This window comes from Pelodiscus sinensis, chromosome 19 (assembly GCF_049634645.1).
Source record: "Pelodiscus sinensis isolate JC-2024 chromosome 19, ASM4963464v1, whole genome shotgun sequence".
Lineage (NCBI taxonomy): Eukaryota > Metazoa > Chordata > Testudines > Trionychidae > Pelodiscus > Pelodiscus sinensis.
Genome location: NC_134729.1, coordinates 8962319 through 9250676, shown reverse-complemented (window position 1 = coordinate 9250676; position 288358 = coordinate 8962319). Strand labels below are relative to the sequence as shown.

Genomic DNA, 288358 nt, shown 5'->3' with positions numbered 1-288358 from the left:
GAGTGGGGGATCCAGGCCGGAGGGAGGGGGTGCAGTGCAGAGTGGGGGATCCAGGCCGGAGGGAGGGGGTGCGGTGCAGAGTGGGGGATCCAGGCCGGAGGGAGGGGGTGCGGTGCAGAGTGGGGGATCCAGGCCGGAGGGAGGGGTGCGGTGCACTGTGGGAGATCCAGGCCGGAGGGAGGGGGTGCAGTGCAGAGTGGGGGATCCAGGCCGGAGGGAGGGGTGCGGTGCAGAGTGGGGGATCCAGGCCGGAGGGAGGGGGTGCGGTGCAGAGTGGGGGATCCAGGCCGGAGGGAGGGGTGCGGTGCAGAGTGGGGGATCCAGGCCGGAGGGAGGGGTGCGGTGCAGAGTGGGGGATCCAGGCCGGAGGGAGGGGCTGCGGTGCAGAGTGGGGGATCCAGGCCGGAGGGAGGGGTGAGGTGCAGAGTGGGGGATCCAGGCCGGAGGGAGGGGCTGCGGTGCAGAGTGGGGGATCCAGGCCGGAGAGAGGGGTGCAGTGCAGAGTGGGGGATCCAGGCCGGAGGGAGGGGGTGCGGTGCAGGGTGGGGGATCCAGGCCGGAGAGAGGGGTGCAGTGCAGAGTGGGGGATCCAGGCCGGAGGGAGGGGGTGCGGTGCAGAGTGGGGGATCCAGGCCGGAGAGAGGGGTGCAGTGCAGAGTGGGGGACCCAGGCCGGAGGGAGGGGGTGCGGTGCAGGGTGGGGATCCAGGCCGGAGGGAGGGGGTGCGGTGCAGAGTGGGGGATCCAGGCCGGAGGGAGGGGGTGAGGTGCAGAGTGGGGGATCCAGGCCGGAGGGAGGGGTGCGGTGCAGAGTGGGGGATCCTGGCCGGAGGGAGGGGATGCGGTGCAGAGTGGGGGATCCAGGCCGGAGGGAGGGGGTGCGGTGCAGAGTGGGGGATCCAGGCCGGAGGGAGGGGTGCGGTGCAGAGTGGGGGATCCAGGCCGGAGGGAGGGGGTGCGGTGCAGAGTGGGGGATCCAGGCCGGAGGGAGGGGGTGCGGTGCAGGGTGGGGGATCCAGGCCGGAGGGAGGGGTGCGGTGCAGAGTGGGGGATCCAGGCCGGAGGGAGGGGTGCGGTGCAGAGTGGGGGATCCAGGCCGGAGGGAGGGGGTGCGGTGCAGAGTGGGGGATCCAGGCCGGAGGGAGGGGTGCGGTGCAGGGTGGGGATCCAGGCCGGAGGGAGGGGTGCGGTGCAGGGTGGGGGATCCAGGCCGGAGGGAGGGGGTGCGGTGCAGGGTGGGGATCCAGGCCGGAGAGAGGGGTGCGGTGCAGAGTGGGGGATCCAGTCCGGAGGGAGGGGGTGCGGTGCAGAGTGGGGGATCCAGGCCGGAGAGAGGGGTGCGGTGCAGAGTGGGGGATCCAGGCCGGAGGGAGGGGGTGCAGTGCAGAGTGGGGGATCCAGGCCGGAGGGAGGGGGTGCAGTGCAGAGTGGGGGATCCAGGCCGGAGGGAGGGGTGCAGTGCAGGGTGGGGATCCAGGCCGGAGGGAGGGGTGCGGTGCAGGGTGGGGGATCCAGGCCGGAGGGAGGGGGTGCGGTGCAGGGTGGGGATCCAGGCCGGAGAGAGGGGTGCGGTGCAGAGTGGGGGATCCAGTCCGGAGGGAGGGGGTGCGGTGCAGAGTGGGGGATCCAGGCCGGAGAGAGGGGTGCAGTGCAGAGTGGGGGATCCAGGCCGGAGGGAGGGGGTGCAGTGCAGAGTGGGGGATCCAGGCCGGAGGGAGGGGGTGCGGTGCAGAGTGGGGGATCCAGGCCGGAGGGAGGGGGTGCGGTGCAGGGTGGGGGATCCAGGCCGGAGGGAGGGGGTGCGGTGCAGGGTGGGGATCCAGGCCGGAGGGAGGGGTGCGGTGCAGAGTGGGGGATCCAGGCCGGAGGGAGGGGGTGCGGTGCAGAGTGGGGGATCCAGGCCGGAGGGAGGGGATGCGGTGCAGAGTGGGGGATCCAGGCCGGAGGGAGGGGGTGCGGTGCAGAGTGGGGGATCCAGGCCGGAGGGAGGGGGTGAGGTGCAGAGTGGGGGATCCAGGCCGGAGGGAGGGGGTGCGGTGCAGAGTGGGGGATCCAGGCCGGAGGGAGTGGTGCGGTGCAGGGTGGGGGATCCAGGCCGGAGGGAGGGGCTGCGGTGCAGAGTGGGGGATCCAGGCCGGAGGGAGGGGGTGCGGTGCAGAGTGGGGGATCCAGGCCGGAGGGAGTGGTGGGGTGCAGGGTGGGGGATCCAGGCCGGAGGGAGGGGCTGCGGTGCAGAGTGGGGGATCCAGGCCGGAGGGAGGGGGTGCGGTGCAGAGTGGGGGATCCAGGCCGGAGGGAGGGGGTGCGGTGCAGGGTGGGGATCCAGGCCGGAGAGAGGGGTGCGGTGCAGGGTGGGGGATCCAGGCCGGAGGGAGGGGTGCGGTGCAGAGTGGGGGATCCAGGCCGGAGGGAGGGGCTGCGGTGCAGAGTGGGGGATCCAGGCCGGAGGGAGGGGTGAGGTGCAGAGTGGGGGATCCAGGCCGGAGGGAGGGGCTGCGGTGCAGAGTGGGGGATCCAGGCCGGAGAGAGGGGTGCAGTGCAGAGTGGGGGATCCAGGCCGGAGGGAGGGGGTGCGGTGCAGGGTGGGGGATCCAGGCCGGAGAGAGGGGTGCAGTGCAGAGTGGGGGATCCAGGCCGGAGGGAGGGGGTGCGGTGCAGGGTGGGGATCCAGGCCGGAGAGAGGGGTGCAGTGCAGAGTGGGGGACCCAGGCCGGAGGGAGGGGGTGCGGTGCAGGGTGGGGATCCAGGCCGGAGGGAGGGGTGCGGTGCAGAGTGGGGGATCCAGGCCGGAGGGAGGGGGTGCGGTGCAGAGTGGGGGATCCAGGCCGGAGGGAGGGGGTGAGGTGCAGAGTGGGGGATCCAGGCCGGAGGGAGGGGTGCGGTGCAGAGTGGGGGATCCTGGCCGGAGGGAGGGGATGCGGTGCAGAGTGGGGGATCCAGGCCGGAGGGAGGGGGTGCGGTGCAGAGTGGGGGATCCAGGCCGGAGGGAGGGGGTGCGGTGCAGAGTGGGGGATCCAGGCCGGAGGGAGGGGGTGCGGTGCAGGGTGGGGGATCCAGGCCGGAGGGAGGGGTGCGGTGCAGAGTGGGGGATCCAGGCCGGAGGGAGGGGTGCGGTGCAGAGTGGGGGATCCAGGCCGGAGGGAGGGGGTGCGGTGCAGAGTGGGGGATCCAGGCCGGAGGGAGGGGTGCGGTGCAGGGTGGGGATCCAGGCCGGAGGGAGGGGTGCGGTGCAGGGTGGGGGATCCAGGCCGGAGGGAGGGGGTGCGGTGCAGGGTGGGGATCCAGGCCGGAGAGAGGGGTGCGGTGCAGAGTGGGGGATCCAGTCCGGAGGGAGGGGGTGCGGTGCAGAGTGGGGGATCCAGGCCGGAGAGAGGGGTGCAGTGCAGAGTGGGGGATCCAGGCCGGAGGGAGGGGGTGCAGTGCAGAGTGGGGGATCCAGGCCGGAGGGAGGGGGTGCAGTGCAGAGTGGGGGATCCAGGCCGGAGGGAGGGGTGCAGTGCAGGGTGGGGATCCAGGCCGGAGGGAGGGGTGCGGTGCAGGGTGGGGGATCCAGGCCGGAGGGAGGGGGTGCGGTGCAGGGTGGGGATCCAGGCCGGAGAGAGGGGTGCGGTGCAGAGTGGGGGATCCAGTCCGGAGGGAGGGGGTGCGGTGCAGAGTGGGGGATCCAGGCCGGAGAGAGGGGTGCAGTGCAGAGTGGGGGATCCAGGCCGGAGGGAGGGGGTGCGGTGCAGAGTGGGGGATCCAGGCCGGAGGGAGGGGGTGCGGTGCAGGGTGGGGGATCCAGGCCGGAGGGAGGGGGTGCGGTGCAGGGTGGGGATCCAGGCCGGAGGGAGGGGTGCGGTGCAGAGTGGGGGATCCAGGCCGGAGGGAGGGGGTGCGGTGCAGAGTGGGGGATCCAGGCCGGAGGGAGGGGATGCGGTGCAGAGTGGGGGATCCAGGCCGGAGGGAGGGGGTGCGGTGCAGAGTGGGGGATCCAGGCCGGAGAGAGGGGTGCGGTGCAGGGTGGGGGATCCAGGCCGGAGGGAGGGGCTGCGGTGCAGAGTGGGGGATCCAGGCCGGAGGGAGGGGGTGCGGTGCAGAGTGGGGGATCCAGGCCGGAGGGAGTGGTGCGGTGCAGGGTGGGGGATCCAGGCCGGAGGGAGGGGCTGCGGTGCAGAGTGGGGGATCCAGGCCGGAGGGAGGGGGTGCGGTGCAGAGTGGGGGATCCAGGCCGGAGGGAGGGGGTGCGGTGCAGGGTGGGGATCCAGGCCGGAGAGAGGGGTGTGGTGCAGGGTGGGGGATCCAGGCCGGAGGGAGGGGTGCGGTGCAGAGTGGGGGATCCAGGCCGGAGGGAGGGGGTGAGGTGCAGAGTGGGGGATCCAGGCCGGAGGGAGGGGCTGCGGTGCAGAGTGGGGGATCCAGGCCGGAGGGAGGGGTGAGGTGCAGAGTGGGGGATCCAGGCCGGAGGGAGGGGGTGAGGTGCAGAGTGGGGGATCCAGGCCGGAGGGAGGGGCTGCGGTGCAGAGTGGGGGATCCAGGCCGGAGGGAGGGGTGAGGTGCAGAGTGGGGGATCCAGGCCGGAGGGAGGGGCTGCGGTGCAGAGTGGGGGATCCAGGCCGGAGAGAGGGGTGCAGTGCAGAGTGGGGGATCCAGGCCGGAGGGAGGGGGTGCGGTGCAGGGTGGGGGATCCAGGCCGGAGAGAGGGGTGCAGTGCAGAGTGGGGGATCCAGGCCGGAGGGAGGGGGTGCGGTGCAGGGTGGGGATCCAGGCCGGAGAGAGGGGTGCAGTGCAGAGTGGGGGACCCAGGCCGGAGGGAGGGGGTGCGGTGCAGGGTGGGGATCCAGGCCGGAGGGAGGGGTGCGGTGCAGAGTGGGGGATCCAGGCCGGAGGGAGGGGGTGCGGTGCAGAGTGGGGGATCCAGGCCGGAGGGAGGGGGTGAGGTGCAGAGTGGGGGATCCAGGCCGGAGGGAGGGGTGCGGTGCAGGGTGGGGGATCCTGGCCGGAGGGAGGGGATGCGGTGCAGGGTGGGGGATCCAGGCCGGAGGGAGGGGGTGCGGTGCAGAGTGGGGGATCCAGGCCGGAGGGAGGGGGTGCGGTGCAGGGTGGGGGATCCAGGCCGGAGGGAGGGGTGCGGTGCAGAGTGGGGGATCCAGGCCGGAGGGAGGGGTGCGGTGCAGAGTGGGGGATCCAGGCCGGAGGGAGGGGGTGCGGTGCAGAGTGGGGGATCCAGGCCGGAGGGAGGGGTGCGGTGCAGGGTGGGGATCCAGGCCGGAGGGAGGGGTGCGGTGCAGGGTGGGGGATCCAGGCCGGAGGGAGGGGGTGCGGTGCAGGGTGGGGATCCAGGCCGGAGGGAGGGGTGCGGTGCAGAGTGGGGGATCCAGTCCGGAGGGAGGGGGTGCGGTGCAGAGTGGGGGATCCAGGCCGGAGAGAGGGGTGCAGTGCAGAGTGGGGGATCCAGGCCGGAGGGAGGGGGTGCGGTGCAGAGTGGGGGATCCAGTCCGGAGGGAGGGGGTGCGGTGCAGAGTGGGGGATCCAGGCCGGAGGGAGGGGGTGCGGTGCAGGGTGGGGATCCAGGCCGGAGGGAGGGGTGCGGTGCAGAGTGGGGGATCCAGGCCGGAGGGAGGGGGTGCGGTGCAGAGTGGGGGATCCAGGCCGGAGGGAGGGGATGCGGTGCAGAGTGGGGGATCCAGGCCGGAGGGAGGGGGTGCGGTGCAGAGTGGGGGATCCAGGCCGGAGGGAGGGGTGCGGTGCAGAGTGGGGGATCCAGGCCGGAGGGAGGGGGTGCGGTGCAGAGTGGGGGATCCAGGCCGGAGGGAGGGGGTGCGGTGCAGAGTGGGGGATCCAGGCCGGAGGGAGTGGTGCGGTGCAGGGTGGGGGATCCAGGCCGGAGGGAGGGGCTGCGGTGCAGAGTGGGGGATCCAGGCCGGAGGGAGGGGGTGCGGTGCAGAGTGGGGGATCCAGGCCGGAGGGAGTGGTGCGGTGCAGGGTGGGGGATCCAGGCCGGAGGGAGGGGCTGCGGTGCAGAGTGGGGGATCCAGGCCGGAGGGAGGGGGTGCGGTGCAGAGTGGGGGATCCAGGCCGGAGGGAGGGGGTGAGGTGCAGAGTGGGGGATCCAGGCCGGAGAGAGGGGTGCGGTGCAGAGTGGGGGATCCAGGCCGGAGGGAGGGGGTGCGGTGCAGGGTGGGGATCCAGGCCGGAGAGAGGGGTGTGGTGCAGGGTGGGGGATCCAGGCCGGAGGGAGGGGGTGCGGTGCAGGGTGGGGATCCAGGCCGGAGAGAGGGGTGTGGTGCAGGGTGGGGGATCCAGGCCGGAGGGAGGGGGTGCGGTGCAGAGTGGGGGATCCAGGCCGGAGGGAGGGGGTGCAGTGCAGAGTGGGGGACCCAGGCCGGAGGGAGGGGGTGCCGTGCAGGGTGGGGATCCAGGCCGGAGAGAGGGGTGCGGTGCACTGTGGGGGATCCAGGCCGGAGGGAGGGGTGCGGTGCAGAGTGGGGGATCCAGTCCGGAGGGAGGGGGTGCGGTGCAGAGTGGGGGATCCAGGCCGGAGAGAGGGGGTGCGGCTGGGGCGGGGTCTGCCCCGCTTTGTAGCTGCAGCTTTTTCTCATTATTGACTCGCAGAAACTTTCCTCGCAGCCAGCGCCAGCCCGCGGGGAAACCTGGCCCTGGAGCGCGGATCCGGCTCCTCGGCCTTCCCCAGCCGGCTCCCTCCCCCTTCCCGCCCTTCCCCCAGTCTGCCCGCAGCCTCCTGCCCGGGAAACTTCCGTGAGCCAGGCGCCGGGGGAGGACCCCACGCGGGGGGGGGGGTTGTCTGGGATTGCCCTGGGGGAGGGGCTCACCTGCCAATGGCACTTGGCTGGTGCATCATGTGGAATGGGGGGGGGGGGGGGGCAGAGCAACAGCTGCTTTGATTCCCGTCTCACACCTCCCCCCCAATTGCGTGGGCTGGGCTCCAGGGTTATGTCTACACTCCCGGCTTCTTGCGCAAGAAACGTCCCCACTGCCACGTGCGCGCTGGGCTCTTGCGCAAGAAATCCCTGCTGGGCCCACACTGCCCTGCGCCAGGGGGCTCGCACCGGGCGGGAAAGAGCGAAGCTCTTGTGCAAGGAGCCCCCTTCCCACGCCGTTCTGTAAATGTCCTTGTGCGAGGGGCGGGCAGTGTGGGCGCGCTGCAGATTCTTGCACAAGAACGGCCGCACTTGCGCAAGAAGCCGCGAGTGTAGACACAGCCCCGGAGAGGCTTCTCCGCCGAGCTGGGGCATTCGGGGCACCCAGGAGGAGGGAGAGAACTGAAAATGCTTAGGGGGCTCCACACTGGGCCAGCGGGGATCTGGCCTCCCCTGGCTGGGCCGGGCAAGTGGCAAAGTCAGCAAGAGTCCAGGGAGCCCAGCTGGCCAGCCCCCCTCTCCAGGCTTCCTAGTGAGCCAGCTGGGAATCCAGGTGATGTCTAAGGGAGATCGGATGATTCAGTTGGGTATCCAGGGACTTGCCAGCGCAGCAATGTGCCAGCGATGAGAGAATCACTATGAAAGGTAAATACGGCGCAGGGTTACTGTTCAGTGTGGGTTTCACTCACCCAGCCCTCTGCTCTAGCCACTAGACCCCACTTCCCATCCAGAGCTAGGAACAGAACTCAGGGGTTCTGGCTCTCTCTGCCATTCCTCTCTGGAAAGCGGCGAGGAGTCCTGTGGCACCTTATAGCCTAAGCGAAGTGTAGGAGCATAAGCTTTCGTGGGCAAAGACCCACTTCGTCAGATGCATGTAATGGAATTTCCAGAGGCAGGTATAAATATGCAGGCTAGAGATGACGAGCTGGATCCAATCAGGGAGGATGAGGCCCACTTCTAGTAGCTGATCTGGAGGTGTGAATAGCAATCTGGTACTCGATTCCTCTCTGGATGGCTCTGGCTCCTGCACCCCACTTGGCAACTTATGTGGGGTTGTCTGTGGAATGCTGGGGGAGCCCCATTTCCAGGGTTCTGAGGGTTCTGGTCCCATCAGCTGGGAGGTAACAGGAGGCAACTGCTGTCCACAGAGGAATCTCACTGGGGCACCAGGCCTGCCATAGCCCTGGCAGACTGAGGGGTTTCCTGCTGGCTGGGCCAGGGCTGCCAGCTTCCCCAGAAGGAGCCCTGGAGTTTGCATCTCCTCTGCCTCTCCTGAGCCACTCCTGCTGCCATGCTTGGGGGAAGATGTTTGCACCTCACCCTGCTTCCCAGCCATGGAAAACTGGGATCATGCCTTCAGCCATGGGGCACAGCAACATCTGACACCCCCTTTCAGTAGGGCTGCGTCTAGATTGGCATGATTTTCTGGAAATGCTTTTAACGGAAAATTTTCTGTTAAAAGCATTTTCAGAACAGAGTGTCTAGATTGGCAGGACGCTTTCCCACAAAAGCACTTTTTGCAGAAAAGCGTCCGTGGCCAATCTAGACGCGCTTTTCCACAAAAAAGCCCTGATCGCCATTTTCGCCATCGGGGCTTTTTTGTGGAAAACAAATCTGAGCTGTCTACACTGGCCCTCTTGCACAAAAGCTTTGCGCAAAAGGGACTTTTGCCTGGACGGGAGCAGCATAGTATTTCCACAAGAAGCACTGAAATCAGACAGATTTCAGTCAGTGCTTTTGTGGAAATTCAAGCGGCCAGTGTAGACAGCTGGCAAGTTTTTCTGGAAAAGCGGCTGATTTTCCGGAAAAACTGGCCAGTTTAGACACAGCCTAGGAGGGACAGGGCTGTGATCTGGCCAGGGCCCCCAGGGAGACTGACCCTTCCAGGAGATGTGTGCTGTGCCCCTGTCCGTGGCATCTCATTACTCCAACAGAGGCACTGAGTTCCCAGGTTGCTCACTGAGCTGGGGGGGGTCTCCTGGACCCCTTCCCCAGAGAGTTGGGGAAGCAGGGCTGGGGAGTAGCCAGGTTGCAGTAACATGCAGCAAACCCCCGTGGGTCACCATGCTGCAGTCTCCCATTTCTCCCCAGCTAAGCTCCCTTGCCACATCTCAGTCCTGCAGCTCCCCTCTCACCCAGCATGCGGGGCTGAGACCCCACCCCCAGGCTTCCCGTTTCCACACACAGGGCCATGCTGCCTTGGCAGGGTGGGGAGTCTCCGAGCTGGCAGGGTGTTTGAGGGGCCTGAGAAGGGGCCGGGATTAGCAGGCAGGTTGCTGGACACTTGAAGACACTGGCAGGGCTCTGGCAGCCCCCATGCTGGCTCCTCTCCTTGTGGGGTCCTAGGAGCAAGAGGGTTGCTAGATGGCACTGGGCATTGAGGGTCACACAGACCTTTCCTGAGCTCACAGGGAGGAAGGGCACCGGGCCATCCCCAGGCTAAACATCCAAACCAAGTGGGGAACGTGTCTGTCAGCTGCCATCCTCCCAGCTGGGGAGTGGGGCTCCCCTTTCCCTGCCGCAGCGCCCTCCTCCCCAGCACGTCTGCACTGGCCAGGCGCCCCATGGCTGTGGGTGTTCACTCTGAACCTGGAGGTGGGCTAGTAACATCCCACCCACTTTTATGGGGGTATGTCTACACTACAAAGTTAGTTCGAACTAACGGACGTTAGTTCGAACTAACTTTAATAGGTGCTACACTAGCGCTCCGCTAGTTCGAATTTGAATCGAACTAGCGGAGCGCTTAGTTCGAACTAGGTAAACCTCATTTTACGAGGACTAACGCCTAGTTCGAACTAGCTAGTTCGAACTAAGGGCTGTGTAGCCCTTTAGTTCGAACTAGTGGGAGGCTAGCCCTCCCCAGGTTTCCCTGGTGGCCACTCTGGCCAACACCAGGGAAACTCTATGCCCCCCTCCCGGCCCCGGACCCCTTAAAGGGGCACGGGCTGGCTACGGTGCCCGTGCCAGGTGCAAGCCTGCCAGCACCCAGCTAGCAGACCCTGCACCTGGCACGGCACAGAGCCACCCACCCGATGCCCCCCAGCCCACCCCCTCTTGCCGGGACCAGGCTGGCGGCTCCCGGGAGTTTGCCCTGGACCGCAAGAGGCGGGCACCTTCCTGGGCTAGTGCGGACATCGTGGACCTCGTCCACGATCTCCGCACTAGGCACAGGAAAGTGGCCGTCTAGGGCAGGAGAGCTGCCAGCCTGGTCACCCAGGACCAGGTGTGCATGAAAATCAAGGGGGTCCACTGAGACCCCCGACACTGAGCCCTGAGCTTACAATGGCCGTCCTGGGTCAGACCAAAGGTCCATCTAGCCCAGTAGCCTGTCTGCCAACAGCGGCCAACCCTAGGGACCCTGGAGGGGATGGACCGAAGACAATGACCAAGCCATTTGTCTCGTGACATCCCTCTCCAGCCTTCCACAAACTTTGGGCAGGGACACCACTCCTACCCTCTGGCTAATAGGACTCCATGGCCCCAACCTCCATGACTTTATCTCACTTCCCTTTAAACTCTGTTCTAGTTGTAGCCTTCACAGCCTCCTGCAGCAAGGAGTTCCGCAGGTTAACTATTTGCTTTGTCAAGAAGAACAACTTTCCCTTACTAGTTTCAAGCCTGCTACCCATTCCTTTCCTTTGGTGTCCTCTAGTCCTTCTTTATGGGAACTCAGGAAGAACTTTTCTGAATGCACCCTCTCCACCCAACCCCTGCTTTTAGAGACCTCTATCCTGTCCCCTCTCCGTCTCCTCTTTTCTAAGCTGAACAGTCCCAGTCTCTGTAGCCTTTCTTCATCTGGGACCTGTTCCCAACCCCTGATCATGTTAGTTGCCCTCCCCTCTCCCAGCCTTTCTCTTCCCCTCTCCCACCTCCTTTTCCCAGTCCCCCCCAGTTTTGTTCAATAAAGACAGAGTCAATGTTGGAAGAAACGTTATCTTTATTTTGTACATCAATAAGAAGGGGGGCTAGGGAAGGGTAAGTGGAAGGAGGTGAGGGAGGAATGGGGTACGAGCCCCCGATGGGGAGGACTGGGCTGGCTCTGCGGGCTTCTGGGGGTGGAAGCTCTCCTGTAGCCCCCCAATTACTCCCTCTCCCCAGATGGCAGCCTGCGGCAAGTGCAGCCGGGCTGATGGCCGAGTGGTGTGATGTGCCCAGTGTGGGCACTCAGGGCACTCCAAGCCAGAACTTCTTTGCAAGCGGGGCACCCCTTAGAACTGTGTGTCCGGGGTGGGGGTCGGGACCCTTTAAGCGCAGCCCTCGGCTAGCCTGAGACAGCATCTCCATGCTCTAAGTCCTCCTTTTATGCCCTGCCGGCACTGCTTCCGGCCATCCTTAAGCCCTGTCCAGAGTCCACTCAATGTGGACTTACTAGTTCGAACTAGCAAAACGCTAGTTCGAACTAGTTTTTAGTTCTAGATGCGTTAGTTCGAACTAGCTTAGTTCGAATTAATTAATTCGAACTAAGTTAGTTCGAACTAGCACTGTAGTGTAGACGTACCCTGGGAGATTATTTCTGTAAGGGGTTGGGCATATGGCCAGCACCCCGCCACTTTCCTCCAGCCCCCCGGCTCCAATAGCTCCGGTGTGAGCCAAGGCAGGTGGATCCGAGCTGGTGCCTGCATGGTGAGCGTGGCCTTGCCCTTGGAGGGGGCAGCATTTGGCACATGGGACGGGCTGGACTTGGATTCCTGAGTAAGGAAAGTGCGGGGAGTGGACTCTGTAAATACACAGGACCGTGTTGCAGAAATGCTGGGCTCAGCCCCAGGTCTCCTCTTGTAGCAAGGCCCCCCAAGCAGCAAACCACCAAGGCCAAAAGGGGCAGCACTGGTCAGAAGCTCTCCCAATCTCCTCCTTCGCCTGCCATAGAACCCAGGAGCCCTGGCGCCGAGCCTCCCCCTCACTGAGCTAGGGCTAGAACTCAGGAGCCCTGGCGCCGAGCCTCCCCCCCTCACTGAGCTAGGGCTAGAACTCAGGAGTCCTGGCGCCGAGCCTCCCCCCTCACTGAGCTAGGGCTAGAACTCAGGAGCCCTGGCGCCGAGCCTCCCCCCTCACTGAGCTAGGGCTAGAACTCAGGAGACCCTGGCACCGAGCCTCCCCCCTCACTGAGCTAGGGCTAGAACTCAGGAGCCCTGGCGCCGAGCCTCCCCCCTCACTGAGCTAGGGCTAGAACTCAGGAGCCCTGGCAGTGCCCCCAGCCCTAACCACTAGCCCTGTCTCAGAGCCCAGTTGTGCCCTTCTCTGTGGATCATTCTGTTTTCTTCCTGTGGCTGACTGCAGTGAGCTCCAGGTGGTGGGCTACCCAGAGCCAAGGCAGGCTCAGGATTCCCAGCCCTCTCTCCAGGGCCGGGCTAGGAGCCTGATGCGGGGGCTCTTGGAACCAGATGAGGCTGAGGGCCCTCCTGTTGGCTCTGGGGAGTGTCTGAAAAGCCGACTCTGCCCCCTTCCCCGGGGGGGGGGATTGCAGGCAAAAATGAATGACATTGGGGTGGGGGTGAGGGCAGCAGCTGGCTGAGTGATGTCAGCCTGGCTGGCCCCCTGCTCACTGTCCTGCCAGCTGCACAGGTTCTGTGCTGCGCCCGCCCTAGGCAATGGCACTGGGCAGCTGCAGCCCCTCGTACTCTTACCCTAGAGCTGGGCTTCCCTCTGGGCAGGTGCCCTCTCCTTGCTGCCTGCCTAGGAATGTGACAGGTGCTCCCACTGCCCCGCCCAGACCAGGGGCTCACCCGCTGCCTGGCCTGGAGCAGGAGAGGAACAGGACACCTGACTGCTGGACACCATGGGCTGTGCACTGGCTGGAAGGGCTGGGGGCCGGTGCTGCGACGGGCACAGGGTGCCCCTGCCCCAGCTAATTGGAGCAGGAGGACATCGAATCTGCACCTTGGCACCCCACAGCAGTGTGGTGGGAGGTGCGTGCGCACACGCCAGGCCTACCCACACAGGCACCGAGTGGGCCGGCACCGAGGGGCGCGTGCAGAACCAAGGCGTGTGCGTGGGAACGTGCTCGGCTCCGGCAGGCTTGGCTTCCCTCCCATCCTTGGCCTGAGCAGTGCCCTGCTCAGCCCCATCCTGGCTTCACCCCTAAACCGCAGCATGCGGGGGTGGCCAAAGCCCCAGTCCACAGGGCAGAGCTCCCAGCATGCACTGCTCCAGCTGGGCTCGCTAAAGCCCTGTGAATTCAGGCCCCTGCCTGAAGGGGGAATCAGCAGAGGCTCTGCACCGTCCTGCATGCCCCCCAGGAGACAAAGCTGGGGGTGTGAGGCCCCACAGGCTCTCCTCAGAGAGGGGTGTGGTGCTACTGGCTGGGCCAGGTTCTGCACAGAGCAGGTGCCCCAAGGGCTGGGCGGTGGTGTCTACGGGGCACAGCCCAGGGAAAGCCACCTGCTGTCTCCTTGAGCCCCATCCCTATAAGGGGGGTGAGGGCCTCCCCCACAGCCTGTGGGGAAACGCAGCAGGCCAGAGCTGACCCTGGCTCCACTACTCCCTGGCACCTGCTGCTGGGCTTCCAGCTGCCCCATGCCTCTGCTGCCTCACCTGCCCCTGCCTCCTTCCCTCTGCTGGGACGCTCCATGCCGGCAGGAGCCCGTATGCCTGTAAGGCACCAGGGACGAGGTGCAGCAGGAGAGCAGGGGCTGTGCCACGTTGCTCCAGCCCAGCGCAGCAAGTCCCTGGGAGCTCAGCTGGGCTGGCTTGTGCTGCAGGCTGTTTTCCTCCATATTGCTTCATGGTTTTCCCTCCCTCCGAGAGACCCCAGTGCCCCCCGTTAACCATCCAGCCTGAACAGCTGGGATAGACTTGTTCTAGGGGGCAGGGAGGGGCTTCGGAGCCTGTGCTGGGGCTGTCTTTCTGTCCAGCCATCTATCTAAACCACCCCCTTGCCCCATCACAGGCTGCATGCGTCCCAGTTATCCCTGCGTGTGTCATCATGCACCCTGGGAGGCAGGGCAGAGCTGTTAGGCCCATGGTCAGGGGGAAAACAGACACAGAGACAGAGCCTACACCCCAGTTTTAAATACAAAGCTGCCCCTAAACACTGCAGGCACCTAACCTCCCCAGAACGTCTGTCTGGGCATGCGCACAGCAGGCGCATCCTAAGCATCCAGCTGTTCCCTGGGGGCAGCGAGCAGTGTGCACACTCGCCTGTCACTGCTAAAAGGGCTCCCTTGCATGAGTTGTTAGTGGGTGAAACTCGCGCGCAGCAGATGGATTTATTGGGGGCTGGTTTCCCGGAATGGCGTCTTCCCAGAGCTGACGTGATTCAGCGATCGCAGCTCTGTGCCTTGGCTGGGAGGGACCAGGGCGCCGGCCCAGCAGGACAGGGTGGTGAGAACATACTGAGTCAGACCAACGGTCCATCCAGCCCAGGATCCTGTCTGCCGACTGGCCAATGCCAGGTGCCCCAGAGGGAGGGATCACAACAGGGAATCCTCACGTGAGCCCTCCCCTGTCACCCACCTCCGGAGAAACAGAGGTTAGGGACACCAAGCCAACCCTACCCATCCTGGTGTGACGGCGAGTCAGGGTTCCCCCTGCTCCTGCAGCCCCGTAGCAGCAAGAACAGCCGCCGCCGGCCAGTAGAACAGGGGGGTTTATTGCTTCTCCAGGATCCAGCACAGCACAGACGTGATGTGGTTACAGGAGTCAGGGCCAGGATGCCTCCGATTCCTTGGGGTAGGGGCTCCATTGCCCCCTAAACCCTCAGCTTAGGCTGTTTCCTTCAGGTTTCCCAGCCAGCAACTGCCTCGCTCCCAGACCCTGCCCCCAAAGCAGGTGTTCATCTCCACCTCCCTCCCTTTGTCTTTCCCCTTATCTGGTCAGGCTGGGCCTCGGTGTCTGAGCTAATACACATGTGGGTGAGTCAGTGGGAATCACAGATCATAGATGGGGACACCAGGTTACAGAGCAGACAGCACCCCCCCTACGTCACACCTGGCTAATAGCCATTCATGGACCTAATCTCCATGAATCCATCTAGCTCTTTTCTGAACCCTGTTAGAATCCTAGAACACTAGAACTGGAAGGGCCCTCGAGAGGTCATCAAGTCCAGTCCCCTGCCCTCACAGCAGGACCAAGAAGTCCTAGCCTTCACCACATCCTCCGGCAAGGAGTTCCACAGGTTGGCTGTGCGCTGAGTGAAGAAAAACCTCCTTTTGTTTGTTTTAAACCTGCTGCCTATTACTTTCATTTGGTAACCCCCAGTTCTTATATTGTGGGAATAAGTAAATCACTTTTCCTTATTCACTTTTTCCACACCAGTCATGATCTTATTGACCTCTATCATATCCCCCATTAGTCTCTTCTTTTCTAAGCTGAAAAATCCAAGTCTTTTTAATCTCTCTTCATAAGGGACCCATTCCAATTCTCTAATCATTTTGGTTGCCCTTTTCAAATCCCAAGAGATCTTTTTTGAGATGTGGCGTTCAAGCCATGGGCATAGCGTGGATTTATAAAGAAGCCCCAGAGAGCAAGGTGGTGAGCGTCAGGGGCTTTACCAGATCACCAGGAAGCAGTCCCCAGAGGTCTTCTGTGAACACACCGCCACAGGCCCCCAGCAGGCAGGGCTCAGCTCGCTGATCCCAAGCCCACCCCAAGATCTCTGTGTGGGGCTGGACCCCAAGCCTACCTGGGAGCAGACGGCCTCTCGCACAGCGCTGATGAGCACCTGGTGGAGCACGGAACTGAATCCAGAGAGCACAGCTGCTTTGGGCACTGGGTACTCCAGAGCCAGCTGCCCCGGCTGTGCCTGACCTGTGCTATCAGCAACCAGCAGCCACTCCCGCTAGCAATGGAAGGCGGCAGAGAAGGCATCAAAAGCTGTCCCGGGGAGGGATCTGGCTGGGGAGCTTGGTGCCCTAGTTCTAGCCTAGCCCCCGCCAACACCAACACTGCCCCTTTGGGGGGGAAGGGAGCTGTTAGTTTTGGGTGTGATGGGAAAGGAGCTCCCAGCAGCAGGGGAGCTGGGCTGGGGCAGAGCAGCGTGACCATGCTGGGGCGAGGGGAGGCCAGGCCCTGCTCACTGGACTGGTCTGTGGTTCAGATGCTGGGCCTCAGACCACCTGGCCTCATTCTGCCACAGACTATGGGTGGCCTTGGTGAGTCCCTTCCCCTCTCTGCACACTAGGGCTAAGGAACCTTTCCTCATCCCCCTGCTCCCACAATCCAGGCAGCCCAGGACCTGGGGGCAGGAGAGCTCTGGGGCAGCAAGAGCCAGTCCCCTCCCCCGCTGCAGGCTCCTGCCCCCACAGCTACATAGGAGAAAAAGTCAGCCAGCCAGCCCCAGCTCCCAGAAACATCCACAGCCCCTGGGCATGGGCCACCCCTGCTGGGACCTGCAGCCTCTATGCCAGCAGGGGCAGCCTGGGGCGGGGGCAGAGCCATGGCGGGGCAGTCCTAGCTCCCTAGTGAACACAGATCCTTGACAGTTCCTGGGAGGCTTCCCGGCGTGCCAAGCCCCATGGCCCAGGCTGCCTCTGTGGCTGGCTGGTGAACGGCCCCACACCGGGATGGCTCCTGTCCCAAATGTTGTTTATTAAATGCTCTCAGGGCACAGACCATAAGGCAGCACTTCCCCCCCCCAGAGCCATCGCTCTGACAAGCCGAGGGCCCCAGAGGCACTGGCAGCAAGGCTCCCTGAGCATATGGCCAGCAGAGCACAGGGGTCGGGAGAACAGCCAGTGGGGAACCCATGGCAGAGAACAACGGCTTGCCCCAAGTCACCCTTTCAGTGCTGAGCCCCCCCGCACCGCCCAGCACTGCAGTGGAGCTGGGCTCCCACCTGCCAGGAACGACAGAGCTGAGGACCTAGTGTGAGATCCCAGGACATGCAGTATTCCTGTTATGCTTCCCCAAACCAGGCCTCTCAAATCACCTTCACTCTGCCCCAAAACAGGCAGCAGCCAGCTCCTCTTCTGGGCATAACAGACCATCAGCATGTGCACAGCAGTGGTGCTTAAGGCTTGCCAGGTGCAAGGGCACTAACGGAAGTTCCTGATTGGAGAAGGGAGGCGGAGATTCTGCCTCTCTCCAGGCATCACCATAGGGCAGAGTTAAGGTGATTCAGGGGCTACGTTCTGAGGCATACTCTACTTGGCACTTCTCCCATCTCCAGCACTACCATTTTACAGGTCACATGAATTTCAAGGAGCCCGAAACTGCAGTGCCCCCCGCAGCATCTTTGGTAATGGGACTATGGTCTGCACACTCCAGTCAAGCCCAGCAGGCCCAATCCTGATGCCAGGAATAGTAATGGGAGTGGGGCTGGGCAGAGGCTCCTGCCTACCACAGCCCCCACTCAGGTGTCATGAACCCCTATAGACCTGTGCGCTCAGGGCTCCTCTCTGCAGAGCCGTGGAGGAGGCTCAGATTGGGCCTGGGGGATGGTACCCCAGACACAAGACCAATCAGTGTGGAGATATGAGCCAAGGCGGGGTATGGCCCAGTAGAGAGTCCCGGGCTTATTTGCCAGGATCAGGCCCATGTGCCATGCCACATCCCAGGCAGTAGAGAGGCTCAGGCCTGGCACCAGCACCGCTCAGTCACTCTCCTGCAGGAAGCTCCAGATCAGCTGATTGACCTTGTGGGGCTGGTCCTCCTGGACGAAGTGCCCGGCCTCAGGGATGCGCCCCACGCGGCAGCGCTTGCGCACGTATTGCTCCAGGAAGGGGATCATCCCGGCATCCAGGTGTGCATCCTGCTCCCCCCAGATCACCAGCGTGGGCACCAGCACGTCCTTGCACGGCATGGGGCTCCTGCTGCAGGAAGTGGGGAGAGGGAGAGAGGTGGCTTCTTCACCAGGGCGCTGGGCTCCGAGCCCCCTCACGGCACACGGCAGCACAGGGCAGGTGGGTGATGGCAGGAGGGGAGTGCTGGTGGTCAGGTTACCGTAGTGCAGATGGGGGAGGGGCAGCTTCCTGGCTGCACCCCCCCTCCCCAGAGCTCCATGGTTAGACCTGCTACCCCAGTGCTGCCGATGTTGATGTCGAGCTACATATTCCAGTGCTCTAGGGCCTGGCTCTGCTGCCTGACCACGCCACCTCCACGAGGTGCGGCCGCCGCGGGGTTGTCTGTCATTCTTGTCAATTTCACGGCTCCCTGGGGCAGGGTATAGGGCGCCAGCCTCAGCCCAGCTGCCCTTGGACTCCGGCTCCCCATCAGGAGCCTGGAAGCCCCTGAAGCTCCAGGTGCCGAGTTCCCAGTGGGGAGCATGGGGGCAGGTCAGTGATCCTGGTAGGGAACTGAGAGCTGTGGGGGGCAGGCTCCCAGTGATGGGGAGCAGGAAACTGGCAGCCTGACAGCCCCCTGCACTGCCCCACTTTAAGCTGGTGGAAGCCCCCAGCAAGGGTGCATGGACCTGACGGGAGGAAGGCAGCACGGATACGAATCGAATCTGCAGTAGCCTAAGCCTGGAGTGTCGCCATGGCCAGAGTTACCCCTGGCAGCACCAGACTCTGCCAGGTGCTGGGACCAGAGGGGGCAGCAGCTCCCAACATGCACAGATCTCTGGGCAGCATCAGGAATAGGCTCCTAGCCCTGTGCAGGCACACCCACTAGCCCTTCCACTTGTGCCCGGCAGGGCTCTTGGGTCCCCACCCGTCTCGGCAGGGTCGGGCCCCACGCAGCCGCAGCGGCCCTACCTGAACATGTTCCTGTAGTAATCGAGGGGCGGGGTCAGTGCGCCGGGCTTGGAGAAGCTGAACACGTAGGCCTCTAGCTCCTGCGTTGTGAGGCGCTGCTCCGGGTTCAGGATTCCTGCCTTCCTGCCCAAAGTCTCCTTCAACAGCTGCCTCAGGACAGACACAGCTGGGCTCAGAACTGGGGCCTGCTGAGCCAGGGACATGGCCCCCGGCAGACAAATCGTCACTCCGCCCCCCATGCCAAGCAGCCTAGGCCCCCGCAGACATGGCTCAGATCCGAAGACTGGTCAGCCAAAGGGACGGGGGCCTAGCTCCTCTCATGCCTCAAATCTCAGCCCCGCCCAGAGCCGGCGAGCCGGCAAATGCACAAGCAGAGCTCCACTTAGCGTCAAGGGCCTGGCAATGGGGCTCCCCCCAGGACACGGGGTGCTCACCAGTCTGCCTCCCATGCTTCCTAGCCTGGAGCCTTGGCATGGACTGAGCCACCTCCATGAAGGAAACATGTCCCCTCTAGCCTACAGTGGGCCCCGGCCTGCTCCAGCAGTTCCAGGAGTAACTGTCCCAAAGACTGATGGTAGCTTTATTCCAGTCCCCCAACTCAGGCCCTGTCCTAGCAGGGTCCTGCCCATTGCTGCCCCTTCACCTCTAGGCTGTCAGGATCTTACCAGCCAACTGTATCCCGGGCTCCCCGCCTCATGCTCTCTAGGAACATTATCAGTCCCTAGCTTCGCCCCTTTCTAGCGTGGGGCCGGCGAGTTCCCCGTCCCCAGCCCTGCTACAGGGGCCACCTGCATCCACCATGAATTCCCTCCTGTATCTCCCACCCCGCCTCCTAGCTACTCCCAGTCCCGGCATCTCTGTCCTCCACACCTCGGAATGCTGCTGCCATTCGGAATGGGATGATCCCTACTTGGCATGGATGCTTCCTGTTCGCACAGCTGCCCCTGCCCCTCTGACTCAGGGGGCCACGGCCCTACACATGCAAGAGGAGACTCGATTTCCACCCACCACTGAGGTGCGCTCACTGCTGAGGGGGAACGCAGCTGCTGGGACAGGAGGCGATTCCCTGGGTGGTATGATCCCAGGATTCAGCCAGGCCCGCACCCTTTCAAGGCGCCCCGGGACCAAGGGGGAGTGGCAGGGCCCCCAGGTGAAAGGTGCCTGTCAGGCAGCTCTCAGGAGACAGGTTCTCCCCCAGCACTGTGCTGGGGGCCCCATCTCAGGAGTCAGTGCTGATCCCACTGCAGGCCTGTAGAGGGCGCTGAAGAAGCTGTAACGATCCCTGGTCCTTAACCATCCCACTGGGGCCATTCCATCCTGCCTCCCTGACCATGCTGCATAGTGGGTGGTTACCAGGTGCCACACCCCACCCCAGAGGTGGCTGCAGCAGGGCTCTGGGGGAGGGTGAAGGGGCAGTTCTATAAACGGGCACATTTGGAATTCTAGCCAAGCTAAGCCATGGCTGCCAGGTCCCTGCTCCCACCTCACCCCCATCTCACCTGGAAGTCACCCAAAGCCAGGAGCAGCTCAGGCAGTCTCTGCAGCTGGAAGGTGAACAGGTAGCTGAAGCGCAGCAGCTGGCAGGGGTGGCAGGCCACGTACTCTGCAGCGTGAGCAGAAAAGTGGACACACGCGCGGAGGCTGGAGGCCTCCCTCCCAAGTCCCCTGGGGACACCCAGAGGCCCCAACAGAGGTAGGAGCCAAAGCCTCCCCCCCCCTGCCCCAAGATCTCCCTGGCTCAAAGCACCGGCCAGAGACGTCATTTCAGGGCTTGCTCGGGCTGGCCTGGTGCTTGGGGGCCTGCAGCCCCTGCCGGGCAGTGGGAACCCCAACCAGTGCGAAGACCCCACAGCCCTGCCCCCACCACTCTCACCCCGCCAATGGTGCTGCAAGAACCCGCCTCCTCCACCTGCCGCAGATGCTCACAGCGGGAGCCCGGCAGGTCAGAGCCCCACCTTGGAAAAGGGACGAGTGGACGGCGTTCATGATAATGAGCTTCCCCACCATCTCGGGGTGACGAATGGCGAATTCCCACGCAATGGAGCCTCCCCAGTCGTGTCCCACCAGGATGCACTTCCTAAAGCCTGGAAGCAGACAGACTGACCATCAGGGCAGAGCTAGACTCCCACTGTCAGGGTGCTCCCTGCTCCACCAAGGGCACCCCTCACCCCCCCCCGGGCACCCCTCGCCCCCACAGCCTCCCCCCCCAGGCACCCCTCGCCCACACAGCCTCCCACCCAAGGGCACGCTGCACCCCACAGCCTCCCCCCCCAGGGCACCCCTCGCCCCCACAGCCTCCCCCGCTGGGCACCCCTCGCCCCCACAGCCTCCCACCCAAGGGCACGCTGCACCCCACAGCCTCCCCCCCAAGGGCACCCCTCGCCCCCACAGCCTCCCCCCCAAGGGCACCCCTCGCCCCCACAGCCTCCCCCCCAAGGGCACCCCTCGCCCCCACAGCCTCCCCCCAGAGCACCCCTCGCCCCCACAGCCTCCCCCCCAAGGGCACACTGCATCCCCACAGCCTCCCCCCCCAGGGCACCCCTCGCCCCCATAGCCTCCCCCCTCAAGGGCATTCCATGCCCCCATAGCCTCCCCCCCAAGGGCACCCCTCGCCCCCACAGCCTCCCCCCCTCCTAAGGGCACGCTGCACCCCTACAGCCTCTCCCCCAAGGGTATGCCATGCCCCCACAGCCTCCCCGCCCAGGGCACACCACGCCATGCCCCCATAGCCTCCCCCACCAGGGCATGCCGTGCCCCCATAGCCTCCCCCCCAGGGCACCCCTCGCCCCCACAACTTCCCCCCCTAAGGGCACCCCTTGCCCCTACAGCCTCCCCCCCAGGGCACGCCACACCCCCCCACAGCCTCCCCCTCCCCCAAGAGCATGCCCACCTTTCCCACAGGAATACCCCCCACAGGGATTCCCCCCCATTGACACCCTGCTCCCTGACTGGGGCAATAGTCCGAGGTGAAGGGAGACAGCGGGACACTGAGGGCCTGTCTTTGCTGCAGACACCCCTGCGCTCGAGCAGGTTCTCACAGCCGCGCTGCCAGCTCTGCCCACAGGCTGCTGGGTGCCCAGCCAGGGAGATGCTAAGGTTTGGGATGGGGCATATCCCTGGCGTCCCACGCCCCAGCCAGCCCCATGGTGCCCTAGGGGTCTTGGAGGGCCCCTCTGCCCATCCTGGGGAACTGGGCAGTCCCACAACCCTCCCAATGCGAGGAGCCTTCTGCGGCCGAGTCAAGGGGGGAGCAGCAGGAAAGGTCCCTCTGCCTGGAGCAGCTTGAGCCGGGGGGTTCTCAGCTCTGACCCTCTCCAGTTGATACGCAGAGTGGGAGGCCCCACCCCCACTTTCCTTACCCCTCTGGTCCGTGGTGCCCAGTGCCTGGATGGCTCCCTGCACGTCCTCCAGCAGGGTCTCCATGCGGTAGTGCTGCTTCCCGCGCGGGGCATCAGAGCCCCCGTAGCCCCGCAGGTCCAGCGCCACCACCCGGAACTGCCGCTGGAACTCCTGCAGCTGGTAGCGCCAGGCAAACCTGCCAACGCGCACAGCCTGGCACTCAGCCAGTGCCCCAGAGATACCCTGCCCCCCAGCTGAACCTCAGGGCCTCTGCTAGTCGCTCCCTAGCCTTCCTGACTGGCTAGCCAGGGCGAGGCGAAGCGTGGGAGGCTGAGCTGTGACTGCCCCACACCCAGCGTCGGGCATCGCAGGAGGAACACAGAGCTGGTCGATGGCACCACTCTCAGGTGCCTGTTTTAAGCCCCTCCAAGGTCCCAGCTGTCTGGGGAGAGAATTCAGACCCTGCCCTGGGGATACAGCCCTCCTTCCAAGCAGCCTTCGGACTGGTATGTTCTGCCCCATCACCCGCCCCGGCTTCATCGCGCTCCCAGCTCCTCGGTCCATGCAGCACCAGCACAATGGGGCCCTGACCCAAGCTGAAGGGAAGCACCCTCTCCTCCCAGGCCCCCCTTCCCCCAGCAGCTGGAGACCTACCAGTTTTGGGGGAATCCGTGCAGACATAGCATGAGCAGCGCCCCCTCCTGGCCAGTGGTGACATAGTGCAAACGCAGCCCCGAGCCCTGCACGGAGCGGAAGGGAATGGTCAGCTGCATCATGGCAGGAGCAGGCTGGCACCTCCAGCGGTGCCCCCGGTTCATCCCAGCCCAAGCACTGGCCTTGTCTGCAGCTTCCCTCGTTGGCAGGAACCCTGGGGGCAGCTGGGCAGGAGGCTGGCAGAGGGTTCACGGTCCCCACGGCTGGACAAGCCGCCACTTTCATGGGGTTTTCCCACCCGTGTCATCATGGGAGGTCTCCAGTGAAAGGCAACATCACCCAGCCCCTCAGAGCCGCTGATACATGCGGGGTCAACGCCTGCGCCCAAGGCGAGCTCCAGGCCAGGCAACAGAAGAAGCTTGTGCTGCTGGCCACAGAGCAGTCAGCCCCTTTTACACACGGAGCACGACGGCAACAAGCCCCGGGGCAGGCGGACGGGGAGCGACCTTTGGGGTAACGGAGCAAACGGAGAGGCCCTTGGTCCTGCACCAGGGATGTTCTGGGGAGATGGACGGGCCTGTGACGCGTCATTGTGTGTCACTTTCCCATTTCCATCACCCTCACTCGGGCTCTGACACGACCCGTCCAGCCAGCCCTGGGGTGTCAGAGGGGACCCTGTACTGCCCCCGCTGGCCGGACTTGGCAAGTGCCCATGTTCCCGGGGCTCAGGGACTGGGGTGTTAACCTGTCCTGCAAAGGAAGGGCGGCCTGGGGGTTAACAGCCTGGAGGTGGAGGGAGCTGATGCCCAGTTAAGCACAAATAAGCCTTCCTCTAGCTGAAGGCCAGAGGGTTCCAAGGCGACTCTCTGTGCAGGGCTCCATCCAGCCCCACTGTCCTCCCATTCCCCCAGCCCATGCACCTTGAGCTGCAGGTAGTGGTGCTCCCCGTAGGAGGCATCGGCAAGGCATGGTGGAGGCGTCTCCCGCACCCTCCAGTGGAAGGCCCGACGTGGCCCCTGGGTCAGCACCACCCATGGCACCCACAGGCAGTAAGCAGCCCCAGCCAGGTAGGAGGCACTCCACAGGGCCAGCCAGTACAGGAGCATGGAGAGCTTCAGTAGCAGGCGGGTGGGGACCAGCAGCAGGCGGTAGAGAGAAAGTGCCATCTCCTCCAGCCCCAGGACTGCAGGGGAACAGGTCAAGGAGGGAGGAGTCACCCTGGGGAGCCATGGCCTCCCGTCACATCCCCCAGATGAGCACTCAGCACCCTGCCTCCTGCTATCACAGGGCCCATGAGCACCAGGGTTGGGGGATCCTCAATGCATACGGGGCTCTGGTGCCCCAGTCCAAGAGGACCCCCCAGCCCATCCTGCCCTGACCCCACCCTCAGACCAAGAAGCCCCTGAGCTACCCCACTGCACTGGAGGCCCTGGGCTACTGGGAGTGCTAGGAGGTCTCTGCAGAAACTGGGTGAGTGGTGCCAGAGACAAGCAGAGCTGGTGCCTTCTGTGCGCTGGGGCAGACAGCTGGCGTGGCTGGGTGGAGCTGAGCCTCACCTCACGCCCAGCCCAGAGCAAGAGGAACATCTGCAGGGACCCACAAAGGAGCAGCAAACCCTCAGGCCACTCCTGAACCTGCCAGGTGTGGAGAGTTCAGTGAGGGTTTTAAACAGTGACCAAGATCTTGCTTCGGCCCCCAGAAGGGCCCTTCTCACCTGGTCTGGTCCCAGCCCAGCTAGGCTGCAGGTCCCACTCACATGCCTCCTGCTCCCCCAGCTGGCAAGGCGAGGGATGGGAGAGGCTGTTTGTTTCCACAAATCGTCTTGCAGCACCTTAGAGACTAACAAACCACGTAGGGATCGTGAGCTTTCGTGGGCACAGCCCACTTTTTCAGAGGAGTGGAGTGAGAGAAGTGGGTGGTATCCACGAAAGCTCACGATCCCATCTGCATGGTTTGTTAGTCTCTAGGGTGCTGCAGGACGATTCGTTGTTTTCTACGGTTTGTTCTATTCCAGACGAATGCAGCTCACCCTCTGAAATGTTTGTTTCCAGACAGCCAAGCCCCCATCTCATGCCTGACCCCGCCCTCTTCACTAGCCGCCTCCTCCCTGTTGCAGCACTGCGGGTCTCTGCTTGTGCCCACGTTTACTATTGGCTCCCCGGGCCCCACAGCACTCAGCCCCTCTCTGCCTGGGCTTGGGGCCTTCCCGGGCCAGCCCCAGACTCCCTCAGCCCTGTGCAGTCTAATCTAAAGCCAGCTGCAAAGTTGCTCCCTTGCCAGGCCCTGGTCAATTATGCCCACCTCCGGGCCCCTCCCACCCTCCAAGCCAGGCCCAAACCCAAACCCCTCGGTTTGCTTAACCCAGTCCTGACTTCATGGCACCTGCACTGAAAGTTGGCCAGCACCAGCTCCTCTGGGCAGGGCTTGCCTCCCTGCACACACCAGCCATGCCCGCCCCAGCCACCAGCTCCACCTCTGTAGGAGAGGGGGTGACCCTCTCACATCTGCCCCCTGTGCTGGAGGCAAAGATCACAGAAGAGCCATGTCCCTGGGCCACATCTGTCCAGCTGCAGCCCCTGAACTCAGACAGCTGGAGACAGGCCCATTCTGTGTCAGGGCTTCAGAGCACAATCCCCACCCCCAACTCCAGTGAGGGCTCAGACCCGAGGAAGATGTTCTCCCCACACTGAGACACAGCTGGGGCAGCCACAATTCATGAGGCTCCTGTAGCCTATGGAATCCAGTTGGGGTCACAGGACATAGAGCCAGAAGGGATCTCTTGGCTCATTGAGTCCAGGCCCTGCTACAGCAGGCAGCCCTGTCACCTCATCCCTTCTCTGCAAGATGCCCCAGAGGGCAGAGCAGGGGAACGGTCTGGCCAAGCCAGCCATGAGGCTGCAGGAGAACATGGTGCACTCAGGCCAGCTGGGCCACCCAGCCTGCTGCCTCTGGCCAGTTTGAGCCAGGGCCCAGGTCAGACGCAGCCCAGTCAAGGCCGTGGTGACACTAGCAGGATGTGGGTGCACCTGCAGGAGCTGGCACTCCCATCAGGGTGCACCCCTTCAAGGGCTACTCAGATCTATGGCTGGGAGCCGCCTCCCTAAGCACCTTCAGGGGTCAGTGTTGACTTCAGAAACTGGAAAAGGGCTACCAGTGTCCCAACCTCCATGACCCAGCCTCCCACGTCCCCCTTCTAGGGCCAGCTCCCCCGGTAACACTTCCAGCCCCTCTGAACCTGCACCCGAGAGCTCCAGCCACCAGGCCTCTGAATCGGGCTCCCACAAAACCAGTCCCTAGTTACAGCGCCAGCGCCAACCCCAGCCCCTCTGATCCTGGCCCCATAACCCCAGCCATTGTGATCTCGCACCCCATGGACCAGCGGTCACAGCTCAGCCTCCTGCCCCGCTCACCCTGCCCCCCATTACTCAGCACCCCCGGCCACAGCTCCAACCCCCCCATACCCTGCCCCCCCGGCCACAGCTCCGACCCCCCTTGCCCTGCCCCCCCGGCCACAGCTCCGACCCCCCCTTACCCTGCCCCCCCCTTGCCCTGCCCCCCCGGCCACAGCTCCGACCCCCCCTTACCCTGCCCCCCCCCGGCCACAGCTCCGACCCCCCCTTACCCTGCCCCCCCCCCGGCCACAGCTCCGACCCCCCCTTACCCTGCCCCCCCCGGCCACAGCTCCGACCCCCCCATACCCTGCCCCCCCGGCCACAGCTCCGACCCCCCCTTACCCTGCCCCCCCCGGCCACAGCTCCGACCCCCCCTTGCCCTGCCCCCCCCCGGCCACAGCTCCGACCCCCCCTTACCCTGCCCCCCCCGGCCACAGCTCCGACCCCCCCTTACCCTGCCCCCCCCGGCCACAGCTCCGACCCCCCCTTGCCCTGCCCCCCCCCCGGCCACAGCTCCGACCCCCCCTTGCCCTGCCCCCCCCCGGCCACAGCTCCGACCCCCCCTTACCCTGCCCCCCCCCGGCCACAGCTCCGACCCCCCCTTACCCTGCCCCCCCCGGCCACAGCTCCGACCCCCCCTTACCCTGCCCCCCCCGGCCACAGCTCCGACCCCCCCTTGCCCTGCCCCCCCCCCGGCCACAGCTCCGACCCCCCCTTGCCCTGCCCCCCCCCCGGCCACAGCTCCGACCCCCCCTTACCCTGCCCCCCCGGCCACAGCTCCGACCCCCCCTTGCCCTGCCCCCATGGCCCGACCCCCCCACCAGGTTTCCCGACCTGGCCCGCTCCCTTCCGGCTCCAGCGCAGGCTCCGCCCCCACCCCGCTCATTGATTGGCCCAGCCGGCGCCGTGGGGAGCGATGATTGGGCGCAGGAGCACTCTAGGGCGGGGAGCCAATGAGAACGCGAGGGAACGGGAGAGCGCGCTCAGCCCCACCCCCTGGGCAGTGAAGCACGTGGGAGAGGCGGACGCGAAGGCCGTGGGCCGGGCCTGGTCTTCGAGAGTCACGTGGTTCACGGCCGGGGCCCTCAGCCCCTCCCCCCCCCTCCGCGCAGCGCGAGCTTGGGCCCCCCTGGGGCTGCCTGGTGCACCGGGGCTGGGGCTGGGGCTGCCCCGGCGGGGGCGGGGGCGGGGGCCCGGCCCCGGCCCCGGCCCCGGCCCTGGCCCCTGCTCTGCTGCTGGCTGGGCTGGCTCCTGCCCCGGGACAGGGCGCTCCCCCCCCCCGTCCCCCCCAGGCAGGACCCAGCCCCGATGTCCCTGACAGGCCTTGGCTGCCCCCAGCGCGGGGCTCCACGGCCCTGGAGCCGATCCTCGGGCCACGAGCAAACACCAACTTTCGCTCTTTGACCGATGGGCCGGGTGCTCGGCCGCCGGCTCGGCCCAGGCGGATGCTCTGAGTGGCCCTGAGGGGTGAGTGGTGTGGACCCCCCGCCACGTGCGCACCGAGGGGATGCAGACAGACTGAAGGGGGTGTGGTGAGCGGCAATGGAGCCCTCACAATAGACCCGAGGGAAGACACAACCTGGAAATACGTATCAAGTCGAGGGTGGCCCCTGCAGCCAGGGAGATCCTGCAGAACCTCCCTTGCTTGAGATCACCGTGGCAGGTCCAGGATGGGTCACGATGCTCCTCACCCCGCGGGCTGAGGAAATATTGGGAGGAAAAGCTCCGGGACGCACCCTCCGCAGCCTGCAGGAGGGCCTGTACTTCCTGGGCTAAAGTTGCTCACATGATGGGTCTCTTACAAGGAACAGGTAGAAGCAAACCGGAGTGTAACTGCCACCATACTCAGCACCAGTGACCTGAGGTGAAGCGGGAACATGCTGGGCCGCAGGAGGAGACAACAGGGGGCAGGGGCAGAATCCAAGGCGGGAACAGATACGCTGCCCTCTGGCACAGAGCTCTGGTTGGGCCTCCAGAGAACTGATTGTGAGCCTGAGGTGAACGAGGGTGGCAGCCTACGCTTCTAACCCCTGCTCCTTTTTACAAACAGGTCCAGAAGTGGGTTGGTTGCTGGGGCCTGAAATGATCCCTCAAAGGAACAGGGGAGTAGAGGCCCTGAAGACTTTCAGACCATGGAGTTTTGTGTCTGTTTGCGGACACCTCACATGGGCGCTCCCATGGGAGTTCTGAGCATGAAGCCAGAATTGCCTCACAAAGGCTGTGGAAGCTGTTTTGACCGCTGGGTCAGCTGCATCTAGAGTGCCCCCCCCCCCACACACACACCCATCATCTCTGTCCAGAGGCTAGTAAGGGACTGGAAAACTCTACTGTTTTGGCAAACAATTTAGTAGTTAGCTGACAGGAGCCCTCCTCCAATGTGGACAATTCTTGCCTTGAGTCCTGAGGCAGAGCGCCCTTAAACTTGGTCCTAGAGTCCCACATCCTGCCCTCAGATCTCCCACACAGGGCTTGTTGGCTGCAAATACCAAGCTGTAACCCACCCGTTGAACACATTTTTCTGCTGAACAGATCTAACTACTTTAAGTCCATCTGCCTATCTGGCCTTGCCTGTCCCTCTCATTGGCTGCTGTGACACAAGAGACCTGGGAGGAGGGTCACAATACAGATATGCATACCCCTTGGCTGGCACGAGGCGGTTTTTTCTGCCCTCTTTGAAGTAGAGAGGAGAGAAGTTTGGATATGCCGCCCCAGCGACCTGACCGGACCCAGAACAGCATTGTTAACGGGCCCCTTGAATGGGGCTTCTGCACCAAAACGTCCCTGAGGCTACGCACTGGCTCCTCAAGTCCCTCCACCTCCAACCCCAGGGAGCAGCCATCCTTTCTAGAAGCTCCTGATGGGCTCTGAAGTCATCTTGTGGCACCAAACAGCTTGGTCCCAAAAGAGCTTCATCTGGGGGAAGAGCCAGTGGGGAGTATCCTCTTCTTTGGCCCGTTATGTGCCCCAGGCCCACATCTTACATGTCAGTGCTAGGGTCAGTACTAGAGTCTGAACTGGGTGCAGGATGAGGAGGGGGTCCTCCTCTTGGACACAGGTGAACAGGAATGGTTGGACAATGTTCCTGATACCGGGGGGAAGCCGCATAGGTTCCAGAATGGCCCCTGGACCTGCACTGGCCGGGGGTCTGCACAGCAATCCAGAGGATGGGTTGTGGTGGCAGCTCTTAGCTGGGTGCAGGGCTCACTCCAAACTCCAGAGAAGAGCTGGGGGAGCGGTTCCCCTTACCTCTGCTGGTCAGTGCGGAGGGACTGGGGATTGGTGCTTGATGGGGGACGGCCTTGTCAACAACAGGAGGGCTGCTTTGCCTCTGGTCTGTACTGAGGCTCCCCTGGCCAGGCAAGAGCTTGAAGTCCCATCCTTGCTTCAAGCTCGTCCCACTCCTTGGAACCAGCAGTTGCCTCACTGGGGACAGCAGCACTGGGCCAAAATGGTGCCCAAAACCAGTGGCACTGGAAGGTGGAGGGGCCTTTCACACAGAAGCCAAAGTGCTCGGTGCTGAATCCAACTGGCTTGGCTCAGATGCCAGTCTAAGAGTGGCTTGCGCTAGGCTCCCTGTCTTTAGGAGAGGCTTGAAGGAGTCACAGATGACCAGGGCTGCCCTTACCATGAGGCAAACTGAGGCAGCCGCCTCAGGTGCCAGACTGGGGGTGGGGGGTAGTGCCACTAGGACCCAGAGTGTAGAAAATTGTGTCTGCTGCTGGTGCATCTGTATTCTTTCTGCTCTAGATGCACAGAGATGGGGGAGCGCTGTGCTGGGGGAAGGAGGGCACAAGAGACATAACAGGCAGGCAGGAGAAAAGGGGGCATGGAGGTGTCATTTGAGCTCCCTGCCTCAGGTGCCAAAATGTTGTGGGCTGGCCCTGCAGATGACAACTCTTCCAGACACTTCAGACAGTTGGTGAGGGCAAGGGAACCATTTATGGGGGACTAGGAGCTTCCCCCGAATTGGAATCCCTGGATTTCACACTTGAAGTCTGCTTAAAGCCCATGTCCTGACTCCAGAGGCAGTTCTTAAATGCAATAGAATTTGAGCTGCTTGCAGCTTTGCCTTTGGGACAGAGAGTTTGTTATAAAAAGAGGGAGGCAGGTGATTACAAAGAATTGAAGGATCATTAGATCAGCATGAAAATATTGCCAGATGCTCCACTTAAAAAACGGGGAAGAGTAGAAATGAGTGTTGTGCTGCAGAGATCTGCATTTGGACCATTCATAAATGTTTTTGAAAAAGGGGTAAACGGGTATTAATCCCAAATTGACTGCAAAGAGTTACAAAGGGATTTCACAAACCTGGGTGATTGGGCAACACAAGGGCAGATGGAATTCATTGTTGATAAATACAAAGTAATGCACATGGGAAAATATACCGTATTTTCCGGCGTATAGGGCGACTGGGCGTATAAGACGACCCCCTATCTTTTTAATTAAAAGATAGGGTTTCATCTTATACCCCAGCGCCCTTCCGCCTCCTTTGCTCCCGGTGTCCCTGGTCTGCTGGAGATGGTCCCCAGCAGACCAGAGGCACCGGGAGCAAAGCCGCCAGGAGCGCCTGGGCTCCCCCCCGCCGGAGCCCCTCCGCGGCTTTGAAAGCCTCGGGGGAAGCCGGCGGGGGGGCATCCCAGGCGCGCATGGGCTCCCCCCCCGCCGGAGCCCCTCCGCGGCTTTGAAAGCCTCGGGGGAAGCCGGCGGGGGGGCATCCCAGGCGCGCATGGGCTGCCCGCCCGCCGGAGCCCCTCCGCGGCTTTGAAAGCCTCGGGGGAAGCCGGCGGGGGGGCATCCCAGGCGCGCATGGGCTCCCCCCCCGCCGGAGCCCCTCCGCGGCTTTGAAAGCCTCGGGGGAAGCCGGCGGGGGGGCATCCCAGGCGCGCATGGGCTGCCCGCCCGCCGGAGCCCCTCCGCGGCTTTGAAAGCCTCGGGGGAAGCCGGCGGGGGGGCATCCCAGGCGCGCATGGGCTGCCCGCCCGCCGGAGCCCCTCCGCGGCTTTGAAAGCCTCGGGGGAAGCCGGCGGCGGGGCATCCCAGGCGCGCATGGGCTGCCCCCCCTCCGGAGCCCCTCCGCGGGGCCCCTCCGGCGGGCGGGCAGCCCATGCGCGCCTGGGATGCCCCCCCGCCGGCTTCCCCCGAGGCTTTCAAAGCCGCGGAGGGGCTCCGGCGGCGGGGCATCCGGCGTACAAGACGACCCCCGATTTTTGGGGGATGTTTTTTAACTTCAGAGGTCGTCTTGTACGCCGGAATATACGGTAACCCTAACTCTAGATACAAAAATGATGGGGTCTAAACTAGCTGTTACCACTCAAAAAAGAGATTTTGGAATCCTTGTGGATAGTTCCCTGAAAACATCTGCTCAATGTGCAGTGGCAGTCTAAAAACTAAAAAGCTAACAGAATATTGGGAATCATTAGGAAAGGAATAGATAAGACAAAACATCATATGGCCTCTACATAAAGTCATTGTAAAAGGAACAGAAATGTTTAGGGGCAAGGAACAGCTTCCATATGAGGTGAGATTAACAAGACTGGGACTTTTCAGCTTGGAAAAGAAATGACTAAAGGGTGGGGGGATATGTGAGAGGTCTAGAAAATGGTGAATGGTGCAGCAAAATAGAATAAGGAAATGTTAGGTCTTCCTTCACTAAGATTAACACAAGAAGCTGACCCAATTAAATGTATAGGCAGCAGATTTAAAACAAACACAGTAGGCAACAGGATGGATCATGAAGATTGCCTCTTCTATTTATTCCTTCTGAAGCACCTGGCATCCACCACTATTGGAAGACGGGATACAGGGCTAGAAGGTCTGTTGGCCTGAGCCAGTATGGCCATTCTGATGTTCCTATATAGAGCTGAAATTTATGTGCCCCCTTGCTGTAACCTACTAGGCCCCACTCGCCTTCTAGAGCAGAGATAGAGCCCAGAAGTCCTGACAGAGTCTCTCTCTCTCTCTCCATAGACTTAGTAACAAAGTAAGACTAGACATTAAAATGTTACGGCTAACCAGTGTCAGAGGGGTCGCCATGTTAGTCTGAATCTACAAAAACAACGGGAAGTCCTGTGGCACCTTGTAGACTAACAGATGCATCTGATGAAATGGGTCTTTGCCCACGAAAGCTTGTGCTCCAATAAATCTGTTAATCTATAAGGTGCCACAAAACTTCTCGTTGTTAAGGTTAACCAGTGTCCCTTAAGTGACTTGCCACAAGATGTCAGAATATGCTAGTGTTAGAGCTGAGTGGGTCTAATATTTATTTAATTTTTCTTTTATTCAGGAATTAGATACAGTGCTCCTGCCAGCTAACTGCTAAGTTGTCTGCCAAAAAAGTCGAGTTTTCCAGTCCCTTACTAACCCGGGATAGAGATAATTGTGTGTGTGGGGGGGGGGGATGAGTGTGGAGGGTGAATGGGGTTGGTTCCCCCCATTTGGTGCTTGGCTTCTGCTGAGCATGCACAGTAACACTGCTGAAGCCTCTATCCTCAGTCTGCTCCCCCGCCCCATCATGGCATGCACAAGTCACTCTCCTACCCCCAAAATCTGAAATGGCACCTCTGAGTGAGCAAGTTGAAAGCTGGGGGCCAGGGATATACCCATCCTCAGGGATGCAGGGAGCTCCTCTGTGCTAGAAGAGAGGCTAATCTATCTGCACTAATACTATTCACATTACTACTGAAACAAAGACCAATCAATGAAGTTGAAGAGAAGCCACTGAAGCAAGAGCTGTTCAGTGACCATCACAGTGGTAAGAAGGAACAGAGAGGCTGCAGGGCTGGAGGGCTATGTCTACACTGGCAGCTTCTTGCACAAGAACTGTTTTGCGGAAGAGTTCTTGCACAAAAAGTCTTCCACAAGAGCATGTGCATCTACACTGCCATGTGCTTTTGCTTGGCAGTGTGGACGCTCTCTTGCGCAAGAAAGCTCTGATGGCCATTTTAACCATAGGGGTTTCTAGCGCAAGAAATTCATGTTGCCTGTCTACACTGCTCTCTTGTGGAAGAGCTCTTGCACAAGAGGACTTATTCCTCGTGGGGAGAGGAATAACTCTTCTGGAAGAAGCCCTGTTTTACAACGCTAGACTGTAAATTTACTTGCGCAAGAACGCACATGCAGTGTAGACAGCAGGCAAGTTTTTGCGCAAGAACAAGTGTTCTTGCGCAAGAAGCTGCCAGTGTGGACATAGCCGAAGTGTCCCTTATAGCAGTGTGTAAGCATGTGGCACCAGAGGGCACTAGAGGTGGCCTAATACCACTGAGAGAAATATGTCTAGCCAGAGACCTGTGCTCAGAAAGCATTGAGATGAGTGCTATGCAGGAGGCTACAGGCAGATGCAGCTGCACCCACCGGTAAGGGGTGCCCAGGGTAAGTTAGCAAAAGCAGCTCAGGTCTGTTGACAGCCAAAACCACGGAGCATTGGGACAGGAACTGTATTGGACTCTGCTATATGTATGCGATGGCTACTTACAGTATTTAGGGGGGATAATGAATACATATAATCTATTGTGCTATTGGCACTGTCAGTCAAAGTGCAGACTCGCTGAACCTTATGGGGACGATACAAATTCCCAACAATGGCAAATACCAACGAGCAGCCGAATTAGCCACATGGTCTTTACATTGGGATTCAGCAGCTACAGGACTTGGAAGCAGACAGATTCTGGGCTCAGCAGGTCATGGCCTTTGGCTGGACAAAGGCAAAGGAAGACGTCACTGAGCTGGATTGTTACTCCAAGGGAACTCAGTGCTGGTAAAAGTTGCACAGTGGGGCCCACAATCCCCCAAAACAACAAAGGGAAAACTTTAGCGGTCCACGTCATCTGGGCAGCATTTTGGGGGTGCCCAGAATGCCCAATGCTTGCCCCCACTCAAAGTCCCTCCCCCACACCAGCCTAAGGCTCTGGGAGGGAATTAGGGGGCCCAGAATGCAGGCTCTGGGAAGAAATTTGTGCAGGCTCTGGCTGGGACAGGGCAATGGGGATTAAGAGGGGGTGCAGTCTCTGCAAGGGAGTTTGGTGCAGGAGCCGTTGAGGGACAAAAATATTTCCTCTAATCTTTTACACCCATGTGTGGGTTTTTCCAGTGGAATACATTTTATGATGTGCACGAGGCATGTGCGAATGTGCACTTCCAGGAGACACACAAACCTAGCTGTGGGGGCTCTGCTAATCAGCTGGATGGCATCTGAATCTCTCCTAAGCAGCCACACACGTGCCTAGCTTACAAGGAACACTGGGGAGGGGTGCAGGCTCCGGAATGGATCATAGAATCATAGAATAATAGGACTGGAAGGGACCTCAAGAGGTCATCGAGTCCAGCCCCCCGCCCTCAAGGCAGGACCAAGCTCCGTCTACACCATCCCTGACAGATGTCTATCTAACCTGTTCTTAAATATCTCCAGAGAGGGAGATTCCACCACCTCCCTTGGCAATTTATTCCAATATTTGACCACCCTGACAGTTAGGAATTTTTTCCTAATGTCCAATCTAAACCTCCCCTGCTGCACTTTAAGCCCATTACTCCTTGTCCTGTCCTCAGAAACCAAGAGGAACAAATTTTCGCCTTCCTCCTTGTGACACCCTTTTAGATATTTGAAAACCGCTATCATGTCCCCCCTTAATCTTCTTTTTTCCAAACTAAACAAGCCCAGTTCATGAAGCCTGGCTTCATAGGTCATGTTCTCTAAACCTTTAATCATTCTCGTCGCTCTTCTCTGTACCCTTTCCAATTTCTCCACATCTTTCTTGAAATGTGGCGCCCAGAACTGGACACAGTACTCCAGCTGAGGCCTAACTAGTGCAGAGTAGAGCAGCAGAATGACTTCACGAGTTTTGTTTACAACACACCTGTTGATACAACCTAGAATCATATTTGTTTTTGCAACAGCATCACACTGTTGACTCATATTCAACTTGTGGTCCACTATGATCCTTAGATCCCCTTTCCGCCATGCTCCGTCCTAGACAGTCACTTCCCATCTTGTATGTATGGAACTGATTGTTCCTTCCTAAGTGGAGCACTTTGCATTTCTCTTTATTAAACCTCATCCTGTTTACCTCTGACCATTTCTCTAACTTGCTAAGGTCATTTTGAATTATGTCCCTATCCTCCAAAGAAGTCGCAATCCCACCCAGTTTGGTATCATCTGCAAACTTAATAAGCGTACTCTCTATCCCAATATCTACATCATTGATGAAGATATTGAACAGTACGGGTCCCAAAACAGACCCTTGAGGAACTCCACTTGTTATCCCTTTCCAGCAGGATTTAGCACCGTTAACAACAACTCTCTGACTACGGTTATCCAGCCAATTAGGGCCACGATAAGGTGGGTGCATATCTAAGTTATATTTGCTTAGTTTATCAATAAGAATATCATGCGAGACCGTATCAAATGCCTTACTAAAGTCTAGGTATATGACATCCACCGCTTCTCCCTTATCCACAAGGCTCGTTATCCTATCAAAGAAAGCTATCAGATTAGTTTGGCATGACTTGTTCTTCACAAACCCATGCTGGCTATTCCCTATCACTTTATTACCTTCCAAGTGTTTGCATATGATTTCCTTAATTACCTGCTCCATTATCTTCCCTGGGACAGACGTTAAACTGACCCGTCTGTAGTTTCCTGGGTTGTTCTTATTCCCCTTTTTATAGATGGGCACAATATTTGCCCTTTTCCAGTCTTCTGGAATCTCCCCTGTCTGCCATGATTTTTCAAAGATCATAGCTAAAGGCTCAGATACCTCCTCTATCAGCTCCTTGAGTATCCTGGGATGCATTTCATCAGGACCTGGTGACTTGCTGACATCTAACTTTCCTAAGTGATTTTTAACTTGTTCTTTGTGTATCCTGTCTTCTAAACTTACCCTCTCTCTGCTTGTATTCACTACATTAGGCACACCTCCAGACTTCTCGGTGAAGACCGAAACAAAGAAGTCATTGAGCATCTCTGCCATTTCCAAGTTTCCTGTTACTGCTTCTCCCTCCTCACTAAGCAGTGGGCCTACCCTGTCCTTGGTCTTCCTCTTGCTTTTAATGTATTTATAAAAGCTCTTCTTGTTTCCCTTTATGCCTGTAGCTAGTTTGATCTCATTTTGTGCCTTTGCCTTTCTAATCTTGCCCCTGCATTCCCGTGTTGCTTGCCTATATTCATCCTTTGTTATTTGTCCTAGTTTCCATATTTTATAGGACTCCTTTTTTATTTTGAGATCATGCAAGATCTCCTTGTTAAGCCAAGCTGGTCTTTTGCCATATTTTCTATCTTTCCTACACAGCGGAATTGTTTGCTTTTGGGCCCTTAACAACGTCCCTTTGAAATACTTCCAACTCTCCTCAGTTGTTTTTCCCTTCATTCTTGCTTCCCATGGGACCTTACCTACAAGTTCTCTGAGCTTATCAAAATCTGCCTTCCTGAAATCCATTACCTCAATTGTGCTGGTCTCCCTTCTACCTTTCCTTAAGATCATGAACTCTATTATTTCATGATCACTGTCCCCTATACTGTCTTCCACTTTCAAGTTCTCAACCAGTTCCTCCCTATTTGTTAAAACCAAATCCAGAACAGCTTCTCCTCTGGTAGCTTTTTCAACCTTCTGAAACAGAAAGTTGTCTCCAATGCAGTCCAGAAACTTATTGGATAGCCTGTGCCTCGCTGTGTTAGTTTCCCAACATATGTCTGGATAGTTGAAGTCCCCCATCACCACCAAATCTTGGGCTTTGGATAGTTTTGTTAATTGTTTAAAAAAGGCCTCATCCTTGGAGACTGAGTGCAGGCTCTGGGTTGGGGCAGGGGCGCAGAAAGAGGTGATGGGGGCAGGCTCTTGGTTGGTGGGGTGGAGTTGAGTGTGTGAGGGCGCTGCGTGAGGGGTTCCATGCTTATCTGGGGCACTGTCTTCTGGCAGCGGCTCCTGGGGATGGTGGGAGTCTCTGGATACTGCTCCTCGTCCATGTTATGTCGTGGGGAGTTTCACAGCATAGGAAGAAATCAGTGGAAAGGCAGAGAGCTGGAGTAGGTGCAAGTGTCCATTTTATTGCATAGCACAGAACTCACTAGAACAAGCCCAGACTAGCTGGGCTGACCCCAGTGACCTACTCCGTTACCATAACAACAAGATCTATATCTACAACCCAATATACAACATATTCCTCCCCCCTTAATAAAAACGTCCCTTTAAGAAAACAAAAACTAACTATGAAATGAGGGTAGAACGCCTCAAGTTCCCAGCTAACCCTGGGGATTATTTTGCCCCATCTGTGAGTTAATCTCAACTAAAGGTCCAGCCGTTGAGGAGGCCTCCTTTCTCTAGGTGGATTACGGCGGACATCCGGCGTTCTCGCACCCGAAGATGTTATGGGTGCAGGCCTGACACTGGGCTGGGAACTTGAAGTGGGAACAGGTGAGGCTGTTGGATCAGCCTGCTCAGGGAGGAGGTTATTGTTCGCCGCTGGTGGTGATGGAGGAGGAGAGTCAGGAGCAGGTGATTCTTGACACGGTAGCTCCCCAGCAGTGGGAAGGACGGGCAACTCAACTGGAGATGGCCTTGGGGGCAGGAATAACCTGTCAATAGCTGATCTACATGCCGCCGCCAGATGAGATCTTTCGCAGTCCGGACAGTATAGGAAACAGGTCCTGTTTGAGCAATAATAGTGGCAGGGACCCATTTAGCTCCAGGAACATAGTTCTGAGCCAAAACTGTCTGTCCAGGACTAAAGGTTCGGTCTTTTGCTCTGGATGCACGCCTGATGACTTGACCTTCCTGCTGACGTTGCACAATTTGTCGTGGTTCTGAAGGTTTCAGCAAATCAAAGCATGTGCGTAGCTGACGTCCCATCATTAGAAAAGCCGGGGACACTTTGGTTGTAGCGTGAGGAGTGTTTCTGTAGGATAGTAAGAAGGTGTCCAGACTCTTGTACGAGTGAATGTCCTCTAACCGATTTCAAAGCTTGTTTCATTGTCTGGACAAACCTTTCAGCCAATCCATTTGTGGCCGGGTGATACGGTGCTGAAGTGATGTGATGGATCCCATTTGCTTTCATAAAATTTCCAAACTCCTGAGAGACAAACTGTGGACCGTTGTCACTCACAAGTTGTTCAGGAATACCCAAATGACAGAAGATTCCCCGTAATTTTTGGATAGTACTCTCCGCAGTAGTGGAAGGCATTATACAGACTTCTGGCCATTTGGAATGAGCATCTACCACCACCAAAAACATGCTACCTTCAAATGGGCCAGCAAAATCAACATGAATACGTTGCCATGGTTTTTCAGGCCAGTCCCATGGGTGCAGAGGTGCCAATTGAGGTGCATTCCTCACACCCTGGCAAGAAATACAAGCTCTTGCCTTCTCTTCAATGTCACTGTCCAAACCAGGCCACCAAAAATAGCTTCGTGCAATTTCTTTCATGCGCACCATTCCACAGTGACCTGAATGCAGTTGCTCTAACATCTGTTGTCTCAGTATTTTTGGAATAATGACACGCATTCCCCACAACAAGCACCCCCAATGGGTTGATAACTCCATTCTCCTGGACATGTAAGGGACAAGGTCAGATGAGACCTGAGAGTTCCGTAGAGATGTTCCACGCATCACTAGTTCCATTACTTGGGAGAGTACTGGGTCAACACGAGTTGCTCTCTTAACTTGTGCAGCAGTGATGGGCCTGTTCTCTACCTGCTCAAAGTAAAAGATTTCCTTCTGGCCACTATCTTGATGTCTGACTGGCAAAGGCAGCCTAGAGAGACCATCTGCATTGCCATGTAGAGTGGCTTTCCGATATCTGATCTCATGTGTGTGTCCTGAAAGCCACAATGCCCATCGTTGCATATGACTAGCAGCCATTGGTGGAATACCTGAGTGTGGACCAAAAATTGCCATCAGAGGTCGATGGTCAGTGAGAAGTGTAAACTTCCGTCCAAACAGGTACTGGTGAAATTTCCGAATTCCAAAAACGATTCCCAATGCTTCACGTTCAATTTGCGCATAGTTAGTTTCAGCTGTGCTTAAGGTGCATGAAGCAAAAGCAATTGGTTTCTCCTCTCCTGAGGGCATAACATGTGACAAGACCGCTCCCACTCCATATGGGGAGGCATCACAAGCCAACTGTAAAGGTAAGGATGGATCAAAATGCGTCAGGACCTCTGCATTTAGCAATGCACATTTAGCCTTGTTAAATGCAACATCACAGGCGTCAGTCCACTTCCAGACCTTGTTCTGGCCAAGGAGCTCGTGAAGTGGTTTTAATAGTGTGGCTAGCTGTGAAATAAACCTTCCATAATAGTTCAATAGTCCTAGAAATGAGCGAAGTTGACTAACATTTTGAGGGGGTGGAGCTTCCACAATAGCCTTAACTTTTGAAGGGGACTTATGAAGACCAGTAGCATCAATGATGTGTCCCAAATATTCAACAGAGGGCTGAAAGAATGCACGCTTATCTTTACGGACTCGTAGGCCATACTCTTCCAGTCTTTGTAGGGTAGCCTCTAAGTTCTTAAGGTGATCCTCCTCATTCCCACCCGTGACCAGGATGTTGTCAAGATAGCACTGAACTCCTGGCAAGCCACACAAGATCTGGTCCATAGCTCTCTGGAACAAGGCTGGGGCAGAAGTTATTCCGAAGGGTAAGCGACAGTAACGATAAAGCCCTTTATGAGTCACAATAGTCAACAGCTCTTGGGATTCCTCATCAACTTGCATCTGTAAATATGCTTGACTCAGATCGATCTTGCTGAACCTTTGTCCCCCAGCCAAGCCCGCAAAGATGTCATCAATGCGAGGAAGGGGGTATTGTTCTGCACATAAAACAGGGTTAACAGTGACCTTAAAATCCCCACAAATCCGAATAGAACCATCTTTCTTCAATATTGGAACTATTGGAGTTGCCCATGGACTATGGGTAACTGGTATTAGGACTCCATTTTTGACTAGGCGCTCCAGGTCTGCTTCAACTTTTGGTCTGATAGCATATGGCACAGTTCTGGCCTTCAGATATTTTGGTTGGCTACGAGGTTTAATGTTCAGTTTCATGGTGATTCCCCTCATACTTCCCAGATCCTCTCCAAAAACAGCAGCATGTCTCTTTAATATATCAGTCAGACCTGTTTCTTCTTTAGTCATCCGGTGCACTTCTGCCCAGTCCAGTGGGATCTTCCTAAGCCATGATCTCCCCATTAAGGCTGGGTAATGGCCTTTCACCACAAACAGTGGGAATTCTGCAGTCCGTCCATTTAGTTCCACCTTAATATCAGTAGTGCCCAATAGGGGTACTGCTTCTCCGGTATATGTCTTCAGAATGATCTTTGTTGCCTTAAGTGGAAGATGCTTCAACTTTTCCTTATACACCGAGTCTGAGACCAATGAAACTGCTGCACCAGTGTCCACTTCCATGCGTACCGGTTTGCCGTCCAACAGTGGGGTTACCCAGTATTCATGGGAGCCCCCTTTCAAAGACAAAACACAGCATGGTGCTTCTTCAGACAAGGTGTCGCTTTGATCATCAGGCATCTGCTCGATGGTATGCAGATTTTCCTTTTTGTTCCGCCAGGCCACAGGCCTCTTTTTCTTTTGTTTACAGGCACGCTCAATGTGTCCTTTTTTCCCACACTGTCGACACACTAGGTTCTTATACCAGCATTCTGATGCATGGTGACCTGTCTTACCACAGCGGTAACATTCCTGGCTCCCCACTGTTTTGTGAGTAGGTTCTTGGGACATTTTATGCACCCCAGGGGGTGCACTAAGGTATTGTGCCTCCTGTGTGGCCAGTTCCATGGAGACCGCAATATCAATGGCCTTCTGTAGGGTGAGCTGAGCTTCTGTTAACAGACGCCTCCGTATAGCTTCACTGTGCAGGCCACACACTAACCTGTCACGTAGGGCATCATTTAACATCTCCTTAAAGTCACAGTGTTCAGCAAGCTTTTTCAAATTGGCTACAAATTGTACAATTGTTTCACTTTCTTTTTGGTCTCTGCTATGGAACCTTTCTGCAATTACCAGTGGTTTTGGAGCATAATGTGACCCCAGGATTTCCACAACGTCACTGTAAGATTTGGTCTCTGGCTTAACAGGGAGCAGCAAACTGCGTAGCAAAGAACAGGTCTTAGCCCCTACAACACTTAAAAATATTGGCACCTTCTTCTCTTCTTTAATGTCATTTGCAATAACAAAAAGTTCAAAACGCTCAGTATATACCTGCCATTGCTTTACAGTCTCCTCAAAAGGTCCCAGTGGCCCTGTAAGTGTAGCCATGGCTGCTGCACTCCCCCCCCCCCTTTTTTTTTTTTTTTTTTTTACTTTTCCAGTCTCTGGGCTCCTTCATCTTAGTTTCAGTTTGCACAGGGTAGCAGTCAGTTCTTAGCTCCACCTTCCAGAACAGCCAAAAAGAGTTTTTCTTCTTACATTGACTTCTACTTCTTTTGTTGCTGGAGGCAGCACAGGTATCCCACCTCGTCGCCACTTGTTATGTCGTGGGGAGTTTCACAGCATAGGAAGAAATCAGTGGAAAGGCAGAGAGCTGGAGTAGGTGCAAGTGTCCATTTTATTGCATAGCACAGAACTCACTAGAACAAGCCCAGACTAGCTGGGCTGACCCCAGTGACCTACTCAGTTACCATAACAACAAGATCTATATCTACAACCCAATATACAACAGTCCACTGCCCCCATGCACTCCCCCCAGGCCATCGACTTCCCCTGGGTGACTTAAAATGGTGTGGGAGCTCCCTCCACCACCTGCAGTGCTGTGGGGCTAGAGTGAATTCCTGCCCACTCTGGCTCTCCACGTATGCCAGTATGTTCCTGCAGCTTGGGGTGTCTCTCTCTATGTGCTGCTCCTAGGACTCCAGAGCAGGAGCAGTGCCGGGGGATGCCCCTTACTTCCACCTATGGACCTCAGGGGTGCAGATGCTGGAAGCTGCATGAACTTTGGTAGAGCTGAGACTTGGGCTAGGAATATTCCTGGTGCCTGGAGATCATGGGGCCATAGAACTTGCTGCCCATGTGTATCATGGGCGGCCAAGCAGGGTGGTCACACTGGGAAAGTGCTGTCTGGGATAAAGCCTATGAAACGTGTTGTGAGCCTGATGTTTGTGCTTCCCTCTTCCCTCCCTTGCTGCGTCCCTGGATGACATTGGAACCCCGCAGTCCAATGTCTGACAGAAAATTGCATCTAAACAATCAGGCTAATGCAGAAGCCCCCTTGGTGCAGGGCAAGTCCCACCTGTGGAACTATTCCGAAGTGGAAGGATGGTCTAAGAGCCAGTGTGCATCGCTTGGCCCAGAGGGATGTGCACAGGCCCATGGAGGAGGCAACAGCCAGGCAGCATACGTGGCTTGGAAAAGGTTACATAGGAAATGCAGGGCAGAATGAGGAACCGGGTTCTGCTCTGGAATGGAGCACAGGGCCTGATACAATGGACTTCAAATTGGTACCTTCAGGCCACCATACAATGGCGCGAACAAATCTCACCCACTGTTGTGGGACGCTTTGAGATCTATAGGCAAGTATGCGAATGTGCTCTGCCACGTTCTCAGACGTCAAGAGAGGTTAGTAACATGGCAGGAAGACACGCGGCCTCACTGGGTGGCATCACTTACAGAGCCACAAGAACTCGGCTCTAGTGTTGGGGCTGATGCTTATTTGGCATTTTCCACAAGGGAAATCAGAAGGACCACGGAGCACCTGCTCAGAAAGGCGTTCAGTGAGCACAATGTAGCTGCTGCATACACTATCCCATCATTCCCCAAACACAGACACTTAGGCCCATGAGCTGCAGGAAGCTTGCACTGCTCATGTGAGGGAGATGGTCAGGGTCAATCCAGAGATTTCAGCTCTTAGGTGCCAGGCTGACATACCTTACAGAAGTAAGATTTCTCAGAGGGGTTCCTGGCACTTTCATGGACCTAGGGGTCTGCTGTTGGGCCCTCCAAAGCATTGAGCACTGTGAAGACTCTTGGCCAGTGCACTGTGGATGACCATATGAAAGCAAACAGGTTTGAGTAGCCAGTACTTTGTCCTGCTTCCTGGGTTAGGGTTTTAACAATGAGGTCAATGGCACTGTTGCAATTTAGCCACGCTAGCTAGTTTTTAGACTATAAAAAGTGATGCTTAAGGTGTCAATCCTACAGTAAGTCCTGTATGCAACTGGGGTCCAAATACTATTGAAGTCTTGGTGGAATCCAGTCTCAGTGCACAAACCAGATACAATTTCAGACAAAGTAGTTTTAGCTTTATATTCAGTACAAATGTTTATTTTTGCAATGAGAACCGCACAAAAAAACCTTTAGTATATAAGTGAAAACTCTATGAATTCCCTTCTACAAATGTCTAAAGTGTTTAATACAAGTCTCAAATTCACTGACAGAATTATTTGCCAAGCGTTCCGTGCAAAAAGTACAGTGGGATTGTACATTTCTCTTATTCTTTTGTACAGGACTAAAGAGGGGGGAAAATAACCAGGATTACATCATTTAGACTAGACTTCTATAGCAAGAGGATGCATTCTAATGTCCATAACTGTTAACTCATACACAAGGAGGATGGGGTGGGGGAAATTAAATAGTGTATCATCTGAATTACAACCCAATTATAAACACACATAGTAAAACAGGAAAAATAAAAACAAGAGAATAGCAAAAACAAACAAACAAACAAACAAACAAACCAACCAACCCCCAAACACACCTTTGGCAGAAAAAAAAACTGAAGGAACCATTTCTCCAGCTAAAGATACCATGCTATGGTCATCATTCGGTGACATGTAAAAAACAAACAAAAAATGCACAGAAGAGAACAAGAAGAGTACAGCTTAAAAAAATATTTAAAGTTACAGAATATGTAGATGCAACCTGTAAACGTTTCCAGATATTTGCAAACAATACAGAAGTGAGCAAGGGAAAGAAAGACTCTTGGATTAACCCACCAGTCTAAAAAATGCTACCGCTACTCAGAATTATTAACTACTGACGATAAAGGTTTGGCAAATTTCAAATGCAAAAAAGGTTGGAACATTTAAAAAAAGGACTAATATCGCTATTGACTAGATACAGGAGAGTTTGTTCTTTGCATACATATAAATTATATAATATTTGTTTTCTTTATTTTACAACCTAGGGTGCTCTCTTAGAAGTTCCAGCACTTCCAATTGGTTTGTTTTCTTGTTTGCAATGTGGTGGATTTTATGTACAATCGCAATGAGTGTGTGTGTGGTCACTCTTACAGCGGATGTGCACTTAAAAATACCCGGAAAACCCTGAGCTTAAAATTAAAGAAGGGAGGAGATGATCACCCAAAGTGCTTTCATAAGAAGAGGAGAGAGCTTGGAAAGAGGAATACTGCACAAGAAGGGTGAGAGATGGAAGCAGCTTGCCCCACAGCTCTGTGTGAGGTTCGAGAGACATTGGTGGAAGAGGTTAGAAGAGAAGCCAACGGTTCAGATTTTCCCCAGCTGCAATCTTACAACACAATGCACAACTGAAAAAAAAGACTAAAATCCAGAGGCAATTTACAGCCCGACACACAGGTCTGTTCTGCGCTGAAGTCCTGGGACAGGACAGTTAGTAGTGACTGTTACTAGCCCCCGGGACATGGGAAGAGCACATTCCCTACCTCTCTTTGTGCTTATTCCATGCCCTACAGTGCCATGAGGGTTTGCTTCTGCCAATTCTTGGGGATCAGAGTAAAATGAAGCAAGTCCTATTCCCCTGGCTTGACTCAGCACAGAGAACCTTCTCACACTTTGCCTAATCTGAGACCCTATCAATCATTTGCCTGCAGCATAGGTATGGTACCAAATTTGCATAAAATGAAGCCAGTTATATCCATTTTTATCACAGGTGTGGGGACTTGGCTCACAAACAAACTACAAGTCCCAGTATGCACTGGCCTTGGCCAGGCCACCAGCATGAGCACAGGACATTTGGACATTTTAGATTACAGCTGTATTTTAAAGGTAATAGCAGCCATCCTTCGTAGATCCACACTGGCACATCTCATCTAAACAAACCCCCCAAGCGATGAAGCTAAGCTGTCACTCAGCAGCTTGGGATCCTGCCAAGCAAGGGATGCTGCTTTTTGGGGTTTTCCTTTGCTGCAGCAGGATCAGCTGCTAATGAAGGTTCTTGGTGCAGGTTCTCCCAGACCAGGGACTTTCCACTAGAGACCCAAGTGGTTCTAATGATACAGTTCCCTGGGAAGATTTCCTGAACTAGCCAACAGAAAACGTGGGGCTCTACGTTCCAAAACACAAAGAGATTCTCACCTGATGCAGTTAAAAAGCTCCCTATGATAATTAGATAGAATCAAGATGCATTCCTCACACCATCACCAGGCAAACCGGGCACTCTGCTGCTTTGGGCTTGCCAGGGACTCTGGCTAGCAGTGAGGAATCCAGAGGTTAAGATCTCTAGAGACGAGGAAGTTGAGTGTTCTGACCATTCTCTGGGTTGGTACAAGTTTCAATCCCTGACTAGACTAGACTGGGGAGGAACCTGTCATGCTGGCCTAAGTGTTGTTTCATTGGAGGGGAAGGACTTGGGAAAGTTAATGGGAGCGGTTTTGAGATTTTTCTTGCAGCCTCCCCATTATCCCAGCCACAGCAAGCTCACACATCGCTAGGTTGGTCATGTTAGCTCAGAGAAACTTATTTGGACTAACTTCTTTTCCACTGATTTCCCTCCCACAAGCAGCAGAGAGCTCAAAGGGATGACAAGAAAGTAGCTTAGAAAACACTGAAGTCAGCTTAGGGCAGACAGTCAAATCCTACAACCTGAGGCGGCATTCAATGTTTGCTTGGTCACTGAGCCAACAGCCAAGTGGCGACTCTACTGTCCCCATCCTGACTAGATCCTCCCAGGGATCCCTGCACCCAGTTTTCACGCTGGGTCCTGGAATGTGAAGACAAGGCCCTCTCACCCCATTGCTCATGCTCCTCTTTCCACCCCGCTCATTCAAACCTCAGAAAACAAAGTTCTCAACGGAACCCATCAGCTCTCCAAGTGACTAGCTTGGCCAAGGCTTGGAGAATCCCAGCTTTTATTCAGTGGGACAAACGTCACCTCTGGAGTTAGGCATGCCCTTGTGCTTGCTTAACATAGTGTACAGCTACATTTGCGTCACAATCTCAGAAGCCAGGAAGAGACTGTGCTGGCTGCCTGATGTGCTGTGGGTGTCAGTGCTTGGTGTCCTGATGCACCCTTTAGTGTGTGTGGGGGGGGGGGAGGGGGGGAGGGGAGGGGGTGTCAAAAGCAGAATGAAGCCTTCACATAAGACAAGTCTCTCTATACCTTGTCCAGGACCATGGTGCCCTAAAGCATGGTAGCAATTCTGGCCTTCACTGGGGAGGAAGGATGCACATTGGCTATCTGGGACAAGCTTCCCTCAGGATGGGGACAGGAGTGCCAGTATTCCTTCCTGTGCTCTCGAGTACAGTCAGGAGACAGGGACAAGTGTTCCTCAGCAATCCTCACCGTTCTAAACAACTTCATCACAAAAGGATTCAAAGAAATGTCAGTACGACACCAGCTTTTAAAAAAAAAGAGACGAGTTTATTCCATGATCAGTACAGACCAAATGCATATTCACCGTATTAAAGTAAAGCCGTCAATTACTCCAGCGCTCGCTCAATACTGACACACCAGTATTGTACTGTATAGTGGGTATTTATGGCACATAACGTTTTAACAGTTTAAAGAATAAAATTAAAAGAACACACACTGACGGTGCATGGGAAAGCGCCTGCTGGTAGTGAATGAGATTTTTTGACAGGTGGTGGAAGGAGCCTTTCAAAAACTGCTGCCTCCACCTGCCCACCTCCCAACCACTCCTTTTAGGTATAAAAACTTTATCTTTACCATATTTTATGACATTTAAAAAACCCAAAATGCAGTTTTCTGGTTTTACAGTTAAAAATTGACTAAAAGTTTGAAACTGAGCAAAATATAAGCAGTGTTTTTACACTGAGTTTGGTGGCTCACCAAAAACCTCAAACAAATATATGCCAACTATAGTCACTATACAATACAGCCACGGTCAAACACTAGTGACAGGGTGGTATTTTCCCCTGGTGTTACTGGTTTCCCCACTCCACTCTCTAATGGAGAGACAGTTAATACCCAGTAAAGAATTGAGCAGTGCCAAACTGCCTGGAGGAAAAAAAACAGACTGAAAGAAACTGACTTTGGTTGGTAGTCTAGCCCCAGGTCCCGGAGCGCCACACAATGCTAAAACAAAATCTCACTCAAATGGCTGGTTACACTTGACACCTCCACTGAACTATTCCCTTTTTCACAAGTGAACACTTACAGAGAATGGCTCCCAGCTAAAGGCTTGTGGGAAGTTAAGTTAAAGGCAAAGCCAGTGATGAAAGGACCAAAACAGCTTGTGTATTTTCCCAGCTGGATCCCAGGTCTCCCATTCTTGTCAGGATTCTTCCATATGCAGTGAAGAGCATCTTGTGCTGTCATGACACAGCACTGTTTATTCATAGACATTCTGTAACTCAGAACCTTTATGGACTGAAAAGGTGTGGAGAACTTGAAGTCCTGGATATACTGTGAATACGTTTGGCATAGAGAATGTCAAGTGATCAGGGCACCCTTCCCAGCAGCTGCATGTCCAATCAAACCTAGTATGTAGTTGGCTTGTCTTGGTCGGTCTTTCTTCAGTGTGTGAGGGGGGGCAAAAGTCAAACTGTAAGGCAGACTCTGCTGATCCTTCTGAGGCCTTGACTGAAAGATCCGCAATGGTCATGACATGCAGAAGGGCTGCAGGAACGCTCCCCCTCCCAGCCGCCGTTAACACTATGGAGAGTCAAAGATTCGCCGGGAAATTAAAGAGTCAGGAGAAGAAAACCAGGCGTTATTAGAAAAGATTCTCTTCGAATATTGCCAACAAATCGCTCTGGAAATTCATGTCAATAGTAGCTGCCATCTGCAGGGGGAGAGGAGATAGTACAATTATAAAGGATGCAGGGTTGATGCTCAGAGGAACACATAGCAAGGATGCTGCCAATGAGTGGCACTAGAGGCCAGGAATTTTGCTGGGTTACCTAAACTTTTTACTAGAGTTTTCTAGACTCTATTTGCCCGACAGAACAGGACCTAAGTCTCTGGGCTCAGCTGCCTGCCAATCTGTTGAATTTGGAAGTATTCACTTAGGTCACCAAGGCACCAGCATCCCAGCGAAAGCGCTCTGGCCAGCTTGTGAACCCTGCCAATAAACCAGCATGCTCTAGAACTATCAAATTAAACTGCAGAGTGATATTCTGTCTCTCAGCTTATTGCCTGAACATCTGCCTCAAAGAGACCCCCCCCCCGAATACCACTCACCGCCTCCCTGCGCCTTCGCTCCTGCTCCCGCTTTCTGGCCATCTCTCTCTGCTGATCCAGCATGGACTGGGAGGACTGTGGCTGAGAGCTCTGTGCTTGGGGCGCAGAGGCTGCAGCAGACACCTGTTGCTGTTGCTGCTGTTGCTGCTGTTGCTGCTGCTGCTGCTGATGGTGCTGCTGCTGCTGTTGCTGCTGCTGCTCCTGGCGTCTTCGAACTTCTTCCTGAACTCTGCGAGCTTGCTCCAGGGCGTCCTCATCATCGCGACTTCTGCCAAGACCCAAGAGTGTCAGTGGAATGGTGTGGTGCTTTGTGTACCTCCATCAGGCATGGCAGTGTCTAATACAGCTCTCTGGGGGTACTGCTGGGTCCCTCTTCCATACCTGGCTCTGGCTCATCAGGGATATGACGAAGGGCTATTTCAGAAAAACCCATTCTAGACGGGGAAGGGATGTCTTGGATTTTCCTGTTTCAGATTTGTTCCTAGTGTGACCTGTACTTTAAGAGCATCTTGTGGATGCTCCCCCAATGTGATCCCATAATCTTTCTGTGGGAACTCCAGCAATCACTGACCAAGTGAATTCTCTGATGAAAGGGCTCACATTACATTATACCCATTACATGATGACATGACATTACACCATGTGTCTAGCTGTCTCCCACAGCAATCTCCCAGTTGGAGAACAGGCAGCTAAGGGGTTTCTCCACAGAGTTTGCTGCACAGCCAAGCTAACCCATTTTGCAATGCCCCACGCTCTAGAATGAACAGTGCTTAGCACTGAGAGATCCTTGCTCAAATTGCTTCCTATCTAACAGTACTGTTAGTCAGCTAGAGAAGGCAACAGCAGCAGCTGTTACCCAGCAACACACCCAAATACATCAGTGGTGTGAACCATGAACAGAGCATGACGCTGGAGCTCTACAACTTGCGCTGGCTGCTGAGTGGGCAAGGAGCACATCTCTTCATGAGCCTGCCATAGAAGCGGAGACACACGCTGATTACGCTCAGAGTTCCTGCACTGCAGCATGTAAGTGCTGCCATGCATCTAAGCCTACCAAGCCCAAGTGTAACCTGAGGGAGCTAGAGAAAAGGTGGTCTGGACAACAGGGCTATACCCCTCCAAAAGGCAGAAGGGGCAGTCCCTACTCTCCCCATCTTAGGTTTTGCAGCAGGATCAACCGGTTTCCAAAGAATGAGCAGTGGCTCCAAGGCCCCAACCTGACAAGTAATGCAAAGAGCAGGATAGAGAAGTGACTGTTCCCAATGTGAAAACAGCCCCATTCACAATACCTTGGTACTTTGGGGAGATGAGCTTTAGGAGCAATGAGATATAGATGTGCAGGCCTCTCACCTCATCCTCTCCTGCTCCCGCCTCAGCCGCTCCTTTTCCTTTTCCACCTGTTCTGCCTGAGCTTTGAGTGCCTTCTCCCGCTCCTCCTTCTCCCGCGCTGCCCTCTTGAAATGCTCAAAGCTGTCGCTGGAGGACTTTGCTGTGGAGGTTGGAGTGGTGGTGGGTTTCTGGACCAAGCTTGCCCACGAGCCCATGTTCTTTATCTTGAGATCCTGTGAAGTCAAGAAAGCAGTGTTAGTGATGAAGGGGGCCATAATTAGCAGAGAAAGCCTCCCAGCTAATGTTAATAGCACACAGTAGCATGATGAGTCTGTCATGAACCTACTAAGGTATTATACCTTGCACTAGCAAGGTATTATAGTTGAGCTCAAAGTCATAGTAAGAGGCAACAGAGCCCTCCCAAAATCATTTGCTGAAGGGGACACACAACCTTCAGTGCTTGTGACCTGTTTCAATCCATCATTGACAGAAAGCTACTGAGAGACGAAGTTACTTATTTGTAACTGGAGGTTCTTTGAGATGCACGGTTCCTATTTATATTACATTGAGGGGTTACACGTGCACCCAGAGTTGGATAATTGAAAGTAGTGTGCAGTGGTCCAGGCATACACCCTGGTTTACCTTGTATTTCCAGCTGATGTAATAAAGGATGAGGTGGACCAGCCATGTCACCAGTTCCTTCTTCTATGTGTAGCCTAAGCTATATCTTATCCTATCATATTCCTTTTTCTATATTTTAATAGGAATGCCAGTAATGAAAGGCCTGCAGCATTTAACTTATCTTGTACGAGTTGGCTTTAGCAGTGATGTAGCGTGATAAGTACTGGTGAATGTATCTTCTAGAAATGATTTGTTCCTAATATCTCTTTAGAAATTATGAAAGACTCGATGGCAAAATCTTCAGTTGGATCAGTATACAGATGGTATGCGACTCAGCATCTTGTGACACTTAAATATGTCCAAATCTGTAAGACCCAGTTAACCCACATCTTGAATTAACCTAACCGCAAAACTCCTGCTTTTTCCATGTCTTGGAATGGGTACAGGGGGGCACAGGATGATTTAATTCATGCACATTCAACAGATGTCCCAATATCACCATCCAGTCAAGTGTGCGTACATACCCACAAAATCTTAGGATGCAGAATTCTGTTTATGGCCATGGTAGGCTAGGCAATAATGATGCAAAAAGAAGGATAAAAACTGGGGATAAGGAAGCTTGGGGCTCAAGAACAAACTCTTCTTCCTCAATCAAGTACTTCGTCCTTTCATTTAAACTCTTTGCTTTACTTTACTTATTCTGTCTTAGTCTTTGCATCTAAGTTTTCCACAAGCGGAGGGAGGCTGGTCCTTCCACACCCAGTCTTCTGGGAGAAGGGGATGTAAGTATGACATTATATTAGGTAATTGTATCTGTATACTGAGTTAAGCACAAATTATAGAACCTGATTTTTGTTAATGTTACCCTCAGAGGTGATTTAATTAATCAGTGTAACAGGTACTATATGCTTTGTTCTGTTTGCCATCTTAATACCGATCACCAAATTAAAACAAGTTTGATGATATTATCATTGTGAGTGTGGCTGCTATTGTGGACCCCCAGATCCACCTCCAGAAATAGAACTCCATAGTTCTCATATATTGTAACCTGGGGTACAGAGGTCAAACCTAGAACCTTCTAGTCAGATTGGCGAATGTTACCCATTGAAATTCCATTTTACTTCTCCCTATGGCTACAAGTGCAAATCAGATCCACTGCTGAGAGGAAGGAGGGTAGGAAGTGGAATACCGACAGGGACCAAGTGGAATACAGACAGAGGGAGCCCATGACGCGGCTCAAGCCTCAGCCATGCAGCTGCAGAGGGGGGCGGGAGAGGATCGCGCATGCATCCTTCAGGCTGCCTCTTGCTTTAGGAGGCGGTGGGGCTGGACAGCTGGCACATGTGGCGTGCTGGGGCCTGAGTTGCACCACGCTGCTCCTCGTGGGCTGTGTACAGGGGCATGCAGCCAGACTGGAGCCAGCCCTGGGCAGTCCCGGAGCTGAAAAATGCAGGCAAAAGGCTGGTCCTGAGAGCCTGCACACTCTCCCCTCCCCTTCCTCAGCACTGCTCCTCTAGCGCTGCTGCCCTGCTGGTGAGTTTGCTGGGGGCAAAAGGATGTGGGGGCAGGGGTTGCAATGAGGGGCATGGGGCAATGCAGGGGATCATGGGGCTTAGGGGAGCGAGGCTGGAGGAGAGGGAAGATGTGAGGGGGGATACACGTCTTCCCACCCTAAACTCCCTCTCGTCTGTAGTGTGTGAGAGTGTGTGTGTGTGGGGGGGGGGGTTATTTGCTATGTGCTGAGCTTGTGTTTGTTTGGTTTGTTTGTTTGTTTTTTAGAAGGAGCTTCTAAAAGGTTTGAAATCTAGAAGCCTCTGTTAATTGGCTGAGCCTCAGTCAGGGGGAGGGGCTACCAGGGCTTGATAAGCCTGTGAGTCAGCGACCAGGAGCAGTTAACAGGGAGTTTGGAGAGGGAGTTTAGAGGGGGAGGTTAGAGGGTGCCAGGACTCCTGACCTTCTTTAAACCTAACTTTTATAATAATCTATATTCCAGACATTTAATAAGCCGAGTTTATACTTAAACTTGTTCATAAAAAAATGGAGACAGAAGCCCAGCAGCAGAGTGGGGACTATCCTGTTTATTGAGTCAGGTATAACATATATGAATACCTGCCCTGTGGGAGCTCCTGGCCCTTGTAAGGAGCTCCTGGCCCTCAGAGACCGAGTTCGGCCAGGGTGGCTGAACTGGAGGAGCTAAGGAAGGTAGAGAGATATGTTGATGAGACTTTCCGGGACACTGTAGCACTGTCCCACCTCCAATCTGAGAGCCCCAGTGCTCTTAAAGAGGATGAAAGTCTCAAGGGAACAGAGCATTCAATGGGAACAGAGGGAAACCATCCCGTAGTTGGGACCCTCCTTCCAGAGAATGTTGCAGTATCCTCTCGCACTGAGGATTCCTCTGAGGGGGAGGGGATGCCAGTTAGGAAGAGGCAGGTGTTTGTAGTGGGTGATTCGATTGTTAGAAACATAGATAGTTGGGTTTGTGATGACCAGGAGAACCGTATGGTCACTTGTCTGCCTGGTGCAAAGGTTGCAGATCTTTCAAAGCATCTAGATAGACTTATGTGTAGTGCTGGGGAGGAGCCCGTTGTCGTGGTACATGTAGGTACCAATGATGTAGGAAGGGTAGGAGAGATGTCCTGGAGGCCAAATTTAGGTTGCTAGGAAAGAGACTGAAATCCAAGACCTCTATGGTGGCATTCTCGGAAATGCTTCCAGTTCCACGCGCAGGGCCAGGTAGGCAGGCAGAGCTTCAGAGTCTCAATGCGTGGATGAGACAATGGTGTAGGGAAGAGGGGTTTGGATTTATTAGGAACTGGGGATACTTTTGGGAGAGGGGGAGCCTATACAGGAAGGATGGGCTCCACCTAAACCAAGGTGGAACGAGACTGCTGGCACTAAACAATAAAAAGAGCAGTTTTTAAACTAAGAGATAAGGGAAAGCCGATTGGTGCAGAGATGCAGTAAATCGGATGGAGACTTCTCTTAAGAGGAGAATCCATTGATAGAGATTCTCTAAGCTGTAGTCAGAAAGAGAGGAGGGGAGAGGACAAACCATGGGCCAGAGCAGACAAACAACTGCATATAAAGGAATCCAATGCATCAGGGAAGGGCAGACAAATAAGCAGTGGCAAATTTCTAAAGTCCTTCTACACAAATGCTAGGAGTCTGACTAATAAGATGGGTGAACTAGAGTACCTCATATTAAAGGAGGAGATTGACATAATAGGCATCACTGAAACCTGGTGGAATGAGGAAAATCTGTGGGACACAATCATACCGGGATATAAAATATATCAAAAGGATAGAGCAGGCCAGGTGGGTGGAAGAGTGGCACTGTATGTGAAAGATAATGTAGAATCAAATGAAATAAAAATATTAAATGAATTAACATGTTCAATAGAATCGCTATGGATAGTAATTCCATGCTCCAATAATAAGAAATTAGCAGTAGGGATATATTACCGACCACCTGACCAGGACAGCGATACTGATATTGAAATGCTGAGGGAGATTAGAGAGGCTACCAAAATAAAGAACTCTATAATAATGGGAGATTTTAATTATCCCCATATTGACTGGATACATGTCACTTCAGGAAGAGAAGCAGAGATAAAATTTCTCAATAGCTTAAATGACTGCTTTTTGGAGCAGCTGGTACAGGAACCCACAAGGGGAGAGGCAATTCTTGATTTAGTCCTGAGTGGAGCTCAGGATAAAGTCCAGGAGATAACCGTTGCAGGACCGCTTGGGAATAGTGATCATAATATAATAACATTTAACATTCCTGTGGTGGGAAGAACACCTCAGCAGTCCAGCACTCTGGCATTTAATTTCAAAAAGTGGAATTACGCAAAAATGAGGAGGTTAGTTAAACAGAAATTAAAAGGCACAATGACTAGAGCCAAATCCCTGCAAGCTGCATGGACACTTTTCAAAGATACCATAATAGAGGCCCAATTTAAATGTATACCCCGAATTAAAAAAACATAGTAGAAGTACTTAAAAGAGCCACCATGGCTTAACAACCATGTAAAAGAAGCAGTGAGGGACAAAAAGGCATCTTTTAAGAAGTGGAAGTCCAATCCTAGTGAGATAAATAGAAAGGAACATAAACACTGTCAAATCAATTGTAAACATGTAATAAGAAAAGCAAAAAAAGATTTTGAGGAACAGCTAGCCAAAAACTCGCAAAGAAATAACAACATGTTTTTTAAGTACATTAGAAGCAGGAAGCCTGCTAAAAAACCTGCAGGTCCCCTAGATGATCGAGATATAAAAGGAGAAATCAAGGACGATAAAGCCATTGCGGATAAACTAAATGATTTCTTTGCTTCAGTCTTCATGGCTGAAGACATTAGGAAGATTCCCAAATCTGCACCGTCCTTTGTGGGTGATGAATCTGAGGAACTGTCCCGGATTGAAGTGTCATTAGAGGAGGTTTTGGAACAAATAGAAAAACTTAATGTTAACAAATCTCCGGGACCGGATGGCATTCATCCAAGAGTTCTAAAAGAACTAAAATGGGAAATTGCTAAACTATTATCTGTGGTTTGTAACCTATCCTTTAAATCAGCTTCGTACCTAATGACTGGAAGGTAGCCAACGTGACACCAATATTTAAAAAGGGCTCTTCGAGGCGATCCTGGCAATTACAGACCGGTAAGTCTAACTTCAGTACCAGGCAAATTAGTTGAAACAATAGTAAAGAATAAAATTGTGAGATATGTAGAAGAACATAATTTGTTGGACAAAAGTCAACATGGTTTCTGTAAAGGGAAATTATGTCTTACAAATCTATTAGAGTTCTTTGAAGGGGTTAACAAACATGCAGACAAGGGGGGTCCAGTACATATAGTATACTTAGATGTTCAGAAAGCCTTTGACAAGGTTCCTCACCAAAGGCTCTTGTGTAAATTACATGGCCATGGGATAAGAGGGAAGGAAGGTCCTTTCTTGGACTGAGAACTGGGTAAAAGACAGGAAACAAAAGGTAGGAATAAACGGTAAATTTTCAGAATGGAGAGGGGTAACTAGTGGTGTCCCCCAAGGGTCAGTCCTGGAACCAATCCTTTTTAACTTATTCATAAATGATCTCGAGAAAGGGGTAAGCAGTGAGGTGGTAAAGTTTGTGGATGATACCAAACTGTTTAGGATAGTCAAGACAGAAGCAGACTGTGAGAGACTCCAAAAAGATCTCACCAAACTGAGTGACTGGGAAACAAAACGGCAAATGAAATTTAATGTGGATAAGTGTAAAGTAATGCACATCGGGAAAAATAACCCCAACTCTACGTACAGTTTGATGGGGGCTAATTTGGCTATGACAAATCAGGAAAGAGATCTTGGGAGTTATCGTGGATAGTTCTCTGAAAACTTCCACACAGTGTGAAGTGGTGGTCAAAAAGGCAAATAGGATGCTAGGAATTATTAAGAAAGGGATAGAAAATAAGACACAGAATATCTTACTGCCCCTGTATAAAACTATGGTACGCCCACATCTTGAATAATGTGTACAGATGTGGTCTCCCCACCTCAAAAAAGATATTTTGGCCTCGGAAAGGGTTCAGAAAAGGGCAATTAAAATGATTATGGGTTTGGAATGGGTCCCATATGAAGAGAGGTTAAAGCAACTAGGACTTTTCAGTTTAGAGAAGAGGAGACTGAGGGGGGATATGATAGAGGTCTATAAAATCATGAGTGGTGTGGAGAGGGAGGATAAAGAAAAGTTATTTATTAGTTCCCATGATAGAAGAACTAGAGGACACCAAATAAAATTAATGGGTAACAGGTTTAAAACTAATAAAAGAAAGTTCTTCTTCACACCTGGAATGAGGTGTAACAGGTAATTCGAACTAAGGATTTAGTGGATGTGAGGGTGCAGGAGTTTGGATTGGGGTGCATGAGGAACTCAGGACAGGAAGTTTAGAAGTATGATGGGCTCAGGACACAGATTTACAGTGTGTGGATAGTGCAGGAGTGTTGTGGCAGAAGACTGAGGAGTGCAGAAGTTTGAGGATGTGAAGGGATCAGGACAGGGGGTTCTGGTGTATGACAGACACAGGATTGAGGTCGGAGTGTGAGTGCAGGAGTGTTATGATGCTGCAGCAGATGGGGGCTTGGACCGGCTTCATTTTTAAATCAAATATGTCAAACATAAAATGTTTCAGCATTGTCTTTATTTATGGAAGGGGCGGGGAACGTGTTTTGGGTCAGTAATCACTGACCCACAGAAAAATCTGTCGGGGACCACACAAAAGAGATGCAAAAGAACAACCCTTCCAAAACCCCCCAAGCATCACTGATGTAGCCCCAACTGAGACAGTTCACTCCCCTAGCACTCCAGCTCCATGGGGGAGAGGAGAGGGATGGAGGGGGAGACAGGAGGTAGGACTGAAGTTTGAGGCCTGAGGCCAGATTAACTTTTCTTAGTTCCAGGGTTAGTTGTATCTGTGGGCCCCTCTACACTCTGAGGTGGGACCAAAAATGAGGGATCCAGTGTGTGGGTCCAGGCTGCCAGTAAGTGGGATAGGAATGGGGGTGCAGAAACTGGATGGAAAAGCTGGGGGTAGGTGTCTGGCCAGGGGCAGGACCAAGGTGCTGGTGGGTGTCTGGTCAGGGGCAGGATGTTGGTGAGTGTCTGGCCACAAGACAGGGGCTGGTTGGTGTCTGGCCAGGATGCTGGATAGGGGTCTGGCCAGGGACCAGGGATTGGCGTGTCTTTCTTACAGCTCAGAATTCTAGAATATTTATGTGCATCCTGGATTCTTGGGGAGACCACATGCCCAGTGTCATGTGCTCCCATGTGGGCTCTTCAGCCTATCCAAGTATGCACTGGTGAGGACAGTTTTCTCTGGGAGAACTCCCATGCCTATATGGCATGGCTCTGACCATTATTGGAGGGATGAGACCATGAAATCCAGGGAGTGATGGTTTGGTGAATAAATGGATTAAGGAACTTCAGGGGGTAGCAGAGTTAGTATGTTACAGAAAAAAAAACAACAAATGGCCTGGTAGCACTTTATAGACTAACAAAACATGTAGATGGTATCATGAGCTTTCGTGGGCACAGCCCACTTCTTCAGATGACTGGAGTTTTGAGTTTAGGATGTGTACACCCAAAATAAATAGTAGAGGGGGAGGGGAGGGGAGAGGGAAGAAAAAGGCAGATAGAGAGCATCAGTAAGTATTTGAAGATTGATGCTCTCTGTCTGCCACCCGCCTCCCTTTTTTCCCTCCCTCCTCCCTCCTTCCCCTCTCCTATTTATTTTGGGTGTACACATCCGAAACTCATAACTCTGGTCATCTGAAGAAGTGGGCTGTGCCCACGAAAGCTCATGATACCGTGTTTTGTTAAGTCTATAAAGCGCTATCAGACCATTTAGGGTTTTTTGGATTAAGGATGTTAGGAAGCGGGTAACTGATTAATAATGTGGGTAACTACATGATTAGTCAATAAGGGGTCCTGCTGTGGCTCTGCAGTTTAAATTCCTGAGAATTCACCACACAGAATTGAAGGCTAAGGAAAATATCCTGCATCCAAAAAGGTCCAAACATTAGCCCTCCTTATCAGCAGGTGTACATTGAGAGTGCTGTTGCTTGGCTGTCTGGACAACTAGAGACAGAGAGAGAGAGAGAGAAAAAAAAAAAAGGTTGGGGGAAAAAAGAGTTGGGGGGAAAGTTATTGAGAAAACAAAAGGGTCAGGGGAAGTTATTGAGGAAAAAAAGGTCGCTTGTCCTTTTAAGGGCGGTCATTTTGAATTCTGTTGCTCTCCGCAGCACACTGGTGTGCCATGGAACACAGTTTAAGCAACAGTGCCTTACATTCCTGCTAAGACTTTTCGGACTCTCAAGAGTAGCCATGTACAAGGGAGAAATATGCTATGCTGTCCTATGCAGGTACCAGACTAGCCATTGCAATTATGGCTGGTCCTGAGGTATAGAGAATGTTAAGCAGCTTATGCTCGAGGTCCTGGATTTAATTCCCCTGCAAATCTCCACAAGAGTTCCTTGAAATTGCCTGAAGTCATCCAGAGGCGAAGAGGATGCTGCAATCATTGCTTCATCCAGAGATGAAGAGGGAAAACTTAGCAACGTTGGCAGCACTGCCAGGACCAGATGGAAGTATTCTTGCTCTCTCAACAGACATAAGTGTTTGCTGGAAGGAGTCCTTAAGCAGGAAGCAGGCAAATGTTCCCTTTCATATCAGGCTGATTCTGAGGGGAAGAAGGATGGGGACCAAGGTCCCCAGTATGGCCATTAGGCCAGGCCCAAGGAAGATTGTGGTGTCCCCAAGACATGAGGTACCAGTGGCTCTGAGGAGACTGAAATGGTGGATGCCATGAATGTGGTGATCTCTGTGAAGATGTGAGGGGTGACAGGACATAGATAGTTCCTCTCCTGGTTCCAATTTGTCAGAGAAGGTAGATTCTGGTTCAAATGGTCCCATCCTTGGAACTGGCAGAAGAGTATAGACCATTGAAGCATACTGTGAGAGGACTCATACGGAGGCCAAATCCTGAGGTGGAGAAACCATCTCTCTAGAGATGGAAGGGCTAACTGGCCAGCTCCAGCAAGGCGAATATGTCCTGGGGATTGGGTGTGGTTTCAAATCTTCCTGGTGTCACAGGCTCCCTTTTCCTTGGGATGGTGTCGGTGCTTAAGGCATGGACTTTCCCAGAACAGGTGAATCCTAAATCTTGTGGAGGACTGGTGATGACAGTACTGTTGGACAGGTGCTCGAAACTGCTGGATTCCATTGCTTCTGTGACTTCATCTCATGCTTATGGGACTTCCTATGAATTCCATTCCCATGGCTCAAACTCATGGAAGGAGCATTCACTTGCTTTGAGGAAGACTTAGTACCATGCTTATGGGTATGCATCCTTATTTCCCAGTTAGACCCTGCTAGTGGGTTTGTGGGGGTGGTTCTGCTGGTACTGGCCCAGGGAAGCAAGAAACTGCAGCAGGAGTCTGAGCGGTACTGGCAGGAGACTGGGAGCAGAGCCTATGGGTTGGGGGCTGGACGGGCACATGGCTGTATGTGGGCATGGAGGGAGGGTTTGGGGAGGGTAGATGGGATATGGGAGGCATGTGCTCTTTGCTGATTCACTTCAGTATACAGGGAGAGCTCCCCTGCTAAGGTCTGAGCGAGGCCTCACAGGAAGCTCCGTATGGTACTTCCAGAAACAGAGAGCCTGGCCATGTTAGGTGTGGCTGGGAAAGGATTGGCAAATACTGCACCTGGATGTGATGCACGCATCCCCCAAGCAGTACAGACAGATTTGGCATTTGTCACTGATGAAGAAGTGCAGATGGCAGGAGATGCAGAGTTTGAAGCCCAGAACTAACCCCAATCATATCTTAACTAAGTGCTAAAAAAGTAATACAAATTGTAATAAAATGGTAAAACTATCACAACACTGGTAAACCTATGTATCACTATTTTAATTAAAGGTGCACCAGAAAGGAGGTCACAAAGTTCCAACCTGAACCATGTGGTAGGTCAGCCTCTCCCTTTTAAAACCTTGGACAAAGCCTGAGTTGAGCCAGAGAACATGTGTGGATCAGACACTATTTTCAAGTTCTCTGACTCTGAACACATGGTGTACATATGTAACCCCTCAGTGAAACAGATCATCACTTGCAGATGATGCTGTTACTATTTGAAGGTTGTATACAATAAGTTGGTGGTTTCACTTTATAGCTTGTAGTGTCAATACTGTCAAATCACCACCTCTGTGCTGACACTGGTGTCAGAGGTACAGGGCTGAATACAGAATCGTTTTTACCCATACACAGAATATGCAGTTGTATGAGACACCACTGGGACTTAATTCCATCCACCTGCCCCTTCCTATCCCTGTTCTGAGGCTCTGCTTTCTTCAGAGATAGTTAACTTAAACCTGGAAAAGTCTGCTAGAGCTATGAGCAGAACACTGAACTGTGAAAGAGCTATTCAAGTGGAAATGAAGCCACTTAACAGGCATTTGCCAACCAACGGTATAGACTGTCAGTTTCTGAATGTACTATTAATCCACATGACCTCAGTTTAAAATTTGTTTTAAAAATATTTCATTAGTGAGTTGCTGAAGATTTAAAAAAAAAAAATCACATCTCTAAAAAATCATCATCCCTTCCAACCTCCCCCAGGTTGCTGTCAGGCATAGGGGCACCAATTTAATAGTACTGCGTAGGGTAGGGATGTTAGCGTATAGTCATGTAAATGATTAAATGACAAGCTAGGGTTTATTGGTTAATCCAAACTACACCCCTCTCCCATGCTGCCTCCATGGGATGGCGGAGCAGCCTCGGTCTGTGGGGAGCTTGGGCCTCCTGTGGATAGAGCTTGCTTCTGCTGTGCACTGCTGCCTTTGTATTAGAGTCAGCAGGCGGGGGCCATTCCTCTGATACAGAGGCAGTAGTGTGGGGTGGCACGGGGCTCCCTGGAAGTGCACTGGCTGCTGGCCCCGCCCCTGGGGACCACTGAATAATTGTCTAACCACTAAGATGTTTGGTGCAGTTACACAATTATTAAACAATATCTAACATCCCTAGCGTAGAGACCAATTAATCCTAAGGATGGTTCTGGCTGAATGGGCCACATAGACTAAGCTCCATTCCCACACACATTAGAGCGAGGAACACAGGTGGGAGATGGTTGCCCTGTTGTGCCCAAGCTGTTCCAGATCTGTAGACAGAAGCCACCTCTCAGTTATGCTCATTTCACTCACCAATACCACGCTGTCTTCGAACTATCACTTTTACATTCAAAAATTGGCTCAAATCTTCACGAATCAGCAAGGATAAAAGTGCTCTCCAGCCCCCAACTCTTGGATGCTCTGTCAACCAAGAGGTCTCAGGGAAAGCTGGATAAATTATTATATGGACTGATCCTTGAGCTATGACTCCAAGGAGATTCCAGCTAGGGATGTAAACCATGGGCTGTTGGGGCTGCTCCAGCCCTGCTGCAGCTGGGGTCCTGCCAGTCAGGCAGCCATGGGTGCGGAGTGGCTACTCCTGTCAGTCAGGCCTCCAGTTAACCAGTTACCCCGTAAGCATGCCGGTAAGGCTAATGCTTTCTGAGTAACTGATTAACTATTTAAATGTTTACAACCCTAATTCTGGCATCCATACAAATATGAGTTAAGATACACTGAAGGCAATGTCAATCTTTAGCTGCCAAGCAGCCAGTCATTACACCTTGATAATGGGAATAATGGGGATATCTCCAAACACTTCACAAACAATCCTTCCCCTTTGAAAGGGAGGGCAGGTATCTCATCAGTTCAGAAATGGAGACACTGGAGAGAAAACAGTTGACCACAGAGCCTCACATTGGTTTTCCCAGACCCCAAGCTGTGACTAGATGTGCCTATTTAACAGTATTTTAAGTGCTGTAATAGCCATGTTGGCCCCAGGAAATGAGGTAATCCATTGTATTAGACCACTTCTGCTGCTGGAAGGTATAAGCTTTCAAACTTCAGAGCTCTATTCTCTCTCTGAGGAAGAAAGAAGTCTGATTTCCTTCTCCAGGCCTGAAGAGCTCCGTGAAACTTGAAAGCCTGCACCTTCCACCCACAGAAGCTGGTTCACTAAAAGCTATTAGGGTATGTCTACACTGCAAAGAGAATTCAAAATAACAGCCATTATTTCGAATTAACTTTAAGAGCATCTATACATGCAAACCTCTATTTCGAAATTAATTCGAAATAGCGGAGTGCTAATTCGAATTTGGTAAACCTCATTCTACGAGGAGTAACACCAAATTCGAAATAGCAATTTTGAATTAAATACTGTGTAGACACTTAATTCGAAATAGGGGGCCTCCAGCCCTTGCCAGGGAGCCCTGGTGGCCACTCTGGGCACAAACAGGAAAACTTACCTCTCCTCTCCCCCATCCCCGGAGCCATTAAAGGGGTAGATCCTGGCCACAGTGCCTGTTCCAGCTCCAAGCCTGGCAGCCCAGAGCCAGCAGTGGCCACAGGGGCCCCTGACCCAGTGGCCCCAAAACATGAGCCAGCAAGCCACTGGCAGCCAGCCCTCCACTGCTCCCCAGGAGCAGTCTGCCAGCTCCCAGGAGCCTGACAGGGGCTGGAAAAGGCGGGCGCCTTCCTGGTGCAGGGTGGAGATCATGGACCTTACTCAGGTTTGGGGGGGGGGGATGCCCCCAACGTCCATGATCTCTGCACTAGACGGAAGAACGTGGCTGTCTATGGCAGGATAGCTGCCAGCCTGGCCACCAAAGGCCACATGCGAACCCAGGAGCAGGTTTGCATGAAAATCAAGTTGGTCCGGTGAGACCCCCAACCCTGGGCCCTGAGCTTCCCCTCCCCCTTCTTCCCCTTGTGTCCCCCTTCCAGCTCCCTCCTCCCAGGTTTCCCCCTCCCCTCTCCCACCCTCTTACTTCCCCTCTCACACTTCCTTTTCCCAGTCTCCACAGAAGTTCATCCCCCCCGTTTTGTTCAATAAACCCAGTTTCTATTTTTGAACATACGTATCTTTTGTTTGACATCAGGAAGGGGGGCTAGGGAGGGGTAAGTGGAAGGATGTGAGGGAGGAATGGGGCACGAGCCCCTGGTGGGGAGGACCGGGGTGGCTCTGAGGGCTCCTCGGGGTGGACGCTCTCCTGCAGGACCTCCTGGATTCTGACAGCACCCCGATGGACCCCCCAGATGGCAGCCTGCAGCAAGTGCAGCCGGCCTGATGGCGACGACCCCACGAGATGCACCAGCGGGCCCTGGGGCAGCTCTGGCTCCATGTGGCTGAGTGCTGTGGTGTCCCGAGTGTGGGCACTCAGGGCACTCCAAGACAGGACTGCTTTGCTGTCCTTCATCGAGGTAGACAAGCAAGCAGGGAACTCTGAGAACTTTCTGTCCGGGGTGGGGGCAGGGCCCCTTTAAGCATGGAGCTCAGTGAGCCTCGGGCAGCAGCCCCACATACTAAGTCCTAACCTGATGCCCTGCTGGCACTGGTTCTGGCCAGCCTTAACTTTGGTTCAGGGTCCACTCAGTATGGACGCGCTATTTTGAAATAGGTTTTGTGTATAGATGCGTTATTTTGAATTAGCTTAATTCAAATTAACTATTTTGGATTAAGTTAACTTGAATTAACGCCGTAGCGTAGACATACTCTTACCTCACACCAGTATATTTTAGAACAGCTCTGTGCTTACTGGCTCTATGGCACACAGAGTTGCTCTACCCTTGCAAGGGGGCCAGGATAGCCCTCTGCTGATAGCAGAATGCATCCACTGTAGCCATTTTCTGCACCCAACCCAAACAGCACATATCACGAACTTGGACACCAGTGATAAGAAGGAAACACGAACACCCTTTCCAAATGATGGGAAGGGCAAGGTCCAAAAATGGACACCAGGCACATTTCCCATGACCCAGTGCAAGGAACTAGTGCCTATTTATTCACAGCTAAAGGACTTTCCAACTTTTTCCTTTGTCACAGAAGAGCATACTGTGAGTGCGCTTTGACTTTTGCTGCTATTCAGTTTAGGAATGTTAAATATAGATTAATCAGCTAATTGAGTACAATTGCATCAACTATTTGATTAGTTGATAAGAGTGCCTTTGCCTTTGAAGTGTAGCAATAGTACACTTCAAAGGTGAAAGTGCTGTGGGGAGCACGGGGCCAGCACTGGCCCCATGCTCCCTGCAGCGTTTCAAAGCGGCAGCACCAATATGGAGCCGAGGGTTAGCAGGGAAGTCCCCAGCTGACCCCGGGCTCCACTCAGTGCTGCCACTTTTAAGCCCCCCTTCTCCTCCTCTCCCCACTGCCTCTTTCTGATAAAGGCAGCAAGGGGGGGGGGGGGAGCGAGTAGTCGACTAGTGTGTTGACTATCCGATAAGCATTTGCTTATAAGATAGTCGATTAGTTGTTCACATCCCTAATTTAGCTGGCATCTTACTTTACATTCAGAATATCAAGTACTAATCTCATCGCTCAAAAACCATTGCAGGACACAGCATCAGAGGAGCAAACACTAATGCTAGCTTACTCTGGTGAGCCCCTTCCTAGCATGAAGGAACAGGTCTGCTCTATCTGGGATAAGACATTGGGTTAAGTCTGCTCCAAGGCACCCCAACCTGTGTCCTAAGTAGAAGAGCTTAAGGGGCTTTGCTGAGCAGATCATATCAAACCATTAGAGAAGGAACAACTTTGGCCTAGAATTGTTAAGGGCTTTACACTGAGTTCAGTTTCCAGTAGCTCAGTGTTTCTGTGCCCCATTCTGACAAAGGACATATGCCAAATACTGGAGTGTGGGCAGGTCAAACCAGGCCACTAAACAGCCCCTTCCTTCAAACTGACCACAACCAGGTATGACAAACTGTTACCTTTTTAGGAGCGACAGGTGTTTTCAGTTCCTGCTTTTGTCTGTCTTTTTCCTGTATTCCAGGTGGCGGCACATTCTGCTCAGGAGGTCTGATTACAGGACGCCCACCCTCCATTGGTTTCATTTCTGTTCCTGAAACAACACCGTAAGGATAAAAAAAATATTCCTGCAACTGTCTGAGTTTTCTAGCACATTCAGGGAACAATCTTGCCCTTTTATTTCCCACTGTAGAGGGCAGGCTAATAGTCCAAAGTGTAGACTCAGGCTTTCACAGTGATGATCAGTCCATTTTTTCTTCTCAGCCTTCAAAGGGAAACAGATTAGCTTATGTTACACCCAGAACACACATTTCAACACTAACAAGAACAGGGGTTCCAACTCACTTTGCTGGATATGTGCTGGCGGTTTGATGCTCTCTGGGTGCTTGGGAGGTTCTTGTCGCAATGTGGGGCTGAAGGTTTCATTTCGAATGACCGGTGAATGCATCTTCTCTTCCTTTGCTGCCATAGGCTGGGATTGCACAACAGAGGGTGCTCTCAGCTCCTGCCATGTTAACACATTGAGATGGGTCAGTCATCATCCAAACACCTTCCTTGATGTAACTCCATCCCACAGCCACAGAGTCAATAGCATCCTGAACAGTCCACCATGAAGGTCCCACAATAGGACTCGCCTAGCCTCTGATGCATTCTTATGGAGTGTCCACTGCTGTGGGCATGTGCTCACGCTACCCACACAGGTTGGGAACCTTGTGCTTTGACAGGAAGCCCTTGGGACCCCACGTTCAGACTAAGCGTTCTTTTACCTGTTTTTTCGGCTGGATATTTTGCTGAGGTGGTGACTGGTGGCCCAGACCTTGGAACTGGGGCATCTGCGGGGAATGCATCATGAGAGGGGAAGGCGCTTCTCTCAAGTGACCTGGAACAAGTCAGCACCAGTCAGTTAACTATCACTAATCCAAACATTAACCAAGGTGAGAACTCTTTCCTGAGTCAGACTGAGCAACACACTGCTCCACAGGGCTGATGCTGTCTGCAGGCTGAGTTTAACCTAATCACCCCTTGCAAACATAGGAAGACTCCACGCCAGTTTGGCAGTTTCTGTAGTCTAGTCCAACCTCAGTACTTTCAGCTGTCTCATCGGCTGCACTACCACCAATTTAGAAGCAACTTTAGAACTATGTCACCCAGAGTAGCACACAAACAACCATACACTTACTTGTATCTACTTAACTGTTCTACATAAGTCTGCCAGACTTGCATGGAGAGGTATTTAGATAGGGGAACCTCCCCTCCAGCCTTCTTATTGTCCAGTGTTAGGGCAATGCCATGCTTGTAAGAGGCACATTCACAATGCACAAAGGCTGTAGGTGGCTGGACAGTGGCAAGAGAAAAGGATTTTGGTACATTTGGCTATGAAGCCTATGGACTTATTCTGGGGAATGGGAAAAAACAGTTACCTATCTCTTGTAACTTCAGTCAGGGGGTAGCCAAGTTAGTCTGTATAGGAAAAAACAACAAATGGTCTGGTAGCACTTTACAGACTAACAAAACATGCAGAAAAGCTCAGGTCATCTGAAGAAGTGGGCTGTGCCCACGACAGCTCATGATACCAGCTACATGTTTTGTTAGTCTATAAAGTGCTACCAGACCATTGTTGTTTTTTCTCTTGTAACTTGTTCTTCGAGATGTGTTGCTCATGTCCATTCCATGCAGGTGTGTGCACACTGCTCGTTGGAAGGATTTTCCCTCAACAGTACCTTTTGGGCCAGTGGGGGAGCCCCCGGGAGTGGCACCCATATATCGGTGCATGTGTACCCCTGCTGGCCCTCCACCCTCTCAGTTCCTTCTTGCCAGAATTGGACATGAGCAGCACATCTCAAAGAACAACTGTCAGGAGAAGTGAGTAATCATTTTTTGTTCTTCAAGTGATTGCTCATGTCCATTCCATGTAGGTGACTCCATGTAGGTGACTCTAAGCAGAACCCTTGGAGATGGGATCAGAAGTTTCCATTGAAAGTTAATAGAGTACTGCCCTACATCATCCCTGGCCTGGTGCATTAAGGCGTAATGGTTACCAAGGAGTGTACGGAGAATCAGGTGACCTTCCTACAAATGTCCATTTATATGCGCCTGAGCAACAAAAGTGGCAAGAGGAGGCCTGGCCCTAGTGGAGTGGGCTGTCAGGGGCAGGGCTGGTAGCCAGGCCAAATTGTAGCAAGCCTTAATACAGGAAGTGATCCATGATGAGAAACGGTGGATTGAAACAGAGGCCCATCATTCTCTCAGCTACTGCAATGAAGAGCTGGGGGGATTTACGAAAGGGCTTTCTTCTAAATAAAAAGCTAAAACTCTCTGTATAGCTAATGTGCGTAGAACTTGTTCTTTACCAGAAGTGTGCAGTTTGGGGTAAAACAAGGGGGAAAAAATATCTCAACATGAAACTTGGCAGGAAAGTAGGGGGACGATGGAGCCTGACCTTATCCTTAAAGAAAATGGTGTGTGGGGGTGGTCTGACGTAAGGACCCTAAGTTCAGACATCTGTGTAGCTGATGTAATGGCCACCAAAAAGGACACTTTCCATAATAGGTGCAACAGCAAACAGGTTGCTAGAGGCTAGAAGGGGGAACCAGAGAGCTTGGTGAGGACCAAATTGAGATCCCACAGGAGAACTGGTTGGCAGACATGTGGATATAGTGTGTCCAGACCCCTCAAAAAAAGGGCAATTTGTCCTGAAAGTCCAAGTGAGAGGCAGAGAACTGCCAGGTGTACTTTGACTGAGGACAAAAACAGTCCCTGAACCCTTAGGGCCAGAAGGTAATTGAGGACAGAGGGGCCAGGGGCATCCATTGGGAAGACTCCCCTTTGTCCTGCTCAGAGGGAAAGGCGTGTGCACTTCTCCAAATACGTGGCTCTAGTAGAAAGTTTCCTAATGCCCAACAGGACCCTTTTAACCTGCTCTGAGCACTGACGTTCTAGCACTGTCAGCCATGGAGCTTCCAGGCTATGAGGTGCAAGGACTGCAGGTTTGTGTGGCAAAACCTGCTATGGTCCTGGTATGACGGGGTGAGGCAACCCCGCCACTACACCCAACGGGGGGCCGGGATGCTGGAGGGGCATGCGCTTGCACTGCGTGGGCGGCGACAATGCAGGCGCTGGCAAGCACTTACGGGGAGGGGGCTGACACACGCAGCGCAGGGACCTGGCAGACAGAGGCCGGGGAAGCCTCTGGGCACCACGCCCTGCCAGTTGCGGCGTGTGACGTCACCAGCGGGGTGGCCAGGGCATCTGACATCACCCGCCAGGCAAAGAGGAGGGGAGGCGGATAAAAGTGGGTGGGAGGACAGACAGGGGGTGGAAGACAGAGGTAGGAGGTAATGGGCCAAAAGGGGGTGATGGTGCGGGGGGATCCACCTGAGCGGAGCCGAGAGGGGCTCCGGTGGCAGGGTTGAACTCTGGCTCAGGACGGGGTCGCGAAACCCGCGAGCAGGTGAGTTTAGGGGTATACCCCCGCCTGCTACCACAGGGAGCACAGGCTGGGGTCCGGGAGAGTGGGTGGGCCCAGACCCCCCTCCCTGTCGCCAGGAGGCAACCTAAGAACTGCAGTCGGAGACAAAACTTGTTGGCGCCTTGGTACCTCGTGGCGTAGGCACAGAGGACGGGGCGAGTAATACGGAGCAACACGGGTGTTATAGACTAATAAAACAACTGTGTGGAACGGACAAACGAATGCAGACTTGTGACACCTGGGTTATCAGGTACAGCAGGAGGGCCACTGGCCGCTCTACTGAGAGGCTTGAAGAGATGTGAACCAGTGTTGCCGTGGCCACGCCAGAGCTACCATGATTAGAGAGGACCTGAATTTTCTGACTTTGAGGATCACCTTGTGGACCAGAGGGGAAGGAGGGAACGCACACAGAAGGCGGTAGGGCCAGGGAATGAAGAGATCCCAGGCTGTAGTTCATGAAGGAGCAGAAATGTGTACACTTCCTGTTCCAGCAGATCGCAAATAACTCTAGGTGGGGAAACCCCCATCTTTGGAAGATGCGGAGGATGACATCCATTCTAAGGGACCATTTGTGACTTGAAAAGGACCTGCTGAGGCGGTCTGCCAGGGTGCTCTGAGACCCCGAGAGTTAAGAGGCCACCAGATGAATGCCCTATACTATGCAGAAATCCCAAAGAAGGAGGGCTTGCTGACACAAAACATCACAGCCATGTTGTCTGACAGAACCAGAACACACCTGTCCTGCAACTCGGGGAGGCACACCCGACAAGCAAGGCAATCTGTCCTCAGTTCTCTGATGTTTATGTGCAGACAGAGCTCAGACTGGGACCACACACCTTGTGTCCTCAGGCTCCCAATGTGGGCTCCTCAGCTGGTGTCAGAGGCATCCGTCACAAGCCAGATTGATAGTAGGGGCCAGGAAAATGGGACCCTGGAGCAGACCACATCCTGCTGGAACTATCACCACCATGTCCAGGGGCTGGTAGGCTGGGTTATGCTCTTGAGCTAACCACAGCTGTAAAGGGCAAAGTTGGGAGCCTGGTGTGCTGCATTGCATACGTGCTTGACACTATAAAACTGAGGAACCTCATACAGCTCCTGGAGGTGGTCATAAGGGAGGCCCACAGGTTTCCTTGATGGTTAGAAACCGAGTCCTGGATAGAGAGGCTGTGGCTACTCTAGAGTCTAGGAGGGCACCCACGGACTCTATTCTTTGAGTCGGGACCAGGGTGGACTTAAGTTGGTCTCGTTCAGGAGGAGGCCCAGATCTAGAAATACTTCAAAAAACAGGGATATATGCTCCAGGACTTGAGTGAGAGAGATCCCCTGTGCCAGCCATTCATCCAGATGGGAGTAAACCTGAACTCTCCACTTCAGGAGGAAAGCAGCCACCACCACCATGCATTTGGTAAAAACTCTGGGGGCTGTAGACAGGCTGAATGGGAGTGCGGTAAACTGGTAATGGTCCTGGCCCACCATGAAGAGGAGAAAATGCCTGTGGGCTGGGGTGATCGATTTATGGAAAAATGTCTCTTTTAGGTCAAGGGCAACGTATGAGTCTCCCATAGTGAAGGAAGGGATGATCGATGCCGTCACCATTTTAAACTTCATCTTGACAATGAAAACGCTGAGGTCCATGAAGTCCAAAATGGGGCTAAAGCCTCTCTTGGCTTTGGGAATAAGGAAGTAATGGGAGTAGAAACCCTTGCCTCTGAACTCTATGGGAACCACTTCCACTGCTCTTAAATCAAGGAGCTGCTGCACCTCCTTGCGTAAGAGATGCTCGTGAGAGGGATCACTGAAGATGGCTGGGGAAGGGGGATGGGAAGGAGGCTGGGATAGGAATGGGATAGACTATCCATTTTCCACTGTGCCCAGGACCCAACTGTGCATTGTTGTGCCAACCAGGCATGGTGAAAAAAATGGGACAGACTGACAAGGAAGGGGTATATATACCAAGGAACTTGAGAGTAATCATTGAGTCCTTTAGCCCATGCAGATGGTTGTCATTCTGTTCAAAAAACAGGACCGTCCCCTTAAAAGGGAAGGCCCTGAATAGTGGTCTGCAGTTCTGGGGGAATACTGAAGACCTGAAGCCAGGAACCATGGTGTAGGACCAGTCCAGTAGCCATAGTATGGGCGGCTGTGTCGGGGGCTGCCTGCAGGGCTGCATGAGAAATGACCCTACTCTCCTCTGACGACTTTAAACTCCTGCCCAGAGTCCTGAGGCACCAGGTCCCTAAATTTGTCCATGGCTGACCAGGTGTTATAGGCATAGCAGATCAGGAGATCCGCTATGCCTATAACACCTAGTCAGCCATGGACACTGCTGGTTGGCATTCCTGAGCTGCAAACCCTCAGGGGCATATACCTTGTGGCCAGAGATCCATTTTTTTAGCCTCTCTGTTCTTAGTGGTTGGGCCTGGCTGCCGTTCTCTGTTGTTCACCACCTGAACAAGGGATCCTGACTGTGCCAGCGAGGGGTGGGGGTTGAGGTGGGGGGAGAACACATGATTGTGGCCCAAGTGAGGGATCTAGTATCTGCACACGATCTACTTATCAGTCGGTGGGATGGAGGCTAGAGTTTGCCAGAGTATCTTGGTGATTTTGCTCACTGCTTTATTAAGGGGAAGCATCACTCCGGTTGAAGCATCTGCATCTAGAATATCCACCGTGGGATCCCAGTCCTCTGATACCCTCTCAGCCTAGACCCTCAGACTTTGTGCAAGGCATTTTAGAAGATCCTGGAGGGACCTCGAGTCTATCGAAGGCATAGATGACATGGAGCCCCCCAGTGCCTCATCCGGGGATGAGGAGGAGGATTTTTCTCTCCTGCTGACGATGTTGCTCCAGATTTTGGGAGACAACAGACTGCTTCCATGCCAGCCTCATAGTCAGTTTCCGCCACCCCATCTCCCGAGAGTCTGGGCAACAGTTTACAGGAGGCCTGGGAACGGGCAGAGGGGAGTGGGCTAATAGGGTCACAGATGGCAGAACTTTAGGGCTCAAGTAGGCAAATTAGACCAAGAAGAACCTGGGCCCAGGTTCACTGTACCAAGCGGGGGCTGCCACTGAGGAGGCATGAGGCCTGGAAGGCCTATGCTGAGACACTCTGGTGCCAGGGATAGTGCCATGAGTAGGAGTGGTGCCGAAAGCACAATCTGGATGCCACATCACTGGAGAGGCCTGATTTGGCCTTGGAGTCAGTAGAATAGTCAAAGGCCGACCATGGCAGAGCAGATGCAGTTGGTACCGGGGAGCCATTGACTACAGCTTGCCCCGGTAATGGGGCAGAGAAGGAGACATCAGGTGATCTGAGGACATACACGCTGATGGGACCAGCTTGGAGGATGGTGCCGAGTCCAGTGCACTGGTGAAGGCACTGAGAGAGGCTGCAAAGCCAACAGTACTGATGTCCCCTGGGATGAGGCCTGGGTAGTGGTGCCGGGGCTGTTGGTGCTGGTAAGTCAGTGCAGGAGGGACAGGAGTCTTGCCCTCACAGTGTGCTGGAGGGAGAGGCCGGGGAAGAGGTGAGCTCAACGAGTTACCTTGCAGCCTCAAATGTGTTTGGCATGGCGGACCAGTCCACTTTGGCCAAGCTGTCATCCAGGCTTGGATCCCAGAGCCGGCTCAACTGGTGTCGACCAGGAGTTGGGACCCTGGGCACCGTAGCCAATGAAGCTGAGTGCCCCACCTAGAGCTGCACTTCTGGCGCATGCCTTGACGGAGACCTGCTCCTGCTAGGTCTCTGCTTCTTATTAAGCACCAGGGACTGGGAATGGTGCCAGGCCATGTCTCCGCAGCAGCAGAGACAACTGGGAATGTCCTGGGGCCTCCTGCACTAAAGCCAGTGCACTCTGGTTGGTGCCGGGTGGAGATCAGCAGGATCGTCAGCCAAAAGCCCCTTTTGTGCTTGGTACAGGGCTTGAGGTTACACAGTTGTCCACGAAATGCGTTTCTTGAGGCACTTTAAACAGGCTTTATGGGGGTAGCCACAAGGCATCAGCTTAAGACACTTAATGCAGGGCTTAAAGCCTTGAGGCTGGGGCATACCCTGCACAAGAGGCACGGGGACGCAAGAGTGAACCTCTAACTACTTACACTATAAAAAACTACTACTAACGAAGAAATAACACTACAAAAAACTTGAACTAGTATCACGAACTATGTAAACAAGAACCACTAAGGCGCATTTGCTGAGCAAGTGAGAGATGTTCCAACAACGTCACGGGCAGTATCAAGGAACTGAGAGGGTGGAGGGCCAGCAAGGGTATATATGCACCGATATACGGGCACCACTCCTGGGGGCTCCCCCGCTGGCCCAACGGGTACTGCTGAGGGAAAAACCTTCCGACGATTCCTGAATGCAGTGTGCGCACACCTATATGCAATGGACATGAGCAAACACTCTAAGAACCACCTTCATCACCGACACATTCATATTTTAAACATTTATATGCTCCTCTGTGTAATTTCTTCCACTGAGATATTTCTGTCATGAGAATCACTGAACGTTTACTATTTTAAAACTTTCCCCTTACATTTCTCTGCCAAGAGTCTCTCAAGATCTCTGTTTACTCATGCATTTGGGCATAAAGGACCGAAGAAGCACCAGGGTACTTTCATTTAATTTTTTGTTCAATGAAAAGGGAAGTTATTTAACATCTCGAAAACACCATAAGGCTAAGGAGCAGCAACAAGAAATCATGCTAAATGTTTAAGACTGGGAAAAAAATATTTGTCCTTTACTCAACGCTCATCTGCTGATGCACCATTATCATGTAACAAAACTCGTTAGAGGTTGTAGAGAAAATCATCTTGATCAAGATCACTATGAGGGAGACTAGATCACTCCCATCATCAGCTGAAATAACTGCACAAGTGTTTAAACTCTGTGCATATCTAGGAGGGCTGAGGTCCTCTCTGTCTCAAGAACCAGTCTGAACACATTCCTTGACACTTCCACCAGCCTAATCCGGGAACAACCAATCATGCAGTCATAGGCATTTTCTGTTAATTTCCTTTACATCTGGGCCTCCACTGGAGCACAACCCAGTAGAAGAGCTGTCATTAAGGCAAGGAAAGCACTTTAGGAAGGGCATCTGACGACATACGATCACTTGCTGGGGACTAACACATATCGACACGTTTAGTGTTGCAATGTTAGCCTGGCTATTCTGGAGATGTTGGCTTTTTCCAGAGTTCAACTGTCACTAGAATTTAAATATTTGAGTTTTATCATCTAACAAACTATTTGGGGACAACTTAAAGTGCTTAACTTGTAAACAATATTCAGAAGTCACCATCCCTTAACTTTCACTGGGTATTACACTAGCAGACAAGTACTTACAGAATCATAAGGTTGTAAGAGATCTCAGGAGGTCATCCAGTCTAACCCCCCCTGCTAAAAGCAAGATCAGTCCCAACTAAATCAAATCACTTCTGATCCTTTCACATGGAACTTCACAACATGCTTGCCAACAGAACACAAGAGCTTGAAATCCAAACAGAATCAAGAACCCTAATTAATGCTATTACTATGAAATCAAAACCAAATGTCCTGTCAAAGGAAGCAAACAGCTACTTTCTCTAGATGGAGAACCTTGTTTTTAGGGCAAGCTAGACTTCAGTGGTATTAGGGACTAGGATGAATTGTAAGAAGGCACAGCACTAGAAGTTCGAGTCTGCTTCCCAACTTTTAACCCCACAATGCAGTGGTCAATTTTCTGGCATTCAATTTCGCAGGTCTAGTAAAGACTCACTCACACACTGAGGGCATGCCCTAACTCCTACTCCTTGCAAGGAGTAACAGAAGTCAATGGAGTTTTTTCCATCAACCTCTTGCTGTGAGGACAGCACTGAAGCTTGGTTTAAGGTAGATTGACTTCAGCTATGTTTCCACGTAGCTGGAATTGCATACCTTAAGCTGACCTTCTCCCTAGTGTGAACCTGGCTTCAGAGTCCTCACTAGAGTATCAAGTTACCAAGGAATTCCTCAGAGACTATGTATGTTCCTTGATGACTGTCTGTGCTCCAAGCCTGATGCCAACTCTCATCACTAGTATTTGCAAATCACGTTTCAATCAAGTATCCAGTGCCCGCTATTTGTTACTAATTTTAGCTGCACTGATGTTAAGAACTCAAGAGGGGAAATTTCAGCACTCACCGGTTGAGTAGGGGTCAGGCTTATGGTGTCGTGGTGATGGGTGGTGCTGGATGACTTGCTGAGGTTTAGCTGGCTGTGGCTGCTGCTGCTGCTGGGGTGGTGGATGCTGCTGCGGTGGTGGCTGAGGCTGAGGGATATGAGGAGGGAATTGCATGGGCTGCATGTGCATCGGCCTCTGCTGCTGCAGCTGTTGCACTGAGGGATGAGCAGGAGGCTGAAGGGGTGGCTGAGGCTGCGACTGGACCTTCACTGAAGGGAGGAGAGGAGTCTGTGGCTGCACTTTCTGCAGCTGTTGAAGGTAGAGCTGCATCTGGCTGGTGCTCAGAGGCAGGCTATGGTGAGGTGTGGGAGGCTCCTCATCCTCCAGGAGGACCTGGGGAGGCTGAGGCAAAGGTGGCTGGGGAATCATGGGCTGTTGGCTTATGGCTGTTGATGCCGCTGGAGGGCGTGAAGGCTTAGGGGGTAGTGCTGCGGCTCGATTGCTGGGTCTTGATGGCTGCTGAGGCAGAGCATTGTGCAAAGCTGGGGAGCAAGAGCAGAAATACATGGCATCACATACAATAGAAGAAAGTGAACACAACTCCCCACAGCAAAATGGCACAAGTTATTCTGCTTATTAGACCATCTATGCCAAACAAAGGAAAAGGTGTGCACAGAATACCCACCACACAGAATATCCATGGAACATAACCTGCATCTAACCTGATCCTCAATCACGTGACCATCCATCCTTTAACGCATCAAGTTATCCCCAGACTTACGTGGTCTGAGGGGCCAATGTTCCCTCTAATCTTTTCCATCCATGTCCATTTTTGTTTCCATACAAGTGCAGAATATTTTAATGTGCACTAAGGCATGTGCACCACAAATAGAAACAAAAAACTTAGCTGTGGGCTGTCTGCGAATCAGGTGGGTGGCACTGGAATTTCTCCTGAGCAGCTGCATGAGCTCCCAGCTTACAGGGAACACTATTTGGGACCATGTGGTGGCAACTAGGGCATGCAGTGCTATAAGAATAAGTAGTGACTTACTGTAACTGTGGCTGTGAAATGTGGAGGGGGTGAGTGCAGCACACTGGAGCTGGAGAATTTTGCTTATCAGTACGTGTAGAGAGGCAGTTCTCATGCTTCATGGCCATAGGCCCGCTCCTGGCTACATGAGGCAGCCAACTCTCCCTCAGCTCCTTTTCACTTAATGTCATGAGGCTCTGATGCAAAGTGGACGGACAGTGGATTATGGAATACATATCTGCATCACATTCTGAAGAGCTAGTTACAGTAAGTAACCCGTTCTTTCTGTAGGTGCAGCTGTGTATTTCACTTAGGTGACCCTGGAGGTGGGGCGGAGTCTGCTGGGCCACTTTATCAAACCTTGCTTCTGCCCTGGAAGATGTGATTATGAATGTATGCAGCAATGACCACATAGCAGCCTTGGAAATGTCCAGTATGGCAATGTCACTAAGAAATGCTCTGGACATTGCTTGCATCCTCAATACAATGAGCTCACTCGCGCTGAAGGGGTAGCCAAGGCTATTTCATGTGCCATCAATGTAGGATGTTACCCACTTGGAGACTGTGAGATCACTTGAACCTTTGTGCAATCTGCAAATGGTACAAACAATGAGGTGAGACATGAAGCAGTTTAGTTCTGTCCAGATAAAAGGTTAGACCTTGCCTGACATCTAAGTTATGGAGATGCAGTTCCTCTGGAAATGAATACAGTTTAGTGAAAATCTCCAGTAAATAGACCACCTTGTTCCAAAGAAACAGACTACTTACGACAAAATTTTGAGTGTGGCTGTAAAGTTAGCTTGTTTTTGGAGAGCAGCGTATAAGGAGGTGCTCTGAGTGTGCAGCTCTCAGTTTCTGCCGACCTTATTGCTATCAGGAAATCAGTTTTCTGTCACAAGAGTGGAAGAGGACAAGATAACAGGGGTAAATGGAGGTCCTACAGAGGAACTAGCTCTCAAACTAGTAGATACAGATGAAGAAGCCCCCTTAAGAGTCTCAATAACATGGCAGTAGAGGAGACTGATCTTCCACAAACAGGGGGATGAAATGCTGGTCTGACTGTCAGATGCACTGTCAATGGACTAAATCAGGGGTCTCCAAACTTTTCTGCCCGAGGGCCGCATTAACTATCAAACAGCAGTTCGGGGGCCGACTACACACTTGAGGTCCAAATAAAAAACAATCAAAACATGGATGTTGTTTTTAATTATTTATTTAATATTATTTTATTCAGTTATTATTTAATAACACATTGATACACTACACATGAACACCTGTATTAGTGTGAATGGTGAAATTGTTTCCTGGATGCCAAAATAGAGCCCAGCCCACTAGTGACCTCATGAGAGAGCTAGCCAATAGGATAAGAACGCACTGGCCAATAGGGAGCAATTGTCCACGCCAAGTCCCAACCCCTCTTGCTGTGAGGGACGCGCAGAGCCCGGGCTCAGCCGTCGGTCCGCAGGGCGTGTGGCCGTCCATTGGCGGCTCCGATCCCCCGCACCCCCGGCCGGGGAGTCTCGCTGCCCAGGGCAAGGGCTGCGCGGGTCCAGAGTCCCTCCTCCGTCCCGCTGGCTCCTCCGGCTTCCCTCTCCTGGCTGCCTGCCCAAAAGAAAGTGAGTGCCGGCCGCCCCTGTCCTTCCGGCCCCTCCCCCTTTTGAGCCGGCACGCACGGGGCGTGCCGCTCACCCTGGCGTCCCTACCCCTTCTCCTCCTGGGTCCTGCCGCCTTCCTCGCCTGCCGCGCCTGTGCGCCCTCGCTCCCCTCCCCGTGGGCTTTCCCCTGGGCTCCGCTGCGCTGCGCCGCTCGGCGCTTCTCCGGGGGAGGGGCTGTCAGTGTGGGGAGTTTCTTCCCCACCCCAGCTCCGCGGCACTGCGCCGCTCGGCGCTTCTCCGGGGGAGGGGCTGTCAGTGTGGGGAGTTTCTTCCCCGCCTCAGCTCCGTGGCGCTGTGCCGCTCGGCGCTTCTCCAGGGGAGGGGCTGTTAGTGCGGGGAGTTTCTTCCCCGTCACAGTCTCCACGGGCCGGATGAGAGGGCCTCGCGGGCCGTAGTTTGGAGACCCCTGGACTAAATGAATGGCTCTTGAACTATGTAGTAAAGTGTATTATGTGGCTGCATCCATACAATACATATAGTTCCTGTATATCACATCATTATCTGCAATGTGTGCTGACTGGGCCACAAGCACCTCTTGGTTTGAGAACCACTGGACTAAGTGTAAGCCCCCACCTCTGAAAGTGTAGCAGGTATTCTTAGATGTCCAGAGTAGAAGCCAGTTTCAACTGGATTCCACAGGCTAATGACCTTATCAAAAAAGGCTTCCATTCTGCTGAGTTGCCATTTTGGTAGAGGACTTTCTACTGTTGAGCAGCACTTGCTGGATACCCACTGAACACTGCTCTCCTCATTCAGGAATGCAGCTGCAGGGAGCTGAGCACACAAAGCAAGATGCAACCATGGTTCTGATTGAGCAGGCTGTGATGTAGATGAAGTCACATGGGAGGCTGAATAAACAGCATGAGATGATTAGAGAAGCAGCTATGTTTTGCCCACAGTGCAGCTCTGAGAATGAACTTGGCCTGAGCCAGCTTGAGCTTAAGGATGACCTGACGTATGGTCAGGATCAAGGAAAAGGTGTATAGGAGAGTCTGTGGAGGAAAGCTAACTGTGGTGGAAAGCATCGGACATGGAGAAGCAGGAAGGAGTAGCACTGTCATGAAAGGGTATAAATTCAAAGATTTTTGGAAAATGGTCAAGGGCCGCACTTTTCTATGGAGGGGATGTGGGGTTTGGGTGCAGAAGGGAGCTTAGGGTAAGGGATTGGGGTGCAGGAGAGGATGTGGGGTTTGAGAGGAAATTTGGGTGAAGTCAGAGGTTGCTGTGACCTGGGGCAGGGGACTGGCATGCAGGAATGAATTTTGACCCGGGTGAGGAAACTCTGACCTGGGACAAGTGTTGGTGGTCTGGGACTCCCTCCAAAGAGGAACAGAGTAATCTATCTGCTGTCTAGACCTGGAATCCCAAGAAGCATGCTGCTTACCAGGAGCTAGAATTCAGGGTGTGACCGAGAGTCTTCCAAAACTGATCAAACCTTCAGATTGCTACCCCTTCCTGCTTCTCCATGTAGGAATAATGATACGGCCAAGAACGACCTTGAGCAGGTCACTGCAGATTATGTAGCACTGGGAAGAAGGATCAAGGAATTTGAAGCACAAGTGATGTTCTCATCCATCCTTCCTGTTGAAGGAAAAGGTCACTGACGGGATCATCGAATCTCGGAAGTAAATGCATGGATGCACAGGTGGTGTCGGAGAGGGGGCTTTGGTTTCCTCAATCATGGGATGCTCTTCTAGGCACAAGAATTGTTGGAAGAGTTGGGATCCACCCGACCAAGAGAGGAAAGAGTATTTTCACAGGTAGGCTTGCAAAAACCTAGTGAGGATGGCTTTAAACTAGGTTCGTCAGAGGATAGTGATCTAAGCCATGAGATAAGTGAGGAAGTGGGATATCAGGAAAAAAACAAGGAGGAAGGAGCAACAAAGGAAGATCCCTGATTCAAACGGAGAAGGTAGGACAATACGTTAGTTATCTAAGGTGTTTGACATGAAGGCAAGAACCCTGGGAAACAAACGGGAAGAATTAGAAGCCCTGGCATAGTGAAAGAACTATGATTTGATTGGAATAATGGAGACTTGGTGGGATGACTCACATAATTGAAGCACTGTCATGAAAGGGTATAAACTGTTCAGGAAGGACAGGCAGGGAAGAAAAGGAGGAGGAGTTGCACTATGTGTTAGGGTATGTCTAAACTACATGACTCCGTCGACGGAGCCATGTAAACTAGTTTACCCGGCATAGGCAAAGAAGCGGGGATTTAAATAATTCCTGCTTCATTAAAATAAACATGGCCGCCGTGCTGTGCTGAAGATCAGCTGATCCGGCACAGCGCAGCAGTCTAGATGCGGATCTGTCGGCTGGGGAAGCCTTTGCTGACCGATCCTGTAAACCTCATTTCACGATTGGATAAGCAGTTCAGCAGAAATGGACCTGGGGATTACAGTGGATGAGAAACTGGATATGAGTCAAGTGTGCCCTTGTAGCCTAGAAGCCTAATGGCATATCCTAATGCAGTGGTCCCAATGCGGTGCCCGCGGGTACCATGGCAACCGCCGGCGCATTTATGTGCGGCCGCCGAAACATATGGGATGGCCCCACCCCCGGCAGCCAGCACATGTGCAGGGCGGCCCCTATCCCCGGCGCGCGAGTGGCCTCACCCCTGGACGCCCGGCAGCCACGAAAGGTTGGGGACCACTGTCCTAATGCATTAAGAAGAGCATTGTCAGCAGATCTAAAGAAGTGATTATTCCCCTTTATTTGGCACTGGTGAGGCCACATCTGGAATATTGTGTCCAGTTCTGGCCATCCCACTATAGAAAGGATGTGAATGCATTGGAGAAGGTCCAGTGGAGGGCAACCAAAATGATTAGGGGCTGAAGCACATGACCTATGAGGAGAGGCCAAGGGATTTGGGCTTATTTAGTCTGCAGAAGAGAAGAGCGAGGGGGGATTTGATAGCAGCCTTCAACTTCCTGAGGAGGTTCCAAAGAGGATGGAGAAAGGCTGTTCTCAGAAGTGACAGATGGCAGAACAAGGAGCAATGGTCTCAAGTTACAGTGGGAGAGGTCTAGGTCGGATATTAGGAAAAACTGTTTTACTAGAAGGGTGGTGAAATACTGAAATGGGTTACCCAGGGAGGTGGTGGAATCTCCATCCCTAGAGGTTTTTAAGTCCCAGCTTGACAAAGCCCTGGCTGGGATGATTTCATTAGAGTTGGTCCTACTTGGTGCAGGTGGCTGGACTCTATGACCTCCTGAGGTCTCTTCCAGCCCTAGGATTGTATGATTCTATGTGTGTGCAGAGGATTTGAGTGGTGACCCAGGACAGGGGTGGGTGGTGACCTGGCGTAGGGAATTTGGGAAGTGGGAAGGGTTGGGGTGTAGGCTCTGGCCAGCAGTCCCTTACGTTAGGCGGCTCCTGCCAGAAGCCCAACAGGGTCCCCAAAGCAGGCTCCTTCTTGCAGCAGCCCTAGACTGCTCAAGGAGGTTCCCTCCATGTGCTGCTCAGGTCCCCAGTCCCTCCCTGGGAGAGAGGGCAGAGAGTTTGCATGCCACCTCATCTCCAGGGCAATCATTGGAGCTGGGAGAGGGACCAGGGGATGGGGGAGTGCATGAATTCTCTTGCCCCCCAACTAGGGTCACACAGCACCTAGAAGAAGTGGCCAGCCATTTTGAATAGCTGGTGTGTGAGAATCTTTGCACTCCAGTCAGAGCCTGGGGGAGCACATGAAGTCTCTCGCCCCTGCCCCCTCTGCCATGGGCAAGCCCCGCTGTTCAAAATGGCTGGCAGCTGCCTCTAGGCGCTGCGTGTCCCAGCAGTGGCAGAGGGGGGAGGAGGAAGCTGCCAGCTGTTTTGAAAAGATTTGGGGTCTCAGCAGGGTGGGCCATATCAAACGGCTTGGCAAGCCAGATCCAGCCTATGGACCGTATCTTGCCCACCCCTGGTTTACATAATACATAGAGATGATACTATCAGTATATATGCGAACCACTGAGTCACTGATCTGCTGCCAAGAAGCATGACATGCATTTTAGATGGCCCAAAGCTCCTGTAAGTTGATATGGAGTGAGGCTTCCTGCTTCATTCACAGTCTGTGTACAATGAGTGACCCCATCAGGAAGGAGAGGGTTACTCATCTTGTGCAGGAACAGAGGTTCTTTGAGATGGTTGTCCATGTGGGTGCTCCACCTTAGGTGTGTGGGCACCACTGCGCGCCTAGTTGGAGATTTTTGGTAGCAGTGCCCTCCGATAGGCTGTGCCGCTGCTACGCATGCGCAGCCAACCATCCCTTCAAGTTCCTTCTCTGCCCAGGAGGGAGAGACCAACATGTCTCAAGCAGAGGGGAGGAAGGGCGGGTGGTGAGGCACTGACAGGGACAACCAATTTAAAGAACCTCAGTTACTGCACAAGCTAACTTTCTCTTCTTCAAGAAATGTCCCAGTGGGGGCTCCACCTTAGATGACTATGAAGTAGTACCCTTGGAGGCAGGCACTTTGGTTAGTTAGTATTGTGCACGGCAGCTAGGACAGTGTGTTCAAACTGGGTACCCCTGAAAGAGTAACTGTCCAGAGCATAGTGTCTAGCAAACGTGTGGGCAAAGCATCACACTGGTGATCTACCAATGGTGATGGTAGGCCAGAGGCCACCATCGCTCTCGTTGAGTGTGCCCATAGGTGCAATGGAGGAGCCTGGCCATAAGCAGAACAGGCCACTATTTGTATGGTGAGCTCCATTTGGTATGAATGGTATGAATCCGGCTATCAGATGGCTCACATTATCTTCCACATCTTAATGACTTAACCAATCAAACAAACAATGAAGGTGCCAATGGTTCTTGATATCTAGGTAGAATCTGGTATTGGTCATCTTCCTTTCCAAGTATAAACTAATGGTTCTTGTCAGCCTCTTGTAACTATTTAGTCTTTAAGGTGCTACTAGACTATTTGTTGTTTAAGTTTTCCTGTTACAGACTAACTCGGTTATCTCTCTGAAGCTTATCTACTCACTGTCTTTTTTTCTTTCTCCCCTCCATTTTTTTTCCTTCTCCCCACTTCCCTTCTTCCCTTATATATTCTGGGATCTGGACTTCTAACACTCCTGTCATCTGAAGAAGTGGGTTGTGCTCACGAAAGCTCATGATACTATCTACATGTTTTGTTAGTTTTTAAGGTGCTACTAGACTATTTGTTGTTTTTTAAGTTTTTCCTAATTATTTTGGTAATTTATTTCAAAGTATCTGTCAGCATGTGTTCCTACAATACAGACAAAAATAATTTTTTTTTTGACAAATAGATTCTTAACTAGGCATATTAACACTGAATTTTGAGTAATTACAATGTGGATGTGTATTTGCTGCACCTATCAGAATAGAGACTTGAGGGAGTCAGATATAATGGAGGACCCAAGGGAGAGGGGAGCTTGGAGTGAACCTGGAGGATTATTGGGTGGGGATGTGAGAAGTGTGGAAAAAGATTTTCTTTTTGGGGGAGGGGATTGAGGGGTGTTGAAGAGCCTCCCCATACATATCCTGCCTGATCCCATGCCTCTCCCATTCAGTCAGGGACATCTGTCCCGTCTCCCCCCCCCACCCCACTCCCAATCCATGCACAGAGATCTCTGCACCTCATTCCCATTGGGGAATAATCACAAGGAGGAACGAGCAACAAAGGAGAGAGCAGTATGATTGCTCAGAGCTTCAATATATAGAGGAAGTAAAGCCTGTTGAGAGTCTTTGGGTGAAGCTTAGAGGCAGGAGCAAAAGAGATGATGTTGTGGTTGGTGTCTGCTATCGGCCACTGGATCAGGTGAATGAGGTAGACGAGGCTTTCTTCGGACAACTGAGAGAAGCTTCCAGATCACAGGCCCTGGTTCTCATGGGGGGCTTTAATCACCCTGGTATCTGTTGGTACACCAATACAGCAGTACACAGACAATCCAGGAAGTTTTTGGAGAATATTGGAGATAACTTCTTGGTACAAGTGCTGAAGGAACCGACCAGGGGCCATGTGCAGCTTGACCTGCTGCTCACGAACAGGGAGGAATTAGTAGGGGAGGTAGAGGTTGGTGACAACCTGGGAAGTAGTGATCATGAGATGGTAGATTTCAGGATCCTGATCAAAAGAAGAAAGGAGATTAGCAAAATACAAACCCTGGACTTCAGAAGAGCAGACTTTGACTCCCTTCGAGAGTGTAGGGGTCATCACTGGTGCTGGGATTGGAGCTAATGTGGGCACAAAGCATGGTGCCATGGAGATAACATACGCCGGGAGAAGCGTTGACGTCTGTGCCATAGTCCACGTCGGCACCGGGCCCGGTATCAGTGCTGGAGTCGACACCGGGGTACCATGGCTTGCCTGAACCGGTACCCTAAACTGTGTCCCTGGCTGTGCTGGAGGCTCTAGCGGTGCTGCAGGGGTCAGATGCTGTATTGGCACCCGTGCTGCCGGGAGCGCCAATCCCGCCGTCCACACACGTGCCGCTAGCTGACCTAAAGGTGCTCCAGCCCCTGGTGTTGCTACTGTCACCCCAGGGAGCACTCCAAGCGTCGGTGTCGCTGCCTGCACTGGCGAGGCTAGAAGAGTTAGCGACGCTGCCGGCCGCGGGGGCATTACTGGCATCAGCACCTCTGCCGGCACAGGGGGCATGAGGAACGCGGGCGCCGCCATCTGGATCGGGGACACCACGGCCTGTGGTGATGCTGCCGGCACCAGGGGCATTAAGGAATCTGACGCCTCTTCCGGTGCCGGAGGCGCTACAAGCGACGGTGGTATTGATTGCGCCTGCGCTTTGATCTCCGGTGCTGCTGCCGGGTGCAGAGCAAGCGTCTCTGCTACTGCCGGCACTGGGGTTGCCGGTGTCGGAGCCAGAGGGAGTCCTAGTGCTTGAGCAAGCGTTGGTGGCGCCAGCGTTCTGGCTGGGGTCGGTGCCGAAGGGGAGAGCGGATCCAGGGATGCTGCCTGCCCCCACGCTAACCGCGCTGGCGATAAGAGGGCCTGTGTCTGAACTGGCCAGTGCACCGGGGCCCTGCTCGGTACCGGGGGCGGGAGCGATGACAGGTCCGTCAACACTATCAGATCCCTCACCACGTGAAACGTGTCCAGGGTTGAGGGGCTCAAGTCTTGCAGGGTGCCCTCTGCCCCCGCAGGAACAGTGGCACTCGCAACAGTCTGTGCCTGGCTTAGTCCTCTGGGAGCCACGTGCCCCTCCTTAGGGAGCACCTTACGGCTTTCTCTGCACAGGGAGCGACCTCTCCGCTCTCTAGCTACCCTGTGAGAGGGGGACTGCGAGCGATGGCGGGAAGACTTAACTTTAGCCTTCGCCGGTGCTGAGGAAGTCTCCTGTGCCAACTGGGGGGCACTGCGTACTTCTTGGGCAGAGAAGGCATTCCCTGCTGAACAAAAATTCCACAAGACACATGAATTGTATGTGTCTGTAGATGTGTGGGAGTAAATAACTGCCATATGAAAGTAGGTGTCCCGAAGGTCCAGAACATGCAGAGATGACATTCTACAAAATGACCATTCAGATCCCCATGTACCCTTCCTTTGGATTTGGGTACCAGAAAATACCAGGAGTAGAAGCTATGACCCTAGTGTTCCAGTGGAACCTTTTCCACTGCTCCTAAAAGCAGCAGAGTGGACCTACTCAAGAAGTAGTATCTAGTAAAAGGGATCTCTGAAGAGGGACAGGGAGGGAAGGTTGGGAGGTGGTGTGGAGAGGAACTGGATGGCATAACCCAATCTGAAGGTGCTTAGGAACCCACTGTCAGCAATGACTGAACCCCAGCATTGTGAAAGAAAACTAGCCTGTCCTCAAATTAGGGAGATGAGGAGGAAGGAGCAACAATTGAGACTGGTCAAAACCCGAACTCAATGGCTTTCTGCTGTGGAATCTATCCCTGTTTCTGGGATAGTTCCATGCCTCAGAGGAGGGAAAGGCTGGCCAGATGTGTACTGTGGACAATACTGCTGCTGGAAGCTGCAGTGGTGCCTCTACACCCCCTTTCCTTCCAAAGGACTGAAGGGTATCCCCAGAGTCCCTGAACAAGCATAGGTACCAGGGGTACAAAGCTGTAAAGTGTCCATCAATCTGTGGTGGTTCTCTCAAAAAAACTCTGCTTGCATACCAAGAAAAGCAGCTACAACACGCAAAACGTCTTGTTACACAATAAAATCCTGTACCAAAAGGGAGGATGAGCCAGGCAGCACTGCATCATCCAGAGATGAAGACAAGGCCCTTAGCTAAGCCAGAACTGGATCCGCAGGGAGAAGGACCATCAGTGGCCTGGACCTGTAGTGGATCAATGGTGACCACCGCTGACTAGCTGGCAATCTCGCCTTTGAGCAAGACAAAAATGGGACCTCTGCGACAAAGGAGTGTCCCATGCATTCCACTGACATGGGTAAGACATTGGTGGCTGACAGGTGCATGGCCAAGGAACATCCTTATGATGAGGTGTGCAACAGTCCTGTTACATATAACAGTATCAGTGGTGCTCAATGCTGGTTGGGCAATGGAGAGTAGGACAATGACAACCCTGACTCACAGGAGTCTTGGGATTCTGGAGATAAGGGCAGAGCAAAATCAGAGGGACAGAGTAGATTATTTGACATTTCCACTGTCCAGAACAAGGCAGGAAACAATCCTGCTAATGGAAACAATACCACTGGTACCAAGCATGCCAGTGCTGGAAGCAGTGTCAGTCCCAAAGTGACCAGTGGTACTGGAATGCCTGACGGTAGCAATGTGAAGGGCAGTGAGAGCCAACATCTGCTGTGCTAACTGAAGCAGTGCTGAGGAGGTTCCTAGTACCAAGGTCCCACAAACCAAAACAGTACTGGCCCTACTTCCACTGTTTGTGGAAGGCAAACAAGGGTGCCGTGCCAACAGACTTGAGGGCTCGTCAGCATGTTCAATATAAGGGACTATAGTAGATACAGCCTTGCCAAAGTCCTGAACATAAGGAGACATCAGAAATTAAAGGCAGAAAGTCTGCAGCTACTTGGTATGCTGCTGCTAAGGAAAGTTGGTACTGACATCTCCTTCATCAGTACCAGACTCAATGGTACAGGGCTTTCTAACTCCCTACAAGGTACTGGAAAAGGGTTAGAAGCACCAGTTCCATGATGCTCCATGCTCTTCCTGGGGGAGGTGAAAGACACCTTGGTCTTGTGACCTTTTCCCTGGCACAGTCAACAGGGAACAACTCGTTGAAACACCTGCTCCACAGAGTGAAGTGGCAGTGCTGTTGGAGCCCAACAGCAATCTCTGATCCACTGAGGGCCTTGGAATGAAAGTAGGCTGAGTGGCCTGTTTGAGTTGGTGCTGCCTCAGGTAAAGGTCTTGAGCCACTTGAGTCAGTTTCTTCAAAAACTGGAAGATTGCACAATGCTGCTTGACATGGGCCTCCCCACATAGCAGACAATGTTTAACCCTCAGTGGGGGCATTGCTGGAGAACCACACTTGTACACAACTACTCTAATACTAAGGGTCATCTGTGATCCTTGTAATCTTGAGTGCTTAGGCGGTCATCCAAGAGAGATTCATATGCCACCGAGCTGATTAACAAAGCATCCACAGCCTCCTACAGCCAGCAGCATGTGTTTCTATTGGTAGGGCACATTTGTACATGCCTTGGTGCACAAAGCAAAATTTATTCTGCATACTGAAGGAAAAAAGAGAGGAAACATTGCTATCTATATTCAAGAGAAAAATTAAACTATTTGAGAGGCTGCAATCACATAAAGCTCTGATTATGAGAGGTAAGAAGGAACTGAGAAAAGGTCAGCACAGCACTGCCTCATATAGCCAGGAGAGGGGCTACCATCCCCTACAGGTACTAGGAATGTAAGTGACTAGTCAACTATCAATAAGCATAATCTTATCAGATAGTCGAGTAGTGACTTGACTAGTTGCTCCCCCCCTTGCTGCCTCTATCAGAGAAAGGCAGCAAGGGGGTGGGGGAGCAGAAGTTGGTGCTGGGGGGGGAGGGACCCGGCTTAAAAGCTGGTTCCCCCCCCAGCACAATCTCTGTGGGGGGCAGGAGAGGCAGAGGCACAGTGGGGAAATAGCACTGGGCTCTTGCTACATTTCAAAAGCAGAAGCACTACAGGAAGCATGAGATGAGCAGGGACTGAAGCGCTCCTGGAAGATCAGCACCTAAATGGGAAGAGCAGGGACTGAAGCTTAAGCACCACAGTGGGAACTGGCACAAGTAGGGACTGCTTCAGTCCCTGCTCACACCATTTCACCACTGTGCTGCTCCCTCTCCTGCCTCCTGTGGCAGCAAAGGGGGAAGAGAGGGGGAAACAGGAGTTGGTGCTGGGGGGAGCCAGTTTAAAAGTCAGTTCACCCAGCACCGTCTGCGAGCTGGGACCAAGCAGTCCCAGCTCACGCTGGTCCGGGACGCTGTGCCCCTGCATTTTAAATGTAGTAAGATCCCAGCGGCTCTTACTACATTTAAAATGCAGAACCTTAGAGCGGGTGGCCTCCAGAGCCAGGAATGACCAGTCCCAGCTCCTGCAGTTACCCTACTGCGGCTCTACAGAGCAGTCCTATCAACTCATCATACAGTTGATACAAATTGTATTGGATATATGATTAGCTAGGTAACTGCAATCTGACTTTCTTAACAGGTAGTGCTAGGCAAATTTCTCCTGCTCTGGTGTGCTACGCCTGCACACATCTAAATGGAATACATGGTTACATCTACTTCAAGAAGAAGGGCTACCATCCAAAGAGAGCTTTAGACACACAGCATTGTCCAGCATTGCCATGAAGTGCTTACCTGGAGGAGAGACCACTGTATGTTGGTTCAAGTGAGGAGGAGTGCTATGCTCAGGCTGCTGGGGGAGATGAGGTGGCATCTCTGGCTGAGGAAGATGCATGATGGGCTGGGTGAAATGTGTGATAGTGTCGAACATGTTCCCTGGGAGCGGATGCTCCATGATGGGGACCTGTGCAGGTACGAAAGGAGGGGGAGAGGACTTCATCGGAGGTGGTGCTTGTTGAGGGACTGGCGGTGGAGGCGGTGGTTGCTGCGGCTGCATCTGCTGCTGCTGCACCTGCTGATGGTGGTGGTGATGATGCTAGGGAAGACAAAAACTCATGAGATCAGCACACCACTACCTCATTTAAATTTCCAGCTTTGTGTCATCTGATATGCAGGGAGGTGGCTCAGAACAATTCCAGACATCCATAATGGAGGGACTGAGCCTGTGGTCGAATATAAGCTCCTGATCTAAAAGGGAGATCTAAATAAGAAGAGTATTATTCTCCAATATCCTGTGTGCCCAGCATAGCCCAACCTCTGTGATGACTGGTCACTGAATACTGAAGACTGTAACAGTCACAGGAATTCGCTCCAGGAGAGAGGCTTCTCTATAACTCACCTTTTTTTGCTCTCGCCCAGAATGCCCTTTCTTCTTCAATTTTGGTGCCATTTCTGTGAAGAAAGGAAGAAGGGATAACACAAGAGTTAGCATTTGGTGCTGCTCTTCCAGGAATTACTGACACAAATATTGCCCATCTCTATTATAATTACGGCACTTAAAATCACAGGAAGAGTAGTGAAGTTTTAGTGCCCCCTGCAATCTGCTCTCTCTGAAGGACTCATGAAGAGCACATTTTCAGAAACAAAACCAGGCAGGTTTAAAACTTACTACAGATTCCTGAGGAAAGAGATTCAGTTCCCTTAGCCACATCTTTTCTCTTCACAAAACTAGAAAGGATCAGAACTTTCAAAACATCAATTACAATGATTTACAAAGAAATTTCTTCAAGAGTGACTAAAAGTAATTCTCCTGCCATAGGCCTTTGGCACACCGAAGTGACAGACTGTAGGAACTAGTTATGCCTAACCTATTTTAGAGTTTCATTGAAATCTCTCACCAGTTCAGTGCCACTGGTGGTAACTAAAGTGGGATGGCACAGGGCAGGGCACTGCCAGAACGTGTATCACACTGTCTTCTATACCTATTCTGACTATTGTTAGATAGCATGGTGATAAAAAATTCCAGTAGTCTATTGACAATATTTCCATTGCTACCACTGATGGAGCTGCAATGATGGAAAATCTCATAAAATACCCTAATGGAGATACAACCCGACAGGGCTGCAGAGAGCTGGCTGTGAAGTCAGTGTTTTCACAGTCCATTAGTTAGCTCAAGAGCACTTATTTGAACATTACAATGTCTGTGATGGAAAAGAGAAAAGAAATAGCAGCCATGATAAAACAGTTACTACACAGAAAGCCATCCTTCCTCTCACACTGGAGAATTAATTGTTAAGAGATTGTAGGGCCTGTTTAAGCAAGAAGAGGGCTGTAACTCACCACTTTCTATCACAGGTCACACTGGGAGTCAAAACAGAAGTAACTTCCTTCTCCACCCTGAAATAAAACTGTCTGGGACTTTCAGATGATTTCACTAAAATCCTCCCCACTGGTAAAAACTGGTTATATATTAAAACTTCTCAAGACTTCCTTTGTAGCTTACATCAGTTTATTAAAATCAACAAAAATGAAAGGCACGATATTGACCATCTCACTCAAATTTCCTCCTCTGAAGAATTCCAGCCAAACATCTGGATCAGTTCCCTTGTTTGAGTGTGTGCTCCATCATTATTTGGCATGCTTAGTGATACATGGCCAAGACTCAAGCACTGCCTTTCAACGTGGTATTAAAACAGTCTTGTACAAAATCCAGTGGCCCATTCATGCAACAGTTTTTAATTGGTAAGCAAAGTATTCCTATTTTCATGGTCATGAATCCTCATTGCAGGGTACAGGCTAATATAGTAGAATTTGTACTAGGTAGGTAAATTCAGGTCAGACTAGATGATAATTTTTGTACCTTCTGGCATTGGAATCTATACAATTTTTTTAATTTTGCAAGGCCAGTACAAATTCAACCCATTTTTCAGCAACATTTAAGATGATCTAGTAAGTATTCAAACACACTTCTTATATATCTCATGCTTCCTTCACATACATGTCTCATTGCGAGCATCCCTGTAGTATAAGGTAAATGAAGCATAATGCAAAGTATTCCTGGAGTTCCTTTCAGCCACCAAAGTCTATCATTAGAGGGATTCTCTAAGCTTTTCAGGAAGCTATATTGTTTTACCAGAGAAAAGTTCTCCAGTGTGCCCACAGACTCCCATTCAACTGTTCACATTTCCATGGCTTAGGCTGTTCTAGTAACTCTAGGAAAAAGTCCAAGCTCAGCTGCAGGTCAGAGCATGTCCAACAGAAAATGGAAGGTGTGCAGCAGAGCTCAATCATTATGGTAGAGAAGAAGCATCAACACCAATGGGCGGAGGGCCACTAGTTGTTTGGGGATAACTGTACAAATCTGACACTTTGCCAGTCTGACTCAGTAAGAATAATTACTCTGCTAAGCTAAGGCCTAGTTAAAGATGTTTCAAAAGTGCTAATAAAGCCTCAGTATGCAACATGCAGTAAGGCTCATGTACTCAATGTCCATAGAGAAGGGAATGGAACAAAAAATAAGCTGTCCTTTGCACTTTTCCTCTGAGGATATCCAAGCATTTTACAAATGAGGCCAACTATCATTCCAATTTTACAGATGGGGAAGCTAAAACATTTAGGTTTAATATATCTCTTGAAACTGTACATGTAGAGCTGGAAACTAGATCCTAGTGCAGTGCATTGTCCACTGGTCTAACATGCAAAAAACTATTATGGTTAATCTGCTAGCAAATTTTTGTTTTAGAGTAGACTGACTTAAATGAACAAAGTCATCTTAACCAGCCACTCTGACATTAATTTGCACAAATGAGAAGTGATCGGTATGGACTTGCCCCCCACACACTTTGCCCATCTGAGTAAAAAACCTAGGTAACAAGAGAGAAAGAGAGAGAGAGAGAGAGAGAGAGAGAGAGAGAGAGAGAGGGGCGGATAGTGAATTAACCACAGGAACACCATACCAATCAACTGAAGAAGTCACCACTAACCCACTGAAATGCAAGTAGAAAATAAAGTAACATGTAGGTCTTCAGGGAAAACATGTTTACAACTATTCACTGGGGGTATGTCTACACTACCCCGCTAGTTCGAACTAGCGGGGTAATGTATGCATACCGAACTTGCTAATGAAGCCTGGGATTTGAATTTCCCGGGCTTCATTAGCATAAAGCCGGCGCCGCCATTTTTAAAAGCCGGCTAGTGCGAACCCCGTGCCGCGCGGCTACACGCAGCACGGGGTTCGCACTAGCCGGCTTTTAAAAATGGCGGCGCCGGCTTTATGCTAATGAAGCCCGGGAAATTCAAATCCCAGGCTTCATTAGCAAGTTCGGTATGCATACATTACCCCGCTAGTTCGAACTAGCGGGGTAGTGTAGACATACCCTGAGGTCTTTTCTGAGTTCCGACTCAACAACTGAGTAAAATAGAAGCCTTATACTAATCAGTTAACTAAAATCAAATGGTCAAGGTGACAGCTGTCAGTCTCTGAAACAGTAAAGTATCTAAGGTCTTGTCTGTACTATGCAGAAGATTGATGCTGCCGCAGTTGATCTTCCAAGGTAGGGCTCCCCAGTCCTGCTCCTCATGAGCAGTAAGGAAAGCCGATGGAAAAGTTTGCTCCTGTCAACCTCCTGCTGTGTGGTTGATGCAAAAACGCATGTAAGTTACGTTGACCCCAGCTACATAATTAGCAGAGTGGCATATCTTAAATCAACCTTTCCCTTTAGTGTAGACCTGGCCTAAGAGATGGGTCTGCTTTCCTGTGAGCCATACTCTTTTGTGAGGGGTGTGATAACGTGCTTTGGAGCCTGTAACTGCTACATTCTTGTCCGATGTAAGTGTAATATAGCAAACAGAACTGGACTCACTTTCATATATATATTCTCCTTGCTGATCCACTTTTACCATGTCTCTGTTGCAAGAACCGTCTCATCAAGCATACTAAACTAGGAAGAAAGCTGTATGGCTGGAAAAAAGAGGTGACTTAAGGAACCAGCATTTCTGTCTTGTTCCATTTAATTCAGAAGGAAAAATTCCAATGGGAAGAAACCAAATGATAAGATACAAACAAGTGTTGGAGAAATCCAGAAAAGGAAGAGTTTTGTAGAAGGACACCACCACTTGAGAGTAAAAGCAAGGAAAATTATGAAATATTTGATCTTTGCAAATCCATGGGATTTGAAAGAATTTCTGACAAATTGCAGATAAGCTGCATAATTAAGTATACACAGAAGGTGCATGATAAATATTATCAGTGAAAAGGCAATTAAGCCAGTTTCACACCTGCATGAGTGGGACAGGAAATAGGAGATTACACATACCCAGTCCACAGTTTAAGCCATGTTTAACATAACATTTTTCATTTGTACTTGATATCAGAGATCTCTCACTTTATGTAGCTGATCAATATGTATATGCTTCAGAAATGTAAAGGTGTAAAAAAGAGGGACTATCAGATATGTTATATAAGGCTGTGTGCAAGTGTCAATCCTGAAAAGCAGTCACAAAGGTACCAAGCCATGTCAAACTGGCATGATTACTGCTGGTGTCACTCTGCCCTAGCTGCTTCTTTGTATAGGAGTTTGCTCTCACTCAGATAGGCCTCAGAGACATGATGGCTAGCTCCTAATCAAGCACCTCAGAAATGTACATCTGCTTTACTGGTGTACATATGTCTTGTGTTGATATTGTCCTTAGTTTAAACTGAATTATTGACAAACTATCACGTTTAGACAAGATTCTGGACCATTCTTTGCACAAAAGTAAGAACAATAGTGTGGCTTGTTTGACAAGAAGCCCCATCCACTTTATACTGCTCTAAGCAAAAGGTTATGCTTCTCCTGGTTTATTTGGATCAACAGTTCGATTTAATATTGGAATCACCCATGAGACTATGGGATTGAAAAAGCTATGGACACAGCTTCATTACAGCCAGTCACAGTACACTAACCATCTGGCCATTTAACTAACTGAATTTTCCAGAAATCTAAGAATAGTCAAACAGAAGACAGCTATAAAACATGGCCCAGAAATTTACTTTTCTAAGCTTAAAGTGCAGTTTCACAGAATAATCACGTCTTATTCTGATTAGCCCTGGAGAGTCAACACAGCCAAGAATGACTGAGCTGCTGATTCAATTTCATGTGTATCTACAAAATTGCTTAAATTCCAATCAGTGTTACACCTATGGCAGTCCATTAAACACAATAGAATTTCCAAATGAATTAAACCTGGTTCATAGAACTATGATGATGATTGAAATGTGATATGAAGAGAATCAAGTTTTTAGCTCTTAGAGCTTGACTGAGATCCAGGTAGTTAGAAAAAAGTTCTACTTGTGCACAGAGCACATCCGATACAGAAATCAAGATATAATAAAAAGGGGATTCTACAAGTCTACATTCTCACATTCATTTTTTCAGAATAAAAATGCTAAGATCAGAGCCCAGTTTCCAATAAGCGAAGCTTCTGCTTGCAATAAACCTCTTCTGTCAAATAGCTTCCTTCTCTGGAAGGTTCTAGATTATCTTCCTCAGTCACACAAGTTTTTCCAATTATTAATTACTTCCCCACACTTTCACCAAGGAAATACTCAATAGTATACAATTATATACCTGGAAAAAATATTATTTCCTTTTGAAATGACTTCTTAAAAGTGTAACTCCATTATACAAAAGGTACATTTTCTGTAGCAAACCACTTTATTTATTTTTATTTAAAACAAAAATATAAAAAAATATACAGCTTGTTTTAAAAAAAGATTGTGGTTACATTACTGTTAAATCAAAAAACATGCAGATAAAAATATAAAAATAAACAGCTCTGTATAATTATTTGTAGATAAATGCTATGTGAAGTGCCTTAAAGGAATCTGAATCAAAATGGCAATGACAGTCCATCCATTGTCAAATGCATTCTTACTTTCAAACAGTTCACACTTGTGCATCAGAGAAAGTAGGATTACAGCTTTGCTAGTAACATGCAGTTATACATTCCAGTAAAAATCAATCCCATGTCCCCAGCAGTTTATAGAGAAATAAAACATGACAGGAACAATCATGTGATTTGGAGAAAACATTTTAACAATGCTAAGAGACTGCAAGTAAAAAAACTTTACAAAATAGTTTCAGTTATAAATTAAACTTTCCTTGATGGCACAGGGAACCTCCATACTACCTTGGTATTGGAGATGAGCTCAAAATGTGAATACTGTGTGTAAGTGACTCATGGTCTCCAGATTGTGTTGTAGTGCTTTTTGAGCATTATGCTAAATCTAAATGCTTCTCTTCCCCTGTGTTGTGCAGAGAAAGCGGATCAACTCTTTGTGGCATCTATGCGACTGGCACAGTCATACAAGGCAGAAGAGTTCCCTAAAAAAGTGGATAAAGTTATTACCAATACCAAGAGCCCTAAAATCCAAGGTTCAAATTAGTCTTGGAGAAGATGTGTATCTAGCTTTATAGAAAAAGGAATGCCTATATTCTAATTTGCTGGCATATTAGTTTATTGAATTCCTAATGGAACTATAACCTTAATAGAAAAATGCTGATGCTATATTTTTCAAATTATGAAAATTAAACATGCTAGGGGGTTTTGATAAAAAATCTGAAGAGGGAAAAAGAACAGCGATTAAAATAGTACTTAGCTTTTTTCTATGTACCACAGAACAAACATACTAAGGCCTGGAACTTGTAGCCATTATGCAAGTGAATAATCTTTTAAAACAGGATTACACTCAAATGCAAGTGCATACTGGACTAACACTCTCTATGGTGCTTTACAAATATTAATTAGGTCTCCTTCCTCAATAAAGATGTTACCCGCATGTTGTAAATTGGTAAGTGTATCAAGATGGACATTCTTTGATGGGCTCAATACCAAAGCAAAGCATTTTTTTGAAGCCACATGAGAAAATATGCACACTATGTTTTAAAAAAACCGAACACATCCGGTTGAGATAAAAGAATCCCACACGCAAACTCCAACAAAATAGTTTCTATTAAAACTCACCACATTAAAACAGAATGTTAAGCCCAAATGTGACATTTACCAGAACAGTAGGCATATGTATTTGTTCAGTTAAGAAGCCTTAACTGCTCAATTTCAATAGTCAATCCTCCAACTACATAGTTCTCCAAGTAACTACTCAAAGGGTTTGCAGGGCCATAGGTATAGCAATGCTCTGCTGCAAAGCCCCTTTACTGATGATGCCATTATGAGTGTCCTTGGCAATTACTACAAAGTTAATTCTAGAGTCTACTGAGAACAAATTAATCTTTGTTCTTCCTTCATTTGGTGTTTGTAGAACAGAGCTACAACAGATGTGAGGCGGTGAAAACTTCAAAACATAACCTCCAGGGTGAGTAAAGACCTCAGGAAAGCATATTTCCTATTTCAGACACCTGAGGACCAAAACGCCTCTAGGAGTTTAGCTAAGCAAGTTTATTCATATGAAGTATTGAAAGTGCAAGTGTATACAAGGGGAATGGGGCCTACTGAATTACTAGGCTGGTCAGCTACTGTGTACAAGCTCTGCTAATTTAACATTCTTTCAGGAAGCACTATGATGTGAATATAAATGACTACTCAGATGCACCAAACTAAATCCTGTATGCAGGACACTAGGGTAGAATATCCTAGTTCTTCTAAATTTCCTAGGTGCCAGAAGATCAGGAACTTTGATACTGCTAGGGATTAAGCCCACTAAATGAATACTGATAGAAACTCCCAACCCACGTAAGCAAGAGGATGAAAGGAAACTTTTGCACCGAGTCACACCAATTTAGATTCCCCCCCCCCACCCCACCCCACCCCAGTCTATTAAGTTCTTCAATCACTATAGGATACTGAAGTGAAGGAGTTTGTTGGGAAGGACATGGCTGTTGAACATGATTCTAGACTCAGATGATTGTCAAGCATCAGGTGGACAAAAGAGAAGCCAAGTAAATTCAAATGGTGAAGTACTATTGAGGAGGGAAGTATTTTTTCCCTCAGATTCATAAGGAAACAGGCAATTCTATTTAGGAACAGATTATAATTTAAAGGGGACTGAATACATAACACATTACAGACACAGGAGAAGTACCTTTCTCTTGTACAACTCGCAGCTGAATTGGAGTTAACTCAAAATGTTCACCCCAAAAGTTTACCTCTGAGCTGAGCTACATAGAAGTTTCAAAACAAAAGCAAAGTTTATGAGAAAGTTGACACAAGTGAAGTTAAAACCTTAACTTTAGTGTTTGTTACCATGGAAGCTATCTTAATAGAATGGTTTCTACATTTCAATTGTCTTTGAGGATTTTTAGCAGACATCTCGGGTTCACTAGTTAAAACATGAACACAAAATAATACTCAAGATCTTTAGAGAAGATATAAAGACCACAATATTACTAGCATTAGAACTATACAATATGAAACTTGAAACAATAGCTATGAAGTATGAAGACCAAGTTCACCAGAAGTATTGCCTCCCACATTCCTCCTACCATGGGGGAAAACAAAAAACTATGCTCTTCTGTTGCACTAAAGAGGTAAGAGGATACTCAAGCCAGAAAAAGCTAGCACTACACCTCTAAAGGCAATTTGTGACTTTTGTGTTCTGTGAGCAACAATCACACACTGCCATAAAGATGCACCATGGTGTACTGCAGCCTGATAATTCATGGCTGAAGTATTGAGATCAAAAGAACAGATATGATTACAAAACTGTATTTGATTTGTGAGGAAAAAAATGTTGCTTACATGCAACTTTTCCTTATGCTGAAGATAAAAAAAACATGATTGGAAGAGACAATGGAAGCTACTATAAACTTCATGGTACTAGCATAGACATTGAAGAGGCAAGAAAGTTATTCACTGATGGGCATGTTTAGTCTAAATCAGAAGCAGATGTTTTCAGGATGAATTTCAGTCTCAATACCTAACGATACTGTCAAAACACAACTAAAATTAAACTGCCCAATTCTTTAATCCTATAGGTCTGTTTTCACAGACTGTAAAACTAAAGGGCCGTTATGTTCACCTGTCCGATCTCCAGCAGAAAATGCCCCATTAATTTGTTTTGCCTATCATCTATCTTCAAAAGATTACATCTTCAAGGTCTGATTTTCAATGTAAGTATAGCACTCGTGATTATTAACAAGAATGTTTTATAAATTCAGTCAAACTCCAGATTAAGGATTAGCAACAATGGGTGGATGAAAGTGAGCAGGACAAAGTCAACCCAGGATGTGAGTAGCTTTTCAGAAATCTGGACTACAGAAATGAGCCAAGTAGAAGGACGAGGCCACTATACTAGTGCAGTAAAGCTTGTCTTTTTTGACTCTGAAGAATAAACTGCAGGAGGTTGGAGCAGAAATGTAATTTCAGTTTAACTGGTTACATAATGTGTGCTTAGTCTTTCTTAGACAGTTAACTGGAGTACATTTTTACATGTATCAAAGAGCGCTATGAAACAAAACCAAGATAAAATAACGTACAATTACATTATAAAGATTACTGGTTGATTTAAAAGTACATACAATATCTATTGAACAAAACACCAAACACTCCCACCAAACAGCTTAGTGTATTTAAAAGGAAAAACAGAAACAAAGTAATTAGAAAAGAGCGTAAGGTGCCAGGTCTTATTACACATTGATGTGCAAAGATTATCTGGAAGATTTTAAAACTAGTTTTCCACTTTGTATGTATACATTTGCAAGATTTTTCTATTGGGATATGTGTTTTGCAACTTCTCTAGAATCATGTTGCTCTTTTAAACATTAGAGACAGAAGCCTGAAGGATGGCCAGCAACAGGGGCTGTTACAAGAAAGGGTATAATGACCTAACAATACATTAATTACATTAGGTGTCAAATATTTAATTCTAAAATGTTTAAACAATTATTTCAATTTATAGGAAATAGAATTCTATATGTTAATAATTAAGTTACTACCCTGCAGCACGGGAATGAAGGGCCCTATATTTAATCAGAAGAACAAGAGAAAGATTTAGCAAAATGAATATCACTAAATGTTCTAGACTAGAAAAAATGAGTTTGTTTCTATTAATGGTAACCAAATACATGTATTGCCAAATCAAGTATATTCATCTGTTTATACTGAAAGACTATTATAAAAAAAAGTGAGGGTAGCTTTATTATATGGAAGTAAGTTTGATGCAAATTACCAACTGCATGCAGGGTTGCTGGCTTCTAAAAATAGTGTTTAAACTGATAATTATAAACATATTATATGATTCATTTTATAACAAAGTGAAAGATAATACAAGCTTATACAAAGTACTGTCAATGGCTCTACTGATCACATTAAATCACAATACTAGCCTTTTCTAAAACATCTGATTTCCAGTAGCCAAACTGGGACACCCTGGCTATAACTTTCAGAGATGTTGGACATCTACTAGCTGAGGTGCTAATTCAAAGTAAAGAGCTGGGACGCTCAGCAATTGTGATGATCGAGTCCAAGATGGAAAACCAAATTCACAGGCAAGAGAAATTAAGAGCCCAGTTTTGAAAACACTCAGAGTATGAAGTATGGATAAGTTTATGGGAAGAGCAGTTTTACAGTCAGTTTTTATAGTTTCACAGAAGAGAGAACACATGAGAAAAAAGTCACATTTAGAACTCCTCCAAGGAAGTGCAGTTATGGTACACAGAATGTACTATAAGCACTAATGTGACTGCCATGTGGCAAAGTTGAGTGAATTGTCATCCTCCAGATTTTCATAACATACACTCCTTAAACTTATACAGAACTAAAGTTTTAGTTAGAGCTGCCTAGTGACAGTTTACTAAAATAAAAAATTAACTGTCAGCATATTATTCTTAAGGACAGAATGTTCTATAGAAGAAGAACATAAGAGGTCTGCTTTCTAAACCTAGCACAACCCAAGGCGGCAAATACAGTGAGCAACTGATGCTTTATTTCAAATCCAATTTATCAAGTTCCACTCCCTCAGCCTCATGAAAATCATGAGAAACATTTGATTCAGAAGCTGTTTTGTCTGAATCTCACACACTTGCTATGAAAAAAGAAAAATATGAAAATGTATCTTCTGTTTTTGCAATATTGTGGCATCTTAGGGTTTGTGTACACACAGGTTTTGTACTGATTTAACTATAGTAGCATAGCTAAATTCCAGTATAAAGGCTTTGTAGACAAGGCCAAGGTTTCCATAACCATGCTTTTGCAGACGACAGCATCACATGGGGAATAAATCACTGGAACAACCCTCCTTTTTCATATCTACGTCTCAGACCTGACTGACCAGAGTCTCATGGAAGAACAAAAAGACTGATTTCTAAACAAGTTTTTCAAAGAAGCTTTGGCAGGTCTAAGTCTTCATTAGTCAAGTACAGTCACTGAAATACAACAATTGTACAATTATTGTAATTGTATCTTGAGTGTAAATATAGCAGCTCTGTCTCAGTAGCAGGAGACTGTTTTCTAATAATCTACTTTGTTAACATACTCTAGGGCCAACACTTGCTAACAGTAATAAATGGAATTCCGTCTCACCAACTTTCATCAAAAGTCAGGAGTTCCTTTCAAAAAACTTAATTTAAAGATGCGCTTGACAATATAATGCAACTTAAATAAACTTAAACTTTAAGTACAGTTTAATGCATTTCATTTTTCAAAGAAAATACATCTTTAAAATTGAAGTATTTTGTAGGAAGAGTCATCAGTTAAGCATCCAAAGTAACTCTAATAAATACTAATCTCTTCTGACCAGAGGGGACAGGAAAAGAAGAGGTATTTAGCATACGCGTAGGACTTGTTTAGTTTTAGAACAGCATACATTCAGCACCCTGTGCTGTTAGACCCCTCTCAACTCGGTGGCAGTCCTGAAAATATATTACTTCAGTCTCAGAATTTCTTGAAAGTGCATTTTTATTAATTTTTACACCTGTTTGCACTTCAGAGCCAATTCAGTAATGAAGTGGAAGCAGAATTCTTTTCTACTTCATGCATCTTCATCAGAGATATTTAATTACATTCAAGTTGCAGAAATTTAATTACTGGTGATTTATATTCCAAAAACAATCTCTCTTAACTTTCAGAACTCTCACAGACCTGGCAAATAAGAATAGCTCAAATCTCAGCTACGCTGTTTTGCTCATTTTGACACACATGAATGACATAATGCCACTTTATAGGAAGAACTAAGCTTTAAAGAAGCTATTTCAGAAGTGCAAAAACATCCTCAAATTAACATGCTTAAATCACAAATTCTGAGGGCATATCAGCTGATAAACAGCTATACACAATCATTATTGCCCACTAAATTCACCCTAATTTCCCCGAAGAGAGAGGTTTCCGTGCCATTGTTTTTATTTTTTAAACATAAACCAACATTTCCTCAGCATGCTCTGGTGCAGTAGTGTTTCTGGTGAGAACCCTTGCACTCCCGAAGAGCCAAATAAAAAAGAGAAGGAGGCTTTTTTAAAATATGTAATTAAATCACTGGTCAGACAGAAAATATCTCGCCATGTTACAGGCTGGCTCTCCCAATTCAAAGAAGAAAAGCAATGAAATCTTGTAATGCTTGGGAAGTGTCAGAATACCCCCTCCTCCACCTCCATGTTTCATGTCGGGTCCAATACAGAAAACTGCAACATGAAGGATCTATACTGTATGTATTGTAATTACAAAGACAAAAAAATTAAAGACCAAGCCAGTACTGAAAACATATTTATTTATACAGATAACAGGTATAGGACTGAGTCTTTAAATAAGCTGCATCTAACCTGTTTCTGAATCTTCACTGTCGGAGGAGCTGGATTCACTGGTGCTCTCAGACTCTGAGGAGGAGAACCCCTTCATTTTAGAGGAACCAGCAATTACATCCACCTTCTCTGCTGCAACAAGATAATAGTACAATATTGTCAAAGGATGACAGAAATAACCCAGAATCCAGTCTTGTGCTCTATGGTCCTCCTGTATTCAACAACAACCGTAATAGGAATTCTATTGCATGGTGGGCTGCTTGTATGCCGATGTTCTATAGCTGGGGTCATGAGTAGCTTAACTAAGCAAAGTGCTACTGCAATTATCTGCTCTGTTCCTATGTTCTTTCCTAACCCTGAGCTTTACAAACTAGGGCAGAAATGAAGAATTTGCCTTACTGCTCTCAATTCCCTAATGAGGCAACAAATACAGCTGTTGCATAAATAACCTATAAACAGTCATGCAGCTGGGCCAAAAGCCCCAGGGTAAGGTGTTTATGGGGGCCTGGCTCTGTGCCCCAGAAGAGGGGTGGGGCAGAGGGTAGTCAGCGCCTCCAAGACCAAGGCTCATACCCCCTCTCCCTCAGAGCCGCTGCAGCAGTGGTAGCTGCTAGAGCCTTGGGCTCCTGGGCAACTGCCTGCTTTGCCCACCCCCGAGCCTGCATGCATGTATCAGATCCTGGCAGAAGGAAAGTGTGCTAAAAATGTTCTCACACACATTATTTACTGACTAAACTACAGTGGCCCATAATTAATGAATTCTTTAAAGGAATGCTACTGACCAAATGAATGGGTCCTAAACTGCATATACTCAATCCTACACATGACCCAATCCTTAAGCCATCTGTGCTAGAGAAGGCTCATCATGCATATGCAGCATCTGGCATTTACACTTCAAGCTCTAGGCTATTTTTCTTTTCAAAACACCAAATAAGTTTACAAGTGATGCTTAGGCCAGCAGCACATAGGGCAGTTTCACACTTTTAAGTTTGCTGAATTCCGAACTTAAAAGTTTTATTCAGATATATCAATGCAAAGAAAAGCATGGGAATGGGTGATGGGAGAGTCCTCTAAACTTCCCTCTACATGTGCAGTTGCTTTTGATTCTGTAAGAAGCTTTCCTTCAATTATAAAATGCTTTTCTAAGCATTAACCCTATACTAAAAACTGAAATAAACTCTTTACAGATCAAAAAAATCGATTAAAAGAATCCAGGACTGTGAATGTAGTGTAGTGAGTCTCATGCCTGGGACAATCCAAAATCCAGGCCAATCCATGTGCTAACAGTTTCACATGATGGCTCCACAGTCCGGCATGAAAACATTTTTTTAGCGAGAGGAGGTGGGGTTTGTTTGTTTGTTGGCACACTGAAGGTGAGAGTACCGAGTCCAGAGAAAAAGAAAACTAAAGAGTTTTACAAGAAGTCTGCATGAGATTGAAATAGTATGTAGTATACCATTTAGCTGGCGGTATGATGTATCCCTTGTTTGGAGTGAAGAAAATATTTATATTAGAGCTCAAAAGTACAGGGATATTAAAATAAAACTTGCCCTAAATCACAAGCCATTGGGTTAGAATCCAGTGGTAAGATTTAACACACATGCTGTTGTGCTGTTAATCAAATTCACCCTTTGATGGAAAAGTAGTAGCTTTGAAATGAGCTCCTCTCTAGGGTGGCATGAGGGTATAGATACCTATAAACACAGTACATGCACCATCTCTCTCACTGTCTGTCTGTGTCTCTCTCTCACAAAATTTGCATTACATCACTGGAATGTGAAGTAAACTGCTTTGAGGATGAAAGATACCTTGAGGTTTCCTCTTCTTCCGTAAACACGATGTTACATATCTTTCCAACTCCCGTAACGTGGATGGCTTTAATGTCTCAAAGTCAATTTCAATTTCATCAGGATTGGAGTTTTTAAGCGAGGGTTCTCTTGACTGGATGATATGGACAACTCGGCCCAGTTTCTCACCAGGGAGTTTATTAATATCCAGGCTTAGCTGTCTCTTCTCTTCATAAGACATTGGCTTACACTTGTCCTCCTCCTCAGATTCGTAGACAGGAGGGGGTTTGCTGTTCTTCACTGTCACAGGCTCCTTCTTACTACTTAGGAATAATTATAAAACATTATTATAGAAAAACCAAAATGTTGAGGAATTTCAAAAGTAGCAGCTTGATATTAATGTCTTAAATGTAACATTGATTACATTACACTCATTAGAAATGTTTATTTTCAGCAGGCTATTAAGCTTACAATTGGAATGGGTGGGTAAGGGAAGAGAGAACAGAAACTGATAAGCAATTCTTGGTGACACATTTTCAACATTAAATATAGGGATCCCTCTTACAATTTCTAACATGCTAACTTATCTAATGTGTGTGGGAGAGGAGGAGAAGCAAGCAGCAGCAGGCATGAATAAAACTGTCCTCAGAATAAGTTAATGGACGGTTAGAGACTTCATTTACTAGGGTTCTGGTTTTATTCTAAGAATATAATTAGTGTGCCAATGATTTTGAGAAACTAGGTTTGTGGTTATAAAAAGGATGTGTCTAATTGAAGAGTTCACACTTCTGCCAGATTCATGGCGCACAGAATGAATAGCTTATGTAGCAAAAGGATTATCCACTGATATTAGAGAAGGAAGAGCTCTGTTAGGCCACAGACAATTTAGTTCCTTGGGGAGGATTTACAATTGAGCTCTACTGAACATTGTATAATATTTTATCCAGCCTCAATGTCCTTAATGTGGGGTGGAGACAGGGAATGAGAAATGAGCTCACCTCTGACTATTTTCCAACCTAATCAAGCTTATTGCAAGCAGTGTGTGCTTATATGCAAACTACATTTCCCCTACAATATGTTTTGTTACACTGTAAATATTTCCTTTCTTTGGTTGGGGGTTATGCCTTTGAAAAACATGAAGATATTTTACCTTCTCTAAGTTGTCACTTACCCAAATGTAAATATCTAGCTCATAATCTTTTCCCTTATTATCCCTCAAGCACCCAGTAGGGGGAAGGTTGATGATATCTAGAAAACTCCAGGATTTGGGATTCAGTGTCTCAGACAATGTACAGATGAACAAAATTAATTTTTGATGATGTCTCATACTAGATACTAATGGCAGCCTCACAAGCCAGGCAGAGAAGCCCAGGGGGTACATGAGTGAAAAAGTCTTGTCACCCTGAGGCACAATAGTTTGGGGACTGCACCAACACATCTTGCTGGAACTGATACTATTAGTGCCAAGACCCTTACATAAACTAGAAACAGCAAATTGAGTTATAACTACACTTAAATCACTAGGGCCATGTCTTCACTAAACAGAAGATCACTGCTGCTGCGATTGATCTTCTGGAGTTCGATTTAGTGAGTCTAGTTAAGACTTGCTAAATCAAATTCAGAGGGCGCACCCACCAGCAGCCAGTTTCTGTAAGGAGTAAAGGAGGCTGACAGGAACATGCGGAAACTCAAAACAAGGTACATAGATTCCAAGCTACATAATTAATATAGCTGGAGTTGTATATCTTGATTCCACATTCCTTTTTAGTGTAGACCTGAACTAGGGGTTACTGTTGGAAATAACACTGAATACAAGAAAGTTGTCTAACTCTTGTTCCTCAGTGCGGAAAAAAAAATACAAAAACTGCAAGATATGACAGAGACAAGGCTGACCTTGAGTTACTGCTGTTGCTATTATTTTTCTTGGCCTTCTTGAGTGGTGGTTCCTTGGTTTTACTTTTCTTACTCTCCTCTACTTCTTCCTTCTTTTTGTGCTTCTCTTTTTTCTTTTCTTTCTTGTCTTTCTCCTTTTTCTTTGGTTTGTTCTGCTGTGGCTGGGACAGGGCAGCAAGCTGTTCATGCACTGCTTTAAGCTAAGAGGCAGACACACAAAGATCAAGATAATTTCGCTCTGCATCACCTCCTCTCCCATAATCATGCTTCTCTCCTCCTTTCTGGCTTGGCTACTCTCATTTGCTTTAGTCTCCTTGAATATTAAATGGGTAAGTTCTACATGCTTTTTATTGTACACTGATTTTTTTTCATTATACTTTAAAGCACAGTGATCCACTTGACAGGGGGTAGAAAAGCTCTCTAAATAATTTGTTACGGCTCTGCTCACCTTTCAGCCAAGAACAGATGGACCACTTCCTCAGTACCAGTTAGACACTAAATGATTTAATGGTGAAGGAGGGCCTGTAAGGCTACAACTATTTAGACAGAGCACTCCCTATATTTTCAGCTGCACCTCCCTATCAAAGGAGATAGCTGCAAGGCCCCATTTTGTAAATCTACATGCCACACATTAGTAGTATGTTTAGCCAGCCCAAAACTGTATTCATTCAATTCAAATGGTACTATCTGAGGCAATGGTATATTGTTCTGCTGTGATTTTTTTGAACATTGTATGTGTATTGAATAGAACATAGTCCAATGCTTTGAAAGACATCACAATATTTATTAGTTCTTTGTCCATTAAGCCCTTTTAACAACAGATGCCAGTGCATTTTTCAATTGTACTTTGCAGCCTTGGGAAGCTGGTAATTTATTCATCTGTAAAATGAGTTAAGGCAAGGAGCTGAAGCTAATTGCCCTAGGTAACCCAAGTCAGTGAATGCCTAACTCCCGGTTCCCCCTGCTCTAGACCCTAAGCCCCAGAATACATTACCTGTTCCTGGAGTTCTGCTAGTCGCTGAGCTCGTTCTTCTTCAGAATCATCTGATGAGCTATCGCTATCAGACGAGCTATCACTGCTACTGTCACTGGACGATGGAGGGGCCACTTTGGTTGGGGGTGGCACCACTACTGGAGAGGAGGCTGGAATCATGGGTTCCTCAGGTTCATCAGGCATTTTAGCAAAGCGCATCTCAAAAACATCCTGGGGGAGAAACACACACTGAAAAATAATGCTGGCTCTGCATGCAGAATAGAAACACACATTTACAAATAGCTCTGCATGTAATAATGGTTATTATTCAAGCAAAATAAGCATCTCACAAACATAGACAAGCCTTCCTTCTTGATGGAATGAAGGGAAAACAGAGTAAGGTTCAATATATGTTCTGTACAAGCTTGGCAGAATTTAACTTCTAAAAATAAACTTCTATATCAGGCTTTTTATCTATTTCATTTTTTCACAGTTGCAAAAAATACAAGTTATAAACTTGTTATCTATTTAAGTTTCCATAGTTGCACGAAAGCAGACAGCAGATGTAGTTAAAACTGTATAACTGTTAAATTACAAATTGCCAAAAAGTTAAAGCTTTATAACTGTTAAATTACAAATTGCTAACGTCACATATAAAAATAAACAAAGTAAATATCCTTAAATCAAACTGAAGTGATCAAGCAGCATTTCTTACTTTGATTATCTGTAACTTTGTAGTATGAATAGAAATACTCATTTTGTGTGTACAGTGAAATTGATGTTTACTGACATTTACTGGTAAAAGCCTAATAATTCAACGTTTATTTATCTAACTAAATTAAATAACAGTGTTGAAACGATACTCTCTACACAAAACATTCTAAGGTGCAGGATGATCAAACCTATGAAACAGCACACCAACCTTATGAATTAGCAAAAAGCAACATTTTGTTGTCCAATTCAGGACAGAGCCTTCCTTACTTATTAGAAGACAAAATTCAGAGGATGCAAGTAATTCCTCAGATTACTTCTTAAAGGCTGGAATTCAATGTTTTTGCTTACTTGATTAAAAATAACTCTTAAGTGTTTATAGCTTACTAACTACCTCTCTGTACACTCCTTAATTGATATTTTAAACAAAATTAATGTCAAAGGTAAACCAGATATTTGGAGGCTACAGTAGCCCCAAAGAAAAATTACAACTATGCTAGAAGAGTCAAAACCTTAATATAGACACTACCTGAAATACTAAAAAAAATCCTCTGCCACAATGGCTAATACTAAATCTGAACAGCCAGATGACATGGTTCAATGTGGACACAGGCACTGAGAGCATCAGCTTCTGCCTGCCGCCTCTGATCAAGAGGCAGCAGCAGAGGGGGCGCGGCTTCATGGGGGCCAATACACATGGGTGGCTGACTTGAAAGCCACTTCCTGCATTTACTGGCTCCGCCTGGTCCCGTCCCCACATGCTGCTGCCTTTCTATCAGAGAAAGCAGAGCGGGGGTGGGGGATGGCTTTTAAGCCAGCTCCCTGGCACCAGCTTTCTCCTGCCTCCCTGTGCTGCTACTTGCGTGTGTGTGTTGGGGGAGAAATAGGCAGCTCCAAGGAAGTGGGCTCCTCCCACCCTGCTCTGCTGCCTCTGTGGGAACTGGGCAGGGCAGGGGGACAGGTGGCTCCACAGGAGCCAGCATGCCTCAGATGCTGAGGCAATTCAAGAAAAGCAACACTTTCACAGCTGGTTAACACAGAAACTGAAAACTACCACTGCCAACTTGATCAAGTAATAATAAAAACTAAAACAGACAGGGAAAAAAAATCTGACTGCATCCTACCATGAAAATAAAAAGTGCCAAAATGGCAGATGAAACTCCATAGCTAGTACCAACAGCACTAGCCTCTCTTCCCTTCGGAGGTAAGAAATATTAACGGTGCATTTTAGTTTATAAATAGTTTCAAGCAAGCATTTGAAAACAAGAATGACAGAAAAAAGTCACATGGCTTCCTTCTTACACGGATGTTATGTCACCATCAACTTGTCACATACAAACTTAAGTGTTTCTAATATTTAGAAAATACTCAAAACGTGACTCCATGAAGCAATACCTCCATTGAAATTCTTAGTCTTTATACAGTCCTTTAATAGAGAACCATTTACAGTTTGGTCTATGTTATCCAATATCTTCCCCCTCGCCTCCCACAGTTGATTCGGGGGGGGGGGGGGGGGGGGAACAACTCGGGAATTTCAGAAGCCAAGGATTCCAATAAAAGCAGCTTGAAGATTATACCAATTTGCAGACACTGATACCGTCTAGTGGCAAAAATACACTATTAACAAAATGCACTAATTCATATTCAATTACAACCAAACATCTTTATGAATAGCAAAAAACAGTGATCAGAAATTGGCAGAGTTAAATAGTCTTATCAAAACAGGACACTTGAACACAAAGCCACAAAGAACGAGGGATGTCAAAATTAATTTAATCAAGTAAACATGTAGCTGTGGAAAATTTCAGCAGTTACACGGGTTACATGTGCGGAGCTAGCTTTTAAACTGGCTCCCCATATGCACCAGCTCCCGGAGAGCCGGTGTGTGCAAGAAGCCCGCGTGTAACTGTGAAGGTTAACTGATAAGCCCAGGCTCAACGATTAACCACACACACAGTTACACTTTCACATCCCCACAAAGAACCAATTTCTAATACATTCTCAGTGGTTACAGACTGACTTTCTATTTTATAGTATGATTTGGGCATCTCTTAACATGTGCAATTTAAAACCTCATCTATGATCAATAAGAGGTCTGCTCAGGCCCACCCCAACTAGAGTCAAGTCATTTTTGGACCAGAATCTGAGTTGTAAATGATGCCACCTCCTGTCCGTGGGGCTGTCACAGACACAGTTGCGTGCACTGGTGTTTGTATGCTCTGGTTCTGTCACCTATGCATTGCTCTGTCTATGCTGCAAAATGAGTATGCAGAAGCATTGTAGTATCTCTCACACTGTAGTGTACAAAGCAGACAGCAAAGGCAAACTGCCACCACCATAGGCCAACTGCACAGGCAGGTGTCCCAGACTTGACATTTGTAGTCAGGTTCAAACTGGGTTGCAGGGTTTAGTGAAAGTGACTGGTTTATTCACGTAAAATGGCAAATCTCTTACAGCCAACATATGCAAACGTTCTTCTATCCAATATCACATATGAACAAAGGAAAAATATTGGCAAATAAATTGGACAGTTGATGTGGAAAGTGGAAGTCACCTTTGGGAGCAATTTCAGATGAAGATGCAGGTAAACCTTGTCCTTAAAGAAGATCATATGTGGAAGACCCTACACCAGTGTTTCCCAATTGGTGCTCCAGGGAACCCTGGGGTTCTGAAAAGCAAAACTAGGGGTTCCGCGAGGAACCGGCACTCCCTCGCCCCCTCTGAAAGTGAGAGAGCTGGCTAGCCAGCAGAGGCATGAGTGGCGAGTTGTATGGGCTCGTGGTGCCTGTGCTCCACCAATATTTGGAACTGGAGTGAGCCCCGGCCCCCCTGCGCATCCTCCTACCCCGGTCTCAGAGAGTCTCTCCCCCGGCCCTGGCCTGGCCCTGCCATGTGCAAGCTTCACTGAGCTCCCCCTTGTCAGCTGCTCCTGCCCTGTGCGGTGTGCTCAAAGCGGTAGGCAGGGAGATGCCCGGGCATGACATAACGTCACGGCCCGAGATTTTAAAACTGCTGGGTGCTGCGTTGCGCCATGTGGCTGAGTTGTAGGTTCGGAGTCCAGGGACAGAGCGCAGACTCCAGCCCCACAAAGTGGAAGGCAGAAGGTAGGGGGAGGGGAAGGGCTGGGAGAGGAAGGGGATTGTGCGGAGGGAGAGGGGGAAGAGAGGGGAAGGCACCAAAGGGACAGGACAGAGGAGAGACAAATGGCAGGGGGCCCAGTGCAGACAATGAGGAAAAAGGCAGGAGGGGAGGTGTCAGTGGGAGGGGGACAGGGTGATGCTGGAAGGGGAGAGGGTAAGGGCATTGGGGGCTAGACGGGGGAGGGAGAGGTGCTGGGAGAAGGCTTGAAAGAAGGGGTGGGCATGAGGAAGCCCGGGATGGAGCAAGACATATGTTAGGGCACAGGGGCATAAGGGGAACAGGGGCAGAGGGTGGTGAGGGGGTGGACACCAGAGAAAAAGAGGGCAAAGGAGGTAGGGGCAGTGAAGGAGAGGGGAGGCAACAGGAGGGTGCAGGAGTAAGAGAAGGTGCAAGTGCCAGGAGATTCTGGGGTGAAGCAGAAGGGCAGACACCTGCAGGGAAGGAACCAGTACCAGAGGAGAGAGGCAGGGCAGGTGTGTAGAGGGAGGTGTTAGAAGAGGGGATGAGGAGGGGTAGCTCACATGATCAGAGTGGGGCTACGGGAGTAGTGGGCACAGGGAGAAGAGAAGGGCTGGTGGAGGGGGGCAGGTTGCAGGAGGGCTGAGGGCAGTGAGAAGGGCAGGAGTCAGGACAGCAGAGCAGAGTGAGAAGTTGGGAGGCAGCAGGCACCAGGGGAGCTGATGGAGCAAGGAGAGGAGACATGGCAGCAGAAAGAAAAGGGAAAGGTTTAAAAATATTTATTAATAACTTGGGTGCCACAGTGGCACATCCAAACAAGCCACATGAACTCAGTACTGGTGCACAACACAATTCATTTTGCTCATGCGAGGAAACTCTTAGGCTATGTCTACACTGGCGGTTTCTTGCGCAAGAGTTCTTGTGCAAGAACACGTCCACACTGCCATGTGCGAGTTGTGCTTTTGCACAAGAGCATCTATGGCAGTGTGGATGCTCCCTTGCCCAAGAAAGTGCCGATGGCCATTTTAGCCATCGGGCTTTCTTGCGCAAGAAAGTCATGTTGCCTGTCTACACCGGCCTTGGGCGTATGAACAGTTGCGCAAAAGGGCTTATTCCTGAGCGGAAGCATCATAGTTCTTGTGCAAGAACACATGGCCAGTGTAGACAGGAAGCAAGTTTTTGGGCAAGAGCAGCCGCTTTGGTGCAAGATCGTGCCAGTGTAGACACAGCCAAGTGCAGGGAGGGAGGGAGGGAGGCAGGCAGGCAGGGGCAGGGAATCAGCACTGGCTCAGCATGTCTGCATGGTTTGAGGGAAGGTGCAGGGAAATTTAGCTCAGCTGAGTTGCAGAGTGGGGAGGTCCAGGGAGCTCAGCTGAGTTGCAGAGTGGGGAGGTCCAGGGCTGGGCTGCAGGGTAGGTGTGGAATTCCACCTCCCTCACCTCCCTCCCAGATCCTGCATCCCATTCCTATCCTGCTCCTTGGCAGCCCTGCCATCCAAGCCTAGCACCTAGCATCACCTTGGCCCTGGCCCCAGCACCCTGCCATCCACGCTAGCACCCAGCAGCACCTTGTTCCTTGTCCCAGCACCCTGCCAGTCACCTTAGTGCCCAGCAGGACCATGTCCCTGACCCCAGCACCCTGCCACCTGCCTGCCCCAGCACCTTGCCACCTGAGCCAGCATCATTCCACCCAGCAGCACCCTCTCCCCAGCGCCCACTTTCACTCTGTCCTCTGCCCCCACCAGCACATTTGGGACCACATTAGTGAGGCTTGGGGTTTTTTTGGAGGGTTGTTGGGGGTTTTTTTGCATCTCACTTGTGTGGCCCCAAATGACTTTTCTGTGGGTCAGTGACCCCGACTCAAAACAGGTTCCTCACCCCTCTCCTAAATAAAGACAATGCTAAAACTTTTTGAGTTTGACATAATATTTTACTTAAAAATGAAGCCGGGCCAAACCCCCATCTCACTGCAGCATCATAACACTCCTGCACCACATGACCCCAAATCTGAGCCTATCATACACTGGAACCTCCTGTCCTAAGCCTCTTACATCCCCAAACTCCTGCACTCCCACATCCTCAGTCTTCTGCCACAACACTCCTGCACCATCCACACATCACAGATCTGTGTCCTGAGCCCATCATACTCACAGCCTCCTTGCCCCGAGTCCCTCACATATCCAGCTCAAACTCCTGCACCCTCACATCCACAAGCCCTGGCTTGCTCAGCACCCCAACCTTCCACCTGAGCCCAACACTCCCGAGCCTAGAGTCCCCTCCCCGAGCCAACAGCCCCTTCTCCTGCATCCAAATTCCCTCCCAGAGCTTGTACTTCTTACGCCTTCCCACACCCAAATCCCTCATTTCCACCCCAGAGCCTGCACCTCCTGTCTCAACCCAGGGAAAGTGTATAAGGGCTAGAGATAGCAAGTGATGGAGAGGAGGGGAACAGAGCAGATGAGGCCTCAAGAAAGGAGGGTGGAGCGTCTTGGGGAAGGAATGTGATTTTCATGCATTGGTGGCCCCCCCCCCCCTTTTTTTTTTGCTTGACAAACCTAGGGGTTCCTTGAAATTCTGAAAAGCTGAAAAGGGTTCCTTGGCCAAATAAAATTGGGAAACACTGCCCTACACTAATGCCCACAACTGTCCTGCTTATGGGGTCACGGCTAACAATACTAAAAACTAGATTACATATATATACATGCACATTACATTCACAAAGGTTGAGAGAACTGTTCTATGCAATAAAGTTCCAATGACGGTCATGGCCCCATCTTCTACATCTGGATGCTGTGGTGACTGGGAGTAGGGGGGGAGAGCCTTAAGCTGCCAAATGAGTACTGTGGAGGGGGAAAGTTTGTCAGCCATGCACACCAACACCAAGAGTGGAAGCAAATGTGCACTCACACAAGGAACTCCTGTGTGCATACTATACAGATGGCTTTCATGAAGCCTGTTTTTTTCTATTATACACAGATTAGTAGGCAGTAGTACAATAATTTTCCATAGGACTATGTAGCACTTTAAAGACTAACAAGATGGTTTATTAGATGATGAGCTTTCATGGGCCAGACCCACTTGGGTCTGGCCCACGAAAGCTCATCATCTAATAAACCATCTTGTTAGTCTTTAAAGTGCTACATAGTCCTGTATTTTGTTTCAGCTACAACAGACTAACACGGCTGCATTTCTATCAATAATTTTCCACTAAGTCTTAATATTAGCATTTCCTGCCTTTTGAGTGCTTAACTTTGCAATATATTTTCTTAATGTAATTGTTTTTGTACAGAGTTTGTTTCAAGATAAATTATTTGTATTGATTCTCCAAACAAGCCAGTGAAATACACTGTAAGCATGTTACAAACTTATATTTTCCATGTTTCTACAGTGCTCAGCATGGTGGGGCCCCACTATATGACTGAGGCCTACTAGATGCTGCCACTATATAATTAGTAGCCATTGACCTCTTTTATTCGTCCATAAATAACCTCTTCACCTTACTTACTTTAGTTTCCTTAAAAAAACACCACTACACACCTAGTGAAAGCTATAGGAACTTATACTGGTTAAAAATGTATACCGAAAAAAAAAAGATCATGAAGCTGCCCAAGCCACCGTAACTTGCTCACACAAAACAAAAGGCCAATATCTCAAAACTTGTTTGCTGCCCCAACACACACCCTCTACAGCATGTCCACAAAGGATAATAGGTCTAGCCACTGTCAAACAAAAGTTGTTGGAACAAACATAGAATGACAAAAAGAAATGATACGGCCTGTGTTATCAACTTAATTCCTTCTAACTTATGTAAAAAAAAAAAATAGAAATTTCATTTGTACTTTGTCAGCAGAAGATTCAAAGTAGAAAGAGACCATGCCTTGTTAGCTCCAATCAGCCTTGCCAAATACATTTCAAGTAAGCAAGCCTCTTAAAATAGTAATGCAATCCCAGCTGCTGATTAAAGAAAAGGTTACTTATATTGTACAGTAACTATAATTCTTTGTGGCAAACTATCATCAACAATTTCTCTATGCAGTCATGACATAAAAAAGCAGAGGGATAGGAGGACAGGCAGTGGTGCGTCCATACACACACATCTCAAAGAACCAGCAAGGTGAGTAACCTTTTCTTCTTTGAGTAGCAGCATTTCCATGGATGCACCACTTCAGGTGACTCCCAAGCAGTATCCTTACACAGGGAGAAGGGAAGTTTTGGAATTGAGTCCAAGACTGAAGATCCAACAGCAAAACCAAATGCCACAACAGAGGACAGCGTGGAACAAGGAATATAGTGTTTAAGAAGACCTATGCACTGAAGCCCATTTAGCAATTCTCCATGTCTTAGGCACTAAAATGTTTCTGAGTTAGCACTAGAAACTGCCTGTCATCAGTTAGTGCTTTTCCTATCCAAACAATTATAGCACACTATCAGAACGTAGCAAGCAATTAAGAAACTCAGAAATCCATCTCAACAATCTCTGAGAAAAGAACATTGATCCTTCAGCAAATCTACATGATTTCCAAAATTGCTTGGTCCTATCTAGATGGAAAGCCAGTGACCATCATGTAGCTAACTATGAGGGGAAGCTGCTAATTTTTGTGCGGTTGAAGAAAAAATACTAGTAGATAAACTGATTCAGGTGAAAATCCAACAGCATGTTTGGTATTAATTTTGGGTGTGGTCATACAGAGAACTTGTCCTTGGAAAATATAAATGGGGAGTCTGCCATCAAGGTCTCAAATTCCTCAAGTTTGCAGGCTGAAGTGATAGATGCACGAAAGCCCACCTTGGTAGGTAAGTGAGGCAAGAAGCAGGTCACCACAAGTTCTAATGGTGATCCCCAGAAGTAAGGGACTAGGCTGAGAGCCCAATATGAAATCAGATCCTTAAGGTGGGAGTAAAGATTCCTCAGATCCATAACACATTTCAAGGAAACCCCTAATGAAATGAAAAACTGTTATCATGGTGAGATAAGCTTTAACAGAGCTAACTGATGGAAGCCATGCTTGGAAGGAGGGAGAGAGAGAGAGAGAGAGACAGAGAGACAGAGAGAATGAACTCTTAGGTTGGTGATGAAGCACATGGCCCATATTATGGGAGAGGGGATGACGGATGGATGGATGGAAGCTTGAGTGCCAGGTGGTGAGAGAGGTGAAACAGGTAAGAATAATAATCTGCCTTGATCATGTCAGTACTACAGAAATAACCCTGGCTTTTGTCCTGTCTGATCCTGTTCACCTCTCTCAGAATCAGTGGTGATGAATGGAATACATGGAATAGTCACTTTGTCCATGAAAGGAGTAAGATGTCCCCCAGAAGAGAGGACATCCAGGCCTTCTCTTCAACATAATGGGCACTTTCTGTTGCTAAACATGGCAAGATACAGGATGACTAAAACTGCTGCTCAACTTCAGTGAGAAGCAACTGCTGCTAAAACATTTAAGAACATCCTTGCAGCCAAAGAAAGCTGAACGGAAGTATGTGGAACTAAAAACCATTTTGGTCCATGGTGAAGTACAGGTATCCCGAGTGCAGGATGTATTTCTAGAGGGAAATAGGTGATCTGTAGCTAAAAGGCTGAAAGCCAATCTCCTGCCTTTAAAGAAGAGATTACAACTGCCAGTCACCATCTGGAACTTTTGAGACTTTACAAATGTGTTCCGTCATATCTGATCCAAGATCATTCTCCAACCTCCATCTTTCTTAGGCACAAGAAAATGCTTTGAGTAAAACCCCTTCCCCTGTGAGGTCCCAACTCTGTGACAAGGAGCAATAGACAGCTTGTCAACCTTTGGGGGCAATGGAAAGGGGCTTTACAGCCTGGTGACCCTTTACAGCCTGGTGACTGAGTACAAAGAATTGACCCTGGTCTTGGAGCATTGCAGCCCACCAATCAGAGTCAGTAACCATTCCTCGTTACCAGGGCAGTGCAGACCAACTGTCAGAGTCAACTGTACAGGTGAGTGGGGGACCACCACCCTGAAGGGAGCAGTGGCTAGGGTAGGAGTACCTGGACCATCCGTCTCCACTGAGCCCCAATCAAGGTCCCTTTTGGTGGTGCAGTTGCCTGCCCCCAGCTGAGCAGGAATCCTACCAAAAACATGCAGAGCTAGTCTTCAGCTCTACAACCAATTCCCTGCAAAGTTTCACGGATAACTTCCTACCTGATTCTCTGGAGTTTGCCATCTCTGGGTCCCCATGGTTTTTCCATTCTTTAGGTCATCCCTGGGATATGTTGAGCCTCTCTCAGGAACCCTAACAGCTGGAGCTATGACACCCTGTGCACATTAAATGCTGTGAGAGAAGTTCTGGCTAATAACTGACTCCCACGATGATGGCCTCAATATGCTCTCTGTGCTTTTGTGGAAGATGTTCAATAAAGTCTTTGTTGGATACATAAGCACTTTATTATTGGATAGAGCAACCTATGTGGCTGTGCAAGTGCCAGCAAAATGTACAGGTGCTTGTACTTTAAGTCTAAATTCCTCAAGAGTTTTCTGGAGGCTGTCCTATCTTCTTCACAAGATCCTAGAATCGGCAAAATCAGTCAAATATCAATGAGGGTGGAAGCATGACTACTTCATCTGGAGTCAAAAATAAAGAAGTTTGAAATGTAGCCTTGTTTGCCACCTTAGCCTCCTGTCCCTCAAAGGTCTTCTGATGTTGGAAGTCTGGAAGAAGAGACTGTTTGATCCTAGCTTCCTGGTGCAATAAAGCCAGGGGTCTAGACTATTGCTGCTAATATGCTGTCTAAAGATCCCAGTGACTGAACTCACAATCTCTGACATGGACAAAAACACTTGTCAAAGCATGGGTTCCTGTAATGATATAGAGAGGTACGCCACACTGATAAGGAGACTGAGCACATGTCTCTTTCATCCTCCTCAATATCCTCCAGGGGAAGAGAAAAGAATCATGCAGTACAGAGTCAGTTTGTACCCATAATCAGTGGATACTCCAGCTCATCTAAACCTTTAAAAAACAAGTAGTCCTGTGGCACCTTAGGGTATGTCTAAACTAGCTCGTTAATTCGAATTAGGTAGGCAAATGAGGCGACCGGAGTTGCAAACGAAGCCCAGGATTTAATATCCCGGGCTTTATTTGCATGTTCCACAAGGAGTAACAGTTAACTAGAACTAAGGACTTAGTTTGAATTAACGTTTCACAGCCGCGAGTAGCTGCGTGGCAGTGAGTTCGGGCTAGTGAAATTTCAAAATGGCGACTAGACGGGAACATGTAAATAAAGCCCAGGATATTTAAATCCCGGGCTTCATTTGCAACTCCGGTCACCTCATCTGCCTACCTAGCTCGAATTAATGAGCTAGTGTAGACATACCCTTAGAGACTAACAAATAAATAAATGAAAAAAAATATATATGGGTTTTGCCCATGAAAGTTCATGATACTATATATAATTTTTTGCCTCTATGGTGCCACAGGACAACTCATTTTCAAAGTTACAGATTAACTAACATGGCTACCCCTCTGAGGTCTCTAACCCTTGTAAGTTTCTGAAGCAATGGAATTCCTGTGGTGCTAATGCAACAGTTGACTTACCTAGTACCACTGGTTCGGAGTAAGGATGTTAAGTAACAGGTAATTGACTAGTCGAGTAGTAGTCAATGAAATTTCCATTGACTACTGGATAGGCACTTCTGCATTCCTCCTTTGAAATGATCAAGGAGGAATGTGGAACACCATGAGCAGCCCGAGGCCAGCAGGAAGTCCCGCTGATCCTGGGCTGCACACAGCGTACCAGTTTGAAATGCACAAGTGTCGCGGGGGCTCTTGTGCATTTCAAAGCAGCAGCGCAGCATGGAGCCCAGGTTTAGCAGGGGACTCAGAGTTAACCCCAGGCTCCATGCTGTGCTGCTAATTTGAAATGCCACGCGGAGTCGGGGTCAGCTGGCCGCGGGTTCAGTGCAGTATTTCCCCCAAACCCAGGGTCAGCTGGGGACTCCCCAGCTGATCCCGGGTTCCGCAAAAATGCTGCGCGGGGATCAGCTGTGCGGGGCTGCTCCTTTGAACGCCGCCTCAGCATCCTGGGCTCAGCTGTGCGGCGCTGTCTCTGAAGTATCCTCTCTTCTCCCCCCTTTACTACCTCTATCTGACAGGTGGGGGAGGGAATCAATTAGTCGACTAGTGAACTGACAATTGGATAAGCATTTGCTTATAGGATAGTCGACTAGTCCTTAACATCCCTAGTTTGGAGTGTGTAGGCACCAGGGCCAAAGGTACATACTCCAGTTTTGCTTGTAACAATGGTGCAAAGTGGGCAATGTTGATAAATCTGAAACAGTGCGAATCTAGAGGAAGATAGTTCTATGGCCCCACCAGCACTTTCTCCTAAAGGTTCCAAGGTCTCCCTGCTCAACTGGTACTGGAGGAAGTCTCTACTCAGAACAATGGATATGAGAAAGAGGTCAAATCTGATGACACTGTAAATCTACCAGGAGATCAGGATTTTTTGTGGCTAGAGCTTTCTGGTGGAAGATCAAGCTCCTCTTCTTTGGTGCCTTCCCAAAGTCCTTCAAGATCTTCTCCTCCTGAGGAGAGACCTTAAGCAAAATTAATGAGACAATGGATATGTTGTGAGGATCTCCTTACCTGACCGAGAAGCGGGTTGAAGGGAGTGCTCCATCAGTAGCAGCTTCAATTTGGTTTCTGTATTGTTCTGAGTTGCAGATTTTAGAGACAGGCAAAAGTTACACTTTGGGGAGATATGGGACTCTCCTAAGCGACAAACAGATAAATTTATACTGTCTGTCACTGATCAGGATAGTCTCCTGACAAGAGGTAACAATTGAAACCTGGCAAGCCAACCATGCCCAGACCGGCCAAACAAGCTGCCTATGAAAAAATGGGGCAAAAAAAGGAGAAGAACAACACGTCTCAGTGAACACTGCTAATGGAAAATTTCCAATCCAGGATAAGCGACGAGGAGTCCTGTGGCACCTTATAGACTAACTGAAGTGTAGGAGCATAAGCTTTCGTGGGCAAAGACCCACTTCGTCGTTCGTGGGTCTTTGCCCACGAAAGCTTATGCTCCTACACTTCAGTTAGTCTATAAGGTGCCACAGGACTCCTCGTCGCTTTTGCAGATTCAGACTAACACGGCTACCCCTCTGATACTTGAATCCAGGATAAGAGATGCATATTCACACCTACAGGGACACTACTCAAAAATGAGACACTCTCTCTACTTCTTCACACAATGATTACTGCATGTTTTTCTGTCTTGGTGGATGGGACTAGCAGAAGCAATGATTCCAATAAGATTTCAGGAGACCTAAGATAAATATGGTTGTCCCTTTACACTGACCATCCTTAAGATTTAAGATAATGAACTTCATTCCAATTCCTCTTCTAGCTTTCATGACTGAGTTCTAGCAACTTTTATAATTTCATACATTCCTAGGCCAGAAGGGGCCATTGTGATCATCTTGTTCAGTAGCTCTCAAACTTTTGTATGGGTGATTCCTTTCACATAGCAAGCAGGGTTTGGGAGTGGAGGCTGACAGCTCACCACCTTCATGTAACAACCACATGACCACTTGAGGGATCACAACCTCCCAAGTTTGAGAATGCTTGATCTAATATAACCATTTTGCATAACTTAGAACTTTCCCAAAAATAATTCCTAGAACAAATCTTTCAGAAAAAACAATCTTGATTTTTAAAAAAAAAAAAAGGGTCAGTAATGGAGAATGAACTATGATTCATGGTATAAATTATTTCAATGGTTGATTAATACCTCTCACTGTTTAAATATCCATACCTTATTTCTATCTTGAATTTGCTTTGCTTCACCTTTCAGCCATTATATCATTGTTAGACCCTTCTCAGCCAGACTAAAGAGCTCATCATTTAATATTTGCTCCCTAGGTGAATACTTATAAGGTTGTAGTCAACTATCCCTGTAACCTTCTATAAACAGACTGATCTCCATCGCTAATTCTTTAATCATTCTTGTGGCTTTTCTCTGAATCCTCTTATTTCTCTTTCTTGAAATGTGGGCACCAAAGCTGAATATTCTATGTTAGCAGTGGACTTATCAATACCAAATACAAAGGACAAATAACCTGTTTATGCTATTTCGCATGTAGGGTTCATCCACAAAACACACAGCCACTTTTGCTTTTGGATTTTACTATCCATTACTTTCACAAGGCAATGCTCCAGTCTGTCTGTTGGATCTTATAGAACCTGAATCATATTCACTCAAACTAAACCCTGTTGTTCTTTAGGTCATCCCACGTCAAAGTTTACAGATTTAATGCATTTTTTCTTTAGTTCCTTGGAAGTATATTTTCAACACCCAATTCACAACGCTTAGCCACGTCAAAGAGATTGAGAGCATTTCTGAAAAGACTGATTTTCAAGCAAAGATTACAGTGTAAAAGACAATTCCTTTTATATCACACAATGATCTTAATTTCTGAGCAAAACCGATAGAATCTTTAAAAATAAGCTGGAGAGCTAATAAATTCAGAATAGTGTAAGCCAAATCACCCCCAAAACCACTACCTACATCTACTTGGCTACTGGCAGACAACAAGCACTGAGATACAAATAGCCACAGCTTCTAGATTTACCCGCAGACTTGTGCAAAAATGCTTAGTTTAAATTGAGAGTTACGAAAAGCTATACATTTACTATTTTGATTAGCTTTAAATTTTGGTCTCAGTGTGTCACACATGACACAAAGCCTTTGTTGGGTTGGGGGGACACTGGCACCCAGAAGAATCAGTCGGGACCAAACAAGTGAGAAGAACAAAAAACCCTCTCTGATCTGGGCCCCAGCTGAGAAGCAGAAAAAGAAAGGACACCTCACTCATGTAAGTTGGGCCCCAAGTGTGGGGGGAGAGGGCAGCATAGGTGCGCTATGGCTCATGGCTTCCCTTCAGGGCTGGAATAACACTTTTGGGCTGGGACCAAAAAATGGGGTTCATTCTGCAGGAGCAGGCTGCTGATGAGTGGTCTGGAGGCAGGGTGCAGGAGTGGGCTGAGCATAAAGTAGGGTGCCAGAGATAGGGGTGTTTACTTTGTGCAGCTTGGGGGTGGGGGAGAGCACATGGCTCTGCCAGTGGGCCTTGATTCCCAGGGGAAAAGCCTGCAGGCCTCTGTGCTACCATTACCCTAGCCAGAAAAAGAACAGCCATGCACAGAGCCTTCCCTCTAGGCAGAACAGGCCATGTAGGAGTTTAATGCAGGCTCCCCTCTACTCCCCCACCCCCAAAAGGGAAGTCAGGGGCCAGATTGGCCAATGTGCCCTAGTCTTCCCATCCCTTCCAGAGGGCAACTGTCCCTGTTCTAATAGTCAGCACTCAGTATTACAGCCCTCCCTGCAAGGTCTTGAGTGCATTAAAAATCACAGGGAGCAGCTGAAGCAAATAATTTAGTAGTATTTCTTTCTCTTACCAATGGTACAGACTGTAAAAAAGATAAGATGGTTTTGTTGTTAAGGCACTAGATTGGACCACAGAAAACCTAGGAACAACTTCCAATTCCTATGTGATCTTACAAAAGTTAACAATCTTTGTACCTCAGATCCCCATCAGTACAATTAGGGATAATGGCTGCTATTTTTCTCCTATAGTCTACTTGTCTACTTAGATAGTGAGGCAATGTATATACACACAGGACAAGAGTCCCTGCGGGTCCCACTGTGTATCTCAGTTTGGGCCTCTGGATGCTAAGACAGGGGTGCGCAAGATACCAGCTCCTGGATCTGGCTTGCAGGCTACCTCGCCAGGACCATCAGGCACAGAGCATCTTCATGCCGCTTTAAGGATCTGGCTATTCCCTGTGGCGCTCAGGTCTGGGTGCTGGGGGGAGGGAGAGGCTTCACACTTTGCCCTCACCCCTCAGCAAAATCTCTCAGCTCCCATTAGCCAGTTCCCCCACGCCACCTGGAGCAGAGAGCCACAGGTTGCAACCAGCCGCTTTGAGCAGCCTGGGCCTGCAGCAGCCAGGAAGCTTGCCTCAGGGTGCTGCAGGCTGGGAGCTGCCTAGGTAAGCGCCTTCAGAGCCTGCCTCTGGCACCTCCCACTCCCTGCTCCATTCTGCCATCACCACCCAGTTCACCACACAAACCCTCTGTACCACCTCCCCCAGTGACAACACCCTCCCAGACCCTGCATCACCTCTTAAACCCTCCCCTGGCCAGAATCTTCTCCTGTATCCATCCTCCCCAAGTGCAGCCCTGGACCACTTACCATCTTGGAGTGTCCCCCATCAAAATTTACTGCCCACCCCTGTGTTAAAGTAATGGAAATAAACAATAACTACATAGAAGATTTCGTTGCATGGAATGAGACAGTTATGATCACTAGCCTATCAACACTTTTTGCCCTTGTGAACCTGCCCTAGTTAGAACAGCAGTGACACAGAGTGCTCAAAATGTTATCCAGTCAAAAAGCCAATAGACAAGTGAAGTAAAACCACTTTTTTCTGCGCTTAACACAAAGGCTTGAGTTCTGCCCCTACTGTCCCCCAAAAAACAAAATTCAAACTAGTAAGTTTCCAAAAATTGGTGTATTATAGGAAACCCATTCAATAATAAAAAAATTCCCATAAAATGCAAAGCAGGAAGCTAGTTTTAAATCATGGCTGGAAGAATGTCATTGATATATGTTGGTGCATGTCTGAAGAAAGAGGAATAGACTCTCCAGGGGAAAAGACGAGCCCCTCACTCCTCTGTTACACAGTAGGATAGTCAGGAAGTTTAACTGTGCTCACTTCTAGTGCTACACTAAAAGGCTTGGCACAAAATGACCTTCAGATTGCATGACAAGGTCTTGGGCAAATCACTATGTAGTGTTATATAGTGAAGACTAGGTAGGTATCTGAGATATGATTTAACACTGATCTCTAACATCACTTCAGACATGAGAGGCATTCTAAGTCTCATGTCTTTCATTCTCCTAACCATAGTCATAAGACACAAATAAAGCACAAATGCCCTGAATTCTAAGACTGGGAGGCCAGGATTTCATATAAGTTACTGTAGGAGGCAGGGAGGAACGAGAACAGTGATCTCTGTGGAGTAATAGCCAGGCATAGCACACATGTGCAGAACACACGGGCTACGTCTAGACTGGCATGAATTTCCGAAAATGCTTTTAACGGAAAAGTTTTCTGTTAAAAGCATTTTCGGAAAAGCACGTCTAGATTGGCAGGATGCTTTTCTGCAAAAGCACTTTTTGCGAAAAAGCGTCCGTGGCCAATCTAGACGCCGTTTTCCGCAAAAAAGCCCCGATCGCCATTTTCGCGATCGGGGCTTTTTTGCGGAAAACACTACTGTACTGTTTACACTGGCCCTTTTGGGCAAAAGTCTTTTGGAAAAAGACTTCTGCCAAAACGGGAGCAGCATAGTATTTCCGGAAAAGCACTGACAATCTTACATGAGATCGTCAGTGCTTTTCCGGAAATTCAAGCGGCCAGTGTAGACAGCTGTCAAATTTTTCCGCAAAATCATCTGATTATGTGGAAAAACTTGCCAGTCTAGTCACAGCCATGATGTTACAACTGTGAGCTGTAATTTAAATTTGTCTGTGCTAGTTAAGTGCTCCTTGTCAGATGTGCCAGCAGCATTGATACTTGCATGTTCTCTCTGGTGAATCGCTCAGTCCTTCCTTTAACACATAACCTTCTCCATTTAATAATTTTTAACAAGGTTTTAAAATGGGTAACATGCTGTCCAAAATGCTAAGCAGATCACTCAGCAGTATGGAAATTCAGGGCATGGATTTGACTACTGCTGTAAGCTAGACAGTTATAATGCACTAACAAAGAGCTGAGAGCTCACACAGTGTTATCATGTTTCCAAAAGAGCTAATGCTCCTTTGGGCTACAGTGCAGGGTTCTTTCTCCAAAGTCACACAGGAATATAAGGACATATATCTTGCCTGCTTAAATGCAGCACAGACCAGCAAAAGTTACAGGATACTAAGATTCATATTCCTTGGGTAATTGATATTCAAAAACGGCATATAGTAAAAATTAACTGCATATAAGCCAACAATTCAATTATTGTGGTGTATAACCTTCCTTTTAAAAAACAAAAGCAAGTTGTCACTCTTTAACGCTTGTGAACAAACCTACCTTAATGAGTGTGCAGACAGATACAGTGTGTGGGTTAAATCCTGGTCCCACCAATTGGAATCTTGCCTTTGCTTTTTAATGGGACCAGGATTTCACCTTCTGCCTCTTACCAGTTAAGGCTTTCAAAATCAGAGTTAGGCAAAATGAAGACTGGTCACTGCTATTCAGAAATTGATTACAATTTCAAAATCAGATAAGCCCTGTCTCACTCTGTGTTGCTTCAGAAAAATTCTGAAAGTCAGCAACAGACATGATATATAGGAGAAGAGGGTGCAAAAATAGAGATTAAAGTAGCCAAGGGAAAGAGGCTGAATTTCAAAATGTATCTGACACCTATTTGCTAAGCAGGATCCAGCAAGAAAACTGTTATTTAAGCATGATACTATACCATGAAGACCACATCTTCCATGTCACCACTAACTAAGAAATGCAACTCATTGGGTTCTCCTGAGGTCATTCAAAAAGATGGAGCTCACTCAATGCACTCAAGTCGAATTCCTTCACCAATTGAATCAGTCTGTGAACTATAAAAGAATCAGTGTTGTGGTTTAGAACATCGTTATCAGAAATAGCGGTTTCATTAGGTAGCACTGGTTACAAAACACCACACGTGACTGCCCTGCAAAAGACAGTTGCTACATCTGTGTGCCTTAACCCGAGGAAGAGCTCTGTGCAACAAAGGGGAGGTCCAATAAAAGTTTTTGCCTCACCCATCTTATCTTTAATATCCTGGAATCAACATTGCTACAATCACTCTTGAATAAGTGAAACAGAAGCAGCTATTTAAGACTGTGAAAGCTCAGGCTAATTATTACTATTTCTTTAAACAATCCTAGAATTGCAGCAAAGAAGTCACAAAAGCATCCATAATGCCTTTTTGAGTCAAAGCAAAAAGAGTGACCAGCATTGAAAAGTGGAACAGTGAAACCTGGGGTCTAAGAATATATAAAGTACATTCCCTATTGTCTATAATAAATGTATAAATTCCACTGCCCTCAAAGCGCATAGCCCAAATAGATCAGGTAGAATTAAAAGCTCAATATTTGGGGATGGAAAGCAGAAAGACCTGATTAAAACGTTCTACAATAGAAACAAGATGGGACACTTCCAACTGAATAGACAAAGCTTCATATAAGGCTATCCAATGGCTCCAACATCCTTGAATATTATCCACAAAACGAGATTAGTGTCCCAAAGCAGATTTTGGAGAGAAGTACTTTGGCTCACTTCTTGAGGCATTTCCTCAGTTTTTCCTGTTTCTGTATGTTACCATTTCAGATGTCTGATTTGTGTCCATTAATTCTTTGTGTCACATTGATCCTGTGACATTCTCTATGATAAAGGATTAATGGACACAAATCAGATATTTAAAATGGTAACACAGAGAAAACTGTTGGGAAACATTTTAACTTGCCTGGGGCCCTCACTAATGGATCTAAAAGTGACTATACTGTTACAAAGCAATTTAAAAAAAAAGCTGGAGTGAAAAGCTGTGGAATTTGCCTTTATTTGCAAATCTGACATCAAGGTTTAAACAAAGACATGAACTGGATGGGCTGCTACATTGAACACCCTAATGACATCAAAAGCTAAGTATCTGGCACTCACAGCCCACTCTATTAGACTCATTTAACATGGACACTCTAACTGACAAGTTCCCCCCACCTTCTCTTTCCCTCCCCATCTCCCCTCTTCTTCTGCTATTTATTTGGACCTATGGGTCCCTTGCTCCATTCATCTGAAGAAGTGGGGCGTGCCCACGGAAGCTCATGATACTATATACATTTTTGTTAGTCTCTAAGGTGCTGCAGGACCAATCATTGTTTTTTAAGTTTTTCAGGTAGGGTGCATCTACACAGCAGGGCTTAGCTCGAAATAAGCTACGCAAACTGAGCTACGTCAATTGGGTAGCTTAAGTCAAAATAGCGGCAAATGCCAAAATAAGCTATCTACACAGCAGGAAGTCCGGGAGAGAGCACTCTTTCTCTGACTTCCCTTAATCCCTGTACAATGAGAATTACAGGAGTCGGAGTAAGAAGTCCTCCACCTTGACAGTATTTCGACATTATTTCGAAATAACTGCCTGCTGTGTAGATGCAGACTAAGTTATTTCAAAATAACATTAGTTATTTCGAAATAATGTTGCTGTGTAGACATACCCTCACAAACTAACATGGCTACTCTCCGAGGTTTTCATGATTAGCTACAGGAGATCTTCAATATTCTGTTCTAAGTCTATGTTTATTGAGTAAGCAGTTAACCTCTTCTATCCCTAATGAGAAGAATTTATTGCATTTACTATTAGCAACAGCAGTAAACAAGTCCACCTCCAGAAACACCTGTGTCAGAAAAATACAACTGAGGATCCACAAGTCCAGCTCTCACTTTATACTCAGGGAGAAGCAACAGCTGAGATTGTCAGCCACGGTCAGACTGGAAGGTGAGACTGAAATAAGGATGTGATTGCTTATTCATCCATTTTAGAGTTTTATTGAGTCAGCACAGAGAGAAGGGATCTTGCACCCTTTTCCTCCTGACAATGTTGAAGAACATGCAGGCTATGCTGTGTGCAATGACACTGATTGATTTGCCTTTGATTAATGGAATGAAGTAGCTGAAGGCATTTTTGACCACTCATGGCACCAGGAAACTGATGTGTAGAAGACACTTGAACAATATGTCCTGAATGGTGAGCCTCCCTAAGTGTGCCCCTGCATCATACTATGGATGTCTCTAATGCAGTAGTCCCCATCACAGTGCCCGCAGGTGCCATGGCACCTGCCGGTCCATTTCTGTGCGCCCACCGACTGATCAGGACCAGCTCCACCCCGGGCACGTGGCACAGGAGCGTTGCCAGCCCCGGGGGTGCAGCACATGGGCAGCCCCACCCCCAGGTGCGCAGTGCATGGGCTGTGCCGGCCCCGGGAGCGCAGTGTATGGGCTTCCCCGCCCCTGGGCACACGGCACAGGAGCAGCACTGGCCCCGGGCATGCAGCGCATGGGCGGCCCTGCCCCTGGGTACGTAGCACAGGAGCGGCGCCAGCCCCGGGCGCATGGCGTACGGGCAGCTCCACCCCTGGGTGTGTGGCACAGGAGTGGTGCCAGCACCGGGCACCCGGCGCGTGTGCGGCCCCGCCCCCAGGCGCCCAGCAGCCCCAAAAGGTTGGGGGCTACTGCTCTAATGTTACAGTGATATGACAATGGCTGAAGGGAACACTAGCACAGACTTTGGATGTATTGTTCCACCAAGCTGAGTGAGCCAAATGAGTAGAGCCCTACACTGATACAAAATTTTGTACCCGCATCTGTATTTACAAAAATGAGCTGTAGATATCCACAAAAAATGAACCGTGGATATCCATATCCACATCTGCGGATGCAAAGCAGATACCTGCAAATTTGCAGGGTTCGATCAATGAGGGAAAGACACAAGCTTGTCTAGATCATGGTTGTCCAGGCTATAAATTACCCTAACCTATCCCTGGAAGCAGTGAATGTATAACCTCGCATTATGTGTTACAAAAGTACAAGCTGCATGTGTGCTAGCAGTCTTCCCAAGTGATCACCATGAGAAAGGCACTTGAAAATTGTTAATAAGTGGCCTAAAGGTCTAAATATGGCCTCTGAAGAGAGCCATTAAGCATAGAAGATCTAATGTTGGTCATACCAATGAGAAAAGACATGGATTTTTCTTATTCCTAGATCTTTCTTTCTATCAAGATATCTCTATGATGACTGGTCCTTGCACAAATATTTAGGAATCTGAAGAGAGGCCCATGTTATTCTCTACAGAAGGAGCTTTGCCTGGCTCAGAAAGTACTGGAGAAGCAGGTGACACCAGGGAAAGATCTAATCCTGGTGATACTAGTATCATTGGACACTTGGTACCTACTGAGACAAGAGACTCCAATTCTTCTGAAACAAAGAAGTCTCTTAAATATCTAAATTCCTGTGGTGTTAGATGGATTTGTATCAGGTAGAGACTTGCTATGTGTTCTGCCTAGCAGAAATCATTGGTACCAAAGATTATGACTTCTTTGGAAATATCAAGGGAACCTCTCCCCACTCTCAGGGAAAGAGCATAAGAACGGCCATACTGGGTCAGACCAAAGGTCCATCTAGCCCAGTATCCTGTCTGCCAATGGTGGCAATACCAGATGCTCAGATGCTCCAGAGGGAGGGATCACAACAGATAATCCTCACGTGATTCCTCCTGTCACCCACCTCCAGAGAAACAGAGGCTAGGGATAACCATTCCTACTCATTCTGGGTAAGAAGAAACATTGGAGAAGAAGGAACATTGAAAAAGCCCTCTCAACCAAAGCAAAGAAACTATACAATATAACTTGTAGAAGTGACACTAATCTAAAACCTAGACAATCCTAAAGCAAGCTCCAGGCAGCACTAGAAGCAGGTATGATAGACACTGTCTCACACTGAGGTGGTTGAAAAAGAACTGAGGATGGTGTGTATCTAGCTCTAGTCAGTTACAGGGAACTATAATGTGTGGAGTGAAATGAATGGGCTTAACAGACACTGCTACTGAAAATTTCCAATAAAAGATTCAAGAGATGCATGTACACCTGAAGTGGAGTAACTATAGGGACACTATTCAAAGAAAAAAAGTTACCAGTACAGTCTATTCAAGCTGGTATAGCAACTATAGTTCATGCTAGCATTACAATGTGGAAGATTTGTATTTGAAAATATATATATTTCTGATATATTTCTGTTCTTCCATTTATTTTACTTTTAAGTTTAAGGTATAGGTTGTGCTCGACCATTATGAAAACCATTCAGATATGAATTCAAAACAGAAAAGCACTCTAACAAAGCAGTTTTTTTACCTGCAGTTTCCGTGCCATAGCTACCACCTCATGATCAGCAGGGTTGTATTTGTAACAATTGGAAAACATCAATCGGACATCTGCTGCAAATTCCTGAGCATCTCTGTATTCCCGGTTCTCCAGTTTAGACTAGAAGGGAAAACAAAACTCCACTATCAACAGAGCAAACAAAATAAGTTACTGAATGGACAAGAAACATCTTGGAACTATGGCATTCTGAGAGTTCTGGACTTCCACCTAATCTCCATTTATATCTAACTTTTACTAAATGGAGCAGTGCTTTAGAAACTTGCCCGAAACTGGAGATCTGCATTTGTTTTACATAAAATGGAGCAGATTACAACTGCCCTGAACTATAACATGGAGGTGCATCCATAAGACAACTACAGAAATGTATAATGCAGCCAAATTCCTGAGATCAAAATGGAACATTGAATGCTGGAGCTGGTATTCCTTTACAGAACCACCCCTCCCGCCCCCCCATACTAATGGGCAGCTGCAAACCACATGGGAGAACACTTCTGCCTGCATCTGGCAGACACTTTCACTACTCTACTAATTCAATGAACAACATGAAAGAACTAATACACTAGATTACTGATCCCCATGCCCATGAATATCGTTACCAATCACAGTGCAGGACTTTGAACAACAATGTGCTAAAACTTCACACACACATTAGAAATGATTTCTAAAAAAAACAAGTTTTTAATCGTTGTATCACTTTTTTATAAGAGAAATCCTAAACTGTCAGTAGCAATTAAAGACATCCCACAATAGGGTCAGTCCAGCATAGCAGTGACAGCTTGAGGAATTAGAAATTGGGACCACAAGACAGTCCCTCCTTCAGGTCAGCAGAAACTTCAAAGCATTTGAGAAGGCAAAATGCTTGGCATTTTTCTGTCAGACACAGGGAACCACATCCAACTGGCTGTGGCAGCACAGGACATTTGAGAGAGTAGTGCGGGAACAAATTCCCCCAAGGATCTATGGGTGAATCTTTCCCCACCCCAGGATAGAAACAGATCTTAATTAAAGAAAACAAAAACAAACAAAAAAAGCAGTTAAATTGTGCAGGCTTAGTCAATCCAGAAACTGTCTGGCATTACAAAAACACAAGCCTTAAAATAAACTCCCTGCACAGCAACCTCATTTTATTTATGAAGTGAATGTAGTGGTGTGAAGCCATGGCATGTGCAGATCTCAATTTATAGACACTTGTCCACACCATCTCATTATATACCTCAATTTTTGTCTGAAGGAGCCAGAGGTGAGGATAGTTCTGTCTCCATGGCTCATTCAATCCTTTGCCTCTCTGCTGTGCCTGCCAACAACAAGGCCAAAAGTGATGGTGTTTTTTTGAGAGGTGGACACCTGACCATCAGCAACTGGAACAAGACCCACCAATGCATTTCATATAAACATAGAACAGTTGTCATGGGCAATGATTTTTGCTCACAACCAACTTGAACTAAATTTCAATCAGTGACCTGGAATAAAGAGCTTTATTATCCCATTACCAATGCTTCAGCCATCCAGATCCTCTCTGTACTTGCACTTTTCCAGAATTTCCTGATTTTTTTTCTTAGATTTGAAGGTTACTACAGAATGTTCAAAGTTATTATGCATACTCAGAAAAAAGGGCAAAGTTACTCAGTCAATCTTTAGCAGAGTTTTTTAATTATTCAATTGAAGGAAAAACTATCTTCCTTCATTCACCTCATACTGGTAAAGTCATCTCAATATGGGCATGGGAGAAAAATTTCCTATTTCTTCTGCTTAAAAGTATTTTTAAAAAGAAAAAAGTTATGTGAATATTAGGGCTCTGAGTTAAACTGATACAAGCAAAGAAATCTGCAGTTTAAGGCTATATCCATGATGAAGTTATACAATTTTAGTGCTCCAATCAATAAACCGGCATTTTCAGCAGAGATATGGACTGCTTTGCAATTACTTCTCTTGGATAAGCAATTCTCAAATACTACACAAGATGGAGCTAGCTATGTCTTTATAGTAAAAAGCTTTGATTTGCTGTTAATATGGTCTTTTATGTTAAGCAGAACATTTCCTGTAACAGTGAATAGCCAGGGCGGGGAGGGAGGGGGAGGAAAGTGGTGTTTTTTTGTTTTTTGTTTTTTTTTAAAGAAAAATTCCACTACAGCAATCTGTACTGATGGAGCCCATTATCTTGGCTAAGCATATTCAGAGTAGACTGCTACAGCAGAGGACATTTACTTTTATAAAATGCATAGGCAATTTTTTCTGAAGACCATTTTGGAAAGATGATTATCCTCTTTTCAGAACCTGCCACCTAAAAATTAGCTAACTATGGACAGATAAGAGACTCCCCCTACCAGACTTTTCAAGTGGAAAGGGAATGGTTAATTGATTTCAGAGTCCCAGAGAAAAATCTTTTGTATCACACACATTTTTGGTGGATCTCTACAACACACCATGTTAAGCATGCAACTACATGTGTACACCCACACACGAGTTGGCACGTAAAACAGACTGCATTTCCCCAGGGAAGTTATTCCTCCTGCACAGTCTATTGTTTTGGCTATGTGAAACTGAGCTTACTTTGATTGTGCTCAGATCCATGGGATGTTTAATGATATCACAATAATCATGCAGTCCCAGTGCTTCCACGTCCACAGGTTTGTAGAAGGGCCATGCGTAGGCAGCATGCTTCTTGGCAAACATCTCTTTGATGATGCCACTGCAATACTTTAACTGCTCAGACACTTTGTTACTGTTACTCTTTTCTACCACATGCTGTTGAGAATCTGGAACATCCTTCTTTGGAGGCTTCACTGGCCGGCTGCTTTCCCTTCGTGGGCCCATCTTGGCACACTTGGGTTCAGTGGGCAGTGAGGAGGAGTCGTGAATTGGGTCTATTGTTGTTGGTGTTGTGGTGTCTGCTTTCCTCTTCACTCCCTTTTTTGTCTGTAAAATAACAAATACAACAGCATTACAATATAATATAATCTTGTGCTCTTTTGTTGCTATTCTATTCACTGGATCCACCTCTGGTTGCATATTAAAGTATAAACACTAAGTACTCAGGTGAAATGGGAAAAAAAAGTTAAAAAGCTTTCTATAAATATGCATGCTGAAAGACGTTCTTAAAACCTTTTACTTAAGGAACCATGGTCAAGTAAACCTCTTAGGATACTTTTCTACAGCTTGTGCAGTTTTTTCAAAAACCCAGAACCCAAATTATTTTGGCAATCACGTGACCAACTCCCACTGAAAGTTTATTCAACTTGGGTACCTAACTCTGCCAAGAACTTTGTATATGGCACATGACAGCCACAGAAGCGACATGTCTCAGGAGAAATGGAAGTAGTAATCTTAACTGATACAACAATATTAAAGACATTGCTGAAAATAATAAGTATTGGTTGGCAGGTTCTGATCTGCTGAAGATATATGCCAAAATTTGCAAAAGCAAGAGGCAATTCTGGGTACCCAATTTGAGACACCATAAAGGAACCTGATTTTAATGAGTTGGAATGTTAAGTTGAGCATCCAAAAACCAAAATTACTAGTCAATTTTGCATCGCTTAACCAGAGTGACACAGTTTCTCAAGTCAGAGGGTTTTCTTTTCCTTGCAAACCTCCCAAAAACATCTCATTCTATTCAATGACTTTGCTACCTGTCAACCCATGGGAAACAGATTCTACTTTTAATTGATAAGGACAAGTCAAGAAGGGTCTTACTGGTTAGAGAAGAGGACTGGGAATCAGAACTCCTGGACTATACTCATCATTCTGCTTTTACTGCTGTATGACCCTGCACAAGTCAACTCAGGTGGGATTTTCAAAGACAAATAAGGAGTCGGGAGCCTAACACTCCTATGCGCTCTTGGAAATCCCTTGCTTCCAATTAGTAAAAATCTATAAAGCAGTTTTAAACCTTAAGAAGAAAGGGACTTCACAGTGACTGTTTTAAAATAGTCATCCCACAAGCCTCTTCTCTCCTAGAGAGGAAATGGAACACACAGAATCCTGACTCACTAACTCCAGAGTTCTTGTTCACTCACCTTCACAGGCTGTGCAGCTGTTGGGATAACAGGCGGGTGTGCTTGAATGGGCTGGGGAGCAGGAGTTGGGGGAACAGGAGGTGGGGGAGGAGGTGGAGGAGGGGCAGATGGTTGAGGAGGCACCACTGTCATTACTGGCGTCTGGACAATAATGTCAGGGGTCAAGGAAGGAAAGGAATGAGTTGTTTGCACGGACTGAAGATTCTGTTGTGAGGCCTGTGTTTGAGCAGGGGACGATGCTTGAGTTGTGTTTTGTACCGTAGATGCTCCTGGCTTGGGTGTAACTGCCAAAAAATGAAAGGACCATATTTAACACTTCAAACTTGCTCAGTCTGATCAGGCAACAAACGCACATTTCATAATCATCTTTTTTTTTTAAATAGTGGCGCTTGGGTAACAATACTTAGTGCATCCTTCCCTGAGTAATCAAATTCAGGATAAGCACTAATATAATTTTTCTACAGTAAATTTTAAATAGAATCAAGTTTCAAGAAACAACTGCCATCTTCCTCCCAACAACCTTTCATAGGCATCCCTGTCAGAGCCTAGAAAGGAAAGGCCCTCCCTGTTTATCTTTTTCTGGCCACTTTTCACAGCTACCAGACTTTTGGTGTAAGACTGGGCAGAACTTCCTTCAGAAGTAGTCAATACCCATCAATTAACAACAGGAGCTGATATTCAGTGGGAATTCAGCCACTGTCACCTCAACAAATCTACAGCAGTCTCAGAGAAAGATCATCTGCCTGATGGCTAGCAGAAACTCCAACAAGGCAACTTGAAAAGATAACAATGTGAAATGCCACAAGAATCTCAGATACCTGTACAAAAACCAGGTACCTGTGACCATAGGCTTTCCACATTAAAGTATGGGAAAGGCATTTTAAAATCATGTCTCTGAGTAACTGAGAAATTTCACCATACTTGGGGTCAAGCAGTATTGCCTCGTGATATGCTTGAAGAATCATAGAATCATAGGGTTGGAATAGACGTCAGGAGGTCATTGAACCCAACCCCCTGCTAAAAGCAGGACCAATCCCAACTAAATCATGCCAGCCAGGGCCAGGACTTAAAAACCTCTAGGGATGGAGATTCCACCACTTCCTTAGGTAACCCATTCCAGTGCTTCGCCACTCTCCTAGTAAAGTAGTTTTTGCCAATATCCAACCTAGACCTCCTTCCACTACAACTTGAGTCCATTACAACCAGGCAGCAAAAATGTATGCACAGAAAACAAGTTTTCATCCTACCCTTTTCAATATATGCTTTTAAGACTTCTATAGGCTGCAACTACTTAGTTAAAAAAAAGAAGCCATTTAGGATTCTGGTAGTATAAGACTCTGCCTACATCCTTGAAAGCTTCATGCTGTGGAATATTTCGGGGTGGGGGGAGGGAAGGGACTTTCCCCTTTTACAGTCTGTCACTGTGCCTACTTGATTAGGCAATGACATTGTAAGGAATGAATGCAAGTTTAGGTCACTACTATGTCCTGTTACAGCTTTATTTTTTAATCTGAACCAAAATATATTAACATAGAAAATAAAGTCCATTCTTTATAATCACAAATGTAAAACAGTGTCAATCATGTGCTGTAGCTTATCCCCGCTACCAGGAGCAAATTGAACATATCCAGATTGCAGGAAGGGTTTGCATATTTCAAGATGCAGCTGAAGGGGCACGTAGACCTTGAGACTTCTGGCAGATACCACTCCTCCTGGCAACTCCTGACACACCCACTAGTAATGGGCACAGTTTACTAGGCTAACGAGAGGGTTAGCTGAAGACATTTTTTCAGAGGGCACATCTACTGTAACACTGAATTGATTACACCACTTCAGGGTTCCCTGATAACATATTAATATGGCATATATGACATTATAGCTTCACAGCAAGACCAAGCAGAGAGTGAGCTATTAAACATTATCCTATTGAAAACTCAAATACAGAAGACAGTTGTCCAAGTATGACTCAAATCATGGCTATAAGCTATTTAGAGAAGACCAAGTGGACAAAAGAGGATAAGGATTGGTACTCTGTCAAAATTGGCTTTGCTTCCTTCCAAGTTATTTAAGAGTCAGTTGCAAGTGATCTTGAAAGCTTACAGATCAATGTTCTTTAAGGGTATGTCTAAATTACATGCCTCTGCCGACAGAGGCATGTAAAATAGGCTACCCGACATAGTCAATGAAGCGGGGATTTAAATATCCCCGGCTTCATTAAAATAAAAATGGACGCTGCGCTGTGCCTGCTCAGTGGATCGTCGGCACAGCGCGAGTCAAGATGCAGATCGGTCGACAAAGGAAGCCTTTGTTGACCGCTCCTGTAAACCTCGTTCCGTGAGGCATAAGGGAACGGTCGACAAAGGCTTCCCTTGTCGACCAATCCGCGTCTTGACTCGCACATTGTGCCGACGATCAGCTGAGCCAGCACAGCACGGTGGCCATTTTTATTTTAATGAAGCCGGGGATATTTAAATCCCCGCTTCATTGACTATGTCGGGTAGCCTATTTTACATGCCTCTGTCGGCAGAGGCATGTACTCTAGACATACCCTAACACAGTGGTCTCCAACCTTTTTATACCCAAGATCACTTTTTAAATCTCAGAACAGGTGAAGATCTACCGCCCCGCCCCTTCCTTGAAGCCCCGCCCTCTCTATTCTCCTTCTGTCCATCACTTGCTATCCCCAGCCCTTACTTACACACTCTGATAAACAGTTTATTTTTAAATTATGTGATACATAAAATTAAAATCACATTTATAGTTATGAAATAAATGGTCTGTTTTTTATTCATGCTATTTAAATCTAAAATGAAGCATTTATAATTGTACATTTTGTGGGGACAGAGTTCTGCAGCTGGGGACAGGGGAGAGGGAACAGGGTGCTGGGGGGGGGCAGGCGAGAGGGTTCTGCAGCAGGGGACAGAGTGCCAGTGGGGACAGAGTTCGGGAAGTGGGGATGGGAATGGGGACAGAGTTCGGTAGCTGGGCACAGAAGAGTGGGGACAGAGTTCTGTGGCTGGGGCCAGGAGAGTGGGGACAGAGTTCTGTGGCTGGGGCCAGGAGAGTGGGGACAGCGTTCTGTAGCTGGGGACAGGGGAGTGGGGACAGTGTTCTGTAGCTGGGGAGTGGGGGCTGGGAGGCAGAGAGAGTCCCCTGCATCTCCCTCCTCCCAGGATTACCCCCCCCCCCAGAAACCAGCCTGCCCCGGGGCCGACCCCCCCCCTCCGCCTGTGCAGGGAAGCCCCGTGTGCAACTCCCCCCCCCATGCAGGGAAGCCCCACGCACACGCCTCGGGTAGCGGGGGGCGAGGGTGCTGCCTCTGCATGGTGGCACCTGGATACCCCCCCTCACTGCTTGGCTCTCCGGCCCTCTTTCCATCTTCAGCCCCTCTCCTGTGTCCATGTGTCCTCAGCCCCTCTCCTGCCCCCTTGACACAGACTCCCACCCCCTTTCTCAACCTTTCATCCAAAAGGAACCTCCACTCTCTGATCTTCCCTTCAGACTCCTTTTTTGCCTCCTTTCCATTTCCTCTACCCACAGAAATCCCCCTATTTTGCTTCACAACATCCCAGCAATGCCACCTTTACTGCCCCTTCTCTCCAGGCAGCTGCCCAGATCTTGATGTCACAGCACTCAGAGCAGTCCCCTCTTCTTCCTCCTTCCCCCCCCCCCCCAAAAAAAATTCCTCATATAGGCCTGATGGTTAGGTTCTTTGCTGGTTAGGTTGCCTGTCTGTGTGCATAGGGATGGAGGAAAGGTATATGTGGGGATGGGTGGTATGGTAAGGTGGAATGGTGGGGGTGGTCCTGCTTCGGGCAGGGGGCTGGACTCAATAACCTCCTGAGGTTTCTTCCAGCTCAATGATTCTACGAGGATATAGGAATGGAGGCAGGGGCATGGGCAGTGTGCAGGTGGGGCGAGGGAGGGGTTAGGGAGGATGGGTGTATGTAGGAATGGAGGTGGGTGTAGAGATGAAAGGAAGAGGAGGGGGAAGGGAGGTTAGGGAGGATGGTGGAGGTAGGAATGGAGGTAAGGGAATGGGAGTGTAGGAATGGATAATGGAGGTGGGGCTATGGATGGAAGAAGGGGGAAGGCCAGGGAGAGAGGGAGGGAGGATTAGGGAGGATGGTGGAGTATAAATGGAAGCAGGGAAATGGGGGTGTAGGAGTGAAGGGCGGAGGGGGACTAGGGATGGAAGGAGGGGGATGGGCGGAGAGAGGGGGTTAGGGAGAATGGTGGGGGAGGAAATGCAGGATGGAGGTGGACGGGCTGTGGGCCATGGACTATTTTATTGGCAGGTGGAGCAGGCGCGGGAAGGATGTGCAGGCAAGGAGCACTGGCTGGCGATTGAAGGGCACAAGCAGGAGGGATGGACTGAGAGCTCAGATAGCGGGGCCTGTCCAGGGATGTGATGGGCAGGAGTGGAGAAGCGTGCAAGTGATTTGGGGCCATGGAGAGCACAACTGGACTCAGTGCAAGATTAACAGGCTCTCCAGCTGCAAAAACAGTCAGCGACCAAGGGGGGGGGCGGTGTTGGTGAGTATAGCGAGTGGAGGGTGCAGCCCCCTAGTAAAATGGAAAAAACGTCAAACTTGTGTATATGAAAAAAAATGTAACATAGAAGACTTCAATTTCACATTGCACATGCCTGAGGGCTTCATACTGCCAATATTAAAACATCCTCATAATTATTAAAAGCCATTCATGACAATTTCCTAACTCAAAGCGATACATCAAATATGACGAAAATCTCTATTAGACCTCACCTTGACAAATAAAAAGGAATTAGTCATAGAAATAAAACGTTCAGAGGTGCAACTGATCATGATGTAATTACATCTGTTAATGTCCAAGCTAGTAATATAAGTAAGGTTTTAAAAGGACCAATTTCCCAGATATGAAGACAACTCAGTTCAGTCAGCTGGAAAGAAGAATTTACACACATAAACATAAATGAAAATTGGGAACTGCTTAAGAACTTTTACCTACACACCCAAAAAGTAATAACTGAGAAAGATGTTTAACAACTGATAACACTGGATAAAAGAACCAGCCAAACTTAATGAGGAGATTGAAAACTGTAAAAATAATTGCCCTGTGTGTACACATACATTTAGGGTATGTCTAGACTACATAGCTCCGTCGACGGAGCCACGTAGATGAGTTTACTAGACATAGGAAAATGAAGCGGCGATTTAAATAATCATGCTTCATTTACATCAAAATGGCCGCCACATGGTGCCGATCAGCTGTTTGGCAGCACAGCGGGGCAGTCTGGGAAGCCTTTGTTGACTGCTCAGGTAAATTTCATTTCACGAGGCATACAGGAGCAGTCAACAAAGGCTTCCTTTGTCAACCGCAGCGCATCCAGACTGCCCCGCTGTGACGCCAAACAGCTGATCGGCACAACGCGGCGGCCATTTTGATGTAAATGAAGTGGATTATTTAAATCGCCGCTTCATTTTCCTATGTCTAATAAACTCATCTACATGGCTCTGTCGATGGAGCCATGTAGTCTAGACATACCCATAGATAGATCTCTCCATGAAAATAAATGAAAAGAGGGAAAGCTGATAGCAGTAAATATAAATTCGAAGCTAGGAAATATAAAAAATTGAAAAGAGAAGCAAAGAATAAGGACAAAGTCTATGGTCAGAAGAGTTAAGAATAATGAGTTTTTAGAGTATACTATGAACAAAAGGAATCATGACAATGCTATTACAAGGGGACCCTGGTAAAAGTTTCCCTCTTATCTGTTGTTTCGGATATCCGTCGCTCATATTATATGTTCTAATTTATGCTCGTTCTGATCTATATATCCGTCTTTTGCACAGATTGGGACCAAAGTGAATTGGAACATGTTCCTGTTTTGTACAATCCAGTACTGTACTTGCGTCCAGCAGACACATTCAAGGCTTATTAACTAAAGAGTACATTCTCCGTGCTGATTAAGCATATGGCCAGTGAAGGAAACATCATCTTAAACAGTGCGGAAACATTGCTGTGTGATGGGAAGAAATCACTTCACATTATATGAATGGCATTTGGCACCATGCATGGTCAGATGCTGTCCATAATTTTGTGGGATTTAATGCCATTCCTAGTCTTGAGCAAGAAATACAGGCAGTCCCCGGGTTACGTACAAGATAGGGACTGTAGGTTTGTTCTTAAGTTGAATTTGTATGTAAGTCGGAACTGGTACATATTGTAGGGGAAACTCTAGCCAAACATTTCTCCAGAGCTCAGTTTTATTCTCCCACACCTCACTTCCCTTAGTCCTTTATTCTCAAGCTGAGGTGTCTGCTGAGAAAAGCCGCTCCGCGTCTCCCTGGTCTGCTGGGGGGAAGCAGCTAGTGCAGGGTTGCCTCACCCCATTTGTAAGTAGGGATCCGATGTAAGTCGGATCCATGTAACCCGGGGACTGCCTGTAGTCAAATTGAGAAAGGATGGATGCTTTGTACAGGAGAATGTACAGGAGCTGTTGCAATTGCACACTGTTGCTCAGTGTGAGATCTCACACTGAGCAACTGACAATGTGAAACTGAGCTGGACCAACAAGAAAGCAAGGATGACAGTGATAATGTAAAAACTTAAAAAACAAGAGTCTGGTAGCACTTTAAAGACTAACAAAACAGGTGGATAGAGCAGGAAGCCAGGAGTCTGATAAGAAAGGGTCTCTCCTGTTTCTTTGGATTGCTGGGTGAAATGACTAATAAGAAAGAGCAGTGATTATTTCATGAACTGTTTGCCAAAATCTCCAGGGTTCTCAATTATGCAGTGACTTGCTACAGGGAGATCGGTCATTCAAAAATTAATGCAGGAGAGCAGACATTGATATAGTTTAAGACTTCTGCAACCAAAATGCCAGCTACGGAAAAGCCAGCCGCCACTCCCTACCTACATTTGGCTTAACTGAACCTGCGACGGCTGATTAAACTTACCAGGCTATGTGCACAGCAGGGCTGAAGCATCTAAGTGGACCAACCAAGGGGACCACTGAAGAAGAACTGTTCTGTATTCACTGTATTAAAAAGTGCTATACAGGCAGTCCCCGGGTTACGTACAAGATAGGGACTGTAGGTTTGTTCTTAAGTTGAATCTGTATGTAAGTCGGAACTGGCGTCCAGATTCAGCCGCTGCTGAAACTGACCGCCAGTTCTGACTTACATACAGATTCAACTTAAGAACCCCAAGCTTCCCCAAGTCAGCTGCTGCTGAAACTGATGAGCGCTGATTCCAGGAAGCCTGGGGCAGAGCAACTCTGCCTCGGGCTTCCTGTAGTCAGCGCTGGTCAGTTTCAGCAGCAGCTGACTTGGGGACGCCTGGGGCAGAGCAGCTGGGGTGCTGCTGGGTTGCTCCAGTAGCACCCCTCGGCGCTACTGGACCAACCCAGCAGCACCCCAGCTGCTCTGCCCCAGGCGTCCTGATTCACCCACTGCTGAAACTGACCAGCAGCGGCTGAATCAGGACCTGGGGCAGAGCAGCTGGGGTGCTGCCGGGTTGGTCCAGTAGTGCCCAGAGCGGGTGCTGCAGGACCAATCCGCTGCGCCCCAGCTGCTCTGCTCCAGGGTCCAAAACAAAAGCCTGGTCTGCTGGGGGGGGGACACTATCCGCCCCCCCCCCCAGCAGACCAGGGACACGGGGAGCAGAGCAGCAGCGGCAGCAGGGTGCCGCGCCTCTGAGGCTTTGCTCTGGCAAAGTCTCAGAGGCGCGGGACTCCCCCTCCCCCCCGCGGCTGCGGCTTCAGTCCCGGTGCCTGTGGTCTGCTGGGGACCGTCCCCAGCAGACCACAGGCACCGGGTCTCAAGCGGCAGCAGCAGCGGTTCCCGCGCTTCTGAGGCTTTGCTCCAGCAGACCAGGGGCACCGGAGCAGCTTACGAACGGGGCTTTCTCGCCCTGGAGCTCGCAGGTAGCAATCCACTACCTCGATCTCCGGGGCGAGAAAGCCCCGTTCGTAAGAGCGGATCCGACATAAGTCGGATCCGCGTAAGTCGGGGACTGCCTGTATGTCTGAACAGTGTTAGGATTCTACATTATTTTATTCAATGTTTTATGTGTACTGTATAATTTGTCATTGTAAAAACATACAGGCTACGTCTTGACTGGCATGATTTTCTGCAAATGCTTTTAACGGAAAAGTTTTTCTGTTAAAAGCATTTGCGGAAAAGAGCATCTAGATTGGCATGGATGCTTTTCCGCAAAAGCACTTTTTGCGGAAAAGCATCCGCGCCAATCTAGACACGGATTTGAGCAAGAAAGCCCCGATCGCCATTTTTGCGATTGGGGCTTTTTTGCGCAAAACAATACTGTGTCGTCTACACTGGCCCTCTTGTGCAAAAGCATATACCCAAGAGGGCTTTTGCCCAAACGGGAGCAGCACAGCATTTCCGCAAGAACACTGACAATCTTACATGAGATCATCAGTGTTCTTGCAGAAATTCAAGCAGCCAGTGTAGACAGCTGGCAAGTTTTTCTGCAAAAGCCACTAGACGCAGCCACTTTGTTTAGGCAAAAAGAGCATTGTCATAGGTGATTATGGCAAAGTTATTAAGGTATCCCATCTTATTTCACTATTTCTTATGGGAAAAAATTCCCCAATATACACTGTTTTGGTATCCACCTCTCTTTTCAACAATGCAACCCCAATGTATACAGGGAATATACTGTAGTCCATTTCTAGATGGAAATGGTAGGAGTTGCCAATAATATGGCACAAATGTCATTTCTGGTTTACTTTTGGCAAAGAACCAGATGTATTCACAACATAAGATGATGATGAAACACTTTCCATTCCAACAGTAACTAAGGAACATCAACTACTGTAGCCAAGACACTTTTAAATCAGCAGGTATGAGTAACTTGCCTTCACATGTTTTAAAAAAATAGGCTGAGGAGCGTGTTACACTCAACGCGATTTTCAATAAGTCTTGGAAGACTGGACAAGTTAGAGAAGAAAGCAAGCAAGGTAATATGCCAGTATTTAGAAACACTGGATGACTCAAATAACTATAGGCCTCTCTGACTGACACTGATCTTGGGCAAAATAATGGAGCAGCTGCTATAGGACCTGATTAATAAAGAATTAAAGGAGAGTAATGCCAATTAGAAATTATTCATATGAAGAGATCTTGTCAAACTAACTTTTTTTTTAAATTTAGAAGTATATTATTATATTACTTCAGAATTCACTGCAACTGTTATTTAGAATACTATATCCAGTTCTGGTGTCCATAATTCAGGGCATTGAAAAATAGGAGAGGCTTCAGAGGACAGCCGTAAGAATTATATAAAGGCTCAAAGAGCTCAATCTATTTAATTAAGAGAAAGTTACATAGTGATTTGATCACAATCTTTTAAGTACCTACATGGAAAATGGAAGTGTGAGAGGGCTATTTAACTAGCAAAAAAAACTACAAGGTCCAGTGGCTGAAAGCTGAAGCTACCCACACGAGAACTATGGCGCAAATTTTTGGTAGTGAGGGAATTTAAGCACTGGAGCAATTTACCAAGGATTGTTGTGGAGTCTTCATCTCTGGAAATTTTTAAACCAATTTTGTATTGATCTTATTCAAACATAAATTGATGTAGGAACTCCTATGACCTATGATATACAGGAGGTCAGTCCTAGATCACAATGATCCCTTCTGGCCTTAGAGTCTCTGAATCTATTAACCAAGCTTCAAAAAACAAGCAAGCAAGCAAGCAAGCAAGCAAACAAACCAACCTAATTATTAAAAATGTATAGGCTTGAGATGTAAGTGCAACAAAAATATTGAACTTAAGTTTACATGGATAGTTTTACTGATTTGTCATTTTAAATAGCCTTCAGTGTGCTGGAATTTACCTTTAAATAAAATCTACAGCATTCATACTGAAACTCCACCTTGCAAACATAATAACCATAACGGGTCAGACCAAAGGTCCATCTAGCCTAATATCCTGTTTGCCAACAGTGGCCAATCCTGATGCCCCAGAGGGAAAGAGCATAATAAGTAATCCTCAAATGATCCCTCTCTAGTCGTCCATTTCCAGACAAACGGAGGCTACCATTCCTACTCATCTGGCTAATAGCCACTGATGGACCTAACCTCCATGTGCATATCTAGCTCTTTTTTGAACTCCGTTGAAGTCCAAGTCTTTACAACATCCTCTGGCAAGGAGTTCCACAGGTTGACTGTGAGCAAAGATCCACACAAAACCATTGCAACAATGTAGCCCTCAAAATAGAGCATGGGTGGTGTGACGGGGCGGACAGGCCCCGCACTGACGAACAGGGGATAACCCAGGCCCAACTGGCGGAGGAAGCCCCACCCGTCCGACCCTGCTGGGCATGCTCCCAGAAGCGGCCGGGTATAAAGGCAGAAGGAGCCCTGCAGTCAAGAAGGCCACAGGCTGAGGGAGGAGACCAGGCCGGGCCAGTGTTCCTGCAGCAGCTGGGACCAGAGTCACCGCCCATGCCGGACCCTGACATGGAGAAAGTAGCCGCTGACCCAGGGCAGCAGGAGCGTGCCCACAACCCCAGCAGGTATTGCCTCAGAGGCGACTGGGCCCCAGGGGAACCAGGGCGTGGTAGGAAGCAGCCCAGGGCAAAGGATATAAAGTTTGGCTCGGCGTGTATCGGCCGGATTCCCCGCCGAGCGGGCAGGAGCCATAGGCCCTGCCTAAAGGGCCCTGGGCTGGGACCCGGTGGAGAGGGAGGGCCTGGGTCCCCCTACCACCCGTTTTCCCTTCCCTGGATAAACAAACCCCGGGCCAGGGGAGGCTTCTCAGAGCGGTTAGGCCTCTAGTACCGTATATGCCCTAATAGAGGGGCCTGGATTTTTACGTTGGGACTTTGGTTACCATATATGCCCTGACAGAGGGGCCTGGACTTTTACGTTGGGACTTTGGTTACCATATATGCCCTGACAGAGGGGCCTGGACTTTTACGTTGGGACTTTGGGTACTGTATAGGCCCGGTAGGAGGGGGCCGAAACCCCAGACAGGGGCGTACCCCCTGACAGGTGGTAATTAAATATGGCATAGGCCTTTGGTAAGCTGTCTGCACAAAAGTGTGGAATTTACCTTCCCTGAAGAGTATTTCATCTTAAAGATAGCAAGCCTACCCTTTAAAATGGCAGCAGATTATTACAAAATGCAATAAAAATAAATTGTATATACACTATCTTGAAAAACCAGTAGACAGATTCCAACAAAATTAAAAGCTGTAACCAATACGGATGCTATTTGTGTGCAAAGACTACTTCAAGTTCATTATTCTGCTTGTTGCTCCTATTTTCAGATGTGTTTTGCATTAGGGCCATGCAAAATCTAAACCTTAATACTCTTGAAGGCTTAGGTAGGTGTTACCAAACATGCAAGTATAAAATGGTTACTCGCATTCTTGTAACTGTTGTCCTGAGAGATGCGTTGCTCGTAACCATTCCAGTGAGGTATGTGTGCACCGGATGCACAGTCATGGGATGGTTTATTCCCTAACAGCACCCATCAAATAGGCTTTGGAATCCCCTAACCCAAGCCAAACTCAAGGAGGTGGGATCAGAGACTACCTGGAAACAAACTGCAACACCACTCTACCAACAGCCTTGTCATCTTTGGCCTGCTGTGCTATGGCATAATGGTTCGCGGAAGTATGCAACGAAGACCAGGTGGCCACGCTGCAAATGTCTAGAATAGGCATCTGTGCCACAAAGGTGGCAGACGAGGCCTGGGCCCTAGAGGAGTGGGCTGTAATAGGGTAAGTTGATAAATGAGCCAGATCATAACAGGCCCTAATACAGGATGTGATCAGGATGAGATAAGATGGACTGATATTGGCAGACCCTTCATTCTGTCACTTATCAAAATAAACAGCTAGGGGGACTTATAGAAAAGTTTTGTCCTATACAAATAAAAAGCCAAGGCATGTCTAACATCTCTGTCCAGACTTGCTCTGCTCTGTTCCAGACTTGTGAGGTTTGGGATAAAACACAGGCAAAAACATATCCTGACTGACATGAAACTGGGACACCACCTTTGGCAAACAAACAAACAAACAAATACCCACAGAGTGTAGGTGAAGCCTAACTTTATCCTTAAAGACAACAGTGTAAGGTGGATCCGAAGTCAAAGCTCAGAGCCTGGACACCAGCCTGGCAAAAGTAATAGCCACCAGATAGGATACCTTCCAAGAAAGGTGTAAGAGAGAACACATTGCCATAAGCTCAATGGGAGGTGCCATCAGCTTAAGGTCCCATGACAGAAGGGGTTGACACACATGCGAGTATAACCTGTCCAGCTGCTTCAGAAACTGGTGGAGCATGTGGTCAGCAAGAATCGACTTTCCCTGGGAACCTGAGTGGAAGGCCAATAGCTGTGAGGTAAACCCTGACCAAGGAGGTAGCCAGACCCTGAATCCAAGGGTCCAGAAGCTAGTCAAAAATAGCCAAGATAGGCAAGTCCATAGGGGAAAAGTTCCTTTGGGCTACCCACAGCACTTCCACTTTGCTAGGTATGTTGCCCTAGTGGAGGGCTTTCGATTACCCAGCAGGACCCTCTGAACGTGCTTCAAGCATTGTTTCTCCAAGTGGGTCTGGCCCACGAAAGCTCATCACCTAATAAACCATTTTGTTAGTCTTTAAAGCGCTGCATAGTCCTATCTTTTGTTTCAGCTAGACCAGACTAATATGGCTGCATCTCTATCACTATTCTCCAAGGCAGTTAGCCATAGAGCTTCCAGGCCATGAGGTGCAAGGACTGGAGATTTGGACAATGAAACCTGCCGAAGTCCTGCATTATCTGGGTACAATGGGAGAGCTATGGGCTGGTCCAGGTTGAACAGGGCCAAGACTCAGTGCTGACAAGGCCAGGCTGGTGCTATCAGAATCAGGAAGGCCCTGAACTCCCTAACCTTGAGGGCCAGCTTGTGAATCAATGGGAATAGAAGGAAGGTGTACAGGAGGACTTGGAGCCAGGGAACTAGAAGAACATCCCCATGGGCTGTGGTTGAGAAGGGAGCAGAATTGAGGACACTTCCTGTTGCTGCAAGTCACAGGCAGATACAGGAAAGGAAATCCCCACCTGCAGATGATGTCCAAAGGTCACATCTGCCCTGAGAGACCTTTCATGACCCCTGAAGGACCTTTTGAGCTGGCTGCCAGATGCCAGACGGATCTGGGCGGTGGAAGGATATGCCAGCAAGTAGGCTGGTTGGTTGGTTGAAGTCCACCAGTCGAGAGACTGTAGAACTGGCAGAGGAAGTGTGAGGCACCTCGCAAGGCTGTGTCGGTTTGGAATCAATGCGAACAAATGATCATTGCGAGCCAATGCTGCATACGGCGCATGTGTAGCCTCACAAATAGGACTACAAAGGTTGTAGCTGCCATATGCCCCAGTAATTGGAGGTACATGCAGGCTGAGGAAAAGGGAGTATGCTTGACCTCCCAAATAAGGGAGGTCATAACGCCTTGAATCTTTGTGATGGCAGGTAGGCTCTTGCTGTCACTGAATCTAGAAGTGCTCCAATAAATTCTATCTTTTGTGTGGGCTGTATGATGGATTTGTGTATATTGATAAGTCGGCCATGTTGGGGAAAGTATTCTCTGGTAGTGGTTGTCATAGCTATAGTTTGTTGACGTGTGGATTCCTTGATTAAACAGTCATTGAAGTAGGGGAAGATGATGACATTTTATCTTCTGAGAAAAGCTGTGACCACCGCTAACATCTTCAAGAATACTCGAGGGGCCACAGAAAGACCAAGAGGGAGGATTCAGTATTAGTAATGGTCTTGACCTACAAAGAATCTGAGAAATCTCCTGTGAGCAGGATGAATGGTAACATGAAAATATGCATCCTGAAGGTCAAGGGCTGAGAACCAGTCCCCTCTGTCCATTATGGTTATGATAGTTTGCAGGGGTCACCATTCTGAATTTTGTGTTGAGGATGAACTTGTTGAGTTTCCTGAGATCCAAGACTGGCCTCCAGCCCCGTTTTCTTGGCTGTTAGGAAATAATTGGAATAGAACCCACTTCTCCGATATTCTGTGAGAACCAGTTCTATTGCCCCTAGGGTGAGTAGCTTTTGTACTTCTGCTTGTAGTAGTGGCTCATGAGATGGGTCCCTGAAGAGGAACAGGGTAGGGGGTGTGGATGTGAAGAGGATTTTGTAGTCCGATTTGATAATTTCGAGGACCCACTTGTCTGAAGTCACGTGGGCCCATTCTTGGTAAAAGGGTCTCAGGAAATGATGGAAGGTGACATTTGGATGCGCTGGATCTGTGGAGTGGCCACTCAGTCCCCCGACCAAGACTTCAAATTTGCTACTTGTGTGAAGTCAACTGGGAGTTAGAGGACTGGTTCTGCTGAGTCCTCCTTCTGTTGGAGCGCTGCTTGAGCCTGTTGTCATATGGCCTCTGCTGTTGTCTGTAGTAGTTATAGCCCCATGGCCTTTGGTAGGGGGTGTATTTGCATCTTTTGTTTGGTGTGGGTATACGTCTCCAGAGTATGGCACAAGGGTCCTTCATTGAGTGTAGGACTTCATCTCTCTTTGTGGCGAACAGCTAGTTTATATCAAAGGAAGAGGTCCTCCATTTTAGACTGTAATTCTTTTGGGTCCCCTGATGATTGTAGCCATGAGGCCCTACACATTACAACTGCTGTAGCTGGAGCCCTGGCAGCTGTGTCAGCAACATCCACTGCAGCCTGGAGGGCAGTTTTTGCCATGTTTCTTGTCTTGCGGTGTAGACTTGGGTGTTTGGAGTTCTGATTAACCGACTCTATGATTAGCGAGTTTGGTTGGGGATGTGCGAAGAGGAAGTCCATGCCTTTTGCTGGGATTAAATATTTTCTATCCATCCTGCAATTTGTTAGGGGGATGGGGCTGGAATTTGCCAAAGAACTTGTGATGGTTCCAAGATAGATTCGTTAATGGGTAAGGCTATCTTTGAGGATGCCATGGGTTGTAGTACTGTAAGTAATTTATATTGTTTGTCTTGAACCTCATCGATACAATCGATACACATGTTCCCAAGGAGGCCACTGAGGCTTAAATTGTTGTGGAGGATACATCCACAGCTGGTTAGGCCACGGGAGATGTTATTGTAAGGAATGATCCTGATATGAATGCCAGGAAGCCACTGATCCTGATGGAGATGAGTGGCACAATGAAAATCTACTCCACTGCCTGCTACCGTAGTCAGCGTAGTGAACAGGCTCCTGGTCTCAGAAGTGTACCCAGATGAGGGGATTTCTGTAAATGATGCGTCTTGCACAATGTTTTCTTATGCTCCGGTGCCAGAGCATGTTCGGGTTCAGGCCGAGCAGGGATGGCATTTCGGGGTCTTTTCTGGCCCTGGCTGTCATATTTTGACAATGCGGTCACTTATGTGCTGCATGAGTCTCTCCAAGACATTTAACACAGGACGCGTGTCCGTCCGAAATAGGCACTGAGTCATGGCATGAGTCACATTTCTTAAAGCCACGAGAGCCCGGCATGCTGAAAGAAAAAGCCCAGGCAGAGGGTTTGGGTTTTTTTACCCCCCTTCAGGTAAACATTGAAACTATCATTACCTGACTAAACTATGAAGTATTACTAAGCTACCTATGCTATTTGTTTTGTTTTCCTGTCAGAAAAGAAGAGCATTGCTCTGACTCCATCTTCAGCTGAGGACAGTAGAAAAGCAACTAAGGGGGCTTGCGCCACTTGCGCACTCAATGAAAGGCAGGAGTGCAAGGCACTGAGTGCACAGGCGCAGCACGAGGGGCACTGCTCCCCAAAAACCTCTGATCAGTGATGCGAGGACACACCGAGACTTGAGTGACACACAGGGACACCACTCGATGAAGACACACTTCCTGGGGGCTTCCCATTTGCTCCCATTGGCCAGGATCTGAAGAATGCAAGCAGCAGGAGGCCGTGTTACATGGTGTCTGCAACAAGGTGCGAAAGCAAGTAAGTGCCCCCCCCCACCTCCACGTGCCCAGACCCTGCATCCCCACCCTCCTCATTCATCCTCCCCCACCGAGACCCTGCACCCCCAGCCTGCTCCTGCCCCTTCCCCATGGCCAGATATCCTGCCCCCAGCCTGCTCCTGTACCTTCCCTTGCTCCTATCCCCAGCCTGCTCCTGTACCCTCCTCCTGGCCAGATACCCTGCCCCCAGCTTGCTCCTGCACCTTCCCCCTTGTTCCTGCCCCCTCTCTTCTGGGCAGACACCCTGCTCCCAGCCTGTTCCTGTACCCTCCTCCTTGGCCACACACCCTACTCGCAGCCAGCTCCTGCACCCTACCTCCCACCTAGATCCTGCACTCCCATCCCTATCCCACTCACTGGCAGCCCTGTCCTGCACATTTAACCCCTCATTTTTGGCTCCATCCCAGAGTGTGTGTGTGTGGGGGGGAGGGGGGGGGGGAGGAAACACGACAAAAATCCACTAACCCTGGAACCCTAGAAGAATAAATCTGTCCGGAGGCCTTGAACTTCAGTTCTCCCTGCACCATGGGACTGGAGCACCAGGGCAGCAAGGTGTTTCAGTTGAGGGCCACAGTGAGGGTTAGGGCTTTTTTCCCCCACTTCTCACTTGTGTGGCCCCGACCCCAAAAAGATTCCCCACTCCTGCCATAAATAAAGATGTGTGTTGGACATAATATTTTACTTTGTTGGCCAAGCTTCATTTTTTAAATAATCTCCCAATTAGGGCCCAGCCCTCATCTGGCCGCAGTGTCATAACACTCCTGTACCCCCCCTCACATACCTGCCCTGAACTCCTCATACCCCCACATCCCCAAACATATGCACCCCCACATCCCCAGTCTTCCGCACCCCCATATCTCTAGTTTCCTGCATCCCCACATTCCCAGTCTCCTGCCATAACACTCCTGCACCCCCCCCCCCACAACACTGTGCGCTGAGCCCGTCATACACCTGAACCCCCTGCCCTGAGCCCCTCATACATCCCAATACAGACTCCTGCATTCCCACATCCCCGGTTCCCTACCATAGGATTGACAGAAGACAGCCTAAATGCATGCCTAAAGATGGATTTGACCAGTTATGATGTAAACTTCAAATAAATGTGTAATAAGATACAGCAGCAGAAGTTCCATTAAATAAAGTCTGAGTACAACGTTTCAGGGCTGAAGTTCTCTGCCAGCTTCAAAGACATTGACACTGGGTGCTCCTCCCTGGGACATACTGCATTGGCTGGCTCCGAAAAGATGGGTCTTGGAGTCAGACATCTGCTCCTCGCTGGCCTCCAATTCTCCTTCTATGGCGCCAGAGAATGGGGCTGGTTCCAGACAGTTCCCACTGGGGCTATCTGTCTCTGCACCCAGAGTTCTTCCATAGTGCTGCTTCTGCCACAGATGCTGGAGAGCTGAGCACCAACAAACTCAGTGCTGGGTCTTGACACAGCAAGGTGGATTATAATCTCACAGCAGCCTCCATAAGGAGCTGATTTAAATGGAAGTCCTGCTCCTTTTTTGTTCTAGGGTGAAATCTTTTACAAATCCTGCACTTGTTCTCTTAGGGCACTTCCCTCAGACACTTTAGACAAGTATCATGGGTGTCAACAGCTGGCATAGGCTTACTGTAGACCCTGGAGTGCCTGAGCCTTTGGGACTCAGAGATGCCCCACATCTCCATGGGAAGATACTTGGTTGAAGTGGAGGGGAAATCCCCACTCCCAATAGCTAACAGAGATACAACTAATGCTAAACTACACTAACTGAAAGGCTAGGGCAGGGGCGAGAACCCCACAGGGCTGGAGCACACAATCTACTAGCCTGGACCCTCCTACTGTCTTTCCCCTGCTGAGTCAGGGGCTTCTCACTTTGCTTCTCACTTGTGCGCGGCCCTTGACTCAAAAAGGTTTCCCTTCCCGGGTAAAGGAAACAAAGAAGAGCTTGCTAAGCAAGCCACCAAAGTTCCAATGACTGTCACTAACAGCAAGAAGGAAATGTGGAGGAGCCAGATTGGCATGGTCACACTGTGTGCCATAAAGGCCCCACTTCAGTGGGCTCCACAGCAGACTTCACAGGTGTTGTGGAGGGAATTAATTTCCAACAACTGCACACGTGGCACGCACACACACCTAACTGGCATCGATATGAGCAATCATTCAAACTTCTGAGAATCAGTTTCCCTTCAGTTATTAATTACAGTAGAAACGGCTATTTTGCAATGACAAAAATTAGCTATTACATGATAGTACACAAAACTCAAGAAAATGGTATACTACTGCATATTCTGCTTGTCTGGCTACAGTAAATTACTTTTACGGTCTTTCAAAATGATAGTAAATTACAAACGGACAGTAGTAAGATTTTACTCCTATAGTTCTCATCTTTCGAACTTTTCTGAAAAATAGAGAGAACCATTTGCTTGTGATAGTTACAATGTGTACGTATTACATGGTTTTACTGCATAAGCAGGGTTATCCAAAAGCCAGACATGGTCAGGGGAGTTCTAAAACGTGGCCCATGTCATTTGCTGTCAAGAGAAACACGGCTCAGATGTCCAATGTAGTTAAATAACTGGAATTAAGATTAAGCATTTTATGTTGGGATTTGCAATTTGAGTATTACATGAGGATAGCTGTTAATCTGTTGCTATTTTATGCAAATTGCAGGGACCCCGCAACCAGTGAGCAGTAGTGAATATACCTAAACAAGGAATGAACTCAAGAATGGGCAATCAAGTACTTTACCTGCTTCCTTTCTCCCACGTCCTCTTCCTTTTGCCTGGACTATTACAATTTCAGTTTCTTCTTCAGTCATTTCAGAGATTTTCTGCAGAAAAAGCTTTTCTAGAGCTTCTGCCATTAAGACTATGTCATCCCCTGGCTGGATTAATAATACATAGATAAAATAAATTAGGCAAGCACACACTTTCAAAGAAAGGTTTTCATGAGATTGTTACCTAAATAAAAAGTCACATTTAGGATTTAGCTCCATCTTTTTCACCCTTTAATATAGAGTTTAGTCATAACCAAGGTACAAAATGCAACAGAACCATTTCAATACAGACACCATGCACCTCAACCACTCATCCTATCTTGCATTCTACTACAGTAGTCCTCAAACTTTTGAGGGTTTTAACCACCCTTATCACACTCCCTGCCCCTACTTAACTGGGACCAGAAGTAGGGAAGGGAGGAGTGGAGGAGAGTGAAAAATAAACAGCGATAAAGGGTTGGAAATGTCTGGGGCTGCAGCTAGGACAAGTAGAGCTACAGCCAGGCTGCAATGGGGGACAGCATCTGGGTCCATGGCCAGGTGCAGCTACACTCTTTGGATTGCTCCGAGTCTTGGCCCCAGATTGGGAATGGAGCCACAGCCAGCCGCCAAGACTGGGGATGAGGCCAGGCAGAGGACATGTGGGGCTGGACCAGAGCAGAACTGGGAGAGAGTAGGAGCTGGGTGGGGTGGCCAGCCCTCCCCTGCCCCTGCCTTGTGGGACTGGCCTAGAGGAAAGTAGTGGGATGAGGGGGGAAGGTAGCGGAATAATCCCAATTTGTCAGTTTACAATGTTATGATAAGCAGGCTGCATTTTGAAAAAGCCATAGCAGGTATGTGTGTTAAGGGGGAACCTGAATGCCAATATGGCAGCCTCTCTTTGAATTTTAATCACAGAATTTTACCCACTCATTATGGACAAAAGCATAGAGCTGTTTAAAGAAGATTGTGACTGGCATGCAGCAAAAACTGGGAGGAGGGTGTTTTCTTTTATGGCAATAAAAAAAAGGGGGGGGGAGTAGAGGGCTCAAAAAGGAGAAAAAAAATCAAGAACTGAGTTTTAGCCTTCTTAAGGCTAAGATGACTGGAATTCCACAAAGATGTAAGAAAAACAAGTTGAGATACTAGACTGGATAAAAGGAGATAGTATATCAGTGGAGAGTATGTCTGTGAGTCAAGAGCATAATGACTGTAGCTAAACCATGTTTGCATATAGAATGCCCAGAGAACACTGAGGGAGAAAAAGAGAGAAAGCCTTAAAATGAAGTCTTGAGAGACAGTAACAGAAGAAACACTGAACAAGCAATGTGAGAGGAAAAGAGAACCATGAAAAGCCAATGAAGGGCAAAATGTCAAGACTTAAGGAATGGTTGATGGTGTCGGAAGTTGCCAAGGGGTCAAGGAAGAAAAGATGGAGCACAGAAACTGAGTTTTGCCCAGCGGAAGGTCATTAGAAACTTCAATGAAGTGCAGAGGGCAGAAGCCAATTGGAAGATCAAGAACAGAACTGCAAGAAAAACTCCAAACAGCTGTTGCAGATAAAAAGTTCAATGGGTTTGGGAATGAAGACAGGAAGAAACACTAGAGCATGGTCTGAGGCCTAAACATGCTTGTATTGTGAGGGAAAATTAATGTGATGAGAGAGGATAAAAGTGGAGATGGGCGAGAGCAGATGTGAGAGGAGTTAGAAGACAAGAGGGGACAAGGAACTTCAGCTGAAAAAGGAGAGAAGGCATGAAGTCTTGGTGCCAATGATGAGGGGAAAGGAGGAAGGAAAGTATAGCGTAGTGAGGAGGATCATACCACATCTTTACACAAATCAGAAAAATCTTATGTGGGTCATTGAACTTCTTTGCTGCCCGTAGAAACTACAAGTTAATAACTCACATTAAGAGTCCCCCTCAATCCAGTTCATTGCTTCCTTGCTCTGTTACCTTGTCCAATGTTTGGTGATCTTCATCTTCTCGCTACTTCAAAATTTTACAACTTGGCCATGTCCCCCACTTCACTTTTAGAAGCATAAATCTATTATTTGCCCAATCTAGTCTCAATTATAAATATCCCACTCCCTGACACTCGAGAGATCCTTTTATTATCATTGCTGCTCTCTGAATCTTTTCCAATTCCTTGATATTCCTTCTGTGAAATGGCACACTATGCAAAGGGGAAATCTTCTAGTGCCAAAGTAAGAATACAAATGGATCCAAAGAACTACCCAACCACATGCAGTTCTTAAGTGGTGCAATGATTACAGGACATTCTCTTGGGAGGTCCAAATTCATAAAGTCATGTACCTTATTGTAGATGTAACAATTTGTAAACATTGTATTGAAGTCCTGGATACATTCTTGAGCATTCCAGTAGTAGTTATTCTCCAAGCGTTTCCTTATTGTTCCCATGTCCATAGGAGTTTTAATAATTTTATAATAATCCTGTGGAGATTAAAGAAAAAACTACCAGTTTGGAAGCTGGAAAAAAACCCAAAACTGGTACACAAAGTGCATATTTACAGGTATTACAATAGGACAAAAATGTAAATGGGTAACCGGTTAACTGGCACCTGGCCTAGCTGAAGCAGCCCCCCCGCCCATAGTGCAACAGGCCGTTTAACCAATTAAACATGTAGCTTAACTGGTTAACATTTTAAACAGGATTTTAGACCCCTACAAATGCAAAGCTTTGATAAGCTTTTATGTGCCTCTTACTTGGTATCACTGAACTTTATGAATTACTCTGACCCGGGGTGCCCAACTCATGGTCCTTCAGAGCATTTCATAAGGCCAGTGACCTGTTTCAACAAAATATGCTAACGGATGATTCATTAGTGTTTTGTTATCATATTTCATCATTTTAGTATACACAAGGAAATATGCTGAATTTAATTGGCCCACACAAGACTGAGTGTAGGTTTGTGTAGCCCTCCTGTGTGTCAGCTCTAAATAAACCCCTGGAGCTTTTATATGAAAACTATAAGCTTTCACATGAGAACAATATTATCAGAATTCCTACCTATCATAAAGAATTCTTGCCTCAGTCAGCACAAATCACTTCACAATAACTTAGGCTACATATTTAGGGTGATGTAAGTCATCTTGGGTTGATCAAGTTACAGTTGGGAAGATCTAAGTAGGATATTAGGAAAAACTATTTCACTAGGATGGTGGTGAAGCACTGGAATGGAATACACCTAGGGAGGTGGTGGATTCTCCATCCCGAGAGGTTTTTAAGTCATTGGCTTGACAAAGCCCTGGCTGGGATGATTTAGTTGGGGCTGGTCCTGCTTTGGGCAGGGGGCTGGACTCAATTGACCTCCTGAGGTCTCTTCCAGCCCTATGATTCTATGATTCTCTATGATCTATTTGGACATAAAATGGGTTTCTGGCCAATGTTAGTGCCCAATTATGGTGACGCAGTAAAACCACCTTCCTAAATGGCACTGAGCCATACTCAATCTACAGAGGTTGGAAGTATATAGACGCTGCATGGCTTATGTCAAAGACCTGAAAGTTAAAAGGGATCCTCTAGTCCAGTGGTCACCAACCAGTAGATTGGGATCTACTAGTAGATCCTGGAGCCTCTGACAGGTGATCCTGACTGGACTGGCCAGGAAGCTAGGAAGTGCTGACTCTTCAACTGCCCCTCCCTCCACACAGTGCAGGCCACAGAACCTCACCTAACCATTCCTGAAATAGACCCTGAACCTCTGGCTGAGTGACTGAAGTCCTCAAATCATGGTTTAAAGCAGTGGCAGGCAACCTATACACCAACAGAGTGTGTGTGACTCACGAGACATTGTGTGTACCATTGCCCACAGGGTTGGCAGATTCCAATGGTTTCTGTCCAGAGAGGTTTTTTCCTACCAATATTACTAAAGTGATGCTTATATAAAGCAAGGACACATGAAGTGAAGTGCATGCTGATTGCACACAACACTGATTGTAAGAGCCTAGTGCTTTCTCTGCATCCAATCAAAGTGCTGCTACAATTCAATCAGGACACCCCACAAATTCCAGGTAAATAAGCATAGTTAGCAAAACTACCCTATTCCAGGAGACTGTCTTAGGGTACGTCTAGACTACCGCGTTTTGTCGACGGAAGTTTTGTCGACAGATACTGTCGACAAAACTTCCGTCGACAAAGAGCGTCCAGACACATTGAGTTCTGTCGACAAAGCAAGCTGCTTTGTCGACAGAACTCCGTAGTCTGGACGCAATGTTACAGGCAATAACACCTTCTGTCGACAGAGTTCTGTCGACAGAAGGTGTTATGCCTCGTAAAATGAGATATACCAGCGTCGACAAAACTGCTGAGTTCTGTCGACATTATGTCGACAGAACTCAGCGGTAGTGTAGACGCTGGTATAGTTTTGTCGACAAAAGTCCACTTTTGTCGACAAAAGTAGGTAGTCTAGACACACCCTTGGTTACGAAATGAAAGAGGACCACTGAGATGAAGGAGACCACTCATGCAGTCCACCTCACTAGCCTAGGTTGCCCATCATTTGTTTAAAAACTTAAAAGTTACACAGAAATTCACCATTTACACTCATTTAAACCTGCAAGTTACCTGGGACCCGTGCTGCACAGAAAGGCAAAGACCACCCTATACTCTTTCCCACTCTGACCAGGGGAAAATTCCTTCCCAGTCCCAAATATCTCAATTAGTTATTCTCTGAACACGAACTACCAGGCAAAGACACATCCAGGAAAGAATTGTCTGTTGCAGCTCTCAGCCCTGGCAATCCTCTAAGAACAGTTACACAATGACCAACAGTGATTCCTCTGGTCATATTTGTGAATGACACTGTCCAAGCATCAAGATTGGAAGACACCGCTCTTACCCTTTAAAATGTCAACTTTTTTTAAATGCTTTTTCCTGATTGCCAGAGATCCTACAAATCTGTTTACTTCCAAAAAAAAGTAAAGATTCTCTGTAGAAAATGAAAAATCTGTATTTTTATGTATGGTGAAAAAATAAAAGTTATATACCATGGAATCCGGATTATCCAATCTAACTGGAACCAGAGCCAGATTGGATAATCAAAAATTCAGACTGACAGCCCCAAGTGGAGGGGCTTGGGCTGTCAGCTTAAAAATTGTAAATATTAATAAAACATGGTGTTCAACTGATACCTACATATGTGTTGTAGCTAGGGATGTTAGATATCAAGTAACTGAATAGCTGTGTAACCACATGAAATCTTAGCATTTACATAACTATTCAACAGTCTCTGGGGGCAGCAGCCAGTGCACTCCCAGCTCCACTCCTGAGGAGCCCCTACCACCCTATGCTGTTGCCTGTCTATCGGAGGTGGCAGGGGTAGCCAGTTCGTGAGGGAGCCAGTTTAAAAACCAGCTCCTTGCGCAGACTGGCTGCCTACCGCCCCGCTGCTGCCTCTGATACAGAGGCAGCAGCGCAGGGTGACAGCAGCCTCTGTCCATGGGGGGTCCAAACTCTACACAGACAGAGGCTGTTCCGCATCCCACAGACTAGCCCCTGTCTGCAGTTGAGCAGCTGCATACCACAAAGAAGCAGTGGTCCCAGGCTTGCCACAGACAGAAGCAGCCCCGTGGGATGCAGAGCAGCCTCTGTCCACAGGGTGCGTGGACCAATGCAGACAGAGGGGAGGGAGGAGGCAGCACCACGGGGCCAGTGCTGGGGGAACTGGCTTTTAAGCCAGCTTCTGCTTTCCCCCACCCTGCCCGATAGAGGCAGCAAGGGAAGGACATGTGTGTAATCAACAAGATTAACCAAAAAGCCTAGGCTTATCGGTTAATTGTATAGTTGAATACATGAGGACATCCTTAATTGTAGCTAGTGAAAAATATTCAATTTTTCCTTTTAATCATGGAAAAACATGGGTTTTGTCATTAGAGAATTTTGGGCTCTCTCATAAAAATGGATACTTGCTGATAGCCAATCATGGTAAGCAGATCTAGCTCTTTGTGGTGTACAACTGCTCAACCAAACAGACTGGTTTCTCTAGCAGCAGCCCCTGTCTTCAGGATGTTGAACAGCCTCTGCTCATGGCAAGCCTGGGCCTCCTGTGGGCAGAGAAGCCACGGGGGGGGGAGGGGGGAGAGAAGTGGCACCACAGAGATAGTGCTGGGGGGGGGAGCCAGCTTTTAAGCCAGCTCCCCCACATACCAGCTCCTGTCCTCCCCACCCCCACATCTTGCTGCCCCTGATATAACCAGTTGACTGATTAAAGGGCAGGTGGGGAGATCTTGGAGTTATCATGGACAGTTCTCCAAAAACTTCCACACAGTGTGCAGCGGTGGTCAAAAAGGCAAATAGGATGCTAGGAATTATTAGGAAAGGGATAGAAAATAAGACCCAGAATATCTTACTGCCCCTATATAAAACTATGGTATGCCCACATCTTGAATACTGTGTACAGATGTGGTCTCCTCACCTCAAAAAAGATATTTTGGCCTTGGAAAGGGTTCAGAAAAGGGCAACTAAAATGATTAGGGGTTTGGAACGGGTCCCATATGAGGAGAGGTTAAAGTGACTGGGACTTTTCAGTTTAGAAAAGAGACTGAGGGGGGATATGATAGAGGGCTATAAAATCATGAGTGGTGTGGAGAGGGCTGATAAAGAAAAGTTATTTATTAGTTCCCATAATAGAAGAACTAGAGGACACCAAATGAAATTAATGGGTAGCAGGTTTAAAACTAATAAAAGAAAGTTCTTCACACAGCGTGTAGTCAACCTGTGGAACTCCTTGCCAGAGGAGGCTGTGAAGGCTAGGACTATAACAGAGTTTAAAGAGAAGCTAGATAATTTCATGGAGGTTAGGTCCATAAAAGGCTATTAGCCAGGGGATAAAATGGTGTCCTTGGCCTCTGTTTGTCAGAGGCTGGAGAGGGATGGCAGGACACAAATCGCTTCATCATTGTCTTCGGTCCACCCTCTCTGGGGCACCTGGTGCTGGCCACTGTCGGTAGACAGGATACTGGGCTAGATGGACCTTTGGTCTGACCCAGTATGGCCGTTCTTATGTTCTTATACCTGGTTAGCCTTATCTATTAGCTAGCTTCCTAATGTATGTGTAGTTCCCCTTTCTGAAGTTAAATGCTCTTGTGGTAGACTTCCTCCCCAGCTCCCAAGTATGTTAAATTTAATTACATGAGGGTTACAATTACCAAGCAGTCCAACTACAGTCACCTGTTGGATCAGTTCCTGTGCTCTGGAAGAGCTAAACTGAGAACTGCCTTTCCCCTGCTCCAAAGAGGAGTAACTGAATGATGTCTAAAACTTTATCTCTGCATACCATCCTTAGGTGACATATATCCAACCAATATGGCAATACTGGAAATCCCATATTATTACTGAGATTTTTTTTTTTTAAACAAACTCTCTACTCTCTTTGAGCATTTTGCTATCACCCCATCTTGGTAAGGCGGTCAGTAGTATATTTCTCCTGCAGTATTCACATGGTGCTCTCTCCAAAAGAGCTCCCAACAGCTCCCCCATCTTTTTTTTATCGTTATAGACAGATAGCATATTTTTTACAATTCCCTTCTTTCCCCCCCCATGTCTTTCAACATGGACTTGTGTAGACAGTGAAGTAATGACCATGGAGACACAAAAGAGGCTTCACAATGGTTGTAAGCCAATTAACTATGTTTACAATTAAAATATTCCCTTATAAAACTGAATATTACCAAACAGCGCTAAGAGGTACAAGAAAACAGCTGATGGAAGCCTGTGAACTCTATGAGCACTCCACTAAGGCCAGGCATATTTTTCCTTCTATCAAAGCCTGTTCTAATACAAAATAGCAAGGATCAAGCAAGGAACTACACAGAATACAATGTAGTATTCTGAGTGGCAGGGAAGAGTGGAGAGCTCTTAATTATCTAGTCTGGACTAGGGGAAAGGAGAGGCAGCAGTACCCTAACATACTGAACTATTCAAAATATTTATTCCTAGTGTATTTTCTGTTTGTAAATGAAAAGGAGTATTATTCTTAATTATAAATATCCCTCCCTCCCTTTAATTTGAAGGCTGGCTGAATCACTGAGCGTCCCCCTCCCTGTCCCACAGCCAAAACCACTGATTCAGTGATTTCAGAAGGCAGAAAGTATTCAAGATACAAAGGACTTCATATCTACACAGACACAAAGTGCAATCTGAGAAGCAGCAGCAATTTCTCAATCTGTACTTACAGGGAGGTTTAGCTTGACAGCATCCACAGGATGATGAAAAGGCCACGCAAACTGATGTTTCCATAGTGTCTTGAGCACCACTTTGAGCAGATACTGCAGTTGGTTGGTCTGTCGCTTGGGCTTGTTAGGGTTGGAAGTTTCTGGTGGTGGGGGGTTAGTGCCTACAGTATTGCCTTGTTGGGGTTGGGCCTGTGCCTGTGTTGTAGACATTTGTGTAGTTTCTAGTCCATCCCCCATTACTGGTAAATTTCTCAGTCTTGTCCCAGGACCACTCTCCACAGACATGCTATTGATCCCATTGCATTCCTCACTGGGCACTCTGTAAAGCAAATGAAACAGCATTAACTGCAGGACAGTTGAAAGGGGACAGTTTTCATTACTAACTAAATATTGCTTAAGTACAAACCAGGAGATACAGTGCATGGCTAGATGAGTATGCACACTAAATAAACTGCATACTTCAAATTTACTGAGAATTATTGGGTACGCTTCTTATAGCCTGCAACCGTTACAGAAGAGCTTGTTCAGTAGCAGGTATCAGCCAAATGACTAGTCATATTCCTAGATTCTAAGGCTGAAAAGTATGTCCTGGGTCATTCAGTCTACTAATGCCCCTCTTGTCCCAAATATACCTAGCCATTTTCTTCTGTCTCCTTATAGGATTGGATATACCTTCTATTGTATTTGTCCATTTTAGAGCAAGTTCCCCCCTCTCCCCCGCAAAAAGCCCAGAAAGAAATAAAATCTCTCAGTATGAGTAGTCTTATTAAAGTGTAAACAGAAATCATCTCCTCCTTGGTTTCTCATAAATGAAAGCCAAATTAGTGTGGCATTGTTAACAGCAACACCGTTAATGTTTAATTGCTTTTGCCTCCTAAATCCTTTCACTTTCTATGAAGAGCACAAACCTTAACTATCAGACTTAAGTCCCTCCTTATAAGGCTCTAGCACAGCAATTATCCAACTTCATTGTACTGTGACCATGTTCTGACAACAAAAATTACTACACGACCCCAAGAGGGGAGGACTGAAGACTAAGCCCAAAATACCCTGGGTGAGGTGGCCAAAGATGAGGCCCAAGGACTTCTACTCTGGGTGGGGGGAGGGGGAGGGAAATGTACCATTAGCCCTGGGCAGTGGGATTTGGACTTTGGCTTTAGACTTCCTGGGGCCCAGGGTCAACACAAGCCTTGGCAACCTCATTAAAATGGGGCCCCAACCCACAGGAGAACCCCATTCTAGCTTATGAAAATAGCTTTATATTTCAATAAGCTATACTGAAAATATCAATCTTAGACAGGAATTAGCGAACATGGAAATTAAATATAATTGCAAACTTTTTCTAATTTAAGCAAATCATGAGTCATAGCTAACAATTTCTGTGAAGTGTTTCAGTCATACTATTCAGCACTAATCATTTAAATCTGCCTACGTGTATCTTCTTTGCTAATTCACATATAACACTGAGAAACATAGTTCAAACTTGAGACATACACAGAAATTAATAACAGACACTATTATACACCACTGTTATCTCATCAAAATGAGTCTCTCAAAATATAAGTTTTTCTAATTCGCCAAAACTGCTTTCATATAACACCAAAGGAACCTGTCAGACAAAGCACTACTCTTAAACAACTTTGCCATACCCCAGCCAGTTCTGTGCTTACTCAGTTGGAATAGAAGCAGTGGCCTCTTCCCAGAGCTCCTCTCCTTCTCTCTAAAACCTTGGAAAGTAATGTTACCACATACAGGTATACAAGCACATACAGCCGTGGTTACCAACCAGTAGATCGGAATCTACCAGTAGATTTTGGAGCCTCAGACAAATGATCCTGACTGGTTTGGCCAGGAAGCTATCAAGCACCAGCACTTCAATTGCCCCTCCCTCCACTGTCAGGCTGTTCCTGCACTCTACTCTGCCTTGGAGCTGCCCCCAGGGAGCCTCTTGCTTGCTGTGCATGGTGTGCGAGGGAGATGGACATCAGCGCCCCCTCGCCGCCCTAAGTTTCCCTCCTCCTCCTATTCCTGTACCCCATCTCCACACAGAGCGAAGGGGGTGGAAGGAGCTTGGCAATGCAAATCTGTCACTCTCACACACTGTGTGTGTCTGTCATTTTCACAAACACACACAGTCATTCCCTCTCATCTTCTGACCCAACACATACATGGGGGCTTCTTGTTACTACTTTTACTGCTTGCAAAGTGTGTTATTTTGGGTTTTGACTAAGGATGTTAAAGACTTGTCGACTATCCGATAAGCATTTGCTTATCAGATAGTCTTTTGAATAGTTGACTAGTCAATGTACATTTCAGAGGAGGAATGCGGAACTCTATGTACAGCCCAGGGCCAGCGGGAAGTTCCACTGACCCTGGGCTGCACGCAGGTGCCTTCTTTGAAATGTATTTCAAAGCCATGGAGCCCTGGGGACTCCCACAGCACTTCCTGGGGAGCCCTGAGTCAGCTGGGAAGACCCCAGGATCTCCGCAGCAGCCCCTTTGAATTGTGCAGATGTGTGGCTCAAAGGAACAGCTGCTGTCCGTGGATCAGCTGTTCAGCAGCTGCTGTCCCTTTAAACCATGCATCCACAGGATTCAAAGGGGCAGCTGTCCCCAGCCTCCCAAAGCATTTCCCCAGAACCCGGGGGTCAGCTGGGAAGTCAATTAACCGCATTTTAACATCCTTAGTTTTGACTGGTCTGTACATTTCATAATTTTCATTTCTCTCTTACGCGTAAATTTAATTCTTTTAGTAGTGAGTTCTAAAACGCCTAACCTGTCATGGCTGGAGTCATTATCCCTATGGTACAGGCAGTCCCCGGGTTACGTACAGGATAGGGACTGTAGGTTTGTTCTTAAGTTGAATCTGTATGTAAGTCGGAACTGGCGTCCAGACTCAGCCGCTGCTGAAACTGACCGCCAGTTCTGACTTACATACAGATTCAACTTAAGAACCCCAAGCTTCCCCAAGTCAGCTGCTGCTGAAACTGATGAGCGCTGATTCCAGGAAACCTGGGGCAGAGCAACTCTGCCTCGGGCTTCCTGTAGTCAGCGCTGGTCAGTTTCAGCAGCGGCTGACTTGGGGACACCTGGGGCAGAGCAGCTGGGGTGCTGCTGGGTTGCTCCAGTAGCACCGCTCCTCGGCGCTACTGGACCAACCCAGCAGCACCCCAGCTGCTCTGCCCCAGGCGTCCTGATTCACCCACTGCTGAAACTGACCAGCAGCGGCTGAATCAGGACCTGGGGCAGAGCAGCTGGGGTGCTGCCGGGTTGGTCCAGTAGTGCCCAGAGCGGGTGCTGCAGGACCAATCCGCAGCGCCCCAGCTGCTCTGCTCCGGGGTCCAAAACAAAAGCCTGGTCTGCTGGGGGGGGAGGGGCGCACTATCCGCGCCGCCCCCCCCCCCAGCAGACCAGGGACACGGGGAGCAGAGCAGCAGCGGCAGCGGGGTGCCGCGCCTCTGAGGCTTTGCTCTGGCAAAGTCTCAGAGGCGCGGGACCCCCCCCCCCCCCCCCCGCGGCTGCGGCTTCAGTCCCGGTGCCTGTGGTCTGCTGGGGACAGTCCCCAGCAGACCACAGGCACCGGGTCTCAAGCGGCAGCAGCGGCGGTTCCCGCGCTTCTGAGGCTTTGCTCTGGCAAAGCCTCAGAAGCGCGGGAACCCGCCCAGTGCCCCTGATCTGCTGGAGACTGTCTCTAGCAGACCAGGGGCACCGGAGCAGCTTACGAACGGGGCTCTCTCGCCCCGGAGCTCGCAGGTAGCAATCCGCTACCTCGACCTCCGGGGCGAGAAAGCCCCGTTCGTAAGTGCGGATCCGACATAAGTCGGATCCTCGTAAGTCGGGGACTGCCTGTAACTGCTGCTCCTGTAAGTGGCTGGCATGTCCCTGAGAGAGGGAAAGCAGGGGTTCTCCACGTGCTGTCCTTGCCTGCAGACACCATTCCTGCAGCTCCCATTGATCAGTAATGGGGAACCATAGTCAGTAGAAGCTGTGCGTTTCAGTGCCTGTACATGAGGGGCAGCACATGGTGCCATTGCTGCACATGCCAGCTGCTTTCAGGAGTGGTGCAGGGCCAGGGCAAGAGTAAGCCTGCCTTCACTCCACTGCTCCACCACCGGGAAACCGTCTCAGTTAAATGGTGCACAGCCAGAGCCTGCTTCCTGAACCGCTGTCCCAGCTCTGAACCTCCTCCTACACCCAATCTCCTGTCCCAGATGTGAGTCCCCCTGCACCCAAACTCCTTCCTAGATCTTGCACCCTGAAACCCCTCCTGGACCCCAATCCCCCACCCTAGGCTAAGCCCAGGGCCCCTCCCACACTCCAAACACCTTGGCCCAAGACCAGAGCCTGCACCCGAATCCCCTACCCCAGCCTGGTCAAAGTGAATGAGGATGGGGAAAAAGGGGGATCAAATGAGCAGGTGAGGCCTTGGAGAAGGGGTGGAGCAGGGGCAGGGCCTCAGAGAAAGGGTGGGAAGGAAGTGGAGCAAGGGTATTTGGGTTTGAGGTGGATCTTACATTGCACTTACATTGAAAAAGTGATCTTGTGGTTAAAAAGGTTGGAGACCACATACATACAGGTATACAAAGCATCTCCTCCCTGAAGATCTCTAGGCCAAGGCTGGGCCAGATCTGGCCCACCTAACACTTTTATCCAGCCCACAGACTGCATCTAGCCACTTTTTATTTATATCCTGCTGCCCAGGCCACTGAATTTCCAGGCAATGGCCCAGGCAGGAGGATCCTATTGAAATGGCTGATGGCTCCTGTTCACGTTGCTCCCCTGACAGGGGCTAGTGCAGCGAGCATTTTGTTTAGCTGCAGCAATTCCAGGTGGCTGCCAGGCAATGCGGTAGTGGCGGAGCTGGGAGCCCTTTGCCGTGTTTTTAATTCAAAGCCTCCAGCCCAACCTCTTCCACACCAGGCCCTGTCCTTTCCAGGGGAGGAGACCCGGTCCATCACCACATAGCAAAATTCATTAAGTGGCTCCCCTGCAAAAATTATTGCTCATCCCTGCTCTAGGTTCATGCTAGACCAAATATCCAGCTATAGTAAGATGTGCCAACAAAAGATCAGCTAACCATGCTGACACTTGTCTATGCTCAGTCAAGAACCTCATCCAAACATTAGGCCATGGATGACAATGATGACAGGATGGGTGAGGTATCTTATTAGAACACTTTCTGTTGATGAAAGAGAGACATGCTTTTGTCTCACAAGTTCCTCTTGTTTACATGCAGAGGGGAGGTAGAACCCAGTGCTCACAGAGAACCAGTTTTTGAGAGAGGAAGCAGTGTGGGATGGGGCTCCTGCTTGTCCGCCCGTGCTGCTGCCTCTGATAGAGTCAGCTCGGTGGGAGCTGATACACACACCGAGAGCCAGTTTAAAAGATTCTAATACTGAGACAGCCCCAGGGGAAGGGAGGTCGACATGTAACCATGAAGGTTAACCGATGAGCCCAGGCTTATCAGTTAACTATCTACTTGGATATATGTTCACATTCCTAGTTAACACCAGTGTTGCCTATAAGCCAGGGGTCTCAAATTCAATTTACCTTTGGGCCAGTACCAGTCCTCAAATTCTTCTAGCAGCCAAGCAGGCACCCCCCTCTCCAGAGGTGTGTGGGGATCTCCGTGCATTGCCCCCGCATGTCTCGTAGCTCCCCCTGCTGACCCACATGTCCCTCCCACACTTGCCACCCCTGGGCAATTTAAAATCCACCGGGGGGGGGGGGGGGCACCATCACCAGCAGGGCTAGAGTAAATTCTGGCTACTAGCTTCAGGCCACTGCTGGCACATCCCTGAGGCTGAGGGGAGGTGTGTGCAGAATCCATAAGTGTAAGCTCTGAAACAAACAACTCATTTTGTGAAACTGACTAAATATCAGTGATACCAACTCTGGATCTGATCACAAGTTCTTGATAATTGGGGTGTTCTCCCCTTCCACCCAGAAAAGCTCTGGCCACATTATCAGAATTAAGCCAAATCTAGGAACTTCACTATCTGCTGCCTCATGCACCACTGTCAAAGCAAATCGCTCTGACTTAGTAGATCATACTTGTTTGTTGGTGGATAACAGAAAAGAAAAGAGGAAGAAGAAGAAAAAAGGCTGGAATTCTCTTTAAGGAAGACTTTAGGTCTCATGGTTTATAGAGAAAAGCTAGAAAACCTGCCCCAAGTTCAACCAAAAACCTCAAACACCAGATACCAAATACACTTGGATCTTTTTATTTTAACTGTGATTTCAAGAAGCCATTTTCTCTCTTTTTTTTTTGGGGGGGGGGGGGGGGGAGGAGTGGTGGAGGTTGGCCGATTCATGAGTTTTGAACCGTTGGGATTGACAATACAGTACATGCAAGTTGACAGTCTCTCTTCCCTTCTGTCCAAGAGCCCAGGCAGAGACCAGAATCCTACAAAAGACATGAAACCGAATCTAGGGATGTTAAATTTAGTTTAATCAACTAGTCAATGGCCTACGAGCTATTATGCAGATTTCCCTTGAGGACAAGGACTAAGCAGTAAGATGAAGTGTCCATTTTGCGAAAAGTTCTCCCACAGGTGTTTTTATTTTCTTTTATCTGTGTTCATTAAAGATTAGCAATTGTTTTGTTTTACCCACTAGGGCACTACACTACATCTACACTACAAAGTTGAATTAAAATACGCAACTTCAGCTACATTAACTGCGTAGCTGAAGTCAAAGTAACTTCACTCGGCTTTTGGCGCTGTCTACACTGCAGGACGTCAGAGGAAGAACACTTCCTTGACTTCCCTTATTCCCCATGAAAGCTGGGTTACCAGCATCGATCAGAGTGCCCCTCTCACTTCAAATCAGCTGTCTTAACTAGACCACTAATTCAAACCCTGGAAGATCAACAGCGGCAGCTTCAATCTTCCCCTGTATAGATGTACCCTAAGGCTGTGTCTCGACTGGCCAGTTTTTCCAGAAAATCAGCCGCTTTTCTGGAAAAACTTGCCAGCTGTCTACACTGGCCGCTTGAATGTCTGCAAGAGCCCTGACTTCCTACTGTAAGAAATCAGTGCTTCTTGTGGAAATACTATTCTGCTCCTGTTCAGGCAAAAGTCCCTTTTGCACAAAGCTTTCGTGCAAAAGGGCCAGTGGAGACAGTTCAGATTTGTTTTCTACAAAAAAGACGATCGCGAAAATTGCAAATTGGGGCTTTTTTGCACAAAAGCGCATCTAGATTGGCACAGACACTTTTCCACAAAAAGTGCTTTTGCGGAAAAGCGTCTGTGCCAATCTAGACGCTCTGTTCCGAAAATGCTTTTAACGGAAAACTTTTCTGTTAAAAGCATTTCCAGAAAATCATGCCGATCTAGACACAGCTTAAGCGTACTGGATGAGAGATACCGCACGTAGGACACATGGATCTTGAAAGGTGTGCTGTGATGGCTATTGATAATAGCAGTAACTATAGATTTTGCATCTGCTATGGTAGAGTCTTATTCTGTGGGGAAGCTTCTTCTAATTAACTTGAAGGAGCTTGTGGGTTGCATGAAGGCCAAAATAGGGGCTTTACAGAATGCGATTCTAAAGGTCCAAAGGTACACATTAGGGGATTTAACTTATCTTCACGAGAATCATCATGGAGGTTGATCATTCTCTGCTGCTGGTCCAGAATTGCATTCCAGGACTGTGATGTCCCCCCACATTCCATTTGGTGTCAGGCTTTATGCCTACCACTCCACATACATACAAATACAGAGCCACAAGTACACCAACTGTGTGTCAGGCAAGTCACTATTTTCTTTTAAAAAAGATGAAAGAGGCTTTCTCCTGTGCATGTAAGGTTCACGTCTGTCATACAAATATTTCTGTGCAATACAAGTCCTTTTGTGAAACTTTATTCATCTTTATTAGATTCAAGCACAGTAGGAAAAAGTATGTGGGTTGACATGGAAATTGAGGCATTGAGAGGAAGAAATATGAATGAGATCACACAGAGTTAGAGGCACAGCTGTAGACACAACATATGGATCATTTATGTAAACAGTCATGCAGCACAGGAGGAATCTGGTTGTCAGTAACAAAGTGTGATCTGAGTGCATAGCACCACCACTAAGTGTTTCACCAGCTCCATCAGTACCAGGGTATGGAGTCCATTGTTCCCTGTAAGCAGAGTGCTTAGTCAGCCATCCAACAGAAATTCAAATGCCATCCAAATGATTAGCAGACCGCCTGCCACAAGCAGAATGTGCATCAATAGAAACATGTCTGCACATGCTTTAGTGAACATAAAATTTATTCTGCACACAGAAGGAATATTGATGAGGTCTCAGATTCCCCTTGCTGCTTGTATCTGAGCTTGGCATCACTGGATTTCAGCTGTGGGAGGGCCAGCTGTTGGCTGTCTGGAAGAGCACCTTTTCTTGACTAACTCCTGTAGCAGGGTCCTCGCATCCTGTTCTTTTGCCCCCTTCCTGGCCAGTTTACTGTTTTTAGTGATCTCTGGCCAGGCTGAGAGACTTCTCCATGAGAAGGACTTTAAGGTGAAAGTCTCTTTCCTTCTGGATGCAGGTTTTGTGGTTGTGGCAGTGCAAACACTTCTATAGTAGGGATGTTAGTGTAGAGTCATTTAAACAATCAGCCAATAAGCTGGGGCTTATTGGTTAATCCAAATGACTACATGCACTCCATCCCCTTGCTGCCTCTGTATCTGATAATGCATCAGTGCAGAGGGGGAGGGAGGGAGGAGGATGCTGGAGCAGCCTCTGTCGATGGGAAGGGCAGCAGACAGGAGCTGGTTTGCATGGGGAGCTCATTTTTAAACTGGTTCCCACCTGCCACCCCAGGCTGTTGCCTCCCACATAGAAAAAGTGGGGCGGGGAGCGCAATGGCTGGGAGCATTTTAGTAACAGATAAAAATTCTTACAGCTACATGCTTACTAAAATAAAAATTATATTTAACATACCTATTCTATAGTATACTTATCTCACAGACAGAGCATCTGGCTGAAACTGGTATTGAAAGTTTGAACCCTGAGGGGCATGTCTGGTTCCCCAGGAACTATTCTCCCTGTAAAGGAGGACAAGGGAAAGGAGAGAACTACTCTGACTGAATGGAAAACAGTCCTATGAGAATTTTTGGGGGCGGAAGGGGGAAGAGATGACAGGAATAAAAGAATAAAGAGAATAATTTAAACTAATCAACTAATACTAGTGGGAGACCTATGCTAGCTGCTTTGACTTGAGTCAGAGAGAAAAAGAACTGAGGGAGAGCTGGTTGCACAGTGCCAGATAACCAGCAGAAACAGTACACAGCAAGGACCGCCCATGTGTGATCCAATCAGGCACGGTTACCATAAATCTGATTATGAGCACAGGGGTGCACAGGCAGCTATGTTAGAGCACCCACAAGGCCACTACTCAAAGAATGTAAGTGTTCATTGTAAAATACCTGACAATAAGGTATTTCTTTCCATGTCTTTCTCCAGCACCGAAGTTACCTATAATCAATTTTTCTAGGCTAACAAGTCTCTGCTGACAAAAAATGGTCCAATTTCAAGCAACAAATTTAAGTTACACAGAGAAGCATGGTTTTCATTAAATCCTGAACTCATTCATGAAATACTGTAACAGCAATTACCAAAGCAAGTAGTACCTGCTGCATTGAATCCTTGGTTACTGAGCAAATAGCACCTCCTTCTCCTTTCAAAGTCTGGCTCAAACATTTAAAGGTTTTTGCACTAAACACATTTTCTTGGATGTCTGCCATTTCTCTAGAGACCGAGTGGACTCGGACAGAGCACACATTTTCTATCCTCCATGTATATCAAAGGATGAAAACTGACAAGCTGTTCAGCTAAGATTTTACCAAACAAAAATTCTTGAATAATATAATTAAACTTTCTTACAACCAGAAGCCACTGAGTTTATGTTTCTTTGATTTGTTCACATGGTAAGCGTAGCCAGTCTGGAAAGGCTTACTCCAAGGAAGAGAGATTGTGTGTCTTTCATATTCATTCATGGCGGGCTTATAACCAGCCCGGAGAGAGTTTTACATTGATTGTGTTTTTACTACAATTTACTCTTCAGACAAAAGGACTAACCTGTTCAAGACAGTGATGAACAACATAGGGTAGTGAGTGCGCAACATGAATGGCCCTCTATCTTAGTGGTCTGCAAGACTATCTCCTGAAATGGGTAGTTTAACGGCGCTTGCATACCCAGAATTTGTAGGGTGCGACGAATGAACTGTATCGGCACTTTGACTGGATACAGAAGGAGCTCTTACAATTAATGTTGTGTGCAATCAGAACACTGCTCACTGCACATGCCCATACTTTGTTTGTATCACTTTAGTAATACTGATAGGAAAATATAATGCAGATGGAAATTAGAGGAATCCGGTAACACTGCACATGGACAATGGTGAACAAGTTGTCTTGAGAGCCACACAGAACCCCAATGGGTCACATACTGCTCATGGGCTGCAACTTGCTCACCATTGGTTTAAGTTCTGTCTGCAATCTGCTAAAGATGTGCTAGACTTTCCTTTCAGAAGGAAAAGGACAATTATTTGGCTTCTGTGTTCATCTTAATACAATCTTTCAAACTTACCCTATAGAACAGACAGACTCTGGATTCAGTTTGTTTTTCCAGACTTCCATTAAATGTTCTAGAGCAGGGGTTGGCAATTTATCTGCCATCAGTGGCATGCAAGCCAATTTTCAAACCAGAGGGGGGGGACAGTCAGTAGGACGCCAGCACTGCCACTTGAGCCTCACAGCAGGCTGGCAAAGGCAGGGAGTTCAGCTGATAGTAGGAGAGCAGGGTGTTGTCAAGCAACTGCTAAACAAAGCTGCTCAACAAAGCTGCTCTATGCTTGAAATGGAGCAGCAAGATAAGAAGGTGTTAATGGCTTAGATTTACAAACACCTAAAGAGACAGATAGGTGCCTAATGGGAATTGTATTTATTTTGACTTTTAATGGGAGTTAAACATCTGGGATTTTCTGGAGTGAAAAGCAAGTTAGGCATGTGTCTGTCTCTTCAGGCACCCAAATACCTCTGTATATCTGAGTCTAGATCTAAAAAACAAAGCTAAAGGGTCTGATGGGAATTTTCAACAAAAGCATAACTCATCATTTTTCTCTGTATTACCAGAACTGGCTGAAATATAAACTATTTTCACAAAGGGGAAAAACTAAATATTAAATTATGAATTTGTTTTCATTTCAAAGTATGCCAAATGGTCCCATTTTTATTTTTTCCTGTTTTTTGAAAGTGTCCTACATCTTTTCTATTCTGCCCACCTCCCTTCAAAGTAGTTAGTGGAATTTTTCCTTTACAAAAAGCCCCCCAAAAAACTGGTGCTAACTAGTTACAAAAGACTAAAGTTTGAGTTAGTGAAAAGGCAAGATTTTTTTACACAAGAAAAACCATTTTGACAATGTCGACAGTTTGGGATGAGTTCTATTTTAGAAAAGAATCCTTTCCTGCTCCCTAAAAGAAAAAAAACTTGAAAAATTTCAACCAGCTCAGTGTTCCACTCAGACACTTGGGTGCATGTTCAGCTCCCCTTAGTGTTACTAGGAGGTGTGTGCACTCCACACCTTACAGCAACGAGTTTTTAACTGCAGTGCAGATCTACCCTCAGCACACTAGCTCAGCTAAAGGTAGTATGTGCATGTCTCCTTGAGCTGTAATTTACACCTTCAGCCTTAGTGTAGATGTACCCTTGGGGGCTTATCTAAACTCACTCAAGGAGGCTGGGATGGAGCCAAGAATTAAGCCTGTGTATCCCAAAGAAAGAAAGACAGAAAGAAAAAGAATCTTAATAGAATTTTTCTAGAGTGTTGCAAATATCTAAAACTCTGATCTTAATGATTTTTTTAAATCCTGTGTTACTAAAACAGTAAGATCTGCATCTTTATTAATGAAGCTACTGTAAGTAGTACTATTATTGACTTTAAAAAGTATTGATGGCATGCAGATCCATAAATAGAAATGAATAAATGAAATCTCAGCACGCAGCTTCTGAAAGGTTGCTGACCCCTGTTTTAGAGGGACCTTTGTTCTGAGTGCAGAAAACAATGTAACTGCAATGCATTAGACTGACCAGTAGAGGGTACTGTTAGGTTACACTTACCTGTTGCTCTACCTTACAGATTTAGGTGACCTATGCATAAAGAACAGTTACTTCATAACTCTTGTTCTTCAAGATGTGTAGCTCATGACCATTTCACTTAATCCATGCACTCAGTGCGTGCGCACCTGACGGAGAGTTTTCTCTCAGCAGTACCATCGGGCCAGAGGGGGAGCCCCCTTGAAGTGGCGCTGCTATATTGGTGCATATATATCCCCGTTGGCCCTCCACCTCCTCACTTCCTTCTTGCCGGAATGCTCTGACGCAAAGGAGATGGGTGGGAGGTGGAATGGACATGAGCAACACATCTCGAAAAACAAGAGTTACGAGAACTGTTTTTTTCCTTTCTGCTGGAAGGACCTGCCAAACTCCTGTGAGATGAGGTCCAGTCACAGGGGGAGGGCCAAGGGCCATTCTATTGAGAGGGCAAGGTGGTCTGGGAACCAATACTGTTGCAGCCAGGCTGGAGCTATCAGGATTGCTGAGGCCCAGAATTCCGTAACCCTGAGGATCACTCTGAGGATCAACGGGAAAGGCGTACAGCAGGCCCCGAGACCAGGGACTTGACAGTGCACGCCCCAAAGATCCCTGGCCATGACCAAACATGGAGCAGAACTGGAGGCACTTCCTGTTGGCACGGGTGGTGAACAGGTCCAGGTGGGGAAACCACCACCTGCAGAAAATGGAGAGGTCACATACACCCTTAAAGACCACTCGTGTCCCTAGAAGGACCTGCTGAGGCAGTCCACCAGCTTGTTCTGAGTACCCGGGAGATAGGAGGCCACCGGAAGAATATCATGAGCCATGCAAAACTCCCCGAGAAGGAGAACCTCTCTGCACAGGGGATAGGAGCGAGCACCTGTTTATATAAAACATTGCAGCAGTTGTCAGTCAGAATCGAAACACCTGATTCGGAGCTGCGGTAGGAGCACTCCACAAGCCAGGTGAAGAGCCCTTAACTTTCTGACACTGATGTGGAGAGCAAGATCCTCAGGGCCCCACAAACCTTGTGTCTGGAACCTCCCGAGATGAGCCCCCCAGCCTGTGTCCGAACATCAGTCACCAGCTGAATGGACAGGGAAGGGGTGAGAAACGGTATCCCCTCTTGAATCATGTCCTCGCATGGCCACCAGTCATGGCCACCACATCTACAGGCACTCACCACTGTGTCCATATGCTGGAAGGCTAGGTTGTGGATCCAATGCAGTCAGAGTTGAAGGAGTCTCATTCTGAACCCTCACTACATAGGCCTTATAGCGGCCTGCACCTAACAACCGCATGCAACCGTGGGCTGTTGTGGTGGGGGATGACTGCAGCCTCAGAATAGCGTCCCTCAGGGTCACAAAGTGATCCACGGACAGGGAGGCCCTGCCTCATCGCGTCCAACAAAGCCCCCCCAAACTGTACTACTTGAGTGGGAACCAGTGGACTTTGCCTTGTTCAGCATGAGGCCTGGCCCAAGGAACGTTTCCCTTACTAGGGTGATATGGTTGGCCACTTAGGACTGGGATGAGCCCCTCACAACCCAGTTGTCCAGGTACAGGTAGACTTGAACCCATCATTTCCTGAGGAAAGCTATACACTTTGTGAAAACCCTGGGAGCCGTGGAAAGACCGAAAGGGAGGGCCATGAATTGATTGTGATCTCGGCCCACTCAACCACAAGAAGCGCCTGTGTATGGGAGCGATAGACATGTGAAAGTAAGCGTCCTTGAGATCGAGGACGCAGCATACCAGACTAGCATTCCTAGGGAAGGGATGATGGAGGTAAGGGTAACCATCTTGAATTTCGACTTCACAATGAAGGCATTCAAGTCCCTTAGGCTCAGGATAAGGCGGAAGCCACCATTGGCTTTCAGGACCAAGAAGCAGTGGGAATAAAAACCTCTGCCCCTGAGGTCTGCAGTACCTCTTCCACTGCTCCCAAATCGAGGAGCTTACACACCTCCAACTTGAGAAGATGCTCATAAGAGGGGTCCCTGAAGAGGGATGGGGGAGGGGAATGGAAAGGGAATAAGATATCCCTTCTCACCATGTCCAGAAGAAATTGTTACTCACCTTGTACAGTAACATCTGTTCTTTGAGATGTGTGTCCCCTTGGTGCTCCACTACAGGTGTCGGGCTCGTCCAGGCGCCGCAATCCAGAAAGTTTTCACCAGCAGTAGCCCCCTCCGGAGGACCGCGCATGCGCAGAGTGCCCCGGGGCATTCGCGCCTTTTCTGCGTCGCGTGGTCTGACGCGCCAGTTCCTCCTAGCCGGAGCATCTGAGAAAGAGAAAGACAAGAGCTCCGAAGCAGGGAGGAGGGCGGGTCGTGGAGCACCCACGGGGGGACACATCTCGAAGAACAGAGGTTACTGCACAAGGTGAATAACAATTTCTTCTTCGAGTGACGTCCCTGTGGGTGCTCCACTACAGGTGAGTATGAAGCAGTCACCCTGACAGTTGATCGTGCTTCGGAATTATTTGTGCACAGATGAAAGGACTGCCTGAGCGACTGCTACATCCGCAGCTCTGAGACAGTCAAGAGCATAGTGTTGAGCAAACGTGGATTACGACGACCAGGTCGCTGCACGGCATGTGTCATGTAAGGGGACATTCTTCAGGAATGCTGTGGAGGCAGCCATGCTCCTGGTCGAGTGTGCCGCTGGTGGACAGGGTAGAGCCCTGCCCCTAAGGGTGTAAAAGCGAGAGATACAGTTAACGATATGGGACGATATACGTTGTGATGATAGCTGATGACCTTTAGAACGGGTCGCCACTGATAATAGCAATCGCAGGGATTTCCTGAAGGGACGTGTTCTGTCCAAGTAGAATGCCAGTGCCCTTCTGACGTCTAACGTATGCAGGCATGCTTCCTCAGGTGTAGCATGTGGTTTAGGATAAAAGGTAGGAAAAACCATAGGCTCGTTGATGTGGAATGATGAATTAACTTTTGGCACGAAGACGAGGTGACATCTCAGGGAGACGTGTTGAGTGAAGACTGTGTAGGGAGGATCGGCGGAGAGTGCCGCGAGCTCAGAAACTCGACAGGCCGAAGTGATCGCAAGGAGGAAGGCAACTTTGATAGTAAGAGTTTGCAAATCACAAGTTGCAAGGGGTTCAAATGGTGGGCGAGTAAGAGTATCCAGTACAAAGGTAAGGTCCCAAGGTTCTGCGATAGGCCTGTGCGATGGGTAAAGATTAGAAATACCCTTAAAGAATCTCTTCGTGAGTGGGTGTGAGAAGACGGAAAAACCTTCTATTGGAGTGTGAAAGGCCGAAATCGCTACCAGATACACTCTTAGGGAAGCAACCGCCAAGCCTTGCGACTGTAAGTGAAGCATATAGTCTAGGATGCATTGGATTTGTGCCTTGGGAGGATCAATGATCTGCGATTGGCACCAAGCATAGAAGCGACGCCACTTATAGAGGTAGGATTTCTGAGTGCTCTGGCGTCTGCTTTGTACCAGTACATCTCTTACTGCTTGGGAACAGATCAGCTCTAGGCCTTGGAGCCAGGTAGGAGCCAAGCTGTCAGGTGCAAATGATCGATGTTTGGATGGAGGAGATTGCCGCGTTGCTGCGAGAGCAGATTGCTCAGCTGTGGAAGTCGTTGAGGTCGGGATATTGACATCTGCATGAGCTGCGTCAGCCAGGTTTGGCGAGGCCAAAAGGGAGCCACCGGGATTACTGTCGCTGCATCGGATAGTATTTTCCCTATCACCCGGGATATCAGGGGAATTGGGGGAAAGGCGTATAGGAGATATGTCCCCCAATTGAGCAGGAAGGCACCTCCCTTCGATTGCTTGCCTATGCCCACTCTCGAGCAGTAATAGCGACACTTGTTGTCGCGAGTGGCAAAGAGGTCGATTTCTGGATAGCCCCACCATTGAAAAAGGTTGTGGGCTACATAATCAAGGAGTTCCCATTCGGTGTTGGGATTGGAAGGATCTGCTGAGTGCGTCCACAATAGTATTGATCCTGCCGGGGAGGTAGGAGGCTGTGAGCGTGACATTGTGGCGAATCGCCCAATTCCAAAGGCGTACTGATTCCGCACACAAAGTTCTGGACTTGGCTCCGCCTTGTCGGTGCATATGTTGTCCATAAGGACCTGTAGTGTGGTTCCCTGGATCTGGTGGACAAAGTGGCGGCAAGCCCGTAATCGTTGAAAACCGCTCTGAGCTCCAGGAAATTTATATGGATTAGGGATTCCTGGTGGGACCATAAGCCTTGAACCCGATGTTGCAGTATATGTGCTCCCCAGCCTACATGGGACGCATCCGTGGTAAGCTGGATTGATGGGGGTTGAGCATGAAAGGGGACACCGGCAAGAGTATTGGCAGGATGGAGCCACCACGCAAGCGAGTCCTTGACATGGGTCGGAACAGGCGTGAGTGTGTGGACATTGGTAATACCGGGTTTGTATGTTGCAAGAAGCCAATGTTGCAGGCACCGCATATGAAGGCGAGCGTGCGCTATGACGTACGTGGTAGAAGCCATGTGGCCTAACAGCTTCAGGCAGGTAAGGCACGAGACTGCCGGAGCAGTAAGAAAGACGTTCACTAGATCTCAGATGGCGTCGGCTCTGTCCATGGGTAGGTACACCATAGCGGTTATAGAGTTCAGTCTGGATCCGATGAATTTGATGGTTTGCGTGGGAACCAGAGAGGATTTTGGGAGATTGATGATTAGTCCAAGAGTCTCAAAAATACCTCTTGTAACTGTAACTGCAGTCTCGGTCTCTTGTATGGAAGGGCCCGTGAGGAGGCAGTCGTCGAGATAGGGAAAGATGGTAATGCTGGCCCGACAAAGGTACGCGGCTACGACTGCCAGGGTCTTTGAGAACACTCTTGGGGCTGCGGAGAGGCCGAAGGGGAGCACCGCATACTGGTAATGATCGCTGCCTACAGTAAAGCGTAGAAATCTCCTGTGAGCTGGATGGACTGCAATATGGAAATATGTGTCGTGGAGATCAAGGGATGCAAACCAATCCCCTTTGTGTAGCGCTGGGATGATGAAGCCCAAAGTAACCATTTTGAATTTTTGTTTTCGCAGGTGGCGATTGAGGCCGCGAAGATCCAGAATTGGTCTCCATCTGCCGGACTTCTTCTCAGTGAGGAAGTACCGGGAACAGAAACCTCTGCCTCGGAACTAGGAGGGAACTTCTTCTACCGCTCTAATGGTAAGTAGGTGCATGATCTCCTGAAGCAACAGAACATCATGAGAGGGGTCCCTGAAAAGGGACGGGGATGAGGGGTTGGAGGGAGGTAGAGTGGAGAAGGGAATGGCGAGTCCAGAGGTTACGATCTCCCTGACCCAACGGTCCGTGGTGATGGCGAACCAGCGATGGCAATAAGGGTTTAGGCGGCGGTGGAAAAGCTTGGTTACTCGCGACGAAGTCTCCAATAGGGGGATGGTGCGCAGACCCTCGACAAGGGCATCAAACCTGCTGCCGAGGTTGTTGGTGACTCTGCTGTTTATTAGGTTGCTGGCGGCGACGTTGGGGGTGCTGCCTTTGTTTCTGTTGGTCGTAGGGTCTGAAGCGTTGGGTGGAATAAGAGGAAGAAGGCCTTTGTTTGTTATATGGCCATGGCCTCCTGCGCCTGAAAGGCGGAGTGTACATCCCGAGGGTTCTTAGAGTAGTTCAGGAGACTTTTCCAGAATGGAACACCTGGTCAGTGTTCTGGGCAAACAATGAAGCCCGATCAAATGGAAGGTCCTCCACCTTGGGTTGCAGATCTTTTGGTACCGAAGCAAGGTGGAGCCAAGAGGCACGTCGCACGACAACTGATGTTCCCGTAGTGCGGGAGGCCGAGTCGGCAATATCCAGCGATATCTGGAGTGCATTATGGGCTGTTGTATAACCCTCCTGCACAATAGATTTCAATGTGTCACGGTTGGAATCTGGTAGGTGTTGAATTAGAGGCACCAACTTCGAGTAATTATCGAAGTCGTGATTGGCGAGTTGGGCGGAATAATTGGCCATCCTCAATGTGGCTGTGGCCGAGGAGTATACCTTCCTCCCAAGAAAATCCAGGCGCTTGGATTCCTTGTCCGCAGCAGAGTTCCTTGATTGTGCGGACTTCGCCCTTTGCTGAGCTGCGTCGACGACAATGGAATTTGAAGTGGGGTGCGTAAAAAGAAATTCCGCGTCTTTGGATTCAATAAAGTACTTCCTGTCCGTGTGTTTGTTGGTAGGAGGCACAGATGCCGGGGTCTGCCAGATGTCGTTAGCTATCTCAAGGATCACGGCATCAAAGGGGAGAGCGAGTTTCAGCTTATTAGAGTATTGTAGATTTCTGAGAAGGGCATGTTGCTTCTGAGGCGCCTCGGAGGTACGCAGATTTTGCGAATATGCTACACGCTTAAAAAGTTAATGGAATTGCTTATAATCATCCACGAGCGCGGGTTCATCGTTAAAAACCGCGTCATCTGGGGAAGAGGAAGAAACATCTGTTGGGGAAGCTGCAGGTTGTTGCTCTGCGATGGGTGACTGATGTCGCCATGCGGGACCGAAGCTGTTAACTCATCCCCGGTAGATGTTGGAGGATGTTGAGCCAGCGGGATAGAGTCTTGGGTTGTTGGCCGTGGCGAGTATACTTGACGGCGCTCTGGAGATAAGGTTGGTGAGTGCCTCGTGAAGGAGCGTGAACGATCACGATGGGGCGAGGTGTACTCACGGTAATGGGAGTCGCGGTGTGAATATTGCGGAGAGTAAGAAGCATCGCTCCTCTGACGATAGTAACGGGAGCAAGGAGGAGATCCTGGGGATCGTGAGAGTGTGGAAGAATAGCCGTAGTGGTGGTCTCGTCGTCTTTGGCGAGGTGAGAGCAATGGCTCAGGGGAAAAAGCCGCCCTGTCGGGACTGGGGGAAGGCGTATGGGGATGGTGAGTCTTCCTTTGCGCCTTAGTGGGTACCCCCGTGGATGAGGGAACCATGGGAATCGAAACAACTGAGGCAGAGTCAGAAGCCTCCTCCAGACAGTGTGGAGATGGTGGTGCCGTTTTGTCCCCTGAGCTTTGGTGTCTCGGTGCCACAGGTACCGGCGCCAAGATAACTGCGGACATGCTCTGTATGTGGGGCGAAGCTGCATCCCCAGATCTCGAAGGAAGTTGGGCTGCCGACGAGTCCTTTCTCGGTGCCGGCTCCTTAGACTTCGGTGCCAGCTTAGACCTCGATGCCGGCCTGGACTTTGGTGCCGTGTTGGCTCTCGGTGCCAGGTCCGCCCTGGAAGTGTGCTGCGGGGCCGCATGGGACAACGGTGCCGGGTGTCTCGGTGCCGAAGACCGCACTGTGTCTGGTTGCGGTGCTGCACGGAGACTCGGCGTCACAGATGACTGTGCCGACTACGGACGGCCTGACGTGCCGAGCGCACCAAACGCGCGGGACTGGGTGCCGAGGTACTACGGGCTTTGGCTGGCTTGTCCGCTACCCGTTTGGGAGGGAAGGCCGATGAGTCCCGTGCCTCTCCTTCAGCCCGTTCTCCTGATGACTGGGGCTGAAGCGCCTTATTGAAGAGTAGCATCTTCAGGCGCATTTCTCTGTCCCATCTCGCCTGGGCGGTCAACTTCGAGCAGTGACCGCATTTCTGGGGAATGTGGCCCTCTCCCAGGCAGCGGATACAGCAGGAGCGGCCATCTGAGGCCAGCATGGCGTCGGTGCACGAAGCGCATTTCTTAAAGCCGGGGGAACCGGGCATGTTTAGCACAGAGGTCCCTGAGGGAAAAGAAGAACTTGAGGGGCAGGTGGAAACAGCCCTCAGAGGTCGTAACGGCAAGAGAACAATAACTTTTTTTTTTTTAAACTACGAACTAACTAACTAATATAACAATTAACTAACTATGAGGGAAGGGGCTAACTGGGAAGGAATGAATGAACTAACAATACAATTTCTCTTCAAAGGGGAGTGTGTTCCAAGTCTGTCTGCGGCCGTGGACGGTTAGGAGGAACTGGCGCATCGGACCGCGCGACACAGAAAAGGCGTGAACGCCGCGGGGCGCACTGCGCATGCGCGGTCCTCCGGAGGGGCCTGCTGCTGGTGAAAACTTTCCGGATTGCGGCGTCGGGACGAGCCCGACACCTGTAGTGGAGCACCCACGGGGACATCACTCGAAGAAGAACCCAACGATCCATGGCGATAACGCAACCAGGCACGACAGAGGGGGAAGAGCCGATCGGTGAATGGCTTGCTGTCCAAGACTAGGGCGCTGTCCTTGATCGCACCTTCAAAGGTTCTGCCTCGGGCCCTGTGGCTTGATAAGGGGGCCCTCCCTTTGCTCGGAGGATGACCAAGACAGACATCTGCCACTTCTGTGGATGTTATTACCATAACGGCCCCTCCGTCTAGCGAAGTCTACCTGCCCTGCTGGAAGGGGCAAAGTGGGGCTCTAAAAAGGAAGCACCTCTGGGGTGTAGGGGTGTGTATACGCAGTGACTTGAGGATTGCCCTGGTGCCTTGTGTACATACGGTCTGAGAATAGGCCTCCGCCCTCAAAAGGGAGGTTCTGGATGCTGTTCAGGACCTCCGGTGGGATGCCAGACACCTGAAGCCAGACTCCCCTGTGCAGAATCAAGCGTCACAGATCAAAGAATCAAGCCTATCACCATTGTACAAGCCGCAGCATCAGCAGAGTCCAAGGCCGTCTGGAGCGCCGCTCGGGACACTACCTTCCCTTCCTCGGAAAGGACCTTGAATTCTGGTCTCGAATCCTGGGGCAGCAGCTTCCTGAACTTGTCCATGGTCACCCTGGTGTTAAAAGCATACCTGCTCAGGAGAACCTGCTGGTTGGCAATCCTGAGCAGGAGACCCCTGACGCATAGGCCTTACGACCCAACAAGCTGGACCACTTGCCCTCTCTGTTCTTGGGGGTTTGGGCTGGCTGACCCTGTCGCACATGGTGGTTTGCTGCTTGCACCACTATGGACCTCAGGGGGTGGCATGCGTGTGAGAGAACAGGTGCTCATGGCCCGCCTGTGGGAGGAACCAACGCCAGGGCTTTCCAAAGGATTTTAGTCACCTTGTCCACTGTTTTATTGAGGGGCAGGGCCACCCAGGACGGGGCTTCAGCATTGAGGATATCCACTGTCAGATTTGAGCTGGACCCCCGCAGGCTCTGGGCCAGCCTTCACAGGAGCTCTTGGTGGGCCCGGGAGTCCGTGGCTGGCACCGACAAAGAGGACAGGCCAAGCACACCTCATCTGGAGAGGAAGACTAGTATCCCCAGATGCTTGGAGAGGCTCGAGAGGCTGCTCCAACACAAAGGACAGAGAAGACTGTACTGGGGGCCCCTGGTCTCCCCCTGCAAGTACCAAGGGATGGGGGAAGTGACTGCAAGCACGGCAGACGGAAGAGCCAGAGAGGGCAGTACAGGACCAGAAAGAGAACTAGCAGCAACTAACCTCTAGAAAGGGAAAAAGGCCAACAAAGGAATCTCCCAATGCTGTAGAAGTAAGTAATCACTTTCAGGCTCTCTCCACAGGCTCTGCGGTGGTGAATGCTTTGGAAGGGACCGCAAGGGAACACCATCTACTGGAAGGCATGGGATGCGTAGTCCTAGGGGTGAGGGTTCCACAACCACCACCCCCAAAAGAAGATGACAGGTGGTGGTAGTCGGGGACTCCCTCCTAAGAGGGACTGAGCCATCCATCTGCCATCCAAACCTGCAGTCTCAAGAGGTGTACTGCTTACTGGGAGCTAGAATTCAGGATGTGACCGAGAGGCTTACAAAACTGATCAAACCTTCCGATCGCTACCTCTTCTTGCTTCTCCACGTGGGAACTAACGATACAGCCAAGAATGACCTTGAGCGTGTTACTGAGGATTATGTAGCGCTGGGAAAAAGGATCAAAGAATTCGGAGCACAAGTGGTGTTCTCGTCCATCCTTCCTGTTGAAGGGAAAGGACTGGGCAGGGAATGTCGAATTGAGGAAGTAAATGTGTGGTTGCGCAGGTGGTGTCGCAGAGAGGGCTTTGGTTTCTTCGACAATGGGACTCTGTTCTGGGCACAAGGATTGTTAAGAAGAGATGGGATCCACCTAACAGAGAGAGGAAGGAGCATCTTCGCGGGCAGGCTTGCAAACCTAGTGAGGAAGGCTTTAAACTAGGTTAGTTGGGGGACGGTGACCAAAACCCTGAGAGGAGTGGGAAAGTCGGATACCGGGAAGAAATGCAAAGAGGAACAAGCAAGAAAGAAGGACCCCTGATTCGAATGGAGAAGATAGGGCAATCAACTGGTTATCTGAGGTGTTTGTACACTGTTGCCCAGGCTTCTCACATTAACAGGAAGAACTGGAGGCCCTGCCCCAGTCCAAGATATATGATTTCTAATACACTTCTATTCCCTACAAAAAAGAAATGACAACAAACTGTTCCACAGCACAGGCTACAACAGCAACTACCTCAACCCACCAGATAATATTTTTAATCTCTCTAGCTACAAACTCAACCCAGCAGAAGAGTCTGTCTTATCTCAGGGGCTTTCTTTCTGCCCCACCTCCCCCACTAACTGGATTCAATTTTGTGGTGACGTTGAGGCTTTCTTTCGCTGCCTCCACCTACGAGAATATTTCCCAATACCGATGAACATCAGTCTGACCAATCAGATCCCCCCTATCAACATTAAAAGAAAAACAATTCTATATGGACTACCCCTAATGGTGGGAATTACAATCTGGATTTCTATATACAATGCTTCCGCAACAATGCACAGACTGACATTCACAAATAACAAGCGACATACAATCTCAGCCGTGCTGAACACTATGCCATCCAGAGTCTCAAACACAACCCGGACATTATAATCAAACCAGCTGACAAAGGGGGTGCTGTGGTCATTATGAATAAATCCGACTATGACCAGGAGGCAACTAGACAACTCTCCAACACCACATTTTACAAACCTCTCTCCTCTGATCCTACTTCAGAATACCAAAAGAAACTATGCTGTCTCCTTAAACTCCCTACCTCTACTCGGGACCAAATCCACAGACACACCTTCTGAACCCCAACCAGGATTGTTCTGCTTCCCAAAATCCATAAACCGGGACACCCTAGACGTCCCATCATCTCAGGTATCGGCACACTCACTACTGGATTATCCAGCTATGTAGACTCTCTTCTCAAACCCTATGCAACTAACATTCCCAGCTATCTCCGAGATACTACTGACTTCTTGAGAAAACTACAAAACTTCATTAACCTCCCTGATAACGCCATCGTTGCTACCATGGATGTAGAAGCTCTCTATACCAACTTCCCACATGAAGACGGATTACAAGCAATTAGAAACACTATCCAAGAGGATACCACTGCCAATCTGGTAGCAGACCTGTGTAACTTTGTTCTCACCCACAATTATTTCCAATTTGGGGGCAACTTATACCTCCAGATCAGTGGCACAGCCATGAGTACCCGCATGGCCCCACAGTATGCTAATATCTTTATGGCTGACCTAGAACAACATTTCCTCAGACCCCATCCCCTTTTACCCCTTCTCTACTTACGCTACATCGATGACATCTTTATCATCTGCACCCATGGCTAAGAAACACTGCATACATTCCAGAGACTTTAACCTACACCCCACCATCAATCTCAGCCTGGACCATTCTACACGAGAGATCCATTTCCTGGACACCACAGTACAAATCACCAATGGTAAATTAGACACCACTCTCTACAGTAAACCCACTGACTCCTACAGTTACCTACATGCCGCCACCTCCCATCCAGAACACACCATATGATCCATTGTCTATAGCCAAGCCCTTAGACACAATCGCATCTGCTCTAATCCCACTGACAGAGACCAGAAACTTCAGGATCTCTACCAAGCATTTTTAAACCTCAGTTACCCACCCGCAGAAATAAAAAAACTAATTGAAAGAGCCAGACAAATACCCAGAAACCATCTACTTCAAGACAGATCCAGGAAAACCAACAATAGAACACCACTTGTCATCACCTATAGCCTCCAACTTAAACCCGTCCAACGCATTATCAATAAACTACAACCTATACTGGAACAGGATACTACACTCCGAGAGGCTCTGGGAGACGGACCCATAGTCTCCTATAAACAACTACCTAACCTCAGGAGGATTCTTACCAACAACCACAGGACATACCACATTAATACCAACCCTGGAACTTTACCTTGCAACAAACCCTGGTGCCAGCTTTGTCCACATATTTACTCTGCTGACACTATTGTTGGACCTAACCATGCCAGTTAAAAGATCAAGAACACATATTCCTGTTCATCCAGAAATATCATTTATGCCATCATGTGTCTAAAGTGTCCGTCTGCTATGTACATTGGACAAACTTCTCAGACACTTTGCCAAAGAATCAATGCACACAAAACAGACATAAGACTCTCCCACAGAGAGAAAGCTGTTGCTTGCCATTTCAGCAAGACTGACCATTCCCTCAATGACCTTAAAGCATGCATATTGCTTCAAAGAGACTAACTCCAGACTTCAATTAGAAGCTTCAGAATTGTCATTCATGCTTAAATTTGACACTTTATGTATGGGTTTAAACAAAGACTCTAATTATCTCACCCATTACAAAGATAGCTTCCCCAATTATCACCCCTAATGTCATTACCCCACAGAAACTTTTCCTATTATCATACCTATGTCATTACCTCACAGATACTAACCTTCCCCCCACCCCACCCTCACTCTGTTCTAAAATTTGATTTATCAATTTCACATGCGTTTATTTTTTTGATTGCATCACTTTGGTATATATGGTTGTGCCAATTTTCTTCCATATTGCTCTGAGGAAGTAGGTCTGGCCCACGAAAGCTCATCACCTAATAAACCATCTTGTTAGTCTTTAAAGTGCTACATAGTTCTGTCTTTGATTTAACTGGGATAACAGAGACATGGTGAATAGTGATAGAAATGTAGCCATGTTTGTCCTGCATTTTGCTTCAGCTACCCCAGACTATGTAGCACTTTAAAAGACTAACAAGATGGTTTATTAGATGATGAGCTTTCGTGGGCCAGACCCACTTCCTCAGATCAATTAGTGGAAGAAAATAGTCACAACCATATATACCAAAGGATACAATTAAAAAAAATGAACACATATGAAAAGGACAAATCACATTTCAGAACAGGAGGCGGATGGGGGGAGGGGATGGATTGTGTGGTGTGTTCTGGATGGGAGCTGGAAGCATGTAGGTAACTGTAGACACCACTCTCTACAGAAAACCCACCGACTCATACAGTTACCTACATGCTTCCAGCTCCCATCCAGAACATACCACACGATCCATTGTCTATAGCCAAGCCCTTCGATACAACCGCATCTGCTCTAATCCCACTGACAGAGACCAGAAGCTTCAGGATCTCTACCAAGCATTTATAAACCTCAACTACCCACCCAGAGAAATAAAAAAGCAAATTGAAAGAGCCAGACGAATACCTAGAAACCATCTACTTCAAGACAGACCCAAGAAAACCAACAATAGAACACCACTTGTCATCACCTACAACCCCCAACTTAAACCTGTCCAACACATTATCAATAAACTACAGCCTATACTGGAACAGGATACCATACTCAAAGAGGCTCTGGGAGAAAGACCCATAGTCTCCTATAGACAACCACCTAACCTCAAAATGATTCTTACCAACAACCACAGGACATACCACACTAATACCAACCCTGGTACCTTCCCTTGCAACAAACTCGTTGCCAGCTTTGTCCACATATTCATTCCGCTGATACCATTATTGGACCTAACCAAGTGAGTTATAAGATCAAGAACACATATTCCTGCGCATCCAGAAATATAATCTATGCTATCATGTGCCGAAAGTGTCCGTCTGCTATGTACATTGGACAAACATCTCAGACACTTCGCCAAAGGATTAATGCCCACAAAACAGATATCAGACAAGATCACAAAGAAAAAACAGTTTCTTGCCATTTTAACCAGAAAGGACACTCTCTCAATGACTTAACCACCTGCATTCTGCTACAAAGACCTTTTACATCTGCACTTGAAAGGGAATCCTCTGAACTGTCATTCATGTTAAAAATTCGACACTCTCCGAGAAGGAATGAACAAACACTCAAACTATCTTACCCATTACCAAGATAGCTTTCCCAATTATCACCTCTAATACCATTAGCTCACAAACATCCCACTCTCCCCACCTCTAATATCATCAATTCACAGACACTTACCTTCCTTCCTTCCCCCCCATTCCCCGCATCCCCCTCCTGTTCTGAAATGTGATTTGTCCTTTTCATATGTGTTCATTTTTTTTTAAATTGTATCCTTTGGTATATTTTCTTCCACTATTTGATCTGAGGAAGTGGGTCTGGCCCACGAAAGCTCATCATCTAATAAACCATCTTGTTAATCTTTAAAGTGCTACATTGTCCTGCATTTTGCTTCAGAGACATGGTGGGATGACTCGCATGACTGGAGCACTGTCATGGAAGAGTACACACTGTTCAGGAAGAACAGGCAGGGGAGAAAAGGAGGAGGAGTTGCACTATATGTAAGAGCACTAGGATTGCTCAGAACTCCACTATCTAGAGGGAGAAAAACCTGTTGAGAGTCTATGGATTAAGTTTAGAGGTGCAAACAGCAGTGATGTTGTGGTTGGTGTCTACTACAGGCCACCAAATCAGGTGGATGAGGCAGATGAGGCTTTCTTCGGACAACTGAGAGAAGTTTCCGGATCGCAGGCCCTGGTTCTCGTTGGGGACTTTAATCACCCTGACATCTGTTAGGAAACCAATACTGCAGTACACAGACAATCCAGGAAGTTTTTGGAGAATGTTGGGGATAACCTCTTGGTACAAGTGCTGAAGGATCCGACCAGGGGCTGTGCACAGCTTGACCTTCTGCTCACAAACAGGGAGGAACTAATAGGGGAAGTAGAGGTGGGTGACAACCTGGGAAGCAGTGATCATGAGATGGTAGATTTCAGGATCCTGACCAAAGAAAGAAAAGAGAGTAGTAAAATACACACCTTGGACTTCAAAAAAGCAGATTTTGACTCCCTCAGACACCTGATGAGCAGAATCCCCTGGGATGCTAACATGAAGGGGAAAGGAGTCCAGGACAGCTGGCAGTATTTTAAAGAAGCCTTATTGAAGGCACAGAAAGAATCCATCCCGATGCGTAGCAAGAGAGGCAAACATGGTAGGAGACCGGATTGGCTTACAGGGGAAATCTTTGGTGAACTTAAGCATAAAAGCTTACAAAAAGTGGAAACTTGGACAAATAACCAGGGATGGGGTTTAAATGTATAGCTTGAGAATGCTGGGGGGTTATCAGGAAAGCGAAAGCGCAATTGGAATTGCGACTGGCAAAGGATGTGAAGGATAAAAAGAAAGGTTTCTACAGGCATGTTAACAAGAAGAAGGTGATCAGAGATGTTTGTACACCAATGAGAGGAGCCTAGGCAACGAAATGGAGAAACTAGAGCTATTGGTCCAGGAAGTGAAATCAAATTATAGAAATAACAGAAACATGGTGGAATACTAAGCATGACTGGAGTACAAGTATTGAAGGGTATGTGCTGTTTAGGAAAGATAGAAATAAAGGTAAAGGGGGTGGAGTAGCATTGTATATCAATGATGAGGTAGATTGTAAAGAAATAAAAAGTGATGGAATGGAGAAGACAGAGTCTGTCTGGGCAAAAATCACATTGGTGAAGAAAACTATTAGATCCTCCCAGGGATAATGCTTGGGGTGTGCTATAGACCACCGGGATCTAATTTGGATATGGACAGAGACCTCTCATTAAAAACATGAAGTAAATACTAATGGAAACTGCGTAATCATGGGAGACTTCAACTTTCCAGATATAGACTGGAGAACAAGTGCTAGTAATAATAATAAGCCTCAGATTTTCTTAGCTGCGATAGCTGATGAATTCCTTCATCAAGTAGTTGCTGAACCAACAAGGGGGGGATGCCATTTAGATTTGGTTTTGGTGAGTAGTGAGGACCTCACAGATGAAATGGTTGTAGGGGACAACCTTAGCTCAAGCGATCATGAGCTAATTCAGTTCAAACTAAATGGAAGGATAAACAAAAATAAATATGAGACTAGGGTTTTTGAGGGTTTTTTTATTTCAAAAGGCCTAACTTAAATAAATTAAGGAAATGAGTTAGGGAAGTGGATTGGACTAAAGAATTTATGGATCTAAAGGCAGAGGCGGCCTGGGATTATTTTAAATTACAATTGCAGAAGTTATTAGAAGCCTGTATCCCAAGAAAGGGGAAAAAATTTATAGGCAGGAGTTTTAGACCAAGCTGGATGAGCAAGCATCTCAGAGAGGTGATTAAGAAAAAGCAGAAAGCATATAAGGAGTAGAAGATGGGAAGGACTGCAAAGAAAGCTACTTTATTGAGGTTAGAGCATGTAGGGACAAAGTGAGAAAGGCTAAGTCATGTAGAGCTGGACCTTGCAAAGGGAATTAAAACCAATAGTACCTCATCCCAGGAGGCATACCTGGGAGGTCGACAATTGCCTTTGATGTCAACCGCGGAGTGTCCAGACTACCGCGCTGAGCTGACAAACAGCTGATCAGCTCAGCGTGGCAGCCATTTAAATTTAAATTCATTTTCCTGTACCAGGTAGCCTAATCTACATGCTTCTTTCGCCAGAGGCATGTAGTCTAGACGTACCCTACCACTACAGTGGCAGAATCTAACCAGAGAGGCCAGATATCAATCCAGAAAAACAGAAGATATACCAACAAGCCCTTTACTTTTGCAAAAATGACTATTACTCCAGTGTTTAAGTGACTTAGGCTCCTAAATTCCATTTTCAAAGTGCTTTACGGACAACGAGACAGGCTATAATATCATTTAAGCACTTTGAAAATTTTATACAAAGTAAAAGGCCAAGCTCAAGCTGTTAAATGGAGCATACAGTAAAAGCTAAGGATTTACCTGACAGTGTTAATTTCACATTTCGGCTGTGTCTAGACTGCATCCCTTTTCCGTAGAAGGGATACAAATTAGACATATCGCAATTGCAAATGAAGCAGGGATTTAAATCCCCCCCACTTCATTAGCATAAAAATGGCTGTCGCTTTTTTCCAGCTCGGAGCTTTGCCGGAAAAAAGCGCCTGTCTAGACGCGGATCTTTCAGAAAATAAAGCCTTTTCTGAAAGATCCCTTATCCCTCATTTTAAAAGGGATGCAGTCTAGACACAGCCTTCTAGTTTACCTGAAGAACCAAAATAAGCCATTACTAGCTCCCCAGATGTTTCTAAAAAGGAAAGTCAGTGTGAGTCAGGCATGTCAAACAGGCATGCAGCCCGATCAAAATTTTTTGCGGCCCACTACTTCATTTTTATAAAAGAATAAAGTGTGGCCCGTTGGCCACTTGGAGCACACGGCCGAGTGCAGATCACAGCTGGCCGGCCGCTCCGTGCACAGCACCGTAGCAACTGCTCACAGCTGGCCAGGCCGTTTTGCGCACAGGACTCAGCACCTGCTCACAGCTGGCCACAGTGCTCATGCTGCCCAGCGCTCAAGGAAGAAGTGCCTAACTCTGGGGAAGGGATGAGGCATTGGGTTAGAGCGGGGGAGGAGGAGAGCAGCTCTGGGGGACGAAGGGGATTGGATTAGAACAAGGGTATGGAAGGGCCTGGCTCTGGGGGAGAGGAGGAGGAGGAGATTGTTAATATTTTGTTTTTTATTTATTTATTCCCAAATAAAATCACAAAATGTATATTAGTCAATAACTGTCAATTTTCTGCAATTGCACCAATTATATGTTTATGCAAAAATCTCAAACTTGCAAAGTATCTGAAATTTTCATAGAAGCCTGTTCTATTTGATTAACCATGGTCTATATTTGTTTTTATTTCAACAAAACAAGTTATGTATCATAAAAATTTAAAAGTACCCTAAATTTATATTAAAATTATTTGCTCATATAAAATTTAACAGCAAATTATTGTATTATATTAAAACAAGCCCTGAAAAATTATTATAAAATATACCTAAAACAATCTATAATAATAAATAATTACAACTTTCCAATAGAAGTACATTTTCTTTCGTGGCCCTGGAAGCTATCAGTTTTTGTTTATACGGCCCTCAGTAGGCTTCGAGTATGACATGCCTGTTGTAAGTGAACAAACAACCCTCACTCTAATCAATAGGTGCAGTATTAGCTTAAGGAAACAGGAAGTACGGTCTTCTGGTTTCAGGCCAAATTTCTCCTCCACTGAGTTTGTTCCTCTCACCTGTCCCTACAATTAGGGAAACATGACTCACCTAAAAGTGTTGACTTACAACCTGTAAAGGAAATCCAATACTGCAGACTAGAGAATAGCTAAGTTAATAGGTCATTTTATAATGAGTAACGTCCAACTTCATCTGGATTAATTGCAGACTCCACGATATTAGGATGCCACTGCAATTTGGTTTTAAATTACTTTGCACAGTCCAATAATTTAGAGGTTTGCACCACACTTTTCTCCCCATTCGAGTATTACTTCACGCTGTGCTCACCAACCCCTCTGTCTCTGGGGGTAGGCAGCCCCAGCTCTCCCCCAGCTGCCAGGCCAAGGCGGGGCCATCCCTGGCTTCCTCCCCACCCCGGCAGGTCAGGGCTCAAACTGGGCTGCACCCCCACCTCCACGGGCCTTCTGATAGAAGTACATTTTCTTTGGTGGCCCTGAAAGCTATCAATTTTCGTTTGTGTGGCCCTCAGTTGGCTTCGAGTTTGTCATGCCTGTTCTAGATCATCCTTGATGGAGGTCTATCCAACCTGCTCTTAAGTATCTCCAGTGATGGACATTCCACCATGTTCCTAGGCAATTTATTCCAGTTTAACTACCCTGACAACTAGAAGGTTTTTCCTAATGTCCAACCTAACCCTCCCTTGCTGCAGTTTAAGCCCATTGCTTCTTGTCCTATCATCAGAGGCCAATGAGAACAATTTTCTCCCTCCTCCTTGTAACACCCTTTTAGATATTTGAAAACTGCTGTCTTGTCCCCTCTCAGTCTTTTTCTCTAAACTAAACAAGCTCAATTCATTCAGTCTTCCTTCATAGGTCATATTTTTGAAACCTTAATTTTTGCTGTTCTTCTCTGGACCTTCTCCAATTTATCCACATCTTTCCTAAAATGCAGAGCCCATAACTGGATACACTACTCCAATTGAGGCTTAATCAATGTAGAGTAGAGTGGAAGAATTACTTCTGTCTTCTTCATAAACTCCTGTTAATGCATCCCAGAATCTTTTTTGTTTTTGCAACAGTGTCTACTACAACACCAATTCCTTTTTGCAGTACACTTTCTTAGACAGTCATTTCCCATTCCGTATGTGTGAAACCAATTGTTCCATCCTAAGTGAAGTACTTTGCATTTGTCCTTATTAAACTTCATCCTATTTACCTCAGACCATTTTTCCAGATCATTTTGAATTTGACCCTATCCTCCAAAGCAGTGGCAACCACTCACAACTTGGTATCATCTGCAAACTTAATAAGTGTACTCTATGACTATCTAAATTGTTGATGAAGATACCAAACAGAACCGGTCCCAAAAGAGAACCCTGTGGAACCCCACTTTTTATGCCCTTCCAGCATGACTCTGAACCATTAATTACTCTGAGAACGGTTATCCATACAGTTATGCACGCACCTTATAGTAGTCCCATCTAGGTTTTATTTCCCTAGTTTGCTGATAAGGTCATGCAAGACCGTATCAAATGCTTTACTAAAGTCTAGGTATACCACATCTATCACTTCCCCCTTATCCACAAGACTTGTAATCCTAACCACTCTATTCCAGCATTCTCTTGTCCAGCAACATTGATGGTCTGGCATGACGTACGTTAGCCAGATGTCCACTTTTGGGTGTGGCCAAATTTCCCACTGTCCCATGAAGTTTGTTGACAGCCACCTGTTCCGGCTCTGTGTTCAGAGCTGATATTTAGCTCTAATTTAGCCCTAAATGTCTTTTAAGAGCCCAGTAAGAAGTGGAATTGTTGGTAGTGCTGCTGGACAATACTGACCTCCCACAGGCCGGAGCAGCCACACTGAAATGGGCCTCGTGAAGCTGCCACCTGACTCCACTGGAGCCGGGCCACCCGTGGGAACCAGGACCAGTATTAAAAATTGCAGCACGGGTAGCCTCTGCTGCAGTCCTGGAACCTGTTGAGCCCGAGTGTGCCCCACCCTGCAGCACCTTAACCAGTCTCCATGTGGTTCCTAGTGGAGCTCCAAGGCACAAGTGGCCTCTGCTCCAATCCTAGAATGCAGACTTGCTCCGGGAGCAACTGGGGCCAGGACTGTGGGTGCTCCTGGTGCAGGACCACAGTAACAAAAATAGCATTGCAGTCTGGCTCCAGCCCTGCAAACTGCTTTCCATGTCAAAGGCAGGAGGTGAGGAAAGGGGCAGGGGGAGAACTAAAGGGAAGGAGGTAGAGGAAAGGAAGGGTCTTGGTGGTAGAGGAGAGGAAGTGGGGGGGTCAAAGGAGTGGGACAATGGGGGCAAGGAGGAGGAAGAGGAGAGGGGATGAATGGGTGCCAGGAGAAGAGAGGCTGAAAGGAGGGGTAGGCATGAGAAAAGTAGGGGATGGAGGAAATCATGTGTGAGGACAGAGTGGCATATGGGGAACTGGGGCAGAGGGTGGTGAAGGGGTGGGCACCAGGGAGAGAAAGAGCAAGAGCAATAAGGGATGTGTTAGGAGAGAGGAAGGGGAGGGGCAGCTACAGATGACCAGAGTGGGCCTGGAGGAGGGTGGGCACAGGAGTAAGAGAAGGGCTGGTGCAGGGGGTCAAGGAGGATGGGCAGGGGGCAGGTCTCTAAAGGGCTGAGGAGAGGGAGAAAGGCTGGAGCAAGGACAGCAGAGGGAGATGAGGGGTGGGGGGCAGCCAGCACTAGGGGAGCACATGGGGCCAGGGGAGGGTGGGAGACATTGCAGCGGAGGGAAAAGGGAGAGGTTTATAAAATATTTATTAATAGCTTGGGTGCCACAGTGGCACATCCAAACAAGCGCACATGAACTCAATACTGCTACACAAGACAAAATTCACTCCACTTATGAGGGAAAAATTTTAGAGGAAACACTTCCCCCAGCTTCTCCCTCCGATTTAATGCAATGCAAATAGGATTAATGCAATTGCAAGACAGTTACATGGAGGGTCCTGTGTGGGCCAAACCCACCCCTATTGATAGGACAAGGGTGGGAGGAGTTCTTAGAGGGGTCACACAACACCCTTTACTTCTGGTTGTGTCCATCTTGACCCCAGGATTACTGCCTCCAGAGGTTAGACTTCTTGTGGCAGGGGGAATGACTAATGGGGGGAGCAGGAGGCATGACTAACGTGCCCCTAATTTTGTTTCAGAAAATATAGTCACCATAGGAATCGGGAATGCTGATTTACTGAATATTCTGGAATACTAATTTTCAAAGAATTAGAATACAATAAAATGAATAAAGCATAAAATAGTATACAGGTACTCACCAGCCCAATAGTAGTACTACAATGAAACAATGAATAAAGTTAAGTTTCCAATACAATAAGTTACCTTATGACACTACAAATCACTACAGGCAGTGCATGAAATGCACCAAGATCACTATGTAGACACATCTCAGTATTAATCATAAATCTCTGTATTAATCATTTTCTCATTAAAGTTTTTAGCTTTGTATCAAGTGCTTTTACATAGAAATTGTGTACCTTTTCATACAGAACATAGAAACTTTGTATTAAGTCTTGGTAGAATAGTCCCTAGAAATGAGTACAGTAAAGAAAATGTCCCTATTGAATGAATGAGGTGTAAATGGATAAGGTATGGAAGGCAAGCATCTCAGGGCAGTTGCAAGGGTTGGCGAGGGGATGGAAGACAGATCCAAGAACAATGAGACCTGTTAAGTGGGCCCATTGAAAGAAGATTGGACATATGGATGCCTTGGGAGTATGCAGCAAGCTCCTGCTTTTGGAAGCACCCCCTTTGAAGATGAATGTGGCAGCAGTGAGACAACACCCAGAAGGTGGCGCCACAGACAACTAACTGCATTTGCATATGACGACTCTCTCAGATTTTGCATATGCATACAATAGATTTGTATGAGAGGGGAGTTACTATAAATCAAAGGTATCTTGCAGGAGGACCTCGGGTTTCCTCGTCAATATGGGAGCACAGAACCAGATGGGCAGAAGCCTGGCTCTACCCCTCACCCACCTAGCTCACCTGGCTGCAGTTAGGGGAAGCAACTATTGGTAACAAGACAGAATGTGCTTGTGTGTGAGGGTAATATATCATATGCATATGGTAAGTGTTGATTGCTATATGTACTACCAAGAAATGTGGTGTTTTACCTTTTTTCCCTTAAAAGATCCCATGCAGTACTTTAAGTACAGCAACTAAAAATACATGTAGCTCAGCAGTTTCTCTTTGAAGTCTGGTCCTGAAGTTTTTTTGCTGCAGGATGGCTACCTTTAGATCTGCAATTGTGTGTCCAGGGAGACTAAAGTATTCCCCTACATGTTTTTGTATGTTGCCATTCCTAATATCCTCTGCCTCCATTGATTCTTTTATGTATGGACTGTCCAGTTTGGCCGATGTATATAGCAGTGAGGCATTGTTGGCACATGATGGCATATATTATGTTAGTAGATGTGCAGGAGAATGAATGTGCCATTGATTGGATCCATCTTGTCATCTCCAGCCTGATTCTGGCCTGTATATTTATACCTGCCTCTAGAAATTTCCACTACATGCATCTGACGAAGTGGGTCTTTGCCCACGAAAGCTTATAGACTAACTGAAGTGTTGGAGCATAAGGTGCCATAGGACTCCTCGCTGCTTTTGCAGATTCAGACTAACACAGCTACCCCTCTGACACTTGTGTTTAATATATCCTTGACTTCACTTGCTTATTTGTCTTCTGCCTCCTTTATATAAAAAGTAGAGTGCAAAATAGGCAATTGCATAACTTGCTGGGCAATATACTAGTCCCAGTTACTAAACTGAATATTTGTATTGGGCGATCAGAAATGCTGGATAATTGAGATCTGGTTAATTCAGTGCTGGATAAGAGAGCTATTACTATTCACAGAAACATCTTGCCGGGGGAAAAAGTAAGTAAACTTTAATTTAAAAAACCAACTCTGAAATGACATTAAGTTTGTACAATTAAAAATAAGTTTTAGCACAGATGCTAATCATTTTACATATTACATACACCAAAGTATGTATGTGTGGGTGTAACTAATGCTACTTACAATATTAAGCACCCAAAATCTAGGAAATGCTAGTTTTAGGTTTCCTTGCATGGTCTTAATTCGACCCTCTTGTGTTAAAGACTGTACTATAATAAATATGAATAAGGGGTCCAAAATTTAAATTTGCACTTCCTAACTTTCAAGTGCTTGACTTTGTAACCTAAACAGAAGGTGTAGGCGCAAAAGCCTAGTCATTTCTCCACCACCACCCCCCATTTCACCCCAAGAAAGGTAAAAAGAACACGCATCTAACAGTCATCCCTAACCCTATCATGAGTCACAAGCAGCTGCCCCTCACTATGAGCAACCAAGGTTAGTGAGTGGGCTGCATGAGTAGACCTCCATTTCAGTGGGACATCAGATTGAGCAAAATGAATTGTGTTGTGCACCAGTACTGAGTTCATGTGGCTTGTTTGGATATGCCACTCTGGCACCCAAATTAATAAATATCTTATAAACCTCTATCTTTTCCCTCTGCTGCCATGTCTCCTCCCCTTACTCCATCAGCTCCCCTGGTGCCTGCTGCCCCCAACCGCCCTCCTCTGCTGTCCTGACTCCTGCCCTTCTCACTGCCCTCAGCCCTCCTAAGACCTGCCCCCCACCACCAGCCCTTCTCTCCCCGCTGTGCCCATGCCGCCAGTAGCCCCACTCTGATCATGTGAGCTACCCCTCTTCATCCCCTCTTCTAACACCTCCCTTGCCTCTCTCCTCTGGTGCTGGTCCCTTCCCTGCAGGTGTCTGCCCTTCTGCTTCACCTCCAGAATCCCCTGGCACCTGCACCTTCCCTTACCCCTGGACCTTCCTGGTGCCTTCCCCTTCCCCCTCTTCTTCCCTGATGCCCACCCCCTCACCACTCTTTGCCCCATTCCCCTCCTCCCCGTCTGTGCTCTCACACATGACTTGCTCCATTCCCACCTTTCTCATGCCCACCCCTTCTTTCAAGCCTTCTCCCCAGCACCTCCCCTCCTGCCTTTTCCCTCATTGTCTCCACTTGCCCCTCCCTCTGCATTAGTCTCTCCTGCACCCCTGCCCCTTGGTACCTTCACCGTTCTTCTCCTCCTGACCTGCCCCGCTCTCATCAGCACAAGCCCCTTCCTCTCCCACCCCTCCCCCTCGCCTAGCCTACCTCCTGCCTTCCCATTTGCAGGGCTGGAGTCTGCTGCGATCGGACCCAGAAGTCCCCACAGCCCGGGCTCCAGACCACGTGCCAGTGCCGGAGCCGGGCCGCTCAGCGCTCGCATCCCCGGCCCATCACAACACGGCCAGTCCCACCCTAGCGAGGCTCTGCTCCCCAACACCCCACTCGGCGTGTCTCCTGCCGAGGTGTGGCTTGGCCATTTTTTAAAAAGGTGCTGCAACACCAAGCCGCACATGATCCCGTCCCCGGTGCAGCCCTGGCTCCTCCCAATGCTGCCGCCTGGGATGACAGCTCCCCTTCCCCAGCCGGAGTCCCTTGGCCGGGTGGGGTCTTCTGGCAGGGCATCAGAATGCATCGGAATGCAGAGTGCACGCATATGCTTCACCTCCGTGCCGGGTCAGCAGAGTGGTGCCCCGGAAAACGTGGTGCCCTACGCAACTGCGTACTCCGCGTATGCCTAAGGACGGCCCTACCCCAGGGCAATCAGAGCATGGGGGCAGGGGAGCACATGTCTCTCTCTCCCTCCCATCCCCAGCATGCAGCACTTAGACAGGGGGAGGAGACTTCACATGCTCTCGTCCCCAGATTTCTATAGGCCCAGGGGTGGGGAGCGACAGGGCCGCCACAGGCTGGATCAAATGGCTTGCTGGATTGGATCCAGCCTGCAGACCCTGTCTTACCTGCCCTGCCATAATCTCACTGTGCCAGGCAAAAATATATACTAGTGCTAGGGATGACCTATAACTGGATATTTGCCTTGAAGAAAGAATGAGAACAGAAATACCACAGCAAGAATTGCACTCAACTCTGGGACAAAGCAGGAAAACATTGACTGATGGGAAATCTCCATTCCGGATGTTAATGAACCCACACCTGCATGCACTCAGATCCATAATTAACAGACCAATTTTAGTAATAAATCCTTTATTTGGTATCCAAAATAATGAAACTGCCTAAATGCATTATGAGCTCCCTTGTAGGAACACCATCCATAGCAAGGAATGGATCAGTTTCTATTTTGCAGCCCAAACAAAACAATACTCCCTTTAGAATACTCCCTTGAACTATCCATTCATTGATCCATAAATATAGTGTTCCTTCTTGAACCACTGTTATTGTCCTACAAAAACCACTACCCAGGTTCAAATAAAGTGTTCTGATGCCTGGATCTAAATTGTGTATCAGTTCCACTGGAACTTCAGCTTCTACTGACTGATCATGGTGGGGGCTCTGCCCTGCCTGCAACACTCTGGACCCCCAGGTACCATTACCATCTGGGAACCCCAGTCAGTTCAAGCTTCACAAAACGATGAGATTCTCTCTCGGTATGGTCTCCTGACCCTACCCGTATGTTATTAGTTATGGTTTGCTAGTCCTAATGTTTGTAATCAGATTTAAGTTAACTTTTTACAATAAATCTGATTTATTGTAACTTTTGTTTGGATCCCCCTTACATGATTACTACCTAGAAATAACTTCCATGGTTAAGCTGGTTGGTTCTCTTTCCCCCTCTCTTTCTGGGGTGTTGTTTTGGCATCACCATTCACTCTGCAACAATCCTTATACCTAAGCTAAAGATCCCTGTAGCACCCAAAAATCTTGAGGGGTTTGTTCATTAAGTTGAAAGTGGAAATAGGGAGATGCTGAATCTGATGGCACAGGAATGTCACATCTTGGCAGTGCTATGCAACTCAGCCTACTAAGTTCAGGGACATATAAGGGGTCAGCTTGTGAGTGATGATTAACTGGTTCTCTCAGATGTGTTCTAGTAGTAGGCATGAGTTTCTGCATCTGATTCTAGGGTGGAAAGAACCCAGTCCTGGAGAACCTGGATCCTGCAGGAGAACTCCACTGGGAGAGAACTGGCAGAAAGGAGAAGTAAAGCTTCATATGAGAACACAAGTAACATAAGCAGCACACTGATAGGAATTATCAACCCCCCCTCCCTTCCAAAGAGTAATCCTAATAAATGGGCATACCCCAAAGTAATGGGCAAATCTGGTAACATACAGGTTTGTCTAGGAAGGTTTGGTTCATAGCCCTATGTAGTCAACACTTATTTATAAATGACTTGGAAGAAAAATCACTAGCAAATTAGAAGAGTTAGTGGAGTGGTAAATCAATGAAGCGGACAGTATTGACAGATCACTCATAAATCAATGAAGCGGACAGTATTGACAGATCACTCTGGATCATTTGGTAAGCTGGGTGTAAGCAAATAATATGCATTTTAATACAGCTAAATGTAAATGGATACATTATAGGAACAAAAAAAATGTAGGCAATGTTTACACAATGGGTGACTATCCTGGGAAACAGCAAGTCAAAGATTTGAGGACCATACTGGATAAAGCTGAACATAAGCTACCAGTGATATTGTGGTCAACCAATCTACTGCAATCCTTGAATTAATAAAGGAAGGTTACTCAGCTTGTGCAATAACTGGAGTTCGAGATGTGTCCCTGTGGGTACTCCACTTAGGTGTGTCAGTGCCACTGTGCACACGGCCCGGAGATCTTTGGTAGCAGTCTCCATCCGCCCATGTGTGCTGTGTTATTGCACAATCACTCTGACAGTTAGGCATGTGCTGGTGGCCATTCCATTGGTTCCTACTCTACGCCGGAGAGTATTAGCCTAGAGCAGAGGGGAAGAGGATGGGTGTGGAGCGCCCACAAAGACACATCTCGAAGAACTCCAATTACTGGACAAGGTGAGTAAGCTTCCCTTCAAGTGTCCCCGTGGTTGACTATGCAGCAGTATTCCTGCTTGGCAGTGAGCGCTTCATGTTATATGGCTGTAGGTTGGACAATATGGTAGGTCCAAATCTCGTGTCCGAGTCCTGAAAGGACCAAATAGCGTATTGTTGCACAAAGGTATTGGGCGAAGCCCATGCTGCAGCTCTGCAAATGGCATTTGTGGGAAGACCCTTACGGAAAGCAGTGGTGGTGGATACCGCTCTCATGGAATGCGCCCATTGGTGGCTGTTCATGTTTCTGGGCGTAATCCAGTTGTATGCATGTGGAAATCCATTTGGATATTCGTTGCTTGGAAACAGGTTGTCATTTGGACCAGTCCGCACACGACAGTCTGGGAGGGCATCTGAAGTCCCTCATGCATTCGAGGTAAAAAGCTAATGCCCTGCATACATTCAACGTGTGCAGGACTGCCTGCTTGCTGTCCTTGTGTGGTTTCAGGAAGAACACAGGTAAGATATTGGTTTGTTACAATAGAACGAGGTTGATACTTTGGGAAGGAATTTCGGATGGGTTTTGAGGATGACCTTGTCCTTGTGGAACGCTGTGTATGGAGGTTCCACCATGAGTGCAGCTCTCTCTCCCACTCTCTTAGCTGACTGCTATTAGAAAGGCTACCTTCATTGAGAGCTGGAGCAGTGAGCAAGTTGAGAGAGGCTTGAACGGCTGCCTCATGAGTGAGTCCAGCATGAGATTCAAGTCCCAGAACAGTACTGGGGGTGTCTGTGGTGGATAGAGGTTCTGTATCCTTCTCCGGAATCTCTTCACACACAGGTGAGAAAAAACAGAATACCGCTGTATAGGCAGGTGTATCACGGGTATAGCTGCCAAGCATACATTGAGGGAACTGATAGTCCTGTATCCTGCAGATGGAGAGTATACTCTAGTACAGTGGTCAACTGATCTACTGATAGATCTTGGAGCCTCTGATAAGTTATCCTGCCTGGTCTGGCCAAGAGGCTATCAAGTGCTAGCACTTCAGCTGCCCCTCCCCATGCTGCTGCGCATCTCCTGCCCTTTGCCTTGGAACTGCCTCCCCCATTCCCAGGAGCAGAGGGGGCTGATGTCAAGATGCCCCTTCTCCCACCCTGTATCCTATCTTCACAGAGCAGAGAGGGGGCACAACAGGACTTGGGATGGAGTTTGCTGCCTGCTTTTGGCAGTGGTACAGGGCCAGGGCAGGGCACGGCCTGCCTTAGCTCTACTGCACCACCGCCCTTCAGGAGCCACCTGAAGTAAGCAATGCCCAGTCAGAGCCCACATCCTGAAACCCTACCCCTGTTATGAACCCCCTCCTGCACTCCAAGCCCCTGCCCCAGCCCCCTTGCATCCAAAAACACTCTCAAAGCCTGCACCTAGAATCCCCTCCAGCATTCCAACTGCTTGCCCCAAGCTCAGCTCAGAACCCCTCTCGCACTCTAAATACCTTAATCCAAGACCAGAGCCTGCACCCCAACCTTCTGCCGCTGCCTGGTGAAAGGGAGGCAGGATGGGTGAGGGAGGGGAGAATGGAAGTGAGCAGGCATGGGGCCTCAGAGAAGAGGCACAAAGGAGGCAGGGCCAAGGGTATTTAGGTTTGAGGTAGATCTTGGACTGCACTTATAAAAAGTGATCTCATGCTTAAAAAGGTTGGAGACCACTGCTCTAGTATGTCCGTTACCCCTCCAACCCTGCACTAGCACGTGGATCCCGCGCTTGGGTTGCGTTCCAGGCTTCGAATAAGACCCACTTTTGCAGGTAAGTCTGTCTCATAGGAGTTGGATTCAGATACCTCTGACCCTACAAGACATTATCATCTTGTTCTTTGAGAGCCAACAAGCATCCATGCTCACAGATTTAGTGTGTGGAGTCCAGGATGTGGTACAGGGATGGCCAAACCGTGGCTCATGAGCCACATGCAACTTCACCACAGAAAGTGTGGCTTGCAAAGTGTACCCCATGGCTCGTGAAGCCTCCCCTGCACGCCTACGAAGGGCCCCCATGCTCACTGGGTGCAGGGGAGCCGTCCACTGCGGCGAAGTAAAATGGTGCCAGGAGTCTGATGTGGCCAAAATGCCAAACCAGAGTTTTCATTTAAAGGAGCAGCATTCCCCGCCCCAGACCAAACGCAGCAGCTGGGGCTTTTTTTTTTTTGGCTTGACCAAACGTGGTGGCTGAGTCGTCGTCCCCACCTCCTCCCCCGAAAACTTCCCCCCCCTCGGCTCTTTGCGCTATGTCCACCACTATTTTGGCTCTCTGCCTGTAATGGGTTGGCCACCTCCATGTGGTATGTGCCCTTTGTCGTGGGTCAGCAGCTCTTGTACTGGTGGGAACTTGTATGGGGGATGAGTGCTGAGTTGCAGTATGGTAGAATACCAGGTCTGCCTCTGCCAACTTGGGGCTACCAGTATGACCCTGGCTGCATCCTGTTTGATTTTCAATACCGTTTGTAGTATAAAAGGTATAGGTGGAAATGCGTATGCCAGTGGGAAGTCCCAACAGACTGCGAATGCATCCCCAAGGGATTGTGGTCCGATGCCTGCCCTGGAACAGTACGGGGGGCACTTGGAGTTGGCGTACATCGAGTCACGTAATCTTTCCCATCTGTGGGCTGGCAACAATGCTATGCCCAGCTGTGCTCCTATAAACTCCAGGGTTTGTGTAGGAGTGAGGAAGCATTTGCCCAAGTTCAACAGGAGCCAGAGCATGTTGAACTGCCTTGTTGAGTGTAACGCCTGCTCCATGGCCCCATAATGGGTGCCATAATCAAAGAGTCATTAAGGTATGGAAATATGTTTATTTGCTTTCTCCGAAGGTATGTGGCTACCATAGCCAGGACCTTGAACACTCTGGGTGCTGTTGACAGCCGAAGGGAAGCACCCTGTACAGATGGTGAGAGTCCTTGATGAATCTGAGGAACTGTCTGTGGGCCAGGTGAATACATACATAGAAATATGCAGGGCTCAACAAACTATATAATCTACTCACCCGTGGAGAGTAGATTTCAGCCGCGTGACTCGTTCATTCGCGGCGCGCGCATGCGCAATGCGGCTCTTGCGCATGCGCAGTACAGGGCTGACGAGCTGTTTTCACTGTCATTTGTCAAGCCCTGGAAATGTGTCCTTGTGGTCGAGGGTAGATAGCCAAGGCAGGTATGATCTTTGCCAGGGTAACCATCTTGAACCTCCGATATTTGACAAACCGGTTGAGACCCCAAAGATCTAGGATGGTTCTCCACCCCCTCAATTTCTTGACAGTGAGGAACTATCTGGAATAGAATTCCCTGTGTCTGTATTGGCTGGGTACTTCCTCTATAGCACCTAGCTTCATGAGGCTCTGAGCCTCTTCCACAAGGATACTCTTGTGAGAGGAGTCCCTGAAGAGGGATGGGGTAGGAGGTGGGTTGGAGGAACTGCTGTGAATGGCATGCAGTATCTGTTTGTACTATTTCTAGGACCCATGGTTTTCCAAGCTGGATAGAATGCGGCAAGTCTGTTTCCAAATGTTTGCTTTCCTAGATCTGCCTGCCCTGGAGGATTGAGGGCCATTGTACCCTCAACCAACATCTCAAATCTGCAGACAAGATTTGGACCCCAGGTTGAGGATGTTTGCTCGTTTGCTTGTCTTCCGTCGGGATTGTCTTGGACGTCTCCTGTTCTCATAGGGCCTTCGTTGTTGGGTGTACCCTGGTGTCCTGAACCTTTGATTATATGGTTTGTAATGTTTCTTCTTGGATCCCTGCAGTGGAGTCCCTAACATGTGAAGCGTCGCCGTAGAGTCTTTTGATAGTGTTGAGCAATGAATTTGTTGCCTCTGCAAAGAGTTTCTCCCTTTCGAATGGAAGGTCCTCGATGTTGGATTAGACCTCCTTGGGGAACCCGGACAGTTGCAGTCATGTCATTCTCCTCAGCACCACTGTATTTGCCATGGACCTGGCTGCTGTATCCACAGCGTGCAATGCTGTTTGCAATGCTGTGCGGGAGATCAGAGAGCCTTCTGTCAGGTTTCACTCAAATTGTTTCTTTACATCCTCTGGGAGATACTGAATAAAGGAACTGAAGGATTTGAATGTCTAATGTGACACAGTTAGCAATTTGAAGTTGTAGGGACGCTGATGAATATGCTTTCTTCCCCCATATTATCCATCCTCTATCTCCTTGTCATGACTCTGCATTCTGGGTTGCATATCCCTCTGTCTGGCAGCGTCGACCACCAATGAGGTGGGGGGAGGGTGCGAGAATAGGAATTCTAACCCCCTGTAGTACTGCTTATCTATTTCTTGGAAGTCGATGGTACCAATGCTGGGGTCTTCCATAAAACCCTAGTTGGGTCCATTAAGGCTTCATTCATCGGCAATGCCAATTTAGTGTGCTGAAGAAAGTTGAGTATGTTGGTAAGTTTATGCTTGTTCTGCATCATGTCAGTGAGTTGTATTTCTAGTGTGTCCACTACCCTGCAAACAGGTCCTGAAACATTTTATAGTAGTCCCCTCTGAGTGGTGATGTTGGGGGAGTGTGGTCACCCATCATGGAACACGACGTGTTAGGAGGGATAAGCAAATCTTGTGTCACTTTCTCCGTTAATGCCTCGCTGTCAGCGTTGCCCGGGCGGTAACTAGCGTGTCCACACAAGTTCGCGTTGGCTGGCTGCACCCTTGGTACCTGGAGGGTCTGCTGCAGGTGCGGTTATTGGCATCTTTAGGGTGCCCATGGGTCCCAGTAGCCTCTGCGGCAAGAATACTGGCAGCACCCATTGTGCCATCTACCAATTCTGGGGTTGCTGTTTGTGTGTTGCAACAAATTAAGAGGTGATTTGATTACAATCTATAAATACCTACAGTGAAAACAAATGTTTAATAATGGGTAGAGTCCTGCACAGATACAAAATGTTGCATCTACATCTGCAAAAATGAGCCGCAGATATCCACATCCACAGATGCAAAGCAGATGTCTGAATATGCAGGGCTCTAATCTAGCAGAGAATGTGATCCAATGACCAGAAGTGGAAGCTAAATTCAGACTGGAAGTAAAGCATAAATGTTTAAAAGTGATCAGGATTAACCACTGGAACAAGGGTTATGGTGGATTCATCACTAACTATTTTTATATCAAGATTGGGTATTTTCTAAAAAACTATCCTCTAAGAATTATTTTGGGTAACTTCTCTGGCCAGCGTTATAGAGAAGGTAAGACTAAATGATCAACTGCTATGATAATGTATGCAGTTTCATCATCAATTTCTTCAAGATCCCTTAAAGTGGATGGGCTGAATTTGCTGTAGGACTATATAAAAATCTACTCATACACCATACACCCAACATGAAGTATGCATTGATGTCCAACAGTTCTAACATTTAAGCAAATATCAGCACAATTCCACCTTACTATACAGCTTTAAACCTCATAAACAGTAGCAGCAAAATACAAAACTAATTTAAATTCACAGCAGATCTATTTTAATTATGCAATATGTGTTAGTGGGGAAGCACAAACAGGATTACTTTTCCATCTGACCGATTTTGGCAGCTGGTGAGAACAGCATTCATGTCACCTGCCAGGCTGCATTGTCTGGAACAAATTTAATATTCATACTGTAATAGTTTATTAGAATCCTTAATACTTGCTCACATAATTATGTGAAAACTGATATCTACAGTTACCTGCAGAGTTTCTTCTACATATTTAGAGAGGTCCTTCAGGTGCTTACAAATCACATTTTATCAAGGTCATTTTGCACCAAGTGATACAGACTGTTTTGTGATCGTGGCAGAAACTTCAGAAATAGGGAACATGCACAAGTCCCTTGAGGTCACCTTGCCTATGCTCTGGCCCATGCAGGGCAGCTCCCAATAGTATTAGAGTGATTTGTATAATCTTTAGCAACGGCACTTACCCACTCGTTCCAAAGGAGCCTATTCCACCTTAATGCACCTGGCTGCTTAGAAGTTTCTTTATTAAATTTAATTTTACTCCAATTCATCTCACTGTTCCCAGTTTTCCACACTTGGACCATGCCACGCTAAACTCTTCCATACGTACACATCTTAAATATTTTTAGAAGCTTTCCTGAGCCCCTAACAAATTTTCACGAATACTGCCATAAATTCTTCTAGGTTCCTCATTAAATAAATTCTTCCAGGTTCCTCTATACTCACAATTGGAACAGCCCCCATTATTTTGCACTGCACTGGATTTAAATTATGTGGCAGCATTAAAAGATGACCTGCAAAGGAAAAAAGTAGAAAGTGTCCCCTGTTCTCCTTTCTTCAACCCTAAAGAAGCAGACTATTTCCCCCCCAAAGCAATTTTTTGTTTTACCTAGGAAATATCAGGAATATTAAATAGTCATCCTTATTCTCTAAATGCCCAAGAAGAACATGAGTGTATAAAAGTAGATCTATCCATCTGTTTTTCTGGCATAACTACACTGGTTAGGAGAGCAAAAAAGCCACACATTCCTAACCAACAACAGTCGTTCAGGGAGATAGTTTAATTATTCTGACAACTATACTTGCCTTTTCACAGTATATGCTGCATAGCCACTGCACAGTTCTACCAGCAAAGTCTCTGTAGCACTGACTACTAGCCCTGTACTTTGAGGTAGATTACTGATGCTTTCATTGAGATCTTTTCTTTCTGGTGTTTGTTAACTAAGCATTAAACTGAAATTAGAACATTCAACTGTCTGAACAAAAAATCTCAGCTCTTTGCAAAAGCCCAGGTTTCAGGCTCTAGTAGTAATATAACCCAGATAGTTCTATAACATCTACGAGCAACAGGGAAGTAAAGACCTTTATAATAAATAACTGCTAATGTAAAAATGCAAGTGGAAATTTAAACACACCTATTCCTTTGCAGCCACATTTATACAGCCGAGATTAACAAACCCAAATTCTCCTTCGCAGATTATATTTAAATAAGTAGCATTAAGTATTTGAATAGTTAAGAGGCTAACAATGCTGTATTTACACTTTTCTAACTGTTTTTCATATTTCCATTGACATTTCTGGTTAACCGATGATCCAGGAGTAACCACATCAGCCAGCCCCAGTGCAGGGGCTAGGAGCTAGCAGAACCAGCCCAAGCCCCAGTGTGGGGTACAGAGGAAGCTCCAAGGGTTGGAAGGCTGGACTGGTGAGATCCCATTTAAGTCAGTTAACTGGGATTTTACATCCCTACTTCATATGGCCAAATAACTTTATTGTAGCTGCTAGTAACCAAGAAGCCAAATTATGAGCTTAGGGAGCTGGAACTCATGATTTATGAAGACAAGCTGAGGGAACTGGATTTATTTAGTCTGCAGAAGGGAGGAGGAGGAGGGTGGGGATTTGACAGCAGCTTTCAAACTACCTGAAAGGGGGTTCCAAAGAGCATATAACTAGGTTATCCTCAGTAATGACAGATGACAGAATTAGGAGCAATAGTCTCAAAGTTAGATATGTAGGGTGTCTAAGATATGAGGAAACACTACTTCACTAGGTGGGTGGTGAAGCACTGGAATAGGTTGCCTAGGAAAACTGCTTGACAAAGCCCTGGCTGGAATGATTTAGTTCGGGTTTGTCCTGCTCTGAGTAGGGGAATGGACTAGAATCCACCGGAAGTCTCTTCCAACCCAAATTTTCTATGAGGCTATGTGACAACTGAGTAAGTAAAGGTCAAATAGGAGCACTGGCAGGGACAGGACTAGCAAAGAGGATTAGGGCTCTGGCACATGACTAGTAAGAAAGAGCCAGCAGAGGTGCAAGTTATAACCATAGGTAGTACAACACTGACTCAATAATTATTAAGTAAACACAAGGTTACTGAGGCCATGTCTATGCTACAGGTGTTACAGCAACACAGCAACAGAACATAGCCAGATGACTGCAGCACTGAAAATTTTTCCTGTTAATGTAGGTAATCCCCCCCTTTCCAAGCAGCAACTAGATCAACAGAAGAATTCTTCCACTGACCTAGTTATATTTAACACCTGGGAATGGGCCACTTTAAATATGGCACTCAAGAGTATTCTGGCTTAAAAGTTTTAAGTGTAGACCAGACCTGGGAGGATGTGACAAATTCAGTTGTGTACACAGCTGCAATTAAGATAATCAATGTTTCATTTCCCATCACTACCACAAAAAAGCCTATGCCATGCCTCAACACCAGAAGCAAGATTCACCATAAGTCCCTGTAGACCTGCTGTATGCCTAACAACAATTGAAAAAAATTCCAGCCTTAAAATCATATCACCCTGAATACTGTGGCCCGGGTCACATGGAAGTAAAAATTATTATTATAGTTACCTTGAAGCACAGCAGACCCTTATGTGCTCTGTTTTTTTTCCACAGTTGTTACCCTCTGACCTTCATTTCTGCAGCTTTTATTATCAAAAGAAAGATCTGTAAGGGGGAAGGGTATATTACATTAGTATCAGACTTAGATTCCAAGACAAGTTAAGTTACTCCATCCCAGGACCCCGTGCCATCCCCTTTAGAGATATCTTTAAAACTGTACCCCAAGACATAAAAAGCAAAATCTATTATCTTTGTTACTGTCATGAGAGTGAACACAAGTCAGGAGTTAAAACAAGTCATGTCTGTCATCAGCTGGAAACGGTAACGAAATGGATAAATGCGAAACCCAGAAGGAAACAAGAAATTGTGCAGGCTACTTGCAATACAACTACCAACAATGAAGAGTACCAGACCTAGATAATCTCCTTCATTGAATCTTATGGTTATCTTTTGCCAGCCAATATATGCAAGACGTTCTTACAAAATATTGTCCTGGAAGACCATTTAACTGAGAAAAGTTACTTCCCCATTTTAGAGTCATTATCCCAATGAGCATCCTATTTATGTTTACAACTTGCACATCCACTTCCCCTTCCCAAATCACAGAACATTATAAAAAAAATCACTATAATAGGTGTCAAGAGTAAAACAGACACCTGCACCTCATGGTATTTTCACTTGTCTGATGAAGCAGAGCACAAAATGTATGTTCCCCTAAAGAAAAAACGTCACATGCTCCATTCCAGTATCCTATGACACGGTGAACCTCACCAACCAACTGTTGGAATATAAACATCCTTTCAAACTCTCTTCCAAAGAGCCTATCCATTTGCAACTGAATTTTCAAAGGAAGGAAGTCCCGAAAAGTTAGAACCAGGCCATCTTTAAATAAGGAACAAACAGATAAAAGCAGGTTCTAAGGATGCTCGAATGTAATTTTAAATTCACAGTTCAGTCAAGACTTATTTATTAATAAATCCAGGAAAAATAAATTGCTACCATGGTGGGGGACAACAACTGTGCATCTCTCTTCCATTGATTAAGGGGGCAAACAATTTATGAGCTTACTCTGTACAAACTTTATGCACAAGGAGATGGATTTACTTGGAATTTTGGTCCCGTGCACCTGAGCACTGAGTCAGGCCCTTTAGCAACCTTCCCACTGCTAAGGGAGACCATCAGGTCTGGTTCAGCAGGACAGGGTGGTGGAGGTGCTCCTGAGGGTAGGTAAGCAGGCTCAGGGATATTTTCAGCAAACCAAGTGACAGTCTCAAGACAGTATCTGATCGAACCCTTTACAGGGTCCACCTTGACCCCTTCACAGAAGGGCACATAGGAAACTTTACACTTAGATATAACCTTCATAGCTGTTAAGACAAACTAACAAAGCAGTTAAGTCTCAGCTTGACAAACCCTGGCTTGGATGATTTAGCTGGGATTGGTCCTGCGGGTAAGGTGCTGGACTCAATGACTTCCTGAGGTCTCTTCCAGCCCTATGATTTCACATAAGTGATTAGAACCTATCAAGCATGTGAAAAATTCCTTAAAGGTTACAAAATTTTGCTCCCTAAGGGCAAGTTCAGTGCTCTGCTCTACAAAAATCTCTAGTAAGTCCAGCTGTGTTGTCCCTCCCTATGCAACACACACACCATAAACAAGTTGGCAGTATCCAGCTCTTCTCTGTGTCATGGTTTCTTGTCTACCCCTCTTACCTAGCTCTCCTCTGAAATCCTCACTGGTCTGTGTTATGCACACAATAATTCAGCATGCCTTAGGCCAGTGGTCTCCAACCTTTTTACACCCAAGATCACTTTTTAAGTCTCAGAACAGGCGAAGATCTACTGCTCCGCCCCTTCCTTGAAGCCCCGCCTACATTACATGAAGAAATCTAATGTAAATGTATTGCGCAGTTCAGGGAGGGCTCAAGAGTTACTCTTAGAGCCCCTGAGATCTACTGGTAGATCGCGATCTACTGGTTGGTGACCACGGCCTTAGGCTATGACATCACAAACTACAGGAGGTCCCAGAACAATGTACAGGCAGTCCCGGGTTACATACAAGATAGGGACTGTAGGTTTGTTCTTAAATTGAATTTGTATGCAAGTCAGAACTGGCGTCCAGATTCAGCCGCTGTTGAAACTGATCTGCGGCTGACTACAGGAAGCCCGAGGCAGAGCTGTTCTGCCCTGGGCTTCCTGGAATCAGCCGCTGATCAGTTTCAACAGCGGCTGAATCTGGACACCTGGGACAGAGCAGCTGGGGCGCTGCAGGGACCAACCCGGCAGCGCCCCAGCTGCTCTACCCCAGGCGTCGGCGAGAAAAGCTTGGTCTGCTGGGGGGGGTGGGGGGCGCACTAGCTGCGCCCCCTCCCCCCCCCCAGCAGACCAGGGAGACACGGAGCAAAGCCACAGAGGACGCGGGTGGCGGGACCGCGGCGCATCTCGGCACTCCCGCCGCCCGCGTCCTCCGCGGTTTTGCTCCGCGTCTCCCTAGTCTGCTGAGGTGACACCCCCCCCCCCCCCCCCCAGCAGACCAGTAAGATGCGGAGCGGCTTTTCTCGCTGCAGAGGACGCAGACGGCGGGATCGCCCAGAAGCGCCACGATCCCGCCGCCCACATCCTCCACGGCGAGAAAAGCCTGGTCTGCCGGAGGGGGGGGGAGGGGGGTCACTAGCTCCCCCCCAAGCAGACCAGGGAGACGTGGGCGATGGGACCACTGAGACGTGCAGCGGTCCCGCCGCCTGAGTACTCTGCAGTTTTGCTCCACCCTCCCCAGCAGACCAGGGAGACACGGAGCGGCTTTTCTCGCCGCGGAGGACGCAGGCGGCGGGACCACGGCGTGTCTGGGTGGTCCCGCCGCCCACGTCCTCCACAGCGAGGAAAGCCCCGCTCGTATGTAGGGATCCGTCCTAAGTCGGATCCACGTAACTCAGGGACTGCCTGTATTCTGGAATATCCTCTGCTAATCCAGCATTCTCTGCTCAAATACCCAACCGCACTAAGTGCCTACATCTATTTAAAAGAACACATTACACATCAATAGGTCAATGGAGGGATGATAGGAGTTGCTATAGGGAACTTTCTGGGTGTCTGGCTGGTGAGTCTTGCCCACATGCTCAGGGTTTAGCTGATCGCCATATTTGGGGTCGGGAAGGAATTTTCCTCCAGGGTAGATTGGCAGAGGCCCTGGAGGTTTTTCGCCTTCCTCTGTAGCATTGGGCACAGATCACAGCTGAAGGACTCTCTGCATGTTGGGTCCTTCAAAGTATTTGAATGCTTCAATATCTTTGATATAGGTGAGAGGATTATTCTAAGAGGGGTGGTTGAGATTCTGTGGCCTGCACTGTGCAGGGGGTCAGACTAGATGATCATAATGGTCCCTTCTGACCTTAAAGTCTATGAATCTATGAATCACTGTGCAATGCAGAATTTTGCAGCAACTAATACTGTGTGTGCAGAATTCCCCCTCTCCCCCCTGCACCCAGAAATGGGCTGCAGATACTGGCCACCACTAAGGGGCTGCTAGTCCAGGCAGAGCCCAGCTTGCAAATAGAAGACAAAGGAGGGGAAGGGGCAGGGGGAGAGAAGAGAAGTGGGAGGATTACCCACAGCTGCAGTTCCCAGAAGCCCTGGGGAAAAGAAAAAAAGAAAAAAAAGGCAGGGTCGCAGGAAACGCCATAAAAGCCTATGATGTAGCACCATACACTTTCTCCCTCTGGATCCTTGGGCTCTAGGAGAGTCTGGGCTTTTGGGGGGGGGAGGGGGGAGACTGACTGGAAATGTTAATCTTTTCAATCCATGTATGGATTTTTTTCATTCATGTGTGGAATAAATTTTTGTGCACACAGAGGCATGTGTGAATGTGCACCACCAATAGAAAAAAAACTAGCTGTGGGTGCTCTGCTAATCAGCTGGGTGGAATTAAGGTTAAGGACTAGTAGACTATCCAATAAGCAAATGCTTATTGGGTAGTCAACTAGTCTCTTCTCTTACATCCCTAGGTCAATGAGGTTTTGGGGGTTTTTGAGGCTCAGTGGTCCCTGGCCTAAAATAGATTCCCTACTCCTGCTCAAATGCTTACTTCAAACAGTTAAGGGTGAAAAACTCAAAGCCCCTTTTCCACATTAGGATTTTACTTCATCTTCATTAAGATGCAATGCATATCTACATGTACTGTGCTGCAGCTGCACTGCTATAGCACTTTAGTGAACATATTACCATGCTGACACGCAAACTCTTACGGTCATAAATTAATCCATTTATCAGGTAAGTATACTGGAGAGCTCTCAACCAACTGTCTAACCCAGCTGTCTAAATCAGAGGCTAGGCTGCTATAGCTACAATGCACAAGGTGTAGATTTTTTCCACACACCCTTGAGCGACTTAAGTTTCTAATGCTGACCCGGTCATAGTAAAAACACTTCTAGTATGGACACACCCATGATCACTGCATTGTCATGTGTTTACATACATTAAGAGCTCAGTCCAACATTAGCTTCATACATCAGTGAGTTAATCCACTTACAGCGAAGGCCAGAAAACCATCCATCATATCTGGTCTGACCTCCTGTGTCACCAACACCATCTAGCCTTCCAGACACTAAAAACAATAACTGAAGTTAAAGCAAAGTATTACAACCTTCAGGAGACTTAACTACTGTGTGCCAGAGAGAATGAAAGGAAGCGGTATGCACCTACTGGCAAGGCCCCCGCACAAGCAAGGAATGATTAATTGATATATACACAGAATCTCAGCAAGTGACATGAACGCCAGACTGTAGAAAAAAAAAAAAAAAAAAAAAAAAAGCAAAAGCACCCAAGGTTACGGTCAATCTAACTTGGAAAATTCCTTTCCAAACCCACTTATCATAGTTAGTTAGATCGTGAACATGTAAGCAAGAACCAGCAGGCAAAACATATACAGGTTGAACCTCCCTGATCCAGTACCTTCACTTACTCCAAAATAATGCTGCTGCGTAGACATATCCTAAGAGTCATTGTGGAGCGGGAGAGGAGTGAGAGAGAGAGAGAGAGAGAGAGAGAATCTGATTTTAACAGAGAAAACTAAAAGGGGTCCAAGGCTGCAAAGCCTGTTCCCATTACCACAGTCCACTGCTTCATACAAGCAAATATGTCACTCTTTCAAATCTAAGTTATTTAAACCTACAGCTACTGGGAGCCTGTTACAGAACTTCACTGATGATCTGAAACCTTCTAATTTCCAGGCTATGTTTTTGTCACAGCCTAATTTATACCTAGGGTTGCCAGGTGTCCGGTTTTGAACTGGACAGTCCAGTATTTGAGCTTTCTGTTCAGGAAACAAATTGAGAAAATATAAATGTCTGTTATTTTCTCAATAAGATGTAATGTCAAGTGTGTTCAGTATTTCTGTTGAAACCATCTGGCAACTCTATTTATACACATTTATTCTTGTGCCAACTTTGTCCTTTTGCTTAAATAGCTTTCTCCCTTCCCTTCCTCCCCCCCTCCGCCCCGCCCCTTGCAGGACAGCAATCATATCCCCCTTCCTTGTTCTTTGTAATGCACGGCAAAATAAGCCAAGCTCTTTGAGACTTGAACTACAATAGCAACTTACATCAATATAACTACACTGCTTGTGATATGAAAATCCACCCCTCCTGAGTGACTCATTTATACCAATCTAATTGATCGCATACACCAGAGCTGAGCAAGATGCGGCCCAGGGGCCAGATCCAGCTTACGGACTGCATCTGGCCACTTTCTATTTATATTCTGGAGCGGGTGTCACCGAATTTCCAGGTGGTGGCTTAAGCATCCAGATCCTAGTTAAATGGCTCATGGCTCCTAATCACGGTGCTACCCTGGCAGGGGCCAGAGCCATGACCCCTTTAAACAGCCGCAGCAATCCTGGAAGGCTGCCAGGCAACATCATAGCAGTGGAGCCACAAGCCTTTTGCTGTGTTTTAATTCAAAGACAACTCTAGGGGGAGGACAGTCCCCAGGCTTAGCACTGCTGTCCCGTGCCTACCCCTCCTGGGAGTGTAGCCAGCCTGGGACCACATATCAAAATTCATTGGAGTGGTCCCCCTGCAAAAATTGGTGTAGGCTGTGTTATGTCAACAGGAGGGCTCTATGGGAGTGGATTACATACATCAGTGGTTCTCAACCAGGTATGAAGAGGTCTTCTTGGGACTACATCAACTCATGTAGATTAGGGATGTAAGTGACTTATCGATTAGCCAACTATCCAAAAGCAAAAGCGGGCTCTTTCAAAGCAGAAGCTCCCATGGAGCCTGGATTCCCTGCTGGCCTTGGGGCCCTGTTAGGACTCTTGTACATTTCAAAGGCAGACCACCACCTGGGTACTTCTGCCTTTGAAATGTAGCAACAGCCAGGCAGGCTCTTGCTACATTTCAAAGCGGAAGTGCCCTTTTCGACTAAATGAATACTCGATGGAAATTCCATCAACTATTTGATGAGTTGGTTAATCTAATTTTAACATCCCTAATCTAGATAGCCACCTAGTTTTACCACAGACTACATAAGGAAGTCATAACTAAAATATCATACAATGACTTGTTTATACTACTCTATTACTATAATAAACTGTAGGACTGTCAACTGACCTGTGTTAACGCCTCCGATAAATGCAGGACAGGATTAACACATTACCTTTTTAACGCGTTAATCACAGGCATTAATTCTGCTGCTACCCCTTGGAAACGCCGCTGCAGCGCTTTCAAGGGGCAGTACTGCATGGAGCTTGGGGTCAGCTGGGGACTCCGGCTGATCCCGGGCTCCATGAAGCGCTGCAGTGTTGAAACACTGCCGCGGCATTTCAAAGGGTGGTGCAAACGATTAATCGCAAAATTAAATTTTTTAATCGTGCAATTAAATTTTTTTAATCGTTTGACAGCCCAAATAAACTGACACAAATTCCAACAGATTTCTTTTATATGATAAATATAAGTAAGTTAAGCTTTTTTATTAATTGGGTGCTTCACACTTATTTTTATGAGTTGTAAGCAAGTCTTTTTGAAGTGTAGTGAAGCTGATTTGTCTTGCATATCCCCAACTCCTGAAAAAGGTACAGTAGTTTGGAAAGGCTAAGACACTAACCTAGGCTAATGGGAGAAGCCCTCCTGTCAGCATAAGTGGCATCTTCATGGAAGCACTCTGTAGTGCAGCAGCCCACTGAAGCATTTTAAAATGTAGACATGCCCACTATCTCATTTCTTGAGAGGGTTGCTTTTATTCCTGCTACAGCTACAGCAGATGGAGTGCCCTAATCAATGTAAACTATGAATAAGTCCTGCCAATGACTAAAACAAAGTTTTTAGTCTCAGTGTAAAATGGGCACCAGCAAATTAATCATGAAAGAAAGATGTACCCAACACCTCCATCTGCTCAGGGTAAAGGCCAAAAGACCCTTGACTACTTTCAAAATAAAAGCCTAAAGGCTCACATCTGGCTTGAAAACAGAGCAACTGGCTTATGGAGACATTGTAAGATTTATTGATACTGGATAAAAATAATGGAACAAACTTGCTTATTGCCATTTATAGAACATTATACAAGAATCATTTCAAAAAAGATATACTGTCGTTAGAAAAGGTTCAGGAAAGGGCAACAAAAATGATTAGGGGTTTGGGAAAGGTCCTATATGAAGAGAGATTAAAAAAAGACTTGGACTTTTCAGCTTACAAAAGAGGACACTGAGGGGAGGTATGATAGAAGTCTATAAAATCAGAGCGACTTGGTGGGATAATACACACAATTGGAATATTGGTATAGAAGGATACAGCTTACTCAGGAAGGATAGGTGGGGAATGGAGAGAGGTAACTAGTGGTGTCCTGCAGGGGTCCGTACTGGGATAAACAGTGAGGTGGCAAAATTTGTAGATGATACAAGACCAAAGCAGACTGTGAAAAGCTTCAAAAGAATCTCACTAGGTGACTGGACAACAAAATAGCAGGTGTAATTTACTGTTGAAATATGCAAAGTAATGCATATCAGAAAAAATAATCCCACCTATACTTATAAAAATGACTAAATTAGCTATTATCACTCAAAAGAGCTCTTTGAGTCATTGTGGATAGTTCTCTGAAAACATCCACTCAGTGTGAAGCAGAAGTCAAAAGAGCAAACAATGTTAGGAATCATTAATAAAGGGATAGAGAATAAGACAATATCTTATTGCTGCTGTATAAATCCATGGTATACCCACATCTTAAATACTGTATGCAGATGGTCGCCTCATCTCATAAAAGATATATTGGCATTAGAAACACTTCAGAAAAGGGCAACAAAAATTATTAGGGGTATAAAAGGGCTGCCATATGAGAAGAAATTAAGACAGACTTTTCAACTAGGAAAAGAGAAGACTATAGGGGCATATGATAGAGGTCTATAAAATCATGGCTGGGATGAAGAAAGTGAGTAAGTAATACTTATGTACTTATTCCCAAAACATAAGAACTAGCAGTCACCAAATGAAACTAATAGGTAGCGGGTTTAAATCAAAACTATTTCTTCACACAATGCAAAGTGAACCTGTGGAACTCCTTGCCAGAGGATGTTGTGAAGGCCAGGACTTCAATGGATTTTTAAAAAGCCTAGATAAACTCACGGAGGATACGTCCATCAATGGTTATTAGTCAGGATGGGCAGAAATGCTTTTTCAAGCTTCTGATGGTCAGAATCTGGGAATGGGTAACAAGAGTGGATCACTTGATGATTCCCTCTGGGGCACCTAGCATTGGCCACCATTGGAAGTGGACCTTTGGTCTGAATCAGTATGGCTGTTCTTAAGTTCTAAGATGCCGCAAGACTAACAAAAACATGTAGATAGTATCATGTGGGACTAACAACATAATGGCTGTACTGGGTCAGATCAAAGGTTCATCTAACCCAGTAGCCTGTCTGCAGACACTGACCAGCGCCAGGTGCCCCAGAGGGGGTGGACCAAAGACAATGATCAAGCGATTTGTCTCATGCCATCCATCTCCAGCCTCTGACAAACAGAGGCTAGGGACACCATTTCTATCCCCTGGGTAATAACCTGTTATCCACCTAACCTCCATGAAATTATCTAGCTTCTCTTTAAACTCTGTTATAGTCCTAGCAGCCTTCACAGCCTCCTCTGGCAAGGAGTTCCACGGGTTGACTATGCGCTGTGTGAAGAACTTCTTTCTTTTCTTAGTTTTAAACCTGCTACCCATTAATTTCATTTGGTGTCCTCTACTTCTTCCATTATGGGAACTAATTAATAAGTTTTCTTTATTCACCTTCACACCACTCATGATTTTATATACCTCTATCATATCCCCCCTCAGTCTCCTCTTTTCTAAACTGAAAAGTCCCAGTCGCTTTAGCCTCTCTTCATATGGGACCCGTTCCAAACCCCTAATCATTTTAGTTGCCCTTTTCTAAACCCTTTCCAAGGCCAAAATATCTTTTTTGTGGTGAGGAGACCACATCTGTAACACTGTATTCAAGATGTGGGCGTACCATAGTTTTATACAGAGGCAGTAAGATATTCTGGGTCTTATTTTCTATCCCTTTCTTAATGCCTAACATCCAATTTGCCTTTTTGACCATCGCTGCACACTGTGTGGAAGTTTTCAGAGAACTATAACTCCAAGATCTTTTTCCTGATTTGTTGTATCCAAATTAGCCCCCATCATACTGTATGTAGAGTTGGGGTTATTTTTCCCAATGTGCATTACTTTGCACTTATCCACATTAAATTTCATTTGCCATTTTGTTGACTGATCACTCAGTTTGTTGAGGTCTTTTTGAAGTACTACTGTCTGCTTCTGTCTTGAATATCTTAAACAGCTTCATCTGCAAACTTTACCACCCTACTGCTTACCTCTTTCTCCAAATCATTTATGAATAAGTTGAACAGGACTGACCCTTGGAGGGACACCTCTCCTTACCCCTCTCCATTCTGAAAATTTATCATTTATTCCTACCCTTTGTTTCCTGTCTTTTAACCAGTTCTCAGTCCAAGAAAGGACCTTCCCTGTTGTCCCATGACAGTGCAATTTACACAAGAGCCTCTAGTGAGGGACCTTGTCAAAGGCTAAGTATACTATATCTACTGGATCCCCCTTTTCCACATGTTTGTTAACCCCTTCAAAGAACTCTAACAGATTAGTACAATATGGTGACTGTAAAGCGAAATCATGTTGACTTTTGTCCAGCAAATTATGTTCTTCTACATGCCTGACAATTTTATTCTTTATTATTGTTTCGACTAATTTGCCCGGTACTGAAGTTAGACTTACCGGTCTGTAACTGCCAGGATCACCTCTAGAGCCCTTTTAAAAAATGCTGCCAGCTTGTGAGTCAGCATCGTTTATGATCAGAACTACAATGGTATCTTTTTTGCTTTGGTCCATCTTGAGCCAGTCCAAGGATTTCACTTCTAGAAGCACAATATGAATGCCCCTAGCCAGCCCTCTTAATCATGGCCCCAGTTCCAAAAACCAGAATCCTATTCCATTATTCCTAGCTGAAGGCAATGAGCCTGCTTCGAAAAACTAATTTTTCAAAGTAAACAATGCCAACTCACGATCCAGTGGCGTTATTCCCATATGATCCCAGCTACATGTTTTGTTAGTCTCTAAAGGGGATACGAAGCTGGGAGGGGTTGCAACTGCTTTGCAAGATAGGGTCATAATTCAAAATGATCTGGACAAATTGGAGACAGGGTCTGAGGTACATAGGATGAAGTTTAATAAGGACAAATGCAAAGTACTCCACTTAGGATGGAACAATCAATCAGATTCACACACAGAATGGGAAGCAACTGTCTAAGAAGAAGTACTGCAGAAAGGGATAGAGGGGTCACAGTGGACCACAATCTAAATGTTAGTCAACAGTGTGATGCTGTTGCAAAACAAATAAACATGATTATGGGATGCATTAACAGGAGTGTGGTGAGCAAGACACGAGAAGAAGTTACTCACCCTGTGAAGTAACTATTGTTCTTTGAGATGTGCCCCGTGGGTGCTCCACTCCAGGTGTCGGGTCCCGTCCCGGCGCCACGAATCGGAGAGCTATCAGAGCCGTGGTCCGCCGGACCGCGCATGCGTGGCTGCCCGAGGCGGCGTTCGCGCCTTTGATGTGTTGTGCGCGGTCCGGCTTGCTCAATTCCTCTCAACCGCTCCCTGAAATGAGAAAATGAAAAATACCGGAGCAGGGAGGAAGGGCGGGTCGTGGAGCACCCACGGGGCACATCTCAAAGAACAATCGTTACTTCACAGGGTGAGTAACTTCTTCTTCGAGTGGCCCCGTGGGTACTCCACTCCAGGTGACTTCGGAGCAGTACTCGAACACTTGAGCGCTCCGGAATTAAGGTTTATGGACATGCGAAAGTACTGCCGTAGCCACAGAGAAATCGGCAGCAAATTGGTTTACTACAGCGTAATGCCTCATAAAGGTAGAATGAGATGACCATGTTGCTGCTCGACAAAAGTCTCGGAATGGAACCCCTCTAAGAAAAGCTGTAGTCGTGGCTACTGCTCTCATAGAATGGGCCTTTAGGAGCACACACAAGAGGTTTGTTACGTATGGAGTAGCAGTTTGTAATACACAACACTATTAACCTCGCAATCCGTTGGGAAGTGATGGGTTGTCCCTTGGTTCGATCCGCTAATGACACTATTAGACGGTCTGATTTCCTAAAGTGTCGCGTTCTTTCGATATAAAAGGCTAATGCCCTCCTCACATCGAACGTGTGCAACAGTGCATCTTCCCTTGAAGCATGAGGCTTGGGATAGAAACAGGGGAGAACAACTGGCTCATTGATGTGAAAATCCGAACAAACTTTTGGAACGAAAGCTGGATGAGATCTCAACGTTACCGACTCTTTAGTAAACACCGTGTAAGGAGGTGATGACATGAATGCAGCTATTTCACTCACTCTGCGAGCTGATGTAATGGCAAGCAGAAAAAGCAATTTAGTGGTTAGAAGTTGCAACGGTATCGTAGCCAAGAGTTCAAAGGGGGGGGCGTGTCAGGGAGTCCAGAACAAAGTCTAAATTCCAGGAAGGTGGTAATGGTCGCCGTGGTGGGTTGAGATTTGTAAGTCCTTTTAGGAACCTCCTTGTGATGGGATGAGCAAATACAGAAAACCCATCCTGACGAAAAGCACTAATTGCTGCTAGATGCACTCACAGCGAGGCTATTGCAAGGCCCGTGTCGTGGAGATGTAAAATGTAATCAAGTATCTGGGATATCCCTGCAACGTAAGCATCCCTACCATCACTGCTACACCACGTTTCAAATCTGGCCCACTTGGCGAGGTAGGTCTTTCAAGTGGAGTCTTTTCTGCTGTGTACTAATACTTGCTTGACTCTCTGTGAGCATGAGCGTTCGACTGGGTTGAACCAGCGAGCATCCACGCCGTGAGGTGTAATGTTTCGGGTTTCGGATGGGAAAGGGAGCCGTTGTCCTGAGTCAAGAGATCCGGAAGCAGAGGAAGGGTGTACGGTGTCTTGATGGACATCTGGTGGAGTACTGAATACCAAGGCTGCCGTGGCCAAGCTGGGGCTATGAGAATTACTCAAGCCCTTTCTACAGTGATCTTTTCCAGGATCCTGGGAACTAGGATGATAAACAGGAAGACTGCCTCATTGCAACCCCCGTAGCTGTGGCCCATGCAGCTGTGTCGGCCACATTCATGGCCATCTGCAAAGTAGTATTGCAGGCTATATATCCTTCTTGGACTATGGCTTTCAGTAAGGGTTTCTTGGCATCAGGTAGATATTGTAGTAGCTCTGTAAGCTTTGAATAGTTATCAAAATTGTGGTTAGAAAGGTGGGCCGTATAATTTGCGATTCGTAACAATAACGTAGCCGAAGAGTAAACCTTTCTTCCAAACACATCCAATTTTTTATTATCCTTGTCTTGGATTGTATTCTTATATTGAGGAGCCTTAGCCCTCCGCTGTACCGCATCAACTACAAGAGAGTTGGGTTGAGGGTGGTTGAAAAGGAAATCCAGTCCTTTAGCAGGTACGAAATACTTTCTATCAACCCTCTTACTAGTTGGGGCAGCCGATGTAGGGGTTTGCCATATTTCATCTGCCACTTCCATGATGGCCTCATCAATAGGGAGGGCGATTCTTGCCTGTTGTTGCTGTCGCAAATTCTTCAAGAGACGATGTTTCTTCATGGGAACGTCTGTTAACTGTATTTCCTGTGTGTTTGCAACCCTTTTGAATAGGTCCTGGAACTGCTTCAGGTCATCTAAGGGAGAGGCGTCATCTGGAATCATTGCTTCATCTGGTGACGACGAGGAACAGTCAGCTGGAGAAATGTGTGGCTGAGGATCTTCTGTCTCGGACAGTTGGCCCTCTTCTGGTTCTGAGTCCTGATGGATGGGTAAGTTTTCTGATGGAGGTGATGAAAACAATCTTTGTGGACGCTCTGGTAAGTGCTGCACACTGGGTGATAAACGGGTACATGAAGAACCCCTATAAGATAGAGTAGCGTGACCAGGGTGGGGGCGATCATATTCAGCCCTATGGTAGTGCCCATAGTAACGGTCAGACCGTGCTGGTGAGGAGTATCTGGAGGATCCTGAACTGCGGATGTAGTAGATCCGCCGTGGCGACCGCCTAGGTGATCTATGCCTTGATGACCCCCTTGGGGAGCGAGAACGTGATGGGGGGCATCTTGTTTCTATATAGACCGTGTCCCCATGGGAAGGTCCTCTAAGCACTTGATAAGATGGAGAAAGGCTATAGTCCCAGTGCCTTCGGTACCTGGGTGGAGAAGGAGACGGTCCTGGAGAGAAGGTAGGCTATGGAGAAAGCGCCCTGTAAGTTTCTCTCTGCGGCTTTGCAAGGCAGTGAAGCCTTGTCAATTTCTTCTGTTGGTGGAGAGCTCGGTGCCGCATGCGGCTGTAATGCCTCTGTATCGCCACATGGGGGCAGTGTGGACGGTGCCGAGGAAGAGCCCGGTGCCGGCAGATCAGCCCGCGGTGCTGCCTGAGAGACTTGGCGGCTCAGCACCAAGGGGTTTAAAATCGCCGCCGCCACTTGGGTGGCAGTTGGTGGTGCCGGCTTTCGCGCTCCTGCCGATGCCGGCTTCTGCGCGGTTTTAGGAGCTGGTGCCAGTCTCGTCTGTCCAGGAACCCATTTCTGCCCTGGGGCTGCTGACCCAGATGCCTCGTCAGGGCATCTCATTTTGGTGGTGTCTGGGAACAATCGATCTGGGGACACCTTAGTCTTTTTTGTAACGGCTGTCCCGGGAGACGTTGCCCGCCGTTTCTGGGCTGCTGTGCCGGAGGCAGGAGTGGCATCAGACTCTAGCGCCTTTCCATAAAGGATCAGCTTCAGGCGCAAGTCCTGATCCTTTCGAGCCCTCGCCATCAGTTTGCTGCAGTGGATGCATTTTTGGGGGACATGCGTCTCACCCAAGGACCTGACGCAGGAATCATGCTCGTCGGAAGCTGGCATGGGTTCTCGGCAGACTGAGCATTTTTTTAAAACTGGGGGACGCCGGCATACTGAAGTAGTGGGGAGAGAGAAATTGACACGTACAATCTCTCCTACGCCCATCCCCCTCGGGCCGCCGCAGAAACTGTCCGAAGTCTGTAGAAAAACTGTTGGGTTTTTTTTGTTTTGTTTTTTTGGTAGAACTGGTCAGTTTAACGCAAAAGTAAGGAAGGAAGAGTTCTGAACTATTTACCAAATGTGAAGACTCTGGGAGAAAACCGTTGGAATGAAACTGACAAGAAGGAGCTCTCGTCCGCGACCGAGGGCGGCTGAGAGGAACTGAGCAAGCCGGGCCGCGCACAACACATCAAAGGCGCGAACGCCGCCTCAGGCAGCCGCGCATGCGCGGTCCGGCAGACCACGGCACTGATAGCTCTCCGATTCGCGGCGCCGGGACGGGACCCAACACCTGGAGTGGAGCACCCACGGGGCCACTCGAAGAAGAAGTCATTCTTCCACTCTACTCTGCGCTGATTAATCCTTAATTGGACTATTGTGTCCTGTTCTGGGCACCACATTTTAAGAAAGATGTGGAGAAACTGGAGAAGGTGCAGGAAAGAGCAACAAGAATGATTAAAGGTCTAGAGAACACGACCTATGAAGGAAGGCTGAAAGAATTGGCTTGTTTAAGTTTGGAAAGGAGAAAACTGAGAGCAGATATGATAGCCGTTTTCAGGTATCTAAAAATGTCACAAGGAGGAGGGACAAAAAATTGTTCTCCTTAGCGCCTTTGAGGATAGGACAAGAAGCAATGGGCTTAAACTGAAGCAAGGGAGGTTTAGGTTGGACATCAGGAAAAACTTCCTGTCAGGGTGGTTAAACACTGGAATAAGTTGCCTTGGGAGGTCATGGAATCTCCATCTCTGGAGATATTTAAGAGTAGGTTAGATAAATGTCTATGAGGGATGGTCTACAGTACTGGGTCCTGCTGTGAGGGCAGGGGACTGACTCAATGACCTCTCGAGGTCCCTTCCAGTTCTAGTGTTCTATGAAAATCATGACTGGTATGGAAAAAGTGAATAAGGAAAAGTTAATTACTTATTCCTACAATATAAGAACTAGGGATCACCAAATTAAATTAATAGGCAACAGGTTTAAAACAAACAAAAGTTTTTCTTCACTCAGCGCATGATCAACCTCTGGAACTCCTTGCCAGAGGATGTGGTGAAGGCTAGAACTTTAACAGGGTTCAAAAAAGAGCTAGACAGACTCACGGAGGTTAGGTCCATCAATGGCTATTAGCCAGGATGGGTAGGAATGGTGTCCCTAGCCTCTTTGGGGGGGAGGGATAGCTCAGTGGTTTGAGCTTGGCCTGCTAAACCCAGGGTTGTGAGTTCAATCCTTGAGGAGGCCATCTAGGGATTTGGGGCAAAAAAATCAGTCAGGACGGTACTTGGTCCTGCTGTGAAGGCAGGGGACTGGACTCGATGACCTTTCAAGGTTCCTTCCAGTTCTAGGAGATGGCCCCTTCTCAAGCAGGCCTCGCTGGAGCTACTTCAGTGAGAGCTGGGGACAGTTTTTCTGCATGCTCCCATTTCAAAGGAAGAATGTGGAATTCCAGCAGGAGCTTGCTTTGAAATGCACAAGTGTCTCCAGTGGGGGCTCTTGTGCATTTCAAAGCCATGGAGGCCAGGGTCAGTGGGGGATTCTGTCCTCTGCTGACCCTGGGCTCCATGCTATGGGCTCCCCATCCCCCTTGAATCGCATGGAGGTGGCAGTTTCAAAGGGGCAGCCGTGGCTCAGCTGATACCCAGAAGTCTTGGGAGGGGAGAGGAAGAGACAGAGAAAAGGGTGGGGCCTCGTGTGTGGCTACCAGCATTTAAAAAAGTGACATTTAAAAAGGTGACAACCCTAGCAAGATCCAGTGAGCCAAGCATCTGAGAGAATGCTCAACAACATCTCAGAGCACCAGTGTATCCTCTTGAGCTGTGTCTGAGTGGCCATTTTATCCAACAGTAACATCTCTCAAAGAAAAAATGGATGGATATTCTTAATTACACCTATTTTAGTAAGATGCAGATGCTTTTAAATGTATGTGAACTAAGCTTAATATTATCTGCTTTTATAAGATGGAGGTTCCTTGTCTCACCTTACCTTTACATTAGCCAGTAATCTAATTCAAATAAGCGCTATCTCCTGGACAGAACAAAGGAGAAAATGTGCCAGGTGACAGTCTTGAAGAAAACATTTTTGTTAGGGCCCTGTATATGCTGTGAATCTAAAGCTATGGAGTTAATTTTATTAGGGATTTAGATATTGTGTAATTGAATAGTTGTTCAATTGAATAGACAGGAAATCTTAGCAGTTACATGACTATTTGATAGTCTCTGGCTGTAGGGCCAGCAGCCAGTGTGCTCCTGGCCCTGCTCCCAAAGAGCCCCGTCTCCCTGTATAGGTGCCTGTCTATCAGAGGCAACTGGGGGGGGGGGAGGGGGCGTTGAGAGCCGATCCCCCAGGAAAGCTCATTTAAAGACCAGTTCCCCGTGCAGACCAGCTGCCCCACACTGCTGCATGTGTCATGGAGCAGCCCCATCCATTGGGGGGCCGAGCTCAGACTTCCCTCAGACAGGGACTGCTGCTGTGGACTAGCCTCTCTGTGTGGCAGACCCAGGCTTACGTCTGATAGAGGTCGTTCCATGGGATGCCGGAACAACCTCTGTTCATGGGGAGCTCAGACCCCCGTGGATGGGGGCTACTGCTGCGGACCACCCTCTGTTAGCAGCAAGCCTGGGCCATGATGGACAAAGTAGGAATGTTAATTATCGGTTAACTGACTAGTCGATTAACCTCATTAGTTCTATAGTCACCGGGCAGCCCCTGTCCAGGGTGAGCGGTCTGAGCTTCCGGAACCGGTGCAAACCGGAACTGAGCTGGACTGGCTCCTAATACACTTTAAATGCAAAGCTGCAGTGCCTCTGAGGTAGCTCAGGTGGGTCTGTGGAGCACAGGCAGGGTACCCTGCGTGTATTGGCTCCAACCTACCCGCTCACCACCTGCATTGGCAGGTATATCTGGTGCTTGTGAGGAGCCTGCTTAGTCAGCCAGCAGAGGCTCTTGTACATTTCAAACAAGGAATGGGGAAATGCCTATCTACTAGTGGATGGAAATTCCATCAACTAGTCAATTAACCGCTAGTTAACATTCTTAGTTGACAGGTCCTGAAAACCAGACACTTACCAACACTAAATGCACCCAGACGAAGCCAAAAACCAGGCTGTGCCCTCCTCTTCTGCCTGCCCCATCCCCTTCCTCCTCTTCCCCTAACCACTAGCCTCTGCCCCATCTCACTTCCCACTATCCTAACCCATACCTTTTCCTTCCCCATTACCTCACATTTTCCTTCCCCATTACCTCCTTCCTCCCCCCCAATACCAACACCTTGCCCTTCCCTCCCCACAGGTACTCACTGTTGCACGGAGACACACTCACTTCATTGCCCTGGCATTCCAGCCCAACAGAGGAGGGAGAGAGCTGTGGCTCAGTTTCCCCCCAGAATTTGTAGTCCCCCAAAAGTTCTGGAGTAGGGCCAAAAATGAGGGTGTGTGTGCAAGAAGGGCCTACTGGAGGCCCAGGGTCTGAGCAAGAGGCAGGTGGGGGGCCTGGAATTGTGGCACCTAGCCATTGCAGCTCCAGGAACGGGTGCACACAGGTGGTATTGCACCACTCTGTGCTCGCAAGCACTGCTCTCCAATTGGCTGTGATTCCCAGCCAATAGGAGCTACGGGGTGGAGCCCACAAGGAAGCGCAGGAACAGAGCCAAGGGTGAGAGGAACCACAGGTCACAGAATTGCTTCCTTTCTCCACCAGGCAGAGCCTGCGGGCTGGATCAAGACAAGCGGCAGGCAGGGGTGGCCCATGGCTATAAGTGGACTTGGCCTCTGCCTATGGCGTTGCCCGATGACAACGTCACGGGGCACCCGCCAATGACATTAGACCATTGACGGCCCTGCAGGTGGGGGCACCAATCGCACGCTCCGCCTGGGGCACCAGCTGCGACAGCCGGCCTTGAGCCACTCCAGGCCGCAGGCCATAGGCTCCCTATCCCTATACTACATGATGTGGTGGTCCCTTAAACTCTAGAACTGACTAAATTTCTCTAGGAAAATGCTTTGTACATGTGAAAAAAATCTTATTACTGTTTCACTGAGAAACTCTAGCACTCTTGTGCCTCAGAGAAAGACCTTGGGATCTGGGAATGGGGGTTGCAGGCTCATCAGGCACAAGCCTTTTGTTGTTTCCATGAACAAACACCTAAATTTGGCCAAGATATAACTTAAAGAAAATTTCCATAGAGGTGGAAAGTCTGTAAGCCGGACAAAACATGTAACAGTATTGTAGTCACAGTGTTTAATGCACTATGGGAAGCTGCTCAGATACTATGGTGATCAGCACAGCATGAATATTTACATAGAATAAACTGTCCCTGCAATCAAGCTGCCCGGTGCTGTAGGTCCCTGTAGTGCAGGGGAGGGGCATGCCAAGATTTAACTCTCCTAACCTGGGCCAAGCCACTTTCCCAGGAGCGGAGTAGAAGCTCTTTCCACCATGTGCCCCCATGGTCCTCCTGGGTCAATTTAACCTTTCCACAGACCACCAGTTACTAATGAAAACTCACTCTTAATTACACCCGAGCCATTTTGCAAGCGCTGCAGCTAGGAAAAACAGTTTAATGTAACAAATTAAGCATTTTAACTCTCTCGTGTTTGATAAACTACCTTCATTTTAAATCAAGTAAAACATTATGTCCAACACAAAAGGTTTCAAAGTTTTCTTTATTTATGGCAGGGGTGGGGAACCTTTTTTGGTGTCAGTAATCACTGACAAACAGAAAAATCAGTTGAGGTCCACACAAATGAGAAGCACAAAACACATGCTAAAACCCACCAACCCTCACTGATGTAGCCCCCAATGGAGACACCTTACTCTTCTGTCACTCCAGCCCACACGGGGCGAGAGGAAAGGACAGGGCGGACTAAGGTTCAGGGCATCCCATACTCCAGATTTGCTTTTCTGGGGTTCCAGAGTTAGTGGATTTTGTGAACCCCTTAGGCTCTGAGGTGGGAAAAATGATGGGGTTCAATGTGCAGGACAGAGCTGCCAATGAGTGGGATAGCGATGCAAGATGGGGAGAGGAGGGCAGGGTCTGGAAGGAAGTTTGGTGGCAAGAGATGGCGTGGGTGGGGAGAGAGAGTGAGTGTGCAGGATGGGTTGTGGAGGAATGCAGAAAAGGTGAGAGGGTGAGAATGCAGCCAAATAGCTAGTTGGGGAGGAAGGCAAAGACTCGGAGTAAAGGAAAGTGCAGCTTCTGCAAAGCAAAATTGTATCTCCCCCCCCCTCCCCCGGCCTTCACATCTTGCCTCTGCTCCAGCCTCACTCCCCTTGCTGCCTCCAGCCCAGTCAGGCGCAGAGGGACAACGGGGATGGGGCTGCCCAACCCTGCATACAGCGCAAGGAGCAGCCTGGTGCTGGCAGGGGCAGCTCCAGGGATTCACGGGCACCTCTTCCACACACACCCCCTAGCAGGAAGCCTGAGTTGGTGCTCCAGCCTACAGCTGTGCAGCTGGAGCTGCAACATTAAATCTCGGCTGCATCCGGAAAGTGTGTGTGGTGTGGTGTGGGGGGGGGGGACACGACAGTGAGCTGAGCTCCCACCTTGTGTGCCATCGGGAAATAGGTGCTGGAGGTTGCCGACTCTGCTGTAGTACAAGGGACCAAAACTGATTTAGAGTACAAGAGACTCCTGCTATACTCCCCAGACAATGATGAAGAGGAGAAAGCAGTAATACTGAAATTCAGTCAAGAAAGAAATGGGAGAAAGAGGGTGATAAAAGCCACATAGAGAATGAAAACAGTCTACAAACTTACTCCTGGGAGAATTCTGAGGCTTCATACAGTCTACAGATTTCTTTGCTCACCCACAGAAAAATGTGGGAACCCAGAAATCTGTGGTGATCATGTGCCCTTCCAAGGCATCCCATACATGCATAAATGTTAAGGGCATGGGGCTGGGTGCCTACCTGCATGAGTTTGAATGAATATGAGACTCACTTTGCTCCTCTCATTCACTATTGCAGCATCCCAGGAAAAGGGGAGAGGAGCTTTGAGCGGTAAGAGACTCTGGCTAGGTCTACATTGGATCTGTTGTAACTTTCTGACTCAGGGGTGAGAAACACATACACACACCCCAGCTCCACAAGTTAATGTGAACTTGGTTAAAGCACTGGGATCACTGTTTAGCTACTCCCCTCATTGAGGTGAATCATGTAAAGCACTGGGATATCTATCTCCCATGCATGCTCTCTCCCGGTGCTCGGGCGATGGCCACACTTTCAATTGGAAGTGCTGCATGTACACGAGAACTTGTATCACATTTTGTGTAACACAAGCCACAGAATTTCTCTGAAATGTTTCCTCTGAACAGGTGTAGTTCTATAAGAAAACATTCAACTTTCATTGAAAAACTGCCTTGCAGAGAATCCAGAACAACCCCAAAGAAATTCTTCCAATATCCTCACTATTAAAAATCTACACCTTATTTTAGAACAAAAACTAAACCATAATAAACCACCAAAACAAGATAGTATTCATTCAAGCGTTTTGAAGGAACTCATATGTGAAATTGCAGAACTACTAACTGTGGTTTGTAACTTATCCTTTAAATCAGCTTCAGTTCCAAATGATTAGAAAATAGCTAGTGCGAGGCTAAATTTTTTAAGAAGGACTCCAGAAATAACCCTCACAATTACAGGCAAATAAGCCTAACTTGAGTACCAGGAAAACTGATTGAAATTATAGCAAAGAACAGAATCAGACACACACATGAATATAATTTGTTAGAGAAGAGTCAACATGGTTTGTTACAGGAAATCATATCTGACCAAACAACTAGAAGTAATGAGTCTGCCCCACAAAAACTCATCACCTAATAAACTCTCTCGTTAGTCTTTAAAATGCTACATATTTTTTCCTTTTGTTTTAGAATTAAGGGGCAGTCAACAGACATGTGGACAAGGGAAAGCCAATGGATATAGTGTGCTTAGGTTTTTCAGAAAGCCTTTCACAAGGTTATAAGAACATAAAAACGGCCATACTAGGTCAAACCAGAGGTCCATCCAACCCAGTATCCTGTCTGCTGACAGTGGCCAATGCCAGGTGTCAAAGAGGGAGTGAACCGAACAGGTAATGATCAAGCAATCTCTCTCCTGGTATCCATCTCCATCCTCTGACAAACAGCACTGGGATCACTAGACAGGTCTTTCACCAAAGGCTTTTAGGCAAAGGAAACTGTCATGGGGTAAGAAGGAAAGTGTCCCCATGGGTCTGGAACTGGTTAAAAAGAGTTTATTCCTCCCCTTTGTTTCCTATCAGTTTTCAGACTGAAAAGTGTCAAAGGGATAGCCATGTTAGTTTTCAGAATGGAGAGGGGTGACTCGTGCCTCTCCATAGTCTGTACTGAGACCAGACCAATTAAACGCTCATCATGTTCTGGAAAAGAAGGGTAAAGAATGACATGGCAAAATTTGCAGATGACAACTGCTCAAGATTGTTCAGTCCCAAACAGACTGCAAAGAGCAGAGGTGGAGAGTAACTAAATAGAAATACTTTGTTACACTACTCAAGTACATTTTCAGTATTTGTAATTTACTCAAGTAATTTGTGATACGACTTTTACTCCAGTAGTTTTTTTTTTTAGAAAATATTCTTTTTACTCCACTACAATTTCCAAAAGCACCTAGTTACTCATAACTTTCACCATTCTGATTTGCCCAAGCACAGCTTCTTGTGCAAGCACCCAATCATCTAAAAAATAAGCAAACAACAAGCACAATGACCCTGCCAATAATGAAGCCTTTTAATAGTCCCATTAACACCTTTTAATTCAAAAACAGTATCTATGCAGGCACTGCCAGCCTGAGACCTGAGCAACCAGGGCGGCTACCCAGGGCGATATGCTGAGGGGGCGCATTTCAATAGTCTCATGTGACCTTACCTGGGGCCTGCCAGTTAAATAAGAGGGAAAACTCAGCAGCCACCTCAGCCAAGGTCTGGGAGGACAGAGGGGCACTTATGTCAGGTAAATCCTCTGCTCTGATGGGAGCAGCAGCAGGGTGCTCAGGAGAGGAACTCCCTATTCTCCCTGGGACAGAGGGGCCCCCATAGAAGCCCTATGGCAAGAGGGTAGGGCAGGCTGTGCTGGAAGAGGCTCGGGGTGGGAAACTGAATTTGGTGGGGATTGAAGAATTGTGTGTGTGCGCGCGCGCAGCTTCCCTCTATGTGCTGTCTGGCTGGGATTTGGAACAACCCTGCTATGTGGGTGTGTGCTAAGAGCAGGTGTGGGTCACCTTCCCTTTTTTTGTCCTTTCCCCCCCCAAGAGCCCCATAGGGGAACTGGGCTACTGGCTGGGGGGGGGGGGGGAATAACACTGAGTTGTTGGGAGAGACCTTTAAATTGCCCTTTCCTCCCCCCCCCCTCCCCCCATGAGCAGTTGGTCTTGTCCTTCCCTGGCTGGCTCAGAAGTTTTGCTCACTTTTTTGGGGTGGGAGGGGGAGGGGGAGAGCTGTTGCTGCTGTCCCAATGTGAGGCAAGTGGGTTCAGAGGAAATGAGTGTTACTGAAATCAGCTCTTCCATGTGCCCCCAGGGAAATGAGTCACAATGGGTGACCTCTGGCTGGTTGAAACACATTTACCTTCCATTCAATTCTTAATGACCTATCCACACCATCAGGTTTTGTTTATGTTTTCATTACAAGTTGTATTTATCAGTATGCTGAAATTTCTCAGGTCAGAGAGCTTTGTTGAAAAGGTTTCTGAGCAGTGTTGCTCTTTCATTAAGATTAATAATAAGGAAATTTTCTTTGCTCCCATCTTAACCTGCAAACCTCCTTCATCCTCTGGAAGTCACTGGGGTTCCTAGTGAGAGAATCTGAAGCTAAGGTATGATTGTTGTTACTTGCAGTTTCTGAGGCACTTAAACTCAAAAGAACTCAGTGGCAATATAGGCTCTTTCCCATCCCCCCCCCATCTCCTGTTCAATGCTTCACCCCTGCTGCTCTGGCTTATAAAAAGGCTTGGTGGATTGCACTCTGTTTTATAACTTTGTGTAACGTTTTAAGCTTTTCATCTTTTTTATAATTTTCAGTTGGGAAATTATGGAGGGAGGTCCAATAATTTTTTAATGACGAAGTGGATACACAAAGAGTTCAAGCTTTAAAGCTGTTAAAACCCAAACAGAGAGACAAGGTGGGTGAAGTAATATCGTTTTTAAAATTATTCTGGAACAGGTTTGGTTAGTGAGAGATTTAGCCCTTTTGAGCGTCACAGACCTGGAGAAGAGTTCTGAGGAGTTCCAAAGGTTGTCTGTCACTAACCATATTTGGTCCAATTAAAGATATTACTTCACTCACTTTGTGAGACTCTCATCCAGGCACCAATATGACTACAACAAAACAGCAAAAACCACCATATCACATGTCAAGATACATGTCCAGATATACAAAATAATTATCCTAACAGCAGACATGATTTGTTGAGTTAACTATTCATTCACTTGTCCATTTGTGACAAGCCCAGTTCAGAAGTTTATATCATTGAATTTTAACTAACAACTGCTCAGGAAGCTTTTTTTTTTTTGCTTTCCCTGTCTGTAAATAATTTAATTATTACTGATGGAAATATTTCAGGATTTCTGTGTACTGTGAAAGCAGCTAATTTCTAAGTTATTTGCAAAGAAACAAACAAAATAAACACAAAACCCCAAATCCCTAGAGATTTCAGGGGCCTCAGTATCCTCTGGAATTGTTAAAGTTGCCTTCCCCAGCCCAACCACAATCTGAACTGGCACCCCTGGTGAGTCAGGAGTAGCCAGAGGGTTGCAAGAGGGCCACATGCACAAGATGCAGCCCCCATCTGACACCAGGGAGCTTTCCAGGAGCTGCAGACAAAAGACCAGACACAACAGGCAAGTGCTGTGCAGCAAGGGAGCTGCCAGTGCTTTTTCAGGGCAGCTCCAACTGTGGAAAAAGAACCCACTGAAGGGTGAGTGGTAGACACTTTAGGATTTTTTACCCACTATTTCATTTCACAATCTGATGTTATTCAAAAACAGCAGCTGCTTTGTGTGTGTAATATCTGAGGGAAAATATTTAATCCAGGGGAGGGGAACCTTTTTTGGGTTGGGAGCCACTGACCCACAGATAAATCAGTCAGGGGCCACACACAAGTGAGAAGGAAAAAAACTACTAGAACCCTCACTGATGTGGCCCCCCCATCTGAGAAGACAGACATTCCCCTGGTACACTAGAGCCTTGGGGGGGGCCAGGCTTGTAGCTTTTGTGCACTCCGGCCCCATGGGGCGGGGGGGAAGATGGCAGAGGTTGGAGCAACAGCACAGGCTCCCAATACCGGGGGGGGGGGGGAGGGGGAGGGACAGGAGAGAAGCCCTGAGCCTCAGAGCCAGATCCAGGCAAGCCAGGGACCACACCAGACCCCAGACCTTAGGTTCCCCACCCCTGGTTTAAGCGACAATAATCCATTCCCCATGTAGCCCGTAAAGGAAGGGCTTGGCCAAGGACTATGACAACTCCCTTTGCAAGGGGGAGAGACAATAGCCCTGTACTCCACCCAGTGAGAGTGAGTAAGGGCTGAAGACAGCAAATGATGGAGGGGAAATGGAGAGATCAGAGCCTCAAGGAAGGGGTGGAGTCTTGGGGAAGGGATGGGATAGATCTAGGCTTGCCCTGACATTTAAAAAGTGATCTTGGTTGTAAAAAGGTTGCAGTAGAGAGTCCTGTTGCATTGATGGGACCTGTCCCTGAAAAATCCTAAAAAGATGTACTTGCCCAAGACTTAAGGAGATAGTTCCATCTTGTAATGCAGATGGACCCTTGTGTTATAACAATGTTGGAGGACAAAATGTTTCAAAAGCTTCAGAGGGGTAGCCGAGTTAGTCTTTAAAGTCTGTACAGACTAACAAAACATGTAGATGGTATCATGAGCTTTCGTGGACAGCCCACTTCTTCAGATGACCAGTTTCAGCCAATCATTCAGCACAGAAGGAACCTTAAATTCACATAATGTAAGCTCATAATGTAATCAGTCTTTTGTAATACAAATTCACAAGTGGGCACTTAAATAGATTTAGAGACACATAGTGGGAAACTTACCACTTAAACTACAAAGAGACTTTCTATTTTGAATTTATAGAAGTTGGATAACTACAGAGTGGTCCTCCTCTACACTTTCCAGATCAGGTCTTAACTTTCCCGATTTTGTTGGAAAACTAATTGCCAACAACTCAGAATGCCTCAAAACAAAAAGGAGGGGGCACTAGGAGTTCTGTTTAAGTTACACTCCTGACAAGTATTTGGTAGAAGACCTCCGAGTGAAATATAACACTCGGAATCTTCCCAGGTGCAGGCTTTCCTGCCACTCTAGTTCCGAGGTCCTCAAAAGTCCCCTTTTCAAAATATGAAAGGCTAGACTTGGGCAATAAAGAAAAACTGAGGGGAGAAAATTCAATCTAAGTAATAAATGAGAAACAGAAGGAAAATGCAAAAATTGTACAGTTGAAAATTCACAGAAACATCTTTAGCATAAAGTAAAGTACTAGAACTCTGAAAAGAGTTTCTAAATGAGTCCTAGTTTTAAGATAGCTATTTTTAAAGTTTAGTTCTCTTAGTTACTTTATATTTAATCTCATTCTCCCTCAACCCAGATCTACTTTTATTCTCTTCCCCTAGTTCCACAGTATTAGTCCTTGTTCACAGGAACAGAATGTTGTCTACTTACAGCGTATTGATTAGCTATAAAAGAACACCAACTCTCAAATGGCAAGGTTTTCTGAAGAACTGAATGAACCCTGGGAACAAAGGGCAATCCAAGGTCAGGTTAAATAAAACATCTGAAAAATACAGATTAAATCAGGGGTAAGGGCAAAGATGTGTTAAACATGCAGTACACTTGAACGGATGTGTACTTGCAGAGGAAAATAAAGAATAATTCCCACAAGGGGGGGGAGGGGGAGAGAGAGAACAAAACAGCTAACGAAGAGTAAAAGTTACCTTACCAGAGGCAAGTCATATTTGGGGATTCCAAGGTGCTACCAAGACATGAGACATAATATTTGTACCAGAAGTTATAAACAAAGTTGCTTCTAGCTCTTGCACTTTATCTTTTTATTGGTGATACGTTAAATATATAAAAGACTAATGTAGTTAAGGAAAAAGATCGAGTTACATGGCTTTTCACCCACTCATTTGCAGAGTCACAAGGATAGCCCCATTATCCAAAAAGCCACCATTTTAATACATAATATTATAACTAAAACAGTTCTAATGTTTTAAACAAATAGTTAGCCAAATGACCATGCCAACGCAGATGCCAAGAATGGGGTTTCCAACAAAGTCTTAGTGATAGAAATGTAGCCATGTTAGTCTGGTGTAGCTGAAACAAAATACAGGACTATGTAGCACTTTAAAGACTAACAAGATGGTTTATTGGGTCTGGCCCACGAAAGCTCTACTTCCTCAGATCAAATAGTGGAAGAAAATTGTCACAACCAAAACCATCTTGTTAGTCTTTAAAGTGCTACATAGTCCTGTATTTTGTTTCAACAAAGTCTTGACTTTTCACGTGGCTTGTCTACAAGCAAAAGTTGTAGCAATTTAACTATGAAGTATAGTTAAACTAAAACTTAGAATATGAATGCAGTTATATCGGTAAAGAGATACTCAGATACTCATAGCAATACAAGCAGTCCCCGGGTTACATGGATCCGACTTACATCAGATCCCTACTTACAAACGGGGTGAGGCAACCCCGCACTAGCTGCTTCCCCCCAGCAAACCAGGGAGACGCGAAGCTAGTGCCCCCCCCCCCCCCAGCAGACCAGGGAGACGCAGAGCGGCTTTTCCCAGCAGACACCTCAGCTTGAGAATAAAGGACTGAGGGAAGTGAGGTGTGGGAGAATAAAACTGAGCTCTGGAGAAATGTTTGGCTAGAGTTTCCCCTACAATATGTACCAGTTCCGACTTACATACAAATTCAACTTAAGAACAAACCTACAGTCCCTATCTTGTACGTAACCCGGGGACTGCCTGTATATCTTATTCCCGAAGAGAGAGGAAAATCTCAAAACACTGGGGCGGATTTAGGAGGTGGGAAGGCTAGATCAAACTACTCCTGCAAATAGCATGGTGGGAGCAGCCAAACCAGTCTGACTATTTTAAAGTCAATATGAGTTACAAGAAAAGCTGACTGGGGGATTGGTTTGCATTTTTTAAAATCTCCCATTTAACTTTTCGGTCCACCTTTAAATGCTAAAACACACACAGCTACCGCTGTGAGACTTTTAAATATTAATTTCTACAAATGCCTAGAAAGTTTCCCTCATACAGAACAGTGTTCATTTGGACTTGTACAAATAGGCATGTGTTAACATACGTAAGGCCAATAGCAATTTTAAACCCATGCCTTCAAATCAACACTAGGCAATGTTCCTCTGATGCAGCGTTTCTCAAACTATGGGCTGTGGCCCGGTACGGGAAAAAAATACCAGGCCTCAGCGTGCCTGGTGGCTTCCTGGAGGGGAGCAGAGTGGGGCAGAGCAGGCTGGGAGGAGGTAGTGGGTGAACCAGCCACTGGGAAGCAGGGTTGGGGGCAGCGGGGCTGTCCTGAGGCAATCCAGGTAGGCAGGCGGCAGAAGCAGGGCTGTCCTGCGGAGATGAGGGCAGGCGGGCGGGTGGCGGAAGCAGGGTTGGGGGCAGCAGGGCTGTCCTATGGAGAACCAGGCAGGCGGGCGGGCAGCAGAGGTAGGGTTGGAGGCAGCGGGGCTGTCCCACAGAGATCAGGGAGGGCAGGTAGTGGAACCATGGCTGGGGGGTGGAGGGGCGCGCTGGATAGGGGAGTTCAGGAGAAGGAAGACGGGAGAACCAGCTGCCGGAAGCTTACAATAAGCTTACAAATAAGCTTGCTGCCTGTCTACACTGGCCCCGAGTTCTTGCGCAAGCACACTGATGTTCCAATGTATGAAATCAGTGCCTTTTGCACAAAACTCTGATGCTCCCACTCAGGAACAAGCCCTCTTGCGCAACTGTTCTTGCACTAGAGGCCAGTGTAGACAGGCAAGATGAATTTCTTGTGCAAGAAAGCCCTATGGTTAAAATGGCCATCAGAGCTTTCTTGCGCAAGAAAGCGTCTACAATGGCATGGATGCTCTTGCGCAAAAAGCACATGCCAGTGTAGACGCTCTCTTCTGAAAGAGTTTTTGCACAAGATCATGCCAGTGTAGACGTAGCCTTTGAGAAAAACAAAAATCCGGTCTTGACATTTTTGCTTAACTCTACTTTTTCTCAGCTAGGACTGATTAACTCAAGACATACCTTTTCCTCTCTGATTACCAAAGACCTAATGTCTCCAAGGCCTTGTCTACACTAAACAGTTGAGACTGGCTAGACTCCTCCAGAATGGAAAAGTCGTCCTGACTTGTCATATGCGCTACTTTATCCTTCAACTCTGTCACCTTGTCCACAACTTCATCTTCATGGCTGAATCCACTGTATGCCACCTCTAGCCCCACCAAACCATCCACAGGGCTTTTGGCAAGGAAAGTGGGGTCACTGCCAAGGATGGAGTCTAGCTCCTTTTAGAAGTAACAGGTCTTCAGCACAACACTGGAATGACAGTTACCTCCCTTACACCTTCTGGTATGCCTGCTTCAGCTTCTTCCACTTTCCATACAACACCAGTGAACATCCTGTTTGTAGCTCTTATCCAACAAGCCTACAATCTTATTTCTCATGACATCAAAGTTACGTTAGAGTGGACGTGAGACTGCAGTGTCTCTTCTCTCTACAGGAGCGGTTCCCAACCTTTTCCAGACGGGGACCGATTTTGACAACTCAGGAAGTCTTGGTCACCAAGGGCAATTCAAAAAATGTGTGAATGGCTCCTTAAGACACCCCTGGGGAAACACCTGGTGACCCTTTTGAAATGTACCCTTGAGGAGTTTTTAAACTAAGAGATGGAGGAAAGCCTATTGGTGCAGAGGAGCACATGGATTGGACAGAGATGTCTTAGAGGAGAGTCTACTGATAGAGATTTTCTAGGTTTTAGTCAGGAGGAAAGGATGGAAGAAGATAAAGTATGGGCCAGATCAGACAAAAAACAAACATTCACATAATCAGGGCTCGACAAACAATGCAATCTACTCGCCAATGGCGAGTAGATTGCAACCCGGAAGAGCCGGGTTCGGGCAATACGCGCATGCATAGAACCATCTGCGCATGCGCAGATTGCGGGACAGTATGGCTGGCGAGCGGGGCCCACTGCCGTTCAGCGAACCCTGCATATAAAGAATCTGACACATCAGAAAAGGGCAGACAAACAGTGCCAAGTTTTTAAAAGTGCTTGTACGCAAATGCTAGAAGTCTAAAAAATAAGATGGGTGAATTAGAATGCCTCGTGTTAAAGGAGAATACTGATATACAGGCAGTCCCCGGTTTACGTACAAGATAGGGACTATAAGTTTGTTCTTAAGTTGAATCTGTATGTAAGTCGGAACTGGCGTCCAGATTCAGCCGCTGCTGAAACTGATCAGTTTCAACAGTGGCTGAATCTGGACGCCAGTTCTGACTTACATACAGATTCAACTTAAGAATCCCAGGCGTCCCCAAGTCAGCTGCTGCTGAAACTGATCAGCGGCTGATTCCAGGAAGCCCCGGGCAGGGGCTTCCTGTAGTCAGCCACTGGTCAGTTTCAGCAGCGGCTGACTTGGGGACACCTGGGGCACAGCAGCTGGGGTGCTGCTGGGTTGGTCCAGTAGCGCCGCCGCTGGACCAACCCAGCAGCACCCAAGCTGCTCTGCCCCAGGCGTCCTGATTCAGCCCCAGCTACTGTACCACAGGCACCCGGAGCAAAGCCGCGGAGCACTGGGGCAGCGGGACAGCCCAGACGCATCTGGGCTGTCCGCCGCTCGTGTGTTCCGCCGCTTTGCTTCCTCTCCCTGGTCTGCTGGAGACCAGGGAGAGGGCCCCGTTTGTAAGTGCGGATCCGACATAAGTCGGATCCGCGTAACTCGGGGACTGCCTGTATAGGCATCACAGACACCTGGTAGAGTGAGGACAATCAATGGGACACAATCATTACGGAGTACAAAATATATTGGAAGGACAGAACAGGTCATGTGGGTGGGGGAGCGGCACTATATGTGAAAGAAAATTTAGAATCAAATGAAGTAAAAATTTTAAATGAATCAACATGTTCCATAGACTCGCTATGGATAGTAATTCCCTGCTCTAATAAAAATATAACAGTAGGGAATCTATTATCGACCACCTGACCAGGACAGTAAAAGTGACTATGAAATGCTAAGGGAGATGAGAGGCTATCAAAATAAAGAACTCAATAATAGTGGGTGATTTCAACTACCCCCATACTGACTGGGTACATGTCACCTCAGAAAGAGATGCAGACACAAAATTTCTTCATACTTTAAATGACTGCTTCTTGGAGCAGCTGGTACAGGAACCCATAAGGGGAGAGGCAATTCTTGATTTAGTCCTGAGTGGCACGCAGGATCTGGTCCAAGAGATAAATATAACAGGACCGCTTGAAAACAGTGACCGTAATATAACAACATTTAACATTCCTGTGGTGGAAAGAACACCTCAGCAGCCCAACACTGTGGCATTTAATTTCAAAAAGGGGAACTATGCAAAACTGAGACTGTTAAACAGAAATTAAAAGGTACAGTGATAAAAGTAAAATCCCTGCAAACTGCATGGACACTTTTCAAAGATACCATAATAGAGGCCCAATTTAAATGTATACCCCAAATTAAAAAACATAGTAGAACTACTAAAAAGAGCCACCATGGTTTAACAACCATGTAAAAGAAGCAGAGAGAGATAAAAAGACATCTTTTAAAAAGTGGAAGTCAAATCCTAGTGAGGTAAATAGAAAGGAGCATGAACACTGCAAAGGTGTAAATATGTACTAAGAAAAGCCAAAATGTACTAAGAAAAGGTGTTCGAAGAACACCTAGCCAAAAACTCAAAAGGTAATAATAAAATGTTTTTTTAAAGTACATCAGAAGCAGAAAACCTGCTAAACAACCAGTGGGGCCCCTGAACGATTGAGATACAAAAGGAGCACTTAAAGACAATAAAGTCATTGCGGAGAAACTAAATGAATTCTTTGCTTTAGTCTTCACAGCTGAGGATGTTAGGGAGATTCCCAAACCTGACCCATCCTTTGTAGGCGACAAATCTGAGGACTTGTCACAGACTGAGGTGTCATTAGGAGGTTTTGGAATTAATTGATAAACTTAACAGTAACAAGTCGCCAGGACCAGATGGCATTCACTCAAGAGTTCTGAAAACTCAAATGTGAAATTGCGGAACTATTAACTATGGTTTGTAACCTATCCTTTAAATCAGTTTCTGTACCCAGTGACTGAAAGATAGGTAATGTAACACCAATATTTAAAAAGAGCTCTAGAGGCAATCCCGGCAATTGCAGGCCTGTAAGTCTAATGTCAGTACCGGGCAAACTGGTTGAAACAATAGTAAAGAATAAAATTGCCAGACACATAAAAACATAATTTGTTGGGCAAAAGTCAACATGGTTTCTGTAAAGGGAAATCATGTCTTACTAACCCATTAGAGTTCTTTGAAGGGGTCAACAAACATGTGGACAAATGGTAAATTTTCAGAATGGAGAGGGGTAACTAGTGGTGTTCCCCAAGGGTCAGTCCTAGGACCGATCCTATTCAACTTATTCATAAATGATCTGGACAAAGGGGTAAAACAGTGAGGTGGCAAAATTTGCAGACGATACTAAGCTGCTCAAGGTAGTTAAAACAAAGCAGACTGAAGAACTTCAAAAAGATCTCACTAAACTAAGTGACTGAGCAACAAAATGGCAAATGAAATTTAATGTGGATAAATGTAAAGTAATGCACATTGGAAAAAAATAACCCCAACTATACATATAATATGATGGGGGCTAATTTAGCTATAGATACAACTTATCAGGAAAGAGATCTTGGAGTCATCGTGGATAATTCTTTGAAGACGTCCACACAGTATGCAGCGGCAGTCAAAAAAGCAAACAGGATGTTAGGAATCATTAAAAAAGGGATGGAGAATAAGATGGAGAATATCTTATTGCCCTTATATAAATCCACGGTATGCCCACATCTTGAATACTGCATACAGATGTGGTCTCCTCATCTCAAAAAAGATATACTGGCATTAGAAAAGGTTCAGAGAAGGGCAACTAAAATGTTTAGGGGTTTGGAACGGGTCCCATCTGAGGAGGTATTAAAGAGACTGGGACTTTTCAGCTTGGAAAAGAGGAGATTAAGGAGAGGGGATGGATATGATAGAGGTCTATAAGATCATGAGTAGTGTGGAGAAAGTGAAGAAGAAAAAGTTATTTACTTATTCCCATAATATAAGAACTAGAGGCCACCAAATGAAACTAAATGGGCAGCAGGTTTAAAACAAATAAAAAGGAAGTTCTTCACACAGCACATAGTAAATCTATGGAATTCCTTGCCTGAGGAGATTGTGAAGGCTAGGACTAAAACAAGGTTTAAAAGAGAACTAGATACATTAATGGAGGTTAAGTCCATAAATGGCTATTAGCCAGGATGGGTAAGGAATGGTGTCCCTAGCCTCTGTTTGTCAGAGGGTGGAGATGGATGGCAGGAGAGAGATCGCATGATCAGTACCTGTTCAGTTCACTCCCTCTGGGACACCTGGCATTGGCCACTGTCGGCAGACAGGGTACTGGGCTGGATGGCCCTTTGGTCTGACCCAGTATGGCCATTCTTATGTAAAGGTGACCCATATTCCATAGTTTGGGAAACCCTGCCCTACAGTCACAGCAGATTCAACATGTGCTCCAAGCAGGATAATATTTGCTGCGTGGAGCCACCATGGCCAGCTGGGAACAGATGAGAGTTCTCCCTGTTTGCTGGTCATGAAGTGGAATTTCAAAAATTCCCAGGTCTTTCAAAGGGGAGAGGACAGAAGCCTGAGTGTCTGACACTGCCACGATAGATCTGGAGTTCAATTTAGGGGGTCTAGTAAAAACCCACTAAATCAAACTTAGATGGCACCCCCATTGACAACTGGTTCTCCTGTGTGGAGTAAGGGAAGCTGACAGGAGCATTTGCTCCTGTAAGTCCTTTTGCTGTGAAGGACAGCAGACACGCTCAAATCAAGGTACATCGACTTCAGCTATGTAATTAAGGTAGCTGGAGTTGTATCTCTTGATTCAACCTTCCCCTTTACTGTAGATCAGGACTAACACTATCAGTACCATCTCTCGTCAAGGTGGTGTTATTTTGTTGGCAAAGCTGAAGAGTTAAGTTCTCTTCCCCACTCCCCCCAGACTGAAATAGAGGCAGTCAAATCAAGCATTATGTTTTCAAGCACTGTGAAATTAATAGCCTCAGATTCACTACATAGGAAAATTGTGCAACTCCGAAGGTTATGTGGAGTTGAGTATAGGTTGTATGACATTATGCAATTACAGGGTTTTTTAATTTAAAAGAAAGCTAACATGGCCTCTTGCAGCTAAACTGCCAGCTGTACATATTTAGTCTTGAGTTATCAATAAAAATAAAAAACAAACTACTCTGAAATGTCAATTCCTCCTTTTACCCTCCTCCCAGGAATTTTTTGTTTTCAAAGCAACAAGTAACACTCACATTTCAAGCAAAGCAGGCAGCTGACCTCTACTGCTTTAGTGACAGCAATGTATAGGCCTGGAAAAGATTAAATTTTGCAGACAGGGAGAATGATTTTGTAATTAATGCACTGAATTAAGATTCAGGAAATCTGGGTTCAAATACCAAAATGAGACAAACTTCCTATGTAACCTGAGGAAAGTCACAATCTCTTGACTTTCCTTAACCTTCCCCCAAAGCCACCTTGATCTGTACTATATAAATCAGGACCAACAACCCAGGACCCTACATATTTTGCTTTGCTGAGGAGCAGCAATATGAGATGCATGGCTCTAGCAAAATGATTACCTGGGAATAAGATTTGTGCCAATTATCTTTTCAATGAAACAAGATGGTCTTCCAATCCCAATCAGTTCTGTAGGCAGATGGACAAATAGCTGGATTTAGTTTTTTCTGGCTTTCAGAGTTGTTCTACTGGCTGGATTAAAACTAGTCAAGTTCTTCCACAGCAGAATAGCTAAACTTCCATAACAAGTAACATTTTAACAATAGAACCAAAGATTGTAATCTTCATTTGATACCAAGAACTAAGAAATAATTTAAAGAGTAGGGAAAAATCCTCCTAGCAGATCATAATCCACTCATGAAGTAGGGTTGCCAGATGGTTTCAACAAAAATAGCGGACACACTTGACATTACATCACAAACTACATTACATCTTATTTAGAAAATACTGGACATTGATATTCTCATTTATATTTTCTCAATTTGTTTTCCAAACCGAAAGCTCAAATACTGGACTGTCCAGTTCAAAACTGGACACCTGGCAACCCTATCATGAAGCAATGGGCTCTAAGCAGGAGAGATCACATGCCCTTAGTATTCAGAGAAGAGACTTTGAAAGTAACTCATCTAAGCTGATCTAACCTTCAAATAGATCAGCTATCTTTTTACACAGATGTTCTGAAAAAAAAATCTCTTTGCAATTCAGCTAACGGCGAGAATATGAATTTACCGAGAGCTCTGATGGGAAGAGGTGTTCAAATACTAGACACCTTATTGGACAGTTTAATAGGGAAGCCTTCAATCTATATTTGGAATTTGCTAGGCCATAAGAAGTCTATTTGACAGTGGCAGAATATAAAGACTCCAGAGCACATTGAGGCTCTACCAGAAACATTCCTTTCTAAACTGGCATTACATGATCCCTGAAATATAAGGAACGAATAAAAGCCCAAATCTAACTTTTCAGATACAATGCAAAGACCAGTCTAAACTGTAGGAAATCAAGGCTGTTGAATAGGATGCTGGTAAGTCAGCCATAAAATGTCAAATTTAAAAGGAAATGGCCACCACCAAAAGGTTTATTAGGTGTTTATGACTCACTGGACTTTGGATAGCGTGGCAAATGAACTCCTGACATCATAATAAGCTGAAGTAGCAGCATCAATATAGCACAGCACAAAAGCAATAAGAAAATTTTAAATCCTATTATTTTACATTTTCTTTACCACACAAGATCAGAGGGAACAGCCAGACTGGTGTACTAGCTCCCAACCACAGCAGTCAACAGGAATATTGAAAATCCTTGCCAAGTAAGCAAACTACTTGATAGTGGCATGAGACCAATCAAGGCCAGAGACCGGATTCCAGACCTGGAATGACTTTTTGTACTACTTTGTTTATCTAAATGCCCTGACTAGAACACTATGATCTCGGGGGGGGGGGGGGGGGGGGGGGGGACGACACCTACAACCACATTTCAAAAGCTACCATATGTAGGCCTCATCAACTCACTCTCTCCTCTGATCACAGTGAGGCTTTGAGTCAACTAATTTCCCTGTATCCCCAACCCTAAAATACCAGCATTAAAAGTGATCATAATCCACTGAGGATACCACCACTACATTTAAGACAGTCAGGTCCCCCACAACATTGGGAAAGAGAGGGGAGGGGGATCCACTTATCTAGTGGGCTTTAAGTCTGCTCCAGATTGCTCTCTAGGTTTAATCAGGAAACCAGTTTAAGCAAAAGCTTCAAAAACAACCACACCCACCCACCCCATACCACACCCCTTTTTTTAAATGAAAGCTGAGATTCTCACCTGATCTCATGCTTCCAAGAGCTGGGATTTATGGGGGAGGGGGGGGAAATCCCACTTAATCAAATGGTACTGGCAACAGTGACTTGCATGCAGAATTTAGAGGAAATTTTATATTAACCGATTTATTTTTACCTCTTAATATTAAGATTAAAGTCTGATTTTACGACTTTAAAACAGAGGTCACCAACCAGTAGACCAGGATCTACTGGTAGATCCTGAAACCTCTGACAGCAGATCCTAATTGGTTTGGCCAAAAGGCTATCAAGTGCCAGCACTTCAGCTGCCCCTTTGCCTTGGAGCTGTCCCCTCAGGAGCCTCCCGCTTTCGGTGTACAACAGGGGAGAAGAGGAGGGATGTCAAGGTGCCGCCCTCTCCTGCTCTCCCCTCTCACAACAGGACTTGGAATGGAGTTTGCTGGCTGCTTTTGGGAGTGATGCAGGGCCAGGGCAGGGGTGAGCCTGCTTTAGCCCCACTGCACCACCAACCAGGAGCCACCTGAGTTAAGCAGTGACCAGCAGGAGCCCACATCCCAAAACCCTACCCCATCATGAACCCACTCCTGCACCTCAAGCTCCTCTATTAGCCCGAGCACCCCTGCATCCAAACACCCTCCCAGAGACTGCACATAGAACCCCCTCCAGCACTCCAACTGCCTTCCCCAAGCTCAGATTAGAGCCCCCCCTCACTCTCCAAATCCCTTAATCCAAGACCAAAGCCTGCACCCAAACCCTCTTCCCCAGCCTGGTGAAAGTGAGAGAGAATGGGGGAGGGGGCAGAGCAAGTGGGGGGGCATCAGAGAAGGCTCACAAAGGAGACCTTTGGGTATTTGGGATTCAGGTTTGAGATAAATCTTGGATTGCACTTAAACTCAAAAAATGATCTTGTGCTTAAAAAGGCTGGAGACCACGGACTTAAAAACTAGCAGCAAGCTTGCTAGAGGACCAAGAGATTTACCTCATCTGTTTTCAATGCTAGTACTATTGCGGTGAATTTCATCATCTATCATTGTCAAAGGCTGTTACATAGTCAAATACCTATTCAAACATTAAGATAAATATGGAGAACCCGCAAATGCTCTGGCTTTGCAGCAACACAGTGAAGTGAACTACTAGGTCCATGCTAGATGTACCTATTAAGTACCAGTATACTTAAATGGGACTGTACATAATACTAGTTTTCCATCTCAAATGGAGCTATATTAAACTACATCTTTAATACAAAAAAGTCAGTGACTGAACTAGAGCCACTTATTAAATATGCCAGTTTGTGAAAAGAAAGAATGACTGGTTCACAAATGTTTTCTATATATGTATTTGCTGTAGGGATTTAAGCAACTAGTTGAGCAGCTCTTCATATATTTCAGAGGAAGAGGTGCAGCAGTCCCCATTCGCCCCCAGAGTTTCCTGCTGTGCCACTGCCTTCTCTGTCAGGTTCCCTGCTGTACCTCTGCCTTTGAAATGTAGCAAGAGCTACATTTCAAAGGCGGAGGTGCAGCGGGGATAGCGAGCGTCTCCCTTCTTATCAACTAATTGAGTAGTTGATAGATATTTCATCAACTACTGGATTAGCTGATTAATCAAAATTTAAATTCCCTAATTTGCTATATTTGCCTATTAGCAAATTTGCACTCTGGAAAATTCTCCCCCCCCCTCCCCGGGGAACACTTCATCTCTTACATTGTCATTAAAATAATGTTTGCAGCTGGTTTTGAAAACAGAGCTCTTTGTACTTTCACCTATGGTATTTAATGCTAAGACAACCATTATATCCACTGTTCACTATTGACTCTTCCAAAAGGAAAGTCAGATCTGAAAATAGAAGGTAAAGATAAGACTCAAACACTAAGAAGTTTCACCTTATGTCCAACAATTCATTGTCATTTATACAACCTGGATGAAAATAGATTTTTAAAAGAGACAAGAAATAAAACCTTCATGAGTTTGCTTCCGCTATTCCATTCCTGTACTTTTCTCAAGTACAGAAATGGGGACAGGTACAAAGACAGCTTTAAATTACGGATGTTAAAGACTAATCAACTATCAGATAAGCATTTGCTTATCGGATAGTTTGACTAGTCGATATCCTCCCTTACTGCCTTTATGAGACAGAGGCAGCAAAGAGGGAAGAAAGGGTACTTCAAAGTGGCAGTGCTGTACAGTCCCGTTAAAGTCCATGTGTACACTGTTTCATTTATGCTATTACTAATCATGCACCCGCCACCTCCAGCTGTGGCCCGCACAGCAGGTCACCCCTGCCAGCTCCTGCAGCTGTGCTGTGCCACCTAGTGGCCTGGTGCTCGTTACAGAGCCCCTAGAAAACATCAACATTGTTCGCGAGTTTAATGTTGATGTCTATCGACTTTACACAGCAATCCGATGGCTACAGCGCAACAATTCCCTTTGTGATGTTGAGATCAACGTTCCTCCCCAAGGCTACGTCACTCAATACTGCAACATGACGGTCTTGAACCACATCAAGCAAACGGATGGTCAGATCTGGGAGGAGGTACAAGGATTCTATGAGGCTGATTCCATCAAGCTGATCCACTTCTCTTCCAAGACAACAGTGGGAAAGAACGTACAGCCATGTCAGCTACAACAATAGTAAAAGCTTGCTTCAAGTCACCTCATGAATGGACTCCTACAACAATCAACAATATCCTGATCAAAGCCGACAATTTATACACAAAATGTTTAGCGGCGGCAAAGAATCAACAAATGCATTTTGAAAACTATCATCTTTGTGTCAACAACTTGCTACAAAAGACTCAGCTATTTGGAAAACAAGTTCAATATCAATTTGACAATGAGCCAGCAATGCATGGAAGTGTGACTACAACTGAACCACCATTTCCTGATCTGACAGCAGGACTCTTGACCCTATTCCAATCATCCACACTTATGCAGTCACCGTCCACAAACTACAAGGGACCAGGGAGGATAGAGCAGTTGTGAATCTTGGCTCTCAACACTTTGCACCAGCAAAACCATTTGTGGCACTCAGAGTACATTCTTTGGAAGGCGTTCAGATCAACAAAATCGATCCAAATTAATGGGCGACAATATTTGTCAAAGAAGCCTTAACAGAATTACAACATCTTCTAAGCCTTCCTCCTTTTAACCAAACAATATCAACTGTTTTTCATTAAAAATCTCAATACCTACTGTAAATATTATTTTGTTAGAAGTATGATATGCTGAGACTATCAAAATGAACCTTGCAGTTTATTCTTCATTGACAAAATACAGTTAATTTAAGACTAAACACACAAAAATAATATATTAAAAGCCATGTTTTTAAAAGAATCTTTCTGGATGGCTAACATTTCACAACTAGCTTTAATCTTATTTAGCCAACCAATCTTTCTCCTAGATGGGTAGCTGAAAAGTGTAATGTTGGCTTTGTGGTGGACTGTGATTATTGTGAGCCTTTTGGTGCGTTATTAGAAAGAGTGTGTGTTGGAAAAAAGTTTTGTTTTTAATGTGTGTTCCTTCTGGACTATTCTTAAAGTATCATGTTTGTACACAATATATAGTTGTTCCTCTTTGGTACAGGTTGGACCTCCCTGACTGGTCTCAAATGAGGAAGTTTCCCAGATATGGGGAGGTTAATTCCATCCCTCTGCTGACAGTACTCCATCAGAAGACCTCCTTGGCCCCCAGATCCGCTGGCCATTCCCCACCGCTGCAGCTCTGCTGCCCCAGGGCCCTCAGGCTCCGATCACCCTAGGGCTGCCATAGCTCCTATGCCTAGGGACTGCCGGGACTACACTGTCCCAGGGCCTCAGCGGCTAGGATTCTACGGCTCTAAGACACCAACACTGCCATAGCTCTGGGGTGCCACAGCTGCTATGGCTCTTGAGCTGCCGGGGCGCCACTTCCCGGTGTTGCTGGACTATGGTATCACCGGGCTCCTATAGCAGCCGTAGCTCTGCTCTCCAGGGCTGCCATGGATCTGCTGCTCTGGGGCCACCAGTGCTCCTCTCCTCAGCGCCACAAGGGCTTCTGTGACCAACCCTATGGCCACCCAGCCCTCTAGTCCAGGAGGTCTTTGGTCCAGCAATATCAGTGATCCTGCCAGACCACAGATGTTGCCAGACCAGAATCCCAGACAAGAGAAGTTCAACCTATACTATCATTTTGATGCAGTTGTGACCAAAAAATAGCTGAAATAGGCAGATCTTCCTTTTACAATTTGACCTTTCAAGTAGTACTGAGTGTCAGTGAATGCTATGAGTAATTCTAAATGAGCAATATGGTAATAATAAAATGACTACATTGACTATGTTGAAGATGGATTCTAACAAACAAAATAGGATTCTGAAGATTATCCACCTTCAAGATCACCATCATTTTCTATAGTTTCAGAGTCACATGTATGTCACAGCCACAGTATATCACCTGTAGCCCAAAAAAAAAAAAAAAAACCACACACACACACACCACTAACTTCATTTGGAAACAACCATAGATGAGTTTGTAATAAAAACCAGATGATTACAAAAAGAGGTAATCGATGAAAAATGCCCAGTTAGATTATGCAACATACTCTTCATTCCGTATGACTGAGAACCCACACTTCATGAACATGGTTCAGTGATGCAGACCACCCAAGAGAGCTGCCACAGGCAAACTGCTGGACAAAGTGCTCGATTTCGCTTTCATATAGTGTGAAAAGTCTAGAGCAGTGGTGTGCAACCTTTTTTCATTCACGACCCCTGCGCTGCGGGGGCCGCCAATGGTCAGGCCAAAGCACTGCACGCGGCTGGGCCCAGCCCCTGGCCGGCTGGATCAAAACACCGCAAGACAGCCCCCTTGGGTGTCACTACCAACAGGTTGCACACCACTGGTCTAAGCAGAGGTCAGCAACCTTTCTGATATGATGGGCCAAAATTTAACCCTGAGCCATGCCATTCTCCCGGGGGACGGGGGCCACTCTCTCCATCGCACATCCCAGTTGGTGTCCTGCCCTGGGCTCTATTCCAGCTTTTCTTGTGGGGAGGGGAGGAGTAGCCCATGCTTCCCTGGAAGCCAGATGGGACATGGAAGACCTGAGGCTCCACCACTGCCCACAGGAAGCCAGCTCTGGCTCCAATCTTGTGAGGAGGGGTGCAATCACCAGCATGGGCTAGGGCCAGGGAGACTCAAGGGGGTTCACAGAAATGGGTATAGCAACAGGGATAACCCCAGGGTATCCAGCCCTGCTGTGGGCATGGTCCCACAGGGATCCAATCCATGGCGCTCTCTCCCTCCTGCCAACACAGCTTTGGGGCAGGGGGATCCCCGCACACATTTTCTTCTCCCCTCAGCTGCCCCCACCACTGCACAGCCCCAGAGCCACAGCTTGGGCAGCACTCACCCTCTAAGCCCAGTGGCTCTCAAACTTTTGGTCTATGGACCACCTGGCTAAATGCTAAGCTTTTTGCAGACCACCAATTGCTAATGGAATCTCACTGTTTGCATAATTACGTCAAGCCATTTTGCTAGTGCTCCAGTTAAGGATAATGGTTTAATTTAAATTATTATATGGATTCAGCATTTTTACTCTGTTAGTTTATCAAACTTCATTTTAAATAATGTAAAACATTAATTTGTCCCCAACACAAAAGGCTATGGCAGGGGCAGGGAACTTTTTCTGGGTCAGAGGCCACTGACCCACAGAAACATCAGTTGGGGACAACACAAGTGAGAAGCAAAAACACTCCTCCAAAAACTCTCAACCCTCACTGATGTAGTCCCCAACTGAGACACCTCACTAATTTAGCACTCCAGCCCCACGAGGCGAGGGGACAGGGAGGACTGAGGTTCAGGGCTTTCCATAGGCCAGATTTTTTTGGGGGGAGTTTCGTAGTTAGTGAATTTTGTGGACCTCCCCCCCCTTAGGCTCTGGGGTGGGGACCAAAAGAAGAGGTTCAGTGTGTGGGACAAGGCTGCCAGCAAGTGGGATAGGGATGCCGGATCTAGGTGGGATGAAGATGCAGGAGGGAGTGCGGGCGTGCAGTCTGTATGGGAGGTAAGGTCCAGAAACAGGCTGGGAGAAGGGTTTCTGGCCGGGGGGAGGGAGCAAGAGCAAGGAAGGGTTCAGTGTGTGGCCAGGAGGAAGTGTGCAGGAGCAAGCTGGAGTGTGGGGTCTAGGACAGGAGGGGGAATAAGGGGCATTAGAGTGCAGGGGTCTGGGCATGAGGAGGGACTCTTACCTAGCTTTGCGCCCAACTGCAGAGGGGAAAGCCCCTGAACAGCATGTCACTGCTCTGGCATTCCCCCAGCTCGGTGGGGAGGGAGCTCAGCTCCCTCCTGGCCAGCAGGTAGCTCCTAAACTCCCCACTCCCATGACTGTCCAGTTCACTTACTCTCCCAGAGATGTTGGCTCCAAGCATCCTACCATAGCAGGATTCTTAGGGCTGCTTCATAGGCTACAGATAGCCAAGGACTGTGCAGCATCAACACTAGGGGCTGGTTATACAGGAATCTCTCACCTGGCTCTGGAGTGTGGCAGGTATCCCTGACTCAGTGCTGAGATGCAGACACTTCTGGGGTAAAGCTGTATGAAAGCAGCACTGCATAGCTGTTCAGTGCATTTCAGGAAGAACTGTTGGTTGATGCTGGCCTCAGTTTCCTGATGGGATCCTAAAGGAGTTGATGTTCTGTCCCAGCTTGGGGGGAGGGGTTAGTTTGTTAGAACAGGGGGTGATTTCAGAGCAACAGACTGACCTGGGCATCCCTGTCCTCCCAGAGAGCAAGCCAGTCCTGCTCTCCCTCTGCATCGGCGCAGGGCTTGCACTCTGTCCATCTAACTGTGTCCCGCTGCCTGGCATAGATGAAGCTGTGGGCAGTCCCCTGGATCTGGCTCCTTGCACCTTTGCATGAGGTCCTACAATTTCTGAGGCTGACCCCAATCACACCCCAACCACCTCCTCACCCCAGTCCCTGGGCTTGTGCTCTGTCCATCCATGCCCCAATGCCTGGCACAGGTGAAGCTGTGGGCAGTCCCCTGGGTCTGCTCCTTGCACAAAATCCTATAATTTCTGAGCCTGATCCCAATCATACCCCAGCCCCCAATTCTCTCCTCACCCCAGCCCCCGCTTCCCACATCTCTCCCATGGGAGGGGGGGGCAGGAGAGGGGAGCTCTGTGCACAGTACCTGTGCTGCCCACAGCAGAGATGGGGCACCAGGGTGTCTCTTGTCAACGCCAGGGCAGAGTCCCCCCCACTCTCTCCACCGCCTCACCACATACACACACAGTCCTTGACACCCCAGATCCCTCCTTGCCCATCTCACACAGTGGTGGCTGCTTGGGAATGATCCCAGCCCGGCCCCAGGGGCAGAGCAGCCTGTTCTTGCCCTCCTCCCCCAACCACTACCACCTCCTGCAGGTCCTCGCATGCCAGCAGGGCTGAAGGAGACAGATCACCAGCTACACACACACAGGGGCAGGTCCCTCAATCCCACAGCTCTGCGAAGGGTCCTTGTACTTCCATCTATCCCAACGCTCCCACATGCTGGCAGGGCTAGGAGAGGCAGAGCAGTAGCAGCATACATGCAAGAGCAGGGCCTCACCCCCACGGGGGGGGGAGCTGTCCCGGCTTGCTGCAGGGTACCTGTGCTGCTCAATAGAGGCAGATGGGGGCTGAGGTGACTCTCGAGGAAACCAGGGATGGACAAGTGGGGAGCCAAGTCTTGTCAGGCTTTCTTCATCTCACCTCCTCTTGTGTGCTCAGAAGCCGGAGCAGGTTCTCCAAGCCCTGTGGCTGTGCGGGAGGAGGGGCTGAGCTCCCACCACAGACTGCATGTGCCATATGTTGCCAACCCCTGGTCTAGAGGATAAAATTGTTAATTGAGTATTGATGGTTGGAGCAATATCTACAATGGTCCTGTTGTATATGCTTCTGTGACAACAGAAAATAATGTCTTCCTTACAGAAACAAATTGATATATCAGGAAATGCACACCAAGCAAAATATTTACAAGTAGTAGCAGTAAAAGCTATGACTGAAAATTCTCAAATATGTAGCTTGCAGGTTGGTCACAGACAAGGTTGCAAACATATCCAAGAAGTTTAGAAGAGAGTTCCAAGCTAATAACATATGTTTGCAGTGCTCATTTGATGCCCCTCCAAGCCAAAGACCTCAATGCTCCAGAAATAAAGGTTAATGTTGAGATTCTATGGAACATTTTGGCTCATTTAAGATTTTTACTTCATTTGATTCTACATTTTCTTTTATGTATAGAGCCACCCTCCCACCAGCATGACCTGTTCTGTCCTTCCGATATATTTTGTACCCTGGTATGACTGACATTGATTGTCCTCATTCCACCAAGAACTTTATTTAAGCCTAAATTGATAGTGCTGAACTTATAAATCAACTCCAGTTCAGCTGTCTCCCTGTAGTCAGGTGATGAATTGCTTTTACAGAAAGGTGGCAACTTTTAAATCCATTATTGAATATACAAGAAGGTTAAAATTGTCCCCTTCAGGTTTAGGTGTGCTATCATTCCTGATGTCTGATTTGTGTCCATTTATTCTTGGTGCAGAGACTATCCATTTTGGCCCATATACATGACAGAGGAGTATTGCTGGCACTTCATGGGCATGTGTCACAGTGCACATGCAGGTATATGAGCCCCTGATATTGGGGCTTATGTGATTAGGTTCTGTGATGGTGTCACTTATATAGACATATGGACAGAGTTGGCAATGGGGTCTATGGTAGGGATAGGTTACTGGGTATCTGTGGTGGTGGCTGCTGGTAAGTATTTGCTCTAGACTGGGGGTAGTCTGTAGGCAAGGACTAGCCTGTCTCCCAAGATCTGTGAAAGAGAGGTCGTTTTCCAGAATAGGTTTTCAATGATGCATTGGAGGGGTGTAAGCTGGGGGCTGTAGGTGAAGACCAATGGCTTTGTGTTATTTTCTTTGTTGGGCCCGTCTTGAAGTATGTGACTTCTGGGTACTCATCTGTCTGTCAATCAGTTTCCTTACTTCATTAGGTGGGTACTTAAGTTTTAAAAATGATTGATAAAGATCTTGTAGGTGTTTGCCTGTCAGAGATTGGAGCTGATCCAGTTGTATCTTCGAGCTTGGGGGTAGACAATGGATCATGTGATGCGTCCTGGATGGGAGCATGTAGATATGAGCAACAAGCAGCAAGTTTCCAGTACAAGGTAATGTTTATGTCACCATCATTTATTTGTACTGTAGACTGGTCCAGGCTGAGGTTGATCATAGGATGGCAATTGTTGAAATACATGTGGAATTCTTCAAGGGTCCATATGATAATGGCATCAATGTAGCATACACGGAGAAGGGATACTAGGGAACAGGAGCTGAGGAAACGTTCTAGGTCATCCATAAAAATGTTGGCATATTGTGGGGCCATGCACATACCCATAGCAGTGCCACTGACTTGAAAGTATAAATTGTCTCCAAATTAGAAAGAGTTGTGGGTGAGGACAAAGTCATAGCTTAGTCACCTGGTGTGCCGTGGCATCATCAGCAATACTGTTCCTGACAGCTTGTAGTCCATCCTCATATAGACTACTGGTGTAAAGAGCTTTTGCATCCATGGTGGCCAGGATAGTGTTTTCATGAAGATCACTCAAATCCTGAGGAAATTACAGAGCATCAGTAGTGTCTCAAAGATAGCTAGGAGTGTTGGTAACAGAGGTTTGAGGAGTGGCAATAAGGGTGCCAATGCCTGAGGCCATGTCCAGGATTTCCAGGTTTATGGATCTTGGGTAGCAAATAGCATACTTCTTTCTAATCAGGGCTTGGAGGCGGAGAGGGCAGGGTTGTCTATGCAGATTTGGTCCCATGCTATAGCAGGGAGCTTCTTGAGCAAATGGTGGGGTTTCTTTTGCTATTTCACAGTGAGATCAGAGGAAAGAGGCCTGCAGAATGTGGAGTTGGTGAGTTGCCTCTCAGCCTTCTGTTTATAATCATATTTCTAATCTGATCTATTCATTCTTGTAGATTAATAATGCTTTTTCCTCAAATAAACTCTCTCTCTCAAGTCTCTGTATCCAACACACAAGCCACCAGCTACTAGTTGTGGCTACTTGCCCAGTTGAGTATGGCCCCTTGGCCCCAGGCAGCATTTCAATCTTTGAAATGCACAAGAGCACCTACTGGGGCTCTTGTACATTTCAAAGGCAGAATGCCATGCAGCACTTCTGCCTTCAAAATGTAGGAACAGCCATGTGGCTCTTGCTACATTTCAAAGCAGAAGCGCCCTTACCAATTAGTCAGTGGAAATTCCATTGATTATTCGATTAGTTGCTTAATTTTAACATCCCTATAACAATTTAGATATTAGCAGAGAGTATGCTTATTAAGTTTGGAGAGGATACAAACCTGGGAGACGTTGCAACTGCTTTGGAAGATAGGGTCATAAATCAAAATGATCTGGACAAACTGGAGAAATTGTCTGAAGTAAATAGGATGAAGTTTAATAAGGACAAATGCAAAGTACTCCACTGAGAAAGGAACGATCAGTTTCACACATACAGAATGGGAAGCGACTGCCTAGGAAGAAGTAGTGCTGAAAGGTATCTAGGGGTCATAGTGTACCAGGTCAACAGTGTGACACTGTTGCAAACACACACACACACCTGAAAACATGATTCTGGGATGCTCATAACACTCCTGTTAATGCAAGGCATGAGAAGTTATTCTTCCGCTCTATTCTGCACTGATTAGGCCTCAGTTGTACTATTGTGTCCAGTTCTGGGCACAACATTTCAAGAAAGACAGAGAAATTAGAGAAGGTCCAGGAAAGAGCAACAAGAATGATTAAAGATCTACAGAACATGAGCCATCAGGGAAGACTGAAAGCATTGGGCTTGTTTTGTTTGGAAAGGAGAAGACAGAGGGAACATGATAGCAGTTAAGTATCTAAAAGGGTATCTCACAAGGAGGAAGGGGGAAAAAAATCTCTCTCCTTCGCTTTTATGATAGGACAAGCAGCAATGGGCTTAAATTGCATCAAGGGAGGTTTAGGTTGCACATTAAGAAAAACTGTCCAGCTGTCAGGGGGTTAAACACTGGAATAAGTTGCGCAGGGAGGTTTGGCATCTCCATCTCTGGAGATATTTAAGAGCAAGTTAGATAGATATCTATCAGGGATGGTCCAGACAGTGCTTGATCATGCCGTCAGGGCAGAGGACTAATCAGTGACCTCTCAAGGTCCCTTCCAGTTCCAGTATTCTATGACAGTGGTCCCCAACTCGGTGCCTGCGGGCGCCATGGCACCCGCTGGGGCATTCGTGGGCGCCCGCTGACAACCTGGGCCGGCCCTGCCCCTGGCACACAGTAGGCGCCAGCCACAGGCGCACGACACGCAGCGGCGCTGGGTTCGCGGCACTCGGGCGGCCTCAGCCCCGGGGCACATGCAGGCGCTCGGTACTCGAGCGGCACCTGTGCCGGCTCCAGGCGCATGGCTCGGGCGGCAGCGCCGGCCCCGGGCCCACGGCACAAGGCACTCGGGCGCCCGGCGCGTGAGTGGCCCTCATCTCCCGGGCACCTGGCGTGTGAGTGGCCCTCACCGCCCGGACGCCTGGGAGCCTCTAATGGTTGGGGACCACTGTTCTATGATATATAGTCAAATATTCAAAACTGTCAAGGATTTTACTGTTAGAACATCAATGGGTTACGCAGGCTAGTGAGTAGGCCACATGAATGGCCTTCCTTTATCTCAGTGGACCACAAGATGGTTGTAACCAAGACACTCTTCCAGGATAGGGTGGCTTTCTTAACTGTGCTTTAATAAGATTGGATGCAGAGAGACTGCACAGTCTTATTGCCAATATTGTGTGTCATCAGCAGGGCTTGCTGAACTGCAGCGAGCCCCGCTCGACAGCCGCGCTGTCCAGCGTTCTGTGCATGCACAGATCGCCCGAACTCGGCTCTTCCGGGTTGCAATCTACTCGCCACAGGCGAGTAGATTGCATTATTTGTTGAGCATTGGCCATCAGCATATACACCACTTCATTTGCTTGCTTTACATGCATATTACTTTAGTCATACCAGTCGGGGGGTAAAAAAGCAGATGGAAGCCAGACTGATGCATGGGGGCAATGGTAAACAAAATGTCTCATTAGGCAAACACTGAACCCCGATGGGCTGTAGGTTGCCCACCACTGCTACAGAACAGCATCTAGAGTGACTTTAAGCTCACTTTAAGATTTTTTGCTTTGGGAAAATAAGTATGTATATTGAAATGCCAAGAAATGTTTGGGCTTGAGTTACCAAGGAGTCAAGTTAAATGAGTAGTGATAATCATTTAATTAATAATCAGTAATTTTTAACTTGTTCCAGTCTTCTAGTTCAGTTCCCTGTACTCATGGCAGGACTAAGTATTACCTAGACTAGGAGTCAGCAACCTTTCCAGAGTAGTGTGCCAAGATTGAACTCTCCTGCCCTGGGCTGTGCTGCTCTCCTGGGAAGCGTGAGGGGGGGGGGGTGTCTCTCTACTGCACAACCCATGGATCACCTGACAATGCAAATCTTTCCACAGAAACTCACCATTAATTACACCCAAGTCATTTTGCTAATGCTGCAGGTGAGAACTGTTTAATTTAAATTATTAAACAGATTAAACATTTTAACTCTCATGCAGGTTTATTTCATTTTAAAATCAAGTAAAATATGTCCAACAAAAAAGATTGGAATGTTTTCTTTATGGCAGAGGTGGGGAACCTTTTTTGGCTCGAGGGGACCCACAAAAAAGTCAGTTGGGAACCACACAGGTGAGAACAAAACTCCTCCCAAAACCCCCAACTATCACTGATGTGGCCCCCAAATGGGACCCCTCACTCTTCTGGCAGTCCAGCCCCCCCAAAGTGAGGGGAAGGGACAGAGAGGACAGGTTCAGAGCTTCCCTTAAGCCAGATTTACCGTATTTTTACAACCCCCTTCCCTCCCATGGTGTATACTCAGGTGCAGGGTATACAATTTTTTTACTCACCTGATGAGTTCCTGTGCAGCCTCCAGCCTCTGGGAGGGGGAGTGCTCATTCCCCAGTTCTTGCGCAACCGCAGGAACCAGGGGGATGAGTGCTCCCCCACCCAAAGGCTGGCAGCTGTGCAGGAACCAGGGCAGGGAGTTCCCGCAGGAACCAGGGCATTTAGGCTGGCTAATCCCACTCCCACCCCCACCCGGCACCATAAGTTAGCTAATATACCCTGGCACAGTTTGGAAAAAAAAATCTTGGATACCCCATGCATGAGTATAACACGCAGGGTATACACGATTTTTTTTTTTTTTTACACTCAATTCGGAAAAAACGCAGGGTATATTTGCGTGTGGGGGTATATTCAGATGCAGGGTATAATCGCTAAAATATACTACTTTTCTGTGGTTCCTGAGGGATTTGGGTTTGTTTAGTCTGCAGAAGAGAAGAGTGAGGGGGGATTTGATGGCAGCCTTCAATTTCCTGAAGGGAGGTTCCAAAGAGAATGGAGGGAGGTTGTTCACAGTAGTGACAAGGAGCAATGGTCTCAAGTTACAGTGGGAGAGGTCTAGGTTTGATATTAGGAAAAACTATTTCACTAGGAGGTGAAGTACAAGAATGGGTTACTAGAGAGGTGGTGGAATCTCCATCTCTGGATGTTTAAGTCTCAGTTTGACAGGGCCCTGGCTAGGTTGATATAGTTGGGATTGGTCCTGCCTTGGACAGAGGGCTGGACTTGATGACCTCCTGAAGTCTCTTCCAGCTCTATGATTCTAGGAGATCTCACATCCTTATTCCAAGTGCTTAACCACCGTGACAGTTAGGAAGTTTTTCCTAATGTCCCAGCTAAGCTGCTCTTGCTGCAATTTGAGTATATTGCTTCTTGTCCTATTCTTAGAGGTTAGAGAACAATTGTTCTCCCTTCACCTAACAAACTAGTGTACTCTCTTGACATAGTGCCTATTTTTCCTATGCAGTGATAGTTTGCTCAAGCCTTTAACAATGTCTCTTAAAAACTGCCAACTGTCTTGAACCGTTTACCCCTTCAACTTGCGTTCCAAGGATCTTACATACCAACTCCAAGTTTGCTTAAGTCTGCTTTTTTTAAAATCTATTTTCTTTATTGTGGTGTTTTCCCTCCACCCATTCCTGAGTTTCATGAACTGTACCATTTCATAATCATGTTCATCCAAGCTGCCTTCCGCTTTCAAATTCTCTCCAGTTCTTCCCTATTTGTCAAAAATCAGATCTAGAACAGTCTTTCCCCTAGTAGCTGTCTTCACTTCTAAAATTAAAAAACTGAGTCCAGTGCTTTCCAATAACTTGTTTGATTGTATGGGACACCCAACAAGTGTCCCATATCCCATCTTAGGGCTTTTACACCATTGCTACCAAGAAAATTAAATGAAAGTGGATATGAAAATGGTCTCAGGCCAGCGGGGTCATAGACAAAATTCTAGTGACAAAAGCACCACCAGTTTTCCCCATACCTGTTTGGGATTTGTGCATTTCTGCCGCCACTTAGAGGGTGGTTGCCAAAAAACAATCCTCCTGCTGAAGAAATCTAGACACAGTTCCCTCTAGATCCTGTCAATATTGCATCTTCCACTGGACAGTGGAGCCCAAGGAATCAAAACCCGTATTGAGTACAGGTTAAATATCATCCTCAGGACCTGATTGGTCCCAAACCACGGAGTTTGCCAGACAAAGAAAAGTCAAGGCTCCCAACCCAGCTGTAGGCTCTGCTCCCAGCTAGGGCTGCACTCCCTGCTGCCTGCCTCCAGCCCTCCACCATACAAGCCCTGACCAGGGCTGTCCCCTCCACCGTGCCAGCCCCCTGCCTCTAGTCCCGGGTGGAGATGTACTCCCTACAGCACCAGTCCAGATTGCACACCCAGCTGCTGGCCCCGCTGACTAGCCCTGGTTGAGGCTGTGCTCTCTGCCACCAGAGCCAGCCAGGACTACACTAACTACTGATTGTGCTGCCTCCAACCCTGGCTGGAGCTGTGCTCCCTGCTGCTAGGCCTGACCGGTGCTGCATCTCCCCCCAACCCTGACGGAGGCTGTATTCCCCACAGCATCAGCCCTAGGCAGGGCTGTGCTCATTACCACAACAACCTCAGCTGTGCCCCAAGTGCTGGCCCTGCTGTCTCCAACTCCAGCTGGGGATGCACTCCTCACTGCCAGCCCAAGCTGGGTTGCACTTCTGAACTTGGCCAGCCATGGCTCTCTGGACAAGCCACATCCGTGATTCTGCCAGACCACGGGTGTTGTCGGACCAGAGAGTCCCAGATTTTAGAGGTTCAATTTGTATTGCCAACTGACTTCAGGAAGCTTCCTGCCTCCCTTTCCTCTCAGGGGTCTCACTACTGCCTTTCCCAATAACCAATTGAGTCAGCTTCTAATCTAATTTGGAATGCTCCTCCTTAGCTCCTGATGAGAACATGTATGCAAACTGCACTTTCCACATGAGAAGGTCAGAGCATTTGCAAGTATAGCATAATATCTGCTGCAAACTGCATAAAATAAATTGGTTGTCTGTGTCCAAACAGGGTATCACCCTTAAACAATGTCACAGCCCAAGAAAAATCAAGTGTCTTCGTATGGGGACTACACTCTGCATGACTATCAGTGTGCATCTTACCAAGACCCTGACACTCTCCAATAACTGCAATGGGCAGTAAATAGGGATGTAAAATCTCACATAAGTGGTTAACCCAATAAACAATATTTAATGGGTTAACTACATGAACAAGGCCTGGCAGGAGCTACTCCAGCTGGGCGGAAGCAGCCCCTTGCCCGTGATGAGCAAAGGGGCTGCTCCAGTCCCACTGATTAACCATAACCAGTAAGCATCTTTGTATGGGTAAGGGTGATGCCAACTGGTTAACCATTCACATCCCTTGCAGCAGATACCATGCTATACTTGCAAATGCTCTAACCTTCTCATATGGAAAATGTTTTCCCATAAGCTATGTACAGTGCAGCCATTCAGGAGAGATTCAAACGCTTCCCATCTGATTAACAGAGCACCCATAGGTAGGCTGTTTCTATTGGTGGTGCACATTCACATATGCTTCTGTGCACAAAAAATATTTGTTCTGAACATAGATGGAAAAAATATACACATTGATGGAAAAGACTAGAGGAAACACAGGTTCACTGTGAGTGTTACAGTAACTGCAGACAAGCACTAATGCCAAGACGACAAGGTAGCGAGGTAATGTCTGCTACTAGACCAACTTCTGTCTGTGGGAGAGAAGATTTTGAGCTTACACAGAGATCTTGCACTGATACCTACAGACATCCACATTCATCTGAATATTTGACTACAATCATTACTGACAAAAGATAACTAGTTTGTAAAGAAAAATGAAGCAAATACGGCTTGGATAAAGAAAGCTTTACAGTAGAGAGTATACCAAAGCTGTAATGAACACCTGTTCTGCACACATACTAAATCTACTCAAGAGATTTGAAAGGACAGGTGAGATACTATCTATGCACGAGATTGCACAATGGACTCCTGCAACCCCACAGACTTCAGCATACCTTTGTACAAGTACAGGGATCCACCCACACAGGACGTTGTTCTAGCAACTGGATAAGTGATTACATTTTTTCAACAGCCTTTTACAGCTGCCGTATACAAACAGAAAGGTGGCAGCACATCTCAAGTAATAAGGTGAAGTACTTTTACACTTTGCCTATACATTTCTCAGACTAATCCAAATTATTAACTATTGAAACCAGTCACAATAGATTTTGTTTAGAGAAGTTCATGTTCCATTGCTTAAGCTGCTGAAGTGGAAAAAACAAACATTTATTCAACTGCAATTAAATAACTATGTTCTACACATTATGACTACAACATTATTTTCTAAAAATATGACTAATTTCTCCATGTGCTCGTTCCACTTACAACTGCAGAACACCTGCATTTTACTATTAATTTGTACTAAAAGTAGGGGGTTTTTTTGCCAACAATAGTTAAACTGCAAGCCAGCTGCCTCAATTTTTAAAAAGTCATGTTAAAATACTCAGTTGGTGAACTATTCAATAGTGATGGTTACAAGTATACACTCTGGGATAAAAAAATGAAAGTAGGGACAGTTAATTGCTATGGCATCTGCTGACTTTGAATGAGTATTGTGGAAGCAGGGAAAGGGAAAAAGGGGATTTCTGCATAGCCATCTCAGATTTGTTAGAAAATGGAGCAAAAGACAAGCTAACCCTAACCCTAATCACCAGAGAGTTGTAAGAGATGCTGCCTTCGCTTCTCTTTAGAAGATAAGGATGGAATGCTGACTTAAGCAGGAACCTTGAGATAAGGAAGCATCTGGAAGGAATTTGTATAAACAAATAGATAACCGTTAGCCGATGATGTATGTAACGGGAAAGTATATGTGTCTTTTACTGCTTGTACTTTGAAGATCTGCCTAAGGAAGGGTGACCCCCTGTCCAACTGCAGTCTTCCCTTGCAATTGCTCGACTAAACTGCCTCCGACTTGTTGCTTACAAACTCAGGACTTGTTTTCTTCCACAGTATTTTCATTTCTTCTGGCACTCTCAGATTAGAAATTTCAACAGGACAGCTTGACATGAGATATCTATTTTTGGTATTTTATTTCTGAATGACTTCAAGATCCCATACATGAATTTCAATAACTGAATACAACAGTAATAATTCATTTTTGCTCATGGATGGTAATTATTTAAAATGTTTAATCATGTTAACAGCTGCAAGATGTATAAAAACAAAAGTCACAATTTTGAACTTAACATTTTGTAATACTAAGCGTTTGTAACACTGACATAAGTTTAATAGTGACAGATTTTATTCCACTTCGCTAGACTATAAATTTTGAATAAAAAGAGGCTCCATACTGTCAAACTAGTCATACAGTCAGAGCTTAAGCATTTGTAGGATGGGATTTTCATTTTTATAAAATTCAAAGATATCCTACCAGGTGAAGTTGAGCACAGTTTAAAGCCAGCATTTATAAAAACTTTTTTTTAAATTGAAGCTTTACAAATACAGAGAACCCAACATCCAAAGTAGCCTAAAGCATTAAGTTTACACGCATGTAACAGAACACTAACCAACCGTGCAGCCATATCTTGCACAACCACTGGTGATCATTCATGATCTTCACTGTCTAGTAAAGATTTGCCATGTATTTGCCAAATTTAATTCTTTCCATCCCAATACAGGATTTATCTCAAATATCTATAACAAATGCACTATTTTTTCCAGCTGTTTTCCACATCTCCACTCTGTTTTTATAACACGTGCAATAAGTCTGAACACTAAAACTTTAAATTAAAAACAAGTCTTTCTACAGCATTGCTAAACAAGAACTTTACCATTGCAAAAAAAATCTAATAAGGTTTACTGAAAGTTAATTTATGGTTATCTGTTTAAGTTACACCTAGTTTGACACTTTTTAGTTTGAAGATTACCTATAAGACACTACTACTTAGGTACACAGCATGAATATTAGAAAAATTTAAAAGAAAGCTGAAACACCTATCCAATTCCAGGACAGATACGTGGTTAACAAGCAGCAGGAAAAGAAAAAAATATATACTAAAAAAGTAAGCAAGCAAAATAGTCTTTAGATTTTTATATAAACAGTGATTGGAACTATGAAAATACATTATAAGAAAGGGGAATTTTAGACACTACCAACAGTGCAAGATCTAGCTTCTCTGATTATCTTTTAAGTAGATTTCACTAGTCAATCACAATGCCATGATCAAAATGAGAACTAGAATTCACCTACTGAATATGCTAATTAAAATAAGAAGTTTTTCTTCTTCCACACAATAGTCAGTAGAGACAGTCAGCTTTCTTTTCCTGTCATACTCTCAGCCACCCTTTCCAAAATATGGACCAACCTTTTTAACAGGAAGTCGAAAAGACAGTTTAAACTCAAGGAACATCCCATAAACAAAACAACAATTAGGATGGGGAAAAGAGTGCAAGAAGCACTGCTGGCAAGAACAAAATATTAGCACACGTTTTCATATTAGAAAAAAAAATCGCACTGTCAGGGATGGTCTAGGCAAAAGTGACTTCAAGGCCCCTTCCAATCCTACAATTCTGTTATTTATTCCTTCAAGAAATCAGACACTTAGATGCTATCAACTACATTTTTTGAGAGGGCAGAGAATTATAGAAGGAAGTAAATGTTCGTATTTAACTTAACTGGCACTTGAAATTATCTAGTTCACAACAGCATTACTTATTTTTCCCTACACTAAATGGACAGTCTTCAAATTAACCATACTTTTGAATTTACTACTGTTACTTGATTTAAAATTAAAACCAGTAATTTAAGAAATTCTCTATAGAAAATGTACCAAATACACTAGTCAGTTCCACTGTTTCTATAGTCACTATATAGCAGCTATAACTTAAAAACGCTTGTTTTTCTTCACTGCAAAAGTGACAAAAACTGGAGAGCCAGTGTAGTAAGCAGAGACAATTCATACTCTTTGAAGTACACCAGAATTCAAGTTACAGCCCTTTCAAAAAAGCCAAGATTCACCAAAAACGTGCATTCCTCAAAGTCTCTCTTCCAATCAGGCACGTTCAAACCGGAATATGTGGAGGATCCTCCGTCTGCGGGTGCTTACGGAACAGTAGAGCACCTGCAGATGTGGTTGAGATATGCACTGAGGGCACAATGTGAACTCCCTCGCCTCCTCCCCATTATGCATCCACTCCCAGGGCTTGTCTACAACGCTCGCTGGACCAAAGGGCAATGACCAAAGGACTGGCAATCGATTTATGCAACTCTATCCAGTTTACGGGACTCAGCTGGTGCCACAGTTGCTTTGCACCCCATCGAGGACCCTCGGTCTACTACTGCTAGCGGGACAGCAGAGCACAAGCAGTCCAGGCGAGCTGTGTCACACCGTTACGGCGATCAGGTTCTAACGCCAAGCCGCTTCCTGCTGCTGCACCAGCACCGCCGCTCTGTCCCCAGTGACCTGGACCTCCACGGCTCTCCACAGAGAGCGGCCCGGCCAATCACTGGGCCCCCCCGCCAGCGCTGGCAGTGCAGGGGCGGCCGAGACTCAGCTCCATGACGAGCCAGGCCCGATCTATCCGCATCCACCCCGCGGGGGTGGCGGCGGCCCGGGCCTAACGGCGCAGGGACGCGGCTGTCCCACGGCAGCGACGGAAGCTGCCGGGTCCGTGCTCGCGGGGCCCTCGGCAGAGCCGGGGCGGGGCGAGCGCGTGAGGGTGGGGTGCATGATCGCCTCACTCACCACAGGCCTCAGGGCCAGGCCGGGCCGCTGCCTCCGTCAGGAGCCGCCGCTTCCTCCTCCTGCTAGATGACAAAATGGCGGCGACAGGAAGTGCCATCAGCTCCGCCGCCCCGCCCCAAGGCCCCCGCTCCCGTACACTGCGCAATGCGCGTACCGAGCTGCCCGTCCGCCGCCAGGGCGCAACGGCACCGGCGGAAACAGCAACAGCCCCTCTCACACACGGCCCCCCCACGCAAACCCCGCACCGAAGAGCTTTCCCGCCCCCACTCACCAGACGCTGCTACGCAAACAGCGCACACCCTAAAAAATACATGAGGATACACAGGCCGCAACGCTCCGACCCTATTCGCCGGCTTCTCCAGAGAACAGCCGTCCGCACACGTAAACCACGGTCCGCGCGCGGGAGAAAGCATTACCTACGCAAATCGCGTAGCTTCCACTCATAGGGCGGAATCTGTCTCCCACGCAAACTCAGCCCCCAATTCCCACCGCAATCGGCGCAACAGGGCCAGAGACGCCCCTACGTAAACCACGTAGTCCTCCGCAGAATACTCAGCCACCAACTGCGCGAACTGCGTAAACCGCAGAGAAAGCCGATCCCCTTACCCGTTCTCATGCACCACCTACGCAGCCCGCCGGCCGCGCGAACGGCCCACAGGGCCCCTCCTGCTCTGCGCGCAGCAGAGCGCCCCTCTCAGAGGAAAGCGGACTGGACGCAGCGTCTGCGCAACAGGCCGCAGCCTGAGACACACGTCTCCGCGCAGAATACGTAGCCTCCTTGAGGCCGCGGCCGCATTACGCAATGCGGGTTACGCTAGCAGGACAACATAACGGGTTATAGTGAACGCCGACACCCCCACCGCCGTTCGACCGCGCCCCCCAGGCGAGGGCGCCGCTTCCCGCGCCCGGTTCTTACCTGAGGAGCGTCAGGCCGCGCTCTCCACCCTCCCGCCGGACCGGGAGCCGTGGGGCCCGGAGGGGGGGAAGGCGTCGCCTCCGCCTGGCAGCGGAGGGGAGCCTGGATGGTGGGACCTCCACGGGACAGATTAAGACCCAGGGGCAGCGGGAGGGACCGACAGCGGCGCCGCACTGACCTCACCGCTCAACGCTCTGCGTCGCGGCGCAACAGACCACGCCCCCTCCGCAACCGACGCAGCGCGCGCAGGCCGCTGCCCAGCCCTGCCCCTTCCGCTCTAGGCCCAGGAGGAATCGCGAGCCGGGGGCGCGTGCCGGAGTGCTGCGCGGGCGGGGGCTGCGCGCCGCAGAGCAAGGCCCCGGAGGAGCTGCACGGGAAAGGGTTCTGTAACTGGGTGCTGCCCGGAGAGGAGCGGCGATCTCGCCTGCAAATAGCGCGTGTTCCACTGCTTCTCCCAGGACTGCAGGCTGGTCTGTGCGCTCTCTGGGCTGCCCGGTGTCTGTTGACTCAGGGGTCCGATCACGCAAATGGCCGTTAACCGTTCAACGGTTGGACGTTTTAACAGAAAGATCCATTCAGTCTGGCGTTGTGCCCCTACAGGTATCACGGGCGGCTCCATCGCTGGCTGGCAGGCGGCACTCCAGATTGCTGGGGCTTGCTCATACTTCTCAGGGTGTGGCTACGCACAGCTGGAGCATGTGTAACTCCCCGCTCCCGGGGACATGCTGCGCACTAGCACTGTGGAGCTGTTGTAGTAGCCATTCTGAAGATTTACCTGCAGTTTCCAACAGGATTGAACTTGAGGAACCCGCTCCTTGTGTTACCATGGCTGCACCACCATGTTTCCACCTCTCAGGTTCGTACAGACATAAGCCTGAGCCCAGTGCTGAGCATTGGCTGACAACTTCCTTCCCCATTGGGAGCCCCCCCAGCTGTTGTGACTGGCAGACCATCCTGCCCAGATAGCAAGGGGGAGGGAGCATCCCTTGTCAATGGACACTTCCTGGAAGTTTCATCACATGACCTCTCTTCTTCAATTTGAGACATCGTTACAGCCCTGGAGGGTTGGCAATCCTGCCCTACTCCTGTTTCTCATGCCCAAGCACAGCATGCCCTCTGCTGGTCAGTGTGGAGATGGCCAGTGCCCTGTCTACCTAGAGCCCACCCATAGATGTGGCTGAGATATGCAGGGAGAGCACAATGTGAACTCCCTCCCCATTATGCATCCAACTCTCAGTGCTTGTCTACGCTACCCACCAGATCAACTGACAATGACTGAACCATTGGGAACTGTTAATCACATCTAGTGTAAATGCAATAAATTAACCACCAAGTGCTCTCCCATCAACTCCAGTATTCCACAAGAATAAGAACCACAGCTGAAGTCAACGCTTCTGCAGCCAACTTACCACAGTGAAGACACTGTAGTCTGGGGAGGGCAAGACAGCCTCCGCAGGCTAGATGTGGCTCACCAAGCTGGTTGATCTGGCTCACAGGTACTCTGCTGCTCCCCCATCCCCAGGCTTGCTGGAGCCATGTGTGGGTTGGAGTGCTTACATACAATATGCCATCCCCCATGCTATGTCTATACTGCAGCCTTCCTGAAAAAATGAGGAAGAACGGCTCTTGCGCAAGAGGAGGTTTTTGCACAAAAAGAAGCCGTCTACACAGCTCCTTTTTGCGCAAAAGCCTCTTGCGCAAAAATGGCTGCTAATTAATTATGCAAATGATGCGTGACGATATTCTACTCCGCACTTCATTTGCATAAGCTTTTGTGGAAGAAGGCTGCAGTATAGACGTAGGCCCAGTGTTGGTGTCCCGTTGCAGGGAGGTGTCCTATCTGGCATTTACTGGATTACAAAACTGAGTCTACAGCTGATAAGTGCAGCTCCCATGGATGCAAGAGATCTTCCTTCACTGATCCCCTCATCCCAGAGAGCTTCCAATTGCTTTGCTCAGAGATTTCCTTATGATGTTCATACTGTAGAGCAGCAGTAGCCAGTGTAGGGCTGTGTCTAGACTGCATCCCTTTTCCGTAAAAGGGATGCAAATTAGAGACATCACAATTGCAAATGAAGCGGGGATTTAAATCCCCCTGCTTCATTTGCATAAACATGGCTGCCGCTTTTTTCCGGCTCGGAGCTTTGCCGGAAAAAAGCGCCAGTCTAGGTGCAGATCTTTCGGAAAATAAAGCCTTTTCCGAAAGATCCCTTATTCCTTATTTTAAGGAAAAGGCTTTATTTTCCAAAAGATCTGCGTCTAGACTGGCGCTTTTTTCCGGCAAAGCTCCGAGCCGGAAAAAAGCGGCAGCCATGTTTATACAAATGAAGCGGGGGGATTTAAATCCCCGCTTCACTTGCAATTGCAATGTGTCTAATTTGCATCCCTTTTACAGAAAAGGGATGCAGTCTAGACACAGCCTAGCTGATTTAAGCTGCCAACTAAATGAAAGGGAAAGAACTATAGAAGAGCAGCCACTGTTCAAACTGGTATCTCTGGACCCATTTGGGATCCCAGACAGGCCTCCACTCATAACCACCACTGGGGGGGATTTGAACCAGGGACCTCAGTATAGAGGCAGGGTGGCTGTCGCTCACTCCCAGCAGCTGATGGAGAGGGAGACTACCAAAAGAGAGAACATTCCTTTCTAGGGAGAGAACAATTCCAAATCCTTATTCAGTCCTAATTTGATTGTGTTAAATTTGCAAATGAAGTGCAGCTCTGCTTGTGTCTCTCTATAGTCTGGCTTTCAAGTGTTTTTCTAGAATGAAGGCTACTTTTAAATCTATTACTGAGTGTCCAGGGAGGTTAAAGTGTTCTTCTACTGGTTTTTGTATGTTATCTTTCTTGATGGCTGATTTGTGACTATTTATCCTTTGGCACAAAGACTGTCTGGTTTGGCCAATATACATGGCAGAGGGGCACTGGTGGCACTTGATGACGTATATCACATTCGTGAATGTGTAGGTGTATGAGCCTCTGCTGGTGTAGCTCATGTGTTAGGTTCTGTGATGGTGTCACTTGTATAGATACATGGACAGACTTATCAATGGGGTTTGTTGCTGGGTTAGTGTTCTGTGGTGTGCTGTGTAGCTGCTGGTATTTGCTTCAGATGGAGAAGGCGCCATGTGTAGGCAAGGACTGGCCTGTATCCCAAGGTCTGTAGGAGTGAGGGATCATTTTCTGGGATAGGTTGCAGATTTTCAGATTGCTAGAAGGACTTTGAATTGGTCTCGTCAACACTGGCCCTACACATGATAAATAATGCCCTTCTTTTAATATATGCATGTGTGTGTACCCCTGCCACTGAAATTTCCACTCCAAGGCATCTAACAAAGTGGTCCCCATGTATATTTTCTTGGTGACATGCCCCTCCTTCTGTATCCTGTATCTATCCTTTTGGGTTTTATCCTGGTGCAACCATATTGGCCACTTGTGGCTCCTCTTTTTTCTATGTTGGAATAACTAAGGCTACATCTATACTACATATAAAACTCCGCTGCATCCATGGAATGTGTCTGCTCTTCCACTTTTTTTTCTGAAAGAGGAGGATTTGTTCTGAAATTTGGCGCAGTGTAGATGGGCCAAATTTCGGAAAAGCCTCTTCCAACAAAACTCTTGGAAAAAGGTATGCAAATTGTGGGATGGAATTTGCATACCTTTTCCCGATAAAGCATGGGAGTCTAGACGTAGCCTAGATGTTGAGCCTCTAGTATTACATCTTTTAAGAACTGCCAGTCCCCTTGGAATCCTTTTCTTCCTAATTGATGCCTTGCATGTTCAAGAGCTTCAGAAGGTAGCCGAGTTAGTCTGTTACAGAAAAAAACAGCAAGCAAATGGTCTGGTAGCACTTTATAGACTAACAAAACGTGTAGATGGTATCATGAGCTTTCGTGGGCACAGCCCACTTCTTCAGGTGACGGAGTTATGACTAGGGGATAAGAAAACTCAAAATAAATTGGAGAAGGGAAAGGGGAGGGAAAGAAAGATGCTCTGTCGCCCACCCCCCTACCTCTATACATAAAGTATCAGGAGAAAGGGTGCTAAAATATTCAGAAGCCAGTGGCAGAACATTCCTGTTTACCTAACCATAATCTGACAGATCTGAAGGTGGCGGTCTTGTCACAGGCCAGCTCCTCAAGCCAAATACACAGGAAAAGCTTAGAATTACAATACATATGCAAATTCAATTCAATTACTAATGGATTTACTCAAGATATGGGGTGGTGGACCCTTTATCACTGAAGGTGCTAACAGCTTTCTGAATGGTATCCTTTCTGCCTTACCAATCTATCCACTGACTTTGATCTTTATCTACTCAGGTTTAGCACTGAGTAGGAAAACCCCCTGCGTTCTTTTGACTTTCTTTTGAAAGAATGCAGTTGTAGTGTGGACATACCCAATGTCACTGCTCTCCAGAATACAGTTCCCTATCCCATAAGAATAACCTGCAGTTTTTGTTCCTAGATATATGACTCTACATGTGGGTATACAAAATGTATACTGTTTGTACCCAGCTTACCCACTCTGTATTAACGAATTATTCTTAACTTTATTTGCCAGTTCATCAGTTTGACACAAGCAAACTTTACCAGCAATGCCTTTGTTTTCTTTCAGTTCACTGATGATTGATCAAGATAACTTCCATGAAGATTAAGTTACATTTTGAGATTCATTCTGACAATAAAAGTAGTCCTCTTCATTTCCTCTCTAGAACTTGTGTGCTCTGCTTTGCACCAGTAATGGTTGTGTTGGGTCCTCTGTGTTATACCTGTAAAAGCTGGTAGGGAAGAAAGCAACTAGAGAAAGCATTGCTGATTCTGTAATGAACAGCAGTTGTTTAGGATTGAAGGTCTTTGAAACCTTCAGGTAAACATACTGTAGTATCTTGGGGCTTGAATTAAATTTATATAGGAAGAGGGATCCACTCTGCCTGGTTCCATGGAAGAGAGAGCTGTAGGAATTTTAAAGAATAAAAGGTAGAAGAAGAAAGAAAAATAGGACTGTACCACTGAACAAACTGCTCCCCAAAGAGCTGAATGTCTTTCACATGTCTGGAGAAAACACTGCTATGAGGGCAGAGAACTGGTATTTTGAATGTAATTACAAAGTAATCTGGAACTAACACTTGCTGTGTACAGGCAACACACAAACAACTTTGGACTTCTATGTAGGAATGTAATAGTATAGTTGATTAACCAATTAGCAAACGCTTATAGATTAATGTTATAGACCAGTGGTCCCCAACCTTTTGGGGCTGCCAGGCAGGGGCGGGGCCGCATATGTGCCACGCACCTGGGGGCGTCACCGCGCATGTGCCACATGCCCAGGGGCGACAGCCACACATGCACCACGCTCCTGGGGCAGGGCCATGCATGTGCCCGAGGCACAAGAATGGCTCGGGCCAGCCCTGGTCACTAGGCGGGCGCACATAAATGCCCCGATGGGCGCACAGGCACTGTGTTGGGGACCACTGCTATAGACTACATGCATTTCCCCCTCCCCGACAGTAATTTTTTTAGCATGCTGGCCAGCAGCCCTGCTCAGTCTTGGCTTGCGCTGGATCTGGGACTTACCCCTTCTGCAGCTCTGCATTTAAAGTGTATTAGGAGGTAGGCAACCTGTCTCAGTTCTGGCTCACACTGGGTCTGGGTGCACAGACCACCACCTGGAGAGGGGCTGCTGTTATCCTGCCTCTGATACAGAGGCAGCAATGCGGGGTGACAGGCAGGGGCGGCCCGTGGCTATAGGTGGACTCGGCCTCTGCCTACGGCACCGCCACCCGGGGCACCCAATGATGACGTCACGGGCGCCCGCTGATGACATGAGTCCATTGATGGCCCTGCAGGCAGGGGCACTGATCACGTGCTCCGCCTGGGGCGCCAGCTACCGCAGCCAGCCTTGGGCCGCTCCTGGTGACAGGCAGCCAGCCCATGAGGTGGCTCCACTCATGGACCAGCTCTCACCTGGCACTCCAGCTGCTGCCTCTGATACAGCTGCCAGACCCACCCCCCAGGGACTATAGAATAATTGAGTAACTGATAAGAATTCATGAGGTTAATCAACTATTAAATTAACCAATATTTAATATCGCTACTTCTAATGGACTAATACAAATGCTTTGGCAGGTTAGGGATTTACTCAAGCCATTCATTTAACATATAAAAGGGAGAGAGTTTCATCCTAGGAGCCAAAGGGACCCTACCAAGAGGCATAGGTGCCTGTTATGGACATATGTGATGTTAGTCACAATAACAAGCAAACCTTTTCCACTTTGCTAGACATGTGGCCCTAGTTTCCTGCTGCTGAGTAAGATCTCCCTTACCAGTTCCAAGCGCAGAATCTCCATGGGTCAGCCATGAAGTTTCCAAGCCATGAGGCAAGAGGGGCTGAAGGTTGAGGTGATGAAGATGACCATTGTCCTGCATGATCAGGACAGGGATGAATTTCAACATGATGGGGGCATCCACTGACAGCTACAGGATCATGGTGTACCAGCAATGTAAAGACCATGCTCCTGTCACCAGAATTATCTCTGCCCCATCCCTGCAGACCTTGTGTGTGTGTGAGGGATCAAGGAAAAGGCATACAAGTGGCCTCCCCAAGGCAGCAAGAATGATGGAGCCTGTGCTATTTCTGGAGGGAGCAGAACACTGGGCACCTTTCGTTGATCCGAGTGGATCTTTGGAAGAAAGAGTGTGTTGTGACAGACCGGGCTGGGGCTGGGCACAGCTGAGGGCATCCGCTTAGGGTGAATTGCTCAAACTCAGGTCTCAGCCCCAGACTGGAAACCTTCCCAAGCAGGCCACAAACCAATCACACCGAGCGCTTCAGCTTCCAATCTGGCCAGCCAGAAGCCTCACGAGCAAAACACCTCTGACACCCCAGCTCCCCCTGTGCCCCAATCAGCCCTGGGCCTAACACACAAGTGAGGGATTATAGAACCCAATTTCACCTTCCCCAAATAGTCCCAAGAAACCAGCCACAGATCCCAGTTAATTTACACTCTGAATCTTATCCACAAGATCACACTCAGGCAATCCTTTAGAATCTAAAGGTTTATTACTAAAAGAAAGAAAAGCATGAGAGTAAGGTTGTTAAAGAAAATACTTTACATGCCAATCACCCAGTTCTCGATGCAGGCTCTTAGCAGAGATGTTATAAACTGCTATCTTAAAAGTCTCTGGTGTACATCCTATGTCAGTATGGGTCCATGGTTCTTCCCGGCTCATTGTTCCCTGCAAGGCTGCATCTGGGATAAGGAGCTGAACTCAAGACAAGATGGAGCGTGCCACATGGCACTTATATATCTCCCCTGGCACCTTCCTGGCCAGAGAAGGTCACAAGGTCCAGCGACCTATCCCTGTGTCTTATGCTGGCAGCCCTTCGGCCCTGGCTGGTTTGGAGGTATCAGTCACGTTCCTGGGGTATATGAACATCTGACGAAGTGGGTCTTTGCCCACGAAAGCTTATGCTCCTACACTTCAGTTAGTCTATAAGGTGCCACAGGACTCCTCGCCGCTATTCCTGGGGTTTGTGTTAATTATCACAGTCACTGGCTGAACATTTAGCCCATTGCTCTGCCTCAGAGAATTTTCCAGCATCAACAGAGCACATATTTATAACTCCACACACCTATATCATGCAAGTACATGAATAGCACGTACAGAATCAGTAAAAGAAGAGGTTACTTACCTCGTAACTGTTGTTCTTCGAGATGTGTGCCTCATGTCCATTCTCATTAGGTGTGCACATGCCGCGTGCACGGAATCCAGAGCTTTTTTTCACTTAGCAGCATCCACAGGGCCAGCAGGGAGTCCCCTGGAGTGGCGCCGGTACACCAGTGTCTATATACCTCTGCTGGCCCCTCCATCCCCTCAGTTCCTTCTTGACGGTTCCTTCCGACAAGGGGAGGTGGGTGGGATGCAGAATGGACATGAGCAACACATCTCGAAGAACAACAGTTACGAGGTAAGTAACCTCTTCTTTGAGTGCTTGCTCACGTCCATTCTGATTAGGTGACACACTAGCTGTTCGCTTGGAGGAGGGGTCGGAAGGTGACTACTGACTACACTTTGGCTGAGCCCAGAACTGCTGCTCCAACCACAGCGTCCCCCTTGCCAAGTGCGAGATTGTGTAGTATTCCGCGAATATATGAACTGATGACCATGTGGCTGTCTTACAGATTTCCAGCATCGGCACATGCGCTAGAAACGCCGCCGAAGTCGCCTGGGCCCTCATGGAGTGGGCCGTTAGCAGCAGCGCACGCTTGCCCATAGTCTCGTAACACTGCCGGATGCAAGAAGTAATCCATGAGGACAACCGCTGCGCCGAAATAGGCAACCCTTTCATCCTTTCCACCACAGAAATAAACAATTGCAGTGATTTACAGAACTCCCATGTCCTGTCTATGTAGAAGGCTAGCGCCCTCCTGACATCCAAACAATGCAGGGCCTGTTCTCTGGGAGTGGCGTGCGGTTTGGGATAAAACACCGGTAGATAGCCTGTGAAAGGTGGAAGTACAATACCACCTTGGGTAGGAATCCCGGGTGAGGCCACAGCCTTATCTTACCCTTGAAGAATACCGTGTATGGAGGTTCTGAGGTCAACACTCTAAGCTCTGACACTCTTCTGGCTGATGTAATAACCACCAAGAAAGCCACCTTGTAGGACAAGTACTTTAAGGAGCATGAGGCCAGTGGTTCAAAGAGAGGCTTCATGGGGCCGGGCAGGACCAAATTAAGGTCCCAGGTTGGGACTGGTGGCCGATTGTATGGGAGCAGTCTGTCCACACCCTTCAAAAACTGTTTAACCATTGAATTAGTAAAAATAGACCTCCGTCCTTCACCCGGGTGAAAGGCCGCTATCGCCGCCAGGTACACCCTGAGAGATGCCGGGGCAAACCCTCACTCCCGCAAGTGAAGGAGATAATCCAGTATAAGCGGGATTGCCGCATCCCCTGGGCTGAGCACCCTATTACCCAGCCACTGAGTGAACCTCTTCCAATTTGCCTCATACAGCGCCCTTGTAGGCGGCTTTCTACTCCCTAAGAGCACATTCTGGACTCCTCTAGAGCAAGACTGCTCTAGGGCTGACAGCCAGACAGGCGCCACGCCGCCAGGTGTAGGGACAGCAGACTCGGGTAGAGGGCTACCCCTTCCTCGTGGCTCTGCGTGATTAAGTCCGACTGGAGAGGCAGCATAAGAGGTCCCTCCACCACCAGCTCTAGGAGGGTCGTGTACCAGTGCTGGCAGAGCCACGCCGGCACTATTAGGATTATCTGAGCCCTGAATCTCACCACCCTGATCAGAGTCTCGTGGACCAAAGAAAATGGGAGGAAAGCATACAGTAGGCCCTTGGGCCACCTCAACTGTAGTACATCCCCTCTGGATCCTTGCCCATGGCCCATGTACGAGCAGTATGCCTGGCATTTTGCGTTGCTCTCTGACACGAATAGGTCAAGTCGGGGATATCCCCACCTTTGGAAGATTCCCTGCAACACGTCCTGCCTTATCGTCCACTCGTGTGCCTGGATAGATTGGCTGAGTCTGTCTGCTAAACCATTCCTCACCCCTGGCAAGTGAGATGCTTTCAGGGGGATGTGGTGGCACACACACATCTCCCACAGCTCCAGGGCTTCCTGACACAGGGCAGAGGAACGTGTCCCCTCCTGCTTGTTGACATAGTACATGTCAGTCGTGTTGTCTGTTAGCACCGCCGCCACCGTGCCCTGCATCTGAGGGAGGAAGGCCCTGCACGCCAGCCTGACTGCCCTGAGCTCTTTGATATTGATATGAAGGGCCATTTCCTCTGGCAGCCACATACCCTGTGTCCTGAGGCTGCCCAGGTGCGCCCCCCAGCCCATATCTGATGCATCTGTAACCAATGTCACTGACGGGGGCTGCTTTACAAAAAGGACTCCCACACACACCAGAGCCCTTGTCCCCTCGATGTGGTCTTGCACCTATTCCCAGGATGTGCCCCCTATCAACCAATCGTCTAGATAAGGGTACACCTGGATCCTGTGGTGCCTCATAAATGAGGCTACTACTTGGTGAACACCCGTGGGGCTGTGCATAAGCCAAAGGGGAGCACTATGAACTGGAAGTGATCCCGGCCCACAACGAATCTGAGGAACTTCCTGTGTTCCAGGGCCACCGAAATATGGAAGAAGGCATCCTTCAGATCGGGAGCAGTGTACCAATCTCCCTGCTGTAGGGAAGGGATGATGCAGGCTAGGGTGACCATTCTGAACTTCGTTTTCCTTATAAAAGCGTTCAGATTCCTTAGGTCCAAAATCGGATGCAGGCCTCCCTTCGCCTTGGGGATGAGAAAATAACGGGAGTAAAAACCCCTCCCGCTGAGCCCTGGGGGAACCCGTTCTATGGCTCCTAATGACAGGAGGTTGGAGACCTCCTGCCTTAGCAGGGTTTCATGAGGGGGTCCCTGAAAAGGGACAGGGATGGGGGGGGAGGGGGATAGGAAACGTATAACGTATCTGTGTGCCACCAGGTCGAGCACCCACCAGTCCGATGTAATTTGGGACCAGGCCTGGTAGTATAGGGATAGGCAGCATCCAAATGTGAGGTTGAGGGGGTTTACTGGTGCCCTCAAAAGGACGACTTCGATTGTTGGGCTAGCAATGGGGGTGGACCCCCTCTCAGAGTCTGCTCTAGGGCCTCTGCGCCTGTTCCTGAACTGGTCAGAGTGACTATTATTTTGACCCCTGCGTCTACCTCTGCCATTCCCAAACGGAACGGAAAGCCTCTATGGAATGGCCGCTGATAGGGTCTGGGGTTGGGGGGGCCTTCTCAACAGTGCCAGGGTATGTAATCCTAGGGATTTCAAGGTTGCCCTTGAGTCCTTTAGGCTGTGGAGCCTTGAATCGGTCTGGTCAGAGAATAGGCTCTGTCTTCAAAGAGTAGGTCTTGTATCGTGGCCTGCACCTCCAGCGGAATGACGGACACCTGCAGCCACCCACTGCATCTCATCACCGCCGTGGCCATGGTGCGAGCTGCAGAGTCTGCTGCATCCAAAGCCACTTGCTGGATTGTTCGTGCGACTGCCTTCCCCTCCTCCTGTCGGGATTCGGGGGAAGACGCTCTCCAAACTTTTGTACCGACACCCAAGTGTTAAAGGCCTAGCGCCCTTAACTGATTTGCAATGCGAAGTTGCAGACCCCCCATGGCATACATCTTCCTGCCCAGTAGGTCCAGCTTTTTTGAGTCCTTGGACTTTGGTGTTGGACCCAGGGTACCTTGCTGCTCTTTCTGCCCTGCTGCTTGTACCACCATGGACACCGGGGCTGGGTGGGTGAACAGATGTTCATGCCCCGCTTGGGGTACATAATATCGCCTCTCCATGCCCTTTTGTGTTGGTGGTATTGACGCCGGCGTTTGCCATAGTGTCTTAGACAGTTTATCCACCATCTTATTAAGTGGCAGTGCCACTCTACCAGGACCAGATGCCGAAAGAATATCCACCATGGGGTCCAGATCCTCCTTTACCTCCTCCACCTGCACCACCAGATTGGAAGCTAGTCTCCTTAACAGGTCCTGATGGGCCTTGGCGTCCATGGAGGGGAGTTGAGGGGCTGGATCCACCAACGCCTCATCAGGTGAGGAGGAGGAATACTCTCTGTGTGTCTTAAAGTCTTCCCCCCCACCCAGAGGTGCCCCTGTGGCCTCAAGGGGTAGGGGTCCACTTATACTGAGCCCGTAGACGTGATCGGATCGCCTTGGACTTGGCCAACCATTGGGGCCTGACATCAGGCAATGTCTCTGGCGGTGGGGCTGCCAGAGGTGTAGCAGAGGGGTCACTGCTCATCTGAGGCGACCCTGGCACTGGCACTGTCGGGGGAGGACCCTGGGCCTGGTGGTACGCCCATAGCGTCTAAAAAGGCCACTGTGGTTGGTACTGCCACTGTGTCTGCCACTGCTGTTGTTTGGTTGCCTCGCTGGGCCTGGATCTAGTGCTGGATCGTGACCTGTGCTGAGACCAAGACCTGTAAGAGGAGCTAGCAGACGCCCCCGATTCTGCCTTGGACTCTGATGAATAGTCCGATGCCGACCAAGGTGGTACTGTCAGACCTTGCCCTTTTTGGTACACAGCCATAGCTGATGGTTTGCCCCTGTGTACTGGGCGCGGTGCCGGTGGAGGCATCTCTTGAGCTTGCCTGATATCCAATGGCAGCTGGTATGCAGGAAGATACCCACGGCACTGCAAGGCTATCTGCAGTACCGGCAGGTGGTGTGCCAGTGGGGCCATTGGTAACTGGCCGGTACCGGGATCGGAGCCAGAAGCTATATTAGGGTCAGTGCCCCATAGCTCGCCACTTGTCCCGGTGCCATTAGGGTGGGTGGATGACTCAGTGCCTGCACCGCCCCTTCTTGCTGCCTTAAGACCTGCGGCATATTGGTAAGTAAGGCCCTGCGCTGCATGGACTGTCTGTGGCCTCTGTTCCGGTGCCCTATGGCTCGGTGCCATGAGGGTCTCAGGACGGGAAGGAGCCGGTGCTGTAGATTGCACCCAGCTGACAGGCTGCCCCGGTGCCAGCGTCTGCCCAGTTGTTGGTGCCGGTGTTGCTGTGTGCACGGGTGCCTGCTACCACGGTGCCGGCGCTGCCGTGTACACCGGTGCCGATGCTGCTGCATGCCCGGGTGCTGATGCCAGTGCCGCTGCCTGGAACAACTGTGGAGTCGGCAATTGCACCGGCCCCTGTGCATTCCAGTGTCCTGCTGAAGGAGCCAGTAGAAGGGTCCCCATACTGTGGGGAGGAGCAGCTCGCGCTTGCAGTGGTGGTCCCTCCATTTCAGGTGCAGTCATTTCGATGATCTCTCTGGCCACATCGAATGTTTCAGGGGTGGATAAGCGCTGCATCTCCCCCATGATCACCTCCTGTCTGGCGCCCTGGGTCTTCTTTGGGCCACTCTTTAATTTGGGTGCTTTAGAGGCCAAGTGCCCCTGCCTCGGGCGCACTTTGCGGCCGCGCCGCTCTGCCGACCGGCCCCTTGAGTCCTTGGTGCTCCCCAGTGCTGGTGACTGGGACCTGTGCCTTGGGGGCAGTTGGCAGTTGTTTGTCCGATGCCGCAGCTGTATCTGACGGTGCACTGTGGATGGACTGGGGTCACTCCTCACCTCTGAGGCCGTAAGGCTGCCTCCATTAATAAGAGTTTCAAATGAGAGTCCCTTTCTCTCTTTGTCCTAGGCTTAAACCCCCTGCAGATAGAGCAGTTCTCTGCTCTGTGAGCCTCCCCAAGGCAAAGAGCCATAAGCACACACTCCAGCTACCGTCACTGGCGGGAAGAAGGAACTGAGGGGGTGGAGGGGCCAGCAGAGGTATATAGGCACCGGTATACTGGTGCCACTCCAGGGGGCTCCCTGCTGACCCTATGGATGCTGCTAAGGGGAAAAAAGCTCTGGATTCCGTGCACGCAGCGCGCGCACACCTAATCAGAATGGACACGAGCAAGCACTCGAAGAAGAACACAAGCTTTCATGTGCCATCTCACATGGCCCCCCCTTTGCTTAGGAGCATGTTACCTCCGACTAGATGGATCACTCATGATTGCGGGAGGCTCTGCTGACGTCTGCCAGTTCATTCTGAACTCGGGTAGATAGCATTCTTCCAGGTGAATGGAATGGGCTATGGAGAACTCCCACAACTGGCGGGCTTCCCAACATAGAGGAGAGGAATGGGCTCTCCCCCATTTGTTGACGTAGAACATGGCTGTGGTTTTGTCTGTCATAACTGCCTTGCCATACAGTGTCGTTGTAGCCAGGCCTGAAACTTTCAGCATTGCCCTCAGCTCCTTGATATTGATATGGAGCGCGAGGCTGTCCTGCAAGTTGGAACCATAGGCCCTGCATTTGGAGGGCCCCATCTCAGAGCTGACGCGTGTGTTTCCATAGACAAAGAGGGCTGAGAGCTGGTGAGGGAACTTGTAAGGGGGCAGACTTACTACTGCAGCACCCCCTGGTGGTCATTCTGGGAATTAGGCCAATCAAACTGCAGGGTGCCCTCCTCTGGTGGTCTCTTGGGGTATGTCTAGACTACAGGCTTTTATCGACAGAGGCTTTGTCGACAGATATTGTCAACAAAGCTTCTATCAACAAAGAGCTTCTAGATTACATCCAGTTCTGTCGACAAAGCAAGCCGCTTTGTCGACATGAGAGTGTAGACACAAAGGACAATCTAGATGCAATAGTGCCTTCTGTCAACAGAACTCTGTCGACAAAAGGCGTTATTCTTCACAGAATGAGGTTTACCGCCATTGACATAACTGACGAGTTCTGTTGACGTTGTGTCGACAGAACTTGGCGGTAGTGTAGATGCAGGTATGGTTTTGTATGGTCTTGTCGACAAAAATCCACAAAACTATATTACAGAGTTTGTCGACTACTAAACCCTGTAGTCTAGAAACTGTGGTATCCCCAAACTGTGGTATCCTCTTCAGGACACAGCCTTCTGGTTGTGTCGCACACTGCTTCCCCCCTTCTGGGGGACAGTCATTCAACCACTTGCCTCAGTGGCAAATTGCAGCCCTTCACTGGCCACGCCCCTGAGTGGCAAGTGGGGTTCAAATGAAGGAGGGGGGTCCCAGGCTACTGCTACTCTGGGTCCCAACCCAGAGACCCTACAGCCAGCAGCCACACACTGCCCTCCACCAACTCCTCTATCTACTTTCCAAGGCCATTTCCATGCAGCCGTCCCCAGCACCTCCTCTGCCCTTCTGTCAAGGCTATAGTCTGGTAGTCCTTGGCCTGTAGTTGCCTCTCACTCCACCTGATCCTTCCCAGCACTTATTTGTCCAGGGTGCTGGTAGTTTCCTCAGATCCAGACCTTCCTTCCAGGGCTCCCAAAAGGGAACTGACGCTTGCTCTGCAGCCCTCTTTATATCTGTGCCTGTACTTCCCTGACTGGCTACTTCTTGCAGCCCCTCTCTCATTGGCTGCCAACTGTGCAGCCTCCCCAGGGCTGATTTTAATCTTTTCTCCAACAGTGTGGGTCAGATGCTCCATCACAGGACTCCCTCACACACTGTCCAAGGGTTGAACCTCCCTTTGAGGGACTCAAATACTTGCTTTGATACCATGACCACTGAGTCCAAGCCATTGTGCTCCAGATGATAGGTCAAAGAGAGCCATGGCTGGATGGCTAAAGTCTCAATCTGGCTTGAGTCCAAATCACAAAAGTGCAGGCTGCCCATGTGGCTGAGGCTACGTCTAGAGTACAGGCTTCTTTCGCAATAAGCTTTTTTCAGAAGAGATCTTCCGAAAAAAAATCTTGTGAAAGAGCACGTCCACACAAAAAAGCGCTTCGAAAAATCAATGCACTTCTTCGAAAGAGAGCATCTGGACTGATTGTCCAGACTTTGACTCCCTCAGCAACCTGATGGGCAGGATTCCCTGGGATGCTAACATGAAGGGGAAAGGAGTCCAGGACAGTTGGCAGTATTTTAAAGAAGCCTTATTGAAAGCACAGAAAGAAACCATCCCGATGCGCAGCAAGAGAAACAAACATGGTAGGAGACCGGATTGGCTTACTGGGGAAATCCTTGGTGAACTTAAGCACAAAAAGGAAGCTTACAAAAAGTGGAAACTTGAACAAATGACCAGGGAGGGGCATAAATGTATAGCTCGAGAATGCCAGGGGGTTAACAGGAAGGCGAAAGAACAAATGGAATTGCGACTGGCAAAGGATGTGAAGAATAACAAGAAAGGTTTCTACCGGCATGTTAGCAAGAAGAAGATGATCAGAGAGAGTGTGGGGCCCTTACAGGATGAAGGAGGTAACCTAGTGACAGATGATGTAGGGAAAGCTGAAGTACTCAATGCTTTCTTTGCCTCTGTCTTCACGAACAAGGTCAGTTCCCAGACTAATGCGCTAAGTGACGCAAGATGGAATGAAGATGGACAGCCCTTGGTGGGTGAAGAACAGGTTAGGAACTATTTAGAAAAGCTAAATGTACACAGATCCCTGGATCCAGACTCAATGCATCTGAGGGTACTGAGGGAGTTGGTAAATGTCACTGAGGAGCCTTTGGCCATTATCTCTGAAAACTTGTGGAGATTGGAAGAGATCCTGGATGACTGGAAAAAGGCAAATGTAGTGCCCGTCTTTAAAAAGGGAAGAAGGACAATCCAGGGAACTACAGACCTGTCACCCTTACCTCAGTCCCTGGAAAAATCATGGAAGGGATTCTTCAGGAATCCATTTTGAGGCACTTGGAAGAGGGGAAAAGTGAACAGGAATAGTCAGCATGGATTCACAAAGGGCAAGTCGTGCCTGACCAATCTGATTAGCTTCTATGATGAGGTAACTGGCTCTGTAGACATGGGAAAGTCAGTGGATGTGATAAACCTCAACTTTAGCAAGGCTTTTGATATGGTCTCCCACAATATTCTTGCCAGCAAGTTAAGGGAATGTGGATTTGGATACATGGACGGTAAGATGGATAGAAAGATGGCTAGAAGGTTGGACTCAGCGGGTAGCGATCAATGGCTTGATGTCAGGATGTCGGTCGGTTTCTAGCAGAGTGCTCCAAGGTTCTGTTCTAGGACCGGTTTTGTTCAATATCTTTATTAATGACCTGGATGAGGGGATGGATTGCACCCTCAGCAAGTTTGCAGATGACACTAAGCTAGGGGGAGAGGTAGATATGCTTGAGGGCAGAGATAGGGTCCAGAGTAACTTAGACAAATTGGAGGATTGGGCCACAAGAAATCTGATGAGGTTCAACAAGTGTAGAGTCCTGCACTTGGGATGGAAGAATCCCAAGCATTGTTACAGGCTAGGGACCAACCAGCTAAGTAGTAGTTCTGCAGAAAAGAACCTGGGGGGGGATTTGGTAGCAGCCTTCAGCTTCCTGAAGGGAGGTTCCAAAGAGGATGGAGAGAGGCTGTTCTCAGTAGTGACAGATGGCAGAACAAGGAGCAATGGTCTCAAGTTGTGATGGGAGAGGTCCAGGTTGGATATTAGGAAAAACTGCAGAAAAGGACCTGGGGAGTACACTGGATGAGAAGCTGGATATGAGTCAACAGTGTGCCCTTGTAGCCAAGAAGGCTAATGGCATATTAGGTTGCATTAAGAGGAGCATTGCCAGCAGATCCAGAGATGTGATTATTCTCCTTTATTCAGTTCTGGTGAGGCCACATCTGGAGTATTGTGTCCAGTTCTGGGCCCCCCACTACAAAAAGGATGTGGACACTGTGATGGGGTACGGTCACAGACGACCCCTCAAGGGAACCTCCTGGGGTGCTGACATGGCCACTGCTACTCACCTTCCTGCTCTCTGGGGCTCCTCACCACCCGGTCCTGCTGGGCCAGCTCCGCTGGTCTCCCCCAGCCAAGGCCCCGAGCTGAGGTTCCTGCCCCCACCGAGAAGCAGCCCAGACACTGAACCACTTCAGGTCCAAGAAGAGTGCGGTTTAGGGCCCAGCCTCCTGAGAGCACTCCCCAGATGGGATCAAACCCCAAAGAATTAGGTAAGCCCCCTTCAGCAATGAAAGGGGGAATGTGCACACTGGTTGCCCCCCCCAGGTAACAAGCGCTTACACTGGGTCTGATAGAAAATAAAAATGGTTTTATTAAGTGGAAGCAGTAGGATTTAAGTAGTAATAAGAGAAAGCAGCAGAGCAAAGTAGGTTACAAATAATCAAAAGAAACAAAACCTCTTGGCTAATTCTCCACTGAAACCTCAGTACAAACTTAAACTCACCCGAAAACCTCTTTTCCAGCTGCCACTCTAAACCAGGGGGCTACATCTACACTGGCATGATTTTCCGGAAATGCTTTTAACGGAAAAGTTTTCCGTTAAAAGCATTTTCAGAAAAGCGCGTCTAGATTGGCAGGACGCTTTTCCGCAAAAGCACTTTTTGCGGAAAAGTGTCTGTGGCCATTCTAGACGTGCTTTTCCACAAAAAAGGCCAATCGCCATTTTCGCGATTGGGGCTTTTTTGCGGAAAACAGTACTGTGCTGTTTACACTGGTCCTCTTGTGCAAATGATTTGCGCAAGAGGGCTTTTGCCCGAACAGGAGCAGCACAGTATTTCCTTAAGAAGCACTGACAATCTTACATGAGACCGTCAGTGTTCTTGCGGAAATTCAAGCGGCCAGTGTAGACAGCTGGCAAGTTTTTCCGCAAAAGCAAATAATTTTGTGGAAAAACTTGTCAGTCTAGACACAGCCGGGCTGTCTAACCCCACCCTGGGGTCTCAGGCTCCTTCCTTCAGGTGCAACCCAGCCAAAAGACACAGGCCTCTCCTCTCCTATCACTTTTGTTAAGGAGTTGAGGCCCCTCCCTACCAACTACTGCTCAGACTTAAGGACAAAAGATTGTTTAACAGGGGCTCATCTAGAAGTTGCAGGTAACACCCTTTATGTCTCCCATTCACACATTGGAAACTCACAAAGTGTTCCCCACTGCATGTGTCTAATTTTCCACACGCAAATGATACATACAACAGAGTAAGATAAACAGAACCAGCAGATCATGACATGAAGATCGATGGGTTACACGAAATATTTTGCTCAAACCACCTTTGAGTTACGCATATTCATGTCCATGAGTCCATTTCCAAAAGCCGACGGGGGGGTCTGTCACAGACGCATTGGAGAGGGTCCAGTGGAGGCCAACCAAAATGATTAGGGGGCTGAAGAACATGACCTACAAGGAGAGACTGAGGGAGTTGGGTCTGTTTAGTCTGCAGAAGAGAAGAGCGAGGGGGGATTGGATAGCAGCCTTCAACTTCCTGAAGGGAGGTTCCAAAGAGGCTGGAGAAAGGCTGTTCACAGTAGTGACAGATGGCAGAACGAGGAACAATGGTCTCAGATTGTGGTGGGAGAGGTCCAGATTGGATATTAGGAAAAGCTATTTCACTAGGAGAGTGGTGAAGCACTGGAATGGGTTACCTAGGGAAGTAGTGGAGTCTCCATCCCTAGAAAAAGCAAAAGCCTACTGACCGCCATGCTTACCTGCATGCCTCCAGCTTCCATCCCGGACACACCACACGATCCATTGTTTACAGCCAAGCACTGAGGTACAACCACATATGCTCCAACCCCTCAGACAGAGACCTACACCTACAAGATCTTCAACAAGCATTCTGTAAACTACGATACCCACACGAGGAAGTGAGGAGACAGATCAACAGAGCCAGACGTGTACCCAGAAGCCTCCTGCTACAGGACAAGCCCAAGAAAGAAACCACCAGAACACCACTGGCCATCACCCACAGTCCTCAGCTAAAACCTCTCCAACACATTGTTAGTGATCTACAACCCACCCTGGACAATGATCCCTCGCTTTCACAGGCCTTGGGAGGCAGGCCAGTCCTCACCCACAGACAATCTGCCAACCTGAAGCATATTCTCACCAGCAACTACACACCGCACCATAATAACTCTTAACTCAGGAACCAATCCATGCAACACACCTCGGTGCCAACTCTGCCCACATATATACACCAGCAACACCAACACAGGACCTAACCAGATCAGCCATACCGTCACTGGTCCATTCTCCTGCACATCTACCAACGTAATATATGCCATCATATGCCAACAATGCCCCTCTGCTATATACATCGGCCAAACTGGACAGTCCCTATGTAAAAGAATCAATGGACACAAATCAGATATTAGGAATGGCAATATACATAAACCTGTGGGGGAACACTTCAATCTCCCTGGACACTCAGTTGCAGATCTAAAGGTAGCCATCCTGCAGCAAAAAAAATTCAGAGACCAGAGAAACTGCTGAGCTACAGCAAAATGCAGGACAATGTAGCACTTTAAAGACTAACAAGATGGTTTATTAGATGATGAGCTTTCGTGGGCCAGAGTGGATCTGGCCCACGAAAGCTCATCATCTAATAAACCATCTTGTTAGTCTTTAAAGTGCTACATTATCCTGCATTTTGCTTCAGCTACCCCAGACTAACACGGCTACATTTCTATCACTATTCTGCTGAGCTACAGTTCATCTTCAAGTTTGACACAATCAACTCAGGATTAAACAAAGACTGATTCTGGCCTGCATACTTATACCTGCCTCTGGAAATTCCACTACATGCATCTGACGAAGTGGGTCTTTGCCACGAAAGCTTATGCTCCAACACTTCGGTTAGTCTATAAGGGTATGTCTACACTACAAAGTTAATTTGAACTAATGGCTGTTAGTTCGAATTAACTTTAATAGGAGCTACACATGCAAACCGCTAGTTCGAACTTAATTCGAACTAGCGGAGCGCTTAATTCGAACTAGGGAAACCTCATTCTACGAGGACTAAAGCCTAGTTCGAATTAAGTAGTTTGAATTAAGGGCTGTGTAGCCACTTAATTCGAAGTAATGGGATGGTAGCCCTTCCCAGCTTGCCCTGGTGGCCAGTCTGGGAACAACCAGGGAAACTCTTCTGTCCCCCTCCCGGCCCCGGAGCCCTTAAAGGGTCACAGTCTGGCTACGGTGCCCGTGCCAGGTGCAAGCCTGCCAGCACCCAGCCAGCAGACCCTGCACCTGGCACGGCACAAGCCAGCCACCTGCTGCCACCCAGCCCTCCGCCTCTTCCCGGGACCAGACTGGCGGCTCCCAGGAGCCTGCCCAGGTCCGCAAGAGGCGGGCGCCCACCTGGTCTAATGCTAAGATCGTGGACCTCATCCAGGTTTGGGGGAAGGCCTCCAACGTCCACAGCCTTCGCACTTAGGCACAGGAAAGTGGCTGTCTAGGGCAGGATAGCTGCCAGCCTGGCCACCAAAGGCCACATGCAAACCCAGGAGCAGGTTTGCATGAGAATCAAGTTGGTCCAGTGAGCACCCCGACCCTGAGCCCTGAGCTAAGAACATATGAACGACCGTACTGGGTCAGACCAAAGGTCCATCTAGCCCAGTAGCCTGTCTGCCGACAGCGGCCAACATCAGCTACCCCAGAGGAGTATCAAATCAGCCATTTGTCTCATGCCATCCCTCTCCAGCCTTCCACAAACAGAGGCCAGGGACACCATTCCTACCCCTTGGCTAATAGCACTCCATGGACCCAAACCTCCATGACTTTATCTAATGTCTCTTTAAACTCTATTATAGTTCTAGCCTTCACAGCCTCCTGTGGCAAGGAGTTCCATAGGTTGACTATTTGCTTTGTGAAGAAGAACTTTCGCATATTAGTTTGAAGCCTGCTACCCATTCCTTTCATTTGGTGTCCTCTAGTCCTTCTATTATGGGAACTAATGAAGAACTTTTCTTTATGCACCCTCTCCACCCCACTCATGATTTTATAGACATCTATCATATCCCCCCTCAGTCTCCTTTTTTCCAAACTGAAAAGTCCCAGTCACTTTAGCCTCTCCTCATATGGGACCTGTTCCAACCCCCTGATCATATTAGTTGCCCTTTTCGGAACCCTTTCCAAGGCCAAAATATCTTTTCTGGGGTGAGGCGATCACATCTGTACACAGTACTGAAGATATGGCGTACCATAGTTTGATACTTCCCCTCCTCCTTCTTCCCCTGGCTTCCCCATTCCAGCTCCCTCCTCCCAGGTTTCCCCCTCCCCTCTCCCACCTTCTCTCTTCCCCTCTCTCACCTCCTTTTCCCAGTCTCCCCAGAGGTTAATCTCCCCCCCCAGTTTTGTTAAATAAAGAGAGTTTCTATTTTTGAACACACGTGTCCTTTATTTTTTACATCAGGAAGGGGGGGGCTAGGGAGGCGTAAGTGGAAGGAGGTGAGGGAAGAATGGGGCACAAGCCCCCGATGGGGAGGACTGGGGTGGCTCTGCGGGCTCCTTGGGGTGGAAGCTCTCCTGCAGGGCCTCCTGGATCCTAACAGCCCCCCGATTGACCCCCTCCCCGGATGGCAGCCTGCGGCAAGTGCAGCTGGGCTGATGGCCAAGTGCTGTGATGTGCCGAGTGTGGGCACTCAGGGCACGCCAAGATAGGATTGCTTTGCTGTCCTTCATCGAGGTAGACAAGCAAGCGGGGAACCCAGAGAACCGTCTGTCCGGGGTGGGAGTCGGGTTCCTTTAAGCACGGCCCTTGGCTAGCCTGAGACAGCAGCTCCACACTGTAAGTCCTAACCTGATGCCCTGCCGGCACTGCTTCCAGCCAGCCTTAACTTCAGTTCAGGGTCCACTCAGTGTGGACATGCTATTTCGAATTAGTAAAACGCTATTTGAATTAGTTTTTAGGTCTAGATGCACGAATTCAAATTAGCTTAGTTCTAATTAACTAATTCAAATTAAGTTAGTTCGAATTAGTGCTGTAGTGTAGACATACCCTAAGGTGCCACAGGACTCCTCGCTGCTTTTGCAGATTCAGACTAACATGGCGACCCCTCTGATACTCCATCCCTAGAGATTTTTAAGTCTCGGCCGGGTTGATTTAGTTGGGATTGGTCCTGCCTAGGGCAGGGGGCTGGACTTGATGACCTTCTAAGGTCTCTTCCAGCTCTAGGATTCTATGACGCTCTCTCACATAAAAGGCCGCCTGGAACCACTTCAGCCAGAGCTTTAGGTCTCCAGTTGCTTCCGCGGGCTGGTGCTGGAGCCTGGCAGAAACACGTGCTTAAAGGGACCTCCCTGGACAGCAGTTTCGCTGCTTCTGCTGCCCGCTTGTGGACCACTTTGAGGGACAGCAAAGCTTTAGCAGTGCCTGCTGTTGTTTCCCTGTTCTTTTTTGGACACCACAGCCTTTTCCTTTATGCCATGGAGCTGGAACTGCCCCTAGGCATGCAATGGCCCCACACAGCCATGCTGCAGTTTTTGAAGTATTTTCTGCCAGCTGCCTTCCTGGACCCCAAGCTCATTCTGGGGAACCTCTCCATGGGTGTGGCTGCTCCACTCTGGCAACTGCACCCCACTGTGGAGAGGTGGTTTTGGGTGCTCTACACCAGTTCGGACTGGAGGGTCCCAGTGGTGGGATGACCAGCAGTGGCTCTAAAACTTCCGCATGTGGAAGGCCACCTTTTTGGAGCTATGTGCCTGGCTCGCCCCCTGCCCTCCGGAGATGCAACACCCGCCTGCCTCCTGCCACCCCCCCGGAGAAGCAGGTCATCACCCCCCCCTGGAAGCTCACCACCCCCGACAGCTACCAGGAAGTGTTGCATAAAGGGGCCCCTCGGGAAAGGGGTACTGGGGCCTGTGAGGTGTGGAATGGTGGTGGAGGGGGAAGCCCCATTCCTGAAGGCTTGTGCTGCCCCTCCATACAGTCCTGCTGCTGCTGGGGGGTGGTGGCCTCATAGGAGGTGGCTCCAGGGGTGTTTGGGGGATGGGAGGGGAGCGTGTACCTCCCAAGGGCCCAGGCACCACTCTCTCATTCTGTTTTGTGTGTTTCTTTGTCTCCTTCTGCAAGTAGTGAGGGCCATCAACTCAATCCTGCTGTGGAGGGTCATCCATCTGGGAGACCTGGACATGACCATTGCCAGATCTGCTGCCCTAGGGTTCCCAAACTGTGGGGGGGGGGGGCGATCTATCATCTTCCAATCCGCACACTGGACCATCGAGCAGCCCAATATAGTAACAGGAAGAGCTAGTTCTCTGTGGTGCTGCAGGTTGTGGGCAACCCCCAGGGATACTTCACAGACGTTTTTGTCGGGTGGTTGGGCAGGGCACATGATGCCCGCGTGTTCAGGAACTCTAGCCTGTACAGGAAGTTGGAGGTCGGCACATTCTTCCCTCACCGTGACTTTGCAGTTGGGGCCGTGCAGATGCCATTGTGCATCGTGGGGGGTGCAGCCTCCCTCCTCATGCCATGGCTGATGAAGCCTTATACCAGCCACCTTGATCCCAGCAGGGACCATTTCAATGCCCACCTGAACCGGGCCAGGATCCAGGTGGAGTGCACCTTTGGCCACCTCAAGGCACGTTTCCAGTGCCTCCTCACTCACCTTGACATGGGAGAGCACAATACCCCCGAGTTGGTGGCAGCATGTTGTGTCCTCCACAGCACTGTGGAGAGGAAGAGGGAGGCCTTCCTCCCGGGGTGGGGGGCAGATGCTGGCGAAGAAGGGTGAGCCTTCCAGCAGCCATGGAGAGCTGCCATCCGACAGGCCAATCAGGCGCACATCCAGAAGGCCCTAAGGGAGAGATTCTCTCAAGGACCCCAGTAACTCTTCCCAAGGCTTCCTCCCTAGGGACCTCTGCCTTGCAGCCCTATCCCTTCCCCACCACAACCCTCCCCTTTGCCCTTTCTCTGACCGCCCAATAAACACAACAGTTTGGTTTAAAACAAAATGCAGTCTGTATTGATAAACAAGTCAAAAAAGGTGGGCAGTGGGAGGGGGGCTCATTGTAGCACTCGAATGGCATTTTGTAACTAATAAGTCAGTTATAATAAATGTATGTTAGAGAAAAGGTTTGGATTAAACTTAAATATAAGAGGTAGGTCACAGACAGGCTCAGACAGCTCTGTTAACTTAGCTCCAGCTAGAATTGCCAGGTGTTCGGTTTTGAACCGGACAGTCCAATGTTTGAGCTTTCTGATCAGGAAGCAAATTGAGAAAATATAAATGAGAAAATAGAACTGACCAGTATTTTCTAAATAAGATGTAATGTAGATTGTGATGTAATGTAAAGTGAAGGGATGGAATATTGTA

At 48.3% G+C, this 288358-nt stretch overlaps 2 protein-coding genes and 1 long non-coding RNA gene across 19 annotated transcripts; 1 reads left to right on the top strand and 2 right to left on the bottom strand.

Moving 5' to 3' along the window:
- Nucleotides 1-14426: 14426 nt before the first annotated feature.
- Nucleotides 14427-26816, bottom strand: EPHX3 (epoxide hydrolase 3). 7 transcript variants are annotated; one of them, XM_075902160.1, is made up of 9 exons: nt 26709-26816; nt 23403-23665; nt 22483-22568; nt 21849-22024; nt 20445-20573; nt 19989-20092; nt 19360-19462; nt 18490-18635; nt 14427-17604 (listed from the first exon to the last, which is right to left on the bottom strand). In XM_075902160.1, the coding sequence occupies exons 1-9, from the start codon at nt 26758-26760 to the stop codon at nt 17467-17469; spliced, it is 1197 nt and encodes a 398-aa protein (XP_075758275.1). In that variant the 5' UTR covers nt 26761-26816; the 3' UTR covers nt 14427-17466. The 7 variants fall into 7 exon arrangements, with proteins under 7 accessions (XP_075758275.1, XP_075758274.1, XP_075758281.1 ...); XM_075902159.1 differs by having other exon boundaries at nt 14427-17607; nt 26709-26815; XM_075902166.1 differs by lacking the exon at nt 26709-26816 and adding an exon at nt 25850-25876 and having other exon boundaries at nt 14427-17607.
- Nucleotides 26817-46402: 19586 nt separating this feature from the next.
- BRD4 (bromodomain containing 4) lies at nt 46403-263943 on the bottom strand. 11 transcript variants are annotated; one of them, XM_075902151.1, is made up of 23 exons: nt 263776-263943; nt 262860-262918; nt 206349-206444; nt 158866-159184; nt 152986-153123; nt 150664-150799; nt 131983-132266; nt 130517-130882; nt 129180-129260; nt 127937-128065; nt 105196-105405; nt 104202-104401; nt 102330-102631; nt 100543-100653; nt 88194-88246; nt 87590-87890; nt 74177-74698; nt 65309-65421; nt 64887-65046; nt 64505-64635; nt 49557-49768; nt 48207-48474; nt 46403-47808 (listed from the first exon to the last, which is right to left on the bottom strand). In XM_075902151.1, the coding sequence occupies exons 4-23, from the start codon at nt 159148-159150 to the stop codon at nt 47740-47742; spliced, it is 4071 nt and encodes a 1356-aa protein (XP_075758266.1). In that variant the 5' UTR covers nt 159151-159184; nt 206349-206444; nt 262860-262918; nt 263776-263943; the 3' UTR covers nt 46403-47739. The 11 variants fall into 11 exon arrangements, with proteins under 11 accessions (XP_075758266.1, XP_075758264.1, XP_075758265.1 ...); XM_075902149.1 differs by having other exon boundaries at nt 262860-262921; nt 263776-263942; XM_075902150.1 differs by lacking the exon at nt 263776-263943 and adding an exon at nt 263466-263484 and having other exon boundaries at nt 262860-262921.
- A 129-nt stretch (nt 263944-264072) lies between these two features.
- Nucleotides 264073-272154, top strand: LOC142818948 (uncharacterized). The gene is made up of 2 exons (XR_012896642.1): nt 264073-264631; nt 271961-272154. It is a non-coding gene; the product is annotated as an uncharacterized LOC142818948 (long non-coding RNA).
- Nucleotides 272155-288358: the final 16204 nt, after the last annotated feature.

Coding starts and splice junctions, on each gene's coding strand:
- EPHX3 (XM_075902159.1), bottom strand. CDS start 26,760: ATGAGCGGGGTGGGGGCGGAGCCTGCGCTGGAGCCGGAAGGGAGCGGG. Junction 23,666..26,708: donor GCCGGAAGGGAGCGGGCCAG/GTCGGGAAACCT, acceptor GTTCCCCTGCAG/TCCTGGGGCTGGAGGAGATG. Junction 20,093..20,444: donor CCACTCGTCCCTTTTCCAAG/GTGGGGCTCTGA, acceptor CTCACGCTGCAG/AGTACGTGGCCTGCCACCCC.
- BRD4 (XM_075902152.1), bottom strand. CDS start 159,150: ATGTCTGTGGAGAGTGGTCCTGGGACAAGACTGAGAAATTTACCAGTA. Junction 100,654..102,329: donor GAAGAAGAGGAAACCTCAAG/GTATCTTTCATC, acceptor ATCTTGTTGCAG/CAGAGAAGGTGGATGTAATT. Junction 47,809..48,206: donor AGCGAAGGCGCAGGGAGGCG/GTGAGTGGTATT, acceptor CTCCCCCTGCAG/ATGGCAGCTACTATTGACAT.